This window comes from Argiope bruennichi, chromosome 7 (genome assembly GCF_947563725.1).
Source record: "Argiope bruennichi chromosome 7, qqArgBrue1.1, whole genome shotgun sequence".
Classification (NCBI taxonomy): Eukaryota; Metazoa; Arthropoda; class Arachnida; order Araneae; family Araneidae; genus Argiope; species Argiope bruennichi.
This window is the reverse complement of record NC_079157.1, coordinates 49,961,860-50,250,217: the sequence shown is the minus strand read 5'-3', so window position 1 is coordinate 50,250,217 and position 288,358 is coordinate 49,961,860. Positions and strand designations below refer to the sequence as shown.

Sequence of the window (288,358 nt, the reverse complement as noted above, 5' to 3'; positions counted from 1 at the left end):
TCCTGAAAACTACTTTAAAATTTTATATCATGAATTACAGAATATAACTCAAAAATAGCACAGTCAATGAACTTGTAAATAATCTTATGTAATCTTTCCTTTTAGTAATTTTTCCTTTAAGTTATTATTTCTACACATTTTTAATTCTTTTGAACCAATAAAAAGTAAAATTATTATTTATTTATTCAATCATTACTTTCTTTGTTAATTTGTGTACGACCCCTAAAACACGAACATCCGACATGATTTCTCCTCCATGCGAACTCATATACAGGCATCGAAAAGTGGTTTAAGTCAGCATTTATGTAGTTTCATATCTTTGAGATTTTTTGTGATAAATTGCTGAAAATTTGTACATGACCTTATTAGAGAATGGGACACATTTTACTCACTGGGAATTTTTTTGTACGGGGTCCGTATAAAAATTTAAATTTTGTATTTTTTGAAGTTTAATTTCCTGAAAATTTTAATCTATTTCATAACATTTTACACCTTTTTTTTACGCGATCAAGGTTTTTGCGACACTCTGTATATTCTCCATCAGACCTACTTGTTTAATTCCAGTTTATACTGCTTAGTACTGTGGTAACGGGATGAATGGCTGCAATTTAAGAAAAACTCTGTCTGTCTTCTTTAGTTTAAAATATTTTATAATACATCGGGTACTATCAACGTCTTTTTTATAGTTTTCAAAAAGTTATCAAAAAAGGGGATTGGTTTTCCTAAAACTTTCTCGCATACTCTCTAACAAAGGGGTTATACAAGAGAACGCCTTGCATGCCATTGGCGAACAGTATGAAATATTACCCTTTGGTGGGAGTTAGTATTTTTATTGAATCTATCGTGTCATCCTTGCGTTATTTTGGCGATTCATCCCTGGCATACTTTTAATAATGCATCTAAAAATTGAATTTGTATTTTAGATGCATTTTTCCCAATCGATTGAAAAAAAAATTGTTAAAAAAACTACACTTGCAGTGACAAAATCCCTTACGAAATTTTATATATTTAACTCTGCGTTTTTGAGTTAACGCTTTTATATATTCCTGAAAGTACAAACAGACATACGGTCACCCCTTCGTTGGATTTGGCTCAAAAGGTCACACATGTCTACACTACAAATTGTAAATGTGTGTGTCGAATTTTTCTATCTTGTTCTCTTCGTTTTATAGTTATCCCGATAATTTATATTTGGACAGCCGTACAGACAAACTTCCTCTAAACGGATTTCGCTAAAAATTTGACAGAATTCTGGTGAAAAGACCGTACATCACATCGTACATTCATCGGTCCAGCTCAAGGTGTTTTTGAATTAACTGTCACAGACAGTCGAACGGACATTTCCCTTATAGACATTTTCAGGGAGTTCTCAAACGTGGAGATTCGTCAAAATCTCGAGATCAAATTTTTTGATCAAAAACTTTGTACTCAGAAAGAGTTTGTATATTTCATTCCCTATTGATGAAAACGAAGTAGTTGAAACAAATCAAAAAATAGATTAAAGAGTAAGAATAAATAGAATAATGCGTTTTGAGGAGAATGGTCCTGTGATATCAATTTCGATAAAGAGTATCTAGCAAATATGGAGACATGAATGGATTTGAAGCAAAAGACCATCGATGGATCCCAAAGCCATCTTTGATAAGGTTCTCTTAGAGGATCAATGGCACGAAGAAAAAAAAGATCGTACCCTTTCAGCATAAGATAGTGTACGATATCTCCACGATGTTATGCGATATTCCGAATATCAGCCAATATCGTGAAGATGTCGAACAATGTTGCGCATTTTGTACTAATAGGGCAATTTGCCTAAAATGTAATAAATGTGGCAAAAAAGTAAACTTTATTATTTTATATATCATTTGTGATCATTTCCAACATTTATATACTCGGTCTCTTAATAAAATCTGGAAGTATTAAGGAATTTTGAGAGCACATTTTCCCCTTCTAATAAATTAAAAATTTTGTTATTAATTAGAATCTAAAACTATATTACATCAATACATAAGGCAAAGTTTGAGTGTGATCTTCATCTAATGAGAAAATATTCTCGGCCTTTCAGAACCTGGATCTAAGACATTGCATAGTGTTACGAATCTGTGATGTTGCTTCCCAGCATAGTTGGTTCCATCATCAGAAAGACTGTTTTACAGTCATCTGTATTGGATGGAGTCCGGGTGTCGCGTCGGAGGTCCCAGAGCTTGGCGACAAACTTGGCGACTTGGCGGCGACTTTGGCGCCAAAATAGATTATACCCGAAACATCGAGAATTTTCCCGATCTGTCCATTAGGAACCGAGATACGCCTCGAAGGTTCCTGATTGGTTTAAGAGGCTTCTAGCCCCGCCTCCTGAGACCTATAAAAGGAGGCAGTCTGCAGCTGCCGTAGTTGTAGTCGGAATCGACGGTAAACAACGGGTTTTCCAGAGATTAGCAGAGCAGCGACGGAGTCAAGCTAGCGCTGAACTAAGCTGTGCGCTACTGTCTGCAGTAGAGTCTTGTTGTGTGATGCTGTGTGCACGTCTCGGCTGAAGATAATTGTCTTCTCTATGTTGTATATAGTTGTCGTCTTTGTGCTGTCCTGTGTGTCGTAGTGTCAATAAACGTGTTGTGTGTTCGTCTACTGAAAGGACTGATCATTGTGTTATGTTATCTTCATACCATACACGACCACTAAATACACACAAGTAAACGAACCCGACGGATTGATAGTGATAGAGGGAAATCCGTAACAATAGCAAATTAAGATCAGAACCTTCACACTTTTTGAAAACTATTCGCTGGAAAGGGTAAATAAATATCTTTACGCGGTGCACAATTTTATAATGAAGCTAAAGATTATCAGAAGACCTTGAAAATTATTTGTATGCTAATTTTTAATAAGCAGACTGATAGATAAAAAGGAAAAACTTTTTTAAATGTATGAAGAATTCCAGGAAAATTCACGAAACATAAATTTATTAAGGTTATTTTAAAAAATATTTCATCCACTCCAAGGATATTTAATACTTCTAAAGAGTGTGCGTCTTTTATTTTTTATTTTTTTTTTGTCAGGGAAATATTAATATGTTATAAAACAACTGATTTTTGAATTATTTTTTTATTAAAATACCTTTGATATAACCACCGAGAGTGATATCCCTTAACATTTCTTATATACTCTTTAAAAAACTTGTCATTCCAGAGAACGTCTTACGTGACATTGGCTTTCAATAGTTGTGAAATATTAACCTCTGGCATGAATTCAGCATCTTTACTGAATCTACCGTGTCATCTTTGGCGAGTTATTTGGCGATTAATCAGTGGCATGTTGTTAATAGTATCCGAAAAAGGAATTTGGGTTTCAGACACGTTTTTCTCAACCAATTGAAACAAAAATTTCACACAAAACTGCACTTATAGTTACAAAATCCCATGGCACATTTGATATATCTAAGTCATTCCATTTTTGAAATATCGCGTTTACATACTTCTGAAAGTATAGACCGAACTGACAGTCAAGCTCTAGTTGGAGTTGGCTCAAATTTTAACAGATATTTTGATATTAGATGTTAAATTAGTGTATAGAATTTTATCTATCTAGCTCTCTTTATTTTGAAATTATTGTGTTAACTTATTTTGAAAAAGCCGGACAGAAAGACTTTCTCTGAACAGATTTTATACAAAATTGGATAGAAATTTGCAAATTTGGTATAAAGATCGTATACCAAATTTCAAAGTCTAAGCTCGAAGCTTTTTTGAGTAGACAGAAAGATAGACTTTTTCAAATTTTTCGAACTCGCTGAAGTCTTAAATGCGTAGATTCGTCAAAATCTCGTGTTCGAATTTGTTGAGGATTATTATATTTTCTCTATATTACACACACAAGAAAGCTAAAAGGTAAGATATGGTATTTATGATACTGCTCGATATTCAGAGCGTTTTACGATATTTTGAAAACGTCATTGCGATATCGTCAAGATACTTATGCTGTTTGGGACATTTTATTCTGTTTTTTTAAAAAACAGGTTAAACTATTGAAGTCCCTAATTCATATTTTTTTCAAAACTTTTGTAATATTTTTGATGGAAATACATATCAAATCATTTGTTAGTAACATTTTGTAACTTCGCTTGTTTGATAAATACGATAATAGCGTCATGACACCTCGATATTGGCGACATATCGGAGTTCAAAAAATGCAAATATTAACTCCATATAAAGTTAGTTATTCTCCAAATCACGCTTTGTATATTGAAAAAGAAAAATTATGTTTTGAGGCTAAATGAAATACAATTTATTCAATACAAAAGAGATCGTAGATTGGGAATTTAATTAGAATAATTTCCCAAATTTTAGTTTATTTGTAATAAATAATTTTACCGCCAATCCATATATCTAAATTTTGCGTGACACCGATAATTTTTGTATTGTGAATTATGATTGCAAACTTTACAATTTTGCACTTGTGTGGCAGTTGCATTACTCTATCTCCTCCTTTGGATAATAGATGGCGATACTTGATGAGATACGCATCCCATAGTGCACCACGATTGTTATTAAAAGGAAATGAGTTACTGTTCTCATCTCCTTTTAAAAGTGCGAGCGTTATTGTCTTGTCTTGTCTTTGTGTCTGTTTTGTGTGAAATGTGATCATTAAAGAAATGTTTCCGAAAACATGCGTCTTCTTGCTTCCGCTGCACGGATTATTATAATCTTCATTCTGCCACACTTGTTTGTTTTTCATCAAATTGCTTACTTAACCACTCGAGAATTCGGTAATTAACAAAAATCGAAAAAAAGCAATAAAAACATAAAAAAAATCTGATGGAAAAGAAGCCAGCAAGCAAGCGAAATGCCAATGAATTACCTATGTATTGTATATATGAGTATTCTTTATGTTCATGAATTGTTGCTGTTTCTTATGGCACTTGCCATAGACAAGCCCGCTGTTACGAAGACAGCGATTTAAGCCGGCGGGGGAACGTCTCTTGTTTTTTTTTAGTAGCGCCAACTAGGCTCAAGAGTACGACTTAGCTACTTACGCATCACTCATTCGCTTGCACAACCTCTTTTTACAGGAGAGCACATTCACACATCTCACAGATAGAACAACGGAAGAATAACCATGCTCAAAGCGGGACTCGAAACCAGGACGCCCAGATCGCTGGGAAAACGCGCTACCCCTATGCCAGGACGCCGACTGAGAATGAGTATTTATGTCGATTCGAAAGAAAAACAATTGCTTTATTGAATACTCATTTTTCTTTTATTAAATGTTATTCTTCGAACAAATGAAACCCCTGTGAATAATTTTTTTAAATGTTATTCAGATTAAAAAAATTTTGAGGGAGCAATTATTTTTTATTCGAAAAAAAAAACAATGAATATTTCCAATCATCTGCTACACGATTTATTTGATATTCATTTTTTTAAAGCACTTTATTGTGTGGATTGAATGAAGATGAAACTATGCAACGGGAGAGAGGTCTGGAAATGCCACTTTAATATTCACATAATTTTCTAATGACATAACTTCAAGGAATTTATATTTATACTCATTTTCACCATGTTTGAAATACGCAAAATTCCTATGTGGCTTTGATATTAACAGTTTTAAGTTACTTATGGGCAAAAAAAATTAAAAAATTATGACCTCATCAAAAAAAAAATTTGCAACATTGCTAATTTTTGAGTTCAATAACTTACTTGTGCTCTTAATTAAAAGATGTCATCAGTTAAATTTTCATTTTCAGACTTACAGTGGCTCAAAAAATTGAGAGTACACCTTACTTTTTACTTGATAAATCCGACTTTCAATATAAATAACACATTACTGGGAAGTGCAAACATGTTTTTATTTTTACACATAACAAATGGTTTAATTTAGAGTAACAATAAAGAAAAATCAACGAAAAACTTCTAAATTGAAAAGTTTCAGAAGCATTTTAAATAACATATGCAGAATTTTGCCTCAAAAAATTGAGAATACACCAATGGAATTTTTGCAATATTACGCATAGAAACAAAGTATCACTATTAAATTGCATGCCTTTTGGCTCTTATAATGGCCTCTAAACGTCATGGTACCGATTCGACCATTTTTGGTGGTATCTGAAGATCTTTTACCCCATTCTTCTTGCAACACTTGTTTTAAATGGGTTTTGTTTCTAATTTTGTGTTTTTGGACCACTGCTTCGAGTGTGGCCCACAGATATTCAATGGTATTGATGTCGGTGTACTGTTGTGCTGTGTGTAACTGCTGTTTACAATGAAAAAGACATATTTTGAAGTTACGTGCAATCTGTTTGGGGTCGTTGTCCTACTGGAAAATGAAATTTCCATCCAAACCCACTTTTTAGCACATTCCTTTAGATTGCTGCGAAGTATATCCAAGTAAACCATATCATTTATAATGCCAACTATAAAATTAAATTTCCTACCCCGGATGAATCCATGTAACCTCAAATCATGAGGAGTCACTGTCATGTTTAATTGTAGGACGTAATTTTTTTTTTTATCCAAAGCAGTATTAGGTTTTCTCCATACAGTACGATGGCTGTCACTGCCAAAAATGTTGAGTTTTCTTTCATTACTAAATATAGCTTTCTTCCAAAGGTTATTGTCCTCAATTAATGAGTTTTTGCAAACTTCAAATGCTTTTTCTGAATTTGCAAGCTGATGAACGGTTTCTCTCTAATAATGAGACTTTTATATCCAGCTTGTCTAGTGGCATTTCGCACAATTTCAACACTTACACTTCTGCCTATGATTTGAAAAGTTTCTGCAACAAGTTGGATGAACCATATGGTCTCAGAAATATCTGTGGGCCACACTCGAAACAGTGGTTCAAAAACACAAAATTAGAAACAAAATCCATTTAAAACAAGTGTTGCAAGAAGAATGGGGTAAAAGATCTTCAGGTACCACCAAAAATGGGTCGAATCGGTACCATGACGTTTAGAGGCCATTATGAGAGCCAAAAGGCATGCAATTTAATAGTGATACTTTGTTTCTATGCGTAATATTGCAAAAATTTCATTGGTGTATTCTCAAATTTTTGAGGCAAAATTCTGCATATGTTTATTTAAAATGCTTCTGAAACTTTTCAATTTAGAAGTTTTTCGTTGATTTTTCTTTATTGTTACTCTAAATAAAATCATTTGTTATGTGTAAAAATAAAAACATGTTTGCACTTCCCAGTAATGTGTTATTTATATTGAAAGTCGGATTTATCAAGTAAAAAGTAAGGTGTACTCTCAATTTTTTGAGCCACTGTATATTTTTTAAGCTTAGTTCTGAAATCTTTTATAAGATTCCTATCTGTTTTTTTAATGTAACAATAAAGTGTAAATTTAAAAAACACATTCATTAATTATCCGTTTATCATTAATCCATAATTAATATTAAATTTATGAAAGATTAATTTAACATTATTCATTAATTATCATTCATTATTCATTCAATGAAGTTTACAAGCAGCTTTTTTTGTTTTTTATTATTCCCAAATTATCGTTTGGTAGTTAAATGGCTGACAACAAAAATGTTAAATGAAAATTCTGGAGAAAAATAACTGAAATTCCAAAATACAAATTTTTAAAAAAATCTAAACAAAAATCGCTACTTACCAGCCTTGAGATAGAAATTAACAAAATATTTCTTTAGGTCTTTCACAACTCTGTAATAAATATGACTGTGCGTGTGTGTTCTAATACATTGTTTCAGCGAATATTTGGTCGGGAAATTTTTTTCCGTAGTTGAAAGCTAAAGAAGGGATATATTTAATGTCTATTTAGCTTACAGGGCGAATCAAAAGAAGTATTAATAAATTTAGAAAATTAATGAATCTGACATAATAGTGATATGGGAATTTATCATGGAACTGGTCACCACCAGAAAAATTCATATACACTATGAAAAGAACATTTACAATACTTTTAAACTTACACATCTTTAATGTCTGACAATTTAATGTAAGTATGGACATGAAGTTATATATAAACGATTTAACTGTAATCCCGCTGGTCTTCAAAGGTGAATAGTGTGAAAGTGAAGCATAAATAAAAAAATCATTTCATTGTTATTTGTAAATCATTAATCTTTAATTATTGATCATTTAAATTATTTTACATGCAGATTTTCTAATTTCTTTAATGTCGAAATTTAAATATTTACCACCAAAAGATTAAGATGAAAATTCTGGTGAGAAATAATTGAAGTTCTGGCAGTAAAATAATTATCTCTTTCTATTGAAAAACTGCACCAGACTTGACTGAGATTAAAACTATTATTCCTAATTATCAAGGATAATATTTACAAAAAATAGAAAGAAAATTCTGGACAATTTTTCTTTCTAAAGATCTTAAATTTCGTGCGATACAGAAACATATAGACAATCAATTATTGCTGACTTTTTCAATGAAGTATAATTTGAAGATAAACATTCATACTAGTTATCGTTTGCTTTTAAATAATTGTTGTCAAAAAAATTAAGATGAAAAAACAATTGAAGCTCTGATAATAAAATAATTACTTCTTTCCATTGAAAAACAGAGCTCAACTTGATTGAGGTTCGAATTATCAGTACTAATTATAAAAAATAATTATATTTTCTATTATTCAAGGAAAAGGGAAAGAAAATTCTAGATAGTCTTTTCTTCCTAAAGTTATTTAATTTTGTTTGAGGATACAGAAACATATAGACAATCAATTATTGCTAAGGTTTTGAATGAATTATAATTCGAAGATAATCATTCACATTAATTATCGTTTGAATCTAAATATTTATCATCAAAAAACTAAAATGAAAATTCTAGTGAAATGTAAAATAGAATTCGAATGTAAAATAATTATTTCTGTTTATTCAAAAACAGCGTTTAACTTTATTGAGATTGAAATTATCTTTCCTAATTATCAAGAATACTTTTTCACCTTCAAAAACATTTTCATTAGTGTTTTTGAAGGTGCCGATATCACTATCAGGAAATAATAAGAAGTCTTTTAAAGGTCAACAGCTTTCTTAAAGATAATTTTAAGATTATTGAGATTAATGTTAATTGTGGTTGTTTGATTTGTTCTGAGGCTGATTTGTATGCCTTGAATAATAAGATAACAAAGATGTTATTTTGCTTTTAACTCTCTTAAAACAAACATGAGAAAAAAATTTCAGAAGACTAATTCCATTGTCCTTGATATTTAAAAGAAATGTTATGTTTGGCAACACTCAAGTTTCATATTTATCACTATTTTTTCATCTTATTTTTTTTTCATATACGAAATATACAAAGGAGCACTAGCGTAATTGTTAAAAGAATCGATTTGAAATTATATCTGTATGTGCACATTATAAATCAAAATACAAAGGGGCTGGCACAAAACTTAGAAGGAAAACTTGTCACCAATTTCTCAAATTTTGTTCAAATTTTGTTATTTTAAAATCTGTCTAGGAGGAAGTTTAATTTTCATCTTTCGATAATTTAAAAGCACAAATGGTTAAATATGTAAAATAGAATCTATATATTTATTTCCGAGATTCTGGATTCTTATTTAAATGAATTCCTCAAAGAAGTAAGTGTCTAACGATTTTGGCAGCATATGATGCACTACAAAATGAAATAACTCCGAAATTGACTTAGACACTGAAATCTGGTATATGGTCTCATGACCATATTTACTTTGAAACAGATATAAGATAATTTATACTTGTCTCAATTGATCCAAAGAAGAGAGTGAAATCTACTCGTGATTTTTTTTCCTCCTCCTTTGTACTAAGATACACAAAATTCGCCATACTATGTCATATTGCGCATGTTTCCGGTGTGGAGTATGCATATTAGGAGGGAACGAAAAAATCACTTTTTGATTTTAATTTGTAATAGCGCTGGAAAGTTGCCTTTTGGTGTACATAAAATAAATTATAAATATCGAAAATATTGGAGTAGGTCTTGAGGTGCCGCAAAGATGTTAAATTTTCATAAAATTAAAATTCCTAATTATTTTCATAAATAATATTAACTTAACTAATCAATAATAATAATTAATAAATAATAATAATAAATAATAATTAAACAATAATTTTAATAATAATAATAATTTAATTATTTTCATAATAAATAATTAATTCATAATAAATAATTAATTCATAATAAATAATTCATTCATAATAAAATACATTCATAAATAATTCATAATTAATTAATTAATGAATTAATTAATAATTCATAATAAAATAAATTCATAAATAATTCATAACAATTAATTAATTAATTAATTAATAATTCATAATAAAATAAATTCATAAATAATTCATAACAATTAATTAATTAATTAATTAATAATTCATAATAAAATAAATTCATAAATAATTCATAATAATTAATTAATTAATAAATAATCCATAATAATTAATTAATTCATAAATAATTCATAATAATTAATTAATTCATAAATAATTCATAATAATTAATTCATTCATAAATAATTAATTCATAATAAAATAAATTCATAAATAATTCGTTCATTCATCATTCATAAATAATTAATTCATAATAATTAATTTCATAATAATATAACTAATTTCATAAATAATAATAATTTAATTTCATAAATTTCATGAAATTTTTGCTACATTTTTAATTTTTTTTTTTTTTTTTTTACGAAATAATCAACTTTTGACTTTTAATCTGTAATAGCGCGGAAAAGTTGCCTTTTGGTATAGATAAGATAAATAATAAAAATATAAAAAAATATTGGAGAATACATCTTGAGGTGTCGTAAAGACGTTAAAGTTACATAAAAACACACATTTTGCAACTTTTTAAAAAAATTTGCGTGCCTCGATTGTAAAATAAAAAGCTTTGAATAAGCGTTATCATATTAATAGAAGTATAAAAACAGTTCGGTACTGAGTCGTCGCTGGTGCAGTTGTTATTGAGGTAAGGCGGACTTTTGCCTGCGTCCGGTGACAAGGACAACACTGGTTTCAAATCAGTAGCTTTGCCGAATTCAGTTGAGTTTCCGTCCCCGCTCCGTCTATTGCGTAACTGATTAACGTTACTCTTATGATTGATAGTTGTACGCTTGTGTGCTTTGCTGTAAGTAAAAAAGGCTCATACTAAATGAGTGAAGACAAGACAAATGTAGGAGTGTCCTGTTTTTGGGAAATTTAGTAATTTGCTTGAAGTTGAACTGCCCTTACGAATCTGTTATGAAGTGCTACTGTTATATTAGACATAACCTCAAAATTGCTTCAGAGAAGGATCCTTCTGTAAATGAAATATGTGACACTTTAGTTCCCATAATAGAATAAATATGGGCAAGAGCTTCTATTCCCGTTGCTTTTAGCAAAAGAATTTAATAAATGATAAAAGCTTATCATACTAAACACAGGAATTTATTAAAGTCTAAAAGCAGAAAATGTTCAGATAAGTATGATTTTAATCTCACAAAATTTAAAGAAGAAATTTATTTGATATTGCTTCCTGCAAGTGTGTAAACTTTAATACGTGTGCTTGTATAAAAAGGAAAAAGTAACACCAGTTATGGAACAAGAATTTCGATAAGATCAAGGCTCCAACAGGAAAATGGTTATAGGTAATATTAATATTACTCTCACATGGACTTTGAGGAAGAAGAAGCAAGAAAGAGTAAAGAACTACAGAGAATAGTTAAGTTTAATCAAGAACGGACAAAAACTACTAATATATGGGTAATGATTACCAGCGACAATAACAATGCTGAAGAACAACAGCGTTCTTTACAAAAAGAGGAAAACCAACCAGATCCATCAAATAGAAAAGAAGAGATAAAACTACCAGGTGCCTGTGTGGTTTAATATTGAGTTAATGTTAAGTTACCTTTCATGTACTTATGGCTCCAAACATCTTTTTAACCATATCTCATATTCAAGCTATCTCTCTGACTATCTCAAGAATGTTATAGACCAGATTATTCAAAGAAGTGGGTACTTTGCTGCTTCAGAAACTATCCTTTTGTCTACGCTAAGTGATAAACGTAAAATTCAAAGAGAACTTGGTTTACGACGTGTTTTAAAAGCAAGAACAGAAAGTAAAGACAGAGCCAGAAAGTTTAGAGTTCCAAAGATAAACTTCGATGCAAAGGATTACATCAACATGATCTTATGGCTTGAAAATGACGTACCTGACCCCCCCCCTTGTTAAAACATGCTTCCAGTGACTCTCTGAAAGACTTTATATGGAAGGCATCTGAAGCTGAACCAAATAGCTTAGTGGACTCGGTTATCGACTTCCCCGGTTTTCTTGTCACCTGCAAGCAGTGGAAAGAGCTGTGAAATTGGTGGCAGAATCGGCTTAGAATGCCTGTGGTTTAATCGCTAGAGAAGGATACCAAAGAGCGAAAATTGACTCACGTGTGAATATGCTAAAATTTAATTTTTAAAAAAACAATTTAATGTGGCAATGAAATAGAAACAAACATTTTGCAGCTGCAACATTTGTAATCATTAAGGATACAGAAGTAAGAAATGCAAAATTTGACATAATTTTTTTTGTTATTATATATTGTAATCAATATTTTTTCTAATTGTAATGCTTTTATATGTATTTAAAATCATCTTTTGTAACATTATATAAACAAAAAAATTCATAAAAATATTTTATCAAAGTTTTTAATTTTTTTTACAAATTTCAAGCTTTTTTGAGGCACCTCAAGATAAGATAATATTGCTACCAAATTTTTAAAAATTGCTTGTAAAACTAAAAGACAACTTTTCCGCACTATTGCCAAACTAAAAACTAAAAAAAAAAAAATTTAAAGGGCCATTTAAAAAATTTCCATTTTTCATTTTTTTTTTTTTTTTTTAATTTCAAGTTCTTTGCGGCACCGAAAGATAATATAATATTGCTACCAAATGTTTAAAAACTGTTTGTAAAACTTAAAGGCAGCTTTTCCGCCCTATTGCCAAACTAAAATCTAAAAACAAAAAAAAATTAAGGCCATTTTTATTTCACCCTAATGCGCATTATGAATTTCGATGTTCTGTGTATACTAAGCAGCGTTCACACAGAGTTAACTATAAAAGACCACGTGACCTCAATGGGACAACGGCAAATAGTTGATCCGGTGAGACAGCTATTTGCCACTGTCCCATTGAAGTTACGTGATGTTCCTGAGGTAGCCGTGACTTTTTACTGCGCTCAATAGTTGGCCTAGTGTGAATGCTGTTTAAGTCTGCATGAAGGAATCCAAAGTATCTGTTTCATTCCGGTACAGATTATCAAACAAGCAAAGTAGGCAACTACCTGGAGGCATCCGAAATTATGATATATACTGTTGCGATGCTTTCTGATTATATTAATTTTATGCTGTCATTAATTTACAGGTATACAACCGAACTTATTCAAATTCAGATTAAGTATCGATTACATGCTAAAATATTATTAAAATATTCCTGATTAATTATTTTTTACAAGTTTTATATCTTGTTGTTTAAAAATTCTAAAAAAATGTAATGTTTTATATTTTTAAAAGGTCGGATTCTGTAATTAAATAGTATTTAAACCATGCTCAAAAGTTTTTTTTTTTTTTTACTATTTTGTTTAAATTTAAACTTTGAATTCTTTTTATCCGAAAAATACTGAAATCAATTTGCTCGAAAGAGGCGAGTATTTAAATATTTATCAGATTATCAAATTTTGCTGTATAAAACTGCTTCAGGTGCAGAAAATTAGAGATTGAAAAAGGGCCCAAAATTTATATTCCCTAAAGACCACTAAAAAGCTTAATCCGGCATTGATTACTCTGGCATTTAATCTTTCCTATTAAATTCACTAAATCAACAATCATATTTTATGCCAGATTTTTGCTAATTTATTTCGCCATCTGCCCATCTGCCAAATCTTAAAATTCTACCTAATGGAATAATGGCAGTGGAACTACAGTTGCAATTTTAATTTGAATCGCTTTATGATTTAAATGAATGAAAAGTACATATCGTGTAGTTGGCTAGGGAGAAAGTACAACTAGTTTTCAAAGTAAAATATATTTATTTTGATAGTTTCATTTTCCATAGCTTGTTTTTTCAAAATCGGAAAATAGATATAGAAAACTAAAATAAAAATTTGCTGCTTGTGATTTAAAAAGTCTTGAGACCGACATATCATCCAACATAATTGGTTAGTTATCTGTGACACTAACTTAGCCCTTGGAAAGGCGGCTGATTGTTGCACTAAGTAATGACAAAATCCATTAAGAATAAGACAGTCATATGTGTAAATGAATCATTTTTACAAGGATTATGTGGCTGTAACTGTCTTTGGAAGGAAATGCCTTTGCAGTGAAATAATTAAATAAATAGGGCAACAGACATTAAAGGGCATTGTATTTAGGGATTGCAATACCGGACCAAAATTTCAATACCGGTATTCGGTATTTTATAGATCTTAATACCGGGATACCGGTTTTAATACCGGTATTAGAAATTTTAGAAAAAGAAAGAAAACAAGGTGTTTCTTTGTTTTATTTGCCAGTTTTATAAAAGAGTGTAAATATCACAAAAAATAATATGGAACTTATAAATTATAACAGTATATAAAGAATCACAAAAAAGTAAAGAAACAACTTATTTATTTAAATCACAAAAAAAAATTGTAAATATCACTATTCAGTCTGTGGTACTAATACAAATTTTTGAAATATGATCTTAAAAAACATAATGCATCAGTTGTACTGTCATTAAAGCTGAAAAGTAATTTTGTGTAAAAATTACCAGCTGTCGTAAACGCTCTTTCGGCATCTACGTCTACGTTCTTCAGATAGTGATTTGTGCTGTTCTTTCATGATTGCAACATGAAATTTATTGTTGCATTAGCTGTTAATAAATTAAAATCTCTCAGACATAATGCCTCTATAGTCAGTTTTATTGGAAGTAGAACTGGTATAGTTCTGGATATTAAGACGAATTCACAGTCTGAAAAAATTAATTTGCAGGTTTAAGTTGATTATTGCTTTTTGGATTGGATTTCTAAATTTCAAAAACCGTTCCATCATTAGGAGTAAACTGTTCCAACGTGTCTTAGAATATATTATTGACATATATTCTGTTTTATTTTCAGTTAGTATATATATTTTTAATATGAAATTTTTTGTAGGGGAAAGTTTAAATATCTTAACAATTTCTCGAACTTTATAAATTATAGGAAGCAATTCTTGATGGGTTAATATTTCATCCTCAGTAGCAATATCTTCTTCCACAATTACATTGTCATTATCTTCATTGTCAATATCACTCTCACTCTTACTCTCTTCAAAGTTGTAATCCGAAATTTCTATATCCACAGTATTTGAATTCTTCTATTCTTTATTTTTTTGGTATATTTGGTATTTGGTATTTACTCCTAATTGAAATCCATGAGCAAAGCACAATTGCTGATTTGCACCAATCCACTTTCCAAATTTTTTCATAACTGTTGCTCCATGAGTCGTTATAGATACAATATTTTCTTTCAGGGATAATCCATGTTTCGCTCATTTAGATTTAAGCAATTAATTAAGCCATTCATTAGCTAATTAATTTCGCCAGTTGGAGAGACATAAAAACAAAAACGTATACTATTTTGCTATGTTGGCGATCCCTGTGGAGACAATTTAAAATATTTCTAGTAAATACCGAATATTTAAACTTGTGAATACCGGTATTACGAAATTGTAAAATGGCTCAAAATACCGGTATTCGGTATCCCGGTATACCGGTATTGCAATCCCTAATTGTATTATTGCAAATTCCTAAATAGGCGAGATTCTGAAAAAAATCCTTCGAAATTACCTAACTACACTATCCACCAATAAGTACCGACACCTATTCAAATGAGGATATCTGGGTTCCTGATCTACGTCACGCCTTCTGTACTTGAATATGGTGTAGAGAACAGCATGGGCATTAGTCGCTGCCAAGATGCCATGAAATTCAGAGTTGTCTGACTTCGGGAGATTGTAATTGTCGGATATCATGGAAATGGCCGATCCTTAAGAGACATGTCAAGTCAGTTAAACATTCCAAAATCAGCAGTGGCTTTTGTGATTAAGAAGTGGAAGGTGAGTGGTGATTGTCGGAGTGTGTTTCGACCCGACAGACGCACGAAACTATGAAATGGAGACGGACGAGTGCAATTCAAAGAAATTCGGAAACCAATGGCCACCAAACCGATGGCCCACATACTCCAGGAATTCCAACAAGCATCCGGGACTGTTGTTTCTATAAATACCGTCTGCAAGGAAGCACATTTGCTTGGTTTCCATGGCCGTGCTGCCATTCAAAATCCTCTGATTACAAAATCCAACCGCACTGCTCAATTGAGGTGGAGCAAGGCACGTCGAAATTGGACCACACATGAGTGGAAACAAATTCTCTGGAGTGATGAATCAAGGTTCAATCTCTACCAGTCGGATGTCAGAGTCTGGATTTAGCGTATGTATGGAGAATGCCTTTTGCCAGAATGCATGGTGTCTACAGTAAGTTTGGCGAAGGTGTAATTATGGTCTGGGGATGTTTCTCGTGGTATGGGTTGGAATTCTTGATCTCAATTCAGAGTAAGCTCAATATTCCTATAACCTATTCCTACTCCACTATTCTAGACCACTGTTCTTCAATGAGCTTCTTACGCTGTGGCAATTTTACGGGTTGCATCATCGTTATTTCCAAGATGACAATGCCACTTGTCATGTTACGAGGTCCACTATGGATTCGTATAATGACAATGGAGTGAACCGACTGGGCAGACCTGTCCAGGATCCAACGTTGAATGCTATAGAAAACATCTAAAACGAGTTAGATCGCCGAATTAAAGGGTGCAGCAACTGTCCAAAACCGGTAAAAGCACTTCCATATTTTCTTCAAACCGAGTGGAAGAACATACCACTGTCCATCACCCAAAAACTTGTGGAAAGCATGCCCAGGAGGATTAAGGTTGTAAATGCCTCAGGAGGCTATATCAACTATTGAAGATGAATAAATTGTGTTATCTCTTTAATCACAAGTGACCAATTACTTATTGGTAGATAGTATAGGATGGCAGCAGTTATTATCCGAACCAACAATTTCCCACTAAGATAGTCTGAACATTTATGCTGCAGTGATTTTAATTATCATGTTAACGTTCAATTCGTGGGTTCCAAATACACACAGTAGGCAGCTATATACATTTACTACATCGATGATATAAATGGTACCATCCTTTCATAAAAGATACCAAAATATTAACCTGTCTAACATCCTGTCACTAGAATCCCACTCCCTTGGTATTTGTTACATCCCTTTAAAGACCACAAGTTTCTGTGGAAAAATTACTCCTCCACAAAGATATGACATACGTTTAAAAATCGGTCATTGTCGGTGATAATCATTAGAACTTCCCCATTAGTTTCTGATTAGGCTACTTAAAAGGCAATCTTTCCAAGTCAGCCCGGATGCATAAGCAAGGCGGTAGTTACTCCTTTATGATTGTGATATAAAACCTTTTAACGAGACTCACTTTTTATGTCATAAATAGAAGGTGTGAGTTATGAAATGCCGAATGATTATACAACAGAATTCATTCATCTGAATTCACCATAAGGCAAATGTAATTTGAGTTTAATCTAAATCGAAACACATTGGATGGCATATTTTTGCACTTTGGATTCCAAGATTAAACTTATTTAATTTAAATTTAAATCTCATAACAATTCAAACTATCCAAAATGGTATAAGACCAGTCATTCGTTAAAGAAAGAAGCCGTTTAAAATACAACAAAACAACTGTAGGAATAATAAACAACTGTAGACTGTTCCACCAATTACTATGCAGCAAATTAAAATTCCATTGGCAAGAATGAGTTGTGCTAGATAGATTATATTTTAAAGATATGTTTGTTCATCTAAAAAACGATCTCCATTAAAATTTCGTTCTAGACGAATATTATTTTTGGAATTACGTCCATCTATGATTAAAGATGACTAAGCAGCTAGAGCGGTCCCCTCAAAATGATCTTTAATACTCCCTATTAAAGATGTTATCCCCCCCCCCACTTCTCACATGAAAATTTTGCATCTTTGATAAGACCGTGAATATTAGGAAAGCTCAGATTTTAATCTCCAATCAAATGTGCGCTTCATAGTACAATAAAGAAACCCGTGTATGTATTTCAGGCAACTATTTCGGCTGATTAAAACCAAAATCCGGCACAAAATCACAATTTTAGTGAAAAAGGAAAACCAGTGGGAGTGATCTCCCCCCTCTCCCCCCCCCAAAAAAAAACCTTTCTCGCATACTTCCTAATAAAAGTGTCATTCTGGAGAACGCCTTGCATAGCATTGGCGTACAATATTACGAAATATTAACTTTTGGCATGAAATTCGAATTTTTACTGAATCTATTGTGTCATCTTTGGCGTTATTTTGGCGATTAATCCCTGGCATACGGTTAATAGTATTCGAAAATCAAATTTATGTTTTAGACTAGTTTTTCCCAATCGATTGAAACAAAAAATCGACACAAAACTACACTTGTAGTCACGAAATCGCGTACCAACTTTGATACATTTAAGTCATTCGTCTTTGAGTTATCGCATTTTATTTTTCTAAACAGACGGACCAACTGACGGTCAATCTGTTGTTGGATTTGGCTCGAAATCAGATAGGTGTATACATTATAGATTTTAATTACGTGTACCGAATTTTATCCATTTACTGAAGTTATCGTGTTAAATTATATGCAAACAGTCGGACAGACATCCTCTGAACAGATTTTTCTCAAAATTTAATAGAAATCTATAAATGTGGTGTAAAGACCACACACCAAATTTCATCAATATAGATCAAAGCATTTTTGAGTTATCTTTGTCATAGATAGGCAAATAGATATTACATATAAGTATTATATATAAGGAATTACAGTTTCATAATAATACAGACTAAATGCCCTATTGGAATGATTGTCTGTAAGAGTGTTCTTTCATGTTTATGATCCTGATAATTTATAAACTCAACAATAGTGGTATGATTCTTATACCAGAAGAGATCTACGAATTTACTTTTAGAGTAAATCCATCAAAGATTAAAAGTCTGTTCTTAATTATGTGAGTACCGGATCTCAAAATTCACAATAAATGGGATAAATGAAACTTAGTGCGTGATTTGCATATCAAAATTGTAAATACGTATTAGCTTTTGAATCTCAATGAATCAAAGAAAACAAATTCAAAATCCATTCTCAAAACACTCCATTGTATGAAATATGAAATATTCATATTCAAATATGAAATATTCATATAGATAGATATACAGACAGTAATTCTGTTTAAAATGCAAAATAGGTGAGACGGCGCCTGTTGGTTTAACCAGAAAACCATTTACAGTCGCAAAAATCTAAGAAAGGGTCTTCTTTAGAATGCTTTTCTAAAGAACCGCCTCATAACCTGTAGTATAAACCACAAAAGATTGAAATCTAATCATCCTTTTAATTTGTCGCTGCTATGGCACCCAAACAAACAAGGGGAGGATTGATTCTAGAAATTCAATTCACAGTATTGTTTATTTTGTTCATAATTTTTACTTTTGCAATTTGGTATTATTGGCATCCTTAGTGATTTGAAGGAGTGCATTAAAGTAGATTTCAATTCTTCAAAGCAGATATACCAGACCCTGCATAAGCACAAGCAAGGCAAGTGCACCTCCTGAAACAATATTTAAAAATTTTCAAACATACAGTAGTTGGCTTTGATCGTAATTAAATGAGGCTGGCAAGGAGTTGGCAAGGCCAAGGCCATTGGAAGTTTTCTGCTCGTAGTTCATTGTTTCGTCGGTGTGTAATGGACCTCAAATGTTGATACTGCTCCTGATAATAACTGTACAGTACGTACAGTATTCGTAAATTGTTCTTGGATATGCTTAAAGTTTTTTTAAGTGTACCACAGTGAAAAATTTAATTGCCCAGTGAAGATTTCATGTTAAAATGTGAAAGGTTTATAATCCCGTAACTTACTTTTTCTCTAATAAATTCTTGAAGCGTGCTGCGCACTATATAAACATATACAAACAACAAGTACAGAGCCTATAATTTTTTCTCGACACCTCACCGGCAACTGCTTCTATGATTCACCGGGCAGCTGCTGCGTTCACATTCTACGTGGCTTGAGATAAATGGAGTGTTTTGTACTCAATTAGAAGTGAGAAAATACATATTATAACAGTGAGTTTTGCGATAAAAATTTTGTCTTCTTGTATTGGTGGGCAAAGAAATGAGTTTATACAACTCCCGCCTATCCGGCTTTTTGTTATCCAGCCTGCTCTTTTTCCACATTAGGCCGGATACTCGGGAGTATACTTTACTGTCAAATTACAATTACAAAACATGTATTCTATATTATCAAATAAATCTCAATCAAATATTTGTCTCTCAATTCTTGAAATATATTTAATCTATTTTATCACTTTTATAAGGAATCCAACGAAAACCCAAATGTTTTTTTTCAATAAAATGAAATAAATTGAAAATTTTGATTGCACCAAAATGAATCTGCGAGTGACCTCAAAGCCAAAATAAAATCAATAATATAATAGCATCAAATAAAGCTCAATCATATATTCGATTAGCTCTATGTTATTCTTAAAACATATTTAGTCTATTTTCTTAGTTTCATAAAGAATTTATAAAAACCAAATTTCCTTTTTTTTTCAATTCAATAAAAGGAAATAAATCAAAAATCTTAATTGTACCAAAATGAATCTGCGAGTGACCTCGAAGCCAAAATAAAATCAATAATATAATAGCATCAAATAAAGCTCAATCATATATTCGATTAGCTCTATGTTATTCTTAAAATATATTTAGTCTATTTTCTTAGTTTCATAAAGAATTTATAAAAACCAAATTTCCTTTTTTTTCAATTCAATAAAAGGAAATAAATCAAAAATCTTAATTGTACCAAAATGAATCTGCGAGTGACCTCGAAGCCAAAATAAAATCAATAATATAATAGCATCAAATAAAGCTCAATCATATATTCGATTAGCTCTATGTTATTCTTAAAATATATTTAGTCTATTTTCTTAGTTTCATAAAGAATTTATAAAAACCAAATTTCCTTTTTTTTTTCAATTCAATAAAAGGAAATAAATCAAAAATCTTAATTGTACCAAAATGAATCTGCGAGTGACCTCGAAGCCAAAATAAAATCAATAATATAATAGCATCAAATAAAGCTCAATCATATATTCGATTAGCTCTATGTTATTCTTAAAATATATTTAGTCTATTTTCTTAGTTTCATAAAGAATTTATAAAAACCAAATTTCCTTTTTTTTCAATTCAATAAAAGGAAATAAATCAAAAATCTTAATTGTACCAAAATGAATCTGCGAGTGACCTCGAAGCCAAAATAAAATCAATAATATAATAGCATCAAATAAAGCTCAATCATATATTCGATTAGCTCTATGTTATTCTTAAAATATATTTAGTCTATTTTCTTAGTTTCATAAAGAATTTATAAAAACCAAATTTCCTTTTTTTTTTCAATTCAATAAAAGGAAATAAATCAAAAATCTTAATTGTACCAAAATGAATCTGCGAGTGACCTCGAAGCCAAAATAAAATCAATAATATAATAGCATCAAATAAAGCTCAATCATATATTCGATTAGCTCTATGTTATTCTTAAAATATATTTAGTCTATTTTCTTAGTTTCATAAAGAATTTATAAAAACCAAATTTCCTTTTTTTTTTCAATTCAATAAAAGGAAATAAATCAAAAATCTTAATTGTACCAAAATGAATCTGCGAGTGACCTCGAAGCCAAAATAAAATCAATAATATAATAGCATCAAATAAAGCTCAATCATATATTCGATTAGCTCTATGTTATTCTTAAAATATATTTAGTCTATTTTCTTAGTTTCATAAAGAATTTATAAAAACCAAATTTCCTTTTTTTTTCAATTCAATAAAAGGAAATAAATCAAAAATCTTAATTGTACCAAAATGAATCTGCGAGTGACCTCGAAGCCAAAATAAAATCAATAATATCATAGCATCAAATAAAGCTCAATCATATATTCGATTAGCTCTATGTTATTCTTAAAATATATTTAGTCTATTTTCTTAGTTTCATAAAGAATTTATAAAAACCAAATTTCCTTTTTTTTTTCAATTCAATAAAAGGAAATAAATCAAAAATCTTAATTGTACCAAAATGAATCTGCGAGTGACCTCGAAGCCAAAATAAAATCAATAATATAATAGCATCAAATAAAGCTCAATCATATATTCGATTAGCTCTATGTTATTCTTAAAATATATTTAGTCTATTTTCTTAGTTTCATAAAGAATTTATAAAAACCAAATTTCCTTTTTTTTTTCAATTCAATAAAAGGAAATAAATCAAAAATCTTAATTGTACCAAAATGAATCTGCGAGTCACCTCGAAGCCAAAATAAACTTCCAATTGAAAATCGTTCTCTAAAGAATCTGTTGGCATCTAAGGAACCTGTTATTCTCCAAAGAACAACAGAATGTGATAACGTTTATTTTCAACTTGCGAGATTTATCTAAAAGATTCTCCTTTCAAGACAGGTTGTCCTTTTTAATCGCATTTTTGAACAAAGCAGGGACTTTAACAAAACAGAGATAACTCTGCATTTTTGATTCCATGATAGAGTTCTTGTAAAAACACATTGCTTAACAGCAAGGATTGCTGACATCGAGTAGATTTCGGAAACTGGTATTTCCTTTTCGAAAATAAAAACAAAGTATATAAACATGAGATCTAAATGATGTCTCAAGGAATATATTATTTGAAACAAATATAATTGTTTGTTAAATTACTTATTAATGCCGAAAATTCTTAATCTAGGCATCGAATTCCATCATGTCTATTGCCAGAATAAGAATAAGAATTTCAATGAAAATATTATGTTAAGAAGTGTTATTTTTACTATTTGTCCTTAAACGGAGAATGCATAGTAAAATCAATATTTTCTTCAAAAAATTCCACTAACTAATTATTTTTTATATTTTAGAACTTCAGACTACAAGGAAGAATTTTTGTTATGAGTAGGAATTTATTTGTATATCATGTAATTAGTTCAAACTTTCCAGCATAAAAACTTAAAATGGCGAATAGAATACAACTTGTGGAATAGTTGTTTCAACAAATTTATATATATATATATATATATATATATATATATATATATATATATATATATATATATATATATATATATATATATATATATATATATATATATATATATATATATATGAGAATGTTTTCTTTTTAATTTTTATATAAATATTCATAATTTTTGTACAGTTTTGAAGAAATTTGGCGAGCATGTATTTTCCAAGATAAGAGAAAAATCACTATCAACTTCCACGTCATTTAAAAATTAAATTTATTATTTTTATTTAAAATATTTATTTAAAAATATTATTTTATAATAAATTATTATATATATATTTATTATAAATTTTTTAATTAAAAATTTAATTATTAAGCAATTAATTTTAATTATTAAGCAAGTGTTTGAAATTTTACAATTATATCTTCCGAAAACTTTATCTCAAAATAATTGTTTCCACATAATCTTAAAACTCAAAAAAATTGCCTTTTTAATGATGCTAATTTCATTTCTATATATATATTTTTTTTCATTTTAAAAGATGTTTTAACTTTAATTTGATACCTAATCTGTCACAAAACTTTTAATGTTATGATGAAATTTTAACTAATTTTATTATTGCATTAAACCATTCAATCACCTGTTTTTTGCCAAAGTTAAAAATGATTTTTAAGAAATGACTTTCTTTGGGCTTTAGTGCCAGAGCAAGATTTTCACTTCTACTTTTACCTTTTTAGATACGCCTTTTTTTAATTTACATGAGCTGCAATTAATAGTTCATAAAAAATTATTTTTTCCATCTTATGAAAATTACAATAAGAAGAAATTTTAAATGAATACTTTCAATTTTAATAGTTAAGTATCCAAACAAAATTAGATTGAATTGAATAAGTGAGTCGTCAAAGGTGGATAACAGATATAAAAATAAGATTTTTTTAACATTTTCTTGAGAAGAAGGAAATAATAGTTCATTGTGATTTCAATTTAACAAAATATATTTTTTCTATATCATCACTCATATTATTCATTTTTCTATTATATTCTTGTCCGAAATATCTGATTGTTTATTAGCACGATAATGCAGATCTTTTCTCAAAGTTTTGTTCCCTTTCACCCATCTGTTTCAATTCATTCCATTTTACGGAATGTTGTTTACTTTCTACAGATTTTAACCTTCCTTTCATAAGTCCATTGTTCGAAAATGTTACCTTTCAATTCTTCTGTGAGAAAAAAAATGACAATAACAACGCTTGTATTTCTGAGTTCGAAGAGTATCCAGCGAAGCGTCACATTGAACTTAAGTGTAATTATTTGTTCCAACTTCCGGTTATTTTTTTAAAGGTCAGAACGCAAGGTGGACAAACGCGATATTTTTCTGTGCACAATGAAAATCACAGAAACTATGATATCCTCAAAAGGATACCAAAACCTTGATAGCCTGTTCAAAGCCTGTTTGATATCCTTTTTGGAGGATATCAAATAGGCTTTTATGATATCTTTCAAAAATATCACTAAAATTTTCGTTGTTCAAAAAGATGTAAATTTATGTAAATATTTTAAAAGTGTATAAATATTTTTAAATCTTCGAATGAAGACGTGAAGGATTGGTAATTCCATTTTATAGATAAACGTTTGAACGAAATTCGTGAAGCGGTTGACCATCTGTCGGTCTGTGTTTTCAGAAATATGTAGACGCGACAACTCAAAATCCCAATGACTTAAATATATCAAATCTGGTATGACTACAGATGTAGTTTTATGTTGAACTTTTATTTCAATCAGTTGGGTAAAATGCATCTAGAATACAAATTCGATTCTCGGGCACTATTAACCTTATACCAGGGATTAATCGCCAAGGTTCCCTTGATGGATTCAGTAATAATGCTAAATTCATGTCAAAGATTGATATTTCGTGATTATAGTACGTTAATGCCATGCAAGATGTTCTCTGGAATAACTCCGTCATTAGGTAGTATGCGAGAAAATTCTGCGGAAACCGCACATGTTGATTGGATTTACATCTAACTGTTTATCTGTCTGTTTGTAACGACTCGTAACATTCTAGAGATTAATCGGCAAAAACAGAGCTCTAATAGAATGTCGATGAATCTAATAGACTGACGAATGTTAAATGTCAATTTCAATCGGTTGGAAAAAAAAGTAAAAAAAATCCAAAAGAAGCTTTTTTTTTCTGGTATAAGTGTATGAACTACATTCTAGCGATTAATCGCCAAAAATCGAGCTCTAATAGAATGTCGATGAATCTAATAGAATGACGAATGTTAAATGTCGATTTCAATCGGTTGGAGAAAAAAGTTTTAAAAAAAAGCCCAAAAGAAGCCTTCTTTTTTCTGGTATAAGTGTATGAACTACATTCTAGCGATTAATCGCCAAAAATCGAGCTCTAATAGAATGTCGATGAAGAATGTCAATGAATCTAATAGAATGATGAATGTTAAATGTAACATTCTAGAGATTAATCGCCAAAAATAGAGCTCTAATAGAATGTCGATGAATCTAATAGACTAACGAATGTTAAATGTCGATTTCAATCGGTTGGAGAAAAAAGTTAAAAAAAAGCCCAAAAGAAGCCTTCTTTTTTCTGGTATAAGTGTATGAACTACATTCTAGCGATTAATCGCCAAAAATCGAGCTCTAATAGAATGTCGATGAATCTAATAGAATGACGAATATTAAATGTTAAATGTAACATTATGGCGATTAATCGCCAAAAATCGAGCTCTAATAGACTCTTTTATAATTATTTTTCAACAATGGCATGTGATTAATAGTACAAATACATAAGTACATTTATTCGAGAATATGCGAGAAAATTTTGAGGAAACCATTCCACATGGTTATATCAGGTATCAGCAATTCATAACAAATATGCCAACATGAAAATATTTATGATATTAAAAATATCTTTTGCTGCTTTATAATTAACCCATACAAGCCAATATCAAATCAGATCTTAAAACCTGTATTAATCTTAACTATCATCTTTACATACAGCTGACTTCTAGAAGTATTATTATCTCTTATTTTTTTTCTACCGGTGATATCGGCGCCTTCATAAGAAATATTAAAAAATTTCTTTCTGGGTATTGATTCATTCAAAAACGTGAGTTAGAGATTGTTGTCAATTCTTATATCTGTGTCCTTAATCAAAAATAGGTAGATTTTAAGAGTGGAAAACAATTCAAAGAAAACAAATATGTCAGTTTTCCGTAAATAAAGACAAATATAATTATTCTAGATAATTAAGATTGATAATTTCAATCTCAGTCAAATTATGCACTGTTTTTCAATAGCACAATTTTATTATTTTGTTTTTAGAATACGCTTGTTTTTTCCGTCAGAACTTTCTTATCATTTTCTTTCATTTTCATGTCAAAAGATAATTTGATTACTAAAAAAATCTAAAAAATCTGCACATAAAATTTATTGAATCGTCAAAAAATAATGATTAATGAAGAATCGAATGATTTTTGACTTTGTCGTATATGAAATATAGAGAAAGTATTGCAATTATTTTGTTTTCATTGTGCATGAAATATAGAGAAATATTGCAATTATTTTGACTTCCTCGTGCATGAAATATAGAGAAAGTATTGCAATTATTTTGACTTTCTCGTGCATGAAATATAGAGAAAATATTACAATTATTTTGACTTTCTCGTATATGAAGTATGAAGAAAGTATTGCAATTATTTTGACTTTCTCGTGCATGAAATATAAAGAAAGTATTGCAATTATTTTGACTTTCACGTGCATGAAATATAAAGAAAATATTGCAATTATTTTGACTTTCTCGTATATGAAATATAGAGAAAGTATTGCAATTATTTTGACTTTCACGTGCATGAAATATAAAGAAAATATTGCAATTATTTTGACTTTCTCGTATATGAAATATAGAGAAAGTATTGCAATTATTTTGACTTTCACGTGCATGAAATATAAAGAAAATATTGCAATTATTTTGACTTTCTCGTATATGAAATATAGAGAAAGTATTGCAATTATTTTGACTTTCTCGTGCATGAAATATAGAGAAAGTATTGTAATTGTTTTGAGTTTCTCGTATATGAAATATAGAGAAAGTATTGCAATTGGTTTGATTTTCTCGTGGATGAAATATAGAGAAAATATTACAATTATTTTGACTTTCTCGTATATGAAGTATGAAGAAAGTATTGCAATTATTTTGACTTTCTCGTGCATGAAATATAAAGAAAGTATTGCAATTATTTTGACTTTCACGTGCATGAAATATAAAGAAAATATTGCAATTATTTTGACTTTCTCGTATATGAAATATAGAGAAAGTATTGCAATTATTTTGACTTTCACGTGCATGAAATATAAAGAAAATATTGCAATTATTTTGACTTTCTCGTATATGAAATATAGAGAAAGTATTGCAATTATTTTGACTTCCTCGTGCATGAAATATAGAGAAAGTATTGCAATTATTTTGACTTTCTCGTGCATGAAATATAGAGAAAATATTGCAATTATTTTTACTCTCTCGTGCATGAAATATAGAGAAAGTGTTGCAATTATTTTGACTTTCTCGTATATGAAGTATAGAGAAGGTATTGCAATCGTCAAAAAATTCGTAATAAAATTTTTGATTTATCACCAAATTTCAAATCTCTTTGAGTTAAAAAAATAAAACATGTATTTTTTTTTTCAAATAATTTCACTCTGTCTGTGAAGAACAAGATAGCTCAAAACAACTACAAATTTGATCAAACTCTATCCAATTTTGAACAAATTCCATTTAGAGGAAGTTTGGATGGCTAGCTGATCGGATGCAAGTGATTGCGATACCTAAGAATCATGAAGAGCCAATCAGTTAATACTTGGTAAGCAGATTTAGCCCCTAAAATGTTGGTTTTTATCAAATTTTGTATCAAATTTCTAATTGACTGTCTGTCTAAATATTCTTTCACGTGCATGTAAGAGCAATAATCCGGAAGAGAGGCTTATAAAATGCATATTCGAACTATAGATTCAATAAAAATAATAGATATTCACACCAATAAATTATTTTTCATGTATATATTAATAGCTAATGCCATGCAAATTTTCAGCCTTATCCAAGATATGCAATTTTATATATTAAGACGTGGATAACACCTTTATTAGAGAATATACGAGAAAATTTTGCAGAGACCATCCAGTACATTTTTATTCTTATTAATGATATTTTAGAAAAGATCGGAAGCAATGTTTTTAAAAATTTCAAAATATGAATTAGGTAATATATGCCAGCGTAAAATCATTATCATAATAAAGTGTTTTAACCCTTTAAAGGGCCATTTTTTTCTTGTCATATAATGTTAAAATATTTTTAGGCTTGAAATTAGAATAAGAAAAGGGATTCATTTAACTTATTAGATAATTAATTTAACTCATTTCATTAATTAATTAATTTGGTAAATTAATAATTAAGTAACAAATCAAGGCACATCATTTTGTGTAAGATAAAGAACTGAAGCATATAAGTTTCTGTCTTTCTAAAAAAATTTGTCAGAACTTATGCCAACCTACATCATTTCATACAAAGATTGATAAATTTGGTTGGAAGCATACTTCCCACGGCCTCAGAAAGGGTTAAAATTAGCAACAAAATATGCACGGAATATATCTGGGTTACATATAAAATGTTTCAAACCACATTTATATTTAATAAGACGGTTAAAATTTTATAGGAACAAAAATTTGATTTATGCTTGACTTGCAGCTATCAAATTTGGTGCATATATAAATCCGAAGATAAAAATGTGCATGTCGGAGTGATTTTTTAAAAAATTTGAAGTAGAATTATAATTAATTAAAAATAAAGGCGTTTAATAAATGAATTTTGGCTTTTTTCCCAGTTAATTTTCTAAAATACTACTCAATATTTTTTAAAAAAACTGTCTTTTTAACTATATCGTCATGCAAAAGTTTCCTGAATTTTGTTAATTTCTTTTTTAAAAAAATGAGTTTTTTCCAACTTTTTAACAATATATTATATTGTTGGCATGAGATTCAAATCTTTATCATTATTGCATCAAGTATTTAAAGGCAAGATATTTTTCATTATTGAAAACTAAGGAAAGAAACTAAGGAAGAAAGTTTCTATTTAATATCTGCATTGTTTAAATAAATAGAAGAAATAGAAAATAATATAATATAAATATAAATAAACGAATAAATAGTATAATTATAAATAGACAAATAAAAAGAAGATTTGAAATACCGAGAAAATTATGTTAACTGCATTCTTAAATTCTTAATAACGCTTGATGTGATGCGACTGGTCTTTGAAAAGTCCATGTATAACGTAGATAAGATCATTAAAATAACATGGATTTAATGTCTGAAAATTTGAAAGAATAGTAGAAATGAAATTCTTTCTAAGTGATTAAACTGGAATTGAAAATAACCAGTATTCCCGACGAACAAGTGGGTCACCAAAAGCGGCTAATAAATAATAACATTTAAAAAAAATAGAATATTAAAACATATAAAAAAAACTTAGAAGTTTTTTCCTCCATTTCTTTTTCATAATCCTGCACAGTATTGAGTTTAGAAATTATTTTAATAATGTTCTGACTTTTTTTCTGAAAGCAGATGAATCAAAAAATTTAAAACAGATACAATAGTTTTGGTATCAGAATGACATACCATTGTCATTTATCTAGCTTGTTATAGTTTGATTATTCAATTTTTATTACATAGTTAAATCAACAAACAAGCAGTCTTTCACTCTGGGTGCAAAATTCGATACAGTTCTATGATAAGCCAAGTTTCATTTATCTAGATCGTTCAAGCTTTCAATTATCCAGCTCATGTGCATTTGTTTGACTATCAGACAGATTTCTATTTGATAGATATCAAAATTTAACAGAGATCATTAACTTTGGTATAAAAACCACTTACCAAATTTCTTTCGTATAGCTATTCCATTTTTCAATTATTGTATTCTTAGACAAACAAAATTCCGAAATTGTTGTTTTTCGGACTCAGAAAAGTTTAAAACATGGAAATTCCTCTACATTTCAAAGTCGAACTCTTTTACTGTTACAGTATATTCCTTTTATACTTTGAATACAAAAAAAACCCACTTCGTATAATATACTTCAGATACGAGAAAGTAAAAATGCTATATTAACTATATATTTCGAGTATTATGGTCAGTCACTTTAATTCCAAACTAAACTTGAATAACTTGACGTATGAATGATCCTTGCATTATCGACACGTGTACAGACACCAGACGCTTTAATCTGATACATGGCAATGTTAAACCATTGCACAATAGTTTCCGGGGCTTTTAGCTGTTAATCGTTAATCTCAAACGCTTAACACTTATTTTTCCTATTATTTGAATTTTCCGGACTAGATTCTATCGAGCAATCAAACCTAAACAATGCAAATAAATAGTCGAGGAAATTGTCCCACATATTCTGATTCTTTAGAAGGAAAAGGTCTCCCTTTGCAACAGAAAAACAACTTGTTGATGACCAACGGCTCGCATCCGTCAGGTAAAAGATTTTGTATTAACTGGGTCCGAACCGTACTGTAGATAAGGGAAGCGATAATGCCACAAACCTTGAGAAATAAGTTTTTATCTTTCGCGGGAATTCAGTGACGTCAGGGTGTTTAGGTCAATATATATTTCGGATTGTACGACGGGACCATCACATCAGCTTGAACACCTCCTCAAAGGTAAGCTCTCATTCACTTCATATTTCAGTGTAAACTATGTTTTAAAAAATGTAAATTTAGAACTTTTTTGTATTATTCAATATTTATATGACAATATTAAGCACTAGCCGCCTTTAGTGACCAACTAGCTCTCTGAGATTGATTTTTTTAAAACTGTAATTAAATCGTACATGCATAACCCTACAAATTACATTTAAGTATAATATGGCATACTTTAAAATTGTGTTAATCAAAAAGCCATGCACCTGTTTTATTTATTATGTACATGAACCTTATTAGTGGAGTCGTAGCTCCATTGCAGTATAGTATCTTCAAAGCTTTAAGAGCCTCGGTAATCTATTTAGAATTATACATTGTGCTTTTGAGTCAATGTCATTTCATTTCTGATTCCACATGGAAACTGTGCAGGTAATAAACAATTTTTTTTCTTTGTTTCCCACAATGGAAGTACAAAACGAGTTAAAATATTAGATTGGACAATTAAATGGTTTCAATTTCTTTGCAAAAAAAATGTTATCGTTCAAAATTACACACGAATTTATTTTTTTTTAAATTACCAAAATTCAGAAAATTACACAATTAAATTGGTTTCAAGTAAAAAGCATTTTTTAAATTTTAAGATAGTGTAAAAATCATTTCTCAACAATAATATTTTTGACAGTTGAATCATAATGGAAAAACGTCAAAATATAGTATAATTTTTTAATTAATCAAAATTTGAAAAAAATCATTCAGGAATGAAAAAAAACATACATTTCCACCCTCCAAAGAATATTTTTGACAAATATTATAGTGGCTAAATAGCTTCTCCTGTAGAACGCCAATATAGACATTTTTCTTCATTATTAATAGAAATAATCTGAAAATGAGATACTAAGACAGAATTTTCTGAAAATCAGATTTAAGACAGAAAATTTTCTATTATTTAGCGATTTTATAAACTTATATATCAGTAATTTTAGAACTCCACTCAACTTTAATAAATTTTATAATTTAGAATAATAATTTTTATAATTATTATTCTAATTTTTATAATTATTATTCTAATTTTTATAATTTTAGTCCCTTTTCCAAAGGATTTTTTTAAGTACCTTTTCCTTATTTTAAGAAAACATGGAATTTCAATTAAAGTACCTTTGGATACTTTAAGGTACCTAAAGTACCTTATCAAACTACCTTATAACTATTGTGAATTATAAAGCTTGAATTGCTTTAAACTACTTTAGCAATAAATTTTAAAAACATCACGCAAATATATTATTTTTAACTCCCTTTATTTATTAGAATTAGTAATTTACAATTGTATAAAAAATATTAGTAATTTACAGTTAGAAAAGTATTTTTAACAACGGCAGTAAATTAAAAAGGTTAGTAAGTTTCTTCAGCTTCATTTCGGTTTAAATACTGAAAATTTTCTTTTTATTTCAATTATTGATTCCTTGGAATTTTATAGTTTTAAAACATAAAAATAACAGTTTATGAATTAAATTAAATTAGTGTAAAAGTATTAAGTAAATTATCTCGGCAAAAATATGAAATAAAAAAAATTTACTCATATTTCGCCAAATATGTTTTTAAAAATCGAATCAGAAATTTAAACGTTTAGTTAAAAATTTTCAAACTTTATTTTTATTTCATTTGCTATAAAATTTTGAATCACTAATTCAACTCTTTCATTTTTTTATTTTTATTTTTACCTTAATATAAAATTGAAATGAATTTCTTTCAAAAATCTAAATCTTCAACTTTTATCATCTTCGAAAAATAAAACATCAAATATTTTATTTTTATAGAATACTTTAAATTTTACAAAAGCCGCCCATCACTAAGTGACTATTTTTATTCTAGAGTTCAAATATTCCATCTTTGCTGCATTTTAATATGAACAACTAGTATAAGAATTTATTAGCAAAAAATATTAAATTTTCAAAAGTCTTTAATCTTAATTTTAAACATACCAATTAGATTCAACTTCATTTCTCAACTAAAAATATCTGCATAATAAAAGCTCCTGAAAATCCTCTATTTTCTCCTTTCAAAAATAATTAAATTTGCATGAAATAGTAACTAGCTCTCATCTCTTAACGCAGTTTTAAACAAAAAATATTTCTTGAAAGCACTGAAAGTCGTTCTGTTATTAAATTTCATAAGAACAAAAGAGTTTAATTTTCTATTCAAAAGTACGTTGTAATATTTCCTTTTTCTTTTTTTTTTTTAGTTATCAAAAGTTATTTTCAGAGATATTGAATCGCATTCAGTGCATGCTGAATCAAATACTATAAATAAAATAAAATAAACATCTTCTTACATTTAAATCGTTGAGCAAGAAAAATTCGTTTTAGATATTGTTTTTAAATTTAATGCGTGGAACGAAAAAGCAAAAACCACAAACGATTATATTAGGACTAACTATCTGAAAGCAAAATTATCAAGTGAATAGTTTTAATTTACATTTTAATATTTTTAATAAAATACGTTGAAAAAAAAGGCTCTTTCAAAATGTTTAACAATTTAATAATTATGAAAAGACTTTAACAATTAATTTTAAAAACAGATTTTAATCAATTTAATGACTAAATTCTGATTTTTTCAATTGATTCCAACTCAATTTTTTTTAAAAAAAAGGATTTCTTATATTAATACTAAGTAACTTAATCCAAATGTATCGAAAAAATTCTTTTTAATTCACAATTTTTGTTAACAAAATAAAATCGTTTGGCTGACATTCTTTTAAAATATTATTAATAATTTAAAAAATACCGGCAATTTTTTTTTTTTACAATTTAGATTGATTAAAATATGATTTTAAGATAATTCATATAACTAAAAGATATAAATAATAAATAATAATATAATTATTTATTCAATAGTAATATTGTATTTATAATATTAATTTGGCTGTTTATCAAACAAATGATCTTTAATTTTCATTTCATATAAGTTTAATAAAAATCGTTTGGATAGATATTCAACATTTTGATAAATAACGACAATTCTTATTTATTCAAATTTATTTTTTAAATTAGTTTATGCAATGAAAAAGCTTAAACGGGAAATAATTCTTTTGAAACTATCTGAACCTAAACTTAACAAACTGTTTTTAATTTGTATTTTTCACATTTTTTTAATAAAACAAAATTGTCTGGAAAAAGAGTTTTTTTTTAAATAAATCATATTAGAAATTCAAATCTGTAAATTTCTCACCAATCCATACTACAGAAACACCATTTTCAGAGTTATGTTAACCACGTAAAGTAAACCTTCAATGCCAGCAATCCTATTTCAAGTCACCCTAATTCAAGCGGTCAACCTGAGATGATAACCTTTCTTCTTGTTGTTGTTTTCTCTCTCAAAAAAAGATAAGGAAAGAAAAGAAAAAGGTGAAAGAAAATAAAAGCTGTAATTTTCTTTCGCTGCATTCTATTCGAAGAATGAACCATTGATAAAAATCTCCTGAAGTAACTTCAAGTCCGAAACAATGTGACATGATATTACTTCGGACTTGGATTCATTTTTCTTGTTTTAGTCAGGCTTGACTGAATCCGCTTTCGTATTCTTTATTATATAAATCACACGGTTTACAAAATGAATATCCAGAGAAAGTGAAAATTCTGTTTTTGTCTACAGAAAACAATTTTTTTATCAAAATTTTAATATTAGCATAAAAACCCGAATGAAATTTTGATTCGAGATGGTTTGAATTTTATTACAGCAATAAAATATTGTTATCGTTTATAATTTTTTAATGAAATATTTGCTGCAATTAATAAAAAATTGTACAATAATAAGTTGCTTTTCACTCAAAAGGTAATGTTCACGCGAATGTCGCTTAAAGCCACACTTGGCAATCTTGAAATTACGGCAACCCCTTTACCGCCCTTTCGGTCGAATCTTTCAGGGGTTCATTAGAACGTTGACCCCCATCGGCTCCCCGCCCCTCACAGAAGCTGTAAACAACTTCAGTTTGTAAGGCTTAACAAAGCCAACCACAATCAGCCATGTATTATATATGAACTACTCACCGCAAAAGGAGTACATATAGTGTAAATAAAGAAGTTTAAGCGTAAGTACAGTCCACTGCTCACTTTGATTCACCAGGTAATTTTTTAAAAGGTAAAGGTAATTTAATTCACGTGAAAACAATTTTTACTTCTGAATAAGCCCGGAAATTATCGAAGGAAATATTGAAATTTCGATTAATTTTAATTGATTGATTAAACATTTATTTAAACCCTTGAAAAATCTTCCTTTTTCAGCATTTATCATTAGAAAAAAAGATAAATGTCAAATTTGAAGTCATGTTAAAAAAAAAAAAAAAAGTGCAATTCTGTTTTACGGGCGACCAAAAAGCACCAAGAAAAAAATTCGCCAAATTATAAAAATATACTCAAGAGAAATTATTATTTACTAGTCGCCTTTGGCGACCAGCCGGTTCGCCAATCTTAATGTTCGTTAAAATTTTAATAATTAAATATTTTATGCAATTCCAACTTTAATAGATTCTTCAGCAAAATATTTTAAAACTTCAAATTTTGATAGTCATATAATTCACTCATAATATTATAAAGGCCTTCAGTCATAACGTGATATGTATCTCTCTAATTTTCTGTTACCCCTCGTAGAATTTATGCTTTAAATTAAAGTGTAAAGGATTAATCTGCAATTAATATAATAATATTTTTTTACTGAAACAAAGCATTTTTTTTTTAATAATATGATTACTGATAATAGAGTCACTGAGCGTTTAAACTTTATGGGCACTAAAGAATATCTTTCTTAATTTATGTAATATCTCAAGAATTTGTCAACAAAATTTTCTCAGATTCATCATGAACAGATCGATTCATTAACAATGTTTAATTTTAAATGCATCAAACTTTAAGAAAATAACATGAATCGTTTAAAATAATCGGTCGAAAACAGGTTTAAAAAACTACTTAAAAAACGATGTACTTAAAACTATAAGCATATACAAAAAAATATATAACTAACATAAATACAATTTAATTACAAAAGCATGCAACTAACCTAAAAATAAATTAAATAATTGAAAACAGGTTAAAAAAATCTACTTAAAAAACGATGTACTTAAAACTATAAGCATATACAAAAAATATATAACTAACATAAATACAATTTACTTACAAAAGCATGCGAATAACCTAAAAATAATTTAAATCATCCGTTGATAACGGTTGTCATGGCAACAATCAGAACACAGTGCGCATGCGTGAATTTTCTTCGCCAGCTCCGGTAACGCAAATGCGTGAATTTTTCTACGCCAGTTGGGGTAACGCTATGCAGATTATACATTTTTAATTTCCTTTATTCTGTGTTATTTTAATTCAAAAGAACTTCAGAATGAATCTGAAACATGGATTAATTAACAATGTTTAATTTTATTATGCATCAAACATTAAGAAAATAAACAGAATCGTTTGAAATAATCCGCCGAAAAATATTAACCCTAGCCTCATTAGTGTTGGAAGAAAAAAATTGAAGCCTTACTCATTTGGCGGTGGGGAAAATGGAAGATTTTTTTAGCGGGAAAGTTAGTTTTTAATTAATAATTTAAATTCTAATTAAAATTTCCAAAAAAAGGGACCCCATGTGCACATTCCCGACCTCTAAGGTATACATGTACCAAATTTGATAGCTGTATGTCAAATGACCTGGCCTGTAGAGCGCCAACACACACACACACACATTGAGCTTTATTATAAGTATAGATTAGGAAAAATTTTGAATGTGCGAGTCATATGTTATATAATTTGACGAATGAAATCGCCAAATTGGCGAACTTTTTTCTTGGAGCTTTTTGGTCATCGTTATAACTGACAAGTACCAAAAAAATTTATCTCAGAAAGAAATTAATGACAAATCCTATATTATATGTATATTTCTTTATCGTATTAATATTATTTTGAGATTCTCTTACTTATAAAATTTCTAATCAATTTACCTTTTTACTTATGTAAATCATTTATCATCAGAGCTATCAAGAGACTTTTAATCGAATAATTAAAATTTTCAAATCATTTCATTGTAATAAATTTATGCTTATTTGATACCTGCCTATAACATAACGCCAATTTAATTTTCAAATCCATCGCGCCTCTTGCAAAAGTAAACAAGACACATTGTCGTATTATAGCATCAACCAACCTGAAATTTGGAATTTGAGAGTAATGTAGATACATTTATCATGTGACCACGAACTGACATCTTTTCATTTAAAAGCTAATTGATAGCTAGACAATTCTTGACTGATGGAATTACTTCTTCTCTTGCAGAAGATATCATATCACATCATTCCCTATTCACCATCATGATTTTTGGAGCCCTTATCACATTGAGCTGGTTTGTACTGTGCAGCCTCTGGTGGATGGCTGCTCTTACCATCGGCATACCTCTCACCCTCATGTTATTCTTCAGCAAGACCTTCAGAAGTTCCTTTTTCTCGTGGTTCTTCGTGTACATCATCGGTCCCATCTTCCAGCCCCGAACCATCCCTCCCCGCAGGAAGGTCTTCCAAATCCTCAAGGATTGCGTAGCCGACCGCAACAAGGACGTGCCCCTGGAAGTTCTGGAGATAGGAGTAGGGGAAGGTCCCAACCTGGCATTCTATCCTGAAAACTGCAATCTCACGGTTCTAGACAAGAACAAGTTCTTCGAGTCATTCTACGCCAAAAATGCCAAGAAATTCCCTCACATCTCTTACCAGAGGACCGTCATTCAACCTGCAGAGAACATGAGTGATATTGCAGACAGTTCTCTGGACGTGGTCGTCTCTACCTATCTCCATTGTTCCTGTGACGATTCCATGGCTGTACTCAAAGAAGTCAGAAGAGTCTTGAAGCCCGTAAGTGTTTCACATTTAAATCATTTTTAGCACCTTAAAATTTCAGAAAGTAGAACCTACGTTGTGATAAACTTTATGACATCTAAATGAAAATGACCTATTTGATTTCTTTTTGGTGTTCAACTGAAAAACTATAATTCTGCCATCTTGAGATTAAAGAATTTTTCACTGAGAGTTATGTCAAAGAATCTAGTAAATTCCATTAACATTTCCTAAAAGATTAAGTCAATTAGTAAAAAACTATGTTGCAAAACATTTGCTTTTTAAATATTAATGATATTGACAATGAATTTTAAATAAATTCGGCTATGAAATAGCAACAAATGCGCTTCAATTACAACAAATGTATGATGTGGACTTAACATGATCATATCATAATTTTGTTACAAACATTGAATTATAATCATCTAAAGAAAATTAATTACAGCATTCAAGGTTCCACGATACTTCAATAGCAATTAGGGTTGAGCTTTCTGAACCCCAGATCATATTACCTATGACCATTGGATGAACTATGAAACCTAGATTAATTCAACAGCATTTAGTGTTGAGTTTTCTGAACCATGGATCTGGATCTGGTTATTTTATTGCCCACTTTATCATTTATAAATCTTTCATCTCCATGAATATTGAACGATAATGGGCAATCAAAATACTGAGTTAGATAAAAATATATATAACTATTCCATTGCCCATGTAACTAGTTCCATAAAGCTCATATTCCCGTAAGTCCCCCATGTCCGTAAAGGACCGTAAAGAAAATTTACATATAAATATGGATCATCTACTTTTGAAGTGAACATGAAAAAGGGGAAAAGGGCGATTTCGTCACGCAATTCAGGATTAAAATCTGAAGAAATGAGTTTGACATTCATAAGAAGGGTTCCATAAAAAAGATTTCGGAATGATCAGTTTTCTGTCAATCATCTATTAATAAATAATAATATCATCTAATAAGAAATAACAATATCATCTAATAAGAAATACTAATAATAATCTAATAATAATGTTTATGAATGAATGTTTTCTGTCAATCATTCATAAGCAATAATTTAAGCAGATGCCTTTTACTCTATTAAAGGGAAAAAATCCTTCCTTTTTGTGTATCTAAGACAGATGTCCTTTGCCAATTTCCTTAATATGTATCCTGAGTGGTAATAATAATAAATGAAAAGAGTTAGGAAAATATTTTAACCATATAATAACTCGAAAAGTATCCATATAAAATATATTTTATATTAAAAATATTCTAATATGTCTGACAAGTTATTTTTATTGGAACTTTGTTTAGTAGTCACATGAGCATGAGGTAATTTGGAACAATGGGCAATTAATAGAAAGTTCAAGATGATTAAATGCAAACATTAAGAATTTAGCAGAAAGTTGCTTTTATTCATTGTTGAGAGAGTTTAACTCTTTGAGGCATAGCGTCTTCTTATGAGTTCACCTATCTTTTTATTTTTTTTTCTCAGCCGTATATGTCGCTAAGATTTGCCATAGGGCTTCAAATGAAGCCACCTCCTAACTTGTGCACAAATGTATAAAAAAATGAATGATTTATCATTTTCATTTCATTGTATATTTAATTTAAGTCAAACAATTTCCATCTAAATTCAGTAATTTTATATTCTGTGCCTCAATGGATTGATGTAAATAAGTACAAAGTTTCACCCTCACGGATCAATTTATTAAATGTTGTTGTTTTTTTATTGTGACAGGGTGGAAAGTACGTTTTCTTAGAGCATGTATGCTATCCTTCGAATGAGTTTGGATTATCGATTCAGCGCCTCATCAACCCCATCTGGTTCCTATTCTTCAACGGCTGCACGCTGGATCGCGACACCGCCGTCAAAATCAAGAGAGCTGGATTCTCAGAAGTCATCTGTGATAAATACATCTCACCCTATTGGTGGATGTACTTGGTCAGACACCAAATCATTGGGGTTGCCACCAAATGATTCCACAACGCCAAATACATGTAAAAATATATGATGTACAAACAACTCATATTAAAATTAATTATTTTCTATTTTTTATCGATTGTTCTTCCCTTTTATGTTTTTGCTTTCATCCGTAGACTTTTGTCATTGTGTATCTCATAAATTGGCACTTACGTACTGTCGCACCCATATTGGCGACACTGAATAAAATTCAATATCGCCAATATTAAAATTCCCAATTCAACGCCTTAGACACTTGGAAAATCAGGGTTGCCAATTTGGTGAATTATCCTGAAAGTTGGCGTAGTCGCGATAGTACGTAAGTACCTAAAAAGTTTAATAATACAAAAATTTAATTATGCCTCTGAAATTAGAAATTAGAACTATTGTAAATAAAAGTGCTAAATAAAAGCATTATATATTCAATAATTAATGTTATAATGTGATTGATGCTATAATTAATAAATATAAAATAATTATTCCAATAATTAATGATTAAAAACAAGACGTTCTTTATTATCATTTCAAACAACATGTAAAATAACAGCAAAATACATACAATCCAAAAGGCCTCATCGTTACAGAGACCTGATAAAGTTTGTTATCATTTCAAGAAACATACTAAGTATCAGTAATTGATATGAATTCAAAGCAATAAATAATGCCGTAAAAATACGCTTTTGTTTTTCTTCAATTCCTACTATTAGCTCACACTCTCCCTCTATATATATAGCTTGTTATAATTTTCAATTGTTAATAAAATTGTTTGTTTTATTCATCCACTCAAGTTCAAATACATTTTTTTAAGCTTGTAGTGGATGACACGATGTTAATACAGTTTTTTTTTTTTTTCAAATATTAATTCATTAAATTTGTCCAGTAATTTCTATTTTGTCGCCAAATCCGTCACTATGTTGCCAAATGGTCGCCAAGCTCTATTTTGCCACTTAATAGTGTCATTCTGTCATATGTACATACATATTTATATTAATTGTAATTATTTAATAAAAAGTAATAACTAAAATAATTTTTTTTTGTTGACCTAAGTATGAATTGACTTAAAATTGGTTTTTATATATATTACTTGTTTATACTATTTTAAATAACAAGTTTAGAAACTCCAATATACATTCAAGCCAATAATAAATGTATAAAAATACTAGCTAACCCGGCAAACGTTGTTCTGTCATATAAATTATCTCTAATGAGTATTTGGGTCGTTAATTAAAAATAACGAATGTATTGTAAGTGTGTGGGGATGGGAGCTATGACAGAAAGACAGGAATGGAGCGCCGTAGACGATGATCGCCGATAAAAACAAAAACAAAAAAAACAACCATTCATTTTCTCAATACAATATATCTCATTAACGTATTGAACATGTACATTGTTTGATCTCTTAAAAGTTAAACATAAAGTGAAAAAAGTAATATATTTTTTGTCGTAAAGTATAAAAATGAAACAAAGAAAATCAATATTCATTTCGAAGTGCAATTGAGTGTACGATATTTTTTCTCAGTACGTCTTTAGCCAACACAAATAAGCTCGATGGTAGGCCCACGCGAGAATATGCCACGTACAATTGTCCGTATGAAAAACATGGTGTGCCTAAATCGAAGCAGCAAACAGACATCGTTTGGCCTTGCGACTTATTGATTGTCATTGCGAATGCCAATCTAATAGGGAATTGAACACGTTTAAATTCAATTGGCACGTCTGTGAGAATCATTGGAATTCGGGGCAGCAAAACATTTTCGGCTCGGAATTTGCCATTCAAAATGGTGGCTTCGATAACGTTTTTCATCAATTTTTTAATGGCCAATCGCGTGCCATTGCACAGCCATGGTGGGTTCAAATTCCGAAGAAAAATAAGCGGAGATCCAACTTTCAGTCGCAGAAGGTATGATGACATGCCTGGCAAATCCAGTGAGTTCAGAAACTCTGTTGGATAATTTACAGCTTCGTTAGCATCGCAAATTGTGTCGATCCATTTGTATGATACCAAGTCGCCTGGCAACGACTACTGTATCTTGAAGTTTAAATCGTCAACGCCCATAATTTTTGCTGCCAAAATAGCTCTTTCTGCCACCACGCATGATTTATGTATTGTGTGCGTACATCGGGAAATATGCGGTCAATGAGAGCATTTTGCGAATCAACGATAATGCAGAAATGAGTGGGCAATTTTATGCATCCAGTATTTTCATAGACAGCAACTTTTCCATCGCCGATATCTAACAATTGGTCAGAGAATGCGTCAGCAGATGGATCTTGTAGCATTTGGATGCGCGTGTTTATTTTTAGCTGGACTTTTTCAACATTACACCACAGCGGCGATGATTTCAAGCAATCGTTGATTTCATCAGCGTACGTTGAACATGTAATGACGGGAAGTGTTTGTCCTGAAAGGAGTAACAGAGTGCCACCGAATTGTTTGTTGTTGATTTTTATATCTTTGAGTGTTCTGTTCAACGCCTCAAGGGAATGTTTGTGTGTCATAGTGCATTCCTCTCAGATGATAATTTTGCATTTTTTCAATACCGTGACCATGGACAATTGTTTTTTTATGTTGCACACTGCGTCTGGGTTATTTTGAATATTCAGTGGCAGCTTAAATGCTGAATGGGCTGTTCTGCCTCCATCCAATAAAGTTGCTGCAATGCCAGATGATGCAACGGCCAATGCGATGCCATTATTAGATCTTATTTCGGCGAGAATTAGCGAAATGAGAAATGTTTTGCCAATTCCACCTAGTGCATAAAAAAAAAGAACCCACCTTGTCCTGCCGAAACTGCCAGCATAATGCTGTCGTAAATGATTTTTTGTTCATGCATCAGTAGTGGGACACTGCAAGTAACAATCTTTGCCATTTCTGCAGTATCGTACTGCAGTTCACGATTCATTTCGGTGTCCGTTAAATTAGATGCACTTCGATTTGGCGAACTCATACCGAAATGACTGAGTGGAAAACTGTCAATGCCAACGCAAAGATCATCGACAGCAATCAATGCTTTTTTGTACATAGCGTCGCTGAATGTAATCGTTAGATCGTTGCACCGTGTACGAATTCGATGCAATATATCGTCAGTCAGTAAATCTTTGTGCTTATCCCACAACGTGTCTGTTCGTCCTGGATAACATGTAGTCAACACTATAACGAATAGTAAAAGAATTTGTGTTGCTGCACAGCCAAATGCTGCTTCAGCAAGCATATCGTCCCAGTGATTGTCGTCTTCGAGCAAGCCGAGTGCAAGGCATGCATCTTTATATGTAGGATACTGTTGTCCATTCACTTTGAGAAAAAATTCTGGATAGGGAACCCTAATTACCTAGCGTTATGAAATATATTTTATGACCTATTCTCATACCTACCAAATACAAATAAGAAATTTCATAAAAATCGGTCGAGCCGTTTCGGAGGAGTACGAACAGAAACACCGTGACACGAGATTTTTATATATTAGACGATAACTTTTATCACCATTTCAAGTAACATGCAGTTAATCATCATTCAATCTAGTAATTAATATTTTAAAAACCTGTCAAACTGTGTCATCATTATAAATAACGTGGCAAGTAACAGCAATAAACTTTCAAACCAATCATTAAAAACATGATAACTCTTACCAGAGTTTCAAAAACAAATTAACAGAATCATAATTTAATTTAATAATTAGTGTTTTAAAAATCTAATAATCTAAGTTCCTGTTTCAAACAACTTGCAAAGTAATAGAAATAAGCATTCAATTCAACAATTAATTCGATAAAAAACGTAACCTTTATCAGTGTTTCAAATAACAGATGAAGTAATAGTTATCAACATTCAATCCAATAATTAGGTTTCAAAAACCGATAACCTCTGATGCTATTTCAAATAATGCGATAAATAATAAAAAATAAGCATTATTATAACAATAAACAATAATTCCATAAAAAAATGTGATCATCCTAGTCAGTGTTTCAAAACAGGCTAAGTAAAAGCAATTAGTACACCAATAATTAATTATACCTCTTTTTACTTTATCGGATACGTAGTACAGAGAACGTATTGTAATCATCAAAAAATTCGAACTCGGGATTTTGACCAGTCTCCACGTTTCAGATTTTCCTGAGTTCAAAAAACACATTTTTGAGCAAAGTCGGTCTGTGACAAAAACAACTCAAGAATATTGTTACGAAATTTCCGGGGTTCGTTTGGATAGTGGATGTTATATGGTGTGAAGAACGCTCAATCACCAGGCGGCAGTAGAAAATAAAACAACGACGTTTATTTACACGAAGACACACAGGACAGCACAAGGACGACAACTATATACAGCACACAAGACGATTATCTTCTGCCGAGACGTGCTGCATACAACAGCATATAACAAGACAGGCAAACAGTAGAGCACAGCTCAGTTCAGCACTAGCTTCACTCCGTCGCTGCTCCGCTTAGCTCTGGGAGGCCAGTTCTTTACCGTCGATTCCGACTACTCTTCGACTACTGTTCACTGGTCCACGACACTCTTCTCTGTCGCTTCCGACGACGACTCAATTCACCCCCGGTTCACCACCCCGGCAGCTGCGGCTGCTTCCTTTTATAGGTCTCAGGAGGCGGGGCTAGAAGCCTCTCAACCAATCAGGAACGTTCGAGGCGTAACTCGGTTCCCACTGGACGGATCGAGAAAATTCTCGATGTTTCGGGTATAATCTATTTTGGCGCCAAAGTCTCCAAATTCGTCGCCAAATGGTCGCCAAGTTTGTCTCCAAGCTCTAGGACCTCCTATGGAACCAACTATGCTAGGAAGCAACATCACAGATTCGTAACAATATTTTGAACTAGATGGATAATTTGGCATATTGTCTTCACCTAATTTTGCAGATTTCTTTCAAATTTTAAGCGAATTCCATTCAGAAAAAGTCTGTCTGCCCAGCTGTTAGAATATAAATTAAAACTATATCTAAAAATATGAAGAGGGCTTGATGGATAAAATTGGATTCACAGATTTATCATCTCTAGTGTAGACACCTGTCAAATTTTGAGCCAAATACAACAACGGGTTGACTGTCTGTCGTTGTGTACTTTGAGAAACAAAAAAACGCGATAACTCAAAAATGCAATGATTTAAATTTTCCAAATTTGGTGTGAGATTTTGTGACTATAAATATAGTTTTTGTGTTAAATTTTTATTGCAATCGATTAGTAAAACGCGTCTAAAACACAAATTTCGATTTTCCGCTACTTTTAATCGTATGCCAAGGATTAATTGTCAAATATGACTAGATAAATTGAGCAAAAATGCTAAATTCCCACGAGAGGTAACTATTGTACGCCAATGCCATACGAGGCATTCACTGTTATAAAATCTTTATCAGAAAGTACGAGAAAATTTTAGGGAGATAACACCCATTGGTCCCAGATAATAGTTTTAGTAAAAATAATAAATATTTAATTTAGTTAATATTATGAAAGCCTAATAATCTTTTTCACTTTTTGCCACAAAATAAAATTAAAAGAATCTAGTTTAAACTAGGTTTAGCAAGTCGTAATATGTGACCTTATTTAATCATGGCGAAGAATAGCTGTATCGTAATTTTTTCATAATATACAGTGACTCCCAAAATTGAGTATACACTATACTCTTTCTTCTTTAATTTTATTCTTTTTGATCTTAACATTCCTATTTATGGCTAATATTTATAAGAATGACAAAATATACATTAATAAAAATATTAGGCTGAAAAACAAAACGGAGGAATCAATAAAATTTTTATTACAGTAATTTTTATGTCAAAGTTACAAATTCCAAAGTCGCAAAATTGAGTATAAATCTAGCAAAATCTGTCAACAAAAAGAGAAAAAGATAAATTAATATTTTGTTGCTATCCGTCTGCATTTAGAACAGCTTGTAAACGGTGTGACATTGAATTGACAAGAGTTTGAGTTGTTTCGCCTGATATTTTCGACCATTCTTCTTGTAATACTCTTTTTAAGTGTTCCTTGCCCCTAATATCGTGTTTTTGAACTAATTTTTCTCATTGTGCCCACAAATTTTCAATCACATTGAGATCTGGAGATTGAGGAGAGATGTGCAATTGCATTTTACAATTATACAACAACCATAACTTAACTATTTTAGCTGTATGTTTCGGGTCATTATTTTGTTGAAACAAAAAACTTGACCCTAAACCCAAATTCTGGGCACTTTGTTTTAAATTGTTCTTCAACATATCCAAATATTTAATTTTGTCCATGATTCCATCAGTGAAAACTAAATTAACACTCCTTTTGCAGACATACAGCCGCATACAAGATGTGAACCACCTCCATGCTTGCCAGAAGGATTGGTGTTTTTAGAAAGAAGTTCAGAATTGTGGTTTCTCCAAACATAACATCGACCATCACTACCAAAAACATTGAACTTACTTTCGTCACTGAATATTACTTGATTTCAGAAATCAGGAGGCTTTGAAATATGACTTTTAGCAAATGAAATTCTTTTCTCTCAATTTACTTTGGAAATGAATGGTTTTGTTCTGGCTACGCTATATAAATTGCTACATTATAATTTGCTTTTCGAATTACTCTTCGAATTGTTTCTGCAGAAACACACTTTCCCATTGTTCTTGAAGTAGATGGAACAATTTTTGTAGCACTCACCTTAGGATTGTTTGCTACCTCTCGAATAACTCTTCTCTTGGTCGTGGCACTGAGGATTTCTTTTCTTCCAAGTTTATTAGCAATTTGTCCATACATTTTATACTTCTGGATAATATTTTGAACGCATCCGTGACTGCGTTGAATTTTCCTTGTAACTTCTCGTAGAGATTTACCATCTTCAGACAATCGAATAACAAGTTTCCGAATTTCACCATTTGTTTCATTTTTAGAACTCATTATGATAACCAAAACGTTTGTTTTCGCTTGGAAATCAATGATTGCCAATTAAAGTAACAAAACTACTTTACTTATTCATTTAGAAATAAATAATGGTAGTCAAGTCGCATATTTTATAAGGTGTATACTCAATTTTGTGACTTTGGAATTTGCAACTTTGACATAAAATTTACTGTAATAAAAATATTATTGATTCCTCCGTTTTGTTTTTTAGCCTAATACTTTTGTTAATGTACATTTTGTCGTTCTTATAAATATTAGCCATAAATAGGAATGGTAAAATCAAAAAGAAGAAAATGTATAGTGTATACTCCATTTTGGGAGCCACTGTATGTAGGATAAATACTTTCACAAACACTGCTGCTCAATAGTTAAATTTTTATCAAATGTTATACCAGTTTTAATTCATTTCACCTTTCTGGTTTCGATATTTATCTCGCATTTTGGAGAAAAATTGTGGATAGAAAGTTCTCAGATTATCTTAAATTACTAAGACACATGTTAAGGAAACAGATTAATTTCCTTACAGTATGCAAATTAGGTTTCTTTAATATGCACTTAACAATACTAGCTAATTTTTTTTTATCCATACATTATCTAAATCTAAAATCTAAAAGTCTCTATAAAAACATTTGCCTCTAGATTGAAAACAAATGCATTTTGCTTCAATGAAATCAAAACGAGGAAGATATTACCGAGAGTTAAAAAATTGTTTTCAATACAAAAATGCATTGTTTTCCATACTTTGTCAAGACAAAAGAGATACAAATGAGATTACAAATTTCTCGTTTTATATTAATTCCCCCCAAAAAATACATTCTATCGTTTGTCTCAAAACTCGGACTCAGAATCTAGTTGATTTTTTTTTTCAATTTTTAACTATAAGGTAACATAATATAGCTAAGAACGGTTTAAGGGACATAAAAATAATTATAACTAAACAAAATTTAAGCCCATTATTATTTTAGAAATAGTTAAAATAGTCTGAATACCGTAATGTAGACATGATCCATAGATAAAATCAACGGGAGAGGTCTCCGCAAAATCTTCTTGCATTCTTCTCAATTAAGACATTATCCTTCCCTTATCCTTATATGTGAATTTTTTCTTTGGACAAGAAACTGAACACCACGAATACTCAGCTTTTTATTTTTAGTCCAACACATGAACTTTTTCTGCTTCTTAATATAGTGAAGAAAATTTAGCACACTATTTTGAACGCCTTTTTATCAGCCGATTGATTGATATGACTCGAAACTACAACTGCAATCACAAAATCACGCACCAAATTTCATTTATATAAGCAATTGTGCCCTTGAGTTACCGCGTTAACATGGATGTAAAAGTACAGACGGATAAACAGTAAACTGGTTGACAAATTTTACTGAAACTTTGATACAGATGCACAAATTAGTGCTAGATGTTACTAACCACCTTTTTACTATTTACCACCGTATATAGAGAGAAGCATTGCAATTCAAATAATCCGAATTCGCTTCTCCGAACTGATGAATCTCCATGTTTTAAATCTTCATAAGTCCAAAAAACACATTTTTGGAATTATGTCTATCTGTATCAAATTCATTCTCTCCATACGGAAATCTTGATACCACAGAATGAACCCTGACTTCCTCTTTCCACATGTCTCAACTTGAACAAGTCTGGTTTTAGAATGTTGCCATCTGCCAGAGATTGAGATTGAAAATTCAGAAAATAACTACCATCTCGAAAATAAAACGGATCATTTCATCTTATGCAAACACTCTCGCCAATACTAGATGAATAATTTTTTTTTTTTCTATAATTTTGTGATGTCTCTACAAGGCTTTTTTATTTTCAAGTATACATTTTTTCTTAAGGTTGTTTTTTTTATAATTGTAGGAAACAGACACTAACTTGATCACGATATAATTGCATGTGAAACTGTACTACAATTTCTTCATTTCTTTCCTATTATTAAATGTATTTTGAATTGATTAAGTAAAATTAAATAATTTATTCAAGCTGAAACATTGTATTGCCTTCAATTCAACAACTTCGTCGAACTTTTCTACTATTAAAACTTTTTTATCATGAGAACATCGCATGAACACTTTATTTCGCATGAACACTTTATTATCGCATGAACACTTCCTTCTATCATCTAATAATCAATTTACAAATATTTTTATACAGCTAAGTAACACGTAATGCTAAAAGAAAAGCATATGCTAATTTTTATTTATTTATTTTTTAAATTATCTATTTTTAACAAATAAAAAGAATATATTAATATTATTTTATGTTAAATTGAATAATATTAAGCGTATTAAATTATTCAAGATTAAATGAACCAAGATGCTTGGTCTCCTTGAAACTTTATCGCATACTTCCTGATAAAGATCTTTTTCCCTCTTTCTTCCCCATATAAATCTTATATAAGGCAGTGAGTACTATGAGCCCTCAGAATTTTATTTTTTAGAGTCATGCACATGAGTATTTTGTGCTTCTTAGTACAGAAAAGAAAACCAAGTATGCATTTTGGGAATCTTTTTGCAGACCGATTGAAAGCAAAATTTAACACTGCACTACAAGTACAGTAATAAAATCACGTACGAAATTTCATTTATCTCTTTGAGATAAATAAAATTTCTATATCATATATCTAATTTTACATCTCTATTTATCTCTTTTATTTATATCGTTTTTGAGTTAACGCGTTTACTTTGCATGCGAATGAAGCAATCGACAGACGGTCAATTTTTTGACAAATTTGTTTCAAACCTCTATGTGGATCTACAATCTAATTGCTAAACCAGCATTCCGGATTTTAGTTATCTATAGTCTGTGTATTTTCAGTAGGCGGTTCAAATTCTCATTTTCTTCCGCGTTACTGTTACCAGACAACCAATAACGAGGTAGAAAATGTGACCTTGAGAATACACAGACTTTCAGAGAATACACAGACTATAGTTCATTCAGTTTCGTAATTATCGTATTCACTTTCTCTCAAGCATACAGAGAAACTTCCTATGAATGTATTTCCTTCAAAATTTGATATAAATCTATAAATTTGATTTTAAGACAATATTCTAAATTTCATTCATCTAGCTCAAAGCTTTTTAAAGTTATCGTATTCACACGATTGGCAGACAGAAATACGTAACATAAACCAGGGACAGTAGTTTCTCTAAAATTCTCTCTCACGTTCTCTAAGAAGGGTTTTATCTCCCCATCCTACATAAAATAGTGGATTTTCGATAAGGTTCTGAATGCCTTGCAATGGTATTGCCGAGCAATAAATACGAAATACAGATATTTGGTGTGAATCTAACTTTTTACTGAATCTAAACATGGAATGTTTGGAAATTTTTCAGCGATTATAATACATATGGTTACATATGTTTATACTCAAATACCAAAAAAATCGAATATGTATTTTAGACACCTTTTTTTTTCTGACATTGAAAATTTGATTTCAAACTACAGATGTACAATCTGTACAGAAACTACAATCACTTAAAAAATTCTTTAATTTAAGTCATTGTGTTCCATTTACACGCATACGAAAATAGACGCCGACACAGAATCAGTCCTTTGGCAGATATCGTTAAATATTTGTTCCATTAGGACTATTTTAGGCATGATATACAGAGCAAAAAGGGAGTTAATATCTACGAAGCCATAAAGTCTACTTGAAGTAATAAATTTATTGTACAGTTGCTTATAAGACTACCTATGCGGTTATTTCTGAAAAAAAAAAAAAATTCTAGTGAAATTTTTCCACCTGTAATTACTATCAAATTTTTTGCATCATAAAGCTTCTGTGAAAAATTCTGGTAAAATAGATATAAAAACTCAAATCAAATCTTAGGTTTGCCGCTATATAATTAGATTTAGATTTTGTTCCATAGAACCAAAGAAATCTGCAGAGAGGGGGGGGGGATTTGAAACGATAGTGTCATGCTGCCATCTATTGTTATGTTTGTAAACAATTTGGGGAAAAGTTTTAGAAAAAAAATTATTCTATTTGAAGCCTGAAATTTGCATGTCGTCAGCAACAAAAACAAAAAAAAGTAGCTCGTCCAAAATAATTTTATGTACTGTAAAATGTTACGCTTTAGTTTATTTCAGTTCTTCTGTGAGCATTTTTTTATCACTAGTAAAATGCTTTTTATTTCTTTAGACTGATATTTCATATTTTATTTATTCATTCAAATGAAAATATACCAATATAAAATAAAAATATCTTCAAATCAGGAATAATTTTTCTCTTACACTTTAAGAAGGCTACCTTTAAAAATTTATTTATATATATTTAAGGGTAATAATTATAATAAGATATAATATAATAATAATTATTATTATTTAATATATTATAGGATAATATTATAATAATTATTTATAATAATTATTATTATTTATATATAATAATAATTATTTATATATATTATAGGGTAATATTATAATAATAGGGTAATTTGCAAGGAATCACTCTATCTGGGTATGAGGGGGTCTAGTGGATCTGTATAACCAGTTGCCACGAATAATAAAGCAAATCTAAGGTCAGTTTCAAAATAGGCATCAGTAACCTTTACCCAATCCCCTTCTGTGCAAGATTAACCCTCATCATGTTGTGAATGATACCATTACTATATTATGTGGGAAAGAGAGCCATGGCTTCTCATCCTCGTACTTATGGTTCCACCTAGAAGGATAATTTATGTTAATAAATTAGATTTTTCTATCCGAAATTTGCATAGAATAGGAAAGGAAAATTGCATAATTGCAAGAATTCTTATGCTATCCGAAATTTGCATAGAATAGGAAAGGAAAATTGCATAATTGCAAGAATTCTTATGCTATCCGAAAGTTGCCTTCAAACGGCAATCTTAATTGCCACTAACAATGAGCTAATAGAAACATTCGTTTTACAAATATAATAAAAATTATCCTTGTTGTTATTAACTAACTTTGCTGTTGCTATTAGTAAAGTGAGTTTATTACTATTGTAATTAAGTATCCCTTTAAAACACTCTATATGTCCAGACCTATGAAATTTGTTGAGTAGTAGCTTCTTGTATAGTAAATACTATGAAAAGGAATTTCAATATTTAAATTTTAATTAATTAAAAATTATTCCGAATGATAATACTTTTTCTTTTCTTTTTATCTTTAGGATATATTATTGCACAAAAACTATTTTTTTTATCTTTTTTAAATTAACAAAAACAAATTAGTTTTTAAGAGATATTATTTCTTTGTTGTTGTTTTTTCCTTTAAATTTAATATTACATTTTGAAAATTAATTTTAATCTCAATTTCTATCTATGCATTTTATTATTGTAATAAAATATAAGCCAAATTTATCGTTTCATCAAATTTTCCATTTGCATGTCTTTGCGGTTTTTAATGATATTATCCTTTAAAGATGCTGTTTCCCTTTAGTGCATTTTTTCTTTTAAACTGGTAATACTTTTAGGATAGCATATTACTGAGGAACCTCACCTGTTGAATTTTCTTATAGCAACATTTCCATAAACCGAGCTTTTTCTAGAATCGTTTTCTATTTCAGTAGCAGAACAATTTTTTTATTTGTCAAATAAGATTTCTATATGTTTAAAATACATATTTCTAAATATCTTTGCAGAAAAAAAATATATACGGAAAAAAAGGAACATTGATTCCATTCATCAAAAGGAATATTTATTAAATAAGAAAAAAAAACTGCTTCGCCAATTTTTACTAGAGCAGAAATTCTCGAAAGATGAAAAAAAAAAACCAATAAATAATATTGCTGCGGTGCTATAAGTCATTCTAAACCTCTTTTCTACTACTCCCTCTCATAGAATTTTTTGAATACTGAAATTTTTATAAAACACAATTTTTCTGTATACATTTTTTTTTCGTGAATTTTCAAACTCGATCTATAAATATGCGATATATAAAATTTATAAAAGAAATAATCATTTTTTTAACATCAGATATTATGCATGTATTAATTAAATTACAATTAGCGTGTATTATTCCGAACGATCGTGTCTGGATATTCTGGAAAGCATACCACTGAGATCTGTTTTCATATAATTATTTACTTATTTTTGGAACAAGAATAATTTAACTTTGTCTTTAAAGATTGCTCGGATAGAATTAAATTAGAATAATTTAATTGTATCCAAGAAAAATGTAGTTTATAAATGTAGAATTTACAAGAACAATAAAATATATTAGGACTATTTAATGTTTTCCAATAAAACGAAATAAAACTAACACATTGCTCTTTATGATTGTAACGGGTAATGCCTATGAGTAGCAAAGAAACCTTCTGTTTGGTCTTCGGCTCTTTGCCTAGACACAACAATGATGATTTATCGACAATCATTGCATAAGAATTCGATACTGCTGCCATCTGTATGTCATTATCTCATTTAAAAGTTTTTGCACTGTAGTGGTTGAGAAGCATGTGAAATTTTTCCCTTTATTTTCATCAGTTCACATTTCTTTATTTAATTCGAAGAAATGTAATCTGGCAAGAGCTTTTTTTTTTTTTAAAGAAAATAATAGATTTTTAAAAAGCCCAAGTTTGGTTTGCCGTATACTTTTTCTATCTTGCTGGCGCAGATGACAATCATTATTAAAACGTATAGATGAGGGAAATGCAAATACAAAAATTTATTTTTTATATACTTTAAAAGAATATGTCAAAAGATTTTCTATATATTAAAACTTCTACATTATTTTTTATATTTTTAGAATTTAATAATGTTTAATATAACTGTATATCTTTAGTAATAATTTTATATCTTCATTATTGCATTTCCAGGTATTTCATCAGAAATTCTTTTATATTATTGCCAATAATTAGCCCTCCCCCCTCCATTGATTGGTATAATTTGTAACAAAGAATAATAATTTTCTTTTTTATTCTCGTTCTAATAATCACATTTTTACGTCAGATGTACAAAAACCGAAATCATTCTCATTATCAAAGAATTTGACCTGGAAAGTTTGGTGAATCTTCATGTTTTAGATCTCCCTGTGTCTAATAAAAGCAATTTTTGAATTATATTACCTGTCTCCTGATTGGACTATAAAGAAGATAAATCAAAAACGCAACTTGCTACATGCATGAAATTTGGTATGAAGGTTTTTTTTTTTTTTTTTTTGAAAGATTTGCAAATTTTTATCAAGTTTTGGAGAAAATCTGACAATTTGAAAAAATTTACTAGACATCCATTTGAACATGAGAATTCAAAAATGCAAATAACTAAGCAGATAAAATAAAGTATATACATTTGTCATTAATAGTGTAGATTTACATCAAAAATTTCCAACTCGTTCTATCAAAGAATTGGCCATCTGTTATTCTGTATATTTATGAATATATGAACGTGATGATTGGGAAAGGGAAAGAATTAAACAAATGAAATTTGATGTCGCCTTGTCGCCAACACTGTAGATTTGTGTAAAATTTTTGGCTCTATCAATGGAAAATCCATATTCAATTTCTTTCAATATATTTAGGAAGCATAAAATGCACCATATTCTATTAGTAAATGAGATATGGTATTTATTATTACGTCCCTAGAGTTTGCTTGGCGATTTTTAAATTACGTCAAGATCGCCAAGCACTATTATACATAAGATGCCAAGATTTCACCAAAATGTTTACAATAGCGGCTTTTTGGTTATTTTTATGTCAAAATCGCCAAGATAATGAGCTTATTTGCCAATATTCAAATTACGCCAAGATCGTCAATACTGAGAAATTACAAACCGTTCCATGGTTTGCATTTTTTGGTACTTCTTGCAAAAGATGTAAAAATGAACAAGTAATTGAAATAGTCAAGGACAGGATACTCCAATTGATTGTTTTTTTTTTTCCTATATTTAATCGCCAAATTCTTATTATAAAAATATCGGTTTAATTTTTAATAAAAAAGAAATTTCCCTCTCTGCTAACCACATATATCAATAAGAAAGTAATAATATTACAATTACAATAAATAATAGTTTGATTTCCAGTTCAATTTTCAAGCTACAGGAAAGTTGTTTTACGACGGGTCAAAGCATGATCACAAAATGAAAATGGTGCTTCAACGTGTACCCAATTACCGAATTACCGACCGTCTGCTGTTCTGTGGTGTGGAGAGGAGGGTGTCAGCTCAGGTGTCGTCATCGTCTTCTGACCGCGGTTGAAAATGACGATGACCTTCCCAAAATAGCCCTAGTGTTGCTTTAAAACGGGACGTTGATATAATTAAATTAAACTACAGAATTCCCGCACATAACCAAGATCAAAATTTTTGATTGCCAATGGGGGCAATACTGCATTAAGAATGGATTGATAGTGATACTTGATTGTATCTGATATAACCAGTAACCGATTATTTTCCCGTTGGAATGAAATTGGATAGTCGGTTAAATTCGGTTCTCGAACTTGCACCAAGACTGTAAACAGATACTGATGCGAATATGATTTCAAATTGTGATTTCGCTTCTTCAGGATAGATACTGATGACGATGTGCCGATAGCCTTGGTTCTGACACTTATTGACATTGGATGAAAAAATTGAAGGAAAAGCTTTGTTGATATAGTAAGTAAAGGAAAATGTGCGAATGCGTCAGTGTTTTGCTTCGTCACCTGCGGAAAAGCGTAAGAATTGCTTAAGAAAATACATATATGTAATGATATTTTAAACTCTCATTTCAATTTTAATTAATTCAAATGAAGTTTTATAAAAAAAATTATTGCGTCAGCGGTTCCCACGTGCCGTGTGAAGGTATAGGGAAGCGCTGATGTAAACATTCTTCTAAAGGCTCCCTCTGCTTCTCTTGTCAAGGTCGACGCGTGTGAAAAATTCCAATTGGAATCGACACGTGTCAGAAATCTCTTGTTAAATAAGACCAGGTGTAAAATGTTCATCAACTTTCCATCAAGGCTTCTTTTCGCTCTGTGTTGTGTGTGTGTGCGCGCCTGCTTGTAAATAATTATGCCTTCCCGGGATGGATTAAAGCGAATTTAAAAATGCAAAGTGTCTTCTTTATCGTCGAACTTCCGTCTGCTTTTAAAAAATTATGCTTGCATTATATATATATATATATAGTTAAAGAAAAATAAAACATGAGTGCTCGTAACATCGCCAATGTAGGACAATGAATTAGGCTATATCGATCTTCTATTTTGTATCGGATTGATGTATTAAAGGGGTAATCCATCGTGTCCAAACACTGTGCTGACGCTGCCCGAGCAATTTCTTTTCTATTGCGGTCATGTTACTGGACTGCGAACCACAAGGACCCAGGTTATATCCTCGCGCATCACAAATTCTCCACATTGGTGAACAGGACGTGATCCTTCAACCTTCGTACAGCTGTTGTGGCGCCATCTACTCACAGCAAACCAAAGTCGTCTGATTCACTTGACGCAGCAACCCAAAGTCGTCAGACTCACTTGACGCAGCAACAGCATCAGCAACCACTCACCCACACACGCACGGCATAACGCTTGGCGCTACTCGCTACTCCAATGGGTGGAGACGCATTAGAATAAACTGCTAATACATCACCACTCAACAACCATATCGTTCGTCTCACCTCCGACTCACTGGAGGGAGAGTCTGTGGTGAAAGCTTATAAGCCAGTTAACAGCTACGCTACTCGAGCAACTGCTTTTGTATTGTAGTCATGTTACTGGACTGCGAACCACAAGGTCCCATGTTCTATTCTCGCGCATCACAAATTCGCCACAATACTGAGTGTCTGGCCCTTTTGAGTATGTTAAATAAAATAGAGGGTTTATACAATATTATCCAATCATAATAAGCATAAAATCCTCACACTCTATGGATCTTGCTAGAGAGGAAATGTCACCAAAACCTGAGTAAATCGTGTGAATCAGCTTTAAATATATTAAGCTCTGTTTTAAACCAGAAGAAATGATATCCCCCCCAAAAAATCTCGCATACTCTAACAAAGCTGTTATCTTAGTGAAGCCTTGCATGGCGTTGGCTTACAATAGTTACAAAATATTAACCTTTGGCGTGAAATTAGCATTTTTACTGAATCCTGGCGAGTCATTTGGCGATTAATCCTGGCATGGCGTAAATAGTATCCAAAAATCGAATTTATGCTTCAGACGCGCTGAACAAAGGTTGAAACAAAGATTTGATACAAAACTGCACTTGTAGTCACAAAACCCCATACCAAATTTGATGAAAATATCAAATTTGGTATGGGCTTTCATTTTCGAATTATAGCGTTTACTTGTTTCTCAAAGTACTGAGCAACAGGTAATCAACACGTTGTTGGATTTAGCTTAAAATTTGACAGGTGTCTATTCTATAGATGTTAAATCTGTGTACCTAATATCATTCAACTAGTTCCCTTCACTTTATAGTTATAGACTTACTTTAAATTCGCAACAGCCGAATAGACGGACTTCCTCAGAACGGATTTTGTTAAAAATTTGATAGAAGTCTACAAATTTGATGAAAAGACCATATATTGAATTTCATCTATCTAGCTCAAAGCATTTTTGAGTTATCTTTGTCACAGACCACCAGATGGATATTTTCTAAAAATGTGTTTTTCGAACTCGGGAGATCTAAAATGTGGAGATTCGTCAAAATCTCTAGTTCGAATTTATTGACGACTAGCCGCCTTTGGCGACCAGCCGGTTCGCCAATCTTAATGTTCGTTAAAATTTTAATAATTAAATATTTTATGCAATTTCTACTTTAATAGCTTCTTCATCAAAGTATTTTAAAACTTCAAATTTTGATTATCATATAATTCATTCATAATATTATAAAGGCCTTCAGTCATAACGTAATATGTATCTCTCTCATTTTCTGTTAGCACCCGTAGAATTTATGCTTTAAATTAAAGTGGAAAGAATTTATCTTCAATTAATATAATAATATTTTTTACTGAAACAAAGCATTTTTTTATAATCTGATTACTGAAAATAGAGTCACTCAGCGTTTAAACTTTATGGGCACTAAAGAATATCTTTTTAAATTTATGTAATATCTCAAGAGTTGGTCAACAAAATTTTCTTAGATTCATTATGAGCAGATCGATTCATTAACAATGTTTAAATTTAAATGCATCAAACACTAAAAAAATAAAACGAATCGTTTAAAATAAACGGTTGAAAACAGGTTTTAAAAAAACTACTTAAAAAACGATGTACTTAAAACTATAAGCATATACAAAAAATATATAACTAACATAAATACAATTTACTTACAAAAGCATGGAACTAACCCAAAAATAATTTAAATCATCCATTGATAACGTTGTCATGGCAACCATCAGAACAGAATGCGCATGCGTGAATTTTCTTCGCCGGTTACGTAACGCAAATACGTGATTTTTTCTACGCCAGTTGGGGTAACGCTATGCGGATTAGAAATTTTTAATTTCCTTTATTATGTTTTATTTTAATTCAAAAGTACTTCAGAATGAATCTGAAAGATTGATTCATTAACAATGTTCAATTTTAAATGCATCAAACATTAAGAAAATAAACAGAACCGATTGAAATAATCCGCCGAAATCTTTTAACCCTAGCCTCATTACTGTTGGGAGAAAAAAAAAACTGAAGCCTTTCTCGTTTGGCGCTGGATATAATGGAAGATTTTTTTGGCGGAAAAGTTGGCGGTGGGGAAAATGGAAGATTTTTTTGGCGGGAAAGTTAGTTTTTAATTAATAATTAAAATTCTAATTAAAAATTCGAAAAAAGAAACCCCAGGTGCACATTCCCAACCTCCAAGGTATACATGTACCAAATTTGGTAGCTGTATGTCAAACGGTCTGGCCTGTAGAGCGCCAACACACACACACACACACACACACACACATTGAGCTTTATTATAAGTATAGATTATTGTACTTTCTCTATACTACGTATACGAGAAAATAAAAAAGAAACCCCTTTTACTCAGAAATTATCAGTGTAAATTAAACAGCCGCATAAAAAGCATATGCAAGAGTGGCAAAAGGAAAATCAAAACAAATATTCTACTTTCGATATTTAGAAGTTTTGTTTTTAGTTTTGTCAATTCGAGAAGGGATACGTGTATGCATTTTATATTTTTGTGCATTATTCGAAATTCAAAATGAGTCAGCCAAAAATTTGGTTCAGATCTAAAGCTCCTGTGATAAATATAAAAATCGATTTATATTTTTATTATCGATTATTATAATTTATTTATTGTAATTATGATTCGTCGCATTCCTGTGCATACGGACAGGACAGCAAAACAATTAAATAACCAAAAGGCTAATTTATGCTTTGATTTGAGTTCCTACAATTTTGATATCAAGACCGCATACCAAATTTCATCCTTACACCTTATAGCGTTTTTTGGTTACCATGCCACTGAGAAGCGTAGTTCCCAAAATATGTTTTCGGGCTTAGAGAGGTCTGACACGTAGAAATTCGTTAAAATCAGAAAGTCAGATTTTCTTTTACTACTATAACACTTTTACCTTTGTACACGCAATATTCCCAGCTCCTTTATCTTTCTACATCGTAATATTTCTGATTTCTTTACCTTTGTACACTCTAATATTCCTAGCTCCTTTATCTTTCTACATCGTAATATTTCTGATTTCTTTACCTTTGTACACTCTAATATTCCTAGCTCCTTTATCTTTCTACATCGTAATATTTCTGATTTCTTTACCTTTGTACACTCTAATATTCCCAGCTCCTTTATCTTTCTAGATCGTAATATTTCTGATTTCTTTACCTTTGTACACTCTAATATTCCCAGCTCCTTTATCTTTCTACATCGTAATATTTCTGATTTCTTTACCTTTGTACACTCTAATATTCCTAGCTCCTTTAACTTTGTATTTTTTAATATTCCTAGGTTATTTATTTTTGTACACTCTAATATTCCTAGTTTCTTCACTTTTGTATACCTTGATATTCCAGGTTACCCAGCATATTTTCTCCCACTGGGGGGGGGGGGGGGCTTCTTAGACATAAAAATGAACAATTCCGGCATTGTGATTAGTTCTCACCACCAGGTGAGTAATCCACACCGATCTTGGGGTAGCCAACCCCATGATCGGTGTCGGGTTGGCTACTCCTTACAGACGACAGCACTGTACTAAGACAGAAGGGGGTGTACCGTGGCCGGTGATGGCTCTAAGAACTCAACCTTAGTTCCCACCAATGCTGTCGCGACGGTACGATCATTTCGATCATTCTTTTTTCCGTGTCTCTTAGTGGCTGTGTCTCGGAGTAGCCAATGTATGCTTACCAGCATATTTTTCTATACGGAACCTTTGAATTCGAAAGAATAAAAGTGCATCAGAAATGCATTTATGGATGACCTATACTTAGCTGTGGTTACTGGTTGGTAAAGTTTCAAATTCAAGACCCCAGGAATCCAGGCTCAAAACTCTCTTCCACCGAAGGACCGTAGTGTAGGAGGTTCTGATGCTGTTTAAATCCGGGGCAAACGTCTATGCTAAAGCTTGGAAATTGGGTGTCTTAAAATTTAATCTCGTTATCTAATTACGGATCAGAATTCTATCCCCATTCCTAAATAACATTCGTATCATCGGAACGTATCCGAAACATCGGGATGTAAGTATAACTGATCTAAGCGAGGAATTATTTATATATTGAATGAATATCTTGAAAGTTCCGGAGAGGAGAAAAAAACAAGAGAATTAGGTATTTATCCCTCTAGTTCTGCTAAAAATGTTCATAAAAATCGTGTTCTGTGTACATTTTCTAACTAGATTTTGACTGAAAGTCAGAAAGTTACGAGTAGGGATTGCAATACCGGTATTCGGTATTTTTTAGATCTTAATACCGGTATTAGAAATTTTAGAAAAAGAAAGAAAACAAGGTGTTTCTTTGTTTTATTTGCCAGTTTTATAAGAGAGTGTAAATTCAACAATTACATTGTCATTATCTTCATTGTCAATATCACTCTCACTCTTACTCTTTTCAAAGTTGGAATCCGAAATTTCTATATCCACAATATTTGGATTCTTCTGTTCTTTATTTTTTTGGTATAATACCTCTATTACTCCTAATTGAATTCCATGTGCATAGCACAATTGCTGATTTGCACCAATCAACTTTCCAACTTTTTTCATAACTGTTGCTCCATGAGTCGTTATGGATACAATATCTTCTTTCAGGGATAATCCATGTTTCGCTAATTTAGATTTAAGCAATTAATTAAGCCATTAATTAGCTAATTAGGGAGACATAAAAACAAAAACGTATACTATTTTGCTATGTTGGCGATCCCTGAAGATATAATGGAGACAATTTAAAAAATTTCTAGTAAATACCGAAAAACCGGTATTTAAACTTGTGAATACCGGTATTACGAAATTGTAAAATGGCTCAAAATACCAGTATTCGGTATCCCGGTATACCGGTATTGCAATCCCAAGTTACGAGATACTGATAAAGCAATCCAACAAAAACAAAGCTTCCTCACGTACGAAATATTCTATCAATACAAAAACTTTTGTCAATCATTTTATACACCTATGAAGCATGTCATATTTTTTTATTCCACTTTTTGGGATTTCCAATATAATTTACTATTACTGATAACGATTCTTTGGCCGGCGTCCTGACCTGGGGGTAACGCGTCTTCCCCGTGATCTGGGCGTCCCGGGTTCGAGTCCTGGGTCGGGCATGGTTGTTCTTTACCCTGTGAGATATGTGAAAGAACCTATCTGTAAAAAGTGGTTCTGCAAGCGATGTGTGTGCGTGTCATATTCATATGAGCCAGAAGTCAGACTTCTGCCCTCGGGGGCCTTTACACCTCAGAAGCTACTGCTCAAACTCGGCTTAAATCACTGACTTCGTCATTGGGCTTGTCTATGGCAAGTGCCATAAGTAACAACGACATAATTATTTGCCAGAAGGGTTCAAAGTTGGCGCGTGACTGATACGGGAGTACAGTGGTTACAGTCATCCATGACCTAAAGTTTTACTTGGGCTTTCTTTCCCTTTTCCTGATCGCTCCTCGTAGCTCAATTCGGATTTCATTTCAAAAAGTGGGCATATATGCCCTTGGTGTATAAATCGTGAAGATTTTGATGTGGGAATCATGCTCGATTTTTCGAAGATATTGCTCGAAACACGTAAAATATGCCATTATGAATCAAAGTTCGTCTGTTAGGTATGATTTGGATTACAAATGAATATTCGCTGAAGTCACATCCTCATCATTTGTTCCTGTTCATGAAAAGGCTGTCCCAAAATAATCATTTGCCAAATAATTTCAGCCCGAAGTCTAAACTGAGAAAGAGTTGCCATATTTCATTAACAGTCATCCCTTCAGGAGCAAAGAGCTGCCTGTTTGAGACACGAATCATGCAATATCTACCATATAAGGCCTTAGTGTATGTAAAAATCAATCAGAGTAAAGCATCATAGAGCTGATGAGATGTAGAAGTTTGGTTTAATTAACTCAAACCATCGAAATGTTTCCAATCCTCTTTAAAGATATTTAGAAATGACCATAACTTCAAAATATGTTTTGAGCTATGGTCAGATGATAAAGAGGATACCTGAGTCGGAATCTCACACTATAATCATCCACATCACATCTTTGGGAAGACGGTTAACCCTTCGAGCACTATAATCACTTAAATATGAGTATAGTGCTTCTAACGGGACATAGAACCGAACTAAAAAAACTGCCATTGCTGAAGACTGAACTGGGACTCAGGACAAAGTATAGAAATACAACCCTTTCCCTCCACACACACAGCATGAACCTTTACGTATTATTACCTTGGTGAATCAACAGAAATAAGCTTTTTTTCCAGATGCCCGGTCATATCATTCTTTGTGGCGAAAAATCTGATTTCTAATTATCCATAGTTATTTCGATTAATATAGTTGAACACATGTAAACTTTTCATTCGGAGAAAATAAATGTAAAAATATAGTTTATTTCATGCAGGTCTCTATTTGTCATTGATAAAAAATAAAACACTACAGAAAATAATACGTAATATACTGTCCGTTCTCGGATCCGAATACCTTCTGCGCTTTTGCGCCAGAATGCTTTTTATTTCGCCAAATCCGCAGGAGTGATCACTCCAAACTTTCTCGGATACTCTCTAATGAAAGTGTTATCCTGTTGTCCCAGAGAACTCTTTGCATAGCATTGGCGTAAAATAGTTACGAAATATTAACCTTTGGCGTGAATTTAACATTTTACTGTGTCTTCCTTTCCGCGTTATTTTATAATTCATTCCTGACATACGGCATAATAATATCCGAAAATTGAATTTGTGTTTAAGGCGCGTTTCTCTCAACCAATTCAAATCAAAATATGAAACAGATTTACACTTGTAGTCAAAAAATCGCAAGACAAATTTGATATATTTAAGTCATTGTGTTTTTGAGTTATCGCGTTTACATGTTTCTGAAAGTACAGACCGACAGATGGTTGAATTTGGTTTAGTTGAATTTGGCTCACAATTTTATATGTGTCTACACTATAGATATTAAATCTGTGGGCCTAATTTCCTCCATCTTCGTTTAGTAGTTATTGAGTTAACTTATATTCGAACAGATAGACTTCTACCGAACGTTCAAAATATGATAGAAATCTTCAAATTTGGTATAAAGACTGGATACCAAATTTCATCCGTCTGTCTCAAAGCGTTTTTCAGTGTCATAGACAGACAAATATTTTTTTAATGTATTTTTAGAACTCAGAGAGGTCTCAAACATAGAGATTCGTCAAAATCCCGAGATCAAATTTTTCTCTATACTTCGTATGCCAGAAAACAAATGCCAAAAAGCAAGATCCCGCTGGTGTGGAGAGGGGGATGCCAGCTCAGGTGTCGTCCTCGTCAACGGATCATGGTTCAAAATTGCGAGGTCCGTCCCAAAATAGCCCTAGTGTTGCTTCAAACGAGACGTTAATATAACCAAAACCAAAACCAAACCAAGCCATAAAGCAAGAAGGAATGAGAGGAAAGATTAAAGGAGTAGAGGTTTACATTTGGCATTAGGGAGAACTCAAACTATGGTGGAATTAGAAGACGTAAAAACCATTCATCTTTGTGCGCACCATCCTTTACCGAAGTTCAAGTTTCGCTATCCCGAGATGAACAACACTTCTTCTGAGCTAAGGTTAGCAGACCTCACCTGGGCGTGATAATCCTCCACTAGGACGTTTTGAAGTGTTCGAAATCAGGGGCATCTGAACAAAGATAAGAATGTTCAAGCCTGTTCAGAAATATCCACAAAGGAACTTCGACATAAGATAGATTACATAAACTTAATATACATATTCGATAAAAATGTGTGTATATCCAGTTTCTAAATTAATGAAGTCTCTTTCTGCTCTGTGAGAAGGAAACCACCCTCAAAACAGCTGTAAACAACAACAAAAGTCGAAGCAGAAACAGATCTAGTTTCCTGCTGCCAATTCCTGCGGGACAAAAAGGGTGAGGTTGGCGTCTCTCCAGCCTCCAGAAGACCCGGCTCGAAACCGAAAGCGCGCCTCGTGTTTGCAAACAAGGCCGAGTGTTTACCAACACGGCCATACCTCCAGGTAAATCGGTCAAGGAAGGAGAGCTGCCATCTGCTACGAAGGAGGTCACATGCTTGGTTGCGCAACCCTGCCCCAAGGGTCAATCGAATAAGGTAACAGGCCGTCTGCTCCATCAGCCACCCCAGCGACGTCACACTCAAGGGAGACATTTTTGACGGATGATTATCTGCTTGGTGGGTTTTGTGACCTCACTGTGACTGCTGCATCTTCAGTTATTGCAATTCAAAGCATCTTGCGTGAAATGTCATTGCTCAGTCATTCTGACGTCACAGAAAGTGACATGAATGATGCCAGAAAATTATTATGAAAATCATCCACGATTTTATTTGTAAAAAGTAGAAATCCTACCTGAAATCCTGGGGATTTTTTATGAGTTAACTCTCTGGTTACCCCATAAAAAATGTTTCATTGAACATTGCGTAACAGCTGTGACGGTGGTTTCTTTAATTTAGCCGCGTAGCTTATAAATTAACGTTATTCGTTGGTTGCCAAAACACGTGTGGATTATTCAAATATTTTCCCCGTTTTTTAAGAAATGTTAACTGGCGATTGTCGAGGTTAAAAACTTAATTACCACACATTATTTATTTTAACATGCCAAATCAGTTCATTGCACGTGAAACTGGTAAAAGTGAATCCTATTTTCAAAGGGCTAGCTATCATACCCTATTAATAAAACCTCCTTTATATAACGTTGAAAGGACTGCTTCAAACCAACGTACTAACTTTGTTCTTAGAACTATATTGGTTAATCGAATCAGTTTAAAATGCGATAACTACTTCTTTTAGTCATTCAGCATAATACTATAAGAGTAATGCACGTTTTGGCCGGGATTGTCTGGTTGGTAGGACATTGTATTCTCATCCCTTGGGTTACGAATTCGAACCCCGTCGGCCGAAGACTCTCCGTGCGTGTGGTGGCTGGAGCACGTATAAATTTGTCGTGGTCACAAAGTCCTCTATGTCGGGAGTAATATCACTGGGGGTACTGGTTCAGAGGTGACCGTTCTCTGATTCAGGTCTAAATTACGATCTGTGGAGGAATGAATGAAATGCATGAATGAAGTCCGCCCCGTAAAAAGGGTTGTGACGTGTGAGTAGCTAAGTCGTATTTTTGGCCTTAGTTGACGCTACCGGAAAAGCAAGAGACGCTCATTCGGGTTTAATCGCTGACAAATAACCGTCAGGGCGCTTATAAAGTGCCATAAGTCATAACACAATACATGTTTAGAATGTTAGATATTATTAATAAAAAAATTTTTTAATTCACAATTTAATTTTTTAATTAATGTAATAATATATAATAATAAATACAGCTCTTTTATTGCAAAGCATTTTCGTGAACAAATATATAGATATTTCTTCACTCGGAAATTTTTATTACATAATAAGCAACAAAATGTCTTATCATTATTAGATATACAGCGATATGTTATATTAAGATATTAGAAAAAAATCGAATTTAAAATGCTTATCTTAGTGGTAATAATCTGTTTTTAACAGAATTTGGCAAAGAAATACTAAAATTTTAATTTTGTTTCAAAGAATTTGCGCATTTGTATTTTGATTCTAATTAAATTATGGAAAATAAATTTATAACCTTAAAAAATATTGAAATTTTGTCAACTAAATCAGGGCGAGATAATAATTAATATCGATGCTTTAAGATATCTTTAAAAGGATATCAATTTCTTTTAAAATGTATAAAGGAATGCGCAAAATTTTTATTTCATTTTTAATAGAGGATAATGGTATAGTTTATACGTTTGAAGAAACAATGAAATCATTTTGTTTTTCGACACAGAATTTTTTTTAAATCCTGTTTAAAAATATTTTTTTTTTATTTCTTTAAATTAGGTGGAAATAACCATAATGTGCCATGACTGATATCACTAAAAAGTACGTTGTTGTGGCTTTTCTTTTTAATTTTACAATGGGATAAACATTATTTTTTGTACAATAATATTTTTGAAATTAACAGCACATTTAAAACGTCACATTTTTGTTTCATTTCAAATTAATTTAAATTCTAATAAATAATTTTTAAAAATATCTTGCAAGTGCACTTTCTCATCTTTCAAAACATATTTATATCAAATTTCAGTAGTTAGAATTCAACGGTATGCAGTGTCAAATTTTAACAAATCGACACACAAACTCCTTTTTTATTATTGGTAGAGATAACACCAAATGGATTTTATTTTTCTTAATTGTGAACATTACAAAGCATTTTTAAGATGTTCTTTATTTCAAATAAATTGAAAACAGGGAGGAAACTATAGCATTTTACGAAATATAAGCAGCAGACGCCCATAAAATACAGCATATACTTACTTGTAATGACGTCAATAAGAAAGTGATCCTGTTTCAGGATTTAGACGTTTGATGAAATAACAAGTTCTGATTTTGAATGGAAGAAACGGAAAACAGAAGCATCTTTAAAAACTTTGCACTATTAATAAGCTTGTCATATAATTTATGAAACTGCCATTGTTGCTTGACGTGTCATTTATTATATTACTATCCGCCTTTGGGGACTAACAGGTTCCCCTAAATTACAAACCGTTAAAATTTTCAATTAAATATTTTTTTTTATAATTTGGTCTTAATGGCTTCATTAGCAAAACATTTTTAAACTTCAAAATTGAATAAATATATGACTCACATTATTTTAAAGGATTAAAGCCCTTCTGTTCAATTATGCATTTCCCTTATTTTATGTTAATTTCCTATAATTTACACACAATCGTTCAGCATTTTAAGTTCTATACGTACTGCAGATTTTTTAATTATTTATTTTTTACAATTTGCATTTTCATAATTTTTATTTTTTGCTAATAATAATAATAATATTAAATAATATTAAAGCTAATATTTCGTAAGTATTGTACGTTAATGCTATATAAGACGATCTCTGGCATGACAAGTTTATTAGAGAATATGTGAGAACGTTTTATGGAGACCACTCCAATTGGTTTACTATTCCCTTCACTATGCAGGGAGAAAGTATTGTAATTTTCAAGTAAATCACACTACAAATCTCCACGTTTTAGACCCAAAAACAAATTTTTGGAATTATGTCTAAATGTAAACAAAATAAATCAAAAATGCTTTTAGTTAGAAGAATGACTTATAATCGTGGCCATTACACCAAATTTGTAGTTTTTTTTAAATCCAATTTTGAATGAAATCCATTTACAGGAAATTTGTCTTGCTGACTGCGCAATTGCGAGTTAACGATGTATAATTGAAAAACGTAAAGCACTAGATTGATACTGTTACGAATCTGTGATGCGACTTTCCAGCATAGTCGGTTCCATAGGAGGTACCAGAGCTTGGCGACAAACTTGGCGATCATTTGGTGACTTGGCGACGAATTTGGCGACTTTAGCTTCAAAATAGATTAATCCCGAAACATCGAGAATTTTCCCGCTCCGTCCAGTAGGAACCGAGTTACGCCTCGAACGCTCCTGATTGGTTGAGAGGCTTCTAGCCCCGCCTCCTGAGACCTATAAAAGGAAGCAGCCGAAGCTGCAGGGCAGTCGTGAACCAGTCGTGGATTGAGTAGTAGTCGAGAGTCGTCGAGATCGACGGGGAAGAACGAGTCTTCCAGAGCTAAGTTGAGCAGCGACGGAGTGAAGCTAGTGCTCAACTAAGCTGTGTGCTACTGTCTGCAGTAGAATTTGTTGTATGCTGCTGTTTATGCTGTTTTGTATGCTGTTGTTGCTGCACGTCTCGGCTGAAGATAATCGTCTTCTGTGCTGCATATAGTTGTCGTCTTTGTGCTGTCCTGTGTGTCTTCGTGTAAATAAACGTCGTTGTTTCATTTTCTACTGCCGCCTGCTGATTGAGTGTTCTCCACGCCATATAACTCCCACTATCCAAACGAACCCGGAAATTTCGTAACAATACAATTTGGTATACAATATTAGCATATAAAGTATAGATTTGTATAGCATTTTTAAATAAATCCATGAAGAAGTTGATCGTCTATCAATCTGTATTTCGCATGATTTCGAACTTATTATTCAAAAAGCGCAATGATTTATATTAGTAAAATTTTGTATGGGATTTTTTTTTAATTAAAATTACAGTTTGGTATACAGATTTGCTTTTAACTGATTGAAGAAAAGATATTCAAAATGTTTTTTCGGTTTTCTTTGCCGCACTACAAAACATAAATCCGAAAATGAAAAGCTGAGAGCTTATGAAGATCAAGAACTCGCTCATGGTCGCCTCGTTTTAAGCGGAGGGGAGATTTATAACTTTTTATGGCGTCATATGCGAGAAAGTACACATAGAACTACATAGTATTATTTATATAAAAGTAAATATCTATGTTCATTTAGTTATCTCTCTTCTTTGCGTCAATTCTTTTTATTGACTGCGCATTTATTTATACACGAATAAAAGAAAAATGAAAGCCTAAGTGCATTTTGATAAAACATGACTTTCCTTTTAGCTGAGATTAGAAAGGGAAAGGTCTTGCGGTTGATAAGTGTCCTTGGTTTAAATATAGAGCCCGATATATAGGGTGGCCATAAAATAAATCCGCCTCTTTGGAGACGTTGTAGCTAAAATTAATAAACGGAATGAAATAAAAATTTCATATACAAATTGTCAAAAGCAGGGAGGAATATTTAAATATCTTCAAATCAATGAATTCAATTTGAGAAAGAGTGCTAATTAAATAAATAATTTTTTTAGAGTTTCTATTTTGTATTCGTCTAAATATATATATATATATATATATATATATATGTTTAATTCATGTATCTCGGAAGCGGCTCTAAAGATTTGAATTAAATTTTATATTTAGGTAAGGTGTTGCTCTTTAAGTTTATCTATATAAATGTATTTCGCGAATTCGCAAATTATACAGACTAAGTCTATGGCAAAGGATACCGACGTGCTCTGATTGGTTTAAGCCTTGGCATCTTTTTGGCAATGTTTTGAACTCATAATAGTGTAGTTTTCGCTTATTTGGCTCAAACCTGGTACCTTTCATTAGTTTTATGGAAGACACGAGTGAATATCAACACTATCTAATTTTTATTAATATAATTGTTTTCTCTAAATATTACTAGTATTACTACTAATACTAATTAATAATAATAATAATAAATGTTACTAATAATACTAGTAATACAATTAACTAATGTTGTTTATGCACAGAAGTATAAAAACTAAATGGAAGTAATTACTCAACATATGATGCAGCAATTAAATAATTCTTATTTTTCTATGATTTTCGTGCCTTTATTAGATAATTTATGCAGTCATTGAAACTTGTTGATGAACGTTTGTTACTTTCCCATCCACTACATATGGGGAAATGACTACTTAATGCCCAAAACGTATAAATATGTAAGCTTTAACGGAATATGTGATTTCGTAGCTCATTTTTTTAGCTATATAAAAATAATATTAAGAAGAAACACACACAAAAAATATTTTTAATAAATTGTAATTTTTATATTTCCTGAATTTAGGTTTCAGGATTTGATCTTTTCTGCTGTATATGTGTTCCAGATTAATATTACATGTGAACCATAAAAAATAGGGGGGGAGGGATAAATTCACAAATTTTATTTATTTTTATAAAAATATATTTCGGTATGGCATCTTTTAGGCAAAACATTGCCAAAAAGATGTCAAGGCTTAAACCAATCAGAGCACGTCGGTATCCTTTGCCATAGACTTAGTCTGTACAATTTGCGAACTCGCGTGTCTTTCCTGAAAAAGCGCGATTTAACACACACAAAAAAGCATTTTTTACAACTAGCTATTAGAGCCTTTTTGTATCTGCTCTCATGCTAACAACATCTAGCGCCATCTCGGGCTCGATTTCATCATGTTAAAACTGAGTTAAATTTAATAATTTAAGTAATGATAGATGCATTGCAAAATGAATACTATAATACAGAGCAGATTGTTTCGTATAACATGTTAAACTAAGTGCATTCATGATTTATTTTTTATTTAAATGACCAGTTCATGTGTAGGTAAGATTGAAAAATATTCATATGTAATCAGTATGTGATTCGCATCTAAATATTTTCACCGAAAAAAAACATGATTTTACAAAAAAACTGCCGACAGAAGCTCGGTCTTCCAGATATTATTACTTCAAACGATTCAGAGTCTTTTAGCATTTTGATTGGAGAATTTTTCATTCATTTAAACTTTCAGTATCGATTATGAGAGCATCAGACTGTAGCGACATATCCATCATCCAGCGATGCACGTCAAATGAATCATATTAATTTTAGTACTTTACAACCAGAATATCATCAATATCAGAATATTGAATCAATATCAGATGGTTTGATAACTTTCTGCAAATAAAAAAGCATGTATTTCTGACACTTTTGAAAGCAAAAAAAAAAAAAAAATCTAAGAAATCTCTGAAAAAAATCTATGAAATCTTAATCTCTGAAATGAAAATTAATGCCACAAACAATAGTTTATTTCCTTTTCATATCTGTTAAATATTTTGAGTAATTGAGAAGATGCTGCTCAAAACAAGGACTTTTCCTGTTAAGCCTATGGAGATAGCTTTCCTGACGACTAACATCCGTAGCTGCGTAACATAACCACTAGACAAAAGTGATCACCCTACTCCGGACTCTGCTAACTGGCTTACGAAGCTACCACCACAATACTCCACCACCAGTGAGTCGGAGGGGAGACGCACGATATCGTGCCAAGAGTTTTGGTGAGCGTGTGTGAGATGTTGCTGATAACTGATGATGTTGGCTGTTGCGTCAAGTGAGTCTTGACTCCAGATCAGAAGGCTGCGTGTTCAGATCACGTTCGGTCACCAATATTGTGATAGCTTTCCCGAGAACAGAACCCACGACGTTAGGGACCGCAGCCGCGTAACATAACCACTAGTCAAATGTGATCACCCTTGTCCGGAGGCTGTTAACTGGTTTATGAAGCTACCACCACAAGCCATCTAAAACTGTAGATCATTAAAATAAACCGTTGCACGAAGATATATTTATTCGGTATTCACGAAGTGTATAACTTCACTTCCTCGCCTGTTTCTCAGAGAGTGAATTTTAAATCAATTTACTAGCCACCAATATCAGCTGTTTTTGAGGAAATGTTTTAAAATGGGATAAAACGGTATGTATCTATGTGGTAAAATTAATTTAAAATATGTGTAGTTGTTTGTTCCGTGATTTCATAAATGCTGAAATGATTTGAAATTTTCTTCCACATTTTCTCTCGTGTACTTTACGAAATAGCTTTTTCTTTTTGCGTTTATCTTATCTCATGATCAAAATATTGTTTTTTTTAATCCACTGAATACTAAGGATTCTAACGAGTCGTAGCCATATCCGTTATTTATCTAACTGAACGTGTGTTACAACACAACTTTAATTTTAGACTTTTTACAGCAGAGATACTAAAAACAATTCTCCCGGAAAGGACCCGATATTAAATGTTGCTTTTTAATATTCTTATTATATCAGTTTGCTGTTTAAATGTTCTTATATAGAGGTTAAAATTAAAATGAATTTTAAAAAATATCTGAATTTAAAAATTGACGAAAGGAAAAGAATGTTTGAAACTTGTCTAAGAACCACTAGAGAGCTTCGTTCAAATCTGGGTATATCGACAAAAACATGCATAAAAGATTTGAAATGCACATAGATTGATAAGTATAACTTAACGACTTTTTTCTTGTTAAGTTATCCGATTAGATTAAAAACATAAAATTCGTCTTTTCCCTTTTTTTTTTTTTTTTTTTTGCAGTTTTAAAAAATAGATGTGTTTCTGTTTCCAGTGATATTTTCATTTTATCTCTTTATCTATTAGAAACCAAGTTACAACAAACTATTAGCATGTAAGTGATGCTTAATTATAAGCATTTAAGAACTTTAAATGCATTTTCTGAAGAAGGAGTTTTTTTCATAATTTATTATACGAATATCGTCATATCTCAAAAAATATTCACGCTATATTAATGAAATTTATAATTAGTGCACGTTATGTTATGCAAAATGTAATGAACTATTGATTTGATGTTGATTGATTGATTTGATGATATTTATGATTTTTAATGTAAATATCGTTAAAAATTTCCAAAATTTCTTAGATAATTTCATATATTACAAACACAAATTTTTATTTTGGATATAAATCTTAGATAATAGAAGTCACACTCTAAGATATGTTACACACGTAATGTTACAAAGAAAAATTTCCAAAATTTCTTAGATAATTCCATATATTACGCACAAAAATTTTATTGTTGGATATAAATCTTAGATAATAGAAGTTACACTCTAAGATATGTTACACACGTAATGTTACAAAGAAAAATTTCGAAAATTTCTTAGATAATTCCATGTATTACACACAAAAATTTTATTTTTTCATATAAATCTTAGATAATAGAAGTTACACTCTAAGATGTGTTACACACGTAATGTTACAAAGAAACATTTCCAAAATTTCTTAGATAATTCCATATATTACACCCAAAAATTTTATTTTTGGATATAAATCTTAGATAATAGAAGTTGCACTCTAAGATATGTTACGCACGTAATGTTGCAAAGAAACATTTCCAAAATTTCTTAGATAATTCCATATATTACACACAAAAATTTTATTTTTAATATAAATCTTAGATAATAGAAGTTACACTCTAAGATATGTCACACACGTAATGTTACAAAGAAAAATGAACTTAAAGAACAATTTTTTTTTCTCTAGAGCTATCCTAGTTTTTGTGAATTTAATATTTAATAATTACATTAAAAATATGCTTTTTCTGCAAAAGTTACATAAATATTTAAATATTTCTCTTTTATTCATAATTTTAACCTTATATTAATAGAAAAAAATTCATAGAAACATTAAAATATTTGCTTTCTTCTCCGAGAGTAGTCGGATGCCTTAAATCGAGACGTTTTTATTTACACAGAGGATTCCATGCAATCAAATTTTCGTATTAAAATGCATTTCAAAAACTAACTATGTTTACATTGAGAAAAACTTTGTAAGCAAAGCGCCTTTCAATCGAAATTCCTGTTTGCACACGGTACCTAAAGTTACACCATCTGTCTTCATATTTTTAATTTAATTTATTTTTTATTGCATTTTTGTTACACCCACAAACTCAACTTCAAGCTGTCATTGCACAACAGTTTTCCGGAAAAGATTTCCCTTTCAGACCAAACATAGATGAAACTCTGTAAACGTTTTTATCATTCCATTTCGATTCGGAATACCCCAAACTGAAATTTCCCACGAAAAGCTCTTGGCTAACGATCATCTTGAGACCATGACAGATAAGAGAGTGGCTCACTTATCCTGCAGTTTTCGCTTTGATCAATGCCCAGATTGATAAGATTCAAGTTTACCAACACAGGACTTGTATTATGGCAGAAAGAATTCGGCTGCGTATTAGACATTTGCTTGAAGTGGATGACATCTCACGTGATCGGCCCATTCATGGCGATCTCGGTTGGGATGAGACGCAGTTTCATTGAGCTTATCATTACCAGCGAAGGTCTGCTTTACAACTTTCTGTGTATATTGCGGCTTGATAAGGAGGACGTAAAGTACTAATAGTAATAAACTTGTCATCTCTGCCCGATAAGGAATAGCGCGGACATTGACGAAGTGTTTGTTTTCAAAGATTTCTTTTCATACAGAAAGGATTGTTAACCTTTTACGCTGGAAATTAATTGGCTTGTGGAGGATTTTTAGGTATTATGTAGTTAGTAAACTGGCTTGGTTTGGTTTCATATTTCAACGCATTTTTAATATCTTAAGTTTTATTTTAGGTTAATCGTTTCTTTTATCTTATTTACTTTGGAACTGCATTATTTTTTATTTATTTATTATCACTTTAAACCGCCCGACGTTCCATGTTTGTACATAAAAAATATTCTACTGACTAAGTGAACGGAAGAATGGTATAAGAACCTGACTGATTATATTTTATCTAATGTTAATATTATCCTAATAATTTATAATGTATAGAATTTCTGAAATTATTTATTTGGTCAATGGGAAAATTAATTTCTTTAATTGACTGCTGCGGCCTCCTCTCAGTCTAGCAGCTCTAGGCAGTTGCCTAGCCTGTTCTAAAAGGTGTTCCAAAATTAACGCAGGATTTGAATTTGCCACCATTCGTGCAAAAAGTGTTGGCAACTCTATTAAAAAACCATTTGACAGCTGTTAGTTTAGGGTTAGCAAAAATGGAGCGTTACACGATAGAACAATGTGTTAGTGCCAGATTTGAATCTGTGGCGGATTGGTATGAGCGAGGATAGAACCTGGAACCTTGTGGTTCGCAGCCCAGTAACATGACCATGAAACAAAAGCAATTGCTCTTGCAGCGCAGTTGTTAACTGGCTTATAAGCTATTCACTGCAGACTCTCCCTCCAGTGAGTCGGAGGTGAGACGAACGATATGGCTGTTGAGTGGTGATGTATTAGCTGTTGATTCTAATGCGCCTGTACCCATTTGAGCATTTAAGTTGTGGCAAGCGTGTATGGATGAATGGTTGCTGTTGCGTCAAGTGAGTCTGAAGACTTTAGATTGCTGCGACAAGCGAATCTGACGACTTTGGTTTGCTGTGGGTATATGGCGCCACAACAGCTGTACAAAGGTTGAAGGCATCACGTCCGGTCACCAATGTGGCGAATTGGTGTGAGCGAGGATAGAACCTGGGACCTTGTGGTTCGCAGCTCAGTAACATGATCATGATGCAAAAGCAATTGCTCGTGCAGCGTAGTTGTTAACTGGCTTATAAGCTATTCACTACAAATTAAATAAAAAACACAGCCAATTTTCTTTAAATTGTTATATTTGTATTGAATCGTAAAGTACACAGGATAGGGTTAGGCATAGAATAACACATTGGGCAAATGGCCTCCAAGGCTTTGCTGGCTTTTCCATGGCCATTTTGCATAAATATAACTGAATTTCGTTGATGCAGCGTTGAATTTTCTCTTTCAATTCATGTGGGCTTGTTGGCGTAGATCTTCGACTTCAAATAAACCAATAAAAAGAAATCCAACGATGTTAAATCACATATCTAAAACACAAAGTCTCAGATTTTTGAACTCTGGCCCCCAGACTTTTATTATTTTTGAAATATCGTTCGACAATGAAAATACGTTGTTCTATCGTGTAGCGCTTCATTTTTACTAACCCTAAATTATCAGCTGTCAAATGGTTTTCTTCAATAGGGTTGCCAACACTTTACTGCACGAATGGTGGCAAATTCAAATCTTGCGTTGATTTTGGGACACCCTTTACTACAAGGTATATAATTGCACTAGATATTTGATTTCATAAAAATTCTATAGATTAAAGGAACGGAAAAATGGTATGACGACCTGACCAATTATATTTGATCAAGTGTTAATATTATCCTAATATTTTATAATGTATAGTATTTGCAGAACTTAATTATTTGGTAGCGAGGAAAATTAATTTCTGAAATAATCTGCTAGTGGCTTTCTCTCGGTCTAGTGTTTCTAGGCAGCTTCCTAGTCTTAATCAGAGATCCACCTTTGTGTTCAGTTCTAATTCGTCCAGAGGAACTTACAACGGATTTTTAATTGAAATTATTTCGAACAGCTTTAAAGGTCTCCCGTGATGGAGGTATTTAGTGTGTCCCCAAAGGTCATATAAACTTGTAGGCTGAATTCGACATGCCGAAATAAGTCGTTTCTACGTTGGGATCGAAAATACTTAGAGCGAAAACTTTAGGCGCTCTTTCCCATTGTATCAGCCAAAAATAAAAAATATGCAGATAAAGAAACCACTAGATAGTAGAAGTTCCAAAGAAAACAAAATTCAAAACAACTCAATAACAGAATTAAATGAATAGCGCCATTACATTAAAATGGCATGGAAGATACAGAATTAATGGCAAATTTGTGGAATTCTGGAAGTGAGAATTCAAAACTATCCATTTTCTCATGCTGTTGTTGTTACTCTTTTATTGCTGTGTTATCGGAATTCATGTTCCAAGAAATGTCTGCTGAGTACTTAATATGATATATGCTTTCTGTTATTTATTTCACAAGTAAAGAATCCTGGGACTGTGGTTCGCTGCATTTGCGATTCAATGAATTGTAAAAATGACTTATTTCTGTACGCCTTACATGCCTTTAAAGTCTAGCCCTTGTTACAGAGAACCACTCTATAAATCTATTTGGTATTATTCTTTTTGTTGTTGTTGATGTCATTTGCTCTGATTCGAATTTTGAATAATGTCCATATGCTTACAAATTAACAAGACCTTATTATTTTCTCGTATACATAATATAGAGATAGTATAATAATATAGAAAGTATAGTATAGTATAGTACAAAATTCGAACTAGAAATTTTTGACGAATCTCGGTGTTTAAGACGTCCTCCGAGTTAAAAAGAAATTAGAAAATGTTCTGTTTGTCTGTGTATGACAAAGACAACTCAAAAACGCTTTGATCTAGACGGATAAAATTTTATATGCAGTCTTTATTCTAAATTTACAGATTTCTATGAAATTTTGTGTAAACTCTGTTCAGAGGAAGTCCTTCTGTCCGACTGTTTGAATATAAGCTAACACGATAATTACGAAACGAAGAGAGCTATAGAGACAAAATTCAGTGCACAGATTTAACATCTGTAGTACGGTCACATGTCAAATTTTGGGCCAAATCCAACAAAGGGTTGACTGTCTTTCGATATGTACTTTTAGCAACAAGTAAACGCAATGTTTAAAATATATCAAATTTGGTAAGGGATTTTGTGATACAAGTGCAGTTTTGTACCAAATTTTTGTTTTAAACGGTTGAGAAAAACATGTCTGAAACACAAATTCGATTTTTACATACTATTATATTTATGCCAGGGATTCATTGCCAAATAACTCGCCAAGGATCACACGATAGATTCAGTAAAAATACTAAATTCTCGCCAAAAGTTAATATTTCATAACTATAGTACGCCAATTCCATATAAGGCGTTCGCTAGTAGGAAAAGTTTATTAAAGAGTATGCGAGAAAATCTGGAAAGCCTACTCGTCTGCTCTTCTTGCATATACTATCGTTAACTTATATACTAAAAATACATATTTGTGTAAACTGCAATTAAAAATTTTCATGCTCAAGCAGAAAACCTCTGTAAATTAAACATTTAAATAAAACTTGAAACTTTTTTGGAACAGATATTTATACATATATGTGGTGTACGGAGCGTCATCCTGGCGGCGCTCGCGTCATCACTCAACAGCCAATAAGAAGCTATCTGATTCCCGCCATTAAAACTGTTTTTCAGTACTATAATTCAGTACTATATTTATACTCTATATTTATACTATATTTATACTTTATATTTATACTATATTTATATTATAATTCAGTACTATATTTTTCAGTACTATATTCAGTATTCTAGCGTTCATCGATATAAAGCGGTCCAGCCGTTCGTCCAGTTCATTAAATTCGTTCATGTTAAATTAGTGTGTGATTCTTGCAATATGAGCCATCTCTAAGCGTTAATCTCAACCGGGCTAGTTAGGTTAGGCCTTAGGTTAGTTAGTTAGCCAGAGTTAACATGTCTCTACATATATGTATAAATTCTTTTTTTTTTTTTTGGTATAATGCTTTTATTTGATATCAAGCTAGAAATAAACATTTGAGTTTGTTGTTGCCGTTATTCTCTCAATTCCACAGTGGGATTCGTCAAAATGAATTTTCTCATTGGAAATAAGCGTGAAAGAGAAAAAAAAATTGTAATTAATTACCCAACACTTGAAACGTCGCTATTATGCGTACGCAATAGGAAAAAAATAATCTTGCAATATTGCATCAGCTGCTTCACGAACAAAGATAACTTATTATGTTAAAGATCCATCAATTAATATCTTCCTTGGTGCAATCCCCTTTCAAGGACAGCTCTGCACATGTGTCCTTGAGGGACGATTGCGATAGCTATGTGGAACGAGTTCTCATTGTATTCAATTATTAATACATCTTTTTTTGTTTTGTTTTGTTTACCCGAAAAACTTTGATGTCGAATTAAATAAATAGATTAAAAAATTTTGCAGAATCGTTTGAGAAATAGCAGATTTCGGACGTAGGCTACAGAGAGGGCTTCCTAAAATATGGTACATCGATCCCTAATGGCACATCTCATTAATTTTTACAATACTGTTTTTACAAATGTTTAATGAAATGTTATCAATGAAATTTAAAATGTTTCTTTTTTAACCTTTTGACTTAAACTAAATAATCCTTATTATTCATATAATTTCCATGCGTCCATATAAAGCATGACGAATCAATATTAATACCAGTGTCATTAATAATACGTCACATTAATCATTATCAATAATAAATTTTAATATTTGCAATCACATATTATTATCCACTATTTCCTACAGTATGTATTTATATTTAATTAAAATGTGAACGTTTTTTATAGCATTCTTTGTCCTCTACTTTATATCAACTTTACAGCTGACTTCCCCAAGAATAATTACATCACAAATTGCTTCTTTGCTGATGATACTGCTATTCTTACTCAGGACAGTACTACTAATTTTTTCTCCAAAATTCTTCAAAAAGGATAAATGAACGTCGAAATCTGGTGTACGAAGTGGCGTATTGCTATCAATACGGAAAGAGATTCATGCTGTCATGTTCGGGAAAGGACAGCTAAAGAAGACACTATTTATGCTCACATTCTTTGAAGATATTCTGTTTAGGGAAAAAGAAGTGAAATATCTTGGACTGATCCTAGACAATAAACTCACTTCTGGAAGTCATATTGACAATAGTAAAAAGAAGTTCTGAGCTAAAGTTCACTTCATTATCCCACTGATTGGCATACGTTTCCCTTTTCACTAAAAAATAAAATGTTATCATATAAACAAGTTTTTAAGACCTATCTTTACTTATGCTGCACAAATTTGAGGGTTCGCTGTTAAAACGAACCGGAATTAGATTCAAGTTTTGCAAAATAAAATACCCGTATCATTATCAATGCTCCCTGGTTTATCCGGAATGATATTTTACACAGAGATCTTGAAACTCCAAAACTCGATGATTTCATCAAAGAACTTTCAAGAAAAATTTTCAGTCAACTCAAAACTCATGAAAATCCCACAATCAAAGAACAAATTAACTATGCCCACTGCAATGGAAAATACACCTTTACTACCAAATGGACTTTACCATTTAAACCTCCATAGCTTCTTCCGAAATTTTAATTGCATCTAAAGAAGTGCTTCAGTTTTCACTTTAAACGCTTTTAAACCATCCTTCCTCTACTCAACCGACGCACTAATGGTACATTATTTATGTTTTACCTCTGCTACTTATTACCTCAAACTGAGTAGAAGTTCATAAGCGCTAAGGCTCTCCATTCATCTAGTTCAAGAACGTTTTTTTATGAATATAATAGAATAAAATGAATTTAAAATATTTTTTTCTTGATTATTAGCAGTCTATTGGGATGAATTTATTTTTAACGGAAAATACTTTTATGATAGTGTATATGTTTTTTATTCCTATTTATGAGAGGTGAAATTGAAAAGATTGAAACTTTTGCTATAAAGAAATGGGGATTTGAAAGCATTACACAAAATCTAATAGATAGAATAAAAGGCTTTATAAAATCATAAACAACTAGATAAAAAAAATCATGAATTTTGCATCTTTTACTGCTATTATTATTTTCATAAAGCTTGATTCATCTTCTTAGTCATCTTAAGATGATAAAATTCCATGTATAGTAAAAAGTTTAAAATGAGAATTTTTTTTTGAAGACATCTTTCAGAAAATTAAATCGATTTCATCTTCGTTTGATCATCATTTTTTTAATTCAATTATATAAGTAGGCATAAATACTTGTCAATTTTTTCGATGTAACAAAAACTTGTATGTTTCACTTTCTCATCTCACATTATCATTACAAAATACCTTGATTAGTTAATTAATTAAATTATTTAACATATCTAACTAATCAACCTCCATCCCAAAAATATTTCAATACATCATTACATTGAAAAAAATCATCCTTTTGTTCTGAGCTAACGCCAACGCCATCTAGTGAGCCTTTTGTCTAATACGTCGCTAGAAGAGCAGCCTGTACATGAAAATACTGCATTTGTTTGGGGGCTGGAGGGGGTACAGGGTCGGCCATTTGGGGGGGGGGGGGGTACTATGCTCAAATGCGGTGGATGCTATGCCCCTCGATTGAAGGACCCCCCTATGATCAAGAATTAAAATAATATTCTGAATAATAATAGCGTTTACACATACTGAAAGTATACGTTTGTTTCCACGTGGTTGGCTGAGCTACGACTTACGCTATTATTGGACAATGATCACAGTGATACCTATAAAAAGGAGGGGGGAGTTCATTTATGAATAAGGAGATCCCATTCAGACATGTTAAGACAGAGTGGTTCGACTTCTGGCCGCATGCGACTTCCAGAAGTCGAGGATGAGGCTGGATTCAAATGGGCTTATAAATCATCACCTATCTACTTTATTTTTTACATCTAATGTAATATATTTTATGTGTGCATCTGTGCATATTTGTTTATATTAAGTTGTTGAAACAAAAAGTAAAACGAAGATAAATTAAACGATCAACTCCTAGCAATGCACACTGCATTACTTCTTCACCGGTCGCGACCGGAATGAAAAGAATTAAGAAAGAAGTTTAAATGAGTCGACGGATGTGGAAACATACGAAGTTTACAGTATATATTATAGTCTAGTGCAAGTGTGCAAATATTATTAATATAAGGTAAGTAGATTTACAATCACTTACTAGGTAATAGCTTATAATATAGCATATATTAATTTGATAATTCATTCTATAAACTGCTTAATACTGTTAAATATAACCATGTCCATGCCAATGAAATATCGCTCTGGGTGTCAAAAAAGAAAATTATCAGAAAAGAAAAAAGAAGGAAAGCTGAACTTCACAAGAAGTCACAAATAGATCAGTTTTCTTGGCTTCGAAGTAATTCTGGAAAAGAAATTGCTTCAACTTCAGAAATTACAATTCAAACTTCTACTTTAGAAGAAATTTCTACTCTAACTCCACAATCTTGAGATGAAAATGTTGAAACAGTGAAATTTGTTGAAGAACCGTGTGTTTATACAAATATGACCGGATCAGAAAATAGTGACGGAAATGACAAGAACAAATATGATCAAGAGAGTATAAACGATCCTGATTTATGGCCAAGTATTATGACTGATACATTTAGAACTTTTCGTGTTAAAGCAGACCTGTACAACACAAGGGACTTTTTGCTAAAAATGCTGAAGGCAGATCATTTTCTACTAAGTACTACTTTAAAAAAATTCAGAATGGTGAAACTCAACTTCGCATATGGTTAATTTATTCAAAAACGGAAGAGTCCGTGTTTTGTTTTTGTTGTATACTATTTTCCAAAAGAAGAGATGACCAAACTACACGATTTATAGGTGGCTATAATAACTGTAGAAAGCTATCAACTGTAATCATGAGCGTTCTAGTTGTCATTTTAATTCGTTTATTGCTTGGGAAGAATTACTAAAGTGACTAAATTTAAGTTCAACTATTGGTAGAACAAATCAAGTTAAATGGTTCTATTTTTCTAATCTTCCACTTCGAGGAAATCGCGAAATAAAAGAATAGACTAATAATGGAATTTTTTTATGTTTGATCGACTTATTAAGTAAATACGACCCTATGCTAACAGATCATATAAACAAAATAATAAATTCGAAAAATAGACTTGTGCATCATTTAGCACATAGTTCAAAAAAAAAAAAAAAAAGAATTATCTCTGCATTAGAAAATGAAGTCCTTAACAAAATGAAACATGATATAAAAGCAACCATGTACTATAGTATTCAAGGGAATTGTATTCCTGATATTTCTCATAAGAAACAAACTTCAATCATTCTTAGGTATATAAAATTTGAAGAGAAAATGTTAACTATAAACGAGTCATTTATAGGGTTTATTTAAGTAACTGATGTGACTGGAGAAGGACTAACAAAAACTCTATTGAAACGATTTACTGAGCTTGATTTAAATATTATGAATTGTAGAGGGCAAGCATATGACAACGGTAGTAACATGAAAGGGAAATATAAAGAAGTGCAATCTAGAATACTTTCTCTAAATCCGCATGCAATTTATGTTTTTTTGCCTATCACATTCCTTTAATTTATTAATTTGTGATGCCGCTTCCAGCAGTATATATAGTAAAAAAACTTTTTGAGATATTACAACGTTTATATTGCTTATTTTCTGCAATGGGAAATTCTGCAAAGCATTTAAACATTACTCTTAAACCATTATATAACATTCGTTTGGAAGCTAAAATAGATTAATTGAAAGCAGTATATATACAGTTTGAACAAACTTGTAATGCCCTAGAAGAAATTATTGATGTTTAAATGATGTAAATAGCGATATTACAGCGGTATCCGAAGCTAAAAGTTTATTAGGTGCAAGAAATGTCATTTTTATGTTTAATTGCATTGTTTGCAATATTTTCCAAAATTAACACTATGAATAACCGATTTCAAGCAGAAACAATTGTTCTTGACTCGTCTTTCAATTTAATCAATAAAATTAAAACTGACATCCAAAATTTAAGAACAAACATTTTTCGACGAAGCAAATGTGCTAGCACATAATATGAACATTTTCCGAAAAACCAATTCGGAAAAGGAAAAGATTATGTTCCGAAGTTATAAAAAAAAAATTGAATTGATTTTGAATGAAAGAGATGTAAATAACGTACAAGACATATTGCAATGTATATTAAATAATAATTATAATGAGTTATTTCTAAATGTATTAACCGTGATAAAACTTTTCTTTGAGTTGCCAGTTACTACAGTAAGTGCTGAGCGCTCTTTCTGAAAATTAAAATTAAAAAAGAATTATCTTCGGTCAAGCATGTGTTCAGAAGGCTTAAATACACTTGCTATATTAAGCATTAAAAAAGAAATTACAAAAAAATGTAATTTTTCTGAAGTAATTGTAAAAAAAAAGTAAGTAAAAAGAAGTAAAGAAGTAAAAAAAAAACGCATTAAATAAATATGCATTAATAATATATGTTCATATTTGTATTTTTTTTTTTTTCTTTACAAAAAATTAAAGCCCCAAATGACTTTTTGCACCCATACCCCTTTGAAGAGAAGGTCGGCTCTGACCATAAGCCCTTTAATCTACTTTGTCATAACCGGCTATAAATATATGGCGACGAACTATGTTATGAATTAATAAATTTTTGTCCCTATAATTTTTCAAATTTAAGTCATTATAAGGTTTTTCCATCAGATTTATGATTGTCAGTGCTACTGATTTTCTGTAAGTTCTACAACATTTCTTTATCAAAAACATATTTTAAATTCGTTTTTGTTTCTTTTAGGATAAAAAAGTATATAATTCTTACGTATATCTAAAAAACATTGCAGTTGTTGCTACCGTAAATACACGTTCTGCATGTACTGAATTTAATGCTTGTAATGAAATTTTGAGGCATTAAAACTCAAAATCAAAAATTAGGTGTGTAATTTTGTCAAACTAAATAAAATGTTCTTTGTTTATTTGTTTAACACTTGAGTAGCCTCTTAGCCGGTACAATTCCAGAGAACTGCACCGTTGCCCAGGGAACACCACGTGGAGGTGGGCTACTTTCGTTCCCCGCCCACCCACCCTCCATCGCTGCATCCGAAGACAGTTCTGATTGTAAAACTGCATCGGGCAGCCGACGACAGTTTTGATGTTAAACTGCGTCCTTCTGCGACCGGTATCTCACTGGAATATCCAAGGCTAAGCAGAACTGGTAGATCTCGAAAGATTCTACAACTGGCACTCCTACAGGAGTCATCCGTGCAGGCAAACCCAGAGCAGAACACAGCTTGTAGACCATATAGGATTCTACAACAGGGATATCTGACTTTTGGGTTGCAGATGGAGCCAGTTTCGCTGGAAGTTCTAAAGCCTGGCAAATCCTAAATACCATGTAGGAGCGAACCACTAGAACGGATTCCACTCTTGTCGCAGGTGGATCAGGTGATGTATAAACATCCTGATCCAAATCGGGATCGAAAATCAGATCTCCGATTGAGGGTAAGTGAGGGAACATGTAATATTTCAACAGTTCCAAGATCATCCAAAAGACGATCCATCCAATGACGGCCGTAGCCTCATTGAAATGTTCACAAAACGCACCAAGCATAGCTCAGCAAAAAAAAGTCACACAACGATCAGTTGCAAAAAGAGAAATGATTCTTAACAGAGCAGCAGAAGGTGGATTCATTGTTTCATCTATTATATTGTATGTATTTTGTGCGTTTGTTTAACTTTAAACAGTAATATTTCTGCTAACAACAATAATAAGAGTGATTGTTGAAACCTTCTGCATCCAATAACAACTGAAATATTACCAATGAGTATTACCAAGTTAACAATGGAATAAATCTACTAATCAAGCATAGAATACTTGAGGAAGTCAAAGGAGGGATTTTATATTTAATTAAATTATATGGGTTTTAATTTATATGTTTTTTTCGAATATTAACTAGATTTTTTGGTTGGGGATTTAAAACGAATACTATCGATCGAGATTGAAATTGATTAAAATCTGTAAAAAATGTGTCGAGAGAACAAATTTCTTTTTGACTTAATATGTTAAGAAATAAGCTTTTGACCTGTGCTGTATTTGAGGTAAATTGCCCTCTCATATTAGTGTAGTAATTAGTTAAACAAAGGAAGTGGAAGGTAAAAGAAAAGTGAAAGAAAAAGAGAAGAAACGGGCAAAAATATGCTGAAAGATAAAATTCACGCGGAATTAATGCAGAAAAAAACATTAATTCAAGAAGCACCCTTATATGAGCGTTTAGTGCTTCGTAGAATAATGAAGAAACCGAATATGCATTTTGGACGCTCATTTGTCAGCCAAATGAAACGAAAATTCCATACCAAACTATTTTAATGATAAGATCGCAGATGAAGTCGCTGTTGCTACGTTTACACGCTTGTAAACGAGTAGATCGACAGACTGTCAATCCAAATTTGAAATACTTTAGATGTTTAATCACCGGCATGTTGGCCTGGGGTAGACAGTTTTCCCCGTGATCTGGTCGTCCCGGTTTCGAGTCCTGTTTCGGGCATGGTTGTTCATCCCCTTGTGTTCTATCTGCGTGATGTGTGAAAGAGTCCTCCCCCCCCACTGTAAAAAGAGGTTGTCCAAGTGAGTGTCATCTTCATATGAGCTGGAAGTCAGACTTCTGCCCTCGGGTGTTCAGGGGTCTTTACCCTCAGAAGATACTGGACCCCTCTTTCCGTTGTAACACGGACACGACATCATCAGATGTTAAATCTGTACGTCAAATATTACTCATTTAGCGTTTTTCGTTTTGTTGCAGTTTTCTTAAATTACTTTCGGACCACCGAATCGAAAAATTTCCTCTGAACACGCTTCGTTCAAAATTTGATAGAAATTTAAAAATCTGAAGAAGAGACCATATACAAAATTTCATCCATCAAGCTGAAAAAGCTTTTGAATAATTAGGTTCACTCATAGGCGTAATTTTATTTTAAAAAATAAGTTTCTGAGATTCTGGGAGATCTAAAACACGCTGATTCGTCAAAATATGAAGTTCGAATTTTTTTTAAAACTATTGTAAGTGCAAACTATAAAACTATACTTAAACTATTATGTATAAACTATAAACTATATTTTTAACTATTATAAGTCCTTTAACTATTATAAGGCTAGGCGTACCGTTAACCCATTCTTATTTGAATGACTGTTGGCGAGTTTTCAAGAAGTTGGCACGATTTTTTCATGTTTTGCAAGTAACTGGACATTAATCTTGAGTCTTATCGAACCTTTAATTACTGAGTCTTACTATAAAAAGTATCCAGAAACAATTGAAGCTTCAAATAATGCTCAAAACCTGGAAAGTGAAACGCAATCATTCATTTTGTTAAAAATTTAATAATATGGAATGCATTAAATATGATTAGTATTTTGTAGCTTTTTTCATTTTCTGTTAAACTCGTCTTTAATTAGGAATATGTTTTATACATGAAAAAACTTAATATTTTGAAAAATGCTGATATAAATTATGTATATATACCTTCTCCCTACATTTATCCTTTAAGCTTTATACATGATTTCAGTCTTAAACCCTTAGAAACCACAAAGACGCCAGAAAATTTGAAATTTATTCTGAGAGATTAGGAGCTATTGAAGGTGTTTGCGTAGCTGTCGTCAGACTTTGTAACAAGATACAAAATATAAATTAGAGAAATGTTCCAAAAACTTTGTAAAGTTTTATAACACAGCTGTAGATGAAAACCTAATCCAAGAAATGTATTTGTTACGGGATTTGATTTTTAATGAAAGAGATATAAATAACGCGCAAGACATATTGCAATGCATACTAAATAATAATTATAATGTGTTATTTCTAAATGTATTAACTGTGTTAAAACTTTTCTTTGCGTTGCCAGTTACAGCAAGTGCTGAGCGCTCTTTCAGCAAATTAAAATTAAAAAAGAATTATCTTCGGTCAAGCATGTGTTCAGAACGCTTAAATACACTTGCTATATTAAGCATTAAAAAAGAAATTACAAAAAAATGTAATTTTTCTGAAGTAATTGTAAAAAAAAAAATAAGTAAAAAGAAGTAAAGAAGTAAAAAAAACGCATTAAATAAATATGCATTAATAATATATGTTCATATTTGTATTTTTTTTTTCTTTACAAAAAATAAAAGCCCCAAATGACTTTTTGTATTCAGAATGCTTAAATACAATTGCTGTTTTAAGCATCGAAAAAGAAATTGCAAAAAAATGTAATCTTTCTGAAGTAATTGATGTATTAACAAAAAAAACACGCATTAAATAAATATACATTAAAAATATATGTTCAGATTTGTATATATATATATATATATATATATATATGTAATATTATTTGTTGTGAAGCCTGATGCAGTTTGAAGACAATGAAGATACTTTTAATTTCGTGACGTCGTTTTATTCATTTTGAAGAAGCAAGCATATGTACAAACGACGAGCACACAGAACGACACAGAAAGGAATGAGGAAAAAGCTCTTGGACATTTTATCCCTGGTCTTATATAACCTATGATTTTGATAGGGAAAATATTTCTTTACAGTGCTAATGTATTATGAGATTTCGATAGGGATTTTCATTACACGGGTGGACAAGGTAGGGGAAACACAGGGAGATTTTAAAAAAGAATTTGCTTGATCAGCGGTATGTTATCTCTTCACGCGTAGTGTGGGAAAGTTAGATTTTAGCTGATTCAACAACTTAACAAAGCTTCTCTTGAATTAATTAAGTAGAGACAGTGGAATTGTATCACGAAATAAGAGAATATTTTAGAATGAAGTTACTATGGGCTAAATTAAGATGAAGTTATTATGAAAATTAATTAAATTGAAATTAGAGTTAAAATATCATTACACACACACACACACACACACACACACACACACACACACATATATATATATATATATATATATATATATATATATATATATATATATATATATATATATATATATATATATATTTGCTTTACAAAAAAATTATAGCCCCAAATGACTTACACTCAAGCCCCTTTGAAGAGAAGGCCGGCTGTGTGTGTGTGTGTGTGTGTGTGTGTGTGTGTGTGTGTGTGTGTGTGTGTGTGTGTGTGTGTGTGTGTGTGTGTGTGTGTGTGTGTGTGTGTGTATTTATTTTCTATGAGCGGGGCGGAGATATGAGATGTCTTAACCCTTGAGTTCCGAAATAAAACTACAGTCCAATTGACTTTATGCCTGTGTGTATGGTGACTAAAATTCAGCTATTGACACAATAGAAGTAAAAACGCATTTAAAGAATTCAATATTCCTTTTTTAAAAAAAACATTAATCTGAAAGATTTGGTAAATTAATAAGAATTTCATTTGTATGAGGATAATTTTGAATTCTTGAAATATCAATTTCATAGTTCAGAAGCGAAGCAATCCATGAACTTTTGACTGAATAGAAAGAAAATGTCTTGGCTCATTTTTAGGAGCTACAAATAATAGCATATTCAGTTCATTTCAACCGTAAAATATTTTGCTCTAAAATAGCAAAAATGGAAAAGTTCCCATTGTTTAATACCAGATATGTGAATCTGTTGTATTTTAGTTGTATTTAAGATTCTTATTTGATTTAAAAAACTATTCCTACTTCTTCAGGCCTAACAGAAACCATTTCACAGGCACGTGACTTTTTGCTCTACCCATCACCAGTTAATGTTACCGCTTTTGTTTTCCTATTAGAATAATAAAATATCTTTCTGATAAAGAAAAATCTATATGAATTTAAATGAAACCAAAAACATAAATCATACCTTCTGTATAAAAGTTGTTTTTCTTTCTGTTATTAAACTAAAATGTAATAATAGCAGAAATGAAGATAAAATCAATAAAAGTATTTTAGAAGAAGGTAAATAAGGGAGAATAATCAATTGGCAGAGCGCCAAGAAATCTGCATCTGTTTCAACATTTCGAATTGATCAGGATTTAATCGTGACATCACTTCCGCTCTCTGGATGCGACATTCTGCCTTGTGCTTCACACGACTCCATCAGTTAAGATTTGATTTGTTTTTCCCTTAATTTTCGCGAGTGTTTAAATTTTAAGAGGAGATAATTCATTTTTTTATGACCGGACATTATGATTATAACAAATAATTCTATCTATATTTACATCATTTTATGAAACTGTCAATTTGGAAGTATATCTCTGCATATCAAACAAAAAGCAAAAGTACTTGAAATAATTACAGGGTGTGGTGCAGATCACACAGTTCCAGTATTCACCTCTTGTTGAAGCAATCCAAGTAAATGTAAACCAGTCGGAAATCAGGCGCACTCAATAAATCAGATTTCTAAAAAACGGAGGAAGATTTATTACATTTGGATTCGGTTCTTCCAGTACAGGTGCTTTAAACAGGCTGCTGAGCACTAACCATGTAGCAAGATATCATAAAAGAATAAAGAAGTTCATTTTTACAAAAAATTATCAGTAATTAAAAATAACGTAGCAAATTGAATAAAGGACAAATAGAATCAACACCTGTGTTATCACATTCATATAAAAGCATAGCTGTTGCCAATTTAACAAGTGATTCCTCACATTACATTTCTTCATTTGCATTGTATTCTATTACTCCAACTTGTAGTGTTCTTTTTTTTTTTAATTTCTTCATACATTTTTAGCCGTCTTTAGCGACTAGTTGGTTCACGCGAATACTGGCTTTTTTTTTTATTTTTATTTTTTTGCTGTTAAGTGATAAAATTTCACCTTGTTATTTATTGCCTGAAAAATATGAATTGAATGGAATCAATCTACTACAAATTTTACAGTAGGAAAAATTAAAGAGTGTATATACTACAAAATAAAAATGAAAATTCTTCGAATTTAATGTCTAAAGAAAATAATATTAATATTAGCGAAAATATTGAATATATATATATATATATATATATATATATATATATAATTGAATGGTTTGATTTAACAATGAAATAAGTTTAAATTTCATTATAATATTAAAAATATTGTAACCGATTGTATAGAAAATTAAATTTTAAAAAAATATTTAAATTAAAGAAAATTGCGCAGGAAATAAAATTGTTATCAGTAAAAATATTTATTTTTTTTTCTGTTTTAAGATTGTGTAAAATCATTTTAGTGAGACAATATCCTCAACAAATATTTCAGAAAAGATCCAAAAATGTGGTGAATTTTTAATTAAATTATTTTAATTAATTTTCGGATTTTAAAAAATTGTCACTGACCATCCTCTTGTCTTGAAAGGGACGCGCGCCATATTTCATCAGGATTAGATTAAAACTATAGATTTGTATAAAAGACATTCAAATAAATATTCATCGTTATAAATAAATAATACAGATTATATAATTTTCTTCATAACCCCTCTTTGTGTGTGCGTAATGATATTTCTTAGTTTAATTTAAATCTTAATTAATTTCCTAATTTTTATCTTAATTAACTATAGTTTAATTTCTGAATTTTATCTTAATTGCTAAGTTTATTCTAAAGTGTTCTTTATTTCCTGACTTAATTCCCACTTTTTTTATTTAATTATTTTTAACACGCGCTTAACAAAATGGCCATCGTTCCCACGCCAAAAACAAAGTGATAAAAATCCTCAACACCTGCACATGCTTTTAAAAAAGATACCTAAGATTTCCTTGTCCAAGCGGAGGTTACGGTCCGAGTCGAAAAATGTCAAAGAAATCCGTATCAAAATCTCTTAGTAAAATCACTGAAGGAAATCATTTCTGTCACTTTATTCCTGTATCTCGATGTAGAGTGACGCATCTCTTATCACTTTTTCTCTACACCAAATATGGCTCGAAATAAATCGAAGTTAGAATTTCAAAGTTTCTTGAAAAGGTGTCAAAGATCAACACATGTTTTCCTTTGGCGCCTGGCCAGAAATCCTATGTTATATAAGACTAGAGATTATTTGTTCGTCCTTTTTTTTTTTTTTTTTTTTTTTTTTGCCTTCTGTGTTTTGTGCCGCGCTGCGTCTTCTTGTTAATAATTGTGCTTTCTTGAAATGGATATTAAAACGAAATTAAAAATACCAAGTGTTTTCACTGCTTCGAACCTGCATTCTACTTAAACCAAAAATATGTTATATATTGGGTTGGCAACTAAGTAATTGCGGATTTCACTCATAGATGGCTTCAGTTGAATTTTTAGGTTTGCAGACGTAGTACAAATGTAAAAAACATTTTGTTATTTGATAGTTGTCAATTCAGCTGTCAATCAGTAAAAAAAGTTTTTTGATCGGTTGCGTAGTTTTCGTTTGGCGTTCGTTGAAAAATGGAAAATTAAAAGGAACATTTTCGTCATATTTTGCTTTTTTATTTCCGAAAAGGGAAAAACGCATCGCAAGCTCATAAAAAGTTATGTGCTGTTTATGGTGACGAAGCCTTAAAAGAACGGCAGTGTCAAAATTGGTTTGCCAAATTTCGTTCTGGTGATTTTTTACTCAAAGATGAAAAACGCTCTGGTCGTCCAGTTGAAGTTGATGACGACCTAATCAAAGTAATAATCGATTCGGATCGTCACAGTACAACACGTGAGATTGCAGAGAAGCTTCATGTATCACATACATGCATTGAAAATCACTTAAAACAACTTGGCTATGTTCAAAAACTCGATACATGGGGTAATCACGAACTGAAAGAAACACATTTAACGCAACGCATTAACAGCTGCGATTTTCTAAAGAAACGTAATGGAAATGATCCCTTTTTAAAACGACTGATAACTGGCGATGAAAAATGGGTTGTTTACAACAATATCAAGCGGAAAAGATCGTGGAGCAGGCCAGGTCAACCTACTCAAACAACATCAAAAGCTGATATTCATCAGAAGAAGGTTTTGTTATCAGTTTGGTGGGATTACAAAGGAACTGTCTACTTTGAACTCTTACCACCCAACCGAACGATCCATTCTGATGTCTACATTGAACAACTAACGAACTTAAACAATGCAGTTGAGAAAAAGCTGCCCGAATTGCCAAATCGAAAAGGTGTTGTATTCCATCATGACAATGCAAGGCCACACACATCATTGGTCACTCGGCAAAAATTATTGGAGCTTGGTTGGGATGTTTTGCCACATCCACCATATAGTCCTGACCTTGCACCATCTGATTACTTTTTGTTTCGATCTTTACAAAACTCCTTGACTGGTAAAAATTTCAATAATGATGATGATGTCAAATCGTACCTGATTCAGTTTTTTGCTAATAAAAACCAGAAGTTTTATGAACGTGGGATTATGATGCTGCCTGAAAGATATCAAAATGGGCAATACATTACAGAATAAAGTTATTTAGTTCCATGAAAAAATTGTCTTTGATTTTCTAAAAAAAATCCGCAATTACTTAGTTGCCAACCCAATATATATATAACGCTTATGTAGACGCAAAATCAGGCCAGATTTGTTAATCATTATTTGGCAACAGCTGCATTTTCGAACTGAACATGTTTACCATGTTAGAAAAATATTCGATTATATTCGAAAAATATTCGAATCGTTAAAAATAATTTCGATTTTTAAACATAAAATATTAATGGCAACAAAAATAGTTTCTCTTTTTTGAAACTTTGTAAAAAAAGTAGAAGGACAGCATTATAATGAATGAAAAAATAGTGACTTTAATAAGGAATGGTCTTCCCATTGGCCTTTATAACTTCAAATATTCTGTTTGGAAGTGAATTGTATAGAGTTTGAATTTCAGTTTGACAAAAATTGTCCCACGAGTCATTCAATGCTTCTCGAAGCTGAGTTTGCGAATCAAATTGCCTTCCATCAGCATAAACTCAACGAACTAGCATTGCCCAGATGTTTTCCACTATATTAAGGTCAGGACTTTTGGCTGGCCATTGTAAAACATCCACATTATTTGTTAGGAACCAATTTTTGACTCCAGTCGCGGTGTGAATGGAAACTCCGTCTTGCTGAAACTTCCACTCTTCACCCCCCATGTCAGAGGCATAAGGAAGAAGCTCGGAATTTAGCACTTGAATGTAGTCTGTATGTTTTTGCCTACCATTTAAGAAAACCAGACTTGTCCTTCCTCCGTATCCAACAGCCAACCAAACCATTAAACTCCCTCCTCCCATTTGTCGTGTTGAATAGTATTCGCCTTCAGTCCCCACACAATGCCAGTAGTGCTGATATCCGTCTGGACCGTCTTAGTTAAATTTCTTTTCATCGGAAAATATCACAGAAGTCCATTCTGTAGTCCAGGACATGTGCTCCTTAGCCCAGGCTAAACGGTTATCAATGTGAGCTTGTTTCCACTTAGGATGTTTCCGTTTTTTGAAAATGCATTTTTTAGATCCTTTAATATAGTTGTAAACTGTTTGTTTCGTCACATGATTAAGTCCTGCTTGATTTCTTGCCTTTGAAACAATTCCTTTGTTCTTCTTCAGCACACGAGCAAGTTTTCTTTCATCACGTAGTGTTAACTTCTTCGGTCTACCAGTCTTCCTTTTATTTCCATTTTTATAAGGATTTCTGATAAAGTTTGAAACTGTATTGGGGCTCACCTGCAACAATCGAGCAATCTCTCTGACACCTTCACCATCATTTTGATATGCGGAAATTTGCCCTTTTTGCAAATCGTTCAAAGGAATTCTTTTAGGCATTTCTGAGAACGGAGAAATAACGTAACTTTTAAACAAATTAGATTTTTTTGACTGAAAAGGATAAACAAAGTACAAAATCACTATTTAAATAAATAACAACTCACTAAATTAAATATATTAACAAGTGTCCTTTTACTTTTTTCACGCATCGGAAATTATATATACTAATTTTCTTAATAATATTAGTGGTAGATGTTTAATTTTTGCCTAAAATGAAAACAAGAGTCATTAAACTAAATCTGCATAAATATCTGGTAGTTTGGAGAAATTAAGAGATATTAATTGGCAAAAAGACACTGTCCTTCTACTTTTTTTACGCAGTGTATATATATGTTTTAGTTTACATAACAAATGTTCCGAATTATAGGGAATCAGCTATAAGTTTCACCGTTTTGAAGCATAGCTAATCGTTCAGAATGCTCTATGATTAATTTTCAAGTGCAATTTAAAATAAATTGATAAAAATGATATGGTGTCGTGAAAATAATATTGCATTGTTGTATGATGAGATGTAATTAATTCATCAACGTTGACTGACACGACTAAATTAATTTTATTAACACTTGCCTTCGGAGATTTTTTTTTTCAATGTTGTCAACATTATGTCGACAAATTTTGATTAAATACCTCTCATCAAAACTGAAAAAGAAGGAAAAGAAATAAATTCTGACTTTTAAACATCTTAGAAATATATATTTTTACTTTCTTACATTTACATATATATATATATATATATATATATATATATATATATATATATATATATATATATATATATATATATATATATATATATATATATATATATATATATATATATATATATATATATATATACTAGCCGCCTTTGGCGACCAGCCGGTTCGCCAATCTTAATGCTCGTTAAAATTTTAATAATTAAATATTTTATGTAATTCCTACTTTAATAGCTTCTTCATCAAATATTTTAAAGCTTCAAATTTTGATAGTCATGAAATTCACTCTAAATAATATAAAGTCCTTCAGCCATAACATAATATGTATCTCTCTAATTTTCTGTTAGTTTCGGTAGAATTCATGCTTAAAATTAAAATGGAAATGACTAAACTGCAATTAATATAATAATATTTTTTACTGAAACAAAGCATTTTTTTTAATAATATGATTACTGATAATAGGGTCACTGAGCTTTTAAACTTTATGGGCACAAAAGAATATCTTTCTTAAGTTATGTAATATCTCAAGAATTTGTCAACAAAATTTTCTCAGATTCATCATCAACAGATAGATTCATTAACAATGTTTAATTTTAAATGCATCAAACTTTAAGAAAATAAAATGAATCGTTTAAAATAATCGGTCGAAAACAGGTTAAAAAAAAACTACTTAAAAAACGATGTACTTAAAACTATAAGCATATACAAAAAATATATAACTAACATAAATACAATTTACTTACAAAAGCATGCAACTAACCTAAAAATAATTTAAATCATCCGTTGATAACGGTTGCCATGGCAACAATCAGAACACAGTGCGCATGCGTGAATTTTCTTCGCCACTTACGTTAACGCAAATGCGTGAATTTTTCTACGCCAGTTGGGGTAACGCTATGCAGATTATACATTTTTAATTTCCTTTATTCTGTGTTATTTTAATTCAAAAGTACTTCAGAATGAATCTGAAACATGGATTAATTAACAATGTTTAATTTTAAATGCATCAAACATTAAGAAAATAAACAGAATCGTTTGAAATAATCCGCCGAAAAATATTAACCCTAGCCTCATTACTGTTGGGAGAAAAAAAAAACTGAAGCCTTACTGATTTGGCGGTGGAGAAAATGGAAGATTTTTTTGGCAGAAAAGTTGGCGGTGGGGAAAATTCGAAAAAAGGAACCCCAGGTGCAGATTCCCGACCTCCAAGGTATACATGTACCAAATTTGGTAGCTGTAGGTCAAACGGTCTGGCCTGTAGAGCGCCAACGCACACACATTGAGCTTTATTATAAGTATATATATATATATCACTACTACCAGAAATTTTTTATTTCGGAAATTGATTATTTAGCTTTCAGTAATTGAAGAAAAATTCAAGTTAGGAGCTCATGCAACTTAAATTTTATTTTTAATTATGAATGCATTTATGATATCTCACCACAAAAAACATGCATAAATGTATCAGTAATGTGATATAAAATAAAGCAGTTGGTGGCAGTTAGTTAAAATAAGTTAAAATGTATTTTAAACGAAATTCTAATAATCCGGCATATTCGCTAATCCGACTGTCAGAAATCTGATTTGGATTACTGAGTCTCTACTGTATTATTGAAAAAAATATAGAGCAAAAAAAAAATAATTGTATTAAACATTAAAACAATTCCTTCTAATGTTAGTTGGGGCAGAATTAGGATGAACAAAGGATTCCAAATTAGAATTGGTGCGGGCCATTTTATGTGAATATGCAATGAAAGCACTCAAGTTTCTGAAGTCCCATTCATTTTAACTGAAAAGTTAATAAAGCATTCTTTATTTGATGCTTCATTGATGTTTATGAATTTTTCACCATTTTTATATTTGTTTTACCGCGGCAGACGAGACTGTGGGTCGAAGACCTTGAACTGGGCCGGAAGTACGTCATCAAGCAGCTTCCGCTCGATTTGGGGCGCCCCCTTTCCCGATGTGCAGGGAAAACAGAAGTACGTGTTTTGGGTCAGTGGACTTCTTCCTTTCCTGTCTGCCTCTGTTTTGTCTGTGAGAAAAAAATTCAGTTTTATTTACTTCTATTTTTTTTCTGTTGATGTTCAAACATTTTATCAGCTTCCTAGGGTTGAATGAACTTCAAACAAAATTCTTTTAAGTGTCAGACTAAATTTGGGCTGAAAGTTTATGATATATACGCAGTTATGATATATACTCTTATGATATATACGCAGGTCTTTAACAAAATTTCAATGCTTCAAATAAAACTTTTTGCCATTCAGATTCAATTATGGATTAATATATTTATATATTCAAATGAACAAACGATATTTTCACATTCACTCTGTAAAGTTTAGTAAAAGAACATCATCAAAAATTATGATTTCGATTCTTTATCTGGCCTTCTCCAGGCATGATCTTATCAGGATCAGTATTGGACTGCTTCAGGGTACACAGTTTCATAGAATTGATATAGCTCTGCTATTCTTGGAGATATACAGGAACGTCAACAGGATTTCGGTATTTTAGTTCATTTCCAATATCAGTCAAAAACCAGCAAGATTGGTCTCGCCAAACTTTCTCCATACTCTCGCATTCTCAAGGAAATTTCCATCATAATGCAAAGAAGAGTTAACCTCCGAACATACCAGTTGAATTGAGTAAATCTGGTAAAGTAAATCGCGATTATCTGGCAGTTACTTAGTAAGTTACTTTATTAAGTTAAATTAGAACCAGATAAATTGTGTATTTATTCATAAGATAACAATTAATTAACCCCTTGCCTGCCGCGGGCGTATGTATACATCTCCCTAAGTCAATGTGTTAACTGCCCTTGGCGTATATATACGTCTCGCAACTATATACGTACGTGGCACTGGGGACCGAATCTCGCAAGTTATCCTCGGCAGTTAAGGGGTTAATAAAGCGAGAAAATAAAAAATAGAGAAAGAAGAAAAAAATTTGCATGAAGGAATCCAGGAAAATTTTGTCTAGAGTCAAGTCGGTAGTAAAGCTAAGGTGATGTCTTAAACATGTAGGAAAGAGATGGGTCGTATACTTCAATTTCTTTAAATGTGATGTTACAGCTTTCGTCGATTTTTTCATAAGAAGCATGTTGAGAGTTTCTTGTGGAAATAAAGACATGCTTTCCCCAAATCCAGACCCAGAATAATTCACATTAAAATTCAGTTCACATTATAGTCACTTTTTATCGATGTTCAGAATCGAGCCCTTTCCCCAAGCGAATTAAACTGTAGTGAATAGCTTATAAGCCAGTTAACAGCTACACTACCCGAGAAGTTGCTTTTGTATCGGGGTCATGTTACTGGGCTGCGAACCGCAAGATCCCAGGTTCTATCTTCGCTCATGCCAATCCGCCACAAAACTATATATAAAGTTCCATAATCTGATTGCTCGTCATCAAACACATTCGATTTGGTATAGTTGCTTCGGATATTGTAATACAGATTTTAAGATGCATTTTTTTTTTTTTGGGGGGGGGGGGTCTTGAATAAATCTCTCTGCGTACACCCATTCAATTAACAGGTTTTCTTTGTTGAAGTACTGTTAAATTCGGTTGCCTTTGAACCCTCGTCAGCCACAGATGCAAACACTTCCTTTATCCTTATAATAGATTCTAAATTGAAGCAGGCAGATCGTGCTTAAAATTCAATGACATAATTATTTATGCATTTATAACAAGACATCTCGAATGTGCTCTTATCAAGGTACGCATCACTTGCTGAAGTAGGTGAAAGCAGGCGAGGATAACTGTGAAGTTACCGTCCTTGCAACAGGTTTCTGGAATGAGGTCGTCTGTCCGAAACCCACATTCCACGAAGTATGGAATAAGTTTTTGTTTGTTTACTTATTCATACCATTCATTCAAACGCAACGGTTGTTCGTGATGCAATGTGGTCATGTTCCTCGAAAGCGGCCGCCCATTTCTTGGTCAACAGTGTGTCCATGATAATTCCCTCTATTCTTTCTCTCTCGGAATGATAACAAAAAGGAAAAGTCCAAATTTAGTGAAAGTATGTAACGGTGTGAGACAAATAAAAATATTCATTGTTTATTTATTTACTAGTCGCCTTTGGCGACCAGCTGTATCGCCAGGTGTATGGATCATATTTCGTTACAGTTATCCATTTAGATATATTTTCATATCTATAATTTTCAAATTGTTAGGCGATAAATTTGAGTTATTCTAAATGTCCCGCATGTGCTGTGTTAACAAGACTATTTTATGATATATGTTAACATACCTAGGGACACAAAAAAGACTGTTTATCCTTTAGCGGATTTATTTCGAATTTGGATTCTGATCTACATTATATACATCACATATAGCTTGCTAAGTTTCGTATTTATGAACAAACGGACACTTTTTCCTGACATATTTAGTCCAAAGTAGAAAATAATTTTGCATTATATACAGCAAGTTAACAGAAAAGCTTCCTTTTAATCTGTTTTGCCCAAAATTTGAAGCAGATATACAATTTTAGAAAATTAAAGCTATATGCCAAATGTCATTTGTTTAGCTGCTGTTTTCTTTTCTTTCTTTTTTTTTTAAGTTATCGGATCCTTTCATTATCCTTCATTTCCTTTCATTATCTTTCATTGAGTGCATGCATATTTCTAATGGAAACCAATCCTATATGCCATATCTCTATTGAAAACAAATGTCTGATTCGCCAGTCTTGTAACTTTTACGATATTATAACTTCACTTTTTCCTCCTTGTAAACTGCACCGATAATTAACGAAATCCTTCTTTAACTTTCAGTAATGAAAAAAATATCTTGAGACTCAATATTTGATGAAACAATGAAAACGGTTTGAATTTCAGATTAACAATGTAATCGATTATTGAAAACTAAACAAAAAGAATCTTTTAAAAAATTGCCAAAATTCAGGGAAAATTTGTACGGCTACTAATTCAATAGCATTAAAAAGAGAATCTTTTGAATTTTAAGATGATAAAAAAAAAAACATTTTTGTCTTATAATACGTTTGGAAGTTATGGCAAAAAGCATCAAAATTTCGTTCAATTTTTAATTAATTAAAATTTTAAAAAATAGCTCCGAGGTATACATTTTTACCCTACAAAGTATATATGTGCCAAATTTGATAGCTTTAGGTCAAACAATTTGACCTGTAAAGCATTAATACGTATACAGACGCCCACCCACACACAGTCATCTTTATTATTTGTAGAGACAGAGATTCATTTTTACTTGTTACGTATATAAAAAGAAGATTCTGCAATTAACAAAAACTGTAGTTATCGAATAAGCTCTTGCTGAAATCGCGCAATTATGAATCATAATAAATAAAAAATTAAATAATAATATTCATTCTCACCAATTACCTAAAATGAAATTAAAAAATTACCTAAAATAAATCATTAACATGTTGTTAAATTAAAAATGCTTGAAAATGTGAAACCAAATTAACCAATTTATTAAAAGAAAAGCCTCATAATGCTCTTAGATGAATGCCTTAGGACTGCTGTATTTCTAAATCCGCCATTGACAAGCAGAAACTTTTGAGGATTATCCCTATTTGTTTGTGAGCATGATGACTCAAAAACATCAGAAGCGAATATATGAAGTTACATGTATGACCGATACTTCAAATTTATAGGTCTGTATTACATTTTGAACGAGAGCAGAGGAAGGAAAGTCTGTCTGTCTGACCAGCTACATTCATATAAATTCGATGTAAACGCAACCCTCAAGATGAATGAAATTTAGCAATCATTTTTATCTGAAGAACAATAGTTATGCTAAAATTTTTGACCAATTAGCCAAAAGATTGACTACCTGCTGGTGTGTTACTGTGCATTTGAATTTGATTACCCAAAAATAAGCAACATGAATGAAATGAAAGAATTGCGATAACGTGGTCTTAACACAAAAATTATTCATCGTTGTCAAATTTTGGGTTCACGAATTTGGATTTATAAATATTCAAATTGAGTAGATTCATTGCTGATAATATTATTATATAGAGAGTTCTTTCTATATCAAGAACACTATATTTTTAACTCTAAAAAACATACCAAGCAAATCAATACCAAATATAAAAAAATTGTAGTGCCATTTCTTGATGTTTAGAAACTGAAATTAACGGATAATTAATTTATCACAAGAAAATATTTTGACTTAATGTTGTTTTATTTATTTTGAAAAAGGATTTAATGAAAAACCAAGTCAAATAATCCAAATGTGGACTTTTCAGTAAAAAATTAATTATATATAAAATGAATAGCTATCTCAAGTTTATTTACCACTAAAAATAAAAAAATGGAAAGATAAAATACATTTCCTAAATCTCCGATTTCATTTTTTTGATTGAAGAAGAACAATAAAAAGCTTGAAAAGCATTTTTATGGCAAATACTAAAACCAAAGAATTTTAATCAGATTCCATTACAAAAAAGAATCATGCAATAAATTTTAAAAATATGTCAAGAAATAAGATTAGACGAATCTTTTTTATAGGAAAAAATCGCGACATCTAATTATGCCTCTAGAATAAATGTCTATTTATATACAGCTTTAAATATTATAAATCTAACGTAATAAATCTTTCTTTTACTGTAAGAATTAATCTTTTCTTTTTTTCATTAAGTAGCGTGGAAAGAATATTTGCAATTTAGATTCGATAAGGAAATAAATATCGTCTGCGAAATTAAAACAGAAAATGATTCATGTATCGTCTGCGTTTAAACATTAACATAAAATATAGAAATTATTGTTCGTGTAATTTTTCCTTTAACATAGATTATATTTTGTGCATAATTCAAATGGTTAAATAATTACATACAATTTAATAGTTACATCAAAATGATTAATTCTAGTTATTATTGGAATGAAGATGTAAAACCAGAATCGCAACATCTAATCTGGAATATCTGTCCTTTACCTAATTCGTAATTAGAGGTTTAAATCTGTTGCTTTTTTTTTTTTTTTTTTTTTTGCGGTTGATTCTTACAAGCGCGTGATTTTAACGTCTGGAATCTAAGTACCTTACGAGATTACTCAGTAATAGGCCAATGGAAATATAACATCCAAAATTTTTTTAAATGCGTAAATATAATCAGTATTTAATTTTCCACAAAATATTTAAATCCATTAGCAAACTAATGCTTATTCCTCTCTTCAAAAAGGAAGAAAACATCTCTCAGAATTACTGTTTAACTAGCATCAGTTTCTGGTTCTGCGCTTGCGCAGTAATTCTACTACAAGGTTTACGAAGAGAAAAAGGAGTTATAGAATATATAAATTCAGATATATTATACACATTTAAATGGGATTAAAAAAAAATTTTTTCCTGCGTAGAAAATTTTTTCACGATCCTAAAATTTGAAAATTAGATAAAAAATAAAATAATAATAATGAAGTATCTATTAAAAATATTTTATTATTGTTTTATGCATATTAATACAAAAATATTACCTTAACACGTGCTTTTATTTTAACCTCACACTTTAATGGATTTTTTTTTATTGTTCAACAGCAATTGCATAAATGTTTATAACCGAGAACAATGATTGTATAAAATACAAAAACTTATCTCCCAGTTTTTATTAAAATTAATGATTACTTAGCTACAATTCCTTAATTAAAACTTGCCTACGTAGCCATAAATATTATCTTTCTTTAATTGATTAACAATTAAATATTTTCAAAATCAATTAAAAAACATAATACAGGTTATTAAAAGTTATTAAGCTGAAAGATATTATTGTACAATGTATTTTAAGGTATAACATTATGCATGTCGTCACTAACATTAATAATAGCAAAAATGGAACAACACAACTTATTTATTCACTCATTCGACATATTTTGTCAACTTTATTCAAAATGCAACCACGGTGATTGAGAACAAAGAATCAGAAATCAACACTGTCTTATCTAATCCAAGACGTTTTGAAGATTTAAATAAAATGTGCGAAAGATGTAACACTGATTTTCTTCCGATACTTCCGGGTTAATGGCTTGAGATTGAAGCCAAAGCACAACAAATAAGCAAATTTTTAAATCATTTGCTCGAAAAAATTTTGACTCACTTTTCACGATGAAAAGTTATTGGTTTGAAGTATTAAATTAAATCAATTAGAAACAAAGCCTGTGAAAAAAAGACTTCCTAAGAAATGGCTACCGAATTAATAACAAACATATTACATTACAAGATATAATACATTTTCTATTACTGGTTTTGTATTAAAATATTTTGGAAATTAGCTAACTCGAAGTTAACGGGACAGATCATCTTATTGTAAAAGAAAAAAATTGAAGAAAAATTATGTCTCAAAATGAAAACAATAGAAGAGAAAGAGCAATTTTATCTTAAAAATGGCAATAAAGACTTGTTTGTAATATGCTCGTTTTTTTATATGAAATGCATAATTAATAATGAACAGTTCATTATTTTAATAAATAATGTCAATTAAAAATTTCATATTGATTCTAAAATAATAATTTCATTAAATAAATAAATTTAATAAGAAACATGGTTTCGAAAACAAGAATTATTGAATTTTCAGACTCTATTGATCAATCCACATTCTAACACGTTCAGATATTTTTATGAAGAGAAATTTTTTAATGTCTTTGCAGTTCAATTCACTACACAGCAGTAAAGACCTATGTTGAATTGAATGTTTTTAAAATTTATTTTTATATGATCGCTGAAAATAATAGGTATAGATAAGTTTCATAATTTATTTGTTAAATTAATATAATAATTTAAATAAGTATATTTTATATTACTTTTGTTTTACTTTTGAAATTTTAGTTTTTACTTTAATTAAAATTAATTCAAAATATAGACAATTAGCATATTCCTTATGGAAAATTCAAGCGTCTAAAGAAAGAACTTCGATATGCTATGTATTCGAATCGCTCGAAATAAGCAAGTTCTTGTTCTCCTTTTTTTTTTTTTTTTTTTTTTACTTAAAAGTTGAAAGGACATTTTTTTAATACTAAATGTTTTGGAATATAAATATGATATTCGAGAATTTAAATAAATCAATAATTCAATTCAGATTGTCAATGCTTTATTTCAAATCAAACCGCTGAGATTCGTTCCCACGTCACTTGGTTTCTCCACGCGTGGCGCCGTAGGCTATCAAAATTACAGCACGACACGACCTTCTCGCTTTTTTCGCAATTATTATAATTTCTTCCCCCCGAAGCAAATACGCATTTCAAAAAATCATCTGTCAGTTGAACTTTTCATCTTCGGTCGCCTTGTACTATACCAGATCGGGCACTCTGCCAAAACATTCACCGACGTCTCGGCGCCAAAATCGCTTTTTGTTTATTTATTTTATTCGTTCGGCAGCAGGTTTGAGCCGCGCGTTTCGTTTGATATTGCTTTTTGTTCTTGAATTGAGCGCTTTCTTTCCCCGAAGCATTCAATCAGATGTAAAAAAAAAAAAGGATGAAATCATTGACATTCTTCCTTTCTTTCCTTTTGTGTCTTTCCGTGTTCGTACTGCATAATATATGCCATCTTTGTTAAAGGACATATCAATTAGAATGTCCCAAATTACCTGCGACACTTCCAAATTTCGAAACAAATTATAAAAAAAGCAGCTTGATTGTCCAATATTTTCGTATAAATAGTTAAATTTACAGAAAAATAATTTTCGTATAAATAGTTAACCAATAAATAATTTATATTAAATTTTAAAAAAGATTAAAGAAGAAATTCTTCCCAATAGGAATAAATGTCTGGAAAATAGTACAAGTATAGTATATATAAATTATTTATTTTTTTCCACTCATTAATTATTTCTGTAAATTTAATTTTTATTATTAAAATCAAATTATTAATAAAATCGAATCAATTATTAGTATTAAAATCAAAATTTAAACTGTATTTGATATCCTACTTATTTTGATTGCGCGCTCCAAAAAGACTTGAAACTCAGAAAATCTAGTCATTAATTGTGGACATCCATCCCTTAATGATAATCAATTACCAAAATAAATATATTATCACACAAAGTTGAAGTGAAGTCACTACGTCAGAAAATTAGAACACTGACAAGAACGCAATTATCTAGAAAATTTAGCAATTCTTAAAATTCGGTATTGTTTACTAGATAGAATAAGTAATAATAATATTAATGTCATGGAAATAAATATTGTTTTTAAATTAATAAGAAAACTGTTTGATATAAGCGTTAATCGGAATTAAAACCTTGCTATGTGTAAAAATTTTTAACGTAAAAATTACTTTTATATTAAAATGTTATGCAGATAATATCTAAATCACTTTATCTTCCAATTTTTTTTCTATTAAATTTAGAATGCCAATTGAACCAAACGATTTTTAAAAGTCAATGATAGTTGATTTTCTCCATAATTATTAATATTTATTAAGTTAGTATTCAAAATGTTCTTCACATTTACCGAAGTATAAGGAAGTTTTTAAAGAATATCTTGAGACAGTTAATTAAATAATTAACTGTTCATTAATATAAAGCATGAATGTAAAGCAAATCAATAGTTGTCCCAGTTACAAATTGTTACTCATCTGCTGTCAGAAAAGTTTTTCTGTAAAAATTATACTGTGTTCTGATAAAAGCTCTTCGCTTTGTCAGAACACATTCTGCAACAGTAAAAAAATATTTTGTTTCCTCGCTAAAACTTTAAATTCTTTCCCTTCATCTGAATTTAAGCGAAAGACGTATTTATTTTTAAGTAAAATCAAAGTAAGTTAAGTAAATACTTGTAAAATCATAACTTTTAAACCAAGAAAAATATTGCCAAAATATATATTATAAAATAAAAGAGAAATTTAAAAAACAGTGGTTAAGTAGCTTAAAGTTTTAACTTAGCTTAGCAAAGGAATATCAAAATATTTATTTAAATCGGCTGCGTTAAATTTTTTTCAATTAATAGTGAAGAAAAATTTGCATATGAATGAAACTAGTATTATTGGAAGCTAAAATATTGAATATAATATAATGTTTTAAAAATCTGGTATAATTTCTGCTTAAGAAAGGCAACATTTTGGTCTCATCTCATAACTTGACTCATCTCATAACTTGAAGTCGTTGCTGTCGCCAAATATCCTTTTCATATCTTACAAAAGTTTTACTTCTATAGCCATCGTTTGAGTTTAGACCGAATTCATTTACACTTATTACTGAAAAAGATAAAATTACCACATTAAAACAAACAAAAGCCTTTTAAACGACATAAATTTAATTTTTAAATTTAAAGCAATTAAAAGAAGAACTCTTATAAATTGTGGTGAATAGTTCCAAGCCTTACTATCTTACATTTCTTGTATCAAAATCGTCTGCAATAAATTTTGTTAACAATTTTATAGCAATTGGAGAAAAATTACGCAGATTAAATTGGCATCATTGAAAAGATAAAATGTGAATTTTGAAATGGTGCAAAAATATTCTTTTCTAGAATAATATTCTCCGATGTTACTTTTGTGAAAAAATTTGGTTAATTAATTGAATATTTAATTATTTTTTGTACTTTAAAAGTCAATAGTATTTTTTCTATTATTTTAAATAATAAGAGTACAAAAATTTTTCCATAATGCAAAAAAATGTCCATAAATGCATACACAGCCACAATAATTTTCATTTAAATTAAGATTAATTTGTGTTTTTCAGACTTAAAAAATAATTTAACATGTTTCATTAATAAAAAAATATATCACGTCTCAAAAAGAAATCAACCGAAAAACTTCAAATATTTCTTTTCCACGACCAAAACAAATTGTATTTAAAGCTTTGTTAATGATGTCCTCGATTCATATATTTGTTTATTTGAAATTTTATCGTTCACTTGATCTTTTTCCAGTTGACTTAGATCATTTGACATTTTTTTTTACTTTGACATTATCATAATTGTCATATTTTGACACATTATAATACAAGGAATGTAAGCCCTTATTATTTCAATTTCCCTCTTTAGTGTCTCTATAATTTCTTGGAATGTTAAAAAAGGTTTTTGATTCAAATGCATTAAGCCAGAAGTCACATGGCTAAAACAAGGCCAACTATTGTGATGATTTTTGTGGAACGTTTCTAACCTATTTACCGTTTAACACAGTGTATACTGTGTTAAATGCAATGAAAAGTGCTGAGTTGTTTTTAATCTAATTGCTGATTTTATCAGTGACAGTTTTAGGCATTTTTTTGGCCCCAAAGAAGTGTACATTATGACAATCATTTTTCTAAAAAAATCGATTTATTCGAAAATTTCTTTAACTTAATCGAAAATTTCTTTAACTTAATTATTACATTAACGACACAATTAAGGTCATTTTTTATTTTGTGAAAATGTTTGTTTTTTATTTGCTTGCTAAAAACATTTTTTTTACTTATTCCTTATGTTTATCTTAATTATTTCATAAGGTTTTATAATTATACTTTAACGCTTTAGTACTTTATATTATTTATACTTTAACTTGCAGCATTGCTTCCTTTTTCTAAGCTCACAAGTTTCTATACTTTTGGGCCTTTGGGTATTGATCACATTTCATATTTCATACCTGGATCTAAATTTCAACGCTATTGTATTTCAACAATTATTTTATAAATACTGTGATAACTATGCCAAGTTAATGAAATAGATAAGAACTTCACAAATATACATATCAAAATAATCATATTTCCCTAATATTTTATAATTCATAGAATTTGTTTGACAAATTTATTTAATCGGCAAATAGGTTAATATCACATTTGTAATCGATCTACTAGCGCTTCCGCCTTCAGACTAGGGGCCGTAGCAGTTGCCAACTCGAAATTCCGGCATTGGTTTTGATATCCTCTCTATTAAAAGAGAAATTTCTGCTCAATCAATATATTTGAACATCTTAAATAAGTATGGAATTATCATTTCAACGAAATATCATAATATTCATATTATTGTGGGGAAAAATTCTGTCCTGTGAGTGTATAGGGGAAAGTACAAAAAACTCAATAACGATAACGATTATTTGATGCGAAACTTAGTTAACAAAACATAGTGGTGAAGTTCACAGAACGACATCGGCAAATCGTTAACAAACGTAATAGTACAAAGCTGTGAAGATCAACAAAGCGCAAGACTCGGTGGAGATCAACATTCTAAAGAGAAAATTCACTCGTCTTCTCCTTTGAGGATAATTTGACGATTTTTGAAGCACCCCCCTCAATCCTGAGGCTATCTCCTTCCTGATTCAGTGGTGGCCTGGCAGATGATGTGCCCTGAAATGGAGCGATTCTGTCTGGTATGTCTCTCTTGAGCTCTGTCTCTTGGACTTTTATAGTCTCAGCTAAAGAGTAATAAAATTTCTAGAATGTTATTGTATCTTGGCTCTTAATCAATATATAGTAGAACCTAGCTTAACGAGCAAAATTCGTTACCGAATCATAATCGTAATGAGAAACACTGGTTAAGAGAAATAATTATTTCAATAGAAATCCATGTAAAAGTAGGACAATTCCTTCTCTCGAATTAATGTTTATTTTGCTTTCTCTGCATAAAATTATGAACCATGGGTAACGTCGCATGGCACTAGTGAACAATAATTACGAAATATTAATCTTTAGCATGAATCTAGTTATATATAGATTCATGCTAAAGATTCTTTGAATCTACGTATATATTATCTTTCTTTGAATCTATCGTATATATTATGAACAATTTTTTGTAGACCGAATGAAATCCAAATTTGACACGAAACTATAGTTGTAGTCACAAGATGACGTGCATTTATGAATCGTCGGTTTATGCATCATTGCGTTTGAATCCATGCGTAAGTACAGATTGACAAACGGACAATCCTTATACAGACTTAATTCAAAATTTGATAATAATCTATACTTCAATTGATAAACTTTCTGCCACATTTCATTGACCTAGTTCTTTACATTTTAGAGTTCACTTGTAATCGAACAACCAAATATACACTTTCGGTAGTTGGATTCCGTTTAAAATTTGATATAAATCTGTAAACTTGATCGTAAGTTCATATACCAAATTTCAATAACTCAAAACGTTTTTGAGTTATTGTTTTCAAAGACAGACAGAAAAACATAATGCCAAAAATGTATTTTTAGAACTCGAGGAGGTCAACAACTTAAAAAAAAATAATCTCGTATTCGAATTTTTTAACGATAACAATATTTTCCCCATACTTCGTATACTAGAAAGTAAAAGTTCATCAAAATCTCAGTTCCACTATTTTGGAGATTGCAAAACTATTGATTATTTTAAAAACAGAGCTCTTTTGTATATTTGATATCAAAATGTGAAAAGAATTGCTTGCAATCAGCACGAATTCCAAGAGATATGCTGCCATAATGCAAAATACAGAAATAATAATAAATGAATATATAAAATACAAAACTGAATTACAATAATAATAATAAATAAATAATATAAAATATAAAACTGAAATACAAAAATAATAATAAATAACTAATATAAAATATAAAACTGATATACAAAAATAATAATAAATAAATATATAAAATAAAATAAATTTTTAAAAACATGCTAAAGTTTGCTTGGTAAATTTACAAAACAATCCAACTTCCTGAACTAGAATAAGTCATTTATTTCCCATGAACTAAAATTATTAACATAAATTTACTGTCATAAATTAAAATAATTTTGTCGATCAGAATGACGAATGTCAGTTGCTTCGTACGTGTCACAGAATTCTTGTTAAACTCGACGGACAGAGCAGTATCAGAGCCACCTGATGGCATAGCAGGTAATTACATCTGTGATAAATAGCACAGAATAATTCAAATATTTTAATTAGAATAAAATTTTAATTGTATTTAATTCAGGTTTGGTTTGGTTATATTGACGTCCCGTTTGAAGCAACACTAGGGCTATTTTAGGACGGACATTATAATTTTGAACCACTGTCAGATGACGAGGACGACACCTGAGCTGGCACCTCCCTCTCCACACCACACCAGCAGGAGAACGTTTGGTCATGACGGATTTAACGTGCAACAGACCCCCTTACACGACGGTTCTTCGGTGGAATTGGGTCTCGAACCTGAAACCCTCCGGTTCCGAGGCCGAGACCTTACCCCCAGGGCACCTTGGCCCTTGTAATTAATTCAGAAAAATCAAATTAATTTTTTGGTAGAGTTTTCAGACCCGCACAAAGCCAAACTGAAAGTACTGGCATGATGTCTCCAAATGCTCACTAACTCCCTTCTTATACCCCCCCCCCCTCTCCACTTCAAAATTTTCACTGCCTATTCCATTGCTTGAGAGAGAAATCCTTCACATAACAAAATGTCCATTAATAGTACCACTTGTTTCTCTAATTTCTATTATCTGTTTGAATGGTCAAACTCTAGTCTTCTTTAGAAAACGAAATAAATAAATAAATACCAGTTAGTATGAAATTTATATATATAATATTCTTAGATATGTCCCTTAATTTGTTTCTTTATAGACATTTCTTTCACGAGCGTATATAAACAACTAAATAATTACTTATTAACCACCACTAGAAAGTAACAGTAATGCGATTTTCATTGGTAAAATTTCCTCTTTCAATGTAATTGATTCCACGAATATCATTTTTAACCCAGAAATGCCAGTTACTTTTCTAGTTTATCATGTGACACATCAAAAGGATATCCATTTTAATGATGCTTGACAGGAAGATAAGAAAAAAAATTAATAAAATAAAACCGACGTAACCTCAGAAATAATCTTTTGAAACAACAGCAATGTTAGTGAAATATCCATATAAAGATTAGACACGCTTTCAATTAGATGATATTTTTTGTAACCACAAAGTGCTATTTGATTTAACATGATTCGTGTAATCAGAGGTTGTTTGTTGAAAATTGCGTTACAGCACGTTAGAATTTTGACGTACAGGAATCACGTGATTTTGTAAAACTTATTGCGTAATTAGATGTGTGGTTAAAGTGCGTACAAAAAAAGGATCAGGAGGATTTACATAAAAGAATTATTTCAATGATATACAGAAATTTTCTTTCATTTTTTTTTATAAATTGATTTAAATTTATTACCAATAAATCAAGCTGCTATGAGTAAGTATTTCGTAGAATTGAATAAATGAATTACTCACAAAAATGATGTGATATTTCAGAATTAATTAGAGCGATAAGAAAAAGAAGCATACGATTTTTAAACACTTTTATTTAACCCTAGCCGCTTTTGGCGACCAGCCAATTCGCCAGTATTAATGCTCGCTAAAATATTCAATTAATATTTTATGTAACTTGTTCTCATAAGTATTTTTAAAGTATTTTTAAGCTTCAAATTTTGATAGTCATATTATACTATTATGTAGGTCTTAAGCCGATCTGTTCATTGTATTACGCATTTCTCTGTAATTTTCTATAATGCTCGTAAAATTTTATTTTAAATTAAAGTGGAAATAATGAAGCTACAATTAATATAAAGACATATTTTAGTGAATACCAGCATGTCTTTAAAAAAATATGAGAACTGAAAACAGAGTCGTTCGGCATTGAAGTCTTATGTGCACTACAGAATAATTTTCATAATTTATAATATCTCAAAGAATTGTTCAACAAAAATTTCACGGATTCAGCAAAAAAATCAGATTTTATTTTTATTTTTAAAATTATATAAAAGCTGTCAATAATGATATTTTATTCTTTTCGGTTTAAAAATATATTTCAAAAATTTATGAAGTATAAATTTTAAACAGTCGTTTGGTCTTAAGGAATCATATTCTGCAAAATATTCTCCAACTTTTAAATAAATAAATAAACGTTTCTATTTTCTGCGTTCAAATCTGGCAGATTTATTAAGTTTTGGATATTGCAATATTAGAACAATCAACATTTTCATAATCTAGGCCAATCACTGGCAGAAAGTCTGGCAGATGTTTGGCTTCTATGAGACGGTCGATGAAGTTATCTATAATCACCCGTTTTTATAGAATAAAGATGTTGAAATTGTCATAGGTCGGTCACCTTTAGAGATTGATTTAGTTGATTGCAGTGCAACTCTTTTTATTTAAAATATTAGCGTCTTAAGAATATTTTGCTAATTAAAATTCATAATTCATCAGCATTTATTGATACAAATTATCAAAAATATAATTATTTATTTAATTTAGACCATTTGTTAATAGATGTATGTCTGTTACTAAAAGTTTACAAATTAACTGTTAGTCTCCAAATAGAGTAGATATCTTGTACATATTAAACAATTTTATTTGCTTTAAATAAAATTGTTTAATTGAATTAGTAATATATGTATTGTAAAAGACCATAGAAAACGTTTTGTTGCACTTACTTTTCAAAAAATATCATGTTTCATATTTATTTCATTTCACACAGACACGTGCTGAAAACTACATTTTTATATATTTAATTTGGTTTTTATCACAGAGGTTCAATGGATTGACAGATATTGAAGTTCATCATAGAAATATATTTAATTTGGAATGATAGTTAACTTATTTTTTAATTTGAGCTTTTGTCAATATGATGGCAACTCGTTGATAAAAGTTATTTTTTTCCCATCAACGTGCACTGTGCTCATGCAGCTTAAAGTTTATTTTAATTTTATGCGAAATAAATTGTTAAAAATTATGATTAAATTATTTTTTAAAAAATTCATAAAAATAAAAATTTAATTTGTTGATTAAAAAATTAGTATCATTGAAAAGATTATTTTTTGAACTTCAATGTGATGTAAAAATCAATTTTCAGTTGTAATATTTTCGGAAACTAAAGTGGAAAAACGTCAAAATTTCGCTTAATTTTTAATTAATTAAAATGCTAATTAAAAATTTTTAAAAATCGTTCCGAGGTGCACATTTCCGGCCTCCAAAGTATACACGTGCATAATTTGGTAGCTGTAGGTAGGTCTGATCTGTAGAGCGCCAACACACACACACAGCTTTATTATAAATATAAATTACTTCTTCCGTGTTCGTAAAGATAGAATGTTGCAATCGATTTTTCACTCATTTCCTGATGTATTAGAGTTTTGAATTTTTGAATGCCTTTTTATTCTCAAATAACTATATTCTGTTTTAATAATATTAGAAAATTTAGTAAACAGTTAATCATTAATTAAATAAACTTTTATTACTTTCCAATGGCACCACTTGGAAGTAAGCTTGAAAAATAATAGACCTAACAATTAAAGAAGAAAGCAATCGAAATAAAAATAAAAAGTTTGCTGCTTAGTAAATTAATAAAAATGTTATTTTAAACTGCTTTGAACTAATATTTTGTAAACAAAAAAAAACAAAAAAACATTTTTTACGTCTTGTAGTTAGTTACCTTGAATCATGTTTTTGTTTCGTATAAAATAAATAAATGCCACCATTTTATAGTTTTTTTTTATTATTGTAGTATAGAGAAAATATAGTGCAGAGATTATGGTATATACGTAGTATAGAAAATTCGAACTCCAGATTTTGACGAATTTTCGCATTGAGATCTTCCTGAGTTCAAAAAACATATTTTTGGAACATGTCCGTCTGTCTGCGACAAAGATAACTCAAAAGGGCTTTGATCTTGACGGCTGTAATTTGGTATACAGTCTTCACACCAAACTTGTAGATTTCCCGTTAAATTTATTTTTAATTTTATTTCTGAAAATTTATTTCTAAATTTATTTTTATTTTATTTCTGAATGGATTTTGAGCAATTTCCATTCAGAGGAAGTCTATCTGTTCAGTTAAGTTAACAAGATAGTTACAAAACGAAGAGAGCTAGATAGATAAAATTTGGTACACACATTGAATACCTATAGTATAGTCACAATCAAATTTTGAACCAAAACAAAGGAGTTAACTGTCTGCGTCTTTTTTCAAAAACATATAAACGCGATGACTCAAGCGATGATTTTGTGAGTACAAGTGTAGTTTTGTGTCAAATATTTGTTTCAATCGATTGGAAAAACGCGTTTAAAATACAAATTTGATTTTCGGATACAATTAATCGTATGTCAGGGATGAATCGTAAAAAAATTCGCAAAGGATGCCACGATACATTCAATTAAAAAGGCTAAATTCAGTCAAAGGTTGAAATTTCGTAGCTGTTGTACACCATGAGTGTATGCGAGAAAGCTTTGGAGAGATCACTCCTGCTGGTTTATCAGTAAATTTTGCTTTGCAGTTAAAGAAATCATTTTTTTAATTTTTCTTAATTTTAACAATGGCAGCGTATGCGAATCAATGATTTGAAGGAATAATTAAATTAGTTTAAATCAGGTCGTAACAATGAGAATATTAAATTACTGTGTATTGTATTATTGTGTAATAAATTAAATATTTAAAAAATTATTGAAATTAGAGAAAGAATTATATGAAAATAAAATTGCTATTATTAAGAAATTTATTTTTTATTAACATTAAAAATCATATTTATGAAAAAAAATTATGAAGATATAATTGAAAAACACCAAAAGCTTATCTTATTATTATTTTTGATAGGGTAAAAATCAATTTTATGAGGAAACATTTTAGACGGATATAGCATCAAAAATTTGCTTAACTTTTAGACTTTGAAAAGTTTACAGCGACTTTCCCCTTGTCTAGGAGATAATTTTCGCCAAATTTCACCTTGATCGGAAGAAGAAGTGTAAATTGACATAAAAGAATAGACAAACAAACATTCGTCCCAATATAGGTTTGTCATAAACGGAACACTGGAAGTCCAGAATTAAAAAGTGAAAGTCAGAATTGCAGCAACAAAACGAATATATTTGATCATTTCTGAAGTATGGAGGATACTTGTCGGTTTTAACGGTGACAAAAAAGCACGAAGAAAAAATTTCGCCATATTATAAAAATATAATCAAGTACATAAATATATCTATACTTATAAAAAGCTGAATGCATGTATGCGCGCGCACGCGCGTGTGTGTGTGTTGACGCTTTACAAGCCAGACCGTTCAACCTACAGCAACCAATTTGGCACATGTACACTTTGGAGGTCGGGAATGTGCACCTCGGAGCAAATTTTTAGAACTTTTAATTAGAATTTTAATTAATTAAAAATTAAGTGAAAATAATTTTTTAAAACTATTGTATTCAAAACTTTATAAATGGACCAAAGGATCGATAAAGACCCAAGGACTGAATAAAATTTAGACTTCATACTTTTTTTAAGTATATTTATTGACTGAAAAAAATATTGTTATTCACGTCATTAAAATCCTTTTGAAAGTAAAACTAAAATTTTGTGATGAATCTGAGAAAATTTTATTGAATATTTCCTGAGATGTAACATAAATTATGAAAATTATTCTGTAGTGAATATAAGACTTAAATGCTGAACGACTCTGTTTCCAGTACTCATATTTAAAAGAATGTTTTTTATATTAATTGCAGGTTTAATCATTTCCACTTTAATTTAAAGTTGAAATTTTAATGGATCTAATAGAAAATTAGAGTGATACATAGTCCATTATGACTTAAGGCTTTTATCATCGTATGAGTGAATTATATGACTATCAAAATTTAAAGCTTAAAAATATTTTGATGAAGAAGCTATTAAAAGAGAAGTCACATAAAATATTTAATTGAGCTTTTTAACGCCCATTAAGACTGGCAAACCGGTTGGTCGCCAAAGCCGGCTAGTGTATGATAAATATGTGCATAAATATTATTCGAATTACGTGCGAATCGCATGCTGCCAACTGAAATCGCCAAAGTGGCGAAATTTTTTCTTGGCTCATTTTGGTCGCCGTTATAACCAACAAGTTCCGTACTTAGAAAAAAAAATTCATTTTATTAAAGAAGAGGACATTGTCTTACACTTATATAAAATTAATGACGCAATCTGAGACAAAAATCAAATGAAAAAAAAATACGTAAATATGCATAAGTATGCTTATTTGCTTCTGCTTATCTCTTTTCGACAATAAAAAAAAAATTATTTCAATACTGCACGAACAACATATATATTATGTGGAGATTAAATGATGAAACAAATAAAGCTTGTTGCAATATTTTGCAATTAGAAAAAAAATTCTTAAATAAATATACACAGATAAAATGGAGTAAATGTTGCAATTGGAAATGCAATCAAATTTTCTGACAGATCCTAAATCGTCCTTGAAATGAAGATTTCATCTTTGACGTGATCTTTTATAAAAGCCCTCTATATTCGATAGTCAAGAGAGATTTCAAATGTCTTTGATGGCCTTGAATTTTTTAGCAGAGTCATTCATTCCTGACAGTTCACTGCCACTCAAATTAGCTCTTCGAATTCTTCTACACTTTTTGGTGTGCGTAAAAAACTCATTCATGGAATATAACGAGATTATTAACAAACATGAAGTGACTGATCCATTGATATTTCCATTTTGTACGAACGTGTGTTGAAGAGCTTGTCGTTGCATGCATGTTTTTTTTTATTTTATTTTTTCAACAGAATCTAATCTATAAATGCGTTTTCTGAAGGATGCTAAGACCTGTTCTAATGTATGTCTGCCCAGTTTGGGCATACGCAGCAAAATCCAACGTAAATTTCATAGACAGGTGCCAAAATAAAATCCTTAGACAAATAACAAAAGCGAGAGGGTTCATGAGAAACGACAATATAAGACGAGCCCTCAATATCCCCTCAATAAAAGATTTCATCAAAAGCATTTCAGAAACATTTTTTCACGACATTATCCAAATTGATAGCAAAGCAATAAAAGAGATAGAAATTTATCAACCGAACCCAAATAGCAAAAGACCCAGAATTACTGGGAGTTACTAGTTTACTGGACTGCGAACTACAAGCTCCCAGGTTCTATCCCCACGCATTGCAATTCGCTACATTGGTGACCTCGGACGATGAACCTTCAACTTTCGTACAGCTGTTGTGACGCCATCTACCCGCAACCAAAGTCGTCAGACTTACTTGACGCAGCAACCACTCACTCTAACACTCTCGCCATAACGCTTTGCGCTACTCAAGTGGGACAGGCCCATTAGACAACCGCCAATAAATACATCACCACTCAACATCTAATATTGTTCGTCTCACCTCCGACTCACTGGAGGGAGAGTCTATGGTGAATATCATATAAACCAGTTAACAACTACGCTGCGCAGGTAATTGCTTTTGCATAATAGTTTAGTTACTGAACTGCGAACCACAAGGTCCCAGGTTCTATCCTCGCGCATTCACATATAGCTCAAAGTTCCTCATGAGTAGCACTATAATCTTTCATTGGTCAAAAACATAAAGACAATACCCCCAACCTCTGCACATCTTCCCACACCAAGGCAAGACACATCTCCGGACTGAAAAAAGATAAAAATAACATCCCACATCATAGATGCCTCGCCCCTTCTCTGGAAAATCCACCCAGATTTGACCAAAGACTGCCAACCCAACAGTACATACACTCCAACATCGGACCAAGTTTCCACTCAAGCCCCAGACGAACTCCGGCGAATCTACCAACTCAGAACTTACCATCATTGATCGTGGGTAACAGTGCTCCGCGCTGAACCGTAGACGAAGACAGTATCTTTCGTCTACGTCTACGGTTCTTCAACTGCAGGTCGCGATCCGAAATGGAACTGTTAAAATATCATTGGACAAAAAAAAAAAAAAAAAACCATCCGTAAACTCTAACGGGGCTAATAAAAGGAAAATAAAGAAAAACAATTTTCAAAAACACACTTTTATTATTGCAGTCAAAATTCGAAATTTTTACATTTTAATTATTTTCAAATTTTTAGATTTTAATTCATTATTATATTTATTAGGCAGTTTTGTCATCATTTTTTCCCAAAGCCGCAATTACTGAGTACCTGATGCATGGTATCAGGTTGATACTTTATTACCCAACTCTATTTCAATTACATCGGAAGACAAATAAAAGTAAATTAGTAATCAAATTTCATTATGAAACCGATATATAAACAGAGGTCTTCAGAAAGAAAGAGCAGATTATTATCATTAATTTCATTTCAAAGATCCACACTTGGTTGGCAGCCATTATTTATTTATTCACGAAATATTATAAGTAACATTTTTATTGAAAAGTATGCGAGGTGGCCGGGGAGGGGGGAGGGGGAGCATTATGGATTGTTTTTACACAGCAATTTTCAAGTTCCCTTTTGCCCTTTTGTAAATAACGAAAATAACATTTTGTTACCCATATAAACAGAAATATTTTTCTCGCTACACGCTGAACTTCTAAGAAAACGGCTGCTATCAGTAATTTAATATGATCCTCAAGTCTTTAAATTCATTCATAGGCACATATATATCATCGAGACCCAAATGTTGAACAGATTCCTCAAGGTTATTACCAGGATGTTAAAAAGTCGCTTTTACCAACAGATGATGTCATAGTTTCTCTATTATCATAAATCGAGAACTCATGGGAGTGCCTAAATATGCTAGATAGAATATAATTAGAATCTTTACATCATTGGGAAAAAAATTATTGTTGATAGGCTGTAGTATAACACATATGATGAGTGTTAAAATATCTGTAAGTTAAAAATTGCTGTTCCTTTAAATTTTACTGAATGAGTACTTTAGATAATTATTTATTTATATAATTTATAGCTACTTATTTATTGGTTTACTCTTATTAATTTAACTCCTTTTAATAAATTAATGGCTAGAAAAATACTTTATTTTGCTTTAGAAATCCAGGTATTGTTATTTTTGGATACTTATTTCGAGCCAAAATAATCAAAAAGAATTTAAAGGAGACTAGGCTTGGTTTGCTGCGTTGTGACTTATGACACTTTACAAGCCCACTGACAGTTATCTGCCAGCGATTTAGGCCGAGTGAGCGTCTCTTGTTTTTTCAGTAGCCTCAACTAAGGCCAATAGTACGACTCAACTACTGCATGCGTCACTTTCGTCATCTCAACCCCTTTTTGCAGGAGGGTACATTCACACACCTCATAGATAGAACACAGAAGAAGAACAACCATGCCCAAACCGGGACTCGAAGCCGGGACTTCCAGATCACGGGGAAGACTCTCTATCCCTAGGCCAGCATGCAGGCGATTAAACATCTAAAGTATTTCAAATTTGGATTGACCGTCTGTCGATCTGCTCGTTTACAAGCGTGTAAACGTAGTAACAGCGACTTAATCTGATAATTGATCTTATCATTAAAATAGTTTGGTATGGAATTTTGAGTTTCATTTGGCTGACAGATGAGCGTCCAAAATGCATATTCGGTTTTCTTCATTATTCTACGAAACATTATTATTCTACGACCCCAGATCACGGGAAAGACGCGCTATCCCTATGCCAGAACGCCAGCACACTTGGTTTGTATATTATTAAATTAGTTTTAAAAGTATACCCTTAATTTCTTGCAAAGGTAACTTGCCCACAAAATTTATGTTTGATATCATTGCAAAGCGAGAGTGTATAAACGAAGTAACTAATCAAAAATATTATTTTGAAACATACTTAAAATATTTTTTAAAAAAATTATTAAAATTAGAAAAAAAATATAATTTAAAAATAACTTTTTCCTTTGAATTTAAGCTGGTGTAAAATTGGCTTTAGTGTAATATTGGATTTTGGAAATTATTATGAGAAAATGTTAAAATTTGGGTTAATTCAATAAATTATTTTTGAACGAATTGATTAAGTTAAAAAATCTTTTTCAGTGTACGCCTACTACTCAAAAATAATTATGTGTCATATTAGGTCATTCTAACTTCAAAGATTTATGTTGTAGAACGCCTTGAAGTAATTTTTATCATGTATATTAACATCAAACGTTTATAGTATATCAGTTTATAAATATTATCATCTTAAAATGTAAACAAATGCAACATTTACTAGACAAGCATATTGATTTGCATTGTCGAGTTTGTTGTCATTACTGCAATCTTAGCTACGTGCACTATGTATACACACTCATAAAACTGTTACAAAACAAAACAATAAAACCTCATCTTTTTTTCGTTTCACTAGTTCAAGGTCGTTTGTTGTCTGTCGTGGTGGTAAAGGAGGCAGGGCGTGTGGGACAGAGAAACAGTGCGAGAGGGTGGAACCAGGAAAAATCGAAAATTGACCGTCAGACATTTAGCGAGTGCACTCGCACTGCGACCCATATCTTCAGACCCAACCATATCGATTTTTTCCTGCAAGAGAAACGGCGAAGTAAAAGCTGGAACACTGCGCATATCCACAGGCGCATGCGTATTTTAAACTCGGTAGTTGAAGATACGGGATATTTTTTAAATTAGATTAAGATTATTTTTTTGTTGCTTTAAGTATTAAAATAATGCCATGATATTTTATAATTATAGTTCCTAAATTTTGAAGTGAAAAATGTTTAGATAAAGAGGTCTGACAGTAAAAACTGAGGAAATCTTTCCGAAATACTTTCCTATAGAAATCATACTATTATTTCCTTCTTTGAATGAATTTTTAAATCTACAGTTGCTTTAAAAAGCAATGATTTATTTAAAATTAATAATCTTTATGATTTTTCATTTAACAAACAAACAAAACTATGAGCATAATTACAAAATGGAACTAAGAATTCGAATTCCATATATTTTTCGGTTTGGCTGAATGCCAAGTTCGACATTGTTGCCGATCGCAGAAGTATAAAAGTAATTAGTGCAATAGAAATATAATTTTCTGTATCACAACTTCCAAAATTTTCCAGATTCGTTGTGCATCAATACAAAGATAAAGCAATATAAAAAAATTTTTTGATAAACATTAAAAATAAAAGATAAATAAAATTTGAAACACTAACATAATAATTTCTAACGGATAAACTTTGAAATTCTAATAAATTTCGAATTAAAATTATCGTTTTATATTATTTTATTTTCATGAATATTAATATCTTTATTTGTTCAAGTTATTTTTTATAAACAATGACATTACAGAAAATAATTAGAAACATAAAAAAATTAACATTTATTTATAATAATTGGCCAGCAAGTAAAAAAAAGAAAAAGGAATTATTCAAGAATTTCAGGTATTCAAAAATAAGACAAAAATAACAAATGCAAATAATTTTAAGGTTTAATTTAAATCGTTTGATCAAAACAACATATATCAAAGCGTTATTAATCGTTTGTCGTTATAACAAAATTTAGTTATAAAATTTGTAATAAATTTAAAAGATGATTAAAAAATATCTACAGGTAGAGAATAGCTTGACAAAAATAATTTGTAGAATAATATGTTTTATTTGGAAAGGAAAGCAAGAAAAGAACGAATTAAATCGCTATTCAAAGTGAACTATTTGATGAATTCTATTGAAAATCTTTTCTTTTAGTCAAAGAAATTCATATTTGTGTTTTGAATATGTAATTCAGAGGAATTTTAAGAAATGATTTCAAAAGACGTAAGTTCATTTAAAAGTGTATCGAAAATGTGTAATGGTCTCAGTTCAGAGCCGGAAGATCAAAATTTTACAAAATTGTTTAAAAATAATAATTTTAAAAACATTACTTAACTTTATTTGAGTGTTTCATTTCCTTAACGTCATTTGCAATAAATAAAGTTTTATTCAAATTGAAAGCATATAAAAATCTTAACATTTAACTAAAGAACTTTTTAAATCTGGTTAGAGATCTTGCTTAAAATAAGATTAAGGAATGAATTGGAAAATTTTTGAAATTACAACAAAAGATTTCAAATAAATGAATTCAACTGACACTTTCTCAAATTAGAGTGGTTAAAAAAAAAGTTATCATTTAGCAGTCGCATATACGTAAGTATGCTCGATTCTCTCCTTTGTATGCGAAGATTTCTTTGATAAGTATTGGTCAAATTAGGATTGCTTTTAATTTAATTCAGTGAAGTTCGCTTTCATTCAATCGATCAATGGGTCATTGATTTTCAATCATTGATTCCGAAAATCATTGATTTTCAGGTCATTATTTTTCACATACTATAGCGCATTTTCATAATATGAGGAGTTTTATTCTGTAGAATTTGAATTTTAACGTTTTCACTGCAACCTCCCAAGAAAATGTTTAGCTAAATAAATAATATTTATATCGTAAATCATTTTTAATTATGAAAAACATTATTTCCACTCCTTTTATATTTGGTGTTTGCTCTATTTTCCATCAAAGGGAAAATTCACTTTCTCTCAGTTATAAATAAAAAATCAGCTGAAATGGTCTCTCCGAAACTTTCTCACACTCTCTTATAAATGTGTTATGTCCCTTTCCTTAATGTAAAGCATTATGGATTGGGCAAGGCCTTGACACGAGTGTTCAGATTTTTATTGTTATACATGATAATTATGTGCTACGTAGTATTGTAAAGAAACCGACACTTGTGTATTAACTGCATTACGAAAGATCGATCTTTGGAGTGAATCTACCTTTTTTTAGTAAATCTAGCGAACAATCATTGGTGATTTATCACTGACAAATGTACCAGGAAGTTTAATATATATTTTAGATGCGTATTTTCTGATCAACTGAAATCGAAATTTGACATAGAACAAAAATTATAGTCACAAGATCACAAACCACGGTACAACCCTTCCCGTGAGAAGTAAGCCCCGTCATCGAGGGGAGGTAGCCAATCCCGCCTTTTTATGTACCCATTAGAATGATGAGGACCAACTCCCATCGTCCACCATCGCTTCTCGTCCTCATTTTTGAGGTGCCTCTCCCCCCAGTGGAATTCAACCCCCGATATGTTATCAATGAATCATCTGTATCCCTACTGTCCAACATTTCGAAAGATATCACAAAGTAAAACTGGTAAAATTCTCAGCCTAAGCAACTGGACTGATTTCGCCAATTTTCCAGCATTGTTTCTGATCGAAATGTTCTATGTTTATAATTCAAGTTTTAAGTTAAAATAGCATTTTTTGATGTGATAAGATATAATTCATCAAATATGGTTGGTATAATCAGATTAATACTATTAATATGGTTGGTGAACAGCTAGTTGCCGAAGTAGTCTAGTAATATGCATAATATATATTATAAATTATAATTCAAAATCCTGTTGTTTACGTCAGTTCATTGAAATTTACACGCAATTACTTTAATATTCCCTTTAATATTCCGCTATCGGTATTTTGGAAAGAGAAAAAATAAAAAGAGCCGAATTATAGAGTCTACTATATTCAAATAAAGATATTTTTTCCCTAAAGACGAAATGAATCAAATTTTGAAATGCATTTTTAAATAACTCTCTACTGTTAACAAGTCGCTAGTAACTAGGAAAAACCAAATAAATATATATATTAAAATGTTTCATTTAATGTTATAAAATGTATAACAATTTAGACGGAATATTAAAAATGTGGATTTATACAATTAAAAAAGGTGTTTTTTTTTTTAAATATATCTTTCGCAACATTGTTAGCCTTTAAGTTGACAAATATCCATAATTAATTATCACAAAAATGTAATTTCAAAAATTATTTTTTTTTAAAATTTAAAAATTAAATATTTTTATATGAATTTAAATCAAGCTTTTTCAATCAATATACTATAACTATTCATTCATTTTAATTCATAAATTGAAGTTTAACGGTGCCATCTCGCGAGAATAGCAAGAACCTCAGGAGCAATAACGCAGAACCTTCCTCCCTAGATGGAGCAAAGACAAATTTCTTCCTCGTCGCGTACGGTGTATCGATTCGCGCCTTGTTATGCTACAACACATCGCCAGGAAAGCTGATCGATCGTTGTCATGGCGACCACGTCTGGCGGGAAACTTTCCAAAGGTCAAGAGCACGGTGCATTCTAAAATTAGAATCATCACTCGTGATACCAGACGCTGAGAAAGAGAAGCAACAAAAATTACGAAATTACGCACTCAGCGTAAGGAATTCCAAATAAGTATTTTGGAACTGGAAAGGTTCCATGCTGCATAAGGGTATGAAGTTCTAAAAGTGTAGTCTCCAGTTTAAGCTATGTTTGGGTTATTTTAACTCTAGGCAAATGAGTCAGGCTAGTCAGTTGATTGAGTTATAAAATGAGCAAAGAAAGGAAATATATATACAGTGGTTCAAACAATTTCGAGTACACCTTACTTTTACTTGATAAATCCGACTTTCAATATGAATAACATATTAACGGGAAGTGCAAGCATGTTTTATTTTTACACATAATAAATGGTTTAATTTAAAGTAAAAACGAAGAACAGTCAATAAAATATTTCTAAATTGAAAAATTTTAGAAGCATTTTAAATAAACATATGTAGATTTTTGTCTCAAAAAATTGAGAATACACCAATGACATTTTTGTAATATCTCGCATAGAAAGAAAGTGTTAGTATTTAGTTGCATATCTTTTGGCTTTTATAATGGTCTCTTAACTTCGTGGTACCAATTCGATCAATTGTTGGTGGTATCTGAAGATATTTTATCTCATTTCTCTTACAACACTTGTTTTAAATGGGTTTTGTTTCTAATTTTGTATTCTTGGACCAAGTGTGGCCCACAGATATTCAATGGCATTGATGTCGGGGTACTGTGGTTGTATGTGTAACTGCGGTTTACAATGAAAAAGACACCATATTTTGACGCTATGTGCATTGTTTTCTTATTTTTCATCTTCAGATACCACCAAAAATGGGTCTAATCGGTACCAGACGTTTAAAGGCCATTATAAAAGCCAAAAGACATGCAATTAAATATTAATACTTTCTTTCTATGTGAGATATTACAAAAATTTCATTGGTGTATTCTCAATTTTTTGAGACAGAAATCTACATATGTTTATTTAAAATGCTTCTGAAACTTTTCAGTTTAGAAGTTTTTCGTTGATTTTTTTCTTTATTTTTACTTTAAATTAAACCATTTGCTATGTGTAAAAATAAAAACATGTTTGCACTTCTCGGTAATGTGTTATTTATAATGAAAGTCGGATTTATCAAGTAAAACTAAGGTGTACTCTCAATTGTTTGAGTCACTCTATATGTATTTTCTCCCCTTTCACAGAAAAAGGAGAAAATAGATATCTTCTAATAATAGAAACGTGTGCAGTGACGGATCATTTTTCGGTCACATGCAACCCACATTATGAGACACGTCTATTAATAACTGATAAATTTAGTTACATATTTCAAACATTGTTTTAATTTAATTGACATGTTAATAATTTATTTCAGTTCATTTTTTTTTGTTTGAAGTTAGTGATAAATATATATGTTTTTATTTACTTGTTTTTTTAATATGCATATCATCTTAAAAATAAAATTAATTAATTTTTTGAAAAATTAAAAATAATTATTAGTTAATGATATCTTTACTTACAAGATAAACATTTAATTATTGTAAAACATTATTAAGAAATAAATTTAAAAAAAACAGCTTTAAAATTATTATTTAGTGGGAGCTAATAATAATCAAATGGAATATAATATAATCAGTTAATAAATAATTAATATTCTAATAAAATAGAAAAAAATCTAATTTAGTTGAAATACAATAAATTGATAATTTTAATAATTCAAAGTATACATACAGTGTGGCCATAATAATTTAGATTTGAAAACTTTGTTTTTCTTAACAATTTATTTATTATCATGTGACGACATGATGTTGTTTTGGTTAGGGGGTTTTGAAACTCGAAATCGCGCAGCCAATAAATAAAGTATAAATGGCAATTTTCATCATAATCTTTTAATCGAATATATATTTTTACCTGCTTTTACCAGTATTGCATTATTATTATTATGTATGCTTCTTTGAAAGCAGATGCGTTTTTAAAAGGTTGACCTGCTTTTACCAGTATTGCTTATTATTTGATTACTGGGCTAATAACATAATGAGCATGTGTATGTTGGCCCATTAACAAACAATAAATATGAAATAGTTTTACCGAATTTACACAGATGTACTTTGGAATATGGCAATATGAATCTCTTAGCTATTTTTTGAAATTTAATTAATTAAAAATTAAGCTAGATTTTGATACTGCAATCCCAAAAACATTATTGTACAAAACTGATATTTAAATCATTTAAAAATTCAACAATTGTCTTTTTAATCATACAATATTAAATTATCTTTTTAACGATACAAAATTACATGCAATTTCTTATACTGTGAATACTATGAACTAAAAATGTAAATCTCGGAAATTTTGATTAGAATTTTTATTAAATAAAAAATAAGCGAAATTCTGGCATTTTTTTTTTTTTCGATAGATTTCGAAAAGAATTACAAAAAAGATTTTTACACCATCAGAAAACTCCAAGTCATTTAAAAAAAAAACTGTATACTACTAGATCAATTTTTCTCTAATTTTAATAAATTTTGAAAGATTTTTTTGCGTAATTTTCAGCAACACTTTCCACTATTGTAATGCAAATTTATCTTGCTTTCTTGCAAATTTATCTGCTTCTACAAATATTTAATAATATAATTTTCTTCCATTGTTAAAAGATAAGGAAGAAAAGTTTTTGTTTATTATCTGCCCAATTTACATGAGAAATAAAAAAGTGCAGTTATATCACCGAGAAAGGGGATTAGATTATAGATTGTGCGAATAGTTACGTTTTTAATAGCACTGTGACGTCACTAGACATGAACCCTTTGAAGGAATATTGTGCAAGAGCAGGTGTAAGGCTGTTAAAAACACAACATAAATGTCCATCACAACTTGATACTTAAGTACACTTTGTTAAGAGGATATAATAAACAAAATTATATACAAGATATTTAATTGAAATTATTTATAACCAATATTCTCCACGGAGCAACTGGTCACAAAAGGCGACTAGTCTTAATATAAATAAAAATCACTGTAGCTCAGTATGTATGTAGACTCCATTTCTCTTCCCAAGCATCTAGACTCGGAACTCAACCAAACTTCGTACGCTTATTATTTAAGTCTAAGGAACTCCACCACCTGTTCATCAACATTTGTCAACCTTTGGAAGATTGCCTTTCAAACCTTGCTCGCTACAATAAGAATATCGCGTCCTAGAACAATAACGGCTATACTAGAGCTCTGTTGTACTTGTATGTTTAATTAATTTGCTTACGATGCCTTAATTCAAATCAGAAATGAATAATGCATTTTGGCTTTGAAAAGGGTCTTTTTCTTGAATTTTGTAAATGAATAAAACCAACAACAACAAAAAAATATGAAACTGCAAAATAAAGGATATAAGAATTTCAAGATTAATTAAAGATTATCCTGAAAACGAATTATTTAGTTTTAACAATAAAGACTTGCTTATGTGACATCATGTACAGTTATAAAAAAAATGCCGATAAATTGCGAAAATCCCCTAAATTGAATTCCTTTTGTTGTTTTCACCTTCATTAATGCAGCATGAAATTCTTAGACAATGAGAAAGGCCGAACGCTCTTAACTTCTCAGTTTGAAAGATTCAAAACATCGATTAGGTCTATTTAATGAAGATATTACGAAAATAAATTCTACAACAAAGGAAACAATAAAAGAAAATTATTTAAGTGTGAGGGAAAGGAATAAAGCTGATTTCCAGATAAATAACATATTTCCAGTAATTTAAATAATCAATACCTTTATGTTTCTTAGAATTTAAGAAAGGACGCTTATGACATATCGTAGAATTATGAGATTTCTATAAAATCAATATTGACGAAATCGATACAGCGGTTGAGATTGAGATTCTGTTTCTTTTGTTACGACAATTGTTTCAAATATATTATAGCTGGGTAGACAATCGTCTGCCAAAAGCATCTAGTTATATATTAAAATTAGTGTCGTGAAATACCATTTAAATTCTTCTTCGTTTTTTTTTATTGGAAATCAGAATCAAGCATTACTTCATCCAGAAGTCTATTGTCCTAGTAAAAGTCACTTTGAAGTTAAAATCGAGTTATTGTTTCAGTAATAACTGGTAAAAACAAATCTGTCATTACCAAATATTACTGCAGCTGTAAACAAAATGTTCTTTCTTTTTATATGTATATATATATATATATATATATATATATATATATATATATATATATATATATATATATTAAGCATTTAAACAAAGAAACTTTGTGTAAAAGGAATTAGGGGTAAAATTAAAATAATAATAATAATTTTCTTCAACAGCATAAAGAACTAGGAAAACAAATAATCTGAATTTTATTTAACTTTTCCATCTAAATGCAAAAACAAAGCTTCTTTCAACCGAATACTACTAGCAGATTTGTGTAATGACTTTTGGCATCATAGCAAGAATGGAATAAAAAAAAGTTATATATAACAACATGCATCAATAAAAGAATGAAAAAGTTTTTTTTTTATTTATTTATTCCTTCTCTTTTTTTTTTTTTTTTTTTCACACAGTGATGGATCAGACATTCACAAAGTTACAACTCAATGTATTTCTTCTATTTTTGTTACTCTGAAGATTTAAAATAAGAAGCAAACGATTTTGGCATTAATTCTAATTACGTATGCAGAAGTTTATTTTGTCATTTGGCATCAGACGAGATTTTATCCATTACTACAATAGCGCCGTAAATATATACTGCGCAAAATCAGAATCTGCCATTTTTTTAAGAATACTTTTTTTTTTATTCTGACAAAATTCTGTTATTATTTCATACATTTCTTTTAGATATAATATTCAATAAATGATTCTATCTCAATGTACTACTATATGAGACAACCAAATAAAAGAGGAACTTTAATTCTAACAGTATTTTTCTTCCTGCTAGAACTTAGAAATATCTCTAGGGGGTTCTAAAAGCGTTTATTGGATGAAATTTGGTAGAAGCAATTGGCGGTTGTGTGGTATGGAATGCAGAAAAAATGGCGAAGTATATAATATGACGCCATCCATTTCTTTAAATATGCAGTACAAACATCAGGTACCAAAGTATCAGGCAGGAAGTAATTCATTTTTGCCGTCAGAAAGTGTTAGTTGGATCTAGAATTGGATGATACAGTATCAATCTTTACTTCATATTAGGTATTTAAAAGTATCAGTTATACAAAACTAACACAGAATCAGAGTATCAGGTATCCGATATCAGTTTTTGGACCTGATTTGCATCGATTTCCTAGATCTCATTCGTTTCCAATTGGGTGATGCTATGTAAATCTACGAAACAAAGTATCGGATCGATATAGTTTAATTTGCCGTCTTGCCTCGGAGGGATTTTTTAAAAAATTATTATTCCATTTTTAGTCATAATCGTTTTTCACCCTATGTAACATACGCATACCATTGAAGAAACTCCATTTTCACCAAATTTAACTCTATCAACAAAGTGTCTCTTTTCTGTTTCATAACTATCCGTCAACCATTGTAAAAACCAAGGCCAATACCTTTTCCACTTCACATCAGAAAATGTTACAAGGCTAGGGGAAAATATGTTCAAACCGCCACCTACTTTCACTACACCACTGCAGAAAAAGTTGTAAATCCTCACGATTTTAAATAAAAAAATACTTTCAGTTTGCAGATATAGAAACCCTCTGAGTTTTTTGCGCATGCGCTAGGGGGCACTTATTTCGTAAAAATAGAGTGGGATGAAAGAAAATGCGTCTAACGTGGTCGAAGTAAAGTAAAGACTAGCAAAGAATTCCAAAAAGGTGTATATTTTATTGCATATCACCCCTTTAAAAAATAAAATCGTCCAAAAGTGTTGATTTCGAGTTATTAACATTCCCAGTATAAAGGATGGCTTCTGAATCTGTTCTGTGGAGTGACTATGATTTATACAAGGCTGCATATAACAAGATAAAGTGAGAGAATAGATGACTTAGTTTTATCCAGTCGACCACCATCTTAGAAAATTTTCTAAGCTTGTACATTTTAAAAAGTAAATCATTTATTAGAATATTTTTCATATATTTTTTATGTTCAGAATTTATAGAGCATTCATTCAATTTCCGTTTAGTTTGATTAATTTTTTGGGACGAAATTGGAATATTTTGGGGATGTATTTCGTTACTTTCAATAATGTCCAACGGCAAGAACATCATTCAATCCCTTCTACAGACTTCCTGACCACACTAACACGAGACAACGTTTGATTCCAACTGATTTTACATAGATCAAAGCTGTATAAACAGTGAATCATAGAAGAATAGAATTGCGTTCAAACCACATCGAATTGCAACTTCCAATCTTCTCACTATCAGCTGCTCACATAGTGAATCATAATATAATTGAATTCCGGAAAAAAAACCGTATCTAACTGCTATCTTCCACTCAATCACAATTAATTGCACAAACAGTGAATCATAGTAAGATCAAATTTCTGATCAAATCACAACGAAATGCGATCAATCATCCAATTGAAGAGTTAATATAAAATTGGCTAAAATAGAAAGCTGTAGCAGTATTGCGTTTAATGGAAAATCACTTTGTCCCAAAAATTAATCAGTATTCAGTTAATGTATTTGGCAATAAAAGAATAGTTTTCCAAAGTGGAGAACATAACTTTAATGATTTTTTTTGGAGAGTGGCGGCCTCCCAGGTCTCCGCATTTAAAAAAACAAACAGTGGGCGTAGTCTTCCTGAACCTTTCTCTCATACTCTCTAATAAATGTACTTGTGCGTTATTCACCGTTTACCATTGACGAAAGTTATGAAAGAGCTTATTAGATGCTATCTTGGATAATTAATCTCAGAGCCGCGGTTAATATATAAATACCCGAAAGATAAATTAATATTTTGATCTTTTTTTCGGCCGATTAAAATCAGAACCACAGTTGTAATCTCGAAAATTACATATCAGATTTCATACATTTAAGTAATTGCGCTTTTGTGCTATCGCGTTTACATGCTTGCGAAAGAAACAGATCGGCAGACAATCAACCCCTTCACAGATTTGCATTAATCTACACCTTAGATGTTGTGTACCAAATTTCATCTTTTTAGCTCTCTTCCTTTTCTAGTTACCGTATTAACTTATATTCGGATAGTTGGGTAGACAGATTTATTCCCAATGGATTTCTTTCAAAATTTGTGAGAAATCTACAAATTACTGTAGACGTAAAATTAAAATCGCACCCATGTACCAAATTTCATCCGTCCAGCTCAAAATGGCTTTGAGTTATTGTTTAACAGATAATTATTATCCAAAAAATATAATTTTCCAACTGAGGGAGATCTGAAGCGGAGAGATTCGTCAAAATCTCGAGTTCGAATTTTTTTAACAATTACAATGTTTTTGATCTTTATATATGAGAGTGTAAAAAAAATGCCTTTTTTTTCTGTAAATTTTTTTAGACCTTTTTTTTTTTTTTTTTAGCTATTCTGTTTCAACGTTTATTTTCAATTCCTTTTTCTGTTATTGTATGAAGTTTTAATATAGAGCTTAACATAAAATAAGCTTTGATACTTAATGAGATGATACCTTTCATCTCATTAAGCCCCCCAACATCCCATTAAAGCTTATAAGCCAGTTAACAGCTACGCTGCGCGAGCAATTGCTTTTGTATCGTGGTCATGTTACTGGACTGCGAACCATAAGGTTCCGGGTTCTATCCTCGCTCATCACAACTCACCACAGTATCAATGGCAATCACGTATATGTGTCATGGTATATGTAAACTTTAATTAAAATATTCTTTAATCTAGTCGCCTTTGTCGATTAGCTGGTCCGTCTGAGCTATTAGTTACATTTAATTCCAGTTAAATCGTTTAAATATATTTTCATGTCTGTGATTTCCCAATTTGTCAGGTGATAAATAATTACAATTGACCTGCATATGTTCTGTTCAATAACTTTATGAACTTTGCTAATGAAGACCGGTCCTATGACATCGCAGTTTCATTAAAAGTCTAAATGTATGATTCATTCGCCTCTTAACTTTCGTGGTATTGTAACTTCATATTTTTATCCATCTTATAAATAACTCAGATGTTAAATACCTTTAAAAAAATCAAGTGACTGTATATCTGATGAAAAAATGAAAACTGTTTGAATTTCAGATCACAATGTAATTTAGAGTTAAAAATTAGGCGTATGTATATATATATATGTGTGTGTAACATTATTTGGTTTGCAACAGAAGGTAGGTTTGAAGACATAGACGAGACGTTGTATTTTTAATTTTGTTTTTTTCTCTCTCTACCATCATCCAGGAAAGCATAATTATTTACAAGAAGACGCAGTGCGATACAAAAGCAGAAGAAAGAAAGACTGCGAAACAAATGATCACTAGTCTTATATAACATAGGATTTCCGGCCACGTGCCAATGGAATACATGCGCTGACCTTTGACAAGGGCAACGGAAGTATCACTTTCATTTGATACGTAGTACTGATGGCGCATTATTTTTACAAAGGAATTAATAAAACCGAAAGTGGAATTAGATCAGGAAATAAGAGAATATTTTACTATGGGCTAAATTAAGATAAAGTTTTGGAAATTAATTTGGTTTAAATTAAGAGCTTAAAATATCATTACATATATGTGTGTGTGTATTTTTTAAAAATGGACAAAATTCATTAAAAAAATTTGCATGACTATTCATTTTTATCATTAAAAAGACAATTTTTAAAATTTTGAAACGGTGTGAAATTTATTCTTGTGCAATGATATATTCGTAGGTTGTTGCTGAAAAACTCCAAAATGAGCTTAATATTTAATAAATAAAAATTCTGATTAAAATTTCAAAAGAAATCGCTTCCAGCTGCACATTCTCATTCTCCAAGTTATATATGTGCCAAATTTGTAACTGTAGATCAAACGATCTGGCTTATAGAGTGTTTACACACACACACACACGCATCCATCTTTTTTATTAGTAGATATATATAACAATAGTTTTCTTTCATTTGAATATATATGACCACAGTCCATCATACTTTATATGAAACAAAAAAGTTTGATCTAGATAAGCATTTTTATGTTTCGTACCAGGATAATTATGAGTAAAATAATTCGGTTTCAAATCAGCAAAACTCAGAGGTGAATATTCGAACTTGATATTCAAATAGGAGAGTCAGTTTCAGCAAAAATGTTTCCAAGAAAGGAATTATTAAAGTCAGGTAAGGTAACGTCATTAATAGAACCTCTTGGCACAGGAGCCCTGGCACTGAACTCGAAATAAATGTCAGTAAACAAAGCAGATCAGCTTTAAAAAAGTCTTGTGCCGCGCAGATATTTCTGCCCAATCTGGCGCCAAGGTATCGCCTAAAAGTAGGTAGGAATGCCTCTCTGACGGAACAGTTTAAAATTTCACCTCACAGAAGCATGTGACTCGGCTTTCCCAGCCGGCGGCATCTCGCTAACTCTTTGTCAATACTAGACGCCACCGAACCATCTGTCTCGCCAAATCTGTTTTAAAAGCAAAGCACTTTTCTGACATTTCAAATCTTTGGCGTTCCTGGATGCGCGTAAATGTTCGAAAGCAGTGTTCATGGGATATAAAAACGAAAGGAATCTTAAATGTTCAAAGAAAAAAAAAAGAATGGGAAATTAAAATAGTACGTTATATGTAGTAAATAACTGGTTTAAACCTATAATGACGGTTGGGACGGTTTCAGACGATTTTTATCATTTCTTATCATTAAATGGCAATGAAAGCATTTCATGGTTAAATGTTTAAAGAATAGTTTGCTCCCATGTTCCACATGGATGCTTTTCAGTATGGTAAGATTTCGGATTTGGAAGTTTCAACCGAGTATCTCTCTGTTAATGTAGGCCTGTTGTTCTTTAAATCTGACGTCAAAACCCAAATGTTTTCTCGCTGCTGTGTCCAGGAGTTTGAATAGAGAGATGTCGGTTCAGGAGTTGTCCTAATCATCAGACTACTCAAAATTACGTTGTCCATCTCTGCTTATTGTACCAGATTATACCTTGTTGTTGTATCAAAAACAAATGGAAATATAGCTAAAGTAAACTAAACCCATATCCATGCATAAAATAAATATAATTACATATGAAATACTGCTTTTTGGGAAAGCATTCAAATTCGTATTCAACCATGATCGTCATACCTTATTGTACAAGATACTGTACATATATTTCCATGATGTTCGAAATTTTGAAAGTCGTACAATACCGTGAAGATATCACAGAAATATTGTTACGCTTTTTGTGACATTAGGGTAAGGTCAAGCTCTATTTTAAAAGTTGCATTAAAGCTACGGTGTCCTTATGGCCGAGAAAAATGGACTCGAAATCCCATTTCACTAATATGGCACCCTGTTTTTAGGTTTGGTACGTACTAAATTCCATGTGTCAAATGTTCTCGCATTTTATGGAGTTAGTATTACAGTTAGATGCAACAAAAAAGATGAACTATAAGTAAGTGCACAGAAAGGCATTCAGCTAGACATTCACAACGCGCTTCTAGTCGGAAACTGCTGTAACGAATTTCTAAGCTAGGTATTATTAAAGTTTTTCATTAATTATTAAAATGATAGTTTTCAAAATTTCTATCCATGATGATCTAGATATTGGTGTTAAAAATTAGGATATGAAACCAGAGTTAAGTTCAAAACTAGGACAATCTCGAAGAGATTAATGCATCTAGTCATTTCATCCATTGTCTCTAAAGATTTACCATTGACTTAATGGGAATGAATCATATTCAAACAAATTACGACATTGAATTGCAATATACATTGAAATATAATGCTCACATTTAGGATATAGTTAAAGATAAACCATTGAATTCTTAAGAAATTAATTTTTTAAAAACCGAAATTTAATTAATTTTTTTATTGCTTCATTACAGATGTAAAAAGAAAGTTTCAACGTCGAAGTAAAAAAGCTAAAAAAGCAGAATAATTTGGGGCATTTTTTCAACCTGGATCGTTCCGGCTGAACGGAGATATCAGATAGCCGAAAAAATTTCATAATATTGTTTTATTGTCAACCTAAGTATGCAATATAGTAAAATCAAATAAAATGAGCTATTTCATCAAATCACTCTTATATACATAACAAAAGTTACATGACCGCCCCTTGCTGGGCCTTCTGCCCTCAGGCTATTAATAGCCCTGCAGGCCACCACGCCCCGAGACGCCCGCAGAGTCATCTTCTCCCGCCGACCTTGTGAGCACTCTACCCTTACATATTTGTACAGGTACGCTCCAGTCATGCGAATCTATTGTTTTTTTCCTCGTATTCCCCCTCAACCTCTACCCGCACACGGCACGTGTGAGGCAGGAAGTGTCGAGCAGCAGGTGTGCCTCATTCAACCGCTCTTTTGCAGAAAACCTGCCTGCCTCAAAGTCTCAGTTGAAATTGACATATCGTAGCAGGTCCGGTCTCGATTTAGGCAGTTTTTGATAAAGTGGTCTTAAACTATCGATGGCATCGTAAAAGTAAATGTGGCCAATTATGTTCTTACCACCCCCAGTGGGGTTGAGAAAGGACATACTTTCCTTTACTTTTGTGATTGCAAACTTTAAAAATAAAAAATAAACGCTTTGTCTTTACAGCACTCCACAAGTCTAGTTCCAGAAACATCACTTTCACTGCTGATTCGGCCCAACTGGCCGTGATAAATCTACACTGGCCGTCCAGTGTCTGTTTCAAACAAGGAGAACAGGGTAAAAAGCAAAAGCAATCCTTGTTGATAGCTCATTTTACATCCTACACTTCTTTTCTGAAATCGAAACTGGCCCATCAGTAAAGAAGTGGAACGGGCGATTGGGCCGGTTCAGTATTGAAAGAGCTAAGATCTCCCTTTCTCACTCCCCGCGCAGGGCCCTTCTAGAGCCTTCTAGAAAACCTTAGACAAGTTCCTTCCCAAACCTTTTCCTCTCCAACTTCCCAAACCAGAATGCTTAACTTTACTTGCTATGTAAACAGTTTAAAGTAGTAAATTTTAATAAGCTGAAATAACAAAATGTAAATATTTGTGGATCATTTTCAAGAAAGTTAATTTCAACATTTCACTTATACACTAAAATTCAAAATTCAACCTTAAATTAAATTGTACTAATTTTTAAAAAAAAGACAAACCGCTTTTTAATATAATTAAATTATATTTAATTATTGGTTTGGTTAGTTTTTAAATTATAAAGCAACATATCTTGCTGGAATTAAAAAAGCATGTAATATAAAACTTGTGAAAGGGAATTAGTGAGTAATGCTGTCAGAATAATGTTCCAAAATTTAAACGATGCTTTTTTTTTATTTAAAGAAAAGTTCAAATCCAGACCTTTGTAAATTAAATTTCTCTAAAAATACCACTAAAAAAACACTGAGGTCCCCTAGAATTGCTTGGCGTCTTGGAAATCACTTACTTTGTCTATTTATTAATCCAGATCTGTTATTTACTTAACGTCTATTACGACTTATTACGTCTGTTGAAGTCTGTTATTGACTTAACGTCTATTACGTCTGTTGAAGTCTGTTATTGACTTAACGTCTATTACGTCTGTTGAAGTCTGTTATTGACTTAACGTCTATTACGTCTGTTGAAGTCTGTTATTGACTTAACGTCTATTACGTCTGTTGAAGTCTGTTTGTTATTGACTTAACATTAAACTTGCCGTTAAAAATGCAATAAACGCAGTAATACATTTTCACTTTCTCGTATATGAATTATAGAGCCTTTATTATTTTTTTCTTTTTATTTATTTATTATTTTCTTTATTATTATTTATTTATTTTATTTTAGAAGTATTATAACCGTAAAAAAATTCGAACTCGAAATTTTGACGAATCTCCTCTTTTCAAACGTTCCTGAAGGCGGAAAACTCATTTTTGTCATTATATCTTCCTTTCTCTCAGTCAGTCAATCTGTCTGTGAACAACACGATACTCCAAACTTGTTTTTTTCAGACGGCTGGAATTTGGTATATGGAATTACGCCCAAATTTGTAGATTTTTATCAAATTATTGAAAAAAATCCATTCATAGGGAGGTTGTCCGTCTGGTTGTTCGAATACAAGTGAATTCGATAAAAATAAAACACAAAGTGCTAAGTAAATAAAATTTGATACACAGGTTTAGCAAATAAAATATAAATACTTTTCAAATTTTGAACCAAATACGTTCAAACGGTTGACCGTCTGTCGGTTTGTGTTTTCACATGCATGTAACTTATAAATGCAAAGACTTAAATCAATGAAATTTGGTGTGTTATCTTGTGGCTACAACTGTAGCACTGCGTCAAATTTTAGCGCCAAGTGGCCGGAAAAAGCGGCTCCCAAAATGCATATTCTAACGATACATTCAGTAAGAATTCTAGCTTCACGTCAAAGATCTATATTTTGTATAACTATCGTTCACCAATACCATGCAAGGCATTCGTCGCCTTACCCACTTTCCACAATTTTACACGAATGAAGGAGGATAAGAATTTTACTAGAGAGTATGCAAGCAAGTTTCGGTGACAGCATTTCGTAAAACTGATTCAATGGGCTGTTGTTCGGTAAATATCATAATCTAAATCTGTTAGACATTTAGCAGACGATTCCTTTTCAGACATTTTATAACTGCTACTATTTTGTTAAAATATTATTAAAAAGTTAAAGCAAACGATTTTTTCTTTGATAAACAATTTTGTTAATATTATTTCGTTTATTTTTTGTATAATAGCTGATCATCCATTGTAAACCTTCTGGAATCTGGCAATGTTTGTAAGATACGTTGTTGTGTTGAAAGAATAAACAAGCCGACGCAATTCTAAATTGCTTGGAGTATTATTTTAGTTTTAAGAATTTAAGATGATCTGCAAGCTAAAGTTTGGAGATTAAGAAAACGGGTAGTTTTCTAGAAAGAATGCAAAAGGCTGTAATCAAAGTCGGATTTAGGCCCAAGGCCATGTCCGCTAAGGGACGCTTCTTCTTATCAGCTGATTAGTTTCATTTTATATTTCAACACATTTTTAACTTAATGAGCATGTTAATTATTTATTTCATATAATTTTTTTTATTTTAGTAATTTTCTAAAAACGGATGTATTATTATGTATTTATTTATTATGCCTAGTAATTGCACCCCATGTAATTGACCACGTTTGTACACAATATTATTTACGCAAACGCTCGGTACTTATTAATATATAAATACTATATTATTTACTATATAATAATAATATTAATATATAATAATATATTCTATTTATAATAATGATGATGATAATAATATGGCAATATATATTCGAAATGAAGCTAAGAGACTGAACAATCATGCTTGATAAGTGCTTATATTATTCTTATATTTTATAATTCATGGAATTAGCATTTTTTACAAATTTATTTGGCAACGAGGCTAATAACATCTTTTAGTCCACTATCTGCGGCCTCTCTACAGTTCTGTGCCCCTAGACAGCTGCTTAGTCTGTCTAATTGGAAATCTGCCAATGGCTGCAATGTCCAAGAGGCAAAGCTTCAAAATAGGAATGTTGCAGATTTGAGACTTTATAACGCCAAAAGTTCGTCGTACGTAGAAGCAAGTTAAATTCGAATGTCTTTCCGTTATTGGGGTATATGGTTTGGAATTTATGAAAGGATTGATGGCACAGGTGTAGAATTCGTCATCTGATCATGAGTTCAAAATGACGAAACAAGTCCTTAAAATAGCTCTTGATCAGCTTCGATATAACTAATTAATAATATTCTGAATTCATTAAATTAAGAGGGTGCTTAAGAGTATATTTCCTTTCTGAGACCTCCACTTTATTTCAACTATACATTACAGTAGTAATTTCAAAACGCGGTTTTATTCAGTTATTTTCTAAAAAACATTTTTTCAATAATTAGGCGTTGGTATACAAAAGGTTTTTATAATACAGCACACTAAAGAAAAGTGTTTCAGAAAATTAGTTCTACTTCTTCAAAGAACTGAGCTAGCGATGGACAGAGATTTAAAATTTTTATACTAAGTCCATATTCCAAATTTTTATCGTCTAGCTTATTACATATTTAAGTTATCATTTTCACAAATTTGTGAACAAACATTGAACAGGGTTTAAAATATGTAAATTCCTAAAACTATTCAAATAGCTGCTTTTTTTATATCTTATGATTATTCCAGAATTTTCTCGAGATACACTTCGTATCAGAAAAAGCGAAGAATAAATAAAGTAAAAATAATAACAAAAATAAAAAAAATAGTCAAGTCTCTTTTATAATAAACTGATTATTGATTATTTTGCTAATTAATTTTCCAAACAATCTATTATCAATAATACGTAATTTGCTTTCAATACTTCAATCATCAAGCATTATTAAGAGCAATTTTAAATAATGCTTAATAAGCAGTAAGATAATTTTTTTTATATATTTAAAGAAGGGAATAAAATATCCTGGGGTACAAAATTATTATCTCATTCTAGGATCGAATCAAACATTCCGAGCCAAAATGCAAATTAAAGTATTTATAGTTAAATAAAAATTATACAAAAACATTTCAAAATACAAGAATATTTTATCGTCCTTTAATAAAAATCAGTTACAATCTTCGAGTCTTTTTTTTTTAATTTTATTTTTCTAATCTTTTTGTTTTATCAAAAGGGAAATTAATTATTCACTTATAAATTCTGAACAGAAAGAAAGAAAAACCTTTCCAGCTATACATCTTTCCCATACACCTGTACTCCCATCTCCACTCTATCCTACCGTTCTAACTTCCGGTTAAAGTGACATTTCTAGTGACAACTAATTAATATCCAAGGTCACAGATTTAATCTACTACTTGGTCTACTTATTAAAGGAAAGGAAACTGTTTTATATTATCAAGATGTAAATGTAAGAGCTCCATTAGCATCCATTACGACATTAGAGAAATACGTACTTAAAATATAACATTCAATGAAGCACTTAAATACGGAAAAGTTCTCGGCTTCTAAGTGGCTATCTCTCTTTTCTTTTTTTTATGCTTCCTACCAATTTTATCAATCTTTGTATGAAATTATGTAGGTTGGCATAAGTTCTGACACATTTTTTTAGAAAGACAGAAACTTAGATGCTTCAGTTCTTTATCTCACACAAAATGATGTGTCTTGATTTGTTACTTAATTATTAATTAACCAAATTAATTAATTAATCAAATTAAATTTATCTAATAAGCTAAATGAATCCTTTTTCTTATTCTAATTTCAAGCCTAAAAATATTTTAACATAATATGACTAGAAAAAAATGACCCTTTAAAGGGTTAAATTGTCTCGATATTCCGTAGCTAGCCACCTTTCGCGACTAGTCTGTCTTTTCGTAGAGCTTATATTATTAAAACCTAATGCATAATTTGATATTCACGCTTTCATCAGGGAACATTTTTTTTACACTTCAAATTTTAATAAACGTTTAAGCGTTATTATTTTATTAGCCATTCGCCTGATCTATTTATAGTGTACGTACTATAAATAAAAAAATAAATAAATAAAGTTTAAATTTAATTTTTAAAGTTAAGCTTCTGTATAATTCTTCTTTTTAACAGTTGGTATTGTATTTAAATTGAATTTCGATCACATATTTATTTAAGCATATACAGCGGTTTTATGTACAGTTTCCACATAATTACAGATCAACTTACGAAAGTCTCGCGATTGTGTCCATCGAGTATTTGTCATGTCAGAGTCTTTGCCCAGAATGTTCAATCATCAATTAGCATTCTGGAAAATTCTAGAATAATCATCATGCCTCATCAATAATACCAGTCAATAACAAGTCAGGCGACATCTCTAAAGGTAATTGCACCTGGGGGAGATATTGATATTCCATTTCATCCATGGGAAGTCAGCTCATTTTTTATCTGTAGGCGCGTTCGTTACATTAGAGTTTGTATATTTGTATTTATGATGACAAGTGGAATATACTCTGAAATGAAAACTTCGAATAAATTTTTCCTCTACGATCATTTTTTCCTTCTACTTTCATCTTTAAAACAGTCGATTTTTTTTCTACTTACAATAGATGCTTTATTTTCTGTGCTTGTTTATTTACCATTATGTTTATAACATGATGTAATTTTTTTGTACACAAGAAAGAAAAATGAAATGCCTTTACATTTCTTCATTTATCACTATATATTTCATAGAAAAAAAAAAACAGGAGTTGTTTCCTAAAAACTTTCTCGCATACACTCTAATAAAGGTAGTAGAAAACGACCTGCATAGCAGTGACGCACAATAGTTACAAAATAATCTCTGCCCCGAATTTAATATTTTTAGTGTATCTATCGTGTCATCCTTGATGAGTTTTATCCTTGGCATGCGATTAATAATATCTGAAAATCAAATTTGTGCTTTTGAGGCGTTATTTTCTCAATCGATTGAAAAAAAAAAAAAAACTTCTGGCAAAATTGCACTTAAATCACAAAAATTCTATACCTAATTTTTTTTTCAACTAACGCGCGCATGTTTCCGAAAGCACAGATCCGCAGACGGCCAACCCATTGTGGGATTTGGCTCAAATTTTGACAGATGTTTACACTATAGATGTCAAATTGTATTGAATCTTATCCATCTAATTCTCTTTGTTTAGTAGTTATCGTGTTAAATTAAATTCGAACAGACAGACAGATGGACTTCCTCTGAACAAATGTTATTCAAAATTTGACAGAAATCTACAAATTTGGTATAAAGACCGTATACCAAATTTCAATCATCTAGTTCAAAGCGCTTTTCATTTATCTTTGTCACAGACAGACAGACATTTTCTAAAAATGTGTTTTTCGTACTCAGGAAAACACATAACGTTTTTCGAACTCGGGAAACATAAAACGTAGATTCGTCAAAATCTAGAGTTCGAATTTTTTGATGATTTATATACATTCTCTATACTAAGCATTGGAGAAAGTAAAAATTAAATGCTTTTACATTTCTTCAATTATCCCTATATGTTTCATAAAAAAATGATATTTAACTAAATATTGTATATGGATCTTAAAATTCATGCAAAATCTTGATGAAAAATGCAATGAAGTAGAATATGCTTTATAGACACATTTGCTAACTGAAAATATGTACTATTCAAAATACAAGATGCAATATTTAATAATTATCTTTCACGGTCTATTCTAATAATGGCGAAATATGTAAAAATATGCTTAAAAATTATTTTTATCTCTTTACTTAAAAAAAAAAATAGCTAATAACAATAATTTAAAATTACAGGATTTCATTGCTATGATTTTAAATTAAATTTGATAACAGATCGGTGCATTGAAATATTTGTTTTCAGTGCGCTTTCTCTTCTCTCGACTCGAAATGAAGGGGCGTAATAATGATCAGTGGCGCAGTGAAGAAAAGAGGGCGGAGGAGGATATAAATATCACGGGAGTGCACTTCATGGAGAGCCGAAGAGAGAACGACTAGAACACCTATATTATTTTAAAAGCAAAATATATAACGCCACTTATCCTTAATATATTATTGGACAAGAGTATCTGAACTGCACAGATAGTAGTTGCACTATTTTATAGAATATTCTCAGATTAAACGCTGCTAATTTAAAATAAAATGTTTAATATCAGCAAAGAGATTCGTTGTCTATTATAGCAATGATTGCTTCGCTTTCAAAAAATTCAGTGCGGTTTCACTGAAAAACTTATGAAGTAAAGAATCTGAATTCATTATATTTAAAGTATAATCAAAATTTTACTAAATATAGACTTCTTACAACCTGTCCACCCCCACTTTTTACTATACATCATGAATGAAAACGATGACGACAGAAAGGCTCGTTCGTATTTTTGGCACTGTGCCAATGCAAACCCGGAGGTGTGTCTGCGCAACGAACGCTGACTTGGCAATTTGCCCATTGCAATCACGGATCCATAAAGTATTGCATGTACTTTTCTCTTACTCTTCTTTTTTAATCTTTCATCCGTTGTATTCCTTCATTCGGACACATGCACTTAGGTTACCATGGATAAAAATTTTTTAAAAAAAAGTCTGATTTCACTGGTTAAACGAACACAGGTGAAACTGATTGTAAAAACTAGCTACTACCGTTGTAAGGTGGCGGCTTAGCAATTTCCTTGGAGAAAAGTTCCTGTTTATCATTTTACTTGCCTCACAGTATTATTACATTCAATTAGGATATTATATATTTTAATTTTGCCTACATTGAGTGAAAAACAATAAAAATATACATTCCGTATATTAAAGATATATTATTACCTCTTAGAGAATAATTGTATTGATCTTTTCTACTAATTAGAGCGTAAAATTTCCTGACAAAGAAAAATTGAGTTGCCGTAAATGAATTTCTGTCTAGCTACATTTCAATTAAATAAAGCATAGTAATAATAAAAATCAGAAACCGTGGGACGCTAAACGCATATTATTTTTCACCCTTTGTCATATTTGACTTTAAAATAAATAAGCTTAAAAACACGATTTTATTAATATACTAAAAATAAATGTGCATTATTTTAATTTTTCTTTGTTTTGTTTTCTTTTAGTTATTAATTCATTATTATAAATATAATGAAATCTATAAATCTATTTTTTATATTTACCTCGAATTAGCCATCAAGGGACACCTTTAATATTGAATTAAATTTTAATCAAATTAAATGATTAATAGACATATAAATTGCGAGAATATCAAATTGTCATTGAGATTAATAATTGTACGAAATTTTGAACTTCATCGAAAAGAAACTAACAAAAAATGATAGTAAAATTCCACTCTTACAAGTCAAATTAAATAAAAGTGTTTAAAAATGAAATAAATACATTAAGACTGTTATACCAAGAGCATCAGTGTTTTCTTGATATCTCCAACAAATCGTCATTACATCCCTGCTTACCGGTAATTAACAATAATTTATTTACAATCACAACTTATTTAAAGTCTATATATAATATAGGGTTTGCATCTTCTGATATTGAAACAAGTTTTTATTAAATTGTTTCCACTACAAATTTTGTAATTTTTAATTACCAGAAAAATGTATGATATAACAAATTTAAATCTACTTGTCCACAATGTTCACAATTTGAAAAATGAACATTTTATAGGAAATTACTAATTAAAATAAATATATTAGTATATAATTGCTGTAAAAATTTAATAACATTCATAACCTTTTGTAAACAGATAAATCTTTGGATTTAGGAGATCTTACAAGTTTGATTATTTTTAAATAGATTCTTTTAAAATATGTTTGAAACTCAAATATGTAAATTCCTCTTTTTTCCAGAAAATGATTTTTTCTCTCTTTATTATTGAACATATATCATCTATTTAAAATAAACAAGCTAATGTAGTTTTGTTAATCAAAAGAAAACTAAGAATTCTCTTGCATGCACTTCTCTTTTAATACTCATAAACAATTAAAGCATTTTTATGCTGCAATGAAATTTAATGGAATAAGATTGGGAAAAGTTAAGAGCCTGAATTAAATATTTCCCACTTCTTAAAAATTTTTTCAAATTTAATAACTAGACAATTTCTTAGTTAGAAGAAATTATTTTTAAAAAGAAAATGTTTATTTCTTTTCACTTAAATGTCATATCCATTAGTAGAGAACTAGTTTTTCATATTTGAATTTCAAAGGCATGTGCTTTAATGCAGAGATATTAAGTTTATTATTTTAAAATCCAATAGTTATATTTATTTTTCATAACTTTTCCCCTAGCATAAGAGATATACTTTCATCTCAAAAATGTTGAACAAATATATTTGAGATAATGTATATATATATATATTGGATTTCTTGAATTCTAATAAATTTTTAATGTTTTTTTGACACACAGGTACTTTAAATTTTAGCTCTAAGTACATTTTGAACTATTTATTTAAATAATCTATGTAATATGATGTGGGATTATTTTAAAGTGTAAAACAAGTTGCATATTTCATTCCATTCAAAGACATTTTTTTTAAATCTCAAAAAGCTATTGTTTATTAAAGCAAGCTAATTAAAGGGGGGGGGGGCATGCTTTTGTTCAGCTAATTGTTCCTAGTAGCCATATACTAATAGAAAGAATTTGGATAAAATCATTGACTTACTAATTCTATACTGATTTCCATTTCCAAGTCAAGAGGAATTTATATATCCTCTTATAAGATACCATATTAAATAAAATCTTAGTGCTTGCTCATCATTCTGGAATAAATCACATAATAGTAAACAAAACTGAAAAAAATGTAACTTTTAACTTTTTCTCAATTTATTTTATTAATTTAGAAAATTTCATCTGCCAGTCTAATTCAATTATAGATGGTTTAATTTTAATTATATGAAACTCTTTATTTATGCTTATATGTATTTATTACATTTTCAGAAAAATAGCCATTTAAAAAAACTTGATTTCAAATTGTACAGAAATATAAATGAATCAACACATATAAGAATTAATATTTATGTTATTACTGGCATTAAAAAAATGTTTATTGGTTCATCAGGCCTGAACAGAACATACCACGTCTTTAAAAATAGTTAAATTACTTTATTTAAATGTAAAATATGTAATGATATATTATTATATATTAAGAGTTTGGAATTATATACCATTCACACAAGAAGACATTAGAATCAAATTTAATACCATCAAACTGGATATAATATTCGTTAAAGAAACTATTCCTATGCTATCAGTTTATAATTTATTAATTATTTCTCATTTGAAGCAAAAACATATACTGATAAGCTTCGAACAAAAGAGCTAAAATAAATCATATTCATTACAAACTACTTTTTTTTTTCAGTTTTTTTAATCAGATAACTTCTACAAACTAACAAACCATAAACACTGTTATGTTATAAGTGTCATGAAGTGATAAATATTTTAAGATTTCCTTTACAGCACTTAAAATTTTGGATAATTTTAATTATAAATTATTTTTATGGTATTTCAAATTACTTATAAATATATTTATTTTTTATGTAAATAAATTTGGTATTCATAAATATATCTTTCAAAAAATTATGAAATAAACACAAACACTAGTTCAATACAAATATAAATTTTATTCATAATTTTCACACAATTTTAACCAGGAATGCAGAAATAATGCAGTACATGACAAATGAAATAAATTTTGATACCATTTTATTTTCCAAAATAAGCAGTTTTCCATGATATTACTTGATTATGAAACAAAAAATTATCTGGTTTGTTGATTAAAAGCTAAAATTTTCTTAATAAAAAAAAAATTAAGATCCACAAAAAAACTTCAAATAAAATTAGAAATGCATTTAAAATTTGAAGATAATCAACATTGATATATCAATAATTTGTCCAAGTTTCAATATTATTTTAGAGCAGCATCATGTTTCATAATTTTGATTATATTTACAAATATTAATTCCAAATTTTCAGAATTATGATAATCAATAAAAAATTCTAAATTTTTCTAATAATTTCAAACATGAGATAATTTTATAACATTTTTAATAATGATCTCTCAATATCTCTTATGGGCATAGTTCATTTATACTTTCAAATATGAATATTACATTGATAATTGACCCTGGATGAGCACAATAATTCATGTTGAGCACTTAATGGTATTGTAAGCACTTGTTTGATTGAGAGACATTAGAAAATAGCACTATAAATCAATTTTCTTTCTTAATAAGAGATTCTATTCAGAAAAATTGTATTTTAGAAAAGAGCATTATTACAAAAACATGTATTGTTTTGTAACAATAGGATACAAATACCTGTATATACATACAGATACCTGTTGTTTTGCTTCTACCCTAGTAGAAGTAGCATAAGGTATACAAAATCCTGATGATAAACCTTTGTGCTACTAGGGCACAACACAAATTTATATTTAAAAAAATTATATGGCAGCAATGAATTTTAAAACTGTAATTATCATGAATAATAGAATATTCACAATAAACATGAGCAGTTAAAAATTTGAAAGTTGTTAAAAAATTAACAATTTGAAGAGAAATATCATTATGAAAATTTATCAATAGAATCCTACAACAAAATTTTTAAGCGATAATGTTTTATTAATTGTATTTTGAGTAAAATATATCAAATGTGGTATAACCTCTTACTTTGGCAACATTACTTTTGGTTGTTTTTGATAAAATCTTGACAACCGTTCTGGTTGGCAAGACACAAATTACCAGAAGAGGCTATACTACATCTTTTACAATAAAAACATACATTATAATATACTTTAACCCTGTATCAGAATTTCTTCACAGGATACATTTCATATAGAATCTGAGACCAATTTTGAGCCTTAGGACTTAGAAGAGCATTGCAAATTAGTAAATACTTTCAATTGCACCATATGAAAACAGGACTAAATTGCTCATAAATGAAAGAATTACTTACAGATGATATTCCTCACGTTTAATCAATCCATAGGACTAATAAATATATTTCAAAGAATCAATAATATAGCATGATAACTTAAGATGCCACTAGAATTTTTAGAGTTCGATGCAAAGATGATGATGCTGATGGTCAGTTTATGTACATAGGAAGTACCGATTTCGAAACGAAACCGATGATGTCTACGATGAGACCTGTACATAAATGTACAAATATAAAACACTACTTGTGTTAAGAAGTCGCTGAGCTGCTAGGGCCTGAGGCGTTTTTCTGGTCATCGTCGTCTTTCGACCTCAACTTCCTTCTCAGTTTTTCGACGACTTTGTTGTGGAACTTATGCAGCGAATTCTGAGAGGCCGATTTGGGTGATGAGATGTCCAGCAAACGACTGTTCCTGCGTGGGGAACACCCCAGGCTGATGGCAGCTAGCCTCTCCTCCACATCCGAACCTGGGGAGCAAGACAGACTCACGGGAGCCGATTCGCTTTGGGTGTGCCGGCGACTCCCAGCGGGTGTTACGGAATTGTTGCTGCTCGTGCGGGATCGGCTAGCATAAATGTTGTAGTCATTCTTCATTACAGGCATCATAAAAGCCATGACTGGAACTCGAAGGAATCAAACACGGAAATAGAATAGGATTCAGTAATTCGGAAACGTTGGTAGTGTTGTAACTGTTTTCCAGTTGGAAAGCTTTAAATCCAGAGATGTTCTAAATGTATAAATGCTGAAAAAATGTTTCCCAGATGTGTTTACAAATGCTAAATTGCGGAGAGTTTTACGTGCAATCCTTCTCTTAGCACAGTAAAGAGGGCAATGACGTCACGGTGAATGTGAAACGCTTTTATGCAGCCCGATAAGCGCATCGGTCATGTGACTTCGTTAGTGGAAGGGTTTCTTTAAATTCACTGTCACGAGGCTGCGAACCATCGCCAATGTTGTCAATTTTCGTCGCCATTGAATGAACAGCGGGAATGTAGCAAAAATCTTAAATTACATTATTCTTATAAAAAAAGGGTCTTGCCCTGAAATAAATTTCGCCATTGAAAGGAAGATATACCGGCAGCTGTATTTCCCATGACGATATACCACAGATGAAGATGAACTTCATCAATGATTAAGAAGAATTATCTCTAATTTTAAACAAAAGATACGATTGGAAATGTTAATAATAGATGAAGTCGTTATCTTTATATTCGCTTTTATTATTCATCATAAAATATGAGAAAAAATTTTCGCATTTGAAAAACGTTATTTTCGATTGGATTGCTTTGAAATGATGAGTACATCTCTTAATAAATGTAAGATGTTTTACTTTAAGTTTTATTGACTCTATGAAAACTATTACATTTTGGGTTTCATTTTTCTTATTATCGAGCATTCTGCCAAACTCACTTATCCTTCGTTTCAAATCATTTAAGTCTTTAAAAAATAATGAAAAATAAATTAAAGGAGAACAAAAAAAAAAAAAAAAAAGAAACCTCGGGCACTGTTAAAAAAATCATTTATAAAAATCACTGTTTTATTCAAAGTCTACCAATTTCTTACGATTTTTATAATGCTGTTTAAAAAAGTTTAATTCGCTGCTGATATATTTAGTTTTCACAAGTAAAAAAGAAAAAAAAAAGGTCTGTAAAAATTATATGCTGAAAAGTTAATTTCTTATGTTTCTATGCAAATCATACTTCTGGCGGAGAAACTTTTTTTTTCTTTTTTCTTCTAATGTTAAGAATAATTTTTGAATTCAGCTTATTATAAGAGTCCACTTATACAAATTTGACACATAATAATTATTTTACAAGTCAAAGAATTGCTTGTAATTCTTTAACTTCTTAATTTAATTTTCTTTTTCTAATGAATTTATCTTTTTTTAAATTGCGCCTATGAATAGGAAATCAGCTTTAGTTTTTATCCTGAAAGTATTAGATAGTAAATCTAAATTAAATGTGTGAAAATTCTGCTATGCAATTGGAAAATAAATAAATGTTATGTGTTATGTTTATAATATATTTTACATATTATGCTTATAAAAAAACTTATTAAAACAAAGTTTGATGATTAGAATTAATAGGACCAATAATTCAGAGTGATAGGACTGATTTTTCTTTTCGAAGAAAAAAGCCGCTTCTTCATTACGAAATTAATGTAACGAAACCAACCCCCCACCGATAAATATAATTTAAATCAAAACATTGTTCCTAACTTCAAAATTAAATAGAGTAAAAATATATTTAAAAACCAGTAATCAATAAATAGTCAAATAATTCCATTTCATTTAAAATGAAAAATTTTAATAGATTATATAACCGTCCTGAATACTGAATGCTCCACTTAATAAATTTCATTTGGGTACCAAAAAGGCGATTTAACGCCAAAAATTGCACACCCCTTCATATAAACACTTACGCCTACAGTGGGCCACGTCTGGAGGCGGCAGACGAAGAAACGTGCTATTGGATAGGATATTACCTCCGCCCTTCCCCTCTCTTCTCGTCTTTATTTATTTATAAAAAAAGTCATGTCTGTCAACATCACTAAAGTTTTAATGAGAGCGCATGTTTAACTTGAAAAAGAGTTGATTGATTTGAAAGAATTTCATTGGAAAAAAGATTCTGTCATTTCATCATGATTTGTGTTACTTGGGAAACAGTAGAGCATAATTGCACACTTCACTTCACTAGAAACAGCATAATTCTTCCCATTCTATTTTTCCGAGAAAAACTATCATTCATTTTTTTAAAATGAAGATTAATAATTCGAAAATGATTTGGTAAGTTTGATTTTTACAGCGTAGTGAATTGGAGAAATTTTAATCACCTGAAAACATTCAAAATAATTTTTTTTTTTTTTTTGTTCTTGTTGTTATACTTAAAGAATTGTGGAAATTAGCTTTCTTATAATATTAGTTATTATTCTGCGCACACCTGACCATTGATGTAATTTCTGACTACTGTTCGTTTAAGTAACTTAAGCTATAAAAAACGCTTTCACACAACTTCATTTCATTTATTTAAATTTATTTCATTATTTTTTTAAATAAAATTTTAATGATATCAATTTTATTATAAAGTGTAAAAAGACGAGAGTGTATACTTTTGTATCTATCATTGCTGAATTAAAATTATAACAAAACACACACACACACACACATATATATATAACATGTATGTTAACATTTCATAACAAAACATATATGTAAATGTATAGTTATAACATTTCATGCAAAAAAACAATGTCCCATCCGGGACATTTTTACATGAAATGTTTATAACCTGGCATATTATCTGGCATGTAAATTACGCCATGCACGTGTAAAGAGGATTCGAAACACTATAGAAGTATATCGTTGTAGCAGTACCTACCTAATTAGCATATAATTACTTCTTGGGTAGCAGGTATTCACTAAGAGCTTTTCAGAATTTAAATTTCTTTTAAGGTAAAAGTTAATTCGAATCTTACTCTTTTTTAATACAATAACTTAGGAGTATATTATGGCATAACAATCATTTTTTGCACCATTTTATTCCTTTTTTTTATTTATTTATTTGCATTTATTATTTTAATTAAATTTTAGTGGTATTAATTCTATTTCAGTATAATTTTTTCATTTAATTTAATTAGATCGTTCGAAATATTTTTATGCTTTACAAAATCCGTTTTTGCTGTTGTTGCATTTATATTCATGTGTGTTGTAACAATTTTAATATGTATTTTATCGCTCAAATTTTTATTTTTGTTACACCATTGATATTTTAGCGATTTTTAATAAAACATTTTTATATATCTGTAATTTTTTTTGCGTCTACAATTAACTCTCAGTAGGACAGCAGATATATATTCCAGATTAATATAAGTCCGCTTTAAATAATGTATTTTCATAGAATGTTTATGCTTATTATATAAAATATTACACAATGGTTCAAATTGTGCAGAAAATTTATATCATATCTCTGTATATAAAAATGAATGTTTGTTTATACGTCTCTTATACATAGTCTTAATCACTATTAATTTTTTCAAAGTCTAATTAAAATATATAAGTATTAAAAATTTATCAGACCTTAGGTGTTTTTCAGTTATATCTTCCGAAAATATTACCTCAAAAAATGATTTTTACGTTACCTTAAAATTTAAAAAATTACCTTTTTAAAAAACCTTTAATTGGTTAATGGTGAAAATTTATAGTAAAAAAAAATGTTGTTGCATATTCTAAATAAATAGAATATCTATAATATATTTAAATGTTCTTATAATTTTTAATTAATTTATTCTTAGAAATTTATTTTAATTATTTTCCAGAAATCTATGTACCGATGTAAAGCATTTGGAGTTGTAGGTCTCCTATAAGAGCCAATGAAATCACATTGCTTCTGAACAATCGTAACTAAACTAAGAGTGAATAAAATCAATTTTTTAATTCAAATTTTTTTATCGTTTTATTATAATATTAATAATTTTTTAAAAATTTAGTTTCATACATAATCTGTAACAATGCTTTTTTGTTATGATGTAATTCGAATTAATTTCATTGTTGCATCGGACCATTCAATCGTGTGCTTTCGTTAGAAATAGAATTAAAATAAACAAAAACTATTTTTTCTGGACATTAACCCTGAAGTAGGATTTTTTCTTCCGTTTTTATTTCGCAGTATATCCGCTTTCTAATTTGAATGCGTAATCATTTGTAACTGACAGATTCTAGAAAATATATATTTTTTACTCTCATCAAATTGGAAGGAGAAGTTTTATATAAATAATTTACCATCAGGAAGGCCATTGAACTGGGCAAAGAAACAATAAAAACTAATTTGAACATAAATATGTATTTTCCTTTCCCTAATCATTTTAATGAGTCGAATTATGCGCAGAAATATATTTTATATCCGGAATATCCTCCTTCATAAATTGTTTCATAAACAATTAATCGATGCAGCAGCTCGGCTCTACGACCGTAAAATCGTTTTCTTATTACTTATCAGAATTTAATAAAAATAAATTAATAGAATTTTTTTAATTTTTCTTTTACAATTACAGTTTTTACTTTCGCGTATACGTAGCATAGAGAAAGTATAGTAACCATCAAAATATACGAATTTGAGCTTTTGACGAATGTCTAAGTTTTAGATCGCCACGAATTTGAAAAATACATTTAAAAAAAATGTCCGTCTGTCTGTCTGTCGCAAAGATAATTCAAAAGCGCTTTGAGCTAGACCGATGAAATTTGGTATAAGGTCTTCACACCAAATTTGCAGCTTTCTATCAAATTGTAAGAAGAATCTGTTCAGAGGAAGTCTGTCTGTCCGGCTGTTCGAATATAAGTTAACACGATAATTACAAAAGGGAGAGAGTTAGATGTATGAAATTCAGTTTACAGATTTAACATCTATAATGTAGACGCTTGTCAAATTTTGAGCCATATTCAACCACGGGTTGACCGTCTGTCGGTCTGTACTTGCAAAAACATGTAAAAGTGATAATTCAAAAACGAAAACGCTTAAATATATCAAATGTGGTTCGGAGTTTTGTATCAAATTTTTCTTTCAATTGCTTGAGAAAAACGTGTCTAAAATATAAATTCGATTTTTGGATACTCTTAGCTAAAAAAGACAAGGATTAATCGCCAAATAATTCGCCAAGCATGACATGATAGATTCAATAAAAATGCTAATTCATACCAAAAGTGAATATTTTGTAATTATTGTACGCTAGTGGCAAGCAAGGCGTTCTTTTGCATTACAAGTTTATTAAAGAGTATGCGTGAAAGTTTTGAAGGGACCACTCCTGCTGGTTTTATATTAAATTTTCCAAAAATTACTTGATTAAATTAATCTTTATAATAACAATTCTTGCAATAGTATAATTGCTTTTTGATTATGGAGCAAAGTGTGAATTTATCAAGTGTTAATTGTGTACAATTATGTGTTAGTGTTTGGATAAATTTGACATTTCATCTTTGATATCATGATTGGTGCTTAGAGCAATAAAAGTCAATGGTGCAGGGATATACAGCGCTCCTACACAAAGAAAAAACTCATGCGCCTATCATTGTTATTTATTTATACAGTAAGTATTACTTATTGCGATCATTTCGGATTTTAAATATTTATTGAAGAAAAATAACCGAATTGAATAAAATCAACTACATTTTTATCCTTTGAAAGGGAAAGTAGAAAGCACTTACTTTCCGGCTTTGATTAAATTAAAAAAAAAAAATTAAACGCATTCTAAAATTTTTCCTTATTGACAATTATTCTTTAACGATTTACTTATATACTGTTCGTATTTGTATTGTTTTTTTTCTATCATTTTATTCTTTTTATTTTTAATATGTTAACCCTTTATAGGGCCGTGGGAAGTATGCTTCCCACCAAATTTATCAATCTTTGTATGAAATTATGTAGGTTGGCATAAGTTCTGACAAATTTTTTTTAGAAACTTAGATGCTTCAGTTGTTTATCTCAGGCAAAATGATGTGTCTTGTGACTTAATGATGTGATTTGTCACTTAATTATTAATTAATCAAATTAATTGATTTATCAAATTAAATTTATCTAATAAGCTAAATGAATCCCTTTTCTTATTCTAATTTCAAGCCTAAAAATATTTAAACATAATATACTAGAAAAAAATGGGCCTTTAAAGGGTTAAATGATATTGATCACTGAATTTCAAAATATCGAATTCAGGAACTATTTGGAGGCTTTTCTTCGATAGATTTGTCCCCCTTTGGAATAATCAATGTATATTATTTGATCTTGCTCACAAAATGTACGTGATTTTTCAAAATTGTACATAGAAGAGCACACGTGCAGTGAAATTTTCAACCACGCTGTAACCTTGAGTCGACTTAATTTAGTTGAATTTTATATCTGTTAAGAATTTCAACTTGTCTTTAAAATTCAGCCCATATATTTTTTTCATCCATTTTTCTTTTATAAACTCTCCGGAGGCAACAGTGGTTCATGGCTCTTCAGCAGATTGCAAGCCAGATTTGGTAGCTTAGCTGATGATTTAAAATCATCTAGACTGCTTTAGGCCGAAAAAAATAATTTATAGACATTGCATGGGAAAGAACCTCCTCGTTGTTCATTTTAAAGGAAGAAGAATCGTCCATGCTGGCAGAAAATATAAGATCGGTCAGTTATTTACTTCAAAACCAATAATATCAAAACCTTCATTGAAGTGTGAAGTACCAGAGTATTCTGTTAATATAAACTGAAGGATAACAATTACCGCATTCATATTAAGCGGCATGTACTGTATATTTGTAAGTATAATCGAACATAACAAGACTTAATATTAATACATTTTATACAAAAATTCATTTTTTTAATTAATGGAATATTTAAATTGCACAAAAAAAGTAAATTAGTTTTCAGATAAATATTTTTTGCTTGCATTTAACGCATCAGCAATTCATTCACACATTTAATACTCTATTTACAGTTATAGATACTTTCACTCTGGGGCATTTCAAATATGGTATGAAGAGCTTCGATTTGGTAATCAGTTTTTGCTTTCTTGGTGGGGCAATAATAAGATAGAATGAGTTATCCTCACTTCAATGACGGATCGTATCTCTGTATGAGGAGGAGATGCATGACGTTGTGGTGAATAGCTTATAAGCCAGTTAACAACTACGCTGCACCAGCAATTGCTTTTGCATAATGGTTATGTTACTGGAATGCGAACCACAATGTCCCAGGTTCTATCCTCGCGCATCACAATCCCCTACATTGGTGACCTCGGACGATGAACCTTCAACCTTCGTAACAGCTGTTGTGGCGCCATCTACCCGCAACCAAAGTCGTCAGATTCACTTGACGCAGCAACACAAAAAAGGGCGCAGCAACCCAAAAGTCGTTTGACTCACTTGACGTAGTAACCACTCACTCACACACGTTCACCATAACGTTTGGCGCTACTCAACTGGGTACAGGCCCATTAGACAACAGCTAAAATACATCACCCCTCATCAGTCATATCGTTCGTCTCACCTCCGACTCACTGGAGGGAGAGTCTGTGGTGAATAGCATATGAGCCAGTTAACAACTACGCTGCACGAGCAGTTGCTTTTGCATAATGGTTATGTTACTGGACTGCGAACCACAAGGTCCCAGGTTCTATCCTCGCGCATCACAATCCCCTACAATGTGTTCATTGCGCTCATTGTTTATTTGTTCGTTATGTGTGTGTGTGTTTGTAAGGATGCATGAAAAACACAATGTATTTAGGTAATGACACATAGTTTAGGAAATGTTAATTTCAAATTTAATTTTCGCGTTTTTTTTTTTTTTTTTTCCCTGGAAAAAAAAAAAGATACTAGTTGACAACAGAGAAACGCCATTTTTAGAACTTTTTTTTTCCCCATTCACCTGGAAAATTGAGACTTACAGAAAATTATTTATAACCATTTTTGAATAAGCCATTTTATTGCTTAAATCACTGAACAGAGAATGATTATGCATTTCTAGTTGAGAGAAGATTTGTGATGAGTATGATTTTGTGAGTATGTCATCTTCAATTATTTGATAATTGAATACAGAGCCGCGGAAACGAATTTTTGCTCAGATGCAACTTTATTCAATAGAATGCTTATCTTTTTAAGCATACTCATACAGTCCAACAACAACAGTAAATGGAATAAAATTATTCCAGAAAATAATTTCAATAGAGACTAACGATTTTTCATTTCATTAAAATGAAATAAATGGAAGTATAATGACGTAACTTCCGGGAGTAGTCTTCCCAAAACTTTCTCTCACACTCTCTGTTATAGGTGTTATCCCAGTGAACACCTTGCATGGCATTGGCGTACAAAAGATACAAAATATTAACCTTTGGCGTGAATATAGCATTTTTACTGAATCCCTGGCGAGTATTTTGGCGATTAATCCCTGTATAGTAATCATCTCTGTATTTCGATAACAAGAAAGTTGAAAATGAGGAGCAATAATTTTGAATTTAGTTTATTTTATTTGTAATGACTCAATAGATTATACAAAAAATACTTAACAATTAGTTGATTCGTCAAGGATATTGGTTATATTTAATTTCAATTAAAACAATGAGATATAACTTCATGTTCATGATTTTCATTACTTTTTGTCAGACATTAAAGTCGTGCTATTTTAATTGTCTTACGTATGTTTTGTTCATTATTTACATAAGCCTTCCTAATGGAGACCAATCCCTTGACATCATAGTGTTATTTAAAACGTAAATGTGCGGCTCACCTATCCTTTAAATTTTAATGCATTTTAACTTTTAATAAACTAAAATTCTAATTAAAATTTCATAAAAATCTCTAAGAAATGTATTTTTACTCTCCAAATGTATTTGCCAAATTTGGTAGTAGTTGTTGAAACTCCTTATCCTGTAGAACGCGAAATACACACTCACACTTTCATTATTACTATACTCTGTTTCACCCTAACTTGGCAGTATTGTAAAAGGTAGAAAATGTGACGCTCCGCGTTGAGAAAGAGTTCCCCATCAATTCCGACTTTAAAATAGTTAAAATGCGCAGAAATTTATCAAATAATATCATAAATTACAGAAATCCTTTTTTTATCAGTATGTATTTAAAATTATTCTCAAGTTAGAAGTGCTTGTCTGTTAAGTTGTTTGTAAATAAAGCGAACGAATAAAGCTAAAAGATTGACATAATGAATTCCACTTTGGCTAGAACCGGTCTTCAAGGTCAAATATTTGGCGCGTTTTTCTTTTACGTCTCCGCCAATTCAGCTTCATTCAGTTCGCAACCGTTATAATCTTTCGTACTTTTTTATTCTCGCTTTTTTACCAGCTGATATTTTTGATACTATTAATCACATTAGTAGTTATTAGTTTTGATTGTTGAATATTTATTCGATTCGTTATTTTTATTCACTTCTAAAATGTCTGAAAAAGAGAAAGTGTTATCACCGACTACGCTGTGCACACCTTCAAGACGAGTGAAACCAACAAAAAGTGCAGCATGCAGAAACATATTAAACGTTTATTCTCGACTCCGAGAAAACTCTCAAGATTCTATCAATCAAATCGTCGATAAAGTTTCGCACCTTACAGGTGTTTCGCAATGAACAGTTTTCCTTTGGAAAAAAGAAATAAAGGCATCCAGTTCTTTAAGTACCCCTGGAAAGAAATGATCAGGCTCAGTAGGTAAACATTCAGGTCTTGTAAAATAGGATGATTTTACATTATCCTGTATTTGACGAAAAATCCATGCATATTTACGTAGAAATGAGATCCCAACATTAGATAAAGTTTTAAAAGATGTGAACGATGATACAGATATCTTTTCGAAAAACATTAGTCGAACTACGCTTTACCGAATATTGAAAGATTTAGGGTTTTCTTTTGAGAAACGATGAAACGAAATGAAATAACATTAATATTTTATTAAAATAATGTATCGATAATATTGAAAAAATAATGAAAATAAGGAAACAATTAATTCTGCGATAAAGTGATAATATAATAAAGTAAATAAATATTTACTATTTGGCGAAACATTTGCGAGATAAAGTTTCGCCAGCGATCTACATTTCTAGTAACTTTGTACTTTAAAGTAACCCAGTTCCCCTGACAGTGACTGTGATTCGGCATGCCTAGAATATACACTACTGCCAAGTTAGGGTGAAACAGAGTATAGACGCCTTTGGCAACCCGCTGGTTAGCAGCAAATAATGATTGCTAACATTTTTTTTTATTAAATATTCTTTATAATTTAGGCTTAATATGTTCTTCAGCAAAATATTTTTTTAGCTTCAGTTTTTGATAAATATATAATTCGTATTATTTTACACCGTTCTGTTAATTTAACTAGGCATTTGCCCTATTTTCTGCCAGCTTATCTAGAATTCCTAAAAAATGGATATACTATGATATTTCTAATCTTTTTAACAGTGTAAACTAATTTCTAATCTAAAGCAATGTATATATTTTAGCATTTTTATTCGTTTTAATAGTATTTTTAATATAAATTCATATCTTTTTACAGATTCTTCTTATATTTAAGTATCGCTTGCTTTCCTAAAATCTGCTTTGCCAATAATTAGTTGTATTAAGAACAGAATTTTAATTTCATTATTTTACATGTTTCCTTTATTTCTTTTTTTTTTGTATTATTGTCGAAGCAATTCGGTTGAAAAGATTTTCAACTATTTTCTTTCGGAAATGCAGTCATTTAAATTTAATATGTATATAGAATAATTTGTCTCGTCGTAGAAATAAATGTTATAGTTATTTCAAGGAGAGTAGTTTTCAATCACAGCAAAAGAACCCGTGTGCATAGGCGTGCACACGACAAAATTGTTCGGCCAATTTATTGATATTCATTATAAGATCAGTTTACTTATGTTAAATTTCGTTTGTTAAATATTTAGAAATGGTGAATTTTAATGAACTTACATTAATATTTACTGAAAAAAATGTAATGAAAACATCATTAAAAAAAGATGGACCCAGAAATCCAATTCCGTGATTTCAGAATTTTTTACAAATAAATTTTTGGAACAAAATACAATTATTCTTTTTGGTTTGATAATTTACTCATTTAATAAAGAAAGAAGGATCTTTTAAATTTATAAGAAATAGAAAATAGGCAATAAAGTTGCTACTTGATAATAAATTAATTAAGTTGATACTTTATATTAAAATCCTACAGTTCAGAGAATCTGGTGTATTCTGAAAATCTTAAATAATTTGATATGGCATTTAACTTTTAAAAATGAAAAAAATTTTTAAAAAATAAAACACATAATTCAAAAAATAAATTTTTGATTGATTAAACCGCATTTAGCTTCTCGGATGTTAATTTTTGAATGAATATGAATATTAAAGTCTCTGCACATATTCACTTTAAATTATTAAAGAAAATGTAAAAATAAAAGAAAGCATACTTTTCACTTTTAATAAGAATAATTATCATTATCTGAAATAAAGAGTAGAATGAAATGACTTCTATCTTTGAATTATTTTAATGATAAATAAATTATTTTACACATAAATAATTTACTTTACAAATTATTATTAAAATTTATAGAAATAACAGTTTAAATATTTTACAATTTCTCACTTCATTATGAATCTTATACGGAATTCCGAAAACGAAACCAAAACCTTGAATCGAAACTTAGCGAGAATCCTATTCAGCAATAATATTACCGCAGTCGTTTTGATTCTTAATACGAAATGAATTAATTTGGTTTTTTAATCATGCAGTTTTCAGTAAACTATTGTGGATCAATTAGGTATCAAAATGTAGCAGAAGAAAGCTGGTTCTTACTTCTGGGAAATAAATAAAAATTTTAGTTAATTTAATTAAAGAAGAAATAAAAATTTTAACTGTGACCGAGCAAAATTTGTGCACGTGCAATCATGACGCAAGGTAAACATCTGAAATGACATTTCAAGGATAAAGGACGCATGCACAGAGGACTTCTCTGTGTTTGTGTTGACAATATAGATACTAATAATATGTCAATGTAGATACTAATTAAGATTATTTATTAGTTAGTAGTTATTTTTAGGTTTTATCCTAATTTTAAATATTCGTTATTTGTTCGATGGACGTTGTTTATAAACCATGGAAATATCCCAAAGAACCCCTGAAAATTCGCCAAATTTCTGCGAGTGGTGTATGAATATTGCGACTAGCAATTGTGGAAATTGTCATGCTGCTTATTACTGCTGCCGAGAACATCAAATGGCTCATTGGTCTATTCATAAACAAACGTGCAAGAAAATTCCTCAAAGTTATCCTCCTGTGGCGGTAGTAAATCCCATGATCAATACTGCTCAGAGAATCGACAATTTCACACCACAAAATTCATGGTGTTCAAATAACTTGCAGATGAACAGATCTGAAACATTAAATGTGCCAATGGGAGCTTCTAACAACTTCAGTTCAAATCCATCGCTTCTTGTACCTGAAAAACCAATCCAATTCCAACCTCCTAGTGTTGATGAAATGTTTTCTTCTTATGAATACAGTGATTTCTTAAGCTCTGCAAACAACTTCTGGAACTTATTCAATGCATTTGACACTCAGAATGTATCATCTGCTGAAGAAGATCCTGAAAAAGACAAAGCTATTGCAAAGATATCTGAAACTTTGCAAGAAACTGCTACTGCCTTCTTGAATCAAAGTGATAACCAGTTTCCTGAAGACACAACTGGTCTGATGCAGTGTGCTTCTTTGCAGGATATTTGTGACAACATTGTTCGAGATTTGAATACTTTTGGAATTTGTGTTTTGGATAATTTTATTGGAGCAAGACAGGGGACTCTGATTTTAAATGAAGTTAAAAATCTTTATTATAAAGGTATATTTAAGAAAGGAGAATTAGTGACTCCAAACCCTTTTATGTCAGAAGAGAATATTCGCTCTGATGTTACCACTTGGGTAAATGGAACTGAACCTGAATGTTCCAATATTGGCAATTTGATGAGAAAACTAGATGTTGTAGTTACAACATGCAATAAAATGAAAAATAATGGTGTCTTGTCTCGGTACAAACTTCATCGCAGGACAAAGGTATTACTTTCATATCAAAAATTTTTTAATGCAGAATCCCTAAGATATAACTGATATTTCATGAAAATGTTTTAATTTAAACTAACTTTAAGCTATTTTTGAAGTGTGTATCTCATTACATTCATAAATTTATATGCACAAGAACTTGTCTTATGTAATACTATTGCATACTTTGTTTTTATATTCTAAAAGGTTTCTTTTCTTTTAAAGTGCTTATTATTGAATGCTGAATATGTTCTCATGAATACATTCATATTTTTTTCATTTTAAAAGCATAGTTTATAAAAGTTAATAGCTGTATATGTGAGCTGCTCCTTATAAAAACACATAAAAATACTGAGTATGTTCTAAGGTTTAAGGTTATCATAAAGAAAAGAACATATGCCGATGACGGCAGCCAGAAATTAACGTTTATAGCCAAATTTCTCGCCAATTTGGCGGAGGCTTTATACGGGAGCTGTGCCATTTTACACTTGATTTAGATATTATTGGTGAGGTCCCCCCCCTTTTTTTGGGATCAGTTTCTAACCTAATTGATATTTACCCTAAACTTTATGTATAATAATTGTTTTCAATTAAATTTTTAAAATGTACACCTTTGCCTTAGTTGTTATCTACATTCTAGTGAGAACTGAAGTTTTGAATTTTTGGGCTTAAAATGTGGATGTTGTCAATAGCAGGGCATTCCTTCTTTTTTTATGTTACTTTGTGAAATCTTATTGCTGATGCTATAATTCAATTATCTATGTATCAAAGAAAACACAGTGGCAAAATTAAAGAATACCATACAGAATTTTTGCTAATGTTGTACAAATATTAGAAAATTTGCTAGACAATGCAGTTAGTTTAAAACTGACTAGATGTCACCTTTAAGAAATTACAGTTTCACAATTATATTACATTTTTTTAAAGCCAATACAGTATTACCCTACTTTAAATTCCTATAGTTTTCAATATTTTTTGGTGGTTTTCTCAAATTTCTTTTGCTTGCAATGCATTAAAATTCTCATTTCCTTTAATAAAATTTTATGGTATCTGCTATTTACACTGACACAAGGAATTTAAATAGGAAAAATATTTTAAAAAGATGGCATCTCAACCAACGAAGATTGTTTTCAAAGTGTTTTCTATAGAAAAAGTAAAAATAATTTTGATAATCTTTATGAATTTAAAAGACAATTAAAGGATGTTATCGGAAATTAAATTTTGATTGCTATTTTAGTAGGAAACAATAATTATGTATTGCATTTAGAATAAATGTTTGTTAATATTATAAATAATCATTAAAATTTTAACTGTTTCATATGATAAAGAATATTTATTGTATCCTAGGTTATTCCATACTTATACTATGAAAGATTACTAAATTAAAAGAATATATTATGTTATATCTTAAATTCGAGCTTGTAAATAAGCAAAATTACAAAGGGAAGTATAAGCAATTAATTTATAATTATTTATTGAGTTAGTTGAAATTTGCATGGCAATTGTGATAAATGGACTTGTCCGATAGAAATCAGTTTACTTTAATATTTTAATGGATTTAAATACATAAAACTACATATTTTAAAAGTTCTCACTTCTGTATAAATATTTAGTACAAGAAGTACTGAGTATACATAATTTATAATATGATGTATTGATTTTTAACTGAGCAGAACAGTTGCATATTCCTAAAATGGATTCATTTAAGTAATTGCCACAAATTACAGCCATAGTCATCTTGAATGGTTTTTTTAAAAGTGCGTTATTGGTGTTGATTTTAAAACTAAAAATTATAACATGTTAAATAATAAAACTGAACAATTAATAAAGTAAAGCACATAATAAAAGAAAAAAGGAAATTAGAAAGGTATTATAATTAAGATTTAAAGCCTTTTGGAATGAATTTTTGGTTAATTTGAATTGGCTGTGGTATTTTAAAACATTTTTTTTCCATAAAAAAAAAACCTTTCTTCTTGATCTTATAAAAAGAGTTATTTAATGATAATTTGATTTGATTGACTTGGCATGGCATAAAAAGTACAAGAACTAGAATTAGACAAGTTTAATGGAACTAATAACTAGAATGATCTTTTCTTATAATTATTGATTAATTTAATAATATTATAAGGATTGTTTTTGTTATATCCCATAAAAAACTGTTATTAAATTCAATTTACATGCATTTAGAAGCTTGTTTAGTGTTGAAAAATATTTCAATTGAATCTTTTATACATAATTTATTTTTAACTATTTCCAGAGTAAAGTATTTTTAAATTTCAAATTTTGTTAATTATTCATACTATTACAAAAGCTATATACAATTATGTTTATTATGATATAATCCTCTCCAATTGTTCAGTTAAAACTTGAGGTTTAATTTTAACTTTCAGCTAATTCATAAAATGCTTGTCCAAGCAAAGCATGCTTATAAAAAATATCAAAATAGAAGGAAGAATCTTTAATATTGAGGACTTATTTGTACTATAGAATATATTTCATGATTTATTTTATACAATTCAAATTTTTCTGATTCAATAAAAAAAATGTCATACTAGAATAAGAAAGAAAACAATTTTGTTAAAAGTGCAATAAAACATGCAAAGTACTAACAACATTGGCATGAGATAAATTTCCTGAGGACAATTTCTATATTTAGATATGGATCTTTAAGAGAATGTTTGCATATATACTTTTACAAGTTGAATTGATTAGCTGATTTTGTATCTTTTATGTGTTCCATGATTTGAATTTTGAAGTATTGAATAAAATTGTGAACATCAATATTCTTTGAATATTGAAACCCTTCAATCCCTCCCAGAGCATTTAATTCTTTTGTTATTAAATTTTATATAGTAAGGGGGGGAAAAATCCCTTTGCATAGAGAGGTTTTATTACATTAACTTTGCCATACCAACATGGTTTTTCAATTGTTCTTAAAAATATATCAAAATATATATAAATATCATTTTTATTTATGTAACTGTTTTTAAATGATATAAGTATTTTGTCTCAGATTTTCTGAGTTATTTATTTTACACAGATTATAATAAATTACTACAAAATTCAAGTATAAAGATTTTATTTTTCTAACATGTGATTTAATTTATATTTAGGCCATGATTGCTTGCTATCCGGGTGATGGAACATACTACAAGAAGCATATAGATAATCCACAAAAAGATGGACGATGTATAACATGCATATATTATCTGAATAAAAACTGGAATGCTAAGGTTTGTTTAACTATAATTTTCTTCTCATTTATATTAAATATATGAGAAATAATAATGCAATTTTTTTTATCCATCTTTTTCTGTTTTACATATAATTTGTCATTTGCAGGAGCATGGAGGTCTTTTGAGAATGTTTCCTGTTGCCAATAATACTCAAGTTGCTAATATAGAACCCATTTTTGATCGTATGATATTTTTCTGGTCAGATAAAAGGAATCCACATGAAGTTTTGCCATCTTATCAAACAAGGTAATTGTTTTAATTTTATAAATTTATAAAGAAATGTTTATCAATAAAATACTGATATAATAAAATGTTAACTAATTTTTAATAAATTTCAAAGATAGCTATGAATGACCTTATAGTTGGCATTAAGAATATATTATTTTAATACAGTCATTCATAAATATAACATTTCTGATCTTGTAGGTAAAACAGTTGTCTTCTTATAATAGATTACTTTTGAAAAATATTTTTATGAACACATTACTGTATTAGACGTACCTGTTTTAAAAATCCTTGATTGCACTTATAATTTTACACTTTTATTATTGAAATTTTTGTAGAATAACTTTCATTATGTGCAATTCTGCTGAAATTATATTAATTTTTTTTCAGATATATTATAGAAAATTTTAATATGATAATCTAGAAAATAAACCTTTGTTAAATTTAGCCATATCTTTACTAATAATAAAGATAAATATGTGCATTTATTTGTGCTCTACAGGTAGAGGGGTAACTAAGGTGTGACAGGCTGGGCGCTGCAAATTGTAGAATAAGTTATTTGATTTCAATAAAAAATAGTTTTTTTTAAACTCATTCCCCAGAAATAAAATGAAACTTCTTAAAAACAAACTCATTGTAATAATTTTATTTAGTTATCTAGATTAATTCTCAGATTCAAAGTATTAATTGAGTTTCACAGGCAAATAAAGTTTGACATACATTAACGAGTCAAGAATTCATTTATTGAGTAAACTAAAAATACATTTTTATTAACAAAATTAAAGGCAAATACATCTTTATAATATAAGCAAATCATGTGATTAGTATTTGATAAACTTGGCTTAACATATAATCTGACTCAATTACCCTTGAAAAGTCATATTTCTATTCACCAACCATCTTATCAATCAGCAAAAGATAAATTGATATTTTGAAATGACTATTTGATTGCTTAGAATTGCTATAAATTAAGTTGAATGAGAAGAACCAGTCATAAAATTCTATAGCAATAAAAGTGCCATGTACAGAAAAAGAAAACTTGTGTGATAGAATAGATGGGAATTGAGAAAAGAACGGCGAATTGGATATTTTTGCTATTTTTTAAGCTGGAATGAATTTATTTCATTATGAATTCATATCAGAACAATTAAGAGAGAAATCTTGACATTTTAATTTGGTGAAAAAATCTTCAATAAAAAAATGATATATTTGGCAACTATCTTGGTGAGAAATAATATATTTTCTGAAGTTATCGCTAATCATCAACATTCCATTTCATTATTGATAAATTAAAATTATTTAAGTGTTGAGGAATTGCTTTAAGTAGTCCTTCAAAGTATATTTGTCAAATTTTATAATATATATAAAGTTTGATAACTTTAATTCCAACAATTAGGGCCTATAATGCAGCAACTAAACAGAACAGACACATTTCTGCTTTTAGTATTAATAGATATAACTATAAAATAAATATCAAAATACAGACAGCCTCTTTCATTAAAAAAAACATAATGTATAATAAAAATTTAAAATCGTTTTTGAAGGATATTAATTAAGTTTTGCTATCCTTATTCAGGAAATATTTAATATATTAATAGTTTAAACCACTAAAGGAAAAGATTTAAATTCCAAAATTTGAATAGATATTTGCATGAAAAATCCGATATATAAATCTGAATAATATAAAATCAGTATGTATTTATTTGGTGAAAGATGGAATAAGCTTGCTGTGGATCTCTGGTGTTAATGCATTTTTGGACTCCTTCGAATAATCACACATAATGTATATTTTGATTTGTCAGTCAGTACATTTTAAAATAGTTTCAAATGCTTTAATATGATTTAACTATATTTTTGCTAATAATGGCTATATTACTTAGTTTTTATAAATAGTTTAATTAATATATTTGAATAAACCATTTTATATCGACTTTTTAACTTACCGCTACTAAGTTTGTTACATATATAATATGATGGAAGATACGAATCTGTTTTTCAAGCCTATTTTTTTGTTGGTAATTTTAATTGATTAAAAATTAAGCTGAATTTCGATTTTTTTTCTGCAATAATTTCCAAAAATATTATTGCATGAAAATAGTATTTATATCATTAAAAAATTATCTTTATAGTGATATCAATTTAATAATTGATATCACTATAAAGATAATTTTTATAATAATAAACATAATTTATATAGATAAAATAAGCACAATTTAATAATTGTGCTTATTTTACTGGATTTTTGCCAAATTTTAAAAAAATATTTTTTTGCTTGATTTCAATTTTGTTGACCTGAAATACAAATCATTTTCATGGTTCCATCAAATATTTAATTGCAAGATATTCTTTCATTATTTCATACTAAGGAAGGGAAAAAAAATATCTGTAGTTTATGTGATGAATAAAGTGGAAATTACAGTACTGTATAAGTTAGATGAACTGGACATTTAGGTTTTTAATACCTTGACGATGTCATGGAACTGGTCTTCTTTAAGAATATTCATATGTACAATTAACAAAACATATTTAAGACCATTAAAATATTACAGCTTTAATATGCTAATTTAAACAACAACATGTATGTGATATAATCATGGATATGAATTGTTCTAAATGATATAAATATTCCCAAGGAATCAGTGGGTCACAAAGGTGGCTAGTATTAAAAACTTATGCTTTTCTTACTTTGCTCAAATATAATCCACTTAAGAACTGATAAACAGTAATTTAGTGTTTTACTCCATATTATTTTTTAAAAAAAATATCAAAGTATATTTGTTTATTTCCTCAATTATTAATGGAGAAATTTTTTTTGAAAGGTTTGCCATAACTGTGTGGTATTTTGATGCTGACGAGCGAGATCGAGCTTTGATGACTTTCAGAGAACAAAGAGCCCGACAATGCAGAGCCTAATTTATTATTGCAATAAGTTGCAAAATAATGATATGTCTTTAAGACATTTATACCGAATTTGAACCTCATTGTACATATTTGTTAAAAATCTCAATATTATTGTTTTGTACTTTGATTTTTTAAAGAAGTTTTTCATTAAATCTGGATATTTTTAGATATATTGTATATTTTTAAATTACTATAATTCCAATACATCAACACATTTACTGAAAATATTGTCAATGTCACATAATGTAATAAAATGACTTATTTCACATTAACAATTCAATATAAATGTTGTGGCAGCCGTCCACTAGAAAATTTAGTTTTGAAAGATAAAGATGTAAAATTTCTATAAATACCCTACAATTACTTTTTTAGGGGTCTCTCTGGTTTGAACAATTTTAAGAAAAACAAAGGCCATATCTTCATTAGTATATTGCTGTTTTGTTACATCAGATTCAATTATGAAGTGTTATACAAATACTAAGAATAAAAAAAAAATTCTCGTCCCCCCCCTCCCAAGTTAGATTAATTATAGTAAAGAAATTATTGAACAGTCTTGTTTTTAAATTAATTTAATAATCTTTACTCTTACAAATTAAAAGTTATCAGAAAAAAAATAATCAACAGCTTTAGAGTACTATTGGTAAAATTTGTTTGGAGCAAATAGGTCCTAAACTGTGGATCATCACAAGATTTTCTTGTTTCAGTTTTATCAACTTCCTTAAACCCCTGCATTAAAACTGGACATTCAGGATGATGCTTAAGTTTTTTGCTAATTTAATTAAGAATGCATAGAGTACTTGAGGTATTTATAGGTTTTTTTCCCCCCTTAGAATGGTTAATAATTTTGAGAAGGAATTATTTGATGTATAAATAAAAAGATAAGAAAATTATCTTAAAAAATTCCAGTAAAGTTTATTAGTTGGCTAAATTCAGTAAATGAATAATAATAATAACAATTGCTTATTAAAATGACACGACTTCAGAAAAAAAATCCTGCACAATTTTTCCAAATGTTTCCTAGGACCCCAAACCATTTTTTTAAAAAGTTTGCAAATATAAGGCTTAAGTTAATAGAAAGTGAACACATGTGACAGCATCATAATAGTATCAGTGAAATCATTGGGTTGCAATAGAACTTTTGACAAATGTATTTAAGTTTGCATACAGCTGATTTCATCTGTTCATATGAGAATTTTCAATATGTTTTAGCTATCTTTTCTGATGAGTCTTGGTTCAGTTAAACATGATATTTTTATTCTATTTTTAAAAAATTGGAGGCATATTTAATTTGCAAGGAAAAGATTTAATGATTTTTTTAAAAAGTTGTTTCAAAAATGGTTAATTTATTCATATATTGTTTCTTATTTGAAACTGTTCAAAAAATATTTTGCCTCAAAATGTGCATTTTGTTTACTTGTATTAAAATCATTTTTCAAAGTTCAAAAGCACAGTTTCAGAAAATGATAATTTTTAACCAACCAGATTTAATGCATGCCAGGCCGACATAAATGCAATAAAATCTGATGCTGAATATCATAATCAGGTTTCCAAAATATGAAGAATGATAATAAGGATGTATATGGGCAATGATGCTACGGAAAATCTACAAATATAATTTTAAAGTGTAAGTAATAAACTTTAATGAATTCTTCAATTTAGTCTCTACCATATTTTATTTTTCACTCTAGTTTGTATTTTGTGGTTTTTAAAGCATCCAGTTCAATTCTTAAAAATATAAAATTAGTGATTTAAGATGCTTTGAGTTAATTAATGAGCAAATAATAAAAAATAAATATGCGATAATACATGACAAAATGAATTTCTTTCTTTTTTCTAGCTATAGTTTTGAAATAGTGGATAGTCGTTACAGACTAAACATGATCCAAATACAGAGAGCATATTTTTCAAATTCCAGGATACTAATACTGTATTATTTTTGGATGGAAAAAGAAATGTAATACACATATATTTAAGAGCTAATGGCAGTATCCATGTATAGTTACATTTCTTAAAGATTAAAAAAGAAAAAGCTTTTTTAATCAAGAAAATGAAATTAGGAAAATGCAAAAAGCGAGAGTTCAGAATATAGATTAAAGTAACTTGTGCAAGATTACCTGCAAATCATTATGCTAAATGAAAAGACCAAAGCCTTGAGATTTATAATTTCCCGGAATTTTGTCAGCTATAATATTTAAGGCACATTTTATATATATATATAAATTTAATTCTCAATTATTCATTTTTTTATAAAAATCTTTGCCAATAAGATTTTATATCTTGTTCATAATTTTGTTTAAAAAAAATCGCATATCTACAATTCATGTCATAATTTACGAAAATGGAGATGTATCAATACTGCTTTGTTTCAATAATTTGGTCATATGGCGGATTGACTGTACAGCTTCAAGAATCATTTAGATAATTGATACGATGATAATTGAAACTGTATGTAAATGGATGAGGTGAATACTGTAATATAAATTACAAGAACAAATATGTAATAATTATTGTCTGCATTTGGTATTTATGTCATATTCTATTAATGATTCTGAAGCTACAAATTTAAAAATAAAACTTTTAATAGTGCAGATGGAGAAGATACAGCATTGAAATTAGTGAAAATAACAGTAAGAAACAGAAAATATTTTTGTTTTACTCCTAGAAACAGTAATGCTATGATAAATTTAATATCGTCATTGTGAATATGTTCTATTTTTTTAAAATTGTGATATAATTCACTGCACATTCAATATATGAAAAAAAAGTAAAAAGCCGCAAAAAAAAAAAAAAACTTTTCAAACTATTTAACTATTTTTTTAAAAAAAATGTTTCTGCAATACAATGAGTGAATTGGAACATGCAAATAGAAGAGAACAAAAGTTGTATTATGTGCTTGAATATTTCTTGTATGCTTTTTTATTAGTGATACATTTGACAGTAATTTCTTTCTTTTATAAAAATGGAATTTAAAAAAAATGTAAATTTAACTTGAATTAGTCGATAAACCAAAAGACTACAAGCAAAAGGAATATTCCAGGACTAGATAAGAATATGAAAAAGTGAAAAAGCTATGTAGAAATTTTTTTTATAAAAACTGTTTAAACTTTAATATTAAAAATACTTTCATAGATAAATTTCTCCTAAAAGTAAAAATCTTTAATCTTTCAAAATTTTGATAAAGAAAATAATTACTACAATATACTTTAAATAGATATTATGAGAGAAAACTACAAATTAGAATCTTTGTAGTTGGTTTATTTATCAATAACTGGAATGGAAGGATATTCTAAACCATTCAACTTGCATTGTAGAACAAGCAATGCATTTAAGTTTCAATAAAAATAATCCTATTTGAAATACATTACTTATTTGAATTTATACATCTTTTATGTTTTGACAAATAGTGTATTGATATTTCAAATGGATCACAATTTTGTTTTATACGAATATTAGGTCATTAACAAAACAATACTACTGCCCCCAAGAAATTAATGTTAATTAACTTGTTATTTACTCTTACCAAAATGAGACTATTGTGCTTCCCTATTCTGTGTAATTCTTTCTGAAGCATAACTTTTTTTGTGCGTGTATGCTTGTGGAATAAATTAAAAAAAATCATACTGTAAGCAAAGTTAAATATTAGTTAGTAATAAATTACAGTGGAAGTGATACTGATATGCAATTGAAAAAAAACAGCAATAAAATATTAGGTAACAACAATTGATATTACAGACAAAAATAAAAATTATTGACTATTTAAAAAGAATGATTTTTAAGCTCTGCAATACAGTAAAACTTGAGAAAAAGCATTTTTGAGAATATAATATAAAAGGAATATACAATTTAATTTTTGTTAATAAATATACACGTACAGTTATTATTTCAAAACTCAATTCCCAATTTTTTGTCTTAAAGTCCAGCCTTTCCCTGAGAAGGCAGAGAAAGCATCTTCAATTGGTTTATCCTATCAAACAAGAATAAATATATTAATGGGGAAAATCTTATAATATTCTGTGTATTTATACATTATCAATTTAAAAATTAATTTAAAGCAATATAGTAAATTAACCATAAATGAAAAAAAAAAAAAAAAAAAAAACTAAATGCCTTAAGGAAAATTTATAAAGAAAAAATTAATATTTGTTTGACTTATAATAAATTGGTTAAAATAAATAAATATTTTAGAACTAAATCATGCACTTTTAATTTAATTACTTCAATTGCTCACTTTAATGTTTAAATAACTCACATTATCGATATCTTCGGTTTTAGTTGTGCGTATAAATCTGAGAGTTCCAATTTCATAATCATAATCAGGAATTCCTCTGCAAAAAAAGCATGGATTATTAATAATTCATAGAATATTAGCAGGAAATCAAAATTGTAATTAATAATAATGTCTTTTTCAGCTTCATCCAATATATTTTCAATAAAAGAATAAATTCTAGATCAGGATTTGCAATCATAATTTTAATAGAAATCAAAATTTCTGGTGAAGTACAATTAAAGCAGATAAAATAAAACTACAGAATGATTTAATAGTAACAAGGAAACATTTTCGATTTTTTATTACACTACAAATTTTCAAAAATAAGACACATACTTTATAACTATAATCAATATATTATTTTCAAAATATTTAAAGTGAATAACAAGTGGTATCTAAAGATATCAAAAGGAGATTTACATTGTTTTCAGCCATGATGCAACTGCAGTATAACAGTTTAACATGATCGACAATAACGATTAAGTAACTTTTCGCTAGGACATATTTCATCTCCATCACTGAATGGATTTGTTTGGAGTATAGGCCAGACTTATTATCAGAATAACATATCACAGCATATGCTTCAAAACTGCCTTCAATATATTAATTAATAGAAGTGTTTAGATATGGATTAAGTAGGTTCAAAAGCACTGTAAGTTATAATATTCTGGTATGACAATACTTAGGTTACTAGTTCACAATTTATCAAATTAATGTCTCAGCAACAAATCTAACCTGCACTGGCAATCCACTTTTATGAATATTTGAAAAGGCAGATATTCACAATAAAGGATTATCAGTGAACATATTACTAAAAGTTATGTGACAACTTCATTTTCTATACAATCTCACAATTTATGAAAATAACAGCTGGGTAAATAATCTTATAAACTGCAAGTAATTAAGAGTAAATATTTTTTTAAAAAAAACAAACTCTTTTCAATAAAACAATTTCTTATATTTTACCTCTTTGGTGGTGGAACATTTAATGCAGTGATTGGCAATTCTGTACCTTTAGTTTTGCCATCTAACCGGTTACCTTTGCCTCGAAATGCCTTAAATCAAAAGAAACAAATTAATTACTGAAACAAAAATAATTAAATTTACAAATAAGGTGGCAACCAGGCTTTCACCAATGAACAGTTATTTTGATGTATGGACATCATGTTTAAAATAGATCACTACATATTAAGATACCAATTAATAGCTATCAATCATGTGGTAAATGTTGATAGTTTACAATTAAAAAAAAAACTATTGTTTAAAAGAAATTAAATAATATAAAAGTTGAGAGTACTTTTAATTATGTTCATTATAAATTCATTTTTTACAATATTTATAGATACAGCAATCATAAATAAAAATAAAATTCCTACAGTTATGTTTACTATATAAATTCATAATATTGAATAGATTTTCTACAAATTTTGTTAAAAAATAAGTTTTTAGTGAAGTTTTAATTACAGCTGAATGAACAACTGAATTTAGGGATAGTTGAACAAATCTTTTATCAACTAAAAATTACACAGAAATATGCAGGAGAGACTAATTTATGTTCGGTGTTGTCATTCTTACTGAATATAAACATTATAGATATTTTAAATAATTTTCTTCATTAGCTCCAAGTTGTTACTAGCAATGTTTAATCAAATTTTGAAATATTTCTTAAAATTATTAATAAATTATGCAAAAATTAATCATCATGGTTTTGATACAGGTCTTCACAACTTCCAGAAGCAGCATAGTTTTAATAATTGTTTTGTGCAACAGATATTCTCATTTAAAAATGAAAATAAAAATTCTAAACAGTAAGAGAATTTTGTGTATTATAGTACATTATACAAAAAGTATATTGTATATTGAAAGCAGTCAGAAAATATTTTCATACTAAGCAATGCCAAACAAGCCAACTAATAGCAAAATACATACATTTTAATATATATAGCTACTAGCTTTGTAATACAATATATAGTATATAAATATATAGTAAAGCACCATTTAGACATTGCTAATTAATATGTTGTTTTATCACAGTTTTCAAGTCAAAGAATAGTAGAACCTCTTGAGAATGGAGATCATTTTTGAGGAAAATGTGAACTGGGTTAACAATTTGTTCGCAACTGATAAATTAATAAAAAGCAAATTATTTGGAATTAATTTCAATGATGATAAATGTGAAAAAATTATTATTACCTTTCTTTAAAAAGATAATAGACTCCACTGAAAAATAAAAAATGCTAGCAAGTTTTTTGGATACTTACTCTGACTAGAACTTACCCAAAAGTTATAAATCCAAGAGATCAAGTTGTCTGAAAAAGTATCAGTGAAACATTTTTTCAAGTTAACCTCATTCAATTTATAATACTGAATTTAATATTCCTGGATTATTAATAAGTCTGATGATAAGACTTTTTTATTGCTTACAGTTGTACATATAAAAATCGAATAAAATAAGAAATGTATAATTAGTATTCTATATTGCCAGTAAAGGTTTGATGTTCTTATTTTAAATGAAAATTTTTTTAATTATTATTCCCAATATGATGTATTAATATTAGTACAAACTTGAGAAACTTTAAAATTACTATTCTCAAACAAATTTGCGAAAGTAGCTTAATTTTTATTATAATCAAAATTACTTATTAAAATTTTAATTAAATATCTTTTTGTTCATACATTGTTTTATGCGATCCCTTGAAAAGCATATATAATTGAATCTTCAATGTAGAGTAATTTAACAAATATGGATGGCGCTAGAGGGAAGAAATTGATATGAACTTTTGGGGTTAATTAATTTTTTTAAATGTTAAATTCTCAAAAAAAAGTATGTTAAAAACATTATAAGAGAATTATTTTCTAGCAACAATATTTTTCATTGGCCAAAAAATTTGTGAATAACTGCATTTTGAGTGATAAATAAGAATAAGCATATTTTGTATTTGAGTAACACAGTAGGACAATTATTAACATCAGCAATGAGCTATAAAATAATTCTAAAGAAAATTCCTTAAATATCAAAAAACTGTTAAATAAATATTTTTAAACATTAGCAGAAAATTTATTCAGACCGTGATGCAATTCAAATTAAATGACAGTGTGTAACTGATTTTAATGTAAAAGTGTTTATATAGCTTTCTAAAAGAGCAAATTTTGACTAAATTGAACATGTGGCTTATTCATAATAATGACACTTATAGATTTAATCTTTTAAAAGCTGCAATTAAATAAAGTATTCTAACAATATGGAGAATTTATCAACATTGATAAATTACAACTTGCTACAGATCTGCAAAATAATTTTTAAAACTTACAATAAAAGAATCTGGTGGTGGTAGCTCAATCTCCTTTAATGCAGGATTCTGGAAAAAAAAAAAAAAATATTATTTAACAAATCATATTTGCATAGAATTTAACAAAGAAAAAATTAATTTCTCAATGAATTAATTTGAAAATTTTATATGAGATTGAAATAAATAAAATGAAACAGAAATTAACAAAATAATTAATTAAAAATAAACACAGAGTAAGTATATCAAGCCTAATTCAATGTAATAAATTTCCATTTATAAAACTCATTTACTGAATTTAAAGCCTTCATTAAATTTTTGGAGTCTTATGTATCTTTTATATATAACTGCTGGCTAATTTGTTGAAGAATATTTTTGAAATTGGCAGTGTTCTTCAAAAATAATAATCAAAAAATAAAATTTTATTATTTAGGACATTATCAGAAATATTTAAATTTTAAGAAATCCACAAAGTTGTCGTTTAAAAGCATTACACAGTTAACATTTAGCAATTTGATTATAACCTTGCACATTTTTTTAACAAAATTCCTAAAAGATCAAATGCAACAAATATTTTAAGTACTTAAAAATGATTTCAATAGAAATGAAACAAAGATTATTAATTCATCAACTTATTAATACTAGTTAAGAATGATTATTCATTCACTAAAAAAGGTTAATATTTTTTCATAGATCTAATTCTTTAGAAAATTCCTTATTCAATTCTTCAGCCATTTGAACAAAATGCAATTCAAGCATTTACATTATTTAAAAGAAGTTCATGACTTTTACCAGAATGCAATAGAAATTTCACTTAATTGTGACTTTCATGTCATTAATGATCACCAATAAACAGATCAGCATGTACATAATCATATTAGATTAGCACGAAACACTTAGTGTTAAATTAGTATTGGCTTCAACCCCATTAATGTATTAACCATTAGAGAGACAAAATATATCAAAGGAAAGGTAGAAAGGCAATTTTGAAAATGCATACATATGCAAGGGCTCAGCAGTGAACTAAGTTCATATTCAATAGAGTATGCTAAAGCACAATAAAGCAATTAAAAAAAAATGAAATACTACATTTACAAATCTGAAGTATTAAAACTACAATCAATAAGTGCAGCCAACCATATGATATAATGTTTTTAAGACTAATTGTAGAATTTGTGGAATAAAATGCTATAAATGCCAACAAAATGCTCAATTTAAGACCTTTTTATTTTACTCAATTAACCCTTTGAAATAAATATTTAACTACTGTTCATTATTCATTATTATAGACAAAAATGTAAACTAGCTACCTTTGGCAGCCAGTTTGTTTACTTAGATTATTGATTTTTCATAGTCTGCTGTACGATTAATGTGGAATGTATATTAAAAAAATTAATTTTGTTTTTCAATACAACTGAAAACACGAGTTTAATTAAATCAATTTCTTACAAATTATTGTGAGTACTAATTTAAAAGTATACATACTATGAAATAATAATAATAATAAAAGAAAATCCAACCTCAATGTTCAGAGAAAGCAATTTTTTAAAAATCTTAACATTGCAAAAAGCACACATCATATTATGTTAATGGACAACATTGAAAACATTATTATAAGTTGTGTATTAAATTAAATTTATTTTAAAAAAAGAGAAAAAAGTTGCTCAGAAAGGAAACTGATATTTAATGGTAATTTGTTGAGAATTAAAGTAACACAAAAACCATTTTTGCTAGATAATAGTTTTAAAAGATATTAATCAATTTCCAAAGGTAAGATGTAGCAATTACCTATCTGGTGAAGGTTAAGCCTATTTTCCCACTCTCTGTTTGACATTTATTTATATCTTCTTTCCTCTGACTAAATGGAGTTTTGGGGAACATACCGAATCTTCTCCAGAGAATTTCTAATAATATTTTGCAGTTCCATTAATTAGTTAAGCATTGAATTAAATGCAGCTGTATAAACGTTCAATGAAGAAATTGAAGTTGAGTGTTTTTATTAGCTACAGTTACATGATAATGCAGACTTTACCAATGATCCTTTGAACAGATGTACCTTGAAACAATCATATGACAATATATTTACATTTGATTGTTGCCATTCGATATTAAGTAACAAGAGCAATTTCTTAGGCACATACATTAGCAAATTTTAAGAAAACTGAGAACTGTGAAATACATTGTGGTACAAGGAAGTGAGGAGCCATCAAGTTGCATGCAGAAAAACCATGATGATATTTCTTCAAACGAAAAAGAACAAATGTAAAATAAAAGAATGAAGTACAAAGATGATAAATTCAGGGGGGAAATTAAATAAAGGCATAAGGAGCATTCAACTCCAGCTAATACATATAAAATTATGGAAATACATGTATAAAATGTTTTGTTCTATTTTTCCTGAGAAGGCAATTAGATTCATTGCTTTTTCTAGATGTCATAGAAAGTTTATCTGAGAGAATTCTAATTAATTTGAATAAATTATTGAACAAGCAGAATGTTTATATACTAAGCAAAAGTTATTAATATCAATTATAAAAAAATTTCAGAAAGTGCTATGATGATCATGCAAAGAGCAAAGATCACACAATACTTACACTATCTTCTTCAACGGCAGGTCTAGGTTCTGGTTCCTTATAACCAACTGGAGCATCAAACTCTACCTGAATAAGAATGAGAAATATAGTTAAAAAAATGATGTAATAATATTTCAAAGAATTCATCACCACAGAAAAATATAATCCATTTAATAATAATAATAATCATTTTTTGAAATGTGTAGTTATAAAAGTTCCAAGACATGTTCCAACTTAAAATGCATGTATATCTTGCTCAATAATCAAAATGAATTAAATTATAGCCCCATAAATAATTATACAAAAATACTGACTTCTCTTAGACTGCTTCTATAATGGAATAAGAACCAGATATCGCAAAAAATACAATTTAAAACCTTAAATTATATAGGAAAATTACAAAAACTGCTGACTCTTAAAATCAGCAGTTTTCTCAAATTCCAATTCAACATCAATGTAATGATGGTAGATGTAAGGATGGTTGGTTTATGATGGTAGACATTGCATGCAGCACACCCCTTTTAGCAGACATTAAGGGAATCAGATCTTAAATTCACAATCCTCAGATTCTGAAAGCCTATTATTGCCACACCAAAATATTTAAAACTTTTTAATCAGATTTTGTTAAAATAGATTAAAGTTAAGTAAGATTTTGCTAAAGCTTTTACTTAGTGTTGAAACAAGAGAAACAGATTCTTCAGAACAAATACAATGATTAGATTTACATAAATGTACATTTCTCTTCACTTTCAACTTGAAGCAAAAACAACAACAACTTAGGAATTAAAAAAAAATTAATCAAACATATACTTACATTCATGTCACACTCAATTATTGAAACTGCCTTCTGGGGTTTTGTTTCAAGAACTAAAAATTCATATATCTATAAATGAAAATACATTATTATTCTATTTATGTGAACAAAGATATCACACAATACAAAAATTAACTGATAAAATAGTTAACCAAGATAAAACAAAAATATATAACCTTTGAAAAAATATTGAAGATATTCAACTATTGAAATTGATAATATAAGAAATTAATTAACAGTTAAATAGCAATACATAGACATCTAAAAAAATTTAATGCAAATTATTTTAAGTATGATTATTACAATTAATAAGTAAAAATCATAATAAAGTTATAGAGGCTCTTTAAATTTACTTTTTGCAAAATAAAATTTTCTGAGGATCATGCAATCCTAATATTCATTATTAAGTTATTTCATTTAAATATACCAGCACTAAAATGGACTTTAAAGCAATGCTGAATTAATCTATACTTAAATTTTCGGATGTACATATAATTTGTTCATAATATATTAATTGATCTAATATTCATAATAAAAATAAAAAAATCACTTCTCATTGATTAAGAAGTTATAAAAAAGACTTATAAAATATAAGGTAATTCATGGTTTCAAAAATACCATGAATTAAAAGCATTACACACATACATATAACCATAATTTTTACTACTTAAAAAAAAAACCACATTGAAGCATTCACTGTCAGTATTTTAAATGCAGTATGCTTTTCATGTTTCTTCAGAATAATTATATTAATTTATAATTAAACACATCTATGAAAAGGATGCTTCAAGTTGTTGCTTTGATTTTAAATGAAACTATTCATATATTTTTAAAAAATGATTACAGGTTATTTTTAAATTTCAGTCACAAAAGATTGCATTACGGAAAAATACCTTTAATTAAAGAAAAAGAAATACAAAATTCTAACAAAAATTACAAATTATACAGAAAATTACATATTTACAATAATTAAAATTGATAACTGATTACATAATATATTTTCAAATAATTCCATTAATAAAATAAGTAGTGATTACTTTGTCATTGTATTCAATTGCAATAAGATCACCAGTAGTGAGACAAGCAAAATTCCGCAAAGCATTTTCTAACCTATTTATTATTAAGGGTTTATAACATTTCAATACAAAAAGAAACCACAGTTAAATAATGAAATAAGTTGAAAGGGAGAATGAGAAAAATATTTTATCTTCCATTAATTAGTTTTACATTATTTTATTCTTAATTTAAGATAAACAATTTAAGATTGAATATTTTTCCTTAAAAGAATATCCTTATATTAAGATTAAAAAGACTTGCTGTTTAATTTGTAAAAAATAATGCTATAATGTATTAATAGCTCAGTGTCTTATAGAAATAAGTCTAAATTATTATTTTTCAGTTAATTATATGATCAATAGAAATTTCATCAGATATGATGAATTTCATTTTTCTTAAATTAAGTTTATATAAAATCCTTATTTTCTTAAAATATTATAAAAAATTATAACTTTTCCATTTCTAATGGTAAAACTTTCTCAAATATGTACATATATGCTTTCATGAATTGAACCAATGTTGAATATATTAACCAAAAATTTTAATGAACTTTAATTCTTGAATACACAGTAGGGTGGATTGAAAAGTATCAATGTATGAAAATGTCATTCTATCAAATAGTACTCGGTGGTAAAAGTTCTTTATTAACTAACATATCATCGCTGAATTTTCACAAGTCAACATCATTTTACAGAATTACTTCAAAATTTAATTTTTTACAAAAAAATTTCATATATTTTGTCATAATTTAGCGACTGTTGCTCTGTTCAAACATTCTATCAAAAGCCTTAGCATAAGCTAGAATGACGCTGACAAATCATTTCAATGCAAGAATCTTTATTTTGGTGACTAGAAGAGTCTTTTTGCATAAAGTATAAATTAAAAAGTTTTTTTTTCTTATTGAAATAATTATTATATTATGAAGACCTGAAATTCAGGCTTTGTACAGCATTTCTTTGATTTTAATAATGTTCACTTTTAAATTTCAATCACTATTAGTTTGTAAATATGAGTACTCTTTCCACATCCTAATCCCATTATAACAGTTCAATATATATCTCCAAATGTTGGTAGAACAATGTAGCTGAGCTAATTTTGGTTGCCTATGATGAAATATTTAATCTGGTTTCTAGTCTGAACCATAATTCCAATTTCTAAATAAAGCAACTTAATTTAAAAAAGGCAAATTTAAATAACTAAAAAGCTAAAGAGCAGTTTAAAAGCTTAAGCACATAAGAAATGAACAAATGATAGGAAAAAGCACAATGTTTATCAAGTTGTAGATGAAGCACACATAAATTTAAAAAAAAAATCAAACTGCCATATATCATTATTCCCAGCAAAACTTTTCATTCCATGATACATTACCATTTCTGGAGACATTTCATGTTGAAAAGAAGTTGAAATATTTGAGGTTCTTGCAAAAATTGAAAATAAGTGGAAAATTTTAAAAATCAAGCAATCATATGTTAGTCAACAGACAACTTTGACACTTAATGCAATTTGATAGCTGCCAATTTTTTATTTTTCAATTCATTCTGATACACAATAAATAGTTTTATCCTGCTGTTAACAAATAATTGTAGTTTGCAGCCTATAACAGCATAAAATAGTGCATTCTCTCCCTCTAATGAGTGAGTTAATATTAACAAAATTCTTTAATAAACTAAAAAAGAAGAATGTTCTCATAAGAAATATTCTCTACAACTGATAATAAGATGAAATCAAGGATAAACAATTTCATAGTATTTCAGTCTCTCATTTTTTAAAAAGATATTCCTCAAACAATGGTACTAAATAAAATTTAAAACAAAAACTTTTAGATCTTTCACTATTGCTGATCATGATAAAACATGAAATATATTTTCCGAGTGCAAAAATTTAAAAATATATTTGACATTATCAGTGAAAAAGTAAATGTACTCCTCATTCTTTTAAATGTTTGATCTTGCCAACTGTTTTAAAAAAGCTTGAGTTTCTCTTACTTTTGCTGGCATATATTACCAAGGAAAGGCTGCTTTTAAAATTTTGAATGTGATAACTAAGAGATTTGACCAATAAATAGTGAAAGGATACACAGCTTTGGGATTAGTAATATCAAGAAAATCTTCACTCTGTGGCTGAAACTTTGAAAATGTAGCTACAGGTAAAGTAGCATTTTCAATATGCAGCATTCCACCTTCTTCTAGTAGAAGATTTCGCATCATCTAAAGATTAACAAAAGAATAAGGTAATATAAGTTTTTTTTTTTTAATATTCTATATTGATCCAAATTCCAATCTGATATATTATCGCTATACTCATATAATCAATACACGGTAAAAAACAATTCTCAATAACAAATTTTTGTAAGAATATTTTAAGCATCTAAAAAAGGCTTTATTTTGACTTTAATAATTAATACATTCCAAGTCTGATCATCTTTTAAATAATAAAAATACTGCAGCAAACATACTTTTTTATTATATACTATTTCATAACAATCTGTGTTTGAAGTAAATAAAATAATTTTATTCTCATTCCCTAGAAAAGGTTGTTATCACATCAAAAGAAAGACAGATAAAGAAAAATTCCTTTTAAATGGTGATTTCAGGATTTATCAAATGGTGATTGTATGACACTATTTGAATGATTAATAAACTGCTTATTTCATTGGTAAAAAGTTCAATCTGATTTTTTTTTTTTACCAGAATGCTAAGTAACATAAGATTAAAATGAACATAAAAAAATGTGCCATAACTGTCTACAAAATCATTAGGAAATAAATAATAACACTAACAAATTTTGAGTATTTTTTTTTACTAAAAAAAATACTAAAAGAAAACCCCTTTTCTAATATCAATCGATTATATTTTTTCATCTAATATATTTAAAGATATTTTATATAACATACTGAAATTACTCAAACACATTTCAATTATTATAAAGCACACAGATTTTTATTCTAGATGTAAGACACCAAGTAGATATCAACAGTGAAGATAATAATAGTAATTTTTCTTATTAATGTATATAGTATGTAAAAGCAATAATTTTCCTTATTGATATAAATAATATATATATATATATAAATAGTAACTGCTTCTTATTGAAAATTGACAAACAAAAATTAGCTTGAAAATTGTTATTTCCTATTTCAAACACACCTCTCTCATAAAAAAAAAAGAAAGAAAATTTATGATATAAAGAACTGTACAAATTATCCTAATCAATGCTTCCAAGAGACAAGTCAAATTTATAATCATTAGTCCAAAAGTTTAAGTAGGAAGAAATTTTCTTCTTTGAAAATTTTTTTAAAAAAAATAATAAAAACACATTATGGTCAGGCAACACACTTGTCTGACCAGGTTCAAATACAGATTAATAAAGAAAATGGAATTTCAAGTTGTGAAGCAATGAAAGACAACCTAGTAAAATAAGAGGCATATTATAAAGTTTAATATATCTTGCTCTGAGTATATCAATTGTGATACAAATAGGTAACTCACAGATATGAAAGACAACCTAGTAAAATAAGAGGCATATTATAATGTTTAATATATCTTGCTCTGAGTATATCAATTGTGATACAAATAGGTAACTCACAGATAATGTAAGGCAAATTAGTAAAAGATGCACAATGATTCGTTAGACTCAGGTAAATTGCTAAAGGAAGAAAAGTAGAATCAAGAAACAACACGGATACCACCTGGTGTCAGGATGCATGCCAGTTTTAAGATAATACATGTTTACTACATTTTGAAAAAATGCATGCAAATTAATGCTTTTTATGGTTTCTGCCCTAAAGAATTACAGCAGTTACATCTTATTTAATAGCACAAAATTAAAAATAAAAGTAATGTTATAACTTCATTCTTCCTTTGATAAACTGATAGAGTAACTTACCCAATAAGGCAAGTAGACTTTACCTTCATCAGCCACAAATTCCAATACTCCACAATGTGTACAACGATTGGTTTTTTTATTTGTCAACTTGAACAACATAGGATACACAATATTTAAACGAGCTAAATAAGAAACAGTTTTTAAAAATTTAAAATGATATAAATTAAAAGGAAAATTATGAATAATGCAGTGTTTTTTATCTACTAAAAATAACATTATTTACTGATTTTATATATTGCACATAAAAACTAAATTAAAATAAATTCATCTTTTAATTGAATTTTCTGCACAAAATAAGATAAAGATACTATAGACTACATTCTATAGAGAAAGACATAGTCTCAAGACAATATAAATATAAAAAAGTAATAGCAAATATTGAATATTAGATACTACTTACTAAAAGTGTCAATTAAAAGAAATATAAAATTATGTTATATTACATTAATAAAACTATTAACAGCAGAAAAAATTTATACATTTTAAGATATTACTTATATGAAAATTATTTTGCAATTCTGATTTAAACTGAAGTTTTTTTACTGAAAGTCACAGATAAATAATTACAAATTTTACAATCTTTTTATATATAATTACACTATGAATGAATTTTAAAATGCTTTGGTACTTATTAATTAATGGTGAAAGAGCCAAAACTTGATAAATATAGTACCAAAACCAAATTGGCATTGCAACCCTACGAGCATACTTTTAACATACAAAAAGAAAACAAGCATCTGTTTACACTGTTTTAATGAAATTTGTTTGTTGTTTATTCTTGATAAAGAATCGCCAATCCTTAACCATAAATTAATAAGTACCAAAATAATAAATAAATAAATTATTTCATGTATTATTGCTATTTGATATTAGTAAATCAATAAATTGTTATTTCTGAATGACAAATATTGCTGTTTCATTTCTAACATAAAAACAGATTCTTTAATCATTTCTTTCTTGAATACTCAGTTGGGGAAATAAAAGCATTAAAAGTAAAACACAAATTTTGAAATGATCAATAAATAACATGTAATGAATATAAGTTATAAGCATCAGTTCATAAATAGGAATAATTTATGAAATAAAAATATAAAAAAAAATAAAATGCTCTAATATAATTTTCTAAAAAATTATTCACTTGAAAAAATTTAATCGCAAAAAATATACCCTTCTAAAAATGCCAAAGACATTTCATAACTAAAAAGACAGCCAAATATATTAAAATAAATAAAAATGAAATTTATAAATAGTTTACATGCTACAGAAATCCAAACAAGCCCTTTTGTTAACATTTTATGAATTAAAAAATATGTTTCCATACATTGAAAGTTTATCTTATTATTAGTTAATTCCCTTTCTATTGCATAAAAACATTATAGATATTTAAAATCATTATCTTTATTTATGAATCTTTAGCTGAATTGTGATTACATTGCTTATTTAAGCCTTGTATTATTCTTTAATTATTAGGTATTGTATTATTTAATTATTAAAATAATAGGTGTAGATGGTTTTTCAAAATTATATGGCATAACTGATACTTTTATTTTAATTAAAAATAAAAATAACTAAGACAATTTTGCACATTAAGCATTTTATAACTGAAATAATATATTTTTAATTTTTTTTTGTTTAAGTGTTTTTTAGTATTCTATAGAGTGCAAAGATACTTATTTTTATTTCTTCACATATGATATTTACACCATATCAACTGTCAAAAGACCATTTGCTAATATGATTTTATAAAAATTTGCTAATAAATAAGGAATCATAAGGAAGATTTTAGGAAAGGTTTGATGACCATTAATTAAATATAAGAAAAAAAATGCTTCATTAAGAGAAAATTATAAAGTTCATACATTAAATAATCTTTTGTCCTATATTAACAGACTTTCCATTCTTCGTTTTATTATTAATTTCTAAGTAGAGTTTTTTTCATTAGTGAATAGGAATCTATAAATGGTTTTTCTAAAATAATTCTTTGTATTACAATCTTTAAAAGAACAAAACCATAAATCATAAATGAAAAGAATAAATCTACTAAAACTCTAGATTGGTAACTAAAATTATAAAAATATATATTAAGGCACTATTTAAAGCAGAGAGAAAAAAATAACTAAACAGTTACCTAAATGGTCTAATGAAGATGGTGGCATAATAACTGAAAAAAAAAATAATATATGAACAAATTTTTAAAAAGTGTTTTAATAAAAGCTATATTTGATACTTATTAGTATAAAATGCAGGAGCATTAGGATTTTTAAATTATTGCTATTAGCTTTTGCAGTTTAACCCTTTTCCGGATTGGGGCATTAAAATTTTAAAAATGTAATGAAAAATACACACACACACAATCAATGTGATTAATAGGTTGTATACACATAGATTTTGCAGCCAAATTTTTTTAAAAATTTGCCGCCTTTCAAACAATGACACTGCTCATCTAGAGCAATCTCTGTGCAAGAAAATCTTTTGAAATAATTGTGTAGTTTCCTTTTGACAACATCAGTAATTATGAATATTTTAGGTTTATAGACACTTTTATTCATGTTCTAAGTAATTTGAAATATTTAAAATATTAAATGTACAAAATATAATATATTTACTACATGAATTCTAAGCTAAATCTTATAAATATAAATAATTAAAAAAATAAGAATTATTACAATTTTATACAAATTGTAATAAGAAATTAGAATTTAATTCACCTAAGAATGAAAATTAGTTAAATAAAATGCCAAAAATAAATATTTACTGTTAAATTTTATTAATTAAGTGTTAATTTTATTAAATAATAAAGTGAAAAATATCAAATAAAAAACAAAATTGGAAATAATTTATTATTTGGCATGAAATTTTACAAAGCATATGGAGTGTCTTTTTGTCTAACACATAATGCGAAACTATTGTTTTGCACATTGTTTATGCTTTGTGCACATTTTTTTGATACTGTACAGCAAATATTTTCGAGGGGAACATTTGAAAAGCATATGTTTAACATTTTTTTTAATCTTTCGCTGTACAATTTTTATATGCTGAATACAATAATGATAATTATATATATATAAAAAACCCCTTTAAATAAAAAAAAAATTATGGCTATATTACGGAAGATAGCAATTAATAAAGAAGAACATCAGGGTGAAACATAAGTAACAATCTAAAAAAAAAAAGAGCGAATTTAAAATGTGAACTGTTTTCTGGTTTCAAACAAAGGTTTCTTTTTCCAGAATGACCACGAAGACCCCCCCCCCCCGAACAAAGATCAGCATCACATCCTTCTCTGCAAAATATCAATTTATACCTTTCACACAAAGTGAGGTGAACAAAAAATAGACGTCCTAGAATTTTCGTGACAGTGTGTCATATATGCATTACCTATGAACATCTCTCTCAGCCGAGCATATCACCCATGCATTTCTAGAAATCAAAAGGAACGGTAATGTTGGGGCTGGAAAATTTTGATATTGGAACAATTTTTAAATGCCACTAGATGATCCCTGCGTCTATTACTTCTGAAAAAAGTATAGTTTTAGTACCCTGACCTTCAGTTTGCTCATATATAGACTGACTTTGATATTTTACTCATCACCTGTTGCAGGGAGAGGGGATAAGAGTATTGTAAATAAACAGAGGTGGGTTGTTTAACTTTCCACTTGATAGAATTCTTCACATATCTGGCCTCCCACCAAATTCTTTTTTTTCTTATTACTGTGTAGCTGTAACTAGTCTTTTTTGGGTTTTATTATCAGTTCTGTTGTATTTTAGGTAGCTTTTGGATATATTTTGTGCACTTCTCTTTTTACTACAAAAAGCCTTGGTTTCGGTTTATTATGGCAAGCTATTTGTCAGAGGGAGAATGTATTTGTATTATGAATGAACTAATAATCTAAAAAGGTAGCAAAAATGACAATGTTAAGATTTAAACTTTATTTTTCCCGATTACCCCCCCTTCCTTTTCAAAGTTAGGCTTAGTGACGCAAAACTCTGTGCTATGCGATGACGCTTTTCATTTACGCTCCGTCCTAAGCATGCGTCTAGGATAGAGGCCTCCTATCCCAAAAAGGTTAAATTGACATAATTTAAAAGACAATTTTTTTTAAATTTTGAAATAGTGTAAAATTTATTTGTGTACAATAATAGTTTCTGAATTTATTGCAAAAAAAGCCAAAATTCAGCTTTACTTTTTAACTGATTAAAATTAATAAAAAAATATCTGAGGAGCACATTCCCTATTTACAAGTTGTATATATACCAAACTTGGAAATTGTAGCAACCTCCAAAAAAAAGAATGTAGAAGTAAAAAAGAATGCAAAGCAATTATAAGTTTGAATCTAACACATTACATAAATTATATAAAATTAATTCATAAATATTTTGGAGCTTTAGTATTAACCACATGTCATTGGAGAATAATATAGATTAAAAACATTAATAACGTGCAATTTTTAGAGAGATTGATTCCAACACTCATTTCAAAGGATTTTATTGAATACTTATTAGAAGACCTTTAATTAATTAGAAGAAACTCTTATATATGTCATAATGCAAATGAGAATTTAAACTATTGGATTTTCGAACTTAGAATCAACAATGGCTTATAGATAAGAAGTACTAAACAATTAAAATATAATAATGAAATAAACTTACTTTTCCCACCCTTTTCCACATCACGACGTTCATTTCCAGGCAACATAGACACAGAATAACAACGATATTGAGTGTTAAATGGTCTTACAGGCTCATGAAAGACATTGAATGAGAACTAGAAAATATGCAAATATCGCAAAATAAATGGTAAATCAGAAAAATACGCATTTAAACAAATAAGATGAAAAATAGATGTTAAATTATTAAAGGAAACATAAAAAAACACTTTACAACAAATCATTTATTTATTGAAAAATGTTTGATTGTCACATCTGAGCTTATCACAGACAAAGAGAAAATAAATATATCTTTAGATTGGGGTTAAAAATTAAATTGATTTGAAAGTTAACTCATCAAATTTAAAAAGAGGACAAATCTTTATGACTTACCATTTTTAGTTTTAGATATATAAAAAATTTAATGTACGCTAATTGACTTAGTTACTCGATTTGAAACGAAATTTACAATTCATCCAAGAAGGAAAACAAACATATCATATCTGATGCCAAATACTAACGAAATAATTCAGGAACTGAGGGAATTGGGTGAATCGCAGAAGTCATTACTGATAGAAACATAATGACTCCCCTCAAGAATTTTGCTGAAGCAGTACATGAGATTTAGATGCTGGGAAGCCAATGAAAGGGAAGATTTCGAAGAGATAATCTTGGTTTGGAATCTGTCGACAGGCTCACCATGATCCGCCTCTATTAATTTCATTCACTCATAATCTAAACTTTCAAATTTAATTTCACAATATTTGATCAAATAAATGAATATTATTTGTTTAAAAACTCAAAATGAATTTATATATCATAATATCATGATCGAATTACTACTTGATAAGTATCAAATATAATATATAATTGCTGTTTTATAACTGTCAGCGTAACTGTGAATTGCCGAAAACCCGCGCAAATTCAGGTAACTTTGCTTTATCGAAGTCGCTTCTGATTGTTGATTTTTTATAATACCTTCCGAATCCGTGGTTTAATTCATTTTAAATATAAGTAAATTTGTTACATATAAATTATTTAAGAATGGCAGGTTTTGATGAAGGTGGAGTTTTCTACAGTGATAGTTTCTTATTTAATGACCAAGAAGAAAGTAGTGTTCCAAGAACAGACATTCAAAATGCTAAGAAGCGTTTTAAAGACTTCATCAAACAATTTCACGAAGGAGATTATGTCTACTGCTATCGGTAATTTTATTAATTTATTTTTGCCCAATTTTAATGACTGCTTTAACACATTACTTAATATTGAAATATCTTTGATTATATTTTTAAATATGACAATATATTATAAATTATCATGATCAATATATAAGTTGTCATTTATGAATATTTAAAACAGTGTTTGTAGTTTATTAAAGAATTCAAAGTTATCGGATTTTTTATTTTCAGACTGAACAATTTTGTGTTTTTTGATTTCATAATTGTTTTAGTTGTAATTTTTCTGATTTTCCATGTGAGTGATTATTTATAGTTTGAATTAAATATAGTCGTTCAACTTTACTATATGGCACAGTGCATTTTCTTCTTCGTTTTTTGATCAAATAAAATGCATTAAAGTCAAATGTTCTATTCAACAAACTTTAAGATGCAGAAAATTTTCAAAACTTATAAAGAATTCTAAAAAATTAAATTGTAATTATGAGAAAGTTGAATTTCTAAAAATCTAATCTATTTATTTAGAAAAATTCTTGTTGTTTTAGTTATCCTCTTTATAATTTTATTATTAATTTTGTTGAAGTATAAAACATTCTGCTGGTATTGATTTTAATCTTAATGAAATTTTGATGGCTCTTTATTCATTTTATAGTGATCAATTGAAACAGCATTATAATTTGAAACAATATTGGATAGAAGTATCTATAGAAGATCTTACTAGCTTTGATGAAGTACTTGGTGAAAAGTTGAATAAGCAACCAACAGAATTTTTACCAGTGGTAAGTTAAAGATGGGTTGGAATCCTTACTTGTGAATTCCATTTGGAGTTAAAATTTTATTTTTAGGTCATTTTTAAAAAAAAATTATTATTATTAGTCTAGGAACTGATCCCATTCAACATAATTGCTGTTACTTCTTTTTTGTTATTGCACTGGTCACCAGTATATGCATTTGTATGCTAAGTATTAAAACCATTTGGAATGACTACATTAAGTGATTGTTATACTTACAACAGATTTCCTTACAGGTGATTGTTATACTTGCTAATTTTGTCATGTATGATAATTCAGTATTATGTGTATTTGCCTGTATTTTGGCTTTTATTAGGATAATGAAAAAGTTTATAGTCATATCTATCTAAATATTTAACATTTGAGTGGATATTTTATTCAATTATATTTAAAATTCTTTAGTTTGAAGAAGCTGTTAAAGAGGTTGCAGATGAAATCACTCGACCTCGTCCTGAAGGAGATGAAGAAGTTCAAGATGTCCAAGTGACACTGCGTTCAAATGCTGATCCAATACTACTTAGAGACCTTAAAGTTAGTTCATCTCTTTTACAGTGTACTAACAATTTTGCATTCTTGAATGTATATGGTTTAATGAGTTTATTGTTAATACTTATTGAATTAAACAAGATATCTTGACAAATAGTTGAATGAAGCTGCTTTTCATGGATGTTGTGCACAAAATAAAAAAATGTTTTAAGGAGAATAAGGTATAATTTGAATTTAAAATAAGTGGCTATTTGAAAATGATTTATATCTCAAACCTTATTTAGTTACATTTTTACTATTTTTAATTTGCTTTATTTAATGTTGAAGTTAAGTAAGCAAATCACTAACTGAAATGCTAACTTTATTATTTAATGCTTTAGAATTCCAGAGCCTCTTTCTTGTTACACTGATAATAGTTTAAAAGCAATATTTTATCTTGTAGTGTATGTAAAGTGATTTACAATTCTTGTGCTTAATCGTTAAAAATTGTTTTTGATATCAAGTATATACTGCATATATTTGATTTATTAAAGATTTTGTAATATCAAACAATTGTAATTTTGCTTCTGTTCTATAATAAATTTTCTAAAATAATTGAAATGGACTGAAAATTGTTTGATATCTACTTTCTTTTATTTTATTCTCTTTCCATTATTCACTTACAATATATAAAAAAAAATATTTTTTATAGATAGCGATATTTAATTAATTGTGTGTCCTTAAATTAAGCCATTATGATTTAATTTTGTCATTTAGATAAATATTTTATTTTTTATGATTCATGACAAACTGTTTATGTTAATTTGTACAAGAATTGTATGTAATTGATTTTCCTGGACAAGACCTGTTGTGATGTTTTATTTTAATTTCTTTTAGTCTGACCATATATCAAAACTAGTTCTAGTGCCTGGAATCATAATTGCAGCATCTAATGTCCAAGCAAAAGCTACATGCATTAGTATCCAATGTCGTTCATGTAAGGAAATTGTACCTAAAATAAAGATCAAACCTGGTCTTGATGGATACAATTTACCAAGAAGATGTAACAGGTAGAATTACTTGAGCCTATCATTATTATTTAAATATTTGATTCTATTTTGGAAATAAATAAAACTACAGCTTTGTTATCTTAGAGTACCTAGGTTCTCATATATTAATTGTATGCCATTGAATTGACCACTAAACATCACACGCTTTTATAAATTTTTGCCAATTACATGTGATTAATACATAAGTACCATATGGAATATTTAACTGCCAAACTTATTATTAACTGCTGAATATTAACTGCCAAATGACTTTTAATTAGAAATGTGAGCCATGTTTTCAAATTAATTTATGATATACTTTTTTTTTCTCCCACATTTTAGTAAAACAAAACTTTATAGTTTTTAAAGTTCTGTCAAGACAAACTTTTGCTCATTACATTTATTATTAGAGAAAAAGTAATGTTATGGATATTAAGATGAGAAGATTATAATTCTGGAGTGTAGAGATATTGATATTTCAATCAACCAACATAATTTTAAAGTGAATATTGTTTGGACTGCAATTTGTTAATATGCTGTTATATAAAATATTTCTTTATATTTAAAATTAAGATCTGTACTTAATAATCTATAATTAGATCTGTGTTTAATATCTAATAATTAAACACAGAAAACTAAATTTTTCTATTTTAAGATGTTATTTACCAGCTTTCCCTTAATTTCTTTATTAATAGTGATCAAACAACAGGCCAACCCCGCTGTCCTGTTGATCCATACTTCATTCTACCCGATAAATGCGAATGTGTAGATTTCCAGATCTTGAAAATGCAGGAATCACCAGACTTTGTTCCACATGGAGAAATGCCTCGTCACATTCAACTTTATTGTGACAGGTAAGAAACAACAAATACCAATATATTCATGTCATAATATTGGTGTAAAATTAAGTAAATAATTTATAATGGGGAAGTTTAAACCTAAAAACTCTTATATCTACAGATGAGTTGTTAAAAAGAATAAATGAATTTTTCCTTATTTTTAGAACATATGTAGATATTATATTTTTAAATATTTCTTGTTTTGAATAACATATTCATATTATATATTTAACATGAAAATGGTTTTAACCATTAAAACATCTTTTCAAAATTTAGTAAGCTGTTTGCAGATTGATGTTTCTCTTTTATATCTGTTTAGAACTTTATGTTTGGTTACTTATATTTACTTATATAAGTAACCAAGCATAGTATATTAGAAATACTTATATTAATTTTTATTATATTACTGAGTAATATTTGTATCTTATAAACAAGTATGATTAATTAAAATCATCAATGATGTAAAGTTAATTGTACCCAGAAAAAAAGTTAGTGGGAAAGAAAGTCATGTTTCTAATTAATTTCTGGTAATAATTAGTGTAGTTGAGAATACATATGAAGTATTTTACAGATGGTACAAATTTTTTCTGCACATTTGAACTCACATTGAGTAATCTAGATAGAATGGTTTATTCTGATTAGCTGGTACTCACAAGGGTCTTCATAATAAATATGCAAAGAGAATTCCTATTTCAGAGCAGTATTTGGTAAAAACTTTGCTAGTTTCTTTTTCTTCCTTTTTTTTTCTTTTTCAATTCCATTAATTCTCATGTGTTGAACAATTAGATAAAACAATTTGATTATAGGAAAAACCTTTCCTTTAGTTTTCAAATAAACGATTTTTAAAAATTGTGAATAAAGCATGAGATATAATGTTAACATAATAATGCAATTGTTTAGCCTCTTGTGAACTTTAGCCTAATGGCAATTTTGTTGAAACTTAATTATAGCTTTTATTCCATTACTACAGTTATCAAATGGATTCTTGATGGGTGTGAGGTGCAAAACCAGAGAAATTTCAATCTCGCAATATGTTTTAAAACATTAACTATATTTACAATATAGTGTTTCTAGCATATTCAAATTGATTTGCCTTGATTTCCTTTTTTTTTTTTTTTTCTTTACAAAGGCGAAAATTAAGATTAATTTTATATTACTTTTTAGAAACCTTTGCGAGCGAGTTGTGCCAGGAAATAGAGTGACTGTTCTTGGAATTTATTCCATTAAAAAAATTTCACAACCTAAAGTAAGTATTTAAAATTTCCTCATCTGTATGTATTGTGATAAAAATCAAGTTACTTGATTTAATTTAATCATAGGCAATAAAAAATTCTATTGTTTATTATTTTAAATTGATTTTTTTTGTATATTAAATTTAGTTTTTATCCTGTAATGAATTCAGTTTTTTATAGATGGACGTTTTGTTGTATTTTAAAACAACAAAATTCATTAGCATTATTACTGAGTAATTTATTGTTTACTAATAGTACTGTTTTTTCTTCTTTTTTTGTAAATCCTAAAAGAAAATCAAAAAAGAATAATTTGTTTTGATTATCCATTAAAAGCCATTTAATATTGTCCGTATGTAAAGAAATGCATATAAATTTATTTTAAATCATTCAGATGAATATTTGTGACACAATGTTAAAGAATAAAAATGTTTTTATTCTGAAAATTAATTTTTTTTCTGTAGCGAGGGCCTAGTGAAAAATCTAATATTGGAATACGTAATCCTTATGTACGAGTTGTTGGAATTTCTATGATGACTGAAGGTGCCGGACGCTCAACAGGTATCACTTTCACACCTGAAGAAGAAGAAACTTTCCGATTTTTGGCTAGTAGTCCAAACATTTTGGACCGCATCACTAAGAGTATCGCTCCATCCATTTATGGTTCTGTTGATGTAAAAAAAGCAGTAGCTTGCATGTTGTTTGGAGGCTCTAGAAAAAGGTTAAAAATTTCTTCTGTTTTTATTTTTATTTTATTTATTTTATTATTTGTTAAATAACTGAAATGTGATTTTTTTGTATGATATATTGTTCTGTTTCTTTAGAGTATGTAATTTTGTTACTTTGCTATATGGAATGTACACTTACATCAGTAAAATTACAGAAATGATGGCTTCTATGGCAAAATAAGTTTTTTTCTATCAACTGAGACCAATTCCATTCATGGTGGCAGATTATAAGTGCATGATTTTATCCTACAACCTATAAAAATATAGCATATAATTGTTAATTTGAATAGTGTTATAACACGCTCATTATAATGTAAAATGAACCTATACATTCATTCATCAATGGTTTAAGAAATTCCTAAAGATATATCCTGTCAAATATGATCATTATCATAACTAAGACAGACAAAAATATTATATATTTTATATTTGATATATCAAATATATTATATATTTGAAAAATGAATGATTTAGATTAACATTTATTCATTTAGAAATTTGAACAACAGTATAATATTATGAAGAAAAATAAAATATCCCTAGAATTATTTTATATTTTTTGATCGAATATTTGAATGATTGCAAGAATGATAAAAAGAAAATTGAAGCAAAAAAGAAGAAAAAAAAAAAAAAAATATTATTTACAACTTAAAATTTCTGCTGAATTAACTGATTATTGAAACAATTTATTTTAATTCTTGACTTGTTTATATAACTATACCTTGTTGATTTTTGCTATTGTTTTCATTAAGTTCATCAGTATATGGTAAGGATTTTTAAAGTAAAATAAAGATACATTTTTATACTAATTTGCTTAATTCCACTAACATTTTGCATTGTTAAATTTAACAATACAAAATGTTTACAAGTTTTTACTCAAAAACGTGTATCTTTATAGTATGCCAATGTTACTCTTTTTTTTTTTTTATCATTTTTTTGGAGGGGAAAGGACATGTTTTTAAAAATGATTAATAGCAAAAATCAGAATATTTTTAAAAAGGAAAAGTAATTATATATTTAATAGATTTATATATCTTAGTAACAAAAGGATTATTTATTAAAATAATATTTTTTCAATATAAAATTGTTTGTTTTTCTAAATAAATTATTTAAAAATAAAACATGTAATTTGTTTGTGTTTTGCAGTAGTATTTGCCTTGTGATTTGTATCATTATGAAAACAGAATTAAGAGTGCTGTTATAGCTGAACTGTTGAAATGTTCATTTTATTTTTTATATTATCCCTTAGTCAGAAGTTTCATCAATAAACATATTCTACCTATATATTTTCATATATTACTATATGAGCAAATACATTTTCACATTTATTTCTTGCATTATTATTATTATTTTTTTTTTTTTGTAAATTCTTTTTTTTTTCTAAACCTTTCTCATGTTAGAAAATCAACCCTCATCTGCATAGGTATATTACAACATTGCACCACGCTACAACATTGTTCTAAATAGCATAGTTTCTGCATTATTCTTATTATTCAAAAATTTGAAGTGCTTTTGATTTCTTTTGAAATTGAATAAATTTGATATCAAACATATTAAAAATCCATGCCCCAAATTTTAATTTTTAGATTGCCAGATGGCTTGAATCGTAGAGGTGACATAAATATCCTTCTTCTTGGAGATCCTGGAACAGCCAAGAGTCAGCTTTTAAAATTTGTGGAAAAAGTGGCTCCTATTGGTGTGAGTAAAAATGACTGCTGGATTTTAATTAATATTTATTGGCTGAACATGAATGGCTGTTTATAAATTACTATTTTGTTTCTTAATTAGGTCTACACTTCTGGGAAAGGCAGCAGTGCTGCTGGTTTGACTGCATCAGTTATGCGAGATCCACAATCTGTAAGTTTTATTGTTTTGAATATTTACTTGGTCTAGTGCATAAGTTTCCAATGTGTGTATTCAAATTCTTAATTAACCAGTAAGGGAGTTTGCAATGGTCATGTCAATGGCAGAAAATAAATACAAGATTAAAAAATAATTCTATATTTAAGTTTTTGCAAGGTCTTGTGAAAAGTGATAGTAAAACTTTCATACAAATCTAAAAAATATATTTGTGAAATAAGGTGAAGGGTAGGAGGGCTTAGGATTTATTTAAGATTTCATTAAGATTGATTAAAAACAGGCATTAAAAATAAATTATTTATGTGAGTAATTAGGGTGTTTCATTCTGAAGTAATGTATGATTATTTCAGTTTTGCTTTTCATTTGTTTTGATGTCGAATTAATGCCATGGCATTATAAAAATAATATAAATAAGTCCAATAAATGTTAATTCTAGTTATTTGGTTATTTATCTTATCTAATCCTTAAGAACCATCAATAAAAACTTCTTTGGTCAGATATACTGTTAACTATTAAAACGAAGGGTACCTCCCCTCAAAAACTATATATATCTTAAACTAATTTAAGTCTTAATTAATTAAAAAAAAATTTATCTTAATTTAGCTCATATTACTTTTGTTCTAAAATGTTCTCTTGTTTCTTGATCCAATTCCCACTTTTTTATTTAATTAATTCTGCATGCACTGTATGAAATTGCTAACTTCAGCATTTTCTCATGCTCTGAATGAAGAGATAAAAATCCTTAATACTTATAATATTCTTTTAAAGATACATAAATTTCCCTTTCCTAACACATGACAAAGAAATTCCTTTTAACACATGACAAAGAAAACCCTATCAAAATCTCAAAAACCACTAACGGGAAAAATTTTGATTTGTTGGACATCAGTTTTATTATCGCTTCTTGTTCAAAAAATGCCTCCCTTAGTGAAATAGATAAGTCTTAAAACTTCAAAAAGTTTCTTCCATTCGGCCATGCTTCCACTAAAATATGTTTGCACACACAATTGAAAAACTATATTCAATGAAAATAAGTTAAGCTGATTTTTTTATCATTAATTACTTTTTGGTGTATTTAGTTAAGCTCTTTCAAATGAATTTGATCTTAATGCATTAAAAAAATTAATATAATGTAGCTGAGTATAGTACCAATAATTATTATTCTGTATTTCATATTAGAGGTTTCAATTATTTTATTTTCTGGAGATGTATTAAGTGCTTGTTATATTATTCACCATTAATTTGATCATAATTTTTTTGCATGCTGCTATGCCCTGTAATCATAATTTAGTTAATATACAAGTAATCAGTAATTTGCTTCTGTATTTTATTTTATATTTCTTAAAAAAACTTCAATGAAGTCTTCTATTAGAAATTTAAATATTCATAATTTGAATTCATGTAATAAAATTATGATGGATGTTAAATGGTTTTGTCTTATTTCCTAATAGAGGAACTTCATTATGGAGGGAGGTGCTATGGTGCTTGCTGATGGAGGTGTTGTATGTATTGATGAATTTGATAAAATGAGAGAAGATGATAGAGTTGCTATTCATGAAGCCATGGAACAACAAACCATATCTATTGCAAAGGTTGGTTGATTTTTCTTTACAATCATGATTTTATTTTTACATAGCCTTTATTCTGCTTCTTATGTTACAGAAAAATTCTGATTCCCATTTATGACCCCCCCCCCTCTGGGGGGGTTTGAAATGAGGGTGGGATACATGGTGGTTGGATTTTGCTACCGTGGAGGGTATGTGGAAAGGTGGGGGTCTGGCTCCTCCCATCGATGACAGGACATTTTTCCTTAGGAACAAGTTGTACCATAGCCTGTGATGATCCTTAGGACACAACCATAGTTCCTGCCAGTTTTGCTGTTGTGGCGGTTCAGTATTATTTATCCGTGTGCCTCTGGGCAGGTTGGAGAGTCAGTGATATGACTTTCCATTTATGATTTGGTGGGGGTATATGAGGAAGAAAAGCTTCCAGCACTGTGGTTGATTCTCAACACCTGGGTTGTGGGGGTTGGATACCTTCTACTGATGACAGGATATGCTTACTATGGAAAGGATTGAACCATGGCCAGTGATAGCCCTCAGGACTCAAACCTTAGTTCCTGCCAATGCTGTTGTGGTGGTTTTGTCATTCAGATTAAATCTGTATGCCTTAGTGGCAAGTTGGAGAAGCCAAGTGTGTGGCTACCATTTAAGAGTAGCAGTTAATTTATAATTCTTAAGGATATGAAAGATTTATGTATAAAAGGTTGTGAGATATCAAAATTAAAATATACATTCTTATCTGAAGAGTATTCTGTGATCAATAAACTATTTTTTTTAATTAAAAGTTTCAGAAAGAAATGTTATATGCTTTTAAAAGTTGATTTGACATAGATTTTTATTATTTTTAATGTTTACAGGCAGGAATTACAACTACCCTCAATTCCCGCTGTGCTGTATTTGCTGCTGCCAACAGTGTCTTTGGAAGATGGGATGAAAGTAAAGCAGAACAAAACATTGATTTCATGCCAACTATTTTGTCACGATTTGACATGATTTTTATTGTTAAAGATGAGCATGATGAAAAGAAAGATAATGTGAGTTGTATTCTTTTTTTGGAAAAATGCTAGTTTGTATAAATAATTCTTGATGTTGTTAATAATTAATACAGCTTATTTTTGTTATTGCTGCCATTAATAAGAAAAGATTATTTTAAGATATTTTAAAATTGCTGTTATGTAGTATTTTTATGAATTTTGATGGATGAAATTTTTGTAACTTATTTCTTAAAAATACTTAGGAAAATGACTTGAAAATTTTCTTTTCAATCCCTTATTTACTTTTGTTACAATTGTTCTTAATATTAATTAAATCAAAGTAAAAATTTACAGCTATTACTTCTTATTCATTGATTTTTAGTAGGAAATATTTTTAACATGTGTTCTGAATTATGAGAATTATGTTTAGGATGAATGGCTGGAGATGAAAATGAGAAACTTAAATTTGCCAAAATCATTCACTTTACAGTAGTTTATTTTGGCACAGCTCATGGTTATTCATTTTTTGTATTAACCTTTTTGTTTCATTTTGTTATATGTTAAGATAGAAATTATGTTATTCCTTATGTTAAGATAGAAATTAAAGATTTTTCAAAACTTAAAATAAAAGTTTTTGATTAAGTTTTATTTTCTTAAATATTGAACTAAAATGTAGAACTGTTGAATGGTCATTAGAGAATATGTGCTTTTAACAAAATATTTTTAAATCCAATATATTTTAAAATTATTTGTAAATTTGATATCATTTTGAAAATTTTCCTTTTTTATATAAAATTTGAATAATTTTTTCAGGAAAGAAGAAAAAAATTTCAGTAAATATTTCAATTTATAATTTTATTTTATGTTATTATATGTTATGTTATTATATATATTATGTTATTATATGTATCTATTTGGAAAATCTATTTTTTTTTATTTATTGAAAATTTGTTAAAAATATTACTGTTTTTATCTTCCAGACTTTAGCTAAACATGTAATGGCATTACATGTAAATGCTTTGCAAACAACTGAAGAAGCAGAAGGTGAACTCAGTCTGAGTACTCTTAAGAAATACATTGCTTACTGTAGGGTGTAAGTGCAATACCCTCTATGTTCTTTTAATCATTTAGTTTGGATCAGTAATGTTCTGATAGAAAAGTTTCGTTTTCAGAAATTTTGAACCATAGTTTCATGACTAATTTTAAATTTGCGGTATTAAATTATCATTATCATAACTATCATTAATCTTTGATAGAAAATTTTACTTAGCTAATTATTTGCTTTTTTACTACTTGTTTGGTTGAAATTAAATTGCAGAAGATTTCACTATTTAATGAAATAAATTTGTTCTCTTTAAAAAGTTTTTTTTGGAGGGAGGGCTTGAAAATGGAGCTACATACTTAACCTTTTAATACTTTTTGGATGTTGACTTAGTTAATATTAGTTATGTTGATTTAGTTAATATTATTAGTTTAACATCTTTCAAAAGCTTAAAGGATTTGTCAGTGGCTTTAATTGTAATCTATTAAAATTGCTAAACTACTGCCATGGTTCATTATTCTTATTTGTAGTTAATTCTGTTATAATAATAAATTTTAACATCTTGTAAATGGATGCAAGATCTGTAAATGTTGTATTCAGTTCAGGAAGTGTTATATATTAAAAGAACACCTTAATCAAAAATTGGTCAAAATATCACTTTTTATTTTATTGCTCTTAATTTTCTATTTGCAGTATGAATCTTTAAAACTGCACCTATAATATGCAGATTTCTATTTAAGAAAACAAATGAAATACATAAGCAAATGAGAATTTCATAGGCCTTTATTTTCCATGTTAGGTTTTCAATACCATCATGTTTTAAAAATGCCAAAACTTTTATTTCTGGTTTAAAATATACTTTCAATTTATTTGTATCTTTTTTATCATTATATGTATGTTAAAACTGACCATACAATAATCATTTAGTATTTTTATAAATATAAAAATATGAAATGAGGTATGGCAAATTGTCTCACTAATATTTATTATTGAATCTACAAATACAATTTGAAGCTAAAATATTCGTACTTAGAAAATAATAGGGAATTTAAAGTTTTTTAAAAATTGTAATTTCAACTAAAGGGCAAATTAGAAGGATTGTTGATTTTATTAGAATGTTAAGTTATTAATACTATGAAAATATTTTCCAAAATTCTTTAAATAATAATTTTAAGAAAAGGAATATAATGTGCCCCTTCAAAACACAAGGTAATTAAATTGATTAAAACTCACAAATATTTGTTATACAGTATTCTTAATTTTCCTTTATTTACATAGTCGATGTGGACCGAGGTTATCCAACGAAGCAGCTGAAAAATTAAAGAATTATTATCTCTATATGCGAAATACCAACAAACAATATCAAGGCATGGAAAAGAAATCTACTATTCCTATTACAGTGAGGTGAGTTGTTCAACATTTTACTTTAGTTTAGTTGGCAATTCAATCAATGCCATTGAATTGCAATATAGTTCTTGATTAAACAAGTAATTCCTAGCTGTTCGAATACACAGTATATTTTCTGATTATCATTTTTTTTACTAAATTAAGAAAATTTTATTGATTATTCCAAATTCAATTGTTTTTAAAACATTCAGTTGTTTTCACCCTTCCTAAATTGCCAACTTTTCCCACCTATCTAGTATTAAAGGGTAAAATCTTTTCAATTTTTTTTTCAACAAGATAATTATTTTTATGTCTTTAGAACAAAGAACATGTATGCATCTTTTTTTTTCTTTATGCCCAGAAAAATTTATTTATGGTTCATTGTATTTGTAGTTAGCAAGAGGAAGGGAATCTAATTGTATAATGTCATTTAATGACATTTCATTTGTATATTAATCATAAAATATCAAAAAGGTACTGCCATACTCCAGAAAATTCTGAATTATTAAATAATGATTATGGACTTTTTGAAAGAAAAATGTCAGATTGATTTCATGTGTTTATAAAAACATTTATTATATCAAAGAAAAATACTGTATTTAATTGTCATATTTGTTATTCTAAATTAGATTTCTATACTTTTTCTTTGAAAAATACAATTTATTTTTCAGAATTTGGTTTACTAAGAAATTTTAAGTATTGTTTTTTATATTATGAAAGAAATGAAAATGAATGAATGAATGAATGTATTTATGAAAGGATTCATTATCATTTTTACTTTTACCAAAAATTTTGCACCGTGAGTTGGGGTGAAAGTTCGCTTTCTCTTATCAACTATTTAGGTCTTATGACTTTTTAATATTGATCCCCTGTGCAATTAATTTCCTGGTAAGAAAGATAATATTACAGATATAGTAATGGATGCTGAGTCTGTCTTAAGGTCTGTCTGTGAGACAAAAAGAAAGGACTCAGAATAATCAGGAATCTTGGCAATAACTCTATTAGGGCTCAAGTTCCAGCAGCTGTTCTAGAACATTTAATGCCCTGTCATGGGACCTAAAAGCAGAGTGAGTAGTAGTCAGTTGAGTTCAGTTCAGTTCAAGCAAGTAGTTGAGCAAAGCCTTTCTTTTTTATGGTGGATCTCATGCAGATTCTCTGCTTGCTTTGGCTGTTACAATTATTTAATAGTGATTTGCTGCTTGAGTGCTGGTATTAGGCTGTATTTTGTTTCTGTGTTTTCATGTAAAATAAAGCATCCTTATCCATTATTGAGTTTATTTATCTTTTTGCTATATGACCTTCGGATACATTTTTTCTTAAAAATATTAAATAGTACATTATAGTTCCAATTTTAGTTAATTTTCATTGTAAATTCTATATTGCCTCTACTTCAATATTTCATATCCTTATTTCTTCTGTAGACAACTAGAAGCCATCATTCGTATATCTGAAGCTCTGGCCAAAATGGAACTCCAACCTTTTGCAACAGAAAGACATGTGGACGAGGCAATGCGTCTCTTCCAAGTGTCCACTTTAGATGCTGCTCATTCTGGTGACCTAGCTGGTGCAGAAGGATTCACCACAGAGGAAGAGCACCAAACCTTGTTGAAAATTGAAAAGCAACTTAAAAAGCGGTTTGCTATTGGCTCGCAAGTCTCTGAATTTAGTATTGTTCAAGACTTCCTGAAGCAGGTATATTATGGATTTGTTTTTTTCTTCGTATATATGTTTGTTGGAATTTGTTTTTCACAAGTAAACTAGTTAATGCAACGGTTGTTATTCTCATGTACGAAGATGTCTCTAAATAAGATCAATGAAACAACATTGAATTGTCTATGATAATAGTAATACATTTGGTGGTCACGAAGTTTTTCCCAGATTGTAAATATTTATTTGGCAAATGGTTGTTTCAATGCATTGTTAAGATGGTTATAATGCTTTTAATAAAACCAATTACGACAGTAAATTTCAAATGAGCACTCTTGGTCACTTGAAAAATATCAAGGTAATATTCCCCTTTTCGCTATGTATTGTTCAATGTGTGAACTGCTACATTAGATACAACATCTGTAATCTTAACTTTAAGTGTATCAATATTTCATTCTGACATTTGGGTAACCTCAAAAAAAAAAAAAAAAAAAAAAAAAAAAAGATCTAATGAAGTAATATTGGATAAGCATGCAACTCAATGATGTTATTTTTACTGACTTCATTTTAATAACAATAGAATATAAAATATCTATTTTTGCATTAAGTGTGCCATTGTTGAACTTAAAAACCTTAAGAACACAGCCATTCCATAATAAAAATTTTATTTTATTATATTCAGTAATTCTTCTGTAATCAGGAAATGACTTTGTGACCATCTTAAATATAAATATTGAATTCATATTATCTCAGATAAACTTTTGTACTTTTTAATTAAAAGTTTATTCCCAAATAAATTGTTTAATGAATATTTACTGTATTATAATTGAATTTTGCATTTTTCATAACTGTTTGGAAAAATATGTAGAAAAAAAATATTCACTTGGAATATCTTCCAAAAGCCCTATACAAAAATTTATTTTTCTGTTTATACCTCAATAACACAAAATCATGTAGGAAATATATGCAATACTTCAAATTTTTGATAAATGAATTCTTCTAAACCTGTTTCCCTCTCACTATTTGTATGAATATACATCATGCATGATCTCACCCCTTCTTCCTTTGTTTAGAAATATCCAGAACGAGCTATTTACAAAGTTCTATACTTGATGATCAGAAGAGGAGAATTGCAGCATCGAATGCAAAGAAAGATGCTCTACAGAATTAAATAATTTTATATGAACTGTTTTTTCTTTCTATTTTTATTCTGTGTATAATAAATGTTTTTAATATTCTTAAGCTGTTTTTTTTTTCTTTCTATATATTCTTTTATATATTGAAATAACTAATTTTTTTTGAAGAAAAGTATTTTATATATTTCTGTGAATATTCTGTTGATTTCATTGATTAATGCATTATAACTGTGTGATTCTAATTATTAATTAACAATAAGTAAGCATATCATAGTTAATAAACTCATTCCTTGAATATATTTGAAAACATTAGTTATAAAAGTCAGCACTGAATTTTAAAAATTCCTATTAGATTATATTTTTAATGTTTAAATCTTATATAAAAATGCTTGTATTCATATGTTTAATATATAGTCATTTTCAGGAAGTAGTACTCAAGTTGTGTAAAAGATAATTTTTGTAGAAAGTTTGTTTTGAGATATTTAAAAAAAAAAATATTCCTGGATATATTTTGCTTTTTTTTTTTGTTTATGATTTTTGTAATAATTTGCCTTTTAACGGATTAAAATTCAAATCTTCAACTATATATATATATGAACATTGAATTTGTAATATACCATTAATTAGTGAAACATGAAAGAACTAATTGCCAATTATTGTTTATTGAGGGAGGGACTAGTTTGCTTAATAAAGCAGCTGCTATTAAATTCCAACATAAAAATGTTTGATCAAAATTGTGTTAATAATAAACAGAACAATTAAAACACATTTTATTTATATAGAATTAAAAAAATTATGGCAATAAAATGCTTATTTTTCTGTAATGATTAATAATAAAATTTCTCATTGTCTTTTTAAATTGAGATCTGAAACAAATTGTTTAGTCGAGCTTTAAAAAAAATGGAATATATGTTCCTTACAGTATAGAAATAAAAAGAATGAGAAAATTGATAAATAATTTATACAAAAATTCTGCAGAAGATACTTTTTAATGTTTGGGAAAAAATACCTTGCCCCCACCCCCCCACAAAAAAAAAACATTTGCACTTTTGATTAGCACTAAATAAGTGACTTTCATGTATGTTCCGTTCTAGTTACTTTTTTGAAAGATATTTCATTATGTATATTGGCCTTATTAATTTGCATTGTTTCTAATTAATACTTGGAGGATAAAATGAACAAGTGCTTCACAATGCAGAAAAATAAACAGATTCTTGAAAACAGGAAAGCAGAAAAAAAAGACCCCCCCCCCCCCAATATAAGTCAGTATTGAATATCTATGCTTTTATAGTCGAAGTTCTGTTATTGGGCTTTACATGCATTTTAAAATAAATAAGTAGCAAACATGCTAATTTAATTAATATACACAGAATATTCGTTAAAAATATAGATTTTTAACAAGTTTTTAAAAGCAATGCAATTTATTGTAATGGGAGGGGAAAATGCATATAAAAAAATATCCAAATACAACCAAGAAGTATTTGATAAAATAAAAAAATTCAAAAAGGAAAAAAAATTAATATTTTTTTAGGGCTAAAAAATTGATCTTGATTTAAATTACTTTTCACAAACTGACATAAGCACATGATTTGCAGATGCAAATTCCTGGAGCTGAAGTGTACTTTTTTTTCCTTGTAAAAAAGTTATATTGACTCCCATTAATTTAAATGAATGAGCTGATATATAATAAATTTCATGACAGATACAGAAAGAAAATTTTCTGCAACTAAAGGTACTTAGGCTATAGTGACAAAAATTCATGGTTTGTTTCTTCCATTTAGTTTAAATCCACAAAAATATTCGAAACCATGCAATACTTTCAAAATAGAGTATTTAAGGCATAATTAAAATGAGGACATAATCCATTTGCATCAAATATGCATACTGCAGGGGTGTTTGTGGGACCCCAAAAAATCCCCTGAAACTTTTACGGACTTACTACCGGCATTTTGGAGTTTCGAGAAGGGGGGAGGGGAGAAATGAAAAATTACAATTATGAAGTATTGAATGACCTAATTATAAAAGTTCAATGAATTACTTTTTTTGCAAAATTAATAACCATAAACTTTCAAACATATAAACTACTACATTTTATGCAAATATTTTAAATTACATGAATTAATTCTTTTAAAAAAAATTATCTAATTTCTGCTGCTTTTTTTTATTTTCTGATGTTTGTGGGCTTGTCTTTCTTTTGTGGTGAACTTCATAATTGCAGGAAGGTTGACTTTTATTTTCCTCATTTACAGTTGAAGAAATTTCCTCGAGAACTGCACATGCAGAGGTAGAAGCAGTTTGCTTTTCTGCTAATGTAGAAGGTTTTTCGGAGACTTTTATAGATGACTCATCTGAAATACATGTTTTTAAGTCCTCTTGATATGTTTTCCAACTTCTGTTCATATTCAGTAAGAGATCTTTGCGAATTGGATCAGTCATTGGATTTTTTGAGCCATATTTTTCACATGAGGTTTCTTTAGAAGCCATTAAATCATATTTAATAGTCTGCACTGCATCTAGGGAATCAATCTTAAGAGAGGTTCTATAGTCAGTGACAAGTGTGTCCATTAAGTTGAATGCACTTTCCACTAATGGGCCATGGAAGCAGCTAAGGCAGGCTTTGACCAATTTAGCCAATGTAGGATACTTATAATCATTTGTGAAATCATCTTTTAAATTAAAAACTTAAGACCAATATTTATCAATTGTACACTTGACTTGATTTCCACTTTCATCAGATGTGTAGAGCATTTCTTTGGTGATATCAATATCACTCTGGTGTAACCTTATTTCAGCTTCTACTTTTGACTTTTCATTATCACTAAAAATATGGGACATAAAAGATGATAATTTTTCAAAAGCTAATATTGTACTGGTTTTACCTCTTAGCCCTGGATCTAATGCTGTAAAACTAATTAGATATGAATTTTTAAGGGGTAATTTCTGTTTCATATGCTGAAATTTCAAAGTGAAATTCTCTTGCGTACATAAATAAAAAAATATTTCAATAAGCGAAACGAAAAATTTACACTTGCATCAATAAATGAAACGAAAATTTTACACAGCGGAGAAAAAAAAGTTGCGAAGCGATCAATGACAAATAGCAAATACGGCGAAAAATCCCCCTTCTCTACTTATTGGCGCCACGCCAGGAGAGATAAGACCTTTGAACCCAGAGTCACGTTATCGCACATCTAGTCGAACGAAGTCTCTCCCTTTTTTTTCTGCCGCGCCTGATTGCCGAAAAGAATCCAGAAGAGAATGTCCGAGAACCGGGGGAATGAGTCATAACGCGCAATAAGGAAAGAACAAAAAAGTTTTTTTCCCCCTTTTCACGCATTATCACTGCCTTTGGAGAAAGAAAGGAAAAGTTTTCACCACACACACTGACCTTGCGTTTTTCTGCTTTCAAAGCAAATAAAATTACCCAGATCAAAATAAATAATTCATTATTATTCCTATTTCCTTTTGAAAGACGATCCCCGGAATTCCGGGGTTTCCCCGGAGCACAAACACCCCTGATACTGATAATTTTATATTCAAGAAACTTTATATTGGCATTGAAAAATGTATTTTCATTATGCAAATTAAAACCCCTATACATTAACAATTTCTATTAAATTTTAAAAATAGCGAAATAAATATTTCCTGTATATGTTATAAGAAAAGTAGCATCAAAATAATTAAATTTGGATTTATTGCATTATTTTAAACAAAAATTCAAGGGGAGCGAGATAAAGAAAACATTTTAAATGATTCATTTAACTTAATTATATACAGACTGTATGTTAACTAAATTAATTAAAGTTCCTAACATAAAATTGCATTTTAAGAAAGAATTCTCTTTAGTCTTAAAAACTCATTTTATTATACAGACACACAACTTACATTACAGTAAAAATCTGATATTCATTAAAGGAAAATAACTAAACCAAAACTATTTGCATTTGCAGATACATATAATGAAATGACTACAAATACTTACATTTTACAATATACTGCAACTCTGAAATGAAATAATATTTACAAACTGCACAATCACATTATATCAAAATTTATAAGCATTCATCATGTCATACAAATTAAAAAATTTTCTTTCACCATCATGATAATTAAAATACACAGGAATGCGGCAAAAAATAAAAATGAAATTTTAAAGAAGAAAATATTTTACAGAACTAAGCCATTAAATATTGTAAATGAAAAAATATACAATGTTCAAATAACTTACATAGTGAATAGGTGAGCAATTAAAACAAACAGGAGTAATGAATTAAAAATGGTCAAAATGGCAAGATAATGATGCATTATTTTAAAAACAAATGAAAATTAATAAAATCAATTTTGTTAAAAATATTCATGCTTTAATAAAGTATTTTTGGAAATAAAAGAAATTGTAATTTATAAGGAATATATAATATACACTAAGATTCTATATTCAGAAGGATTATCCATTTACGGGTAATCCTTTGATCATCCTTTAAAATGAGATGTGTAACAAAATCAAACACATCATAGTTTCAGATGATGTAATGAAATTCAGCCTAAGTATTTTTTCCTAGTACTCAGTCCAATGCATATTAGAAATTTGTGATAATGCAATTACATAATGCTACAAATAATAAAATATATTACAAAAACTTGCCACAAAAAATGAGTAAAACATTAACTGATAGGTTACATTATAATTGAAATTAATACAACACTAAATGCAAATACACAATATATAATGTTGTGTAGTATTAAAATTAAAGCACTTTTTTAAAAATGATATATGGTATATAAAGTAATGAAAAAACAAACTGAATGATATTTGAAGACAGCATTTACACAGATGCAATTAAATTTTAGAAAAAAGTTGATGTAAAAAAAATTACATCTTATTCTTATAAAATATTTTTTTGTTTGAAGTATATAATACTTTTGTGTAATTTTTACAAAAATTTGAATATTGAATAATTTAAAAGAAAACACAGTAAAGTATTCATGTATTAAATTTACATTCATAACATACTATAGAAAAAATGAGCATCACACATAATTAGGATGATATTAAATTATTAACATAACAAACCTTAAAGTTATATTTTAAGGAATACATGCAATGTTATATTTATTTGAAAGAAATAACATGCTTATTCACATTACAGTTTTATCTAAAATCACTTTATATTTGAAATTGCCATTTAAACTTCAACTCTCCTTTCCACACATTAAGAAAAAAAAAAAAAAAAAAAAAAAAAAAACCAGTTGCCAATTAAAGTTAGCTAATTCCAATTTTTTAATACTTATTAAATTTTAGACAGTATCAAAAAGAATCCAAATTTTGGAGAAATTAATAAAACAATTTTGGCAAGTAATAATATTGAAACAAGATGTATTATTTCATAATAAAAAGAAAATTAAATTTTATTACCAACATGGCAATTTATTACAATGTGAACAATAAATATAGAGAAACATGTTAATAATTAGCATAGTGAAAAAATTTATCAGAGATCAAGATAAAAAGAATAAGAATATAATAAATGCCTTTTCTAGCACATTTAAATATATAATTCCTTCTCTCCCCCCTTCCCACACAAATACAAAATGGAGCAAAATATGACGTCCAAATTAAGCAGCTTGGAGATTTAGATGAGAAAGGCTGGACAGCAAATCCTTAACATCAGTATCAACCTAAAAAGAAATAAATATCAAATTTAATGACGAGTTATGATTATAGAAATCAGTTCAAATGTAAAGTTACAGAAGATATACTAGTTACTGCAAACTATAGCCAATCTGGTTGCTATTTAATGAATGTTTTTAGAATTACATTATAAAATTATTTGATATCCAAAATCAATTCATATTAATTTGGGAAACACAACCTGAACAGTGAAAGAAAAAAATGAGAATAGCCTTAAATCTAATAAAAAAACATTAAAAAAGTAGGAATAACAACAATTTAAATAAATTGTTGTCATTGCTAAATGTTGTGAATTTCACAAACATCAAGTCTAATAAGTTGAGTAATAAAATAATCAGGGTGTTTGTGGGACCCCAAAAAATCCCCTGAAACTTTTACGGTCTTACTGCCGACATTTTGGAGTTTCGAGAAGGGGGGGGGAGAGAAATGAAAAATTACAATTATGAAGTATTGAATGACTTAATTATAGAAGTTCAATGAATTACTTTTTTTGCAAAATTAATAACCATAAATTTTCAAACATATAAACTACTACATTTTATGTAAATATTTTAAATTACCTGAATTAATTCTTTGAAAAAAAATTATCTAATTTCTGCTGCTTTTTTTTATTTTCTGATGTTTGTGGGCTTGTCTTTCTTTTGTGGTGAACTTCATAATTGCAGGAAGGTTGACTTTTATTTTCCTCATTTACAGTTGAAGAAATTTCCTCGAGAACTGCACATGCAGAGGTAAAAGCAGTTTGCTTTTCTGCTAATGTAGAAGGTTTTTCAGAGACTTTTATAGGTGACTCATCTGAAATACATGTTTTTAAGTCCTCTTGATATGTTTTCCAACTTCTGTTCATATTCAGTAAGAGATCTTTGAGAATTGGATCAGTCATTGGATTTTTTGAGCCATATTTTTCACATGAGATTTCTTTAGAAGCCATTAAATCATATTTAATAGTCTGCACTGCATCTAGGGAATCAATCTTAAGAGAGGTTCTATAGTCAGTGACAAGTGTATCCATTAAGTTGAATGCACTTTCCACTAATGGGCCATGGAAGCAGCTAAGGCAGGCTTTGACCAATTTAGCCAATGTAGGATACTTATAATCATTTGTGAAATCATCTTTTAAATTAAAAACTTTAGACCAATATTTATCAATTGTACACTTGACTTGATTTCCACTTTCATCAGATGTGTAGAGCACTTCTTTGGTGATATCAATATCATTCTGGTATAACCTTATTTCAGCTTCTACTTTTGACTTTTCATTATCACTAAAAATATGGGACATAAAAGGTGATAATTTTTCAAAAGCTAATATTGTACTGGTTTTACCTCTTAGCTCTGGATCTAATGCTGTAAAACTAATTAGATATGAATTTTTAAGGGGTAATTTCTGTTTCATATGCTGTGCTGTATTAGTATAAGCTTTCATCAGAGAAATTTGGAATTCTTTTGCTATTGGATGATTTTTTGATAATTTCTTCAGGACAGTGGAAGCTTCTGCACCAGTAAATATTACTTTGCTAGGTAGATGGAATTCTGGATTTGTGACATCAACCTTTAAAAAATCATCATAAGATGTGAACTCTAATCTGGCTTCATAAAAAAAGAGAAAAATTTTGCCATCAATTTATAAATACTGGAATGTATTAAATGAAGCATTGGTTTTTTTTGTTTCAAATAATTTAATATATGTGTTGAACTCTGGTAATACTGCTGAATATAATGCCATATGCAATAAAGTTTTGTTTTGCATAACAAATAACCCATTTAGTATTCTTTTTATCAGAGCTAAAGCATCCTTTGTGAGTTGTTGGGAATGCAAGCAAGAATACACCCCTTCAACAATTTTTTTCTGAGCTGCAGAAATATTTCTTTTATTGTATACAGTTTCAACATAAGAAAAATAATCCCCTTTATCAGTTTTATCGAAGTAGTGAAAATAAAATGCAATAAGAGCATCCCACAGATCTTTGATTCTTTCTAAAACACATAAAATGTACACCCACCTATGGTCTGGTCTCTTCAAGGGCTTAAGTTTTTTAATGGCACAGATTTTGAAAAAATTCTCTTTTACTGCAGCTTTTCATATCAAAATAGATGTCATCAAACAAATCTTCTAAGTATCTATCAAAACATGAAGCAAATTTTTTTGCATAGTTATTAGCTGTGTGACATGTGTCACCATCAATATCTAATAAGTGGGGTGCTTTGTTTGATCGTAGTCTGGTTTCAACACCCTTTTTTTTCCACGCATGGTGTTACATGAGTCCATTAATACACTAATTAAGTTTGCCCATGGAATATTATTATCTTCAACAGTATTAACAACTGCTTTAAAAACAGCTTCTGAATTGCAAGATTCCATCTTTAGAGATGCAAAATGAACTACAACTTCATTTTGATTGTTGTCGTAAAACTGCACCAATATTGCCAGTATACTTTCTTGAGCATTGCTAGTACTTTCATCCAAATTTAGAGAAAATGGAGTCTCCTTTAAAGTTTTAATGATATTTTCCTTAATAGTTTTTGCGAGCCCATATTTCATCTTATAACATGCAGTAGTCCTGCACATTTAAAACGAGTTTAGTGCCGTCTGATCGCGCCTCAAATGTTTGCAGAGTTCAATTAAATTGGAAGCTACATTGACAGAAAGAGAATTCTCGGCGATAAACGAGGTTATTAATACCTCTTGGCGTGCTTTTCTTGTCACTATATCCAATGGCCGAGCGTCAGTCTCCAGTAAGTCAACAGTATTTTTTGAATTAGCATAATTACTTAAAGTCATTGAATGTCTAATGCACTTTGAATATTTTATGTGCGTCACAGTTTTAGAATGATTTGTGAAAGCCTTGAATCCTTCCCTACAATACTTCAGCAGTGAGTTACAAAAAACACAATATGCTTGTCCAGCAACATTTATTTTCTTGCACCATGTGCCGATGGTATCCCCATTACCATCTCTCCGTTCAATCCAATTCCACCTAACTGCATTCCGGACACCTTCTTCTAATTGTATAATATCACTATTTATATCGAGAAATTTCATAGTGAAATTCTCTTGCGTACATAAATAAAAAAATATTTCAATAAACGAAACGAAAAATTTACACGTGCATCAATAAATGAAACGAAAATTTTACACAGCGGAGAAAAAAAAGTTGCGAAGCGATCAATGACAAATAGCTAATACGGCGAAAAATCCCCCTTCTCTACTTATTGGCGCCACGCCAGGAGAGATAAGACCTTTGAACCCACTTGCCGAAAAGAATCCAGAAGAGAATGTCCGAGAACCGGGGGAATGAGTCATAACTCGCAATAAGGAAAGAACAAAAAAGAAGTTTTTTCCCCCTTTTCACGCATTATCACTGCCTTTCTAGAAAGAAAGGAAAAGTTTTCACCACACACACTGACCTTGCGTTTTCTGCTTTCAAAGCAAACAAAATTACCCAGATCAAAATAAATAATTCATTATTATTCCTACTTCCTTTTGAACGACGATCCCCGGAATTTCCGGGTATCGAAGTTCAAAATCCCCGGAATTCCGGGGTTTCCCCGGAGCACAAACACCCCTGAATAATGATAAAAAAAAGGAAATAAATCATCATAAGGGCTATAAATAAAAATAATCAATATTTCATATATTCAAAAAAAATTTTAAATTTTTTTTTCAGATTTTTTTTAAAATTACCTCTTCTCTGGTTTGATGATGATGAAGTCTACTAGAAAATGTATTAATGAAGTCTATTTCACCAGACCTACCAGATCTTTGAAGATAAACTTGCATCATTTCTAAAACCTACAAAAAAAAAAAAAAAAAGTATATACTTTATTAAAAAAGTAATTATAGGAAGCTATGCACTTAAATTTTGACTTTAAGTATTAAAATATTGCAACTGAAGAGAGTATTCAAATGATACCCTTTCAACTTAATCAAATGAAGAAAAGTCGCATATATGTACATAACTGAATTTGTTAGGGTTTGTCTTTCATGATGATAAATAATATTAATGCAGAGCTATTTCACTTTTAATTAAAATTGAGATTTTTTTTCCCCCTAATGTAACTTTCGAGTCTATGTATAAGTTTTTGTTTTTACCTTGAAGCATAGTAGTGATCTTTTTACTCTTTAAAAATGTGCATCTTAGTCTTTTGATATAAAAATTAATTGTAGAAAGCAAATATACCAAACATGGCCCTATCCTACTCATACATAGATGAATAATCCTTTATGAAGTGGTAATGGAAAGCATTAAAAATCCCATAGACACACATATTTTGAGTTATAAGAGGTATTATCGAAATTTAGTGTTATTTCTTGCATAAAAATAATAAGCAATACTGAAAAAAAAATCATACTTCATAATTCTTCAAAATTAAATCATGTCATTCCGTATTTAAACTAATTTTGTTCCAAATTTAAATGCAAAGTTATTGATGCCAGGTACATCTCAATTCATTTTCTAAGCAACTTAAAAATAAAGTTCCAACTTATATAAATACTGCAAGAAAATTGGAAATCTACTCCTTTCCACAACTGCAAAATCCCATCAAACATAGCTATATATATAACATTGCAATACTTACATTTTTTTTTATATTTAATTTTTTTTTAATTGGGAAAATGAAAAGTAACATACTTTTTAAATTCCATAGTTTTAAATGTGAAAGGTAAGTGTCTATGTAACTGTAAATATGCAATCTTTTATGTTACTTTTGCAGTAAAATTTTATAAAGGAGATAAATATGATTCAACAAAGAAAATATTTAATATAATAATACCAATCAATTAACAGCATGATTCTTAAGAGAACAAAAGTGAAGCTTACATGGGTCACCTCCCTTTTCAGCTGCTCAGATGAATATTCTGTATTTCTTTGAAGAAGTTTTAATTTTGACTGTGCTAACTGGAATGGTGAACGTCCTGAGTAATCTAAAGCATTTATATCAGTGCCTGAAACCAAAACATTTCAAAAGTATATTCTTTGTACACCCTGAGGAAAATTAAGCTCTTTTTAATGTACTGAAAAATGGTTTCCAGACTTAAACACTTCTCATGATGATATGCAAACAATACTACTCAAGTTTCATGCAAGAAAAAGAACTGAGTTTGAAAAAAATATTTTAAGAATTACAAATAAATTAAACATAGTGTTTGAATAAACAATTTTACAAGATATTTAAAATAACAGCCATTTTTTTCAAAATGAAATTAAATAATTTAAAATTTATTATAAAGAATGAAAAATCATAACACAACCATAGTCATAAAAATATAAGATTAGATAATAATATAAATTCATTTTCTAAGAAATTTGATAATTTGATGTAGGAAATATTATGGACACTATTTTTCAGCCAAACTAGTGAATTGATTCTAAAATAAAATCTTGGGAAACAAATCCAAAAGTGTTTCATACCTGCTTTCAGCAATAAAGTCACCATTTCAATGCGAGTAGTACAGGCAGCTGAAAATTAATAAATAAAAATCATGAAAATAATTGAAAATCAAATCAATCAAAAATAAATGAAATCAATAAAATTATGATATAAACAAAATTAATAATAATTAAAAGTAAAGAGTAAGTACTAGTAATCAAATAAATATATCAATTATAAATGATTTATTACAATCTATTTCTCATTTAAACAATAAAAAAATAAAGTTACATAAAATAAATATTTCAGAGATCTAAAATTGGCATATTTAAAAATAAAAATTGTGATTGTAATTTATTACATGTAGACAACTAGTTTAAGAATATTAATAGAATTTAATTAACTCAACTAAAAACAAAGTTTGGTCCATTGTAATAAATGTAAAAGTAGTATCTTTTAACAGAATTTTGATTCTTTGTTTACTTATATTCAAGTATCATCATTTAGACAGTTTTGTAAAAGTTGAAAATTATTTTCATTTCAAATTTGGCAGAAGAATAGAAAATAAGGTGGTTTACAAAATACTGAAAAGAATTCTGCATTATTCTCATAATAAATTTGAAATATTTTAAAAATATTTTTAAAAAAATGCCTCTGAGTTTAAAAAGCAATACAAACTTTACCTAAATGTAAAGGTGTATTTCCAACAGAATCACGTTGATTAGGATCTGCTCCTCTTTCAATCAACAATCGAGCTGTATATATAATATAAACATATTATAACACTTTCTTCTTTTAAAATATGTAATTTAGTTATTTTATAAAATACCTGAAATTTTTCATGAAGTAACTGATGATATTAGTTAAAGGGCATTATAAGTTAATGATTCTGCACTTTAATTCCTTACTTTTACATATAATTGTTTTTCCTTAAATTAACGAATAATGGATAATAATATAACAAAGATGATTTAACCCTTTCATTACTAACTCGACCGAACCCAACCTAACCCAGTCATGCAAGTTCTGTCCTAATGGACTAGTTTTCAACCTGCATCTTTTTCAAATGTGGAATTCAAGATGTAAAGTAACTTATCACTGAGGATACCCTTGCTTTACATCCCAAATTGCTAATTTAAAAACGAAACTGGCCCATTAGTGTAGATCTTGCAGGTCTTGGGCTGAGTTAGTAGTAAAAGGGTAAAATGAATTGTACAACATACAGAATATTATAAAACATAATTGCATCATATTTATTAAAGAAACCTTTGTAACAGGTTGAAAATGGTGTGCTATTTCTGATCATTTAATAGTCTTAACCTTCAAAAACTGTAGTTTTGATTAAAATCCTCCTGCTTCATAATAGCCAATACTAAAAAATGAAATGAAAAATGCAGATTATTTGATTTATAACATAGTGTAAACTATTATTCTATGAAATAAATTAAACCATAGATTGCAAATGAGTTAATTGACTTGATAAATTATCTCATGAAAAAATAAGTTACTCTGTATTCCACCAAATAACAGATTTCACTAAACAACAGTTTTCATTTTTTTATGAACATCTTATGCTTTTTTAAGATCAATGTTTTCTAAGAATTAATTTTGAAGAAATTTAATAAAGAACCCGAACTAAAAATAACATTTCTCTACTTAATATATAGCAATGTTATTTAATTAGTTTCAATATTACTTAATACAATTTTTTAAACACATTACTTCATAAAATAAGAAATAAACTAAGTAATAATTATGTGCTATGAAAATATAAATGAGAAGCATTGAAATTTTATTTGCTGAAGATTTTACAATTAAGAATTGAAAAATAAAAAATTAATTGTTTAGGTACAATAACATTATCAACTAACTAAAAAGCTTTAAAAAAAATTAGGGAATTTTACTGCTTGATTCTTTTTATATTTTATGTTATTAGTTTGAATTAAAAATTAATATTACAATTTAACAGACCTAATACTATATAGCATCATATAAGAAACAACATTTTGTAGCTTTTAAAACTATAAAATCATATTCTGTTTAAAAATTCATTCTGATTTTGTACCTAAAAAAGGCTCTCATTTTATTTTTTTTAATAAAGAGAGGAAAAATATTCTTATTGGTTAGTTTCTATTTTTAGAAGTATTAAGGAAAATTCAAATATTAATGAGACAGATTAACATATCAAAAGCCAGAGTTTTATTTATTGAACAGGTACATTTGATTTGCATGACAGAACTGAATACACTCTATTGTTTTCATTTCACTTTGTATAACAAATTAATAAGCATTACTAAAATTCAAAACAATTTTTGGCATTTTCTATCTAATATCCAGATTTCGAAATCTAATTACCATACTTGAATTGAAAGCTTTTGTGCCATTGAAAACTTTTGTTTTTCCCCTTTACCCCATTTTTTTAGGTAATGCAAGGTAATCTTTATTTTTTTAATATTTAGCGATATTTTAAAAATCATTTAATATGAATGTATAAAAAAAGTTTTAAATAATTTTCTACTAAATATTTCCATACATTTTCTAAAACATTTCTGAATTTTTATTGAAACAATCTCTTTTTTTTTCAATATAATTTAGAAGAAATTAAAAATCAAAATAATTTCAAATATTATTAATTAAAATATATTTTAAAACTATGCACCTCTATAATTACAGAAACATATATGGCAAAAAGTATTTAAAGCATAACATAAAGAAAAATATTAAGCATATTTATTCAATGATCTATAAAACAAATACGTACCAATTGCTGTATGACCTCCAGCTGCTGCAAAATGCAAGGCACTTCTCTGCCTGCCATCAGCAGTACAAGGATCAATACCACTATCTAACAAGTTTTTAACTGAAATAATCCATAAAAATTATATCATATAAGTATATACATAAAAGCATTCACTTTAACAGTTAAATGTATATTAAAAGCTACATTTAGAAAGAAATTTTTTTATGTGAGATAGCCAATATCACATAAAAAATATTTCAAAATTACAAAAAGATTGAAAAAAAAAATTCTAAACAAATTTAAAAAAAAATACATATCATAAAGTGAAATATTAAAAGATATATATTTACGTTTTACTCTTTAATATTTCATTTATAAATAAACATAAAATTTAGCAAATAAAAAATATTAATGCAGAAATTCTAATAAAGTAATTGGAAAGAAACTTACAATTCAAACACAATTTTTTAAAAATAAATATAATTAATTCCTCAAATTTAAATGTCAATATTAAGCAAATTCACTATTAATTACAATATGATATTTTAAAAGATATATGAAGGAAAATATTAACTTTTCTAATTATATGAAATTAACAGAATAAGAATGAAAGGAAATGTAAAAATATATGGAATTCTAATAACTGTTTTTACCTGTTTCAATATCATTGTTATTGGCAGCAGCACGAAGTCTCCTTTCCCCTAAAAGTAATTAAATCAATATAATAGTACCATAACTAATCATTCTGTAATTAATCAATATAATAGCAGCATTAAAATGAAAACTGCATAAGTTTATTTCTAAGGCCTGTGGGTTTACTAGTAATTTTAACATTACATCAAAACACATAATACATAAGAAGCCAAAATTTCATTAAAAAAAAAAAAAAAAAAAAAGCTTTGGGGTGGCATTCTTTGCTGATTTACATGATTTTCATACTTTACCAAGATGGTTACATTCCTAAGTTTAAATGGCAATTTTCAGGTTACATCAAGATAATGAGTTCACCTGATGATTTTCAAATTAAATGAAACTTCAATATATATAAAACGCTAAGATTCTACCAAGATAATTGGCAATAGTTTGCATTTTTGGTAATTTATTGCACAGCCCATAAAAATAAGACATATTAAATAAACATATAAATTAATTAAATTGTAGAAAGACCTTCTTTCACAAAAAAGAATAATAAAATAATAAATTTTTCTTATTAAATTACAACATTTAATTACTCATTATTTTACAATCAAATATTTAAAAGAAGTAAAAGAATTGATGCAACATAATTTTTATTCTGCTTTATTATTTTTATTGAACACAATTTAAATATTTTAAAGGGATCTTTTGAAAATTAAATTCAAACAACTATTCTTGAAAAAATAAATAGCACATTTTGTGCCCCTGTTTATTTTCTTAAATCAAAATAATCCATGAATCAGTCTTAAAAAAAAGTTGCAAGAGTTCAAAAGCCCATTAATGGACACATCAGCAGAAAATATTACTCGAAATAGCATCTGTTCTCGCAATGTGAATTATCTATAAAGAAAAGCAATTCCTTTAAAGAATTCAGAATCTCACATATGCAATATATAAAAGAGTATGCATAAGAAAGAGAAAGTAAATTTTCAAAAGCAGCAAGAAATGGCTATACAATTGAAAGAGACATTCGGATATTTCAAGAAAGTTAAGCAAATTTCATACAAAAATAAATTAATTAATAAATAAAAACTAAAAATGCAATTTTGTATTTGTTGAGAAATTTATATATATATATATATATATATATATATATATATATATATATATATATATATATATATATATATATATATATATATATATATATATAATAGAAATCCTGTTTAAATAAATTCAGATTTGTAACATTTATTTAAAAAATATATCTGCACTTGAAGATATACTTTTTGTTAAATACTTTTATTCTTCTATGCTGTAATAATATACATAATAAACTTTTGCAGATGTCAGGTCAACAAGAAGAAAAATTTGGAACTACTTCAACTTATTTCTCTATGGGAGGGGAAGGCTTAAGATGAGTTTACACATGGAATTACAAGTGGAATGGTTCAATTTGCACCAGGACACAAGAAAAAAAGTGGAAGAAGTATTTCTCTCAGTACTTTTTACTAAGAGAGTTTTATAAGGGTTTCTTTGACATGTGTTGATTCCGGAAAGAGAATCTAGGATATCATTGGAAGGAATGTTGTAGACATATGGGATTTCTATCCCTACGTTTACACCATAAGAATTGTAATAGCACAAGTTTAAAATAATTAAATAAAAAGTGAGTTTAGACCAGAAAATAAGAGACAATTTTAGAATAAAATAATATAGGCTAATTTAAGATAAAAAATAAGGATTTAAATTAAAATAAATGATATTATTGTTATATATTAATTTCACTATCTATGTAATCACTTTATCACCAGTTAATGACAATTGTTTAGAAAATGCATTAAAAAGTTACATGATTAAACTAATTTTAATTATTAATAATAATAATAAATGAAAACTAAAAGCAACTGATCCTTAAATTTACATGCAGTCCTCTACTAGCCAACAAAATTTTAAGAGGTGTTGGGACAATTTTATTCCACCTTTTTCCCTTTCAGTAATTAATAAGGAAATTATATTTTTGAATATATTCAATGAATTTGAAAGATTTCTTTTGCAACAAATATTTATTTAAAATGCCATTTTCTTTCACTAAAAATAAAGAATTTCATGGTCTAAAATGGAGATAAGTTTACAATTCTTTTTAAAAAATATTCTAAATAATTTCAAATGCTACTGAAATTTAATGCATAAAAACATTCAAATATGTATTAAAATCCTTCTTACGGAGGAAACACAGTAAGAGATATATTTAAAAAATATCTTAAAAATGGTGGAACAGAGGTTATCCTATTACCTCTCAAGGGTTTAATTCATTAGAAAAAATTCCAGGCTTTAATCTCAAGGACAGATTTTCATAAGCATGATGTACTTTTTATTAATCAATCAATAAAAAAAACTTTCTCTGAGAGTTTCTAATCATAATTACACTTGTTTATTAAAATGAGTTAATTTAAGAAGTTTGTGACATTGAAATGCAAAATAACATGGTAGAAAATAATGTTCAGAAAATTAAAATATGCATTTAATATCAAATGATAATCACATATAAGCTTTACTCAGGCCTTCATCTGTAAGTTGATTAAAATTCAAATAATAAACCTACATTTTTTTCTATTATAAAATGCATGCTATTGTTTCTATTATAAAAACAATCAATTTTGATTAAATAAATTTCTTCCTTTTTTTAATACTGCAGAAGATTCGTAATATTCTTTCACAATCATCTGATGTTTTATTAGGAATTTTAATAATTAAACTTAATTAACTGAAATACAAAAAAAGGAGTTTATATAAACATAAGCATAAAATAACAAACATAATAAAAACTATTAAGAAATACAGCTCTTGACACTTTGTAAAGCTATAAATGAAATAAATCATGTCATGGATGTAGGAAAGTACAGTTTTACAGGAATTTCTCATTGTGCGAAGTTTTTCATAATAATAAATTAATTTCAAATTCTTCATACAGATGGTGTTGAATTTTAAAACTGAATGAAAATTCAGAATAAATAAATATATATATATATTTTTTTCATATCAAAGACGACACTAAACATTTATTTTACTACATTTTATATGAGCACCATTTGCAGCATGAACTGTTGTTTGACAATGGATTCTAAAACCCTCCTCGCTTTTACACATGCGTTACGATGGATTTAATTTGTCAAAATAGAGGTGAGAGGAAAGATGAAAGGAGGGAATGTTTACATTTAACAATAAAATAAACTCGAATTACTCAAAGACCGAATTAATATAATATGGTCAGAAACGATATTCACATACACATGAAAAAAATCGAACAAAAAAAGTGTCTAATATGGCAGAAATGAAAGCCAAAGAATGACCAAGAATTCTGCTGCGGAATTTCAGTTTCATCTAAAAAAAATCTCTTCATATATAAATAAATTACAGACAGTGGCATCAATGATGATTTTATATCTTTTCCTTTGCTCCTTCCTACTTTTGAAATACAATCTATAAACAAAATTAAAAATAAATACATTTTACCAGAGAACAAAACTTCTTATACTAAAGAAGAGTTTAAGTGCAAATTGCATTTTCATTTAAATTTATATTTACTTTAAAATGGTACCTAGAATTTTTAGTACAGCCTGTATATTTTTGACATAAAATAAAAAAATAAAAAATTAGCATTGGATCCAGATAAAATACAACACAATAAATTAAACTACAATAATTTATAGCATTAAAATTTTCTTTATGAATTTTTTTATCCTACCAATAAGATTTTCAATATCAGGAATTGGTTGTTGTTTCCATCGAACTGCATTCTTCCGTCTTAGTCCTGGCTTAATTTTACGCACTTGTTCCTGTTGTCGGTAGTCACTAAAACCATAACTACAAGTTGCAGGCTGTAAATTACCAAAAGGCACCACTAATGAAGAATAATGAGGATGGGCTTTCTCCACAAAATCATGTATATCCTGCAATATAAGCGGAACATAAAAATTTAAACTTAATAACTATTTATTAAGCATTCTTCAGAAAAAGTGAAACTTCATACTCTAATTGTATGTATCAAGTAAAATGTATAACATTATAAGCAATATTAAAGTAACTATGAAATAATAAAACAATAGTATCAAACAATGAATCATAAGAATGAATTCATAAGTAATTGTTTTGCTACTTAATTAATAAATTTCTCTTAGTTCAATATTGGGGTTCAAGAATTTTTTTTTTCAGTTATTAAATTATTTTGCAACAAATTGTATTGAATAGAAATAATTTTTACAGCCTATGGAAAGAAATGAAAATGTTTGAATCTATAAGAAAAGTCTCATAATTAGCATATAACAAGAATATTTGAATATATATCTATCTATACATTAATATAATTTAAAAATAAAGCATCCTTTGTTAAAAAAAAAAAAAGTTCCAGAAAATGTCTCAGTAGCAGTCTACACAAGGAAAGAATTGAAAGTTTCAATTTCAAAAAAATTCATATTAATATTTGAAATTTTAAGAATTATAATCTATATATTCAAAAAGTGACATCTGATAAACAGCAAATAGTGCTTTATTTTCTAAATTTATTGAATGATATTTTTAATTTAGAAATGTTAACAACATTCTACAATTTAGTATTGCAAATATATATTCTCTAACCTATTTCTTAAATAATACATTTTAAATCCTTACTTTAATCACATAAATGATTACTTCATAAAACATGATATTAAGTTAATAGTTATTTTTTATCACTAAAACTACAAAATAAACAGCATTGGAACTTCAGTTTCTTAAGTTTTTATCAAAGCTTTTGATAATCATGATAAAATATCTAAATTTCATAGCTTCAAATGTATACTACAATCAAAATGTCATTTTTATATGTTTCACTGAAAATTGCATATCTCTATACAGATGTGCCTACAGGGATATTTCATTAGTAATATCCATATTTTAAATAACTAATAAAGCATAATAAGTAGAAGACCATATTGAAATGAAATTTGGGACCCATCAAGATACCCCAAATTTTATTTGCTCATGTACCCCTTGATTAATTTTTTTCATTTTTTAATACTTCATTATTTCCATACACTAATTGGGATAAAACATTTATTAACATTATGGACTCAGCTTAGATTTAGAGTTAAAGAACTCCAATTAATTTAACAACATTGAACTAATTTTGTACTGAATTATGATAACAACTATTCAAATGTAAGACAATATCAAAGAATTCCTTATTTTGTTGCATGAAAATGTGTTTTATAAAATTGTTGAAATGAAGACTAACATAATTTCAAGTCTAGAATTGCATAACAATTAATGTGCACTTCCTATTAATTTATATTACAGGTATGTTCTTTCCACAAATTTTTCTTTTTTTTTTTAAAGGCATTAAATATTTTTTGCTTTAATAGTGAGCTCTTGGTACTCTTCTTTTTTTAAAACAACATAGTAGATTCTCAGCTTGAACTTTTTATACATACTAAGAGAAATACTTCCCAACATTTTAATCCTTATGCTTTTATTTCCACTATTACTAACATGCCTTTATATCATACATCCCTAGCTTAGTTCTCAGCATTCCTTTTAGAATAAGTTGGAAAACTTCTGGCTCTGGACAACCAATTAATATAAGAAAATAAAAATGCAAATCATAAAATAAGCTTACAGAATATTTCCAATTAAATAAAACTGCAAAGAAAGTCAAATATACTATAAAATACTTATTCTTATTACAAAATTTTATGCTTAGTATTGTTTCTGTTTGAAATACTTGGTATAAAATATTAAAATTGTGGTAAAATTACAGATTAAATTATTTTTTGGTCAGAGAAAATAATTAAACTTAACAGGAAAAAAAAAAAAAAAAAGAATTACGAGAATTTAAAATAACTTAATTTTTTGTTTATCTTATTACATAAAATTAAATTATTTTCCGAGAATAAGAAGAAAAGGCAACTTTCAATGATCAGTTTAAAGTTAATAAGAAAAATTATAAATTTGTACTGATATTAACAGCGTATATAATATCAGGTTTACATCTTTACATTAGGTACAAGCGATGTCATTTCATGAATTAATAATATTTTTCTTTCATAAAAGAACTAGAAAATCCCTTAACAAAAGATTTTAGCAAAAATAACACCAGTCAACAGAACAAATTAAAATTCTATCTTAAAAATATGAGCAACAGAAACAAAACATATAATTTTTTCATTGTATTTCAGAGATAAAGATCAAAGATTTTTTTTTTCTGAACATGCATTGATGCATCGTGATAACGATATGTCTATAACCATACAATTGGAATGCACTTAAGTTATTTAATTCAATGATGTCAATGAAAAATTAGAAATTTTATTTTATAACCTTATCATCGTCTAAGCAAGATGGAGAGCCCACTGACATGCAGTTACTTTCATTGCTTTCACTACCAGTATCAACTCCAGAATCACTCTCAGTCATTTTTTCAATGAAATATATTTTAATCACAAAAGTAAAAATTTCTTAAACTTTTAGTTTCGTTTTAAAGTGACGGATGCAGCAAGCTTCCTTATCTATAAAAATAAACAAATTATTAACTAAGCGTGGTTACAGTGAATAGAAATTAACTTGTCAGCTACAATTATTATTATTTTTTTTTTCCGGTCATGGCGCGTTAGAAAAGAACAAGGTAAAACTTAGTAAAATATAATAATTTTCATTTCAGAGTAAAAATAAATGAGGCGAAAATTCAAGAAACTACAATTTCTTGTATGATATATATTGCGTCAAGATAATACAGCGTTAGCTAAATTATGATTGGTCAAAAGATTCCACCGTGGAAACCTAAATCCACCCTTTAGCTACTTCCTGTTTGGCAATAGATCAAATTTACAATTTACATTTTCTACAACAAATAGGTAAATTCTACGAAATTTGTTCTGTAATACGAAAGTTTTGTTTTGTAATAATAGCATGGTTAGAGCACTCTAAAAACACTAACAATGTTCATCTTTAATTTATTTAATTTTTTCTTATGATTTAAAATTAGTAAACTAATAACTTCAATATATTCATTGAAAATTTTACATTAATTTCGAATAATTCATGTAAGTGATTTCTAAGAAATAAATAATTTTTTTAAAAAAATGTTACGTGTCAAGATGTCACCTAAATATTCTAATTTTACATTGTCCTATTTTCAATCTTCATATTTATTGTGTTTTCGCAATATTGTATATATTTAAATTTTTTATTTTTTATGATTATTAAATAATTTTTCCTTTAGGAAAAAAAATGATGCGAAAAAGAACCTTGATGAGTGATATATGTGATAATAAACGCAGAAGACTTAATTATGGAGAAAATGGAACAAGTGATGGTAATTATTAAGAATATTTTTTTTAATTAACATGCACAAATTGAAATTTTGCAAAGTTTTATAATTTATTTGCTCGAAATTTTGCAAAGTTTTATTATAAATTTTGCAAAGTTTTTGCAATTTATTTACGCGAGATTTTTATTTTAAAAAAGCGATAAAAAGTAATTTCAAATTCGTAAATTATTTTTAATTTTCTTGTGATTTATTTAGCAATCATTGCTTTCTCAGATATTTTTATTAATATATATATATATATATTTGCATTCGTTCACCACTTGTATCAAGGTTTAATTTTTCTCTACATTTTTAATAATTTATTTCACTACTAATTTTTAATATTTTTCTTTTATTCTGGATAAGTTATTATATTTTTAATTTTTTTTTTAATTCTGTAAAGGTTATTATATTTTTAAAGCTAGGATTGTATCTTTCTTGGAGTTATAATTGAATACATTCAATTTTATTTCTTTTGTGAAAAACATTTTTGTTAATTTGAAAATACCAAACCTTAATTATTCAAATTATTTGGCTCAAATGGTATAATGTGAGCATTCAATTTAATTTTTAAATAGAATATGAAACTCTTATTTTATAGGTTTTACTAACAAAATATCAGATAATATTGTTTTAGTTAGATGAAGGAAATGTTAAGCATTGTGCTTGTTGACTTAATTATTTACTTGTGTTTTACTTGACTTGTGGTTTTTTTCTTAATTATGTTTACAAGGGGAGAAAAAAGTCAGTGAACTTTCTTAATATACTTTTAGTATTTCAATTTATTTTGTAAATTAATTTTTGGCTAATTAAGCAAAAAGAAAAAGTTTATAACAAGTGTTTGTAAAAACTCAGAATTTTCCGTTTTGATTAGTGAAAATGACTGGATATAGTAAATGGCATTTAAATACAATTAGTGGAAGAAACAAAAATTTTAAAAGGGAAGAAAAATTTATCTTTGTTATTATAAAAATGAACATTTTGAGTATTTTTCTTAAATAATATTCTTTAGTTGTAAAATTTATTGATGCACTTTTGTCAATATTTAAAATTACACACTTGAAATGCTTGCATGTCTTGTAGATGAAGTTTTTCATTATTTTCACGATTACCGCAGTAATATTTGAGAATGGGAGGATCTATCATATGTGGTATGAGAACAAAATGTTTATTTGGAACTGAAGAAGATGAATATTTAATGCATATGTGTACTAAAACTTGGAGGAAGATTTTTTATTTACACTTGTTCAATAATAGATTCAATAAATTCTTTTTCTTTTTTTAATACTATTTTCAGCTTTTTTTTAAAGATTATTCGTACTGATTTGTATCTGTCCCACTAAAATTGAAATAATATTCTGTTCAAGAAAATATCTATGATAAAGGAATTTCACTAAAAAAATGCTGTCTCTTTTTTATTTGAAAGAAGTATAGGCGATTACTGCTTCTATTTTCTCTCTTCACTTGTGAGCAATTTTGTGCAGAATTTTATTTTGTATTGATTGCCGCTTGTGCAACTTGGTATTGATGGTAAATATTGAGCCTCAAAAATTTTCTTACTGTTCGTTTCAGTATTCTGAGACAAAAACTTTTTAATAATTCTGTCTCGCTAAGAGCATTTCCGGAATTCTTTCCACCCTATCAGATACTTTTTCATTCAGGTTTTTTCCCCATGTGTATGTGAGTATCTTGTTATTTTTGACTGTATTATTTTATTTTAATTCAATCCACAAGTAATCTGAGTTTACTTTATTGTTAAATGTAAACATCTTCTCCTTTCATCTTTCCTATTTCGATGAATTAAACCCATCCTAATGCATGCACAAAAACGCGGAGGGTTTTAGAATCCGTTGGCAAACAGTATGTTATTGAAAATGCAAAGGATTGAGTTTTAATGAATTTTCGAAAAAATTCATTGTATTGTAATTTGTAATTAATAAATCTATACCAGGAGTATATAGGAGAGGGATCTGATAAGTATTATGCTTTGAGCATTGATCAGACGGCATTTATCTTTTTGACTTCCTCTTGAAGAAGTGAATTTCTTCCTTCCATGGAGAAAGGTGTAGAACCACTTAGGATTATATAATGAAATGTTTCTTTCAATATATATGTTTCATTATTAGATATTGAATAGCATCAGAATTATGGTGTTATTGAATATCTAACTATCCTTCCAAATTCTTCTGAATTTGAATTAGTCTTTTATGATTATTCTTTTAATTATTGCCACTAGTTTATTTTGATATGTTTTAAGAACTTAAATAAATTTGCATTCAAAGAGTATATTTTGTACTAAAGATTATATATAATTTAACTTTTTTAGAACCTGTGCCAACTGATACAAAGAGTGCATTAGCACACATTGCATCAATATTTCCAACGGAAAAGTTCACCAATAGACTTCCTGCAATTGTTATGAGGCATCAAATATATGCATTTATAAAATGTCGAACTGATGTAGATAAGGAATTGGTAAGTTCTTCTCCTCTCTCTTTCAAGTATGTAAAACACAATGATATGTTAGGACATATAAGGGATTGAATGCAAGTTTACAATTATTCACCATATTTGCCTTGAATGATCAGCTTACTGTTAAAATGTTACATTTTTTGAATTTGTCAGTATTTTCTAAGGTTAGAAATTTAATACTTTTTCAAATGAGAAATTTAATCAAAATATCTTGTTTCTTGGAACGAATGAATCTTCCTTAATTACTTGGCCTTAATTACCTGGCCTTAACCTGGCTTATTTAGCCTTAATTAAATCTGGCCTTAATTACATGTCTAGTTATTTGATTTAGTTTGACTAGTGTAAATAATTAGGAATGAACTTGGGATTTGTAGTTCATTACTAACTTTGTCAGAATCATGAACGGAACTTTTAAAAAAATGTATTTCAAATAAACTCGCAATATGTGTCACTTTTTGAAATAAAGCTTTAAATTACTCCTTTAAAAATATGCTTGTTCTGATATTAAGCATTAATTTTTTGCACATAGTTTACTTGTATTCAATCTTCAGCCCACACCTCTCTATCTTCCAAAAACATTTTTTATTCTCTAAAATAATAATAATTTTCTTCTTATTTAATCATATTTTTTAAGATTGTATTCACTTCATCATTATAGAATCTTTGTTTATTGCTGTTCGATTTGAATCGGAAATATTTTCTCATCGGCTGCTGTATATAATGAACAGCAGTCATCTATTATTAACAGAAAAGTTATGCTTACATCAACTTTTATGTATAAAAAAAATAATAATTTGGTAACATCCAATATTTTATGTTATTATATCTATTACCTAATGTTCAAAATTTTTTTACATATATTGTATATTTCTTTATTTATATCTGAATAATTCCTTTTTATATATCTTTGAATAATTTCTTTTTATATATATATCTTTGAATAATTCCTTTTTATATATATCTTTAAATAATTCCTTTTTATGTATTATGGTTTGTTTCAGAATGAATTAAGGAAGAAAGGTGAAGTAAGGTTATTTAAACTCGGTGAAAAAGATGATCAGATAGGTGTAGTATATTCTAAAGACTACAAAGATTATGTAGATAGAGTCTGTCGGAATAGTCTCAAAGTTGGTATGTTTTAATTTTAATAAATATTGTACTTTATTAAAATAATATGGAAATTTTATGCTTCTGCATATTTTATAATTTCCAGACTTTATCTCAGATTAATTCAAGTTGTAAAATATAAAATCTTTCAGTTTAAGAAATGGGATAAACAAAAAATTTTCTTGATTTTTTTTGAGGGGGGGGAGAGATAATTGTTTTCACATGCTTTTAGAAACATTCATCAACTTCCTTTCATTTTTAAGCAATTTCTTTTTGAATTTGCATTTCATTAAAATATTTCTATCAGAAAATAACTATTTCTGGTAATTTTTTTTTCTGAGGATTAATATGTTATCTTTATTTAAGTAATCCTCATACTCAAATGGGAAGATAAAGAGAAATTAATCTTAGAGTTATTAATATTCATAAATTATTGCACCCTTTTATCTATTATAAAAATTATTATTGCACCTATATTATGCTAATTATGTAGTGATACAAATTAAAGAAAGGAACATTTTGTAATATATAAAAGCAACAAATTAAAAAAAAATTTTTGTAATTTTAGTAAAAACAAATTTGTTTTTTTCTTATTTAATGATATAGATTTTAATCTTCATATAAATTTGTTTTATTGTATCGCTTACCTTTGTTTGGTTTTATATATTAATATGAAATATATTAATGGAATTCTTTTATTACTATAAATGATTTCTCTTTGTTTAAATTTAACCTGGGTTGAAGTTTATACAATTTATAATGAGTGTAATATTAAGTTGGAGAGGTAAAATAGATACTTCCTTACAATTCTTAATTAAATCCTAAAAGATTAGACAATGATTTTCCAAATAATGATCAGTAACTAAATTTTTGCTTAAAATATACAAATGATTTCTTTATTCCTTGCTATCTGCACAACTGGTTTGGGAATTTGAATTACAGATAATCTGTATTAAATTTTATATCTGTACAATATTTATACTTACTCTTTATACAATATTCTTATTTTACTGTTTTATTATTATTTTATATCATGTTTGTATATAAAATAGCTTTTACCTTCTGTCTATTTCTAAAATTATTTTGATTCAAAATTGTTATTAACTGCAAAATGTATAATCATTTGACTAAAATACTGTGCATATGACAAACTATACTGAAAGTAGATAGGATATGTAGATTCTTAAGGATATAGATCAGATTGTTTAGCATTTTCAAGTAAATTTTATTTGTTAGTACAGTAGGTAACAAATAGTTTTATACTTATCATATTCTTTTATACTTATATTGCATAGAAAAAAACCCTCTCTGTTTTAAATTACTAATTATTATATCATGATGCTTTTATTTTATCTTTACACAATTATTTCTTAATATGCTTGTGGGAAAAAGTAAAACAATGTTTAGTTGTTTTTTGAAAATTTATTATAATTTACTTACTAAAATTAATTGGAAATTTGGTTATTATATCTATTTGTAAAAAAAATATCATTAAAAAAATTTACTGATTTTTTAATTGGAATGCTTTTGTTCTTAAATATATTTGTTTTATAGAATATTAATGTAAAACATTTTTTTTCTTCTATATCAGATTTTTAAATAAATTTAGTTTACAATTTGATAGTTTAATGAAAAGCTACGAAATTAACTTAAAAAAACATGTTCACCAAAATTTTTAAAGAAGATAAATATGTGTTTATATATATATATATATATATATATATATATATATATATAATATGTATATATATATATAATATGTATATATATATATAATATGTATATGTGTGTGTGTACACATTGTTTCTTTATGTAGAATTTTTTGTTTAAAAAGATTATTGAAAACAGAGAAATATACATGTTATGATATGACATCTTTTTTTTAATAATAAATATTTCTAAAATATCGTGCTTAACAGACAGCATTTTATATTTTTCTTTAGTATCAAAAGATTCAATTTTTGCATATGACTTTAGGATTGTTCCTTTTATATTTCTTTGTATCAGCTATTTTAATTAATATTTTTAAAAGTAAGCAGAAATTGTTATTTTTTTTTATTGTAAAATGTTTTAAATTTGTTATTGTTATTTTTGCATATTATTATTCCTTAATTGTTTTTCAATTTTTTTTTACCAATGTTATAAAATCAACAAACTTATTAATGCTGTGTATATATTTTTTTATGTAGATAACTTTCTTAGAAATGTATTAGCTGTGTGTCCTGACATAAGTTATAGTAACTCAGTTTTAAAGCAAGAATTTGGTCTTCATGAAGACGATATAATGTAAGAATAAATCTTATTTTTTTCATATATCTCCTCTTTCTAGTGTAAAAAGATGAATTTTCTTAGTTTTGGAAGTTTTTGCATTTTTATGAAAGGAATCAAATTTTATTTTATCCACTAGAATTTGTTGAAAAAAGTGAAAAAACTTTTAATGATTAAATGCAGTTTACAGAATAATATATATATATATATATATATATATATATATATATATATATATATATATATAATTAAAAAGGAACCAAGACTATTATGAAATTAATTCTTTAAACTTTACAAAAGAGATTACTTGTATTTCACATACTTCTGACAATTTTAAATGACGAGAGAAACATAGCTGTGCCTTATAATGTATCTGTTTTAAAAATTTATCAAGTTATTTAAATATCCTTATTATTGCATAATTAATTTTTTTTAAAATTAAATTTACATGCAGATATGTATTGCATTTTTAAGATAACCATTCTTCTGATGTAAATATATATATATATATATATAAAATTTTGTGGGAACATTCAAGTCTTAAATATTGAATGAAAGTTGAAAATATATATTTCATAACTAAAACAAAGAAATTTAATTTATTTATTTTGAGATCTTTAATGGGGAAATAACTTTTCTCCTATCACCTTGTTCCCAACATTATCTATACATTTTAAAGTTTTTTCTAAAATAAATATATATGTTAACGTTTTTTAAAGTATTTTATTGATAACCCACCAGTATTTTAATTATAATTGTGGCATAAAGATTTGTTTAGTAGATTTTTTATAGCAAGATTACTTGTTAAAGTGTTTCCCAAGACATAACCACAGATCTTCACAGATCAGAATACCTAAAACCAAAATCATTCTTTGTTCAAAAGTTTGTATATATGTGTTTGTGTAACAATTTGCCCATGTTATCTTGTTGAGTAATCTTATTTGGATTTTAACCAGCTGGGAATCTGTTGCAAGAATTGTAAAAGCCTCAGATGAGTTCGTAAATGGGCCATTTGGTTCAAAAAGAATGGAGGGTTGAATTTACATTTTAACTTTCTTAATATTGCAAAAACTACATTTAATTAGCACCTCATTAAGACACGCAACTTTCTTATTAGAAGGTTTTTTTATAGCTGCAGTTGCTTAGAAGTTAGGGGATAAAAAGTGATTTTCAAGCCCTAATTTTGAATTCTTCTTAGATCAAAATTTTATGTTGCCAATTTTGGGAAGAAAAAAAAAACCTTGTTTGAAATTTTTGTTGTTTGAAATTGTTTAAATAATTAAAGCTTGTCAAGATTTTAAAGCTAGAATAAAAAAAAATAAAAATAAAGTGGATTTAATGGCTGAAAATAGATATAACAACATTATGTAAAAAATATGTTAAAAAATTTTCAGAAGTTACGTTTTTAGCTCTTTTGAATATATTTGTTAAAAAAATTACAGCTTGGCTTCGTACACTACCATGTATTTGCTTCACTTCTATGGCCATTTCTACTTTTAAAATAAGCCAAATTATTTTCTAAAATTCTATTCTTTTGTGACAATATACATAAAAGCAAAAATTCATTAATGTATTTGCTGATTACAGGATCTCATTTACCATTAGGGATTCCTTTGAAATTTGTTTGGTATTTGCTCCAAATGAAATAGACTTCTTTTTTAAATATGATTAAATACTATTGTAAAGATTTAATTTATGTTTTGCTGTTCAAAGAAAATACTTACCATGAAATTCACTATTATAGTGATTGACTAATTTAATAGTTTGAAATGTAAAAGAGTTGGATGCTCAAATTTTGAATTACATTTTGCATTATACATTAAAAATTTTAAAAGATAATGTATTTTAAAATTCTGCATATTTTATGCAATAAATATAAGTTTTGTTATTTAGATGCATTTATTATTTCAGAGCGTTTGTTAATTTAGAGGTCCTTTGCTTTGAGGTCTGCTATATTACTAATACATAATATTGAAAGAGACAACTTTTATAACTTTTATTCAAGTATGGATAATTGTATTAAATGCATAATAGCGATTAATTGCCAAAGATTTCATGTTAGTTTATTGCCTATTTTCAGCATTTAATACACAAATATCAAAATATATTTTTACGAAAACCTTTTGCTCCATTAAATTATAATTAAAGTATTTAGAACTGAAAGAGATAAGATCTTTAATTTCAATATTAATTAAGAAAAGTAGGTAATTTTCTCCTACATTTAAATACTCAAAAGGTAAATTTGTATTTTCTATCAAAAAATGGTATCTGTATTTAATTTAAAGAAAATTGACAGTTAAATTCCTTCAAATATGTTTAAAAGATAAATTTTTAGTTTTTGCTAGCTGATACAGACATTTGGATTTGCTTAAGAACTTCAAAGCCTTTACCTGTATTTGTATATTATTTTTATAATATATGTTACCTAATTATCATTTATTTTGCAATAAATACTGAATTGTGTGATAGCAATGAATTATCTATAATTGCTCAAAAATTTAATATTTCATTGTTTTTGTCTAAAATTGAAAAGTATTTGAAAACAATAACTTAGATAAAAAGGAAACTGCCTTTGTTTTCCAGTTTGCTCTGAGGAATTTTTTAAACAGTATTTTAGTTATCAATATTTAGTTAAATCACATTATTCAGTATTGTTCTGATATACTTACATTTAACCACTGCTAAAAAAAAATCTAATTATTTAAAATACTAATCTTTCTGAAGAAGGAATTAAATTTCAATACTATTTTTATCATTACTTGTTTATGTCAATTTCAAAATTTACATGAATTTTTTCCCTTTCTACTTCCAGTGAATTAATTCAACAAGGTGTGCTAACCTGTCGAGATGTAGGCTGCTATTGGCTGTCTATTCCAAGGGTCGGAGAGTTCATGAAAACCTTTTTGTATGGGCGCAGAGCCATATTGCAACATGTTAGGCGAACAAAGTACAAAGAAATTTTACAGAATGAATTAGAACAAAGGAAGCTGCCAAAAAAAGCTTTGCTAGGAGTTTTATATCATATTTATGACATAATAGGATCTGATGCTGTTACACCGTAAGTTGATATATTGTTTTTGTTTCCTTGACTAATCCTTAAAATTTAAATCTTTCGTTGACACATTTGTATTTTACATATTTATTTTAATTGTACTAAGAATAAGTTTTTGTTTTTTCATGCTCACACAGACAAAACCAATCTAAGACATACTCCATGTATCTTTCAAAACAACTGAAAAATAATGAAATAAAATATTATTTAGAAACATCATATTAAATCTTCGGTATTTTTGTTATTTATTTCTTTTGCTAACTGAATTGATTATTCTGTACATGTTTTAGTACTACTGTAGGAAGGAGAATTCTTCACTGATTTTATTTTTAAAAAATTAGTTTGACTTTCATTTTTGAAGTATTAAACTTCTAAATTTGTTTTTCATATTATTTATATATTACAAATTACTTGACTATAATTATATTCAACTTTGTACTATAAAAGTATCGTTTTTAGTCTATATAACCTTCCTAAAAATCAAAAGACAGTTCTCAAGTTTGCTTTTACTCATTAATATGTATTGAAAAGATTTTTTTCCTTCTTAAATTTAGCATGTGTATTCAGTTTTGCAAATTTCATAATAGTTTTTGTATTCTCGTCTGATGTTTCCTTTTACCACAATTTTACTTTTTTAAATCGTGGAACCGTGGGTGGATAAATATCTATTTTTAATTTTATGATAAATCTAAATTGGATTCATTAATTCATAGAACCTCATAACATTTATAATGTGTGATAAATTGTAAAGTACATTGTTTGTCATATTGATTGCATCTATTTTTAATTCCTTTATAATATTATACTTTGCTGTAGTTTTCAACAGTGTGATAGAATTTTTACATTTGGATCTTAAATTTTTTAAAACTTGGTTGACTAATCTTTTGAAAAATTATTTTTAACTTTCTGACAATAAAAAGGCTCCATTTTGTGTATTATTTTTCTGCTTGTGAAAACTTTTTCTATTTATGTGGGAAGATTTAAACTTTTTGAATTTTTAAAGAACATTTACATTCAAAAGAGAAATTCAGAATTAATGGATTTAGGATGCTATTTAGAGTTTACTTTTGTTCATTTGGAAAATTTGTAACCACCCTGTAAATTCCATTCTTTTTATTAATCTGTTAATTTAAAGGATACATTGCAGTAAATTTCTTTCAAGTTATACTTAAAGAATTCATTTTCAGATAACCTTGAAATAAAATTAAATAGAGGAAAAGTTTTTCTGTAAAGAAAATTAAAAAAAAAACAGTAAAAAATTGTTTTTAAATGCCATTTTATAGAGTTGTGTTAAAAGATATTAATATATCAAAAGATAGAAGTTTACTGTGAATTTGCTTATGTTACTTTAAACAGAAGTCAAAAGGGAAAAAGCTAAATAAAAATCTCAAAAGGACTTCTTTCTGATTTCAAATTATTTCTCATAATGAAATACCAGAGAGATAGAGAAGCTGCTCTAGAGAGAGTATTGTATTTCAAGAGCTGCAAAAACTGTATGCCATGTTATCAAATTTATGTTAAAATTCTATTTGAAACTTATGGGTTTCTATGAAAATAGCAATTAGATAGCATGTTAATTGTCCATAATGTATATTATGGCTATAAATTGAAATGAATGTAAGTTTTTTGTTATCTATTTAAATTATAAGATAGCTGCTGGGAAAATGTATTACCTAATGAATGGTATATTCCAGTTAAAACCTAGTTAGGAATTTCATAATATATATTGACTTGTTTAATCCTTTCTAGGGTCGTGGGAAGTATGCTTCCCACCAAATTTATCAATCTTTGTATGAAATTATGTAGGTTGGCATAAGTTCTGATAAATTTTTTTAGTAAGTCAAACTTAGATGCTTCAATTCTATATCTCAGACAAAATAATGTCTTGATTTACTTAATTATTAATTAACCAAATTAATTAATCAAATTAAAATTATTTAATAAGCTAAATGAATCCCTTTTCTTATTCTAATTTTAAGCCTAAAAATATTTTAACGTAATATGACTAAAAAAATATGGCCCTTTATAGGGTTAAGCAAAATAAAGGAATAATGCAATGTGATTAGTTTAATCATAGAAGTGCAAATTTAAATGAGGACTCTGGCCATTAATGATTTTATGTTTTTTTCTTCTGCTGTTAATAATAAAATCTAATTTTTTAAGTTATTAAATTTATTATAAAGTTTCAACTTTTTATAATTATTATATTAATTTTTTTCTTCTAGTGTTGAAACATCGTCTGGTATTGTCCTACGTCTCCAACCCGAGCTAATAAGATAATATTTAATCTTATTTATAAAATATTTATGCATTGTACTGATATATTTATGAAATTTATTCTAAAAACTTATTTATTACTCTTGACTGTATGATAAAGAATTGTAGTACTTGAAATATATTGAATTTGTTGACTGTATTGCATGGTCAAAATTTGCTCGCCTTAGTATGTTTTGCCTTAATGTGGTGAAGACTACATGCATTTTTTTTTCTATTTACTTATATTTTTGTGAATCTTATACAACTTACCTTAGTCAAGTAGTTATAAAATGATCATATTTATAAATATAAAGAAAATTGCATTCTTTACTTTGTATAGATGGCTGTACTACTACAAGTTATGCCAGTTTTTTTGTTTTCCTTGTATACTTATTACTTTATTTATTCCTTCTTTTAATAAACTTGAATAAGTGTTTGCGGCTGTGTAATTATTTTAGTTAAAAAAAATGAACATCCAATATTTATTTATTTTGTTTTTTAAATTGGAATACGTGAAGTTATTGCATTGTCCCTAGAGAAAATTTTGCTAGCTAATATGAATTATTGCAAATTTATGTTTATAAAAGGAATGAGACCTATTTAGAGAACCTTGTTTGCATTTCTGGTAGTGTGAATTTTTGATGAATGAACTTTTTGAATAATGTGAATTTAATTTGCTTTTTCTTTCAAAAGTCATAAATCTAATTTTGTAATTCCAAACTTATATCTTTTTTTAAAAAAAAAATCTTATTCAAGTCTGCAGCATTTTTATGTTAATTAAAAAGATTGAAAAGAATTCACATTATAAAATTGATATTCGTCAGTTTTTTAAGTAGAAACTAGTATAGGGAAGTTTGATTAAATAATTTTGATAACTTTTAATCCCTTAATACCATTCAATCCACTGATCTTATTGTGATGACTAATATTTTTCTTTCTCTTTTGTTAAAAAAAAAAATCTAAAACTTGGTGAAAATTCTTTTTTCCATTTTGTGTTAAAATCTACACCATATAAACAACTTTCAATAAAATTATGCACAATCTATATCAAAAACTATATATAAAGTATCAAATTGTTAGCATTAAATGGAATGAATCATATGATTCAGAAAAATCATTTTAATTATGTGGCCAATTTGTATGTTTGAGAAAACTGCAATTATTTTTGCATAAACGTAACATTTCCTCATTGTCCAAAATTTTTGTCTTAAATTAAAAAAAAGTATATTTTTTTCTTACGACTTTAGTGTATGAACATCTGAATCCATGATTTGAATGATCGTCTTTAGATACTGATGTAGGAGGAATTAGGGACACCGAAAGACATAATTTGATTTTGGTGCCTCCGTTTGTCATCAGCAGGGTCAGTTTAATAAATAGGCTACTATCTGTGAGCCCTGCTGCTCTCAAGTTCCCTGTAGAGTTCGGCCTCTTCTTCTTTTTTCAGTTTTGCAATTTTTATAGTGAACTGTTTTGCGATTGAAATAACTATGTTTAATTTATAATTTAAAGATTTTTCAGGTTTACAATTTAGTAGTATTTAGATCATTTAAAAAAATTAGTCAATTTTTAAAATTATTTGTTAAAAAATGACTTTTAAATTTTAAAATCAATTGTCTTGACAGTAACATGAAAATAGATTGTCAAAATTTATGACCTGCTTATATAGCGATTAAAATTAAAATAAGAGAAATATTTGGGTTCAGGAAATTGAACAGGAGAAAAAAGTGGCCCCAGAGATATTTATTGCTTATGGGCCACTAGAGGGCTTAATTTGGGCTTGATCATTAGCAACTTAGGAAGTATAAATGATATGTAGGAAACATTTTTTTCTTCCTTCACTCATCGAAAGGTCTTAAAAAGTGAATGTACATTATTAATATTATATCTCTATTTCACTCTGTAAGATATTCATCTGGAGAGTCTAATAAACTTTACCCTTCTTCCTTCCACTCCGATTGTATGCTATTGCTATTATTTCTTGTATATTTATCTAAATAAAAGTATGTGACATAAATCTTGCTCTGAAAGATTAAAAATCCATGGGTAGTACTATTTTTAACTTTGCTTTCTATTTGTAAAGTTTTCTGAACTCTATCGTTTCAGTTAATTTTGTAATTTAGAAAATTCAAAATAGGCAATAGACAGACAAAGAAAGCAAATTATTTATTCAAAATCTAAAATTTTCCGATCGCTTCCTTGGTGGCGTCTACCAATTTGTTCCAGAGGGTACCAAGGTCATCTTTGTAGGGACGGAAAAACTCGAGGGCTTCTCTGGTCATCTCGGCGCTCATGTCCTTTGAATTGGCGATGAACTGTTGATGAAAAAAATGATATATATACAAACAAATATAGGAAAATAAATGTCCATAAGGTTTCTTAGTAGATGATTAGGTTGAAATTATAGTTTAAGGTGTCCTTTCATTTCGCCAATAATATCAACAAACTAAGTCATCATTTTAGATGGCTGACCAGATAAACAATAATGTGAAGCAGTTACTGTACATTGGCGACTTGGCATCTTTGGTGAAGTGAAGGAACACCCTAAACTAGATTTCAACAAATTAATAACTAAAGTTTCACAATTCCTTCTGTGGACATTCCAAGTTCCTCATTGAATTCTGGATTTATGAATGTTTGAAAAGTTTTGCGCAATCAGCTCAATTTACTATTTAGTAAATTGAAGAAAGTTGATGTTAAGTAATAGATAGATACATACTCGGATGTTTCCCTCGCTCTCTGATCAAGATTTAAAAATTTTTAAATTAATTTTTTAATATTCTTCATGTAGTTTCAAAGAGAGGTTTATATAAGGTGTCTACTAAAGTCCTATGTCACATTAATTTCAGAACAGTGGCAACTATTGCCGCAAATTTGAGATCTAGATGTAGAGAAACGACCATGTGCTACACAAGGAAATAGGTTACAGCGCCGCCTGTCGGTAAACAACGGAATTAACATTCTTTTTTCGATAACAGTTCAATATATGAGAAGGAGGTCAGCTACAAAATTGCAAACCCATTCTATTTAGAACGAAAAAACCCTTTAAGCGTAATAATTCTAAAAACAAAACGCGCATTTAGTTTGGGCCCGATTTCCAACACTTTTACACCAGAAAAGTGTTAGAAACGAAATCGAATAATTAGTTATCTGTGAAATGCACTGTGCCGTTAAGTTGGTGTTTATAATTCAAACGGTGATCTTTTATCTTATTGTCGTGAGTTGTTACGTTACAGGTTTGGAAAACCGCGAACAAATAAATGAGCGTTTTACGATTTGTTCTTAGTATTATTGCGTTCTAAGGACCTTTTTCGTTTTAATTCGAAGACATTCTACGATTTCATAACTTTCTTTTTAATCTTGTACCGTTTTCGATATAGCAACTCTAACTCCGTTGTTTGCCGCCAGGTGACGCTGTAATTGATCTCATTGTGGAGCACATGGTCACCACTATATCTGGAACACCAAGCTTATGGAATAGTCGTCATTGTTCTCAAGTTAATGTGAGGTAGAAGAGCTTAAGTGGATATCCTGTATGATCATTTTAATTTTCTGCATACTAAAAAATAAAGAAGTTTGGGTATTTTGTTGAAAAAAGAATATGGGTGGTTAATCCTCTCCAGTCCAAATTATTTGGTAGTAAAATAAATAAAATTGAAAAATAAACAATTTAGAAATAGTGTATATTTAAAATTATTAATTTAATCCAGATTAGTTAATTAAAATTATTCTTGCTTTTCATTTATATCTATGTAATATTGGTATTTAGAAATAGCAAGTGACGGCATTTGTTGAATTAAAAAATAGTTTGCATCTATGATGCCAAATAAGCATCATGGAACCAGAAAAGGTTACTTTAATGGCAGCTGTTTGTCAAAAATATGTGAAAAGCCCCTAGAAGAACTAACTACGAAATGAAAATTTGCATCGCCATTTGCCATATATTCATGACTTTCCACTGAGAAAAATTTAGACAAAAGTATGAATATTTAGTTGTGTATGCGCGTTTTAATGAAAGGTTTCAACTTAACATTAGTTGGCTTAAAATGATTCTCTCTCCAAACACGAAAAATCTGCCAACTATCTAAAATCTCGCCATCTTTGTTCACTGTAAGAAATGGTTTCAAACAACATAGGATCGCATAAAAACTGTCAGGATTACGACATTTAGTAAAGCATTGTCACTAAAATTCAACTTTTCACGACCGGATACTATTTTTAAGTCTCGCCTAATATTTGCTTTATCAGGTCATTTTAGTATTTATGGCTCGTTAATTTATTTAAATACTTGTTGCTGTCTCACCTCCATGGCAATAGCCTTGATGGTTCCGTATTTGTCCTTCATCTTGTCGAGTCCCTTACCCCACATGTCTTTTACCCACTGTCCGAATTTCTTGCTGTGCTCCTGGATCTTGATGTTGAGGTCCTTGAAGAAGCTCTTCACTTTGTCCCAAGTTTCACCGCGCAGTTGCACCGAGTTTTGTTGCTGGTAGTCGAACAGGTGGCTAAGGATCTCTTTGAGTTCCCCGTCTTGCAAACTCTCAACAAATTCTTTCAGTTTCTTCACAATCTTTGAGAAAATAAAAGAATCATATTATAGAAGTAATACAAGATATTATCTAAAAATAGTGATTTTTCATTTTTTAATTTCCTTTATGTCCAAGCATGGTAGCACTTTGTAAGTTGCACTACAAATTAATTTGGTTGGGTTCTTAAAGCTTTTTTTTTTCCATTTATAGTTTTATTATTGGCCTTTTTACTTTCTTGTAAACGTAGTGTAGAGAAATTATAGTCATCATCAAAAAATTCGTATTCGAGATTTTGACGCATCTTCACGTTTAAAATCTCCCGAGTTCGAGAAGCACATTTTTGAAAAATATCCTTCTGTCTGTCTGTGGCAAAGATAACTCAAAAATTCTTTTATCTAGACTGCTGGAATTTGGTATATAGTTTTAAAATCAAATTTGTCGTTTCTATCAAAACTTGAGCAATATCCGTTTAGAGGAAGTTTGTCTGCCTGGTTATTCGAATATAAGTTTGCACGATAATTACAAAACGAAGTGAGCCAGATTGATTAAAGTAGGTGTACAGACTTAACATCTTTAGTATGGGCGAAGTCCAAAAGGTTGACCGTCTGTCGGTCGGTACTTTCAGAAAGTTGTAAACGCGATAACTCAAAAACATAATCACTTAAATATATCAAATTTGATTATATGATTTTGTGATTTTAAGTATAGTTATATGTCACATTTTTGTTTCAATAGATTGGAAAAAAAAGCGTCTGAAATAAAAATTCGATTTTCGAACACTTTTGACCTCATGCCATAGATTAATCGCCAAATCCTTCGCCGAAGATCACACAATAGATTAAGTTAAAATGCTGAATTCACGCCAAAGATTAACATTTTGTAACTATTGTACGGCAATGCAAAGCAAAGGGCAGATAACTAGGATAATATCTTTATTAAAGAGTATGCGAGAAAATTTTGGGGAGACTACTCGTGCTGGTTTCATTTTGTAAATTTTTTGAACCTAAAACCAAAATTATTATTTTGGGTGGGAGAAAAGATTAGGCTTTTTACCCGCTTAAAATAATTCGCTAATAAAGAATACCAATTTAATTACCAAACGATTTTTTTACTATGGATTTCAAGCTTTTTATTCAAAATAATGTTATCTTCAAAAAAAAAAAAAAAATTGAACTCGAAATTTTGTCAAACCGCCATAATTGGCTAATAAAGAATACCCATTTAATTACCAAACGATTTTTTTTTACTATGGATTTCAAGCTTTTTATTCAAAATAATGTTATCTTCAAAAAAAAAAAAAAAAAAAAAAAAAAAAAAAAATTCGAACTCGAAATTTTGTCAAACCGCCATAATTGGCTAATAAAGAATACCCATTTAATTACCAAACGATTTTTTTTTACTATGGATTTCAAGCTTTTTATTCAAAATAATGTTATCTTCAAAAAAAAAAAAAAAAAAAAAAAAATTCGAACTCGAAATTTTGTCAAACCGCCATAATTGGCTAATAAAGAATACCAATTTAATTACCAAACGATTTTTTTACTATGGATTTCAAGCTTTTTATTTAAAATAATGTTATCTTCAAAAAAAATTCAAACTCGAAGTTTTGTCAAACCGCCATAATTGGCTAATAAAGAATACCCATTTAATTACCAAATGATTTTTTTACTATGGATTTCAAGCTTTTTATTTAAAATAATGTTATCTTCAAAAAAATTCAAACTCGAAGTTTTGTCAAACTGCCATAATTGGCTAATAAAGAATACCCATTTAATTACCAAACGATTTTTTTACTATGGATTTCAAACTTTTTATTCAAAATAGTGTTATCTTCAAAAAAAATTCGAACTCGAAATTTTGTCGAACCGCCACGTTTTAAACTTCCTCTATTCCGAAAAACATATTTTAAAAATTGTATTTATTTATGAACATGATAAGTCGAAAATGCTTTGAGCTTCATCAAAATTGAGAGAATCCACCTTAGAAAGTCTGCCTTTCTAATTATTCGAGTAAGCTTGAAAGCGTTAATTCTAAACAGCTAGACGGATAAAATTTGGTACACAGATTTAGTAACTAAAACAGAAATTCTTATCAGATTTTGAATCAAATGTATGAAAGGGTTGACTATCTCTTAGTCTATAGTCTCTCATGTATGTAAATGAAATAATTAAAAAATAACAACAAATTAATGAAATTTGGTAGGAAATCTTGTAACTTTGTGTCAAATTTTGGTTTTATTCAGTCGAAAAAAAGACGTTCAAAATTCGTATTTAATTTTCTTTACTACACTATGAAGTGTAAAACACTGATTTGTGGAACTCTGAAAATAAAAATCTGAGCACTCGTGGTGTTCACGACCTTGCCCAAGATTCACAATTTTATACCGATAGAGAGGTAGGAAGGAAGGCCTTATAAACAGTATAGAGAAAGTTTTTTCGGTGGAACCTCACCCGCTGACATTATTTTTATTATAAAATTTAATTAAAATTTGTATTATAAAATTTAATTTGTAGTTATATTGTGAGAATCCTAGATTTGTATCAGATTTTGGTCCAAATTCATAAGCGAGTTGACCATCTGTCTACCTGTATTATTGCGTTCATATGAATGTAATAACTCGAAAATGTAAAAACTTGAAATATTACAAATTGAATTTGATATGTGATCATCTTACTTACATTAGAAATCTGTATGGTTACAGATGATCGGTTACTGTCAATCGAAAAGTCAATTACTGTCAATCGTCACATTGTGCCGCGATACGTGAAAACTGGAAAGGAAGACTCTACTGCCTGTGTTATCTATCACTTTTCATCTTGACTCTGCCTCCGATTCCAAAGATAGTAAAATTCTAAGTATTTGTGACGTTCCGATCATGCGCAAATCCATAATTTTCATGTTGGGAAATTATAAATTTCCAACCTTTTTCTTTGTATCAAAAAATCATCAAAATCTGGAGATCGAATTTATTTTACGATAGAATAATTTATCGTTATATACATATAAGAGAGAGAGAGAGAGAGAGAGAGAAGGTATTTTGAAACCAACTTTTCGAATAAGTTCGTTAAGCTGTTTTTGTACTAATGTAATTACATATTGGGCAATTTATTAATATAATAATACACATTGCGGAAGTCCGGTTTCAGCAGGCTTGCGCTTAATTAATTTGACTTGCTCATTGGCACTTTGCGGAACCTGGTGTTTATTTAGAGGTTTGATATCCTGTTCCGGTAAATAATTGAAATAAAAAAAATTCGATTAATTTAGTGGATTTGTTAATTATTCAAATTCAATGTTGTAACTTTAGAAGTCTCATGTTGAAAGTTCATTTACTGATTTCTATTATTTAATCAGGGGTGTTTGTGCTCCGGGGATTTTGAACTTCGATACCCGGAAATTCCGGGGATCGTCGTTCAAAAGGAAGTAGGAATAATAATGAATTATTTATTTTGATCTGGGTAATTTTGTTTGCTTTCAAAGCAGAAAGCGCAAGGTCAGTGTGTGTGGTGAAAATTTTTCCTTTCTTTCTCCAAAGGCAGTGATAATGCGTGAAAAGGGGGGAAAAAACTTCTTTTTTGTTCTTTCCTTATTGCGAGTTATGACTCATTCCCCCGGTTCTCGGACATTCTCTTCTGGATTCTTTTCGGCAAGTAGGCGCGGCAGAAAAAAAAGGGAGAGACTTCGTTCGACCAGATGTGCGATCACGTGACCTGGGTTCAAAGGTCTTAATTTTGCAAAAAAAGTAATTCATTGAACTTTTATAATTAGGTCATTCAATACTTAATAATCGTAATTTTTCATTTCTCTCCCCCCCCCTTCTCGAAACTGCAAAATGTCGGTAGTAAGTCCGTAAAAGTTTCCGGGGATTTTTTGGGGTCCCACAAACACCCCTGATTTAAGAAAAGGGAAAAACAATATAGAATTGGTAAAAAAAAAAAAAAAAATGATTCAGAATTTTAGTATCATTTGTATCGTTTCACCATACCATGAAAACATAAAAGTGATCAAAAACTGCGCTTGGCGCTTTTATACGGAATTACGAATTGTCAATTGATCCGTAAAGCACATTTTATTTAAAATTAAAAAAAAAATGAATTATGTAAGCTAAAATTTAAGTATGTGGAATGTTGCTTATACGATGTCAAATACATTTTGACTAAATAAAATTTAATTACGAGAACCCAATTAATTTAAACATATTTTCAGGGATAGAGTTAATACGCTTGTGATTTTTTTTAAAGCAGAAGTTAGAAAAACACTTCTTTTTCCATTTCATTTTAATACTTACAGGGCTATCGCCATAGTGGTTTCGAATGTATTCTCGAATCTTCTGGATGAACTCATTGGACAAAATCTGTAAAAAGAAAAGAATGAAAAGATAGGTTATATTTAAATACGTCCAAGAGATCGAATTTTGCAAAACTGTGTGAAACAGCACACAATGCCATTTAGTAGTTCATAAAATTCTAATTCATAATTTTAACACTTGATAAAAACAAACTATTGGAAAAAACAACCAAATGAAGATGGCTTTATTGAAACATCCTTTCATATATATTTCAATTACTCGCAATTTTTTCAACAGTAAATGAAAAATATTAATGGATGTCGGAATTGCTTATGTTAAAATTAATAGATGTTTATATTCTTCATTTTAATTAGCTTAAATGAATATAAATTCAAAAATTTTTCAGCCTCGAATATTGATTTAATTTGATTTGAATAAGGATAGTAAATAAGTAAAAAAAATAAATTAATGTTGCCAGATTTTTTATAAGAAATCAGTAATCATATAAAACAAAAAAAATATTGTCTTGTATTTTTTATTGATATTTTATCCTGGAATAGAGATTTTAATTTAATAAGTTTCAAATTTCGACTGTTTATGAGAGTATCCTGGATTTAACGTGAATCTGAATTACTGTTCCATATTTTTCCGAATTTTATTTAAATTTTATTAAAAATTAATTAGATGTCATTTTAAATAAAAATGAAGAAACATGAATTCTGATTCCCAATATTAGCTTCAAATGTCTCTTATTAGGCAGTTAAGTATCGATTTTTCGACTCCTTTTCTCATGATGGAAAGGATATCTCGAATTCGAATTAAGTTCCTTAACTTCCCATTTATTATTTTTAATAAAATATTTGTATGAAAAAAAAAAAGAAAAAAGAAAACAAGGCTTAAATAACTTCTGAGGAATTTTTCTACATACCACGTACGTTTCTGCATAAGGTCAACTCATTATGTCTTATAGTCACAAATTTATAATTTTGTTTCCATATGTAATTAGGATTATAGCAAAGAAGGGACATTTAGATAATTTAAATGGATGTTAAATGAATAATTTCCGACATGGCAATAAACTTTATTCTGTTTGACGACTTGGCGTTAAAAATGAAGCTTCTCAAAAATCCAAGAATTTATTAGAAGACCAGTTCTAAGGATCCTCTAAAAAGTTCTATTTTCTGTCAAGGAGACTATATAAGAGAAGACGCACGCAAGTGTTTTGATCGCGAAGCGAGTTCTTTAGCTGTATTCTTGTGTTTATCTCAAATGTGTTTTTTCTAACTGCCTTTCATATTGTTTATGGAATTATTTGATAGTGGACTTATTTTTACACTATATTCTCATAGAATGATTTTCTGTAACAATATGTATTAAAAAGCTATAAATTTCACTTTTATGGAAAGGATTCATATCATATATCATAACAGGATAAAACCAGACATCTGAGTTGAAAGTAAAGTTTTTGAATTAAGCTCTAAAAATAATTTATCGCGTTTATGTATCGAATTATTTTTACCTTTTCCTTGATCTTTTCGATGATTTCTCTGAATCTCATGCGAGCGACATGATCCATAGAATCATCCAGATTCCTTTTGCCTGTTGAGGGTGTGGGGAAAGAAGATTTAGACAAAATAATAGTTTAATGAAATAGAATTGCATAGACACATATATTTAGTAGAGGAGAAAGTGGAAATTCATTTGGAGTTATTATACAGTAATTACAATCATTACAACACTTGTATAATTTGAAATGTTAATGCCTTTCAATGCAAGATGTGGATGCTATAGAATACTTCAACTTGTGTTAGTTAGTTCTAGAGGTGATTCTAATGGAACAGCTATTTACTAATAAGCTGTTAATTTACTAATAGCTATATACTAATAAGCTAATTAGAAAGAAAAATTATTGCGATTTAACTATATAGGGAGTTCGCTTCTGAAAAAAACCTCCCTCTTAATTCTTATTATAAATAAAATGTAGTTATCTTGATATAACAAATGTGAATTAATTAATTAGAATCATGTGATTAGATTAATTCATTCATGAAATTTTCTTTCACAAGAAAGAATTAATTAGAATTGATGTAATTTTCCTTCACTAGAAGGAAAAATAGTGAAAATATACTAAATATATAATATATGCTTTTCTATGGCTTCCTGCGCTTAATTTTTTTAAGTGATTATTGATTTGTCACTAAATTGTTAAAAAAAAAATACTTATCTATTTACTATACGTTGGATTCGCAACTACGGATACATTTATATGCCATATATGTAAGTAAGAAAAAATAAATCATATATTATTTTACATAGTAAAGTTTTCGAGTTCTTATATTTAATCTCTTAAAATGTTTTAGAGTCCTCTATATAATTTAGAATGATATTAATGCCCTGATAATATGGCATTAATGGATAAAATGAAACATTATTTGATTTTTAAATGATGCGAAGTTATAAAGAGAGCCAAAAATGTGTGGTTTGTCAGAACTGGAAGAAAATGTCTGTAAACCTGCTTAAAAAATGAGATTTTAAAAGTCGCTGCGATACGATATATAATGATTCAATAAAATTTATCAAGTTAATTAAAATTTTATCTATTCAACTCAAACTAAAAACAGACATGAAAAAGTAATATTATATGCCTTATAAGAAAATTTGAAAACTAAAATATATGACAAAATTAAGCCGAATTGCAGCGATTTAAAAAAAAAAAAAAACCTTTAAAAGCATATAAACTGGATTCGCATATTAAAAAATACGAAGAAATAAAAGCAAAAATGTCTAAAGAAAAAAAATTAATATTGCTAAAAGCGTGTGAGTGACAGATCTAGTTTAAATAGGCTTGATATTTCACCGAAAGAAAAAGAATTATTATAAATTGCATTAAAAATAATTCTGAAAAACTGATTAAAATGAAAGAAATAGTCTTTTGGAAATGAAATTCATGTCACTGAAAACTAATTTTTTGAAATTTAGGACGGTACAGAAATAATTTCTTTTGCAATAACTTGTGCTGAAATTTGGCGAAAAAAGATAAAACCATTCTATGTATCTTTCTTCCCCTTTAAAGGGCGTAGCAATATTTTAGTATCTCAGCCGATCTTTCAAAGTGCTAAGGAATGTATGTTCCAAATTTCGTTCGATTCCATCAAGGGAAAATGGAATTATATAAGGTCCAAACAAACAATCAAATGAACAAACGCGATTCAAACTTTTATATATAGATTTGCATTATTTTTGAGATTCTTCCCCTACCCTCCCCCTTCTAATTTGCGTCCCCGGATTCCAGAGTTTTCTAGCTAGAAATCCAATAAATGTACTCTCTACTTCGCTCTCTTTCGCAAATTACCCCGATGAAGTTTGAGTCAATATCTACCTATTTTTGAGTTTCCCGTGGAGGACTGTCTAGGTGATGATTACTTTGTATTTGAATAGCAGTATTTGAGCCTGAACTCAACAAATGTTAAATCTGTTACTAGGAGGCGTCTTTTCGCTAGCAAGGCACAGAGAATTAGAAAGAAGGATTATAGTTCAAGTGAAAGCCTTGCCATCTGAGTCGAATCAGCTTTACATCCTTTGAGTAAGCTAGGTCGGTGAGTTAAAAGAAAAAAAAAATCATCATCAATACTATCCAGTATGATAAAGTGACCCACCCCATGAAAATTCTTTTATCTGATTTCATAAATGGACATTATTTTAACTAAATTAAAATAACAGCTCGAAGGCAATTATCCAGGAATGAAAAAAGGGGAGGAATTTGTACCGTATCCGAGTCTCTCGAGGATCTTCTTGAGGGCTTCCTTAGCCTTCTCTCGGATCTCCTTCAGGATTTCGCTGACTTTCTCGCCCTCCTTCTCGCCCAGGTTGCGCAGCTTCTCACGGAGCTCCTTCACCTGTCAAGGAAGAAGGAAAATATCCTTTAAGCACATATAAGAAGCAATAAATTTCTAAAAGAGACCTGACTTAATATTGGCAATAATTGGCAACTTAAAAGAGACATGATAAAAGAGCGCTGAAATATTACTTGTAAGAAAACAACAAAGATATTAATTTCCAAAGGAGACCTGACTTAATATTTATCAAGTTAATAGAAAACTTTTTCTAAACAATTAGCAAAGGTGCTAATTTCTAAAACAATATTTGGGTGCACAATATTTGGAAACTTAGAAGAATCGTAATAAAAAAGAGCAAAAACTATTTCCTGTAAGAAAGCAGTAAAAATATCAGTTTCCAAGGGAGACTTGACTTTATATCTAGCCTTGTGAAAAGACTACAGAACTATTTCTAGTAAGCAAATAGCAAAGGTACTAACTTCTAAAATATCTGAGAGTAAGCCACAAACGAAAATTAATTTTTGTCGATTAAAAAAAATTTAACTTTTCTAGTTGCCAAATAAGAGAGTTTTATATGACTAATAAGTTTTTTATATGTTTTAACTACATTAGCTGAATTTTTAAAGTATTTATGAAATCGAATATATATATTTCAATGATATGGGGTTCAAAAGTATATACCGGGAAGTTTCGAGTCGTAATAAATATATAAAAATAAGTATGCATATTCTAAAAGTTAATAAAATGACGAATATTAATATGTAACAAACAATTAGTGTGTTAAAATTTTGCTGAAAAAATCTACTGATGTAGCAGTTGCATTACTCTTATCTTTTCTTTTGGATACTAGATGGCGATGCCTGATTAGGCCATCCCATTTGTCATCCCATAGTGCATTGCCATTGTAATTAGAATGAAATGTGACGCTGAACTGTGAAGCCGCGCGCGTGAATGTTTTGTGTTTGTGCTTGTTTAAGTGTGCGAATGTGATTATTAAAAGAAATGTTTCCAACAACATTCGTCCTGTTGCTTCCTGCACAGATCATAATAATCTACATACCACCACATTGGCGCCCAACGTAAAAGAATTTCTGATGAAACGGAAGTGAAGTCGTCCCGACGATCACAAGAAAATTTTCCCGCCACCACATTGGCGGCCAATGGAAAAGAAATTCTGATGAAATGAAAGTAAAGTCGTCCCGACACAAGTTATAATTTTTCTCATCCCGATAACGTGTCGTCCTGACACAAAATAATTTTTTCCATCCCGGGAATAGTTCATCATTGTGTTCCAGTGAAATGATGAAACTAAAATGAAGTCATCCCGACAATCGCCATAAAATTTTTCCGCGCGCAGCAAATTATGAAACGTGTCCTCCCAACACAAGTTATAATTTTTCTCATCCCGAGAACGTGTCATCCTGACACATGTGATTATTCTCATCCCGAGAACTGTCCATCATTGTGTTCCAGACATCTGTCCTAAAAGATGAACCAGCGTCTGCCATCTTCGCTTCCTTGATGTCCTAAGGAGTATTCCAGTATTCAGTTTTAAATCCTAACTCGTACGGGACGTCGACCCCTGTACCGAGTATAATTTATTATTTGCGCATCTCCAGCAAAAATCTGCATTTAAATCCAGTGAAGAAAGTGTGTTTCTGTTTTTCAAATTTACAGCACGGAAAAAGTGAATCAGTTTTGTTTTGGTGGTTCCTGTCCGTATTTGTTCTCAGATAAGTGTCATAATACTTGTGCATTTTTTTTTTGTTGTTGTTTAAATTCAATAGCATCCAGCATTTGTTTCGTTGAAATACATTCTAGCAACATTCTTTCATGTTTGAATACACCAAAATGCTTCGTCTTCTGTGAAATGTTTTCATACTATTTAATAATTTCTAAGTTACTTCTGTTTTTATAGCCTATTCATCGTTGCTAGTTTGCATATTGAAATATCTGTATTGTTTTGTTATTTGATATCAATCATTGAAAGTGCGTAATAATACATCTTTTAAATATTAAGATATTCTATATAGTGAATTTCAAGTAGTTGTATTTCTGTATTTTAATTAAGCACGAAGTAATTTATCGTACTTGATGCGTTTCTTGGTCCGTAAGTTTGCGAACCGAAACCAAAGCTGTTCTCATTTTTTGATACCATAGTATGTGCCCTTGAGTGACGCGCCAAGTCTCATTAAGTATTCATAAGCTCAGTCGCTCTCAAAGTAATTAATCTAAACAAGTATTGAATATGTTTTCTTTTTTCAGTTGCATGGTATTTTGGTATTATGATATACTGTTCTCATAGATTTATTATTTTTTTTTCAGAGTAATGATTCAGCATTTAATCGTATAAAATGTGCAATTTTATTTCTGATTCTCAGAATGTTATTTTTATGGTCAAGAATACTTCTTAATTTAAATTTTACTTGGTATTATTCTGAAAATCTTATTTTCTGTTTTGTTTTAATGATAATGTTTACGGTTTTTTTTTTATTCTTTTGAAATTTGAGTATATGATTTAGATATGATGATTATGATATGAGTATATGATTTGCTATTTTGAGAAATTCCATAATATATCTCAAACATAATTTTGCTTTACAAATGTTAATTGTGAATTTTTTATACATATTTTTGCATATTGAAAAGTGAATTAAAAATTGTGTATCAGTAAAATGTTAATATTGATTATTTCTTTTTTTTAATTAATTGCAAATTTTATTGTTAGTATTTTGAATTTAAAGTGAACTTTTGGGGAACACTGACTTTTATTTGAACATTTTTTTCAACTGACTGTGCGTAGAGGAAAATATAACTTTTTATTTGGTTTGCGTAAAGATAAACGTTCAATATGGCATTTATGTCTAAAGGCAGGAAACAAGATTTAATAAAACTTTCCACAGAACTTGGTGAGGAGGTGGAGGGTGATCTTAAAGTGATTGAATTATGTGAATTAATATTTAAAACGTCGATTTACAAAGAAGATTTAGTCTTTGTGAAAGATACCCTAGAAAACATTATAACTGAAAGATTAGAACGTGAGGAACGAGAACGTGATGAACGGGACAGAGCTTACGAGTTGGAGAAACTCCGTCTGCAAGTGGAATCTCAGAAGTTGGAGCAGACTCCTGGTCTTGAACTTTTGCCTGCAGACCAACAAGCTACATTTAACTTGAAAAAGTTGCTCCCTGACTTTGACCCGCAGGATGGGGACATGACCCTATTCTTAAATCTATTCGAACGTCAAATGAAAATTCTAAAAATAGGTAAACAGAACTGGGTTGCTCATCTTCTAGGGCTACTACCTAATAGTGTGGCACAGCTCATCGCAAGAGAACCAGAACAGGAAGCACATAACTTTGATCATATTAGATCCATGTTACTTCAACGGTTTAAATTAAGCGCTGAGAGGATGCGACAACTCTTTGTAACTCAAGTAAAAACCTGAAAGCACATGGAAAGACTTCCATTTTGAACTGCGTAGCTATTTTGAAGCATGGCTAGCAGAATTGAATTTAACGAAGATTGAAGAATTAAAAGATCTAATTATCCTTGTCCAAATGAAGAAACGAGTTCTTCCCGAAGTTAAGAACCATTTTATTGATGTATGGAGTGAATGGGTTACCCCAAATGATCTAGTTGAGAAACTGGACAGTTATGACAGCTTACGCTCTGTAAACCTAAAGCTTGCCTCAAAACCACATGAAACAAAAGCTATTTACCCAAAAAGAAATCAATATAAATCAACCCGATTTGAACAAAGAGATGATAGACAGGGTCTGCCATGGATTCCCAGTCAAAGTAGGCGGAATCCCGGGGTCCCCAATCAAAGTAGGCGGGATCCCAGTTACAAAGACAGACCCCCTCTGTCATGCTATGGTTGTGGAGAGCCAGGAGTTGTAAAGGCAAAATGTGCGAAATGTAATCCTATGGTTCAAGGAGACCGCACTCAACCTCCAACCCTTAATCACATGAACTTTTATAGTATCTTAATGGAAAGCCAGCCATCTAGCATTATTGAAATTACGATTTGTGGTTCCCAAGCAGCAGTGTGTGCCGACACTGGAACTACACATTCGGTTGCCGGAGAAAAACTTTACCATTTCCTCAAGAATAATGGACGAAGATTCGAAAATAGCACTGTTGACATGGCCCTAGCCGACGGGCATGTACAAAAAACAGATATAGTCACAACGACTGTAGATATTTGTGTGGCAGGAAAAGTCATCCCCACTAAACTTATAGTCTTGAAGAATTCCAAGGGAAACCGAACTCTTCTGGGCACAGATTTTCTGAGAGCCGCAAGTATCGTCCTGGATCTTCAGAAAGGACTTTGGTATTTTTCAGAGGCTCCTCACCAATCGTTTAACTTTATTGAACCTCCGGCTGATATTAAGTCTCTCTTGGTTGTACCTGTTGCATCCCATCCCTGTCAACTTCGAGAAAATGAGGGTACCCATCTCTCGGGCGAACAACGGACGAAATTCAATTCCCTGCTCGAACGGTACGAGAAATGTTTCCAACCAGGGGGAGAACCAACTCCTTTCATCGAGCATCGAATCAACACTGGTGATCTCCCAGTCGCCGTACCACCGTATAGGATGTCTCCAACTAAAAAAGAAACTCCTTATGAAGTGTGTAATATAGCCATTGCTGACCTGCCTGTCAGAAGTGCTAAAGATATGTATGAAGCTCAACTTGCTGATGAAAATCTGAAAAAGATTATTGACAGTTTCGAATCTACTCAGAAAACAGAAGATTATGCCAACTGGTCAGAACGTGGGTTCTTAATGAATCAAGGTGTTCTTTACAGATATTTGCCAGATGCTGATTCCGAAGAGGCACAACTGGTAATTCCTTCTTCAGAACGTGATTCTATAATGGAAAAACACCATGATGATCCGATGGCCGGTCATTATGGAGAATAAGGTACTTTTCAAAGAATTGCTAAGCGTTACTATTGGACTGGTATGAGAAAATACATCAATGATTATGTAAAAAACTGTCCAGAATGCAACCGATATAAAGCCAACAACCAGAAGCCAGATGGTTTACTGCGAACCCCAGTCTATTCTCAAAGATTTGAGATAATCTCGATCGATCTTTTTGGTCCATTACCAAAGACTGAAAATGGTAAGCAATGGATATTTATTATTGAGGATTGTGCAACCCGATGGGTTGAACTATTTCCACTATCTCAAGCAACTGCTAATGAGTGCGCCATTACACTCATTGAGGAGATATTCCTGAGATATGGAATTCCCAGACGAATCATTAGCGACAATGGGTCTCAATTCGTCAGCGCCGTTCTTCAACAGGTGTGTTGCACCCTCAACATTAGCCAAAATCTCATTCCTGTTTATTTTACTCAATCAAATCCTGTAGAGCGAAAGAATAGAGATTAAAAGCCTCGACTGGCCATATTGGTTGGAGATGATCACGGAAACTGGCATTCGAAGTTACTAATGATTCGTTTCGCCATGAACACCGCAGTTTGTGATACCACTGGCCATACACCTGCATTCCTCCAATTCGGAAGAGAATTAAGGACTGTTGATGATGTTGTACGAGATTTCAAAGCAGTTGTCGAGAATGACAATTTTGTACCCGAGATAACGCCTTATCTTAAAAGGTTTGCAAAGATCATGAACGAATTAAGGGAACGAATAGAAATGAAACAAGACAGAAGGAAGATATATTACGACAAAAACAGGAAGCAAGTATTTTATTCTCCGGGTGAAAAGGTTTGGGTAACATCCCATCCCATTAGTAACAAATTTAAACGTAAAACGTCGAAATTTGCACCACGTCGAGATGGTCCATACATCATATTAACACAGCGTTCTCCAACTACCTATGAAATTGCTAGCCCAAGTGATCCATCCACCTCCTTAGGAACATATCATACCTCAGCTCTGCGTTCGTACAGTCGAAACATGGAAGCGGATACACCATTGCATCCGATTCGCAAAAGAGGCCGACCACCAAAACTTAATTCCCTTTCCTCAGGAACCAATAGACTTCCAGACAATTCAAATTCTGTCTCCTTGCCGGGACGTCGTCGGAGCCAGAGGGGGAGGATGTAGCATTGCATTACTCTTCTCTTCTCTTTTGGATACTAGATGGCGGTGCCTGATTAGGCCATCCCATAGTGCATTGCCATTGTAATTAGAATGAAATGTGACGCTGAACTGTGAAGCCGCGCGCGTGAATGTTTTGTGTTTGTGCTTGTTTAAGTATGTGAATGTGATTATTAAAAGAAATGTTTCCAACAACATTCGTCCTGTTGCTTCCTGCACAGATCATAATAATCTACATACCACCACACTACCTTTTTAAAAGAGGAGCCTCAGTTTGTAGGGCTGCAATATATTTAAATACATCACTCTTCTTTATGATATGACTTTACACCCAGGCTTGACTGATTACAATAATTTACAGATAACAAGAATTCACGCTTTTACGCATGCGTCAATCAGCTTTGATTTCACCAAAATAAGGGTGATATCAAAAAAAGAGAAGTAAATGCTTACGCTCCTAACAAAGATCTCCCGAAACGCGCTCTTTTTATTGACTGCGTATCAACCCTCTGTAAAATAAGATGGCCCAGAATTGATAGTTTCGACTTTCTGAAACAATGTTTCACGGGATATTTTGTGGCATATAGAGAATCATTTCTAAACTTCGCAGTGTATGAGTTCCAAAGCAGATTTGCTTCTGTCTTAAATTGCTTATAGTTATTGTATAATATTTTTATTTTATCCCACAATAACGTATACTTGGAATTTGCTGAAAGAAGGACAGGAAGAGAGACAGACAAAGAGAGAGAGAATAAGTATGGGTCACCTTCTCGGCAAGATCATGTCCAGCGGCCTTTCCGTTTTCAACATGGTCTCTGATCTTGAGCAAAATCTCCTTGAGGGCCTCACGGATTTTTTTGCCAAGTTCTGATTCCAGGTGTTCGCCAATTCTGCAGGTGAAAAATGCTTTTTTACATTTTTTTACTAGAAATAAATTGTGGGTTACATAAGAAGTTAAGAAATTTTTGATCTGTGAATTTCATTAAAAAATTTCTTTTTGAAAAAAGACGAAAAATAATAACTGGGGAATAGTAATAGCGTCATACTAAAAGAATACAAACAAAGACAGGAAATATGTGTCAAAATTGTTTGGAATAGGATGGATTTCTTTTTGCGGAAAATCTTGTATGTATATTAATTAACTGTCCATTGTGCAATTCTGGCCTGGGATAAAAGAAAACTGGAAGAAGAGTTTGTGGACATATTGTCTTTTCCCGCGAGAGGTAATTCGAGTAGTAGAGGAAAAGTCATTGAATAAGTAATTAATAATGTGGGGTCAAGTTACTGCCTTCGATGAAAAGATATATCTCCTGTTGGAGGGGTCTGCTGTGCCCTGTGCTGGTGAATTAAGCATATTGCCTCTTACATTCTGAACAACAATTTAAATAACATATTTTGTTCGTCTACATAACATATTTTGTCTCAAGAGCCAAAAGTAAAATTATATGTAAAAAAGCCTTTCCAATTAAAATCTGTTAACTATCGTTCTGTCCGAATATAAATGAGGATTATCTCTGTATGTGCTTCGTCGTTTAGGACAACAGACAAACGACAAAAGATAAGTTTGATATGAGTAAAGTTTACTGAAAACTGATTTAAGTGAGTTCTGTATATTTCACAGTTATTGAAATAAAAAAAAAGTGCATTTTGTAAATAGTCGTCTGCGCTTATACATATTTTTCTCATAATATTGTCCTTCGAAAAGGGATTTGATTCCATTCAAAAACACATCATGTTTCACTTTTAATTTCACTGAATTCCTTTCTGAATTAAATACAGTCTATGATTTTTTAATCTTAAAACAAATATTTTTTTCTTCTGTCCGCCATTTTTTATTTCCAAAGAAAACGAAACATCATCCGATCACAAAGTATAAGTTATAATTAAAGCTCGCCTATTCAGAAGGCTCTAGAGCTGGTTCTATAGCTTTCAAAGAAAAGTGATTTCGCTAATATTTAATATTAGTAATGCACAAAAAAAATTTAAAAAAATGGAAACCGAAAAAAAAAAAAATGTTAGTTAATTCGTCAAAAACTGGATGGACGATTTATCTAAGAATATTATTTTTCTAGATTTGTTGTTAAATAAATCAAAGAAAACGTTTTTCATTGTTTTCAAATTAAAATTCGCTAGTCGTAGGCTTCAAGCAATGTACAGTGTGATTATGTGATGCAATTTCCGTCTGCAAACAAAAATATTATTTCGCTCAGCAATATAGCTTTATACATGCTGAATGAATTCTCCATTATTTTCCATCGCACATTCCAATCTTAGAATTGTATTTTCTATTGCACAATATAAAGTCTTCTTTATGATTGAGATAAAGGATAATATGATTTCTTTATGATTGAGATAAAGATAAAGGATAATACTTCCTTTCAGAGCAAAGACCATCTAACATCGTCTTTCGAAACAAAGTCTTTCATAAAACCCCGACTACCAAAAATGTGTGGTGTAAAATCAGACAGCCATGGTGGCCATACTATTTGAAAACAACGCCTTATTACATGATATTGTGTAAGATAAGGCTTTAAGAAAATTTGAACTGAGAGAATAATGTGAGTTGGTACACCTTCTTTTATAAAAATTGTATTTTGAAGGTGTCCTTTCTATTGCGATTTGGGAATAAAAACACTTAACAATATATTGTGATAACTATTAAGTTTTTCTTACAATTTGGAAAATCCGTCTTAGATTATGGATCTGTGTCACCTATTCATTGTAACCAAGCTACTTTTTTCATTTTTCACATAGCATATTATTTTTATTACATGTTAATGAAATTATATTTCGTTGGCAGCTGTAGAACTGATCCTAATATCCTCTAAATGGGGGAACTCTAATTTTAACAACACTACACTGTATATATTAAAAACTGGCTTCATTCTGTTTGAAGATCATTTTTCTCAGTAGGATTTACCGCGTCTTTTCTTTGGATAGATCTCGTAATTGAGTGTCGCGAAAACATCTGCAGTTCCCGTTGGATCCTCTAAGAAGCATTTCCTATCAAAAACTGTTAAGGAATGAAAATTGTTCATCAGGATTTCCAGAATTTCAATAAAATTTTGTAGATATATATTTTTTATTTTTCATTTATCAGTGCGTCTTTTCATCACTTATCTTCTATTCTGAAATTTCAACACAACCCCCCCCCCCTCCGGAAAAAAGGAATTCTAATTAATTATTTATTTCGTAAATATTAGATTTGCGTTAAAATAAAATGATTTGTTCCAATTATTTTTGTTTTCAAATACTGAAATTTTAACAGAATCAAATCATACTCTGAAAATTGTGTTGCGATTCTAAAATGTTTGTATTGTGTGAAGAGATATAGAATTTAAATACAGAAGACTTTCATATATGGGATTGGATACCGGCAGGATTATAGAGGTGTCCAGATTATACGGAATCATATAGGCATCTCTGAATTATATTCATTTTTCTACATGTGCGAAACGAGCCAATAATAATACTCTAGGAAAAAAATTACTGTGTGAAAGTTTTCAGCAAGAGCACGTTAAGAAGACAAATCACGCACTGAAAGGTGAAGGATACAAGTTTTAACAACTAGCGTGAATAGTTTCCCCAAATAGTTTTCCCGTATTGGCGTACAATAGCTACGAAATATTAAGCGTTGGCGTGAATTTAGTATTTCTAATGGATCTTTCGTGTCACCTTCAGCTAGTTTTTTGGCGACTAATCTCTGGCATACAGTTCATAGCACTCGAAAAACAAATTTGTATTTTAGATGCGTTTTCCCAGTCAATTGAAACAAAAATTGGGCACAAAACTATAATTGTAGTCACAAAATTCTATACCAAATTTCATATATTTAAGATTTTTACGTTTTTAAATTATCCTGTTTATATGTTTCCGAAAATACAGACTCACAGACGGCCAACTTTTCATTTGATTTGGCTCAAAATTTGGCAGATCTCTACACTATTGATATTAAATCTGTGTACCGAATCTTATCAATCTAATTCTATTCGTTTTGTAGTCATCTTGTTATATTTGAATAGCCGAATGGATTGAAACAAAATTTTGATACAAAATTTCCCTTGTAGTCATAAAATTCTATACCAAATTTTATATATTTAAGTCATTGCGATTTTGAGTTATGCGTCGTGGTTGCATATTTCTGAAAGTACAGACGCCAACTCCTTGCTGGATTTGGCTCCCGATTTCATAGGCGTATACAATATTGATGTTAAATCTGTGAACCGAATTTTATCCATATAGCTCTCTTCGTTTTTTAGTTATCTTTTTCGAACAGCCGGACAGACAGACTTTCTCTTAATGGAATTCATACAAAATTTTATAGAAATGTGGCGGATTGGATTGAGTGAGGATGGAACCTGGGACCTTATGGTTCGCAGTCCAGTAACATGACCATGATACCAAAGCAATTGCTCGAGTAGCGTAGTTGTTAACTGGCTTATAAGCTATTCACCACAGACTCCCTCCAGTGAGTCGGAGGTGAGACGAACGATATGGCTGTTGAGTGGTAATGTACTTAGTTGTTGTCTAATGGGCCTGTACCAGTTGAGTAGCGCCAAGCGTTATGACGAACGCGTGTGGTTGCTGATGCTGCGTTAAGTGAATCTGACGACTTTGGGTTTCTGTGGGTAGATGGCGTCACAACAGCTGTCCGAAGGCTGAAGGTTCATCGTCCGAGGTCACCAATGTGGCGGATTGGATTGAGCGAGGATTTAACCTGGGATCTAATGGTTCGCAGTCCAGTAACATGACCATGATACCAAAGCAATTGCTCGGGTAGCGTAGTTCTTAATTGGCTTATAAGCTATTCACCACAGAAATATATAAATTTCGTCTAAAGACCTACATGTAATGCCATCTGTGTTGCTTAAATGTTTCCGAGTTATCTTTGTCACAGTTAAACAGATAGATGGACCTTTTCCAAAAATGCATTTTTCGAACTCCAGGAGGTCTAAAACGTGGAGATTCGTCAAAATCTCAAGTTCGAATTCTTTGGCGATTACAAAACTTTATATTATGTATACTAGAAAATATAAAAGGGAGGACTCATCACTAAATAATATGTTCCAACCGGTGCTTAGGCTTGGTGGGAGTGTCGTAGTACTAAATCTTGGATTAAAGAGAGTCTACTGCTATCCATTTCTGGAGGAGCTAAATTTCTGCCAATCTGTATTTAGACTACCGGCAGATTCATTTTAACAGATAGTTCACAAATTTTTTTTCTTCCTCTGAGATGTAAAATTTAGTGAAACATTTTGGGTGTAATAAGAGAAGGGGAAGAAATACTCTATCTACTCACTGATCCACTTCGGGGTCATTCACACCAAGGGCTTGAGACAACGAGCCAGCCTTCACTGCTCCCTGGAAGAAAGCAATCACATTTTCCTCCACGGCAGTGTCAGCGTCTGAAATTTATTTAGACTCAGTTACACTCCGAAATGTATGAAATATTCAATCAGTAAGAAAACAAGGAAAAAAAATAGAGGGTGTGGTTCTCCCAAAACTTTCTCGTATACTCTGTAATAAACTTGTCATGCCATCATGCCAGAGAACGCCTTACATGGAAATATAAACTATAGTTAGGAAATATAAACTTTTGGCATGAATTTAGTATTTTTACTAAATCTATTGCTTGATTCTTGGCGTTTTTTGGAGATTCCCTGGCATATGGTTAAAAGTATCCAAAAATCGATTTTAGGTTATAGACTAAGCGGTTGAAAAAAAGATTTGACGCAAAACTGCAATTGTAGTTACAAAATCCCATACCAAATTTGATATATTTAAATCATGACTTTTTTTGGGTTATCGCATTTGCGTATTTTCGAAAGTACAGACAAATAGGTGGTCAACCCCTTGTTGAATATAGCTCAAGTTCTGATAGATGTCTAAACTATAGATGTTAAATCTATAATGTAGATGTTTTATTTAGCTAGCTCTCATTGTTTTTTGAACTTATCGTGTTATTTTCTGCCGGATGGATCTCTAAACAGAATTTACTCAAAATTTGATAGAAATCTTCAAATTTGGTGTATATACCAAATACCGTATATCAAAGTCCAACTAATAAGTATATGTAAATATTGTGCAAACAGTGTTTAGTATAAAAATGCATTCTTTTTGAAAAAAGAGTGGAAACGTTGGATCAAAGTAATGAATCATGATTAAAGAAACTAGACCAGTGGGATCTTAAATTATGGTTCAGGATTCATTAGTAGGTCGCGAGTTATTTATTTTTTTTGGGTGTGTCGTGACAAAATCTTGGATGTATGCGTATTTTTTTACAAAATTTGCAAAAGTAGGATGTGAGTATAAAATCCTCCTCTAGCCACACAATTAAATTTTTTTTTTTTTGTGAAATTATATTTCATAAAAAAATGTTCTTTTTCTTCACAAAAATTCCCTCTTTGGCTTATTAAACCGCTTTCGTAAAGAACATGAACGTCCTTAAAGAAATTCAACTCGCCGAAGATGAAGTGGGTCGTTATAGATTTAATTTCTAAAAAAAGGGATTGAAATGCTTAAAAGTTTAGAAATTTCTGAACTAAATCCAATTATTAATAATGCATAAAGCAGTCATATCAGTAAAAAAAATAATTTGTGAAAACGACAATCGACAGATAATTAATAATAGTTTATGTTGTGCCGACTTTCCGAAAGCCAACTCCGATCACTAACTTTTAATTTTGTCAATTTCTGCTTCTAGTAAATATTTTCTGACTCATTTCAATACCTATTTCATCTTTTATGTCAGTTTTTTTTTTGAAAATTACATTAGAAAGTAATTTCAAAATGGTTTTTTTTTGTATTAATTCGAAGTCATTCAAGGACGATGAAGTTTAGAAATTACTATAATTTTTAATTCAGGTTATTAAAATTCGAAAAAAAAATACATTCTTTAAAATATTTAATTTGTGTATATTTGTTTAAAATGTCATATTACCGCATTGTTCAACATTGGCTTGAAGTATTTAAAGTTGACTTAAGTATTTAATCCTTAATCTTGAAAACTAATACCTCGTATACTTAAAAAAAAAGAGCATTTAATTATTATGATAATTGTAATGAAACTAAACCAATATAGCAATTAAATTATTATTTTACTGTATCAACTGGAATATAATGTAACCAGCTAAATAAAGAATTCATGTTTCAATATATTAAATAATTATATTTTAATCCAGTTATTAACGATTTCAGTAATTCACTGTTAACAGATTATAATCCTGTTGTTTTACAATTAACAGGACTTAAATTTTGTACAAATTTATTTGTCAGGCAATTTTGCTAATATTTTTTTAATCCACTTGTCAGCGATCGCTTTCATCCCAGGGTCTTAAACGCTTCATCAGATGTTCGTTACAGGATATGTGTCTAATTTTGAATTCCGATTTGAGCTATCAGAAAGTTATAGGGAATGCCTATCATAAATCATATATACCTATCCTAAATCATATGTATCTATCATAAATCATATCAAATATAGGGATGACGAATATTTTCAGAGCGGTTATTACGTAACCAATATCAAAAAGTCACAAATACAAGTGATCAATACTTTTCAAAGAGGGGTGTGATTCAAATCCTTCATACGATCTTACTGATGATATTTCAATTACAGGTTTTGGATCTCGATAGAAAGTAACAATCGATACGATATGTCCAATGGAAGGTCTTGAAAGAAATCTGTGATTGGATTGAAAAGTGAACGGACCGGTTATTGGAATTATCCTATCGTATCATTGAATTGCATATCACTGAAATTTATCGCAGCGGTGATTTCACCGGAAAGTGCGAGGCTTCACTGGAAAGTGCCGATATTCGTATTTGATGAGGCACTATTCCATACAGATCATTTTTTATTGCTCGTGACATGATTGACTTTGATTACATGTACTCTGTTTACTGCTGGCGCCATCTATTGGTAGAATATAGGACTAAAGTAAACATTTTAAAGAAATGACATATATTTTTAACTCATCTTTTCCAGAAAATGGTTCACTCTAATAAATAAATTAAATAAATAGTTTTGAGAAAAAAAATAAAATTTAAGAAGTAAGCTGAAACAGATAAATTAATTCAATCACACGTTAATTAAATTAGTAAATTAAGTATTAATTACAATTAATAAATTTTATATTTAATATTAAGTAATAATTTTTAATTAATAATATGATTGAAATAACAGATATTTGGAACGCATATTTAAAAATAACAATAGCAATATTATTTGTTATTCAAAAAATCGTGGATTATGCATCTCTAATCAAATATCTGTAAACTACAGGCTCCGTCCAGGGTGTGCGTGACGTAATTGCCGCGCCGCTCATCATCCGGGTATGCTTCTAAAAAAGCTATTCTCTCTCCTTCTCTTCGAAAGTCTCTCGCGCACTGCCTTGATGAAGCTCGTAGTAAAAATCAAATGTTTAATTTCTTTAGTTAAAATGTAAATTAAATTATTTTTCTAAAACATCCCAATAATTGGAGTCACAACAAATACAAGCATCCCTAATTACGGCAAAGTTAACCATCCCTTTTTTGTTTGTCTCTGAATATATGGGCATGATAACATAAAATATAACAATCCAAATAAATGAATTTTGGTTTAGAATCATGACAATATCCAAATTCGTTGTTCATTTATATCAAAACTAGGATCAAATCGATTACCCAAAAGAATCCAAGAATAAACACTTGTATCTCTTCAGTTTACTATGAAGCTAAACGTAAAATATACCATATTCAATAAGCATGCAAGAAAGTCGAAGGAAAAACCTCCTACTGATTATATAAATATTTAGCGTATAGAACTTCTAGAATTTCCTTTTAGAACCATTAGTAAATCGGAATTTATTAAAAGAACATCAATTAAGTTATTCGAAAATTACCCCAGGTTCGAAACGAATTACTTCAACTGCCAGCATATGATCCTGATGTGCCCAGCTCTAGGAAAAGACCTAGGGCTGCAATTGACAATATTTATGTTAATTTTCAGTCTGTAAAAAGGCAGAGAATTTCTAACTCCATTGCCAATCTGGTGGATTAAAGTTTTTTCAAAATTATTTCTATTTCGGCCTTAGATAGCAACGATGAGCTACACGAGTAAAATTTTCTGAATTTTTTTCAAAAAGAACTAATCAAAATAGTTAATTAAATCGGACGCCATACTAAAAAGACACGAGCAACTTAAATCAATTAAAGTTTTTCTATTCCACCATAAATAAACAAAATTATTTATCTATTAATAATTATATCATAACAATCAATTTAATAATTATAAATTACAAAAAAATTTCATGACTTTAGAGCTTTAAGCGCTAGTCTAAATTAGCTTCAATTAATTTTAATCTTTCCCTAAACTTACTAATTATAATTGCTATTCCAAATTATGATGTGGAGTGCTCGTGACCACTTTGTCACACCGCGAAACTCCAAAACATCACGATGTTGACGTTGCCATTAATGAATCGATAAGTTATGCAATAAAATAGTCTAACTCTTTCGATCTGAATTTTTACAACATCAGTAATGAAAAGTATGAAGTCTTTTTCAGCTGAATACAAAACAACCGCTTTTTGGTTTTAGAATATTAGTTTAAAACATAAAGCAATACTCAGACAAGATATCTGCTGAAGAAGCTATTCATTCACATTTGTTTATCGCTGAAATACATCACATATCACGAAATCGCTAGAAATACGCTCTAGTAAGTCAGTTAATGATTCTTCAGCGAGATTAATCTCAACTTGTCTCTGGAATTCGCGCATCATACGATAATTGAATGTGCTGGCTGATGGGGTTTTAATGGCACAAAAGCCAGGTCTCATCATGACGTGCCATGTTAATTGAATGAGGTGGGTTTGGTCAACAGATTAGAAGCAGTAATCCATTTGCGCTAATTCTGGCAATATTTGATCCAAAATGGGAATAGTTTTACCAGAATTGCTGTTGCATCTATATATGTATTTATGACAGCTTGAAATACCACCGATAATACACTAAAAATTATTGTTCTTATTCTGGATTTATTTGGTTTCTCAGAATCAAGTGGAACTAATCTATACGAATACATTCTTAACGAGCTATAAACGAACAATGTTGTTCTCAGATTCAAGTGGAACTAATCTATACGTATATGTTCGTAAAGAGTTGCAAAGGAATGTTGTTGATCTAGCTGTCTGGAGTTAATTTTAATTATATACAATATTTCTGACTTTTTTCTTTTGTAAGTTGTACTTTAATATATTTTGAGTTTTTTATTACATCTAATTAATATTTTTTTAAATTATTAGATTATAATTAAAATCCGATTTATTTCATTCAAATCTATGGCATTTTTTAGATGCTTAACAAACTTTCAAAATATAGGACTCCGCCTAATAATCTCTGGCATCTTGTGACAATTGCATCATTAGTTTCAGAACTATTAAGTCATGTTAAGTGCAATTGATTCGTTTTTTTATTAATAAATTTATTAACTGTCTTATTGAAAATTCTTATTGTTTCTATTTGAATTCTGTGTGAAGTTTATAAATACGAGTGATTTGCATTTTAAAAATATAGATTGCTGTAATAAAAATTTATAATGTTATACATTTGATTCTACAATCTCTTAATGCATTCATTTATCCCCACTTAATTACCCTATTATTAACAACTTATTAAAAATGACATAAAAATGAAAATTTTATACCAGTTTTTATTTGCACATGTTTTCAAGGTGTCTTGATGGTCATTTACTAGCTTTAAAAACAAGTTATACACCCAAAAAAATAGTATTTGCAATACAACATAGTTACTTTGAGGAGTTATGTATCAGTCAGTTAAGAAAAGAACACACTTTATAAAGTTACAAAACAATACAAATTTACATAAGTATAACAGCTTAGCTGTACGAATATAACAACATGCTATCAATGCTCTTTGAATTCTTATGTTAAATATTCCAGAGATTCGTTGTAGTAGTTCTTACTTGACATTATCGATTTGGCATTTGGCATACGATTTCTAACATTCTTATTCATGCATCTAGGTAGCTGCGTCATAGTAAATTTGTATTTCATTAAACATCTTGCTGGCCATAATTGTATCGATCATGTTGTGTACGACTTTTTATTATTAAAAAGTATTAAATTATTAGAGCAAAATGCGAAGGCATTACGTAACAACTTTGTTACGATATCTTCACGTTATTATCCGGTATTCAAAATATCGAGTAGCATTGGGGGTATGTCATTTAATATCTTGATAGGTAATGCAATCGGGCTGTTGTGCTACCGTAAATTCATATTCAATCAAGCACCTGTCATGCTGCGTATGACTTCTTATATTCTTTTTCGTGAAATTGGGTCTTTATGCTATTGTAAATTTCTATGCTATTAAATGAGTATTTTATACTTTATTTGGCATGTTCTTTTCTTTTCTTTAATTCTTTGATAAACAGCCTCTTGTCGAGCTCTCGTCCTCTTTGCGCCTTCTTTTTCATCGCATGCTCTATAACATTTTTTAAAAATATACTCTACCCTTAAAAATTGCTCCCACTTTTTCGGAAAACTGAATACAAAATGACCAGATGGCATGGATATGCTTAAAAAGTTCAGTTTTTTAAAAACTTTTTTCTCCTGTTATAAAATTCTTTTGGGATTGGAAAAAAAATGTGTTAAAATTGTTTCAAGCTCCGAGGAATTCCATTCTGAAGAACGCTTTATCTTTTTGCTTTAATTAAAAATTCAAAGGTCGAGCAAAAAATATGATTAAATGTAGATATTTGTTGTGTATTTGATACATATCCTTGCTGTTACATTATTATTGCTGACTTTATTTCTAATCAAACAGTAAAATTTTCATAAGTAAATCATACAGCTAGCAAAGCTACTTCGCAATAAAAAAAAATTCTTTGCAAAATGGGGAAATAAAATGCCATTAACATGCCTAGATATTTATTTCTTTTAATCATTCAAATTCACTTATTAATAATAACTCTTGTCATGAGTAAACCTATGCCATTCTTAATTAAACGAGATTACATAATAATTAATAGAATTCGAGTACCGCAACCCGATAATGACGAATAAATCGTTTGCTATTATGGTGCAATTAATTTTCACAGAATAGATAATTGCTAGACAAAGGATTTTGTCTGATAAGGTCGCAAGCAACAAAGGGCGATAAAATCACTTAAAAAATGAGTAAAAATGAAGAATGTCGTGTTTATTTTATTTTGATGAAAAAATATCTCCATATTGTTTTAGTATGAAGTGAAGTGAATTAAATGAAAGTGAATTTAATATGAAATAAAAGTGAAGGTGGGGGGAAGAATACTCACCTTGTAAGAAATCTGCGGCGGCAAAGCCGAGAAAGCAAGCTAACAGCAGGAGTCTCATGCTTTCTAAAAAAAGAGATTATTCTTTAAGCAGTATAAAAGCAATTTATTATTAAGACAGAATTACAAATAAAAGATTTAAAAAAATGTATGGCCATTAATATACCTCGAATCAACTGGTCGCCAAAAGAATTAATATGATATATTAAAGAAAACTCTTCTATTAGTTTTTTATAAAGCAAAATGCAATCCATGATAATAGTAGTTAAATATTCGAATATTTTCAAAATAAATTTACTATTCGCAAACAGAAACTCATTATACTACAACTGAGCTGATATCTGCGAACAGCAGTGCATGCATATTTTGGTAAGAAAAATTCCTATTTAGAATATTGAATTAAATAGAACATATTCAAACAATGTCACTTATAAGTTATAATATCTCTTCTTAATAAAAGAAAAAACGTCCCTTTATTAAAAATTGTTCTTATGTTACAATAATTCCATAAAATTCGATAAAAGGAAGTGGATTTAGGAATAAATACATAGCATTATTATTTTTTGGGAGCCTCAACATTCATAAAGAAATTCAATATTTTTTTTATTTTAATTTTCTAAAACCTTTTTAAAACCAGTCTTATTAAGAAACCAGGGGAATTTCATTTGAAATATACTGTAATGTGTTCCTTGATTTCTTCTTAATATGGTAATTCAATAATCATTTGGGAAATTGTTCTTTTAGTAACCCTTCAGCACTGTTGGCGAGTTGTATACCTACTAAACGAATTTTAGGCGAATTGAAAATTAAAAGGAATCAACACATGATTATTGATTTAAAAATTTAATTATTATGTAAATATTACTTCTTTTTAATTATTTTAAATAAAAATAAGAATATTTTAGCGCTATTTTTGAAAAGAATTCTAAAATGTTTTTTTTTTCCCATTTGTAAATAAATAGTTTTGAATTATAATAAGAATCGTCTGCTTGCACATTTTGAAATTGTTTACCATTAATTCACAATTCTTAATTTTAATATAAAGTCTTCCATTTCATCGGAATTTTTAAGAATTCATAAAAATCGTCTGCTCGAACTTTTTGAAATTGTTTACCATTAATTCACAATTATTAATCTATATACTTATAATAAAGCTCAATGTGTGTGTGTGTGTGTGTGTGCTGGCGCTCTACAGGCCAGGCCATTTGACATACAGCTATCAAATTTGGTACATGTATACCTTAGAGGTCGGGAATGTGCACCTGGTGTCCCTTTTTTTGAAATTTGAATTAAAATTTTAATTATTAATTAAAAACTAACTTTTCCGCCAAAAAAATCTTCCATTTCCCCCACCGCCAAATGAGTAAGGCTTCAGTTTTTTTCTCCCAGCAGTAATGAGGCTAGAGTTAACATTTTTCGGAGGATTATTTCAAACGATTCTGTTTATTTTCTTAATGTTTTATGCATTTAAAATTAAACATTGTTAATTAATCCATGTTTCAGATTCATTCTGAAGTACTTTTGAATTAAAATAACACAGAATAAAGGAAATTAAAAATGTATAATCTGCATAGCGTTACCCCAAATGGCGTAGAAAAATTCCCGCATTTGAGTTACCTAACTGGCGAAGAAAATTCACGCATGCGCATTGTTCTGATTGTTGTCATGAGAACCACTATCAACGGATGATTTAAATTATTTTTAGGTTAGTTGCATGCTTTTGTAAGTAAATTATATTTATGTTAGTTATATATTTTTTGTATATGCTTATAGTTTTACGTACATCGTTTTTTCAGTAGTTTTTTTAAACCTGTTTTCAATGATTTAAATTATTTTTAGGTTAGTTGCCTGCTTTTGTAATTAAATTGTATTTATGTTAGTTGTATATTTTTTTGTATATGCTTATAGTTTTAAGTACATCGTTTTTTAAGTAGTTTTTTTTTAACCTGTTTTTGACCGATTATTTTAAACGATTCATTTTATTTAAACATTGTTAATTAATCGATCTGTTCATGATGAATCTGAGAAAATTTTGTTGACAAATTCTTGAGATATTACATAAATTAAGAAGTGCCATAAAGTGCCCATAAAGTTTAAACGCTCAGTGACTCTATTATCAGTAATCATATTATTAAAAAAATGCTTTGTTCCAGTAAAAATATTATTATATTAATTGCAGATTAATCATTTACACTTTAATTTAAAGCATAAATTCTACGAGGGGTAACAGAAAATTAGAGAGATACATATCACGTTATGACTGAAGGCCTTTATAATATTATGAGTGAATTATATGACTATCAAAATTTGAAGTTTTAAAATATTTTGCTGAAGAATCTATTAAAGTTGGAATTGCTTAAAATATTTAATGGTACGACCGGAGTTTAACCCCCTGGTTTGTGAAATTTTTAAAAATCGCCAACAACGGCCTCGCAAAATGTTCAAAAGCAAAGGAGCAGATGTTCAATTATAGTGCATAATAGATTGCCAGCTTTGGCGCGTTATCGCAACTTGGCGAAGAAGGGGGTTAAACTCCGGTTCAACCTATTTAATTATTAAAATTTAAACGAACATTAAGATTGGCGAACCGGCTGGTCGCCAAAGGCGGCTAGTTTTAATATAAAGTATTCTATTTCATCGACATTCTTATAACTTCTTCATTACGTTTTTGACTGATTTTACGGCTTCTTTGATGTTATTACATGTTATCGCTGAGAAATAGAAAAAGGTGAGTAAAACTTGAAAAAAAAATTATAATATCTAAAGCAAAAGAAGAGAGAACAGAGCATTTTACATAACAAAATTAAATGGCTAATATCGCGTCACAAAATCATGTTGGCTTCACGTTATTAGAGGTCTATTTGCGGATGAGTAAAAGGAGTCTACTGCTGCTTTTGGATCGTAGCTCTTAATGTCTTTAATTGCAACTTTGTAGATTTTATATAATCTGTAAAAATAAATCTGGTGGACAGCTTTTTAGATAATTCCTTTCCAGCTTTAGGAGCAAGTCCTATTTGAAAACAATAATAATTAGCCACCCTCATTTCCAGTCAACCTGCGTATTTAAACAAAAATTTGGATCAAATCCCTAAATGGAAAGACTGTCTGTCTGTTTGTCTGTTCGTGCGTATGTGAAGACGATAACTAAAGGAGGTAACAAGCTAGTTAATCCAATTATTATGAATTATAATTATTTTTATAATTTCGAATTAGTTTGTAACTGATCGAAATCAGTTATTTTATTCAATTGCATACCATCCCAGTGTAAAAGTAAGAATGAAAGAAAAGAGAGTTTACAAGCATAGATCGAGTCGCGATTATCCTATTCTTGACACGTTAAAAAAAGACAAAAATCTGCAGAAAGGTGCAATTACTTTAGCTGGAAAACAATTTAAGTGCAATAGAATTACCATATCAAGAATTTGGGAATATGTATCCGAAAATAATTGTCAAAATGAATCTTGTGCTAAAGCTAATTCTTGAAAAGATAAACAACAAACCTGTAGAAGTAAATGCAAAGATTCTGAAGAAAAACTTGAAACAGAGATATTCCTCTCAGATGAATAAACGTCATAAGATCAGTAGTTTATGCCACTAAAGTTATATTTTTAATTTAATCTAGTTTTCTGATAATAAATGTTGTGTTCTGTATTAGTTTTTCTCTTGCTACTATTACTATTGGACAAATTAAATGGATCATCTGCAACTATTATTATGAAATAGAGGGAGTCTTGTATTTTTATCCCAAAGATTAAACGCCATAAAATCCATAATATATCTGTCAAAACAAACGATTTAAAATAGATTGAAAGTTAAGTTAAAGTTATTTTAAAGAACTTAAGTAAAGTTATGGCCGGTTTCACTAAACATATTATGATCCTCAACGCCAAGAATAAACAAATTATTTATTAATAGGAGGAAATATGCAGTTCCTGATTCATGAGAAAATAATATCCTGTTTAGAATTATTTATGCGATCTTATATGAACAGCAAATGCTTGTGTTAACAATTACCGTCAAAATGTTGTAGCAAAAATAGTTAGGTTCATATAATTAATGGTTGGCTGGATTTTATTGGCGCAAGAGCCACGTTTGACTATATTGTGCCAAACTTTGGAGGGCTAATAGCATCATGGTATAAAACATATGGTGATTTAGTATAAAGGTATAGTTAAAAAACATTATGAATTCTAAATACATAATGAAATTACTAATTAAAACTCATAAAATATTTTTCTAAATCTGAATGGAACAAACTTAGAGAAAATGTAAACGCAAATTTAAAAATGTCAGATATAAAGTATGTCTTAAAAAATTCGTCTATCCATCCAATGCAAAATATGTGTTTGAATGGTGAGAAAAGATTTAAATGTCATCAATTATGTTGCCATGTAGGTAACCAGCGGGAGTGGTCTCTTCAAAACTTTCTCGTATATTTTCTAATAAGCGTGTCATGCCAGAGAATTCTTTACATGGCACTGGCGTACAATAATTACGAAATATTAACTTTTGGCTAGAATTTAACATTTTTGCTGAATTTATCGTGCCATCTTTGGCGAGGTATTTGGTGATTAATCCCTGGAATGTGGTTAATAGAATCCGAAACTCGAATTTATGTTTTAGATACTTTTTTCTCAACCGACTTAAAAAATACCGACTTTTTTGACTCAAAACTGAACTTGTAGTTACAAATTCCCATATCAAATTGGATACATTGAAGGCATTGAATTTTTCAATTATCGCGTTTATTTATTTCTCAAAGTACACACCGACAGACAGTCAACCCGTAGTTGGATTTGGAGCAAAATGTGACAAATGTCTACATTGTAGATGTTAAATCTGTGTACCGAATCTTATCTATCTAGCTCTCTTTGTTTTGTAATTATCGTGTTAACTTATATTCGAACAGCCAGACAGACGGACTTCCTCTGAACAGATTTTACTTAAAATTTGATAGAAATCTGCAAAGTTAGTGTAAAGACCATATACCGAATTTCAACCGTCTAGCTTAAAACCTTTTGAGTTATTTTTGTCACAAACAGAATTCGAATTTTTTGACGATCACTATATTTTTTCTATACTATATATACAAGAAAGTAAAAAGGTAACACTGCTACAAGGTTTTGTATTTCGTAAGAATAATGTGCCTTTTCATTTTCCTTTTATGACTGGTTTAAAGTGTATTTGAAGGACCGAGATCTAATTACTTCCGGCGAGTCTGCTAAATCCTCAGACATATTCCGATGCGTCCGTCCTCTTCCAGTGTGGTGAAAATGCTCATTTCGGCATCGGTATCATAACCCTGAGATTGCTATACGTTTTTTTTCTTCTGAAAGAAGAATAACTATAGATTGGGGTGCAGTATTGTTTGAAGGAAGTAATTTTGTTTGAGCCGAAATAATTAGCTTAATTCTGTTGGACATTTGGAAAAGATCCATACAGAAATTTATTTCGGATCCGAATTTTTATGGTGTCCTTGTGTTTTTCCAATTTCGCGCCATTATCTCAAGTAAACAAACCGATTTGAACCCGACCTTTTTTTTTTGCAAGTTTCGTGCTTTGTGGTTGGCAGCAATTACAGTGTAAATTTTTCTACTGTTTAAACTGCGAGTTCGCAAATTGTACAGACTAAGTCTATGGCAAAAGATACCGACGTGCTCTGATTGGTTTAAGCCTTGGCATCCTTTTGGCAATGTTTTGCACTCATAATAGTCTAGTTTTCGCTTATTTGGCTCAAACCTTGTACCTTTCATTAGTTTTATGGACGATACGAGTCAATATCAACACGGTCTAATTTTTATTAATATAATTGTTTTCTCTAAATCTTAGTAGTAATACTACTAATACTAATTATTAATAATAATAATAAATATTACTAATAATACTAGTAATACAAGTAACTAATGTTGTTTATGCACAGAAGTATAAAAACTATGTGAAAGTAATTACTAAACATATGATGCATCAATTAAATAATTCTTATTTTTCTATGATTTTCGTGCCTTTATTAGATAATTTATGCAGTCATTGAAACTTGTTGCTGAACGTTTGTTACTTTCCCATCAACTACATATGGGGAGATGATTACTTAATGCCCAAAACGTATAAATATGTAAGCTTTAACGGAATATGTAATTTCGTAGCTAATTTTTTTTAGTTATATTAAAATAATATTAAGAAAAAACAGATACAAAAATTATTTTTAATAAATTGTAATTTTTATATTTCCTGAATTTAGGTTTCAGAATTTGATCTTTTCCGCTGTATATGTGTTCCAGATTAATATTACATGTAAACCGTAAAAAATAGGGGGGGGGGTTAAATCCACAAATTTTATTTATTTTTGTAAAAATATATTTCGGTATGACCTCTTTTTGGCAAAACATTGCCAAAAGGATGCCAAGGCTTAAACCAATGAGAGCACGTCGGTATCCTTTGCCATAGACTTAGTCTGTACAATTTGCGAACTCGCGTTTAAACTCGCCTCGTCTAAGTATTTTTTAGACGGAATATGAGAAGTGGTTTAAGCTCTTTGGCCGAGGCGGAAGAGAAGTCAGCTGTGTGCAACTGGTTTGTTTCTTCACCATTTTAAGATGGTTTCTTTCAGTTCGTTTAAATGTTAGACAGAAAGGATGAATGGTTCGAATCTGTTGGCCAAGGTCTGGTAATGTTAATTTGAACTTTGATTTTAACATTAATCGTATTATTTTGATTGCTCCAGTAATGAGCACATTGCCTTTATACTTTATAAATCAATAAAAGTTAATTTAAGAAAACTGCTTTCAACTTTGTCTCCTCGATATAAAATTTCGCTGTCAACTTTCCTAAAATTTTTCTCAGAGGAATAACAAATTCTAAATGTTGATTTCATAGTTGAAGCGATTTGTGATGAAACTGTGGTTGGAATTTATCGAGGTGAAGTATTATACAATTTTGAAATTTTTCTGCTTTGGTGACAGTTTTTGTTTTCACAGAAAAGGTTTTTTTAAAACTTTTTCGTATCTGTCACAAGTTGAAAGCTGGTGAAGTGACAGCTCTTCATCGACTGGTGTAACAGATAGAGATGGCGGATTTGTCAGATTAACTGGATTAGATGCTATTAAAGTTAAAGTTAGTTAATTTGAAGACGATACCAAAAAATAAATCGGCTAAATCCTTCTCACCAGATATGAAATAGATACTCTTTTTTGGCAAATAAAATTAGAGAAATCGCTCCAATTATTGAAATTGGAGCGATTTTCTTTCAAAGTTTTACGTTATTTCTTAAAAATTGTAGGAAGTGAAAGCAGACGACCACTTATGGCACATCTAAAGGTCATGAGTTTGTATATGAAATAAAAATTGCCGAAATTATTGCAATGGTTGAGGCTGGGAGCAGTGAATCTGACTCCCAGAGATTGAACAGCGAAATAATCTTTTCCCCGAATTTCCTTGAGCATGGTAAATGGTGTGGGACAGATGACCAATGATGATGTATTCAGAGTCCATAAGCTTGATATAAAATAAAAATTGGCAAAATCGAACTTTTAAATGGAGATTAGGGACTGATTTTTTTGGTTTTATTAATTATATTAAATTCTATAAATATTTTAAATATTGTAAAATTAGGAAATATATAAATGTCTTAAGGATGAATAAATTGTTTACACTAATCATATTTTGGTTCTTGATCAATATGTTTTTATATGTGAAGTTATTTAAAAAGATGTAATAAATTAAAAATTCCACATATTTAATTATATGTTATATTAATATATGAATATTAAATTAAGCTTTTAAAATAAAAACTTTATTCTTTATCTGAGATAAGAGTTTAATTCCTTCGCATCAAAATTTCTTAGTAAGCCAGTATGCTACAAACTTTTCTTTCATTAAATCTGTTTTTGTTTCCACCGCTTAAAGAGCTTTGCATTAATGTCAACTTAATACCTCAAATATTTCAACTTTAGCTAAAAATTTAATTAAAGTTAATTTACTTTGTATAATTATGAAGCTTAATTAACTTAGCGTAAAAACTAATTTGTTATTTTACATTGTTTTTTTACTGCTTTTCTGGGATGCTGATGGTTATTATTCTATAAAAAAAAACATTTAAACAATTCAGCAAAAATAAATTTTATGTTTTTGCTAGTTTCATAATTTCGTAATTTTATGCCGGCTGTAATCTAATGTAAGAAATGAAATTTTTATTCTTTAACAATTAATTTTATACACATAAATCAGCCGGAATGATCTGTCCGAGACTTTATGGTACACTCTTTAATAAATTTTTAATCCAGATTTTATGTAACTATGTCTTAATTGCATCCTAAGCAAAATATTTTAAAATTTTACTAGGCATATAACTTATACTATTTGAGAAGCCTTGCATGGTTTCGTTCATTGTGCTGTGCGTTTTCCTAATTTTTTTTTATTACTTTTATACGTCCAATTATATCATAGGAAAGAGCAATATTATTTAAAAATGAGCGTACTTTAAAATTTTTTCCTTATTTCTTAATTTTGAAGTTAGACCTTAACTGTAAATATAACAAAATTTCAAACATTTTGCTAAAAGCATGTCTTATATTAAATCTACTCAACACGAATAAACAAACCCAATCTTCATATTCTGATAATTAATAATGAAAGAAAACAGGATGAAATATTAGAAGCAACAATGAAAGCGATTTGAATTTCACTTCAGCAATAGAATATATGATAAAATAAATTAAAAAACTAATTAAAAATAACAAAAAATAATTATGCAGTAAACAATTGACATGATTGAGAAGAATCAATATAATTCAATATTTCGAATTTTGTAATGATGTAAATAATTAAATAAGGATGTAATAATGAATTTTATAATGATGTTTTTGTGTTGTAATATTTTCAGAATTTATCGCGGAAAAACATCAAACTTTCGCTTCATTTTTAGTTAATTAAAACTCTTACTAAAATTTAAAGGAAATCGTTCTGAACTGTACATTCTCATTGTAAATTTAGTAGTTATAAATCAAATAGTTTGGTCTGTAGAGTACAAATATACATATATAGAGTCTTTTAACTTATAATAAACCATTTTCTTAGAAATTAAATTGTTTCTTTTTTTTAATGAAAAATGTGGATGAAGAAAAGTCATGACATATTGAAAATAAAGTAATTTAAACGATTAATTCTCATTTACATTATCAAACTTTTAATCTGAGATATATTTAGCCTTAATTCGCAGATAATTAAAAAATAACAAAATTCTTGGAAATTAAATTGTTTCCTTTTTTTAATGAAAAATATGGATGAAGAAAAGTCATGACATATTGAAAATAAAGTAATTTAAACGATTAATTCTCATTTACATTATCAAACTTTTAATCTGAGATATATTTAGCCTTAATTCGCAGATAATTAAAAAATAACAAAATTCTTGGAAATTAAATTGTTTCCTTTTTTTAATGAAAAATATGGATGAAGAAAAGTCATGACATATTGAAAATAAAGTAATTTAAACGATTAATTCTCATTTACATTATCAAACTTTTAATCTGAGATATATTTAGCCTTAATTCGCAGATAATTAAAAAATAACAAAATTCTTGGAAATTAAATTGTTTCCTTTTTTTAATGAAAAATATGGATGAAGAAAAATCATGACATATTGAAAATAAAGTAATTTAAACGATTAATTCTCATTTACATTATCAAACTTTTAATCTGAGATATATTTAGCCTTAATTCGCAGATAATTAAAAAATAACAAAATTCTTGGAAATTAAATTGTTTCCTTTTTTTAATGAAAAATATGGATGAAGAAAAATCATGACATATTGAAAATAAAGTAATTTAAACGATTAATTCTCATTTACATTATCAAACTTTTAATCTGAGATATATTTAGCCTTAATTCGCAGATAATTAAAAAATAACAAAATTCTTGGAAATTAAATTGTTTCCTTTTTTTAATGAAAAATATGGATGAAGAAAAGTCATGACATATTGAAAATAAAGTAATTTAAACGATTAATTCTCATTTACATTATCAAACTTTTAATCTGAGATATATTTAGCCTTAATTCGCAGATAATTAAAAAATAACAAAATTCTTGGAAATTAAATTGTTTCCTTTTTTTAATGAAAAATATGGATGAAGAAAAGTCATGACATATTGAAAATAAAGTAATTTAAACGATTAATTCTCATTTACATTATCAAACTTTTAATCTGAGATATATTTAGCCTTAATTCGCAGATAATTAAAAAATAACAAAATTCTTGGAAATTAAATTGTTTCCTTTTTTTAATGAAAAATATGGATGAAGAAAAATCATGACATATTGAAAATAAAGTAATTTAAACGATTAATTCTCATTTACATTATCAAACTTTTAATCTGAGATATATTTAGCCTTAATTCGCAGATAATTAAAAAATAACAAAATTCTTGGAAATTAAATTGTTTCCTTTTTTTAATGAAAAATATGGATGAAGAAAAATCATGACATATTGAAAATAAAGTAATTTAAACGATTAATTCTCATTTACATTATCAAACTTTTAATCTGAGATATATTTAGCCTTAATTCGCAGATAATTAAAAAATAACAAAATTCTTGGAAATTAAATTGTTTCCTTTTTTTAATGAAAAATATGGATGAAGAAAAATCATGACATATTGAAAATAAAGTAATTTAAACGATTAATTCTCATTTACATTATCAAACTTTTAATCTGAGATATATTTAGCCTTAATTCGCAGATAATTAAAAAATAACAAAATTCTTGGAAATTAAATTGTTTCCTTTTTTTAATGAAAAATATGGATGAAGAAAAATCATGACATATTGAAAATAAAGTAATTTAAACGATTAATTCTCATTTACATTATCAAACTTTTAATCTGAGATATATTTAGCCTTAATTCGCAGATAATTAAAAAATAACAAAAATATAATTTTTTTATAATCATTAAATAAGAAATTAAAGTAAAATTCAAAATGAAAAAAAAATACCCTTTACTACCTGATTGAATTTAAAATATATCCACTTACCTGAGTCTATGTTATCTCCCAACGCAGTGGGTATAGGAGAATGGTAATATATATGCGGAGATTATCTAAACACACGTGCGTGGGAACAGCGCATCTGTCCGAGAAAAAAGACAGCTGCAATTCTGTGCAGGAAACAGAAAGCTCGCTTTTTCGAGAAAGATAGCTGCTCATCGGCAATCAGACTTGATGGGCGAATTGAACTTCCATATGTTTGTGTATCAATTTTTGTTTACTTGAGCATTAGTTCATAATCATTAACGCATTAGCTAATGTGGTTTTCTTCGTAACAGTAAATTCATTAATGTTAATGAACGAATGGCAAAGTTTATGAATCTATCTATGTCTGAGTATGCTGTAATCATTTATGTGCTAGTTGCTGTGGCATTCTTCGGTTTGTGTTGTGCCTTGTATGATTGTTTTGTAAATATAGTGCAACGTAATGACAAGGAAGGAATGCTGGCGTTATTAACATCATATTCGATTCTGATACGCGTACTGCCCTCTTTTGTCTTTAAAACGATAAAACACAGAACGAAATTATGGAATAGGATGGATTTACCAATGCAATTACAATACCATTCTGTATATTGTAAGCACAAAATTTGGTTAATGGAAACGATAAATGAATGTTCTGCAATTATTAACGCGATAATCAAATGGATCGATTGTTATATTAATTTAAGAATTCATTTTGAAGTCAAGCACGAGTAATTATGATTCTAAACTATGGCCAGATGGCGAGGACTATACCTGAGCTGGCATAACCTTTTTATTTTTTCATGTACGAAGTATAAAAAAAAAAAGAGAAAGTAAAGCGGTCGTAAAAAAAATCCATTTTCAAGTTTTGATAATTCTGTTTATTTTGTTTTCCTGAATCATATATATATTTCGAATTTTATTTGTATACTTGTCATCTTTCTCAAAAACGAAGTTAGCCAAGCAAATGACATCTGGTATGCAGATTTCTATAAAATTTTGGGCAATATATGTCTTAGTCTTCCAACTTTAGTCCATGCGCATGCGAATGCCATAACTCAAAATTCAGGATAACGGAAATTCTGTTTTCTATCTGATATGATCATCAGCACGTCAGAGGCGTAACTCACCCCTTCTGGACCCCTCCCCCTTCAAAAAGTTACTTAATTTCCTTCTGTGTTTATTTATTGAAAAATAATAATATACGCATTTTTTGTTTACTTTTCATGGTGAACATACAGTTTTAGATACATTGTTTCCAACTAATTTAACCAAAAATTTGACACCGAACTGCAAATGAAATTAGAAAAGGCACATACCCCATTTCATATATTAAGTCATTGCGCTTTTGAATTACTTGCTTGTGAAAGCACAGGCCGATAGAAATACTTTTTTATTTTATATTTCGTAAAGTAAAAAACAATGACAGTCATTTCACCTTTACTTTCTTGTTTATTTCCACAAATAACACACTTTGTGCTCAGCTTTGACATAATGAAATTAGCCAAGTATACACTTTTGATCTCTTCTTATAGATGATTGATTCCAAAATTTGGTATAGATATAGTCATTTGATGCCAAGAGCAGATACTAATTTTTTTAATATACATTTTCGCACTTTTAAGTTTTAGCAAACTGACAATAAACAAGCAAACCGTCAACTCTTTGACGAATTTATTCCAAATTGGATACAGACCTAAATTTTAATATTAAAATCTTACAAACAAATTCCATCTTTCTAGTTCAGTGATATCGTGGTCATATATCATATTTTAGATCTTTATCTGCTTAATTTAATAAATTAAATTAAAGGAAAGTTTCAGTTCAAGTGCTTAAAGTTAAGAAATTAAAAGAAAGTTTCAGAAGGAGTTTATGCTTGTGGCAGGGTTTCTCTATAGTGGGAAATTAAGAATAGGGAAAAAATGTTAAAATCAATTCAATATACTATTAAGAGAAAATTTTACGTCCGATATTTACAGAAGAAATTTTATTTCTCCTAATACAATGATTTTAAAAGTGTGAAGCTTCTTCAAGACGAAGCTACAAGTCATATTTTGAAAGGCAATACTATGTTCTTTGAAAGAAAAATAGTAACTAATACAAGTTTTGTACATATATTTTCCAACGTCTTTTCAACAAGCTCCTTCATATTAAACGTATGGGATATTGTGCTTTTGATCTGTTGGAAAGAGATATTTCTAAGCCCAAATCCACCATGTTTAATAAACTCTAGGGAAAAATTGAAGATACCTTCTTTGTACCTCTTGCATGCTTTCTAGAAAACTATCCGTTTTCTTAAGCTTCAAACTATAGCTTGCAGAGCATCTTAAATTCTTAAAACTAAAATAATACTCCAAGCAATTTAGAATTCCATCGGCTTGTTTATTCTTTCAACATAACAACGTATCTTACAAACATTGCAGATTCCAGAAGGTTTACAATTGATCATCAGCTTTATGCAAAAAAATAAAGAAATAATATTAACAAAGTATGTTTATCAAAGAAAAAATCGTTTGCTTTTACTTTTTAATAATATTTTAACAAAATAAAAATGGTAGCAGTTATAAAATGTCTGAAAAGAAATCGTCTGCTAAATGTGTATTAACAGATTTAGATTATGATATTTACCAAACAGTACCAACGGATTTTGACCATAATTTGATATATATCGATAACTACAGTGAGAAAAAAATTAATACCAAACATTTTATGCCAAATGCCAATATTTTTGCCGAAATTTTTTTCATCTAACTCGTAACCGTTCTAAGCTTATCCTATTCACATGCACTGACATACTTTTTTTCCATATGTAATTTTGATCAAAATTATTTATCCACAAATAGATAGATGGACATCATTTCAATCATATACAGTGGCTCAAACAATTGAGAGTACACCTTACTTTTACTTGATAAATGCGACTTTCAATATAAATAACACATTACCGGGAAGTGCAAACATGTTTTTATTTTTACACATAACAAATGGTTTAACTTAGAGTAAAAATAAACGAAAAATTCCTAAATTGAAAAGTTTCAGAAGCATTTTAAATAAGCATACGCAGAATTCTGTCTCAAAAAATTGAGAATACACCAATGAAATTTTTGCAATATCACACATAGAAACAAAGTGGAACTATTAAATTGCATGTCTTTTGGCTCTTATAATGGCCTCTAAACGTCATGGTACGGATTTGACCCATTTTTGGTGGTATCTGAAGATATTTTACCCCATTCTCCTTGCACCACTTGTTTTAAATGGGTTTTGTTACTAATTTTGTGTTTTTGAACCACTTTTTCGAGTATGGCTCACGAATATTCAATGGCATTGATGTCGGGATACTGTGGTGATGTGTGTAACTGTTGTTTACAATGAAAAGACACCATATTTTGACGTTACGTGAATTCTATTTGGGGTCTTTGTCCTGCTGGAAAATGTAATATCCATCTAAACCCAAATTTTTAATACTTTCCTTCAGATTGCTGCGACCATACGGTTCATCCAACTTGTTGCAGAATCTTTTCAAATCATAGGCAGAAGTGTAAGTGCTGAAACTGTGCTTAATGCCATTAGACAAGCTGGATATAAAAGTCGCATTGTTAGAGAGAAACCATTCATCAGCTTGCAAATGCAGAAAAAGCATTTGAAGTTTGCAAAAACTCATCAATTGAAGACCAATAACATTTGGAAGAAAGCTATATTTAGTAATGAAAGAAACCTCAACATTTTTGGCAGTGACAACCATCTTACTGTATGGAGAAAGCCTAATACTACTTTGGATACAAAAAATGTACGTCCTACAGTTAAACATGATGGTGACTCCGTCATGATTTGAGGTTACATGGCTTCATCCGGTATAGGAAATTTAATTCTTATAGATGGCATAATAAATGATATGGCTTACTTGGATATATTTCGCAGCAATCTCAAGTAAAGTGCTAAAAATTTGGGTTTATATGGAAATTTCATTTTCCAGTAGGACAACGATCCCAAACAGAATACTCGTAACTTCAAAATATGGTGCCTTTTTCATTGTAAATATGAGTTACACACACCACCATAGTACCCCGACATCAATGCCATTGAATATTTGTGGGCCATACTCGAAAAAGTGATTCAAAAACACAAAATTAGAAACAAAACCCATTTAAAACAAGTGGTGCAAGAAGAATGGAGTAAAATATCTTCAGATACCACCAAAAATGGGTCGAATCGGTACCATGACGTTTAGAGGCCATTATAAGAGCCAAAAGACATGCAATTTAATAGTTCCACTTTGTTTCTATGCGTGATATTGCAAAAATTTCATTGGTGTATTCTCAATTTTTTGAGGCAAAATTCTGTGTATGCTTATTTAAAATGCTTCTGAAACTTTTCAATTTAGGAATTTTTCGTATATTTTTCTTTATTTTTACTCTAAATTAAACCATTTGTTGTGTGTAAAAATAAAAACATGTTAGCACTTCCCAGTAATGTGTTATTTATATTGAAAGTCGCATTTATCAAGTAAAAGTAAGGTGTACTCTCAATTTTTTGAGCCACTGTATATATAATGATATTTTAATTCTAATTTCAATTTAATTAATTTCCAAGATTTATCTTAATTTAGCCCATAATAACTTCATTCTAAAAATATTCTCTTATTTCGTGATCTAATTCCACTTTCGGTTTAATTAATTCCTCTGTAAAACTAATGCGCCATCAGTAACTACGTATCAAATGAAAGTGATACTTTATTTGCCCTTATCAGAGGTCAAAACATGTATTCTATTGGCGCTTGGCCAGAAATCCAATGTTATATAAGACTAGTGATCATTTGCTTCGTATCTTTTTTGCTTTCTTTCTTCTTCTTTTGTGTCGCACTGCGTCTTCTTGTAAATTAAAATTGCTGCCACTCGGAATAGAATAAAACGAAATTAAAACTACCAAGTCTCTTCACTGTTTCGAACCTGCCTTCTATTGCAACCAAAATAATGCTATATATTATTTAGCAGACAGGATTCGAAATTCTTTATATATATATATATATATTCATGGAGATCTGAAATGTGTTCATATGCTAATAATAAAGTGAGAAAATGAATGAAAATTCGATTACGAAATTTCATCTTCACAAACATGAAACAAAATAAAGTTAAATAAAAATGTCTAATAAATTGAATCTAAACCTCTTTTCTGAAATAATAAAAAAGGTAAAAATAAGAGAAAAGATATCGTCTTTTCTCGAAAAACAGAATGAATGTATTTGATATAATAGCCCATGGCAGAAAAGTACATTATCCATCAGATCTGGATGCCTTAATATATCTCCTTCGATATACACAAATAAACATGAGAAGGAATATTTATAATACCGTGGTCCATATACAGATGCATATTTTACGGAACCTTAATATTAATACATTCCATCTCGACCGGTAAGGAACTGTGACCAGCAATTATGAGGCACTCAACCTTTCAAAAACATAAATATGCTTATATAAAAAGATATCCAACTAGCCTCTTGGAACTAGAACGAACATAATATTGAAAAATTAATGAGTTGTCGTGTTTCCGTCAAAGAGAAAAATATATATTGAGCGCATACAATAGCAAGAAATAATTAATGCAAATATGTAAGAAATATAGCGCTTTCCTGCAAAAAAGATAAAAATATGGTGAACTCATATAACACATTGAGGAAAATAAGATAAAGTCCTTCTCTGATTACTAATAGTTATTACGAAAGAACTATTGAGTGTAATATTGTAAAATTTCTACTATGGAATAGTCATGTTATTATTTTTTTAGTGCAACTAATACAATAACAGTGATTTTACATTCGATTGTTATCACAATGACGTAAAGGAAGATAAAAAAAAGTTTAATGTTTTCCTTAGTTACATGAATCTAAATCGGCCATTACTGTTCAGTGTCAGTTTTGGGTTACATAAAGAATAGAATTTACAATGCTAGTTTAAAGATATTGATTGATACGTTCAAAGTTAGGAGCAGATGTTGTGTCTATTGTCACATCCAAAATGTCGGACAATACTTAGCGATAATTAGAATGACACCTTTTTATTCTTCGAGCAACCAAGGGTGCTCACACTGAAATTTACTGACGAAAAGGATTTTTAAAAAATCTCTATAAATGTCTTTGCAATATGTTGAAACAATCATAAGTCAAAATAAAGTAGTTTTCTTTTACAATAACTAGCAGCCTTTGGTGACCGATTTGTTCGCATAAATTATTTAGTTTTTAGGCTGTTTAATTATTAATATGAGATGAATTTCTTTGAAAAAAGCATTCTACTTTCTAATTTGATACGGCATAACAAATGGATAAAACAATTTACTGTAAATTACAAAGTTACGAAATAAAAGCGGAAGTGAAAAGCCTGCTACGGATTGAATGCTTGGTGAAAGCACGTGCTTGAATGCTTTGAAGGGGAATTTCAATTCCATCCTAGCATTTAAAAGCATTGTTTCAGGTAGTGCTTCAAATAGAAATGAAATATTATTAAAGTTACATGAAAAATTGTACGGATATGAAATTTATATAATTTTAAAATATTTTTTTGTCTAGTCTTAAGATAATACAAAAAAGCATTTTTTATATGATAATTGTTTCGGGAGACATGAGTATCAATTTCCGTAGGCAAGTCAAACGATTATGGCTAGACTTAAAATTAATAAAGGGGGCGCCAAAATTGAAAAAATTTGGAGCGATTTTTTGCCAGATATAATCGTGACAATTTTTATTATAACTTTAAAAGTCGTTTGTTAGTATTTCTAGAATGCATCAGGAGACTTTTAGAGAGTTTTTGAGCGATTGGCACCATTTTGACGTGCTTGGCGAGAAACCGTACATTAATTTTTAAGTTTTCCCGCAATTTACTTATATGACAATGACTAAGTCTATTTTTTTCACTTGATTGAACTTTTTATGTGAAGCCTATTTCTTGATTTCCTTCATATCTTCTCTCCTCTGACTGTATGTTTTCTTTGGTGGCATGGCGAACTGTCTCCAGAACACATCTATTAATGTTTTGAAGCTCCATTAATTAGCTAAGCGAAGCGTTTGTTTCAGCACAGCTGTAAAAAGGTTTAAGGAATCAAGCAGTCTAAAATTGATGTGTTTAAATTTGACTGTTGCCATTCCACAATCAGTAATAAGCTCCATTTCTGTTCCACGTATTTTAGCGTTATATATAAAAATATTTTTTTTGTAATTTCGGAAAGATTTTGGGATTATCCTACATTTTTCTCTCTCATGAACGTATGCTGTTTTTGTGATTTTGAACATTGTTTTGAATGCAAATTTTCTCTTACAGAAGTACCATGGAGGAGAAATAGGATCATTGTATAGCAAAATATTGACAATCTTAAACATGTTATTTTCCAGAATTAAAAAGAATACGCGGGTTACAAAAAATAATTTTTTAAGTGAGAACTTGGAAAAAAAAGTGCTGAGATTTGAAGTGGGAAGCATGATATTAGGTGGGGTTTTAGACGATACCGGAACAAAGTGAGAAAATCCGAAAGCAATTGGGTGTGGTCGGATCAGTTAGCAAATGGCAAGATCAAGTAGTAACAGATAAAGAAGATTTGAAGAAGTATCGAAATTCTTTAAAATTTTGACGTGAAAGAATTTATTTTTGATTTGTTATAGCAATAACATGCTAAAAACATGATATTAATTACTTTACGCAACTTACTTATTCTAAAATTTATTTTTTCGACTTATTGCTTCTTCCGATATCATATCAAAATAAAAACAGATGAGATTCCTGTTGAATCAAATGAATATTTTATCACTCGCGTATATAGACCATTTCTGCAAATACCAGATCGCTCGCATCTCTATAGACCATATTTTCAACATTTTAGCATTTCGGAACCAAATATAGGGACCACCCAACATTTCAGAACCAAATATAGGGAGTTCTCAGAATGGTACCAATCTTCTAAAATGTTAGAAATTTCATACAGCCAGAATATCAAGCCTGAAGTCAAAATTTTGAACAGTTCTTTTTGCTAATGTAAATTTTATGATTTAATGCATACTGACACATGTATTCCGCTGTTCCAATTCTTGCATCTTTTTATTAGACATAAAAAAAGCATATTTGACCATAAAGTGTTGTTTCCTATAAAATATCGCATTTCCTAATAGGCAGCTGTCTGAGGCCGTTGTACTGAAAAGGTCTAAAGTCAGTTGGCTAGTCGAAAGTTTCCAAATTAATCGATTGGTAAACAATATAAGTTTTATGTGTAAATTCTAGGAATGATAAAACATGTTTAATTTTTAATATTTGTCTAGCAATGAATCAAATTGTGACCTATTTTATAACGCTCAATCTTAATTAGTACTTCACTATTTTTTACATTCAAATATTATAGTATATATAGGAAAACCGGACATCTGTTTATATATTCTAGTTAATATACATCTAAATATCTAGTTAATATATATACAAAATTTAAATCTCAAATTCCTAGTTTTTATTTTAACTATTTACTAACCCCACTTTTTATTTAATTATTTCTCAATGCATTAGTTATCAATTTCCAGAAAATTTATGACTATTGCATTTTCTCGCACTCTGAGTGAAGAGATAAAAATCCCTATTACCCACGTATACCTTTCAAAGATGCCTAAGATTCCTTTCCTTAAGTCTACACTAATACAATATTCCTATGAGATTCTCTTAGTAAAATCGCTGAAGGGAAAGTTTCTGGCACATTGCTCTTATAGGGCGATCTAAACAGGCGTCTTTTTTATCATCACTTCTCCATGTACATTGATGCAATTATGACTCCGTGTAAAGTAAATTGAAGTTGATTTTAAAAGCTTCTTCTTTTCGGCGACGCATTTGCAAAATTATATGTAACTGAATGTTTGTTCATTTGTTTAAAACTAATACAATTCCATATCCCTCGACGGGACCAAATGAAATTTGGCGCGCTTGTTCCTTAGCACCTAGTAGGATCAATTGTGCTATTAGAAAGTTACTGTGTCCCCCTAAAGGGGAGTAAAGGTGGTGGGATAGAATAATTTGTATGTTTATTCGCCATAACTTTAGATCATACCATCGCATAAAAAATTTTTACGCCATCCTAAAGTCCACAAATTATCATTCAATGACATAAATTTAACTTCTGAACAGTAACTTTTAATATTTCTCTAACTTTTACCGGTTTTAAAAAAATGGTTTTAAATACAATTTATAACAATTCTTTTTTACCTCGTGAAAGTATTAAGCTTATTTTGCTGTTTAATTACCTCTAGAACTCACGCCCTATTGTATTGTGCTTTAACATTGGCAACTTTTGGCATTGTTAAAGTCAAATATTTTCCTCTGAACATTTTTTAATTTTGGTTTTATTTTTTTATATATTTTAATATGTGAATGTAAATACATATATTTAATTATTGCCTTTTAAAACGATATCAGTCTAAAAATTTCAAATATCTCCCGCGACCAAATATATATTCCTATTTTCTAGAACGAGAACTCTAAGCAACTTTACATATGAAAACGGTGATACTGAAATGTCGTTTATTCGAAATTTTGTATGCTAATTAATTATATTTCAAAAATAATTCATATTAATTAATTATTTAATAAATTTTTTAGGATTTTAAACATCTTAAGGGATTAAATATATGTATTCGAACACTATACTACATAAAATTATTTGCATTTTGTTTTTCCTTATATGCATATACAGAAGATATTTACAAAGTTTTAGAGCGAATTCTTTTTCTTTTTAGAACAGAAACTTTTCAAAAAAGTAAATATTTTTAAATAAATGTTTCTGAAAACAATATATTATTTAAAACGAGAAATATCGTCATATATTTTTAAATCACATGGGTACAAGCTGTGGATTGAATATGATTTTTCGCTTTCCGCAAAGAAATATTTCTATCCCAAAATTCAAAACTCGACAATATGTATGATATTAAAATTTCTAAGTGCAAAATAAGAAGCAATATTAATCGGCAAGGGAAAAGACGCCAATCTCTGCTTCCACATACTAGAAAGAAAACTCAAAAAAAAAAAAAAATGCTCCAAAAGGAACGTACTGTTTCAAATATTTCTGAAATGAAATTCCTAGTTTGGACAGAAAATACGGCGACCCAAAAATCAATAGCAAAGTCTTTAAATATATCTGTAGCAACAATAAATAAAATAATAAGATAATATTATCAATTTAAAAGGATAAAAAAGAAACACGATGTTCAACAATTTTGTTAATAATTGATCTAAATATTCCGAAGGTATAGACAGAAATTACGGAAAATGCATAGCACAATGAACAGAATGGTGTAAAAATTGTAAAATAATAAGATTTATATACGTTTCAAAATTTGAAATTAAAAAATAATTGGAAAAATAATAAGGGAGCCATTAAGAACCATCCAGTTACATAAAATATTTAATTGAATTTTTGGCTAATTATTAATCTCGACACCAAATAGGAAGTAAATACATAAATAAAAACCTGTACATATTTATAATATTAAAATGAAAAAAAAATGACTTAAAATAAACTTATTTAAAAATGACTTAAAAATATTTGCTAGTATTGAAATATGGAACTGAATTGATCATTTTATTAAAAATATGGTTTCTTAATGTATACTTACTCCGGCTTGTGCAAATATGCTACTAACATCAACGTACTATTTCAATTTGGAGGAAGAAATCATCATTTAAATGTCCAGAACTAATCATCAGCAAAAATTCATTTTACAAATATTTGAGTGAATGCCTGCTGATGCATCTTTACCATAACATGTGTGTCTTGACTCTTTTACACATGAGCAGAACATAAAACGTGACACAATTAGAAACAACTAATTACTTCAATTATGGATCAAAGTTTTCTACAATATGTTGGAAGTCTTTAGATATAACCTTATAGAATTTCTTTAATTTTCGAAGTTGAAAACACTT

At 29.3% G+C, this 288,358-nt stretch overlaps 8 protein-coding genes across 9 annotated transcripts; 4 read left to right on the top strand and 4 right to left on the bottom strand.

Moving 5' to 3' along the window:
- The first annotated feature begins 30,741 nt into the window (after positions 1 to 30,741).
- On the top strand, positions 30,742 to 39,742 carry LOC129975965 (thiol S-methyltransferase TMT1B-like). The gene is made up of 3 exons (XM_056089273.1): positions 30,742 to 30,844; positions 37,138 to 37,706; positions 39,425 to 39,742. The coding sequence occupies exons 2-3, from the start codon at positions 37,173 to 37,175 to the stop codon at positions 39,662 to 39,664; spliced, it is 774 nt and encodes a 257-aa protein (XP_055945248.1). The 5' UTR covers positions 30,742 to 30,844; positions 37,138 to 37,172; the 3' UTR covers positions 39,665 to 39,742.
- A 106,607-nt stretch (positions 39,743 to 146,349) lies between these two features.
- LOC129975366 (uncharacterized) lies at positions 146,350 to 146,715 on the bottom strand. The gene has a single exon (XM_056088429.1). It carries the CDS (start codon positions 146,713 to 146,715, stop codon positions 146,350 to 146,352), a length of 366 nt encoding a protein of 121 aa, XP_055944404.1.
- An 11,784-nt stretch (positions 146,716 to 158,499) lies between these two features.
- LOC129975229 (egl nine homolog 1-like) lies at positions 158,500 to 166,173 on the top strand. The gene is made up of 4 exons (XM_056088258.1): positions 158,500 to 159,658; positions 162,757 to 162,876; positions 162,986 to 163,125; positions 165,924 to 166,173. Exons 1-4 carry the CDS (start codon positions 158,708 to 158,710, stop codon positions 166,015 to 166,017), a joined length of 1,305 nt encoding a protein of 434 aa, XP_055944233.1. The 5' UTR covers positions 158,500 to 158,707; the 3' UTR covers positions 166,018 to 166,173.
- A 3,658-nt stretch (positions 166,174 to 169,831) lies between these two features.
- Positions 169,832 to 187,161, bottom strand: LOC129975230 (ubiquitin recognition factor in ER-associated degradation protein 1-like). The gene is made up of 12 exons (XM_056088259.1): positions 186,927 to 187,161; positions 186,538 to 186,652; positions 184,016 to 184,048; positions 181,888 to 182,009; positions 180,079 to 180,209; positions 177,984 to 178,056; positions 176,947 to 177,015; positions 176,154 to 176,219; positions 173,584 to 173,631; positions 171,239 to 171,327; positions 170,255 to 170,330; positions 169,832 to 169,969 (listed from the first exon to the last, which is right to left on the bottom strand). The coding sequence occupies exons 1-12, from the start codon at positions 186,927 to 186,929 to the stop codon at positions 169,895 to 169,897; spliced, it is 900 nt and encodes a 299-aa protein (XP_055944234.1). The 5' UTR covers positions 186,930 to 187,161; the 3' UTR covers positions 169,832 to 169,894.
- Positions 187,162 to 187,456: 295 nt separating this feature from the next.
- LOC129975262 (DNA replication licensing factor mcm5-A-like) lies at positions 187,457 to 202,522 on the top strand. Its single transcript, XM_056088312.1, has 15 exons — positions 187,457 to 187,738; positions 188,361 to 188,487; positions 188,902 to 189,030; positions 189,862 to 190,034; positions 190,709 to 190,867; positions 192,017 to 192,098; positions 192,546 to 192,802; positions 194,396 to 194,507; positions 194,598 to 194,666; positions 196,121 to 196,261; positions 197,089 to 197,265; positions 198,186 to 198,298; positions 199,526 to 199,651; positions 201,055 to 201,325; positions 202,354 to 202,522. The coding sequence occupies exons 1-15, from the start codon at positions 187,578 to 187,580 to the stop codon at positions 202,453 to 202,455; spliced, it is 2,199 nt and encodes a 732-aa protein (XP_055944287.1). The 5' UTR covers positions 187,457 to 187,577; the 3' UTR covers positions 202,456 to 202,522.
- A 5,205-nt stretch (positions 202,523 to 207,727) lies between these two features.
- Positions 207,728 to 223,407, bottom strand: LOC129976653 (ankyrin repeat domain-containing protein 54-like). The gene is made up of 9 exons (XM_056090339.1): positions 223,212 to 223,407; positions 220,603 to 220,807; positions 216,872 to 216,919; positions 216,240 to 216,338; positions 214,162 to 214,233; positions 213,520 to 213,567; positions 212,929 to 213,053; positions 211,791 to 211,898; positions 207,728 to 208,092 (listed from the first exon to the last, which is right to left on the bottom strand). Exons 1-9 carry the CDS (start codon positions 223,305 to 223,307, stop codon positions 208,030 to 208,032), a joined length of 864 nt encoding a protein of 287 aa, XP_055946314.1. The 5' UTR covers positions 223,308 to 223,407; the 3' UTR covers positions 207,728 to 208,029.
- A 255-nt stretch (positions 223,408 to 223,662) lies between these two features.
- On the top strand, positions 223,663 to 235,747 carry LOC129975934 (serine/threonine-protein kinase 19-like). 2 transcript variants are annotated; one of them, XM_056089231.1, is made up of 7 exons: positions 223,663 to 223,744; positions 224,113 to 224,205; positions 226,526 to 226,674; positions 227,673 to 227,802; positions 229,968 to 230,064; positions 232,859 to 233,104; positions 235,324 to 235,747. In XM_056089231.1, the coding sequence occupies exons 2-7, from the start codon at positions 224,121 to 224,123 to the stop codon at positions 235,376 to 235,378; spliced, it is 762 nt and encodes a 253-aa protein (XP_055945206.1). In that variant the 5' UTR covers positions 223,663 to 223,744; positions 224,113 to 224,120; the 3' UTR covers positions 235,379 to 235,747. The 2 variants fall into 2 exon arrangements, with proteins under 2 accessions (XP_055945206.1, XP_055945204.1); XM_056089229.1 differs by lacking the exon at positions 223,663 to 223,744 and adding an exon at positions 223,767 to 223,933.
- Positions 235,748 to 237,501: 1,754 nt separating this feature from the next.
- On the bottom strand, positions 237,502 to 277,504 carry LOC129976760 (uncharacterized protein PF3D7_1120000-like). The gene is made up of 9 exons (XM_056090497.1): positions 277,434 to 277,504; positions 266,410 to 266,472; positions 259,387 to 259,492; positions 254,854 to 254,977; positions 247,938 to 248,067; positions 245,691 to 245,770; positions 244,172 to 244,237; positions 239,658 to 239,924; positions 237,502 to 237,669 (listed from the first exon to the last, which is right to left on the bottom strand). The coding sequence occupies exons 2-9, from the start codon at positions 266,465 to 266,467 to the stop codon at positions 237,532 to 237,534; spliced, it is 969 nt and encodes a 322-aa protein (XP_055946472.1). The 5' UTR covers positions 266,468 to 266,472; positions 277,434 to 277,504; the 3' UTR covers positions 237,502 to 237,531.
- Between the last annotated feature and the right edge of the window lie 10,854 nt (positions 277,505 to 288,358).

Bases quoted from the DNA above. Each gene is read 5' to 3' on its own strand.
- LOC129975965 (XM_056089273.1), top strand. From the start codon at position 37,173: ATGATTTTTGGAGCCCTTATCACATTGAGCTGGTTTGTACTGTGCAGC. The intron at 37,707-39,424 runs GTAAGTGTTTCA...TTATTGTGACAG, and splicing joins TCAGAAGAGTCTTGAAGCCC to GGTGGAAAGTACGTTTTCTT.
- LOC129975366 (XM_056088429.1), bottom strand. From the start codon at position 146,715: ATGGCTTTTATGATGCCTGTAATGAAGAATGACTACAACATTTATGCT.
- LOC129975229 (XM_056088258.1), top strand. From the start codon at position 158,708: ATGGAAATATCCCAAAGAACCCCTGAAAATTCGCCAAATTTCTGCGAG. The intron at 159,659-162,756 runs GTATTACTTTCA...ATTTATATTTAG, and splicing joins AACTTCATCGCAGGACAAAG to GCCATGATTGCTTGCTATCC. The intron at 163,126-165,923 runs GTAATTGTTTTA...TTTTTTTGAAAG, and splicing joins TTGCCATCTTATCAAACAAG to GTTTGCCATAACTGTGTGGT.
- LOC129975230 (XM_056088259.1), bottom strand. The intron at 178,057-180,078 runs GTATCCTTTCAC...AATAATAAATAG, and splicing joins ATTACTAATCCCAAAGCTGT to GTTAGAAAATGCTTTGCGGA. The intron at 177,016-177,983 runs GTAATCACTACT...TTTCATTTATAG, and splicing joins CAATTGAATACAATGACAAA to ATATATGAATTTTTAGTTCT.
- LOC129975262 (XM_056088312.1), top strand. From the start codon at position 187,578: ATGGCAGGTTTTGATGAAGGTGGAGTTTTCTACAGTGATAGTTTCTTA. The intron at 192,803-194,395 runs GTTAAAAATTTC...TTTAATTTTTAG, and splicing joins TTTGGAGGCTCTAGAAAAAG to ATTGCCAGATGGCTTGAATC. The intron at 194,508-194,597 runs GTGAGTAAAAAT...TTTCTTAATTAG, and splicing joins AAAAAGTGGCTCCTATTGGT to GTCTACACTTCTGGGAAAGG.
- LOC129976653 (XM_056090339.1), bottom strand. From the start codon at position 223,307: ATGACTGAGAGTGATTCTGGAGTTGATACTGGTAGTGAAAGCAATGAA. The intron at 214,234-216,239 runs GTACGTATTTGT...TTATATATACAG, and splicing joins TGGAGGTCATACAGCAATTG to CTCGATTGTTGATTGAAAGA. The intron at 211,899-212,928 runs GTAAGCTTCACT...TTTTTTTTGTAG, and splicing joins TGAAAAGGGAGGTGACCCAT to GTTTTAGAAATGATGCAAGT.
- LOC129975934 (XM_056089231.1), top strand. From the start codon at position 224,121: ATGATGCGAAAAAGAACCTTGATGAGTGATATATGTGATAATAAACGC. The intron at 224,206-226,525 runs GTAATTATTAAG...TAACTTTTTTAG, and splicing joins AGAAAATGGAACAAGTGATG to AACCTGTGCCAACTGATACA. The intron at 226,675-227,672 runs GTAAGTTCTTCT...GGTTTGTTTCAG, and splicing joins CTGATGTAGATAAGGAATTG to AATGAATTAAGGAAGAAAGG.
- LOC129976760 (XM_056090497.1), bottom strand. From the start codon at position 266,467: ATGAGACTCCTGCTGTTAGCTTGCTTTCTCGGCTTTGCCGCCGCAGAT. The intron at 254,978-259,386 runs GTGAGTAGATAG...TTTCACCTGCAG, and splicing joins AATGACCCCGAAGTGGATCA to AATTGGCGAACACCTGGAAT. The intron at 239,925-244,171 runs GTAAGTATTAAA...ATTTTCTCAAAG, and splicing joins ACCACTATGGCGATAGCCCT to ATTGTGAAGAAACTGAAAGA.